We start from the raw sequence: 217,932 nt of genomic DNA, 5'->3' as shown, positions 1-217,932 counted from the left end.
GAATCAATTTCCTTTGCCTGTGTCCTTAAATTTGATGAATAGAGCCTTTGCTTAGAGCTACTGAAGCTGCTATTCATCTCAGTTAGCTGCTAAATAAAACGTTGTTTTTGGATGTAATTCTGGTGAATATGACTTTGGAGATTTTTCATTTAACTATGTACGTCCAAATTACTCCCCAAGTGATTCTGCGTTTGAGCTATTTTGTTCCACAGGCTCCATACTTTTTTCCACGTTAGAGACGGGGGTCTGGGAAGGCCAGGCTTGCTGTGGGCTGTGACGGGATAAACTCGAGTTCGAGTGCAAATGTTTGCGAAAAAGCAGCTGAATTCATTATTAAGATTTACTTTTCTCTTCCATGCAATACGATAATCCAGAAACGTTTTTGGACCTTTAATGAAGAAAGATAAAGTTTAAATAAACAAATAAGCCCGTGTCTGGTGGGAGAATCGGCGATTTTGACTTGAAATAGAGGTGGCAGCTCCTCTTAGCTCAGAGCCCCGTGCTGTTCTGGGGGAAGGACTTCCCCACGGTCAAGTAACCAGCAGTGGTAGGATGTAATTCGACCATGGTTCCCTTTTTATTCCTTTAAATTTCTAAACACATTTTTATTTTGTCTGGGACAGGCATGCTCATAGTTTAGAAATCAAAAAGCAACAACTAAAAGTCATCTCACAAGACACACCAGTCCCTGGCCCACCCTCCCTGCACCTCTGGTCTCTGTCTTCAGAGGGTACCTCTTGGAGCAGTTGTTTCCAGCATTTACACACCTTCATTTTGCTAGATCATAAGTTTCAATGCACAGTTTTTTATTATAACAGTTTCAAGCAGCACGTATATAATCGCGCATGCACCATAAGGAGGTTGCAAACGTCGTGACACACCTTTCCTAAACGCTATACAGTAACACTAGACAAGATGATGCGATCTCGGCTTCCTCTTTTAGACGTTATCACGTGGCTTTCTGTTATGAGAGCTGAGGATTTAGTTTTCTAACACCACCATCCATCTGTTTCGCATTCCCCATTCTCCCAGTATCGTTATGGTACAATTCTGGGTTAAATATATTCAACGTTATATATTGTTTTTCCTGAAATTAATAATTGCCTTGGTGTTTCATTTGTTTTTTGCTTAGTTTCTTATTAACTCTTCCTACAGCTTCCAAAAATCTTTCATAACATTTCATTTACAGGCCAGTTTCATCAGTTAATTTGTCAGTACACACACAGAGTTTTGGGTTTTTTAAGACATCCTCCCAGAGAACGCTTGGCTGTCACCCTGGGCCGCCTCTGCCTGTCTCTGAGTTTAGATTCCCTGTTTCCTGGGTCTTGCGCTTGGTGTACTCCCTTATCTTGGTGGGCTAACGCCTTTAATAGGCTTATGAGGACGAAAAGGGAGCGCACAGGACCAATCTAGCTCTGGGCCACACTGCTTCAGCGAGGCTGGTTCCCTCCTCACCGGGCATGCCGCTCTCACCCTGGCATCCTGCTCCCAGTTAGCCGAGGATCCCTGCCACCCTGCTGCTGCGTCCCGGCTCCGGGTACTGTACATACCGCGTCTTCCCTGCTCTTGGTGTGTTTACTCCCTTGCTTTGGTGGGCACAGCTTCCAGGAGCTTCCTGAGGCAGGGTGCGCAGGAGGTAAGCTTTTCCAGAACTTTCATGTCTAAAAAATGTCTCTGTTCTACACTTGATTGATCTTTGGGCTGGCAATGAATTCTAGGCTGGAAAGAATGTTCCTCCATTGTCTTTTAAATTCCAGTGATATGGTCGAAAAGTCTAAAATAATTCTGATGCCTGATCCTTTCAGTGTGACTTGTGTTGCCTTTTTGGAAACTCGTAGAACTTTCTTCCTGTTTTGAAATTTTAAGGTGATGTGCTTTGGTGCAGATCACTTTTGATTCATGATGCTGGACACCTAATGGGCCCATTCAGGGGAGATTCGTTTCCTTCAGTCTTGGGAACTGTTTTTAAAGATTTTTTTTGATTTTTTTAAAGATTTTTTTTTCTTCCCCTCCTTTTTCTATGTTTTCTCTCTCTTTTAAAGAAACTCCTATTATTAGGACGTCTGTACTAATTATCTAATTTTATTGTCTTTAATCTCCTAGTTTCCATTCCTTTGTCTTTTTTCCCTCTGTTTCTGGAAATTTTATTCAGCTTATCTTTCAGCATTTCTAATTCCAGTCCCAATACCATTTCTGCTATTATGCTTTTGATTTCTAAAAAAATTTTTTTTTCTTTGAAAGTTCTTGGCTTTTATCGGTTTTTTTTGGATTGTTTGGTGTTTTTTGGCCCATACCACTTTTTCCCTAACTGCAGTATCTCCTCGTAACTCTCCGAGGATATTAATGATCATTTTGGTATTTTGTTTTATTTTGTTATTGTCTTCTTTGATTTCTCCATGTTGCTTTTCCCCCTGTTGGTTCATTTTAGCTTCTGTTCTTCAGGGTTAGCAACATCTGCTTATGTTTACTATGGCAGACCAGAAAGCTAGTATTGGTCAGGTTTTTTGATTGCAGACAGCAGAATCCATGTTAGCTAGTTTAAGCAGAGAGGAGTTTATTGAAAGGTAGTAGGTATTTGATAGAATTTCTGGAAAGGTTAGAGAACTGGTCTTGGTTACTCAGCCAGTTTCAAAGCAGCCAGGAGAAATGGGCAACTACTCCACTGAACTACTGCAGTGAAATTTCCCTGCCACTGCCATCTGCCACACCCTGGACACCAGACTGTCCAACAGAGCTGAACCAGGAACTCCAGGTGTCTCACTCATTGCACATGGCAGGCCTGATCTCTCTGCAGAGACACCACTCACTTTCGCCACCTCTGCTCCCTAATCCCAAGCAGCATGTATTCTTGGTGGAAGAGAGGTCACATGTGGAGACTGGTACAAGAGTGTCTTGGGAAATGTAGTTCTAGAATTCCAGTTTCTTCCACACAAGAAAGAAAACTAGAGGCAAATTAGAAAGGGTATTTAGTGAGGGATTTACCATATTTTCACACCCTAAAGAGACTGGGAATTCCCCACATTCCTCATCTAGGATAAAGAAGTTCCCACCGTTGGGTTTAGGCTCTAGGAGTCTAGACAGGAGGGTGTTTCTATATGGTGGAGGGAAAACAGTATCTAGCCAGGGAGGCAGGGTGGGAGTTAGGTAAGGAGCTAATGCAGCAGGGAATCCACTATAATGGTTGGTACTGAGAGCTCCTAATAGCCACTTCTAGGAGCCACCATGCATGACTCTCTGAGCAGTGTAGTTGTGAACAGTGCAGACGCTGGAGCCAATACACTGGGCTTGAATCTCAGTTCCACCTTCTTAGCTTATAGTCTTGGGTGTGTGTGTGTGTGTGTGTGTGTGTGTGCAGCTTCCCCTGGGGATGGTCTTTTGATCCATGCCAGGGTGGTGGTAGTGATGGGAGAGAGGGAGAAGCAGCCCTTCCTATATAAGATTTTCTCTCTACTACCAAGCCTGGGAGACTGGAGCATTCTTTCATTAAGCCCACTGACTGCTGCAAGGAGCTGGCTGGTGGGCTGGGCCAGAGGTCCAAGCTGTTCTCCTGCACATGCTGGCTGTGGTGCCTGATTCTGGCCCATGTGGCCTCTCAATCTCAGGCAGGCCAGACATTATAAGTCTATCTCTCTGAGAGCTCCAAGAGGCTAAGGCAGTGCTAGGAGGCCAGCTGAGCCCAAGGTTTAGGAACTCAAGCTACCTCATTCCACCACATTCTGTGGTCAAAACAAACAGGGCTAGCCCAAATTCAAGGGGTAGAGAAATGAGCACCACCTCTGGATAAAATGAACAGAAAGTCACATTACAAAAGAGGGTACACACGGGGGGGGGGGGGGGGAACGGACGGGATTTGTGGTCATTAAACAATTTACCATACACAGGTAAATTCAGAACTGATATAATTAAGTATTCAGTAATTATATAGAAATTCCACATTCAACACCCACCTTTTAACAAGGCAAACACAACCATCATAGTGACTAATAATTTCCCACTTTTTTTTTTAAGATCAGAAAAATTTGAAAAACTATTTTTGCAATAACTGTAGCTTAAGGCAGTCATTTTCAGTAACCTCTTGATGATGGAATTAATAACCTCCTGGGTATTTTTTTAACTGTACCTTAGAAGTCATCCACTTATAACAAAATATCACCTTTATAGAGCCCCTTCAAACCACAAGAGTCTAGAATTCCAAGATTCACATCAGGCTTTGAGGGACTTTATTGGGTCCTGTTATTGAAAACGTAGTTTTCCAGTTTCTCTGGCACATTCCTTCATTGAATGGAAACCTTAGAGGCTTTTCGGAATCATTCAAATCAGCTTATGATGTGCCCTTGGTAGAAAGAGAGGTAAAAATCCTCCTTCTCGCCTGTTTAAAAACTTCCATCTGGGCTTATGTTTGAAAACAGGCCAACTGTGGCCACCACTGCTGGGCAGTCCTCCGCTGGCAGCCCGGGGCGCGGACCAGCTGGGAAGCAGGGAAGTGGCCACTCCCGGTTCAGACTGGGGGAGGGAGGACTGCACCGGCCACAGAGCCAGCCCAGCGTGCAGTTATTTCACTCCCCAAGGCCTCAGCATTCTTATCTGTTAAGCGAGAGGCGCTGGATTAAAGCCCTTCCTGCTCTGACATCGAAAGATTCTAGAAGCAGGGTAGATGGGGCAGGGCACTTCTTCCCAGCCCCCTGCCACATTCCTGGGGTCCGGCTGTAGGCTGCAGCACAGAGGAGGTGGGCAGAGGTTTGCAAGGAGCTGGTGTGGCCCAGAGAACAGGCTGGCGATTCAGAGCCAACCTGAGACAGGAGTGAGTCTCCACGACCCTCCCCATCTGGCTGGGATTCTTTAACCTTCTTCCTGATACCTTTGCAAATTCAATTTTTAATTGTTACAGTAATTTCTTCAACAATAAAGATACATTTTTTAAAAAGAAAGAAAACTACTGTGTGGAATTTACAAGACTTGAAAATCTTTTCTTTTGAACAATTTTTTTGTTGTTGTTGCTACAGGAGCGACAAGATTTAATGCTTTTTCATTTCTGTGAATCATCTTCCATCTTCCAAAAACATGTTTTAAACTAATAACTTACTTATTATCATAAAAGACATCCCAGAGCATTACGTTAATTGAATTCAATGAAAAAGTAAAGTACAAAGGTAGATGAGCAGGATAACCAAAAGGCTGAAAAGAAAACACCAAAATATTTACAGTATTTACTTTGGGGAATTAGTACTTTGAAGTTTTATCTTCCTTTTATTTTCCTGAATTTTAACCTTTTTATTAAAAAAAAAATACATGCTCAAACATATTTGTTACAATAGGCCCATACTTAGAGCTACGTTTAAGGAGCAATTAAGAATTTGGTTTTCCCTTCTAAAATAACGCAGTAGCTTGTTTGTATAGCTAGACATGAAAACAGTGGCTTTCAGTTTATCTTATATTTGACTCTAATTTTATGGCCACGGATTAGCCCTGTGACAGTGAATACAGGTTATATTTATGATAGCCGTGTCTTTTCTCTCCAAGGAAAGCATGTTAGCCTGCCACTGCAGGGCCACAACCATCTCAATCTGAAAGCTCAGGAGCCTTTAGACTTAGCTTTAAAAAGGAAAACCAAACAAAACAAGAAAAAAGAGTGTTTTCTGTAACAATTTCAAATATGTGCCATTGGCTTTCCTTTCTAAGCAGTGCTCACGACCAGAAATCCTAGGAGCAACTGGTTTATCAGCTGATGGAGAAAAGATACTCAAGGAGAAATCCACACAAACACTGTTAGCCCGGCTGGCCAGCCCCCAATACACAAAATGATAAGAATGCCAATGTTTAAAAGACCTGGAACTTTCTGAAACAGAGTCACACATGGACTTTGTCAATATGATGTTTTAATGAGGAGATAGATGCCACCAATTGACTTGGCCAACTTTTTTTTTTTTGGTGGGAGGGGAATGTTTATTTCTGAGGATGCTAATTATATCTCAAGTTGCAGCCAAGAAAAAATTGCCCTCTAGACTATTGTTGCTCCCAGCAGTTGGACTCAGAATTGGGTGTTTTTGTAAAACAGTAATGCTGGAAGTCTTTTAATGTCACTTAAAAATACTAACAATTTGAGCTTTCCCAAATTTCCAATTTTTAAAGAAAAATCATTCAGGAAATTTCTATTACCAAGAATACAAACGTTACATAAGTATTTAAAGTGGAATTTCTCTCTTCTACAACAGTAGGGTTTCCTTAAACACAATGAGAAGTCATTACCAATAAATGAGAATCAATTTGCATTTTGCCTTTTAAATTAAGCATAATATATAGTATGATTCAGTCCCACAAAACATGTTTGAAGTAGATAAATACGCTCCTAGTAACTTCACAAATGTTCCTTTGATTTTGGATTTATTATTTCAACTGTCTCTGGTGAGGGCCTTTCTTATGCTTATAAATCTCTTGAGTTTCTCTTTGTGGTTTAGTGCTGCATGTTCACGGAGTCCATAACTGCTAGATAAAACACATCTATCAGCAAAGGTTTAGAAACAAACATTTATACCAAGGCTGTTTAAAACTTGGCAGCCTTGGTGAATAGTAACTAACAGTGACGAGGAGAGAACATGGAAATGCAGAGCAATTTAATAACATATTGTCTCCAAACAATTTTTTAAAAAGGTTGTCTCAACTGTTAAGGTAGACACAGCCAGCGCTCAGATCAATGCAGCATGAAGTGGGAACCATCAGCGTCCCATAGAACCAGGTTTAGTTCCCTGGCATAGATTTTCCCCTAACTTTTGGAATATAACCAATGTTTAATTAATCTCCTATTTCACTCTGCAAGAACAGTGCACTTACTGGCCACTTCTCATCACTTCCCAATTAGCATACTCAAATCCACCTATGCTTCCACGGTCACTAAATTAACCATTTCGACCACTCAGTTTGTTAGCTATTTGTGATGTTTCTATCATACTTGAACTTCACAGAAACATGCATGATAAAATTTCAGATGAGCTTCCATTCCTCAGTTTATCTGTCTCTAACAATACCTGCCTCACAGGGGTAAAGGGAATATTGTATGCAAGGTGCCTTGTATGTACTAGGAGCTCAATGACGGTTAGATTCTTCTGGAATCTTTCTCAGTGAGCTGAATCTCCCAGGCCATGCTCTCTGGCCACTGACTCAGATGCAACAAATGTTATTGTACATAGCTTAAACCTTTTTCTTGTACACATCCTGCCTTAGAATCTCCTTGAGGACAGGAACCACGCATATTCACACCTTCCTTTTTATACCCCAGTGCCCAGCGTGAGTGTCAACAAATGTCAGTGCAACTGCTTCTATTCTGGTGAAAGAGCCCAGGGAGGGTGAGAACAGGGCCATCATCTGTCATTAAGAGAGTGGGCCAGTTTTGTCCAGGTGGGCAAATAAAATCAAGATTAGTTTTCAATTCCTTAAAGATTTTGTCACTGAAAGTTTCACAGGGGCATCCCATGAAGGAGAGAATATTTGGGTAAGTGACTAGCTCCAGAAAATCTTGCTATGCATATTAAAGACAAGGACAGTATGAAAGTCCCACTAATTTCAAACCCATCCCAAGTCCTAGCTCTAAGTGCCTCCTGATGCTCTAAGTTACTGCACGCTTTCCACATCCGAATACTTAAAAGAAATTTCCCAGGCAAAAAGTCACCATTCAAATAGCTCATAATGAATAAAAGCTGTGGGCATTTATTTGCTAACCATGAACTTGATTTAAGAAAAGTATTTGTGCTAGTTACATTATAGTTCGAGGGGAAGGGAATATTTGATTCAACTAAGATGTTATTTACATAAATGAGGGAAAAAGTTAACTGAACCAAACAAAAATCAAGGGTTTTGAAAGACACTGAAATGTAGCTTTGAGAGCCAAGATTATTTTATAAGTAGCAGAAATACAAAACTTGCTCCGATAACTAGGGGGGAATTAAATATGATAAAACTCTACCCTCTAATGCTCATAAATCATTAATAAACAAAAGTCTTTCTTCGTAATGAAACTACAACAAAAGAAGCAAGGTACTAAAATATTATACCTCCCTTGTTTGCTTTGATATGATACAAGACAACTGCTAATAGATTACCTAAACCTTTTTATAATTCACGTTTCCAATATATTTCCATACATGTAATACATAATGCATACATTTAATATTTAGTTTTATATTTCATCACTAATTTTAATTGCACAATTTTACATTATGATTATATCATTTCAAATCTTTTTTTAAACCATGTGCAAGAGACTATACCAGAATACACACAAATGAAAGTAACTGAACCAGGTAGTGAGACTAATTTTAAGTGACTTTTGAAGAGTTAATAACTGAGACTTTTCCAAAATTGGTAAAAGGTATCAATCACAGAGTCAAGAAGCCCGACGAATCCCAAGCAGGATGAGTAAATAGAGGTACACACTTAAGCAAGTTCTAATAAACCTGCTTAACAAACCAAATATAGAGAAAAAATATTAAAATACTCCAAACTAATAAAAGACAGATTACCCTCAATGGAGTAATAATTAGACTAATAGATTTCTGAATAGAAATAATAGAAGCTAGAAGTGAAAAGAAATGTCATATCACACTGATAAAAGAAAATAATTTTACACTGGGTAAAAGTATTCATCAAGAATGACATTTTCAGAGAAACAGAAATAAAATAATTTTGTACCAGCAGACTAACACTTAAGGAAATGCTAAATGGAGTTCTTCAGGCAGGAGGAAAATGATCTCAGGTATAAAGTCAGAAATACAGGGAGTATTGAAGGGCAATGATACTGTAAATATGTGGATAAATTGGGCAATAATGATTATGTGTTGGGGGCTAAATAAAATGCATGACAACACTGCATAACATTCCAGAGAGGGCAAATTGAGGTAGTGTCCTGAGGTTTTGTAATTATCTGGAAAGGCAGTAAAAGGAGCAGGTAACATCAGGCTTTGAAATATTAAGAATCATGCTGTGACCTTTATTTAATATAATTCCTGAAAGAGGAACAAGAAATGTGTAATTATCACATTAGTAGAGGAGGAATGCAGACTACGAAAATCTGTTACATCAGATCAAAGTAAGGTAAGAAATGAGAGAGGAACATAACACAGGGTACCAACAGAAAGAGAATATTAAGGTATCAGATTTAAATCCAAACATGTAAGTAAATATATAAATGTAAAAGGCTACATATTCTATTTACGATTAAGATGATCAAACTTTATTAAAAACCAATTTATGCTATTTGCAAGAGACATATTAAAACATAAGGACAAGATGAGTACTGGGTTTATTAGGTCATCACTTTGTAAGTTACTTAAATGTCTAATCACTATGTCGTACACCTAAAACCAATGTAATATTGTATGTCAGTAATTGATAACTTAAAAAAAATTTAAAAACATAAGGACAGAAAGACTGAAAGTAGAATCATAGAAAAAAATAAACCATGCATTCAGTACAAAAAGAAAGATTGTAAGTTATAGTAGTATCAGACTTTAAGATAAAAAGCACTACCAAAAAATGACACTTCATAATAACAATTCAATTCACTGAAAAATAATATTAGATTTTAAATACAAAAATTCACACACTGACAAGGAAAAATAGACAACCTATAGCCACAACAAGAGATTTTAACATGCTTCTCTCAGTATCTCATAGTGAGCCAGTAAAGATTCAATAAGAATAGAGCTATGAAATGTATGATTGACAAACTTGATCTAACAGAATACACAGAATACTGAATCTAACATGGCAGAATTCCAACACTGATCAGGTCCAATGTCATAAAACAAGTTTCTACACATTTTAAAAGAATGAGATAATACAGAGTATGTTGTCTCATCACACATACTCTGTAATGTGTGAAATATTGGAAGGTTTCCCCGTGGGATTGGGGCTAACACAAGTTCATTAGTTTCCTAGGGCTATCAAAACAAAGGACCATGAACTGGACCACTTAAAAAAACAGAAATTTATTGTCTCACAGTTCTGGAGACTAGAGGTATGAAGTCAAGGTGTTGGCAGGGCCATGTTCTCTCTGAAGGCTTTAGGAAAGGATCCTTCCTCTCCTCTTTGTAGCTTCTGATGGTTGCCAGCAATCTCTGGCATCCTCTGGTTTAAGGACACATCACTCCAATCTCTTTGTCTGTCTTTCCATAGTGTTTTCTTCTGTGTGTATCTTTGTCTATCCTCTTTTTATAAGGATACAAGTCATACTGAAGTAGGGAGCACCTGCTCCATCTCAACTTGATTATATTTGTAAAGACCCTATTTCCAAATAGGGCCATATTCACAGATACTGAGGTTTAGGGCTTCAACATATTTTTTTTTGGGGGGGGACAAAATTTAATCCACAAAACAAGGACTCTCACTATTGTCACTTCCTTTGGTACTAAAGGTCCCAACCAATGCAATAAGGCAAGAAAAAGAAATAAAAGATATAAAGATTAGAAAGGAAGAAATAAAACTTATTATTCATAAAGGATATAGTTAACTATACAGAAGAATCTTAACAGATAAATCATTAGAATACATTTTTAACAAAGTTTATACATTCAAGATTAATTTAGTAAAATCAATTTTACTAAAATAAACAGTAAAATGAATGTTTAAAAAAGTATAATTTATAAAAGCATTGAAAAACACCTTGAAATCACTCTAACAAAATATGTGTAAAGCCTTTAGGCAGATAACTATAAAATTTTGAGAGAAATTAAAGAAAACCAAAATAAATGGAGGAATATTCCATGTTCATGAATTGGAAGACTCAATATCACAAATATGCTTTCTTTCCAAAATAATCTATAGATACAGTGCAATGCTAATCAAAATCCCAATTTATGGAAAGTAACAAGCTGCTTCTCAAGTTTATACAGAAGGTCAAGAACAGCCAATAATCTGTTGAACAAAGTCAGAGGACCTGTACCTTTAAATATGAAGACTTATTATAAAGCTATTTTCATTAAGACAATGTGGTGTTGGCACAAAAATAGACAAATAAACCAGTGTTACAAGGTAGAGGGCCCACAGACCCACACATATATGGATACTTTTCCCACAAAACAAGAACCATCACAGAGCAGTGAGAAGATTGTGCTGGGACAATTGGATATTCTTATGGAAAAAAGAAAAAGATGCACCAAGAGTTACCCACAAAAATCCCCCATGAATTTCACAAGCATATATTTGAGCAAAAGAATATAGCATACTATAAGATTCCACTCATATACAGTTAAAAGTAAACCACAGTGTAAGAATTCATGATTGTGGTTAATTTGGGGGGGAAAAAAGTGTTAGTAATTGAGAGGTGGTACAAGAGAAGTTCCTAAAGAGCTGACAAATAGTTCATTTCTTAAGGGGGGTGGCTTCTAGTTGTGTTTGTGATAATTCACTGATATGTATATTTTGTGCACTTCCATTCATTTTTATCAATCTTCCCAATGAAAAAATTTTTAAAAATTAGTTAGACAGGTATTTGCATTCATTTAACAAATATTTATCTAGAAATTACTATATATCAAGCATTTTACTAAATCTAGATCATCAAAAGGAATAAACAGCTCTTAGAGTTATTATTGAACTCTGATAGGAAACAGACAAAACAATTACAATAACAAATACAGGTAAATACACAGAATCACTCAGTGGGATAAGGGCTCTGATATCCTTAGCTTGCTACAAAAGGGGGACTCTTTCTTTGTTGGGGTTGGGGGTGATGAAGATAGACATTAGATCCTTCACTGGACTGAACTATCAAAATAATTCAGAAGTGTTCTGTCCACCCCTCAAAAGTTGAGGTTACTCCTTTTGCATATATATTAGTCCCAACGTAATTTTAGATCTACTCTTAGTTGCACATAAAAATCCTATCTGCTTACCTGAGAAAAATCTTGGCATGAAAGTCATGACACCAGCTCCTAAGAAAACCAAGAGAGTACTATTACTAACTTGCAGTTAATTTTTGGAGCTATTATTCTAAAATAAAAAAGTTTCGAAGTCCTAATTTAAAAAGTATTGAGGCTGGGTTTTTTAAATCCTCCCTCGAGGATATGTTTTCTTTGATTTTTAGAGAGAGAGGAAGGGAGGGAGAAAGAGAGAGAAACTGATTGGTTGCCTCCAGTATGTGCCCAACAGGGGATAAAACCCACAATCTAGGTATGTGCCCTGACCAGAATCTAACTGGAACCCACAACCTTTGGTGTAGGGAAGGATGCTCTAACCCACTGAACCACCAGGCTAGGGCAAAATAGCATTATTTTAAAATAACATTTTCTTGATTATAAGATAGTTACATTTTCTTGATTATAAAAGTTTTGAGCCCTGGCTGGGTAGCTCAGTTGGTTAGAGCCCTCCCCATAAGCCAAGGTTGCAGTTCCAATCCCCATCAGGCCACATACAAGAAAGCAACCAATGAATGCATCAATAAGGGGAACAATAAATCAATCTCTCTCTCTCTCAATTAATCAATAAAAATTTTTTTAAAATACTTGATTATAAAATACTTATATCTTAGAAACCAGAAAATTACAAAGAACTATAAAATACTTATATCTTAGAAACCAGAAAATTACAACGAAAACAAAAATCCATAATTCTATCACCATAGCTACTGTAAATGTTTTGGTGCATTTCTTTCCATTTAAAAAAGTCCTTTATTTTCACAGTTGAGATCAGAATTTCTGTGTGATTTCTGCATTCCCGTGCCATTACATAATCTTCCTACACATTATTCTGAAATTTGTAAAAACTATATCCCCAGATTGAATCACCGCCACGAGAGGTCATTCATCATGTGCAACCCGGTCAACCCGTCTGCGGGTCCCGCAGTTCGCGCGCCGCCCCGCACTTAGCTGCGGGCTCTGCGCAGCACCGGCACCCGCAGCTGCCGCGGGGCCTGCTCTGAGGCACCCGAGGCCCACGACCCGGGCTCCTGGGCGCAGCTCCCCGGCCCGGCGGGGCGCAAACGGCCACGCGAACCCGAGCCCGGGCGCCCTGGGCTTTCCCGGGCTGACCTCGCGCCCACGCCGTCCATCCCCGCAGAGCCCGGGCGCGCCCAGCCGCGGGACTCCGCCCGGCCCGCCTCCCGGGCGCGCGCCCGCGCAGCCGCCGGGACTAGCTCCGGCCCCCCGCGCCGCGGCCGCGCCCTCCGCCGCGAGCCTCCGCGCCCCCAGCTCGGTCGCTGCGCCGACCTTGGGCGGGGCGAGCCCCGTGTTCCGGTCCTTCCCGTCCCGCCCCGTCCCATCCCTAACCCTCCCCACCCCCCAACCGGGAGCGCGCAGGCGCAGCCACCGGGAGTCCCGCCGCCGGTCCGCAGCCCGCAGAAGCCCCGAGCCGCCGCCGCCAGCGTTCGCCATGGGTTCAGGTTCCCGGAGGCTGCTGCCTCTGGTGCTGTGCCTGGGGCTTGGCTTGCTCGTGCTTTCTTCGGGGTCCTCGGGCGTGCGCAAGCGGGGCCCCACGGTGACGGCCAAGGTGACGGAGCAGAGGGTGCCCTGTCCCCTCCTGCCGGGAGGGATGGAGGAGCTTTGGGGACTGGGACCTCCGGGTGGGGGAGCCGGGAGGCGGCGGCGGGGCTGGTGAGAGGGGCCGCCTGCGCCCGCGGTGGCCGCGGGGCTGCGCGTTCTCCAGGGGGACCTGCGGGGGCCCGATGGCCCGCGTCCCAGCGCACCCCCGCCGCGGGTGGTTTGAAGTTCATCTCCCAGGTCCGTGGTCCGAGGTGACCAGCCCAGGGGTTAGGAGAAACTTCCGGAACCGGGGACACTTTCTCCTGGAAGGAGACCGCCCGGGAACTTCCTTCGGCGTGGCGGGGACTGGGGACCAGCAGCAGGAAGAGCGCGGGAGGGACGGGGACCTGGGGAGACGCGCTCCGAGCCCCGGGCTGCAGCTGGGCCGCCCGCCCGCGGATGTCGCCCAGCGCGCAAGGGCCCAGGTCCAGTCCCCACAGGCCGTGCTCGAGGAGGGGCTCCCCTCTATTTAGCAGCCAGGCCCTCCCCTGCGAGGGAGAGGTGCGCTTTTAGACGCCAGACTGGTGGGCACACCCTGGACTTGGGATGGTGTTGGTGGCAGGCACCGGCGGCACCCCGATGACTGAGACCAGCCTTTTTGTCTCGATCTGGGGGAGAAAATCTGCCATGGACTGCCCTTTCGGCTGCAGTCCCCCCCCCCAGCCCCCCGCCCCCCAGCATATTCACCCAAGGTTGGGAGGTAACGGCAGGGTGCCGGGAGAGAGACGGAGGGAAGAGGGAGGGGTGCTTGGGCTAGTTGCTAATTGCCACTGCTAGAAAAACTTACTGGCAGCAGCGCCTTGGAATCTGGAAGGAGGGGCAGCCCAAGTGGTCTTACCAACCAGCCTGGCGTCCCAGAGTGGAAACGGTGCTGAGGAACGAGGAGAATGCTTGCATTCACCACTGACCCCACCCAGAAGGGGGGGTCGAAGGGGCTGGGAGGGGGGGTGGAGCCCAGCATCTGCTGTAGCCCGAGTGAACCCCGAGGCCACGGGAGGCTGCCTGGGGAGATACACTTAGCCTGATCATTTTGAGCACTGCTTCTACTCCCAGCCCCTTGGTCTTTTGGACTTGCCTCGTTTTGGGAAATAGCTGGTGCAGGCCACAGAGCTGAAGGAGGGGGAGGGGGCTTCTTTCAGCCTGCAGATATATTAGGGTCTCTTAGGATTCAGCCATAATCATAAAATTCATGAAGCTATGAAATGATGAAGGAAATAAACCTTAATATAGACATTTAAAATGGGTGACGTTTAAAATGACCTGAATGGTAAGAAAAACTAGCCTGGCAAAAACTTAAGGAGGCAAACCTAGTGCATGGTCCAAGGCCTCCAGACAGGAAAGCCACTAAGAGGACTGGCTGCCTGGGACAGTGTGGCTTCAGTGCAGGGATGAGAGGGAGGGGAATGGCTTGAAATGCGTTTGGGGGCTGAGCGGCAGCAAGATCATGCAGGGCCTCAGAGGTCACAATTAGGAGTGTGGGTTTTGAGGCAATTACTCTTATAATTTGAGGTTTTATCCTAAGTGCAGTTATTGCTGCTGGAGGGTTTTAAGCACGGGTTTGACAGGATCTCATATACACTTTTAAACAATTACTGTGGGCGCTTGGGGGAGTGAACTGGGAGGTCATGTTGGGCTCCATGCCAGAGGCTAGATGGCGGTGATTGGATTAGGGTGGCAATAGGGGAAGTGGGGGGCATGGGACTTGAAATAGGTTGACAGTTTAGATAGGGGGTGGGGAAAAGGGATTAGGATTGCCAGATGCAATACCGGGCCCCAGTTAGATGGGAATTTCAGATAAACAATGAAGAATTCTTAGTGTGAGGATGTCACCTGCAATATTTGGGAACAAGCTTCAACTGGGAAGTTCTAAACCTACCAATGCAGAGACCTACCGGAGAGCAAGTCAATCACCATCTCTGGGGGTGTGCAGCCTGGGTTGGGAACCTTTAGAAGAGGGAGGAAGCCAAGAGAAGAGGGCGATGTTGGCTGCAGGAGGGAAGCATTGAAGCATCTCAGTCCCTGCTTTAAGGTGCTGTCACTGAGGAGTTTCCATGTGTTCTACTCTGGGATTATGTAGGCAAGTTTTCTACAGACTCCACTCTGTTGAATTAATTACTCATTCAGTGAGCTTTTTTAAACAACAAAAAGGAGACATTAAAAATTATTTCTCTGAGTGTGGAAATGTAGATTAATTGGCCACTGCTCTAGTGTTTTCTTTTCCCTAGCAGTCTTTTCCTTTTCCTCTGATTTCTAAAAATAGGAATCCGTAAATGAGGTGTGAAGTGCAGGGTGGCCCTTTAATGGCACTCACCTGGTCCATGAGTCCTGCTGTCAGGCCACTGTCCCAGCTTCCTGCCCAGCCAAAGAGGCTCAGGTGGGGGCTCTGGCTCATTTGACTCAAAATCCACTGAATTGGCACTTGCAGCCCTGCATTTTCCAGCAGAGCCGTGGGTTCTATGTAGTCAGGCACCTAGAGTGTAGAAAATAACGCTGCCCCCTTTCCAGCTGTATTCTTCACAGCCTGCTGGCACTTTCTACAGCGTGGAGTGGCCATGAGAGCAAGGCTGGGTGATCTTGATCTTGGGCAAGTTATCTGATGTCTCAGGCTCTGGTTCCTCCTTTGTACAATGGAGATGGAAATAATACCTACTCACGAGAGTTTTGCACATTAGATGTGATAAAGCAGGTAAAGTGCTTAGGTCTGATTTAAGTTCCTGATTTAAGAGGTCAATTGTTAGAGTTATTTGTGTTATTAATCCCTCTGTAGCAGCCCAGACCTGAAAGAAATCATCTGTTTTACAGACAAGGAACAAGAGCTCAGAGCCAGTTAGTGGAGGAGCTGGGTTTCCGTGACATCACAGCTCATTTTACCTTGAAAATGGAAACAGGATTAACCCTACAGGGGTTTGGGTCAGGCTACTTGAGTGTCTCTTCACTCTTCCCCTACCTCTCCTTGTCTCTAGTGCCCCATAATTTTCAGATCACCTCCAAGGGCAGCTTCGAGGGAAAACAAGGAGTGAGTGAGGTGCCCGCTCCTGAAGTGCAATGTGGGATCCAAGTACCAACTTCTCCAGGAAGCCTGCCCTGAACCCCACAGATAATCACCACCTCTAACTGTACTTCATCTGTACTTGTCCTCTCATAAAACCCAACTTCCCATTATATTACAGCTACTTCTGTAATGTTGTTTTTGTTCTGTGGGACTGTAAACTCCATGAGAGTAGGGGCTTTACAGCCCCCCACCCCTTTTTGAGCACAGGGCCTGTTCCCAAGGGCACACAGCAAAGGCAGAGATGATCTTGGGGCAAGAAAGTGTAAAGTAGGAGAGTTTGCCTGGCTTCCACACTGAGCCCACCCTCACTCCGGCTAGGTGTGTATGTCCTGTTTCTCACTTAATATCACCGGGCATTGAGCTGTTTAGCATTTTTTGAGCCTCAACTTGTGCTGACAGTATGCTGGCCCCTGGGGATCTAAAAACACCTTTTCTACCCTTTAGAGGTTCCCTGCCTGGATTGAGAGAGCCTTATTAATGAGAAATTGCAGTCTAATTGGATGCAGCCTCACTTTGAAATTTTGGCTTTCTCACTCCTGGTGGGGAAATCTCTGTCAATCACTTAACCTCCCTAATCCTCACTTCTCTTCCTTGAAAACCTGTGAGAATAGTCCCTGCCTCTCCCTGAAAAGATGTAGTAAGGATTAATTACATAAGACATGCAGGTAAAGCACATGAGACACCACTGACTTGGTCATGCTTGTTTTCTTCCTTCCCTTCCTCCCAGTTCTCCCCCGTGATTTCAATGCCTCTCCCCTCTACTCTGTCCTTACATTCTCTCAGCCGCCACCCCAGTGCAGGCCACAGTGCCTCGTTCCTGAGCTGGTCTAAGAGCCCCTAGATACCCCCCCAACTTGTATAATATTCCCAAAGTCTCCTCTCTGTGCCTCCCCAAACCCTTCTTCTGCCTTCTGGAACTGGTGAGGGTCTCCCTTCCCAGCGGGCATGGTCAGAAGGGCTACACTACTTCTCTGCACACAGACCACATTTCCTGCCTGGGGTCTTTGGTTCCAGAAGAGCTCTGCCAAGTAGGGGCTGGGCCCATTCTTGTCCCTGGAGGCTGCTCCCTTCCGTCTATACCTTCTCCAGGATGCCTTCCTGCAGCCCTTCTCCCCCCCCACCTGGGGATGCAGCCTTCTTGGGCACTTGTCATATGCTGCCTAGTACTGTGGTTATCTCTTTACTTGTTTCATCTCTTGATCTAAGCTACCTTAGGATAGGGGCCCTCTTGTGTAGCTTGTAACTTCACATTGCCTTTTACATAGATTTTTCATAAATACTTGTGGACTAAATAAGATTTGACCATTTCCATTAGAGTTGGGAAACTCTGCTATGTTTTCTTGCTATCCATCACTCATGAAGTTAAAGGGTACTGTGGTTTGGGGGGAGAGGGGATTGTATTAATATACATGCTAGGCTGCATCTAAGAAAATAGGATTTTTTTTTAGTTATGCTGGGTGAGAGGCACTTCGCCTTCTCATGCTCCCCAAATTTTATCATCTTTGCTTTCTAAACATTCATGGGCTTTATTTGCTCTTCTTTTTGTTAAAAGTCTGGCAGGTTTTCTAGTTTCTTATACACTGTTTCTTTAAAATGCCATCCCTGATTCTTTTTCCAGTGCTGTTTCACTATTGCTGGTTATAGGATTTACTCCTTGGCTTGGAATTCGCTGTGGAGAAACCAGCTCTGCAGGCCCAGGCTCGAGTGTGTGAACACAGCCACGTTGTATTCCTCTCCTCTATGGCACTGCCTCATATCAAGGTCTTTCATGCATTCTATATAGTCCTACTGGATAAATAATAACACAGTTTTTGCTGCTTTGGCCATGTAAAAATTGTAAAACGCCACACGGAACACTAAATGTCACATCACCTGTGACAGCTGTGCTGATGTACCGGCAGAAGCTCTCGTCTTGAACTGAAAGTGGACAGTCTTTACTTCATGATTTTTCTAAACTGTAAAACATCTTTTTCTTTGACAACCCTTCTTATGTTTTTTAAAGCCATCTTTTGAATGTCTTTTTTTACCCATTCAAACATTAAATTGGTTCATATAATCTAAACTCACTAATAGAATGCCCTTCGACTCCATGGCCTTTTCAGGCGTTCCGTCTCAGAATCATCTCCACACAGTGATTTGCGAAGCAAAATGTATATAACTTCATTTCAGATGAAAAGTGTTTTTTTAAAAAGTCGAAGAGAACTTCTAAAGTTTATCTGTAATAAAGTGACTCACACTCTCTTCTGGGTATGTGTTTTTTCTTCTGCCCTAAAATGTTGTGATAGAAAAAGAGCACATGTTACTTGTGTAACATGACAACTGAATTCAGCATCTTTGTTTACACGGTAAAAGGTTTTGTCAGGACCCAAGTATAATGTTTGCTATCCATTGGCCAAGGATGGGGACCTGGTGCCTTACTGTGCTTGGGAGTGAGGGGCAGGCCTCTTGGAGACTGCTGTGCGTTCTGATGGTCTTTTGCAGTCCCCTGGACCCTAGATGTCTATTGAGAACTCAGTGGGAATGTGGCACTGTTTGAAATTACAAAAAAATAAATCTGGATGGCTAGCCTATTTATCTCCTCACCATTTTTTTCTTCTTCCAAGATTAGAGAGCATTACATTTTAGAAGATAAACAGTTTCTTCTCTAACCTTCACCCACAAACTGGGAAATGGGAAAGAGCAGCAGTGCTTGTCTGGGTGCGTGAGGAAGTGGAATTTTTGAAGACTTGACTGGCCCACAGTGACAGTATTGAGTCAAACTTTAAACCTAGTACCTACTACAGTGTCTGGCCCATAGGCTGTGCTCAATAAATGTTTGTTGAATGAATATTTGTGAGCAAAATGCGCCCACAGAATAGAATTAGAATTCCTTTAACTTATATCATGCTCCCTCACGACCCCTTTGTAAAATACTGGTGGGCAGGGCTTTCGTGTGTGGATCAATTCACAGATTTCCATTTTCACTTACCTTGTATATGTGGCTTTTCCACATAACCTTCCTCTCTGTCTTTCAACCACATGCAGGTTTTCTTTGATGTGAGGATTGGAGAAAAAGACGTTGGCAGAATTGTGATTGGCCTCTTTGGAAAAGTTGTGCCCAAGACCGTGGACAATTTTGTTGCTTTGGCAACAGGGGAGGTATGTCTCAGTTTTATCTCTTTTTGGTGCACAAGTTGGATCTTCCTTCTCTTGAGGCAAGATAAAGATGTCTTCTGGGGGAAAAAGTGTTAAATTAGTAGGTCAGGTTGACCTGAGACATCTTATAATATTCATTTTTGTATAAAATCTGTGTTCTTCAGACCCTCAGTAGCCTTAGGCTTCTAGAAATCAGGAAACAATCATCAAGTGAAAATGCTCTCTTCTTATTCACATTAATACTTCCACAGTTTGCTTATTTATATTTATTGATTTGGTCAGTTAACGGTATATTTCTAACAGTAAATCATGGCAGGGACCTAATCGAGTTCTGTAGGTATTTTGTATAATTTTCTCATTTTGTCATTTCCAGATAAACACTGGGGTTTATCTTTCATAATGGGCTATAACTACTTGTATATTCATTTGACATAATCTCTTTAGAAAGGATATGGATATAAAGGAAGCAAATTTCATCGAGTCATCAAAGATTTCATGATTCAAGGAGGAGACTTCACCAACGGAGACGGCACTGGCGGTAACATTGCCTTTCGCAGTTTTCCTTTCCCACTTAAACTGAAACCTAAAATTAAGCCAGTATATTGAGTTCCGAGATTTAAGGAACAAAGTCATAAAAACCACCAAACTAATTCTTTAGGAAGGTAGAGTTTTGGGGGCCAATCTTGGTAGACATGAATGAGTGAGGCTTCCTAATTTTAAACAATATTACTTTGGTGTTCATTATGTTTCCATAGTGGAAACACATTCATTTAGTAGACTGTTGTGCAGTTATTAAAATTCTAGACTACTAGCATGTAGCAGTACAGGAAGCTGTCTGTCATCGGAAGGGAAGGCAGAATATAACACTGTGTGTTCTGATGGCAGCTAGCTACAAATTGGATGTTGGTGGAGGACTGGGGACATCATTCTGGAATGATGAGACTGGTACTTAGGTGCATGATTGCAGGTGAATTTATCCCCTTCATTCAAAATTCTTTTTTTTAATTGTTGGGTTTTTAAATAATAAAAATTAATAGATGAGTTGTCAAAATTATAATATAAATTATTTTTTATAAGCAAAGTTAGAGTTCTGTAAAGTACAAATAAATTTATAGAGTTTTGAATCTCCCTGAGCTTGTTTCCTACTGAGGATTCCAGCTACTCAGCAACCTGGACTATTTTTCCGTAGAAATGTAGCGAGTTCTTTTCCTGAACACACATGGTGTATATAACTACACAGAATATAAGTTTATCTCAGGCTTAAGATTTTTAAAATAGTAAATACTAGTTTTGGTGGATATTACATTGCTAACTTTTTAAAGAAACCTAGTCCATTTTCTAGCACTATTGCTAATTTTATGCTTATTGCAATGGTTTATTTATAACAAAATGACTACCATTAAATGCTTGGATTTGTCAGGCACTTCAGGAAGATTACTTTGAGTCCTTGTAAAAATGCTGCAGGCTGTGGGGATGTAGCATGGAGCAGGTTACTTGGGGAAATGGGGTTGGTGAGGATGAGCAGGGAAGCAATCCCAGCTGCTGCAGAACTGGGCCTCACTAGAAACACCTGCAGCTACAGGACCGGTCCCCTTGGGACTGACATCTCACTGTCCTGCCCTTGGGCCAGGCAGGAATGGTGACTGAGGTTTACTGTGTTCCCTTTTCTACATTTCTCTCTCTCTGCCTTCCCTGCCCAGTGTGTGTGTGTGTGTGTGTGTGTGCGTGTGTGTGTACACACGCATGTTCGTGCGCACATGCTCAAGTGTGTGCACATGTGTTTTGAGTTAAAATTCTCTGAGTTTTGGAGGTAGGACCTTGTGGGCCACTTAATTTAGCATATGACTCCTCTGTGGGCAGAGCTTTCCTGCCAGGTCGCCTCACATGTCACTGACCAACCAGCCATACATTGCTTGCCTTTGATATCCACTCCTGGTCCTTCTAACTGAGCCAGGATTTTCAGGTTGGCAATGGATGGATAAGGAACCCTGCAGAAGGGGAGGAGGTGAACATGACAGGCACTCAAGGTGTCAGAGGAGGGAGCATATACTTCTCATGGTCTACACTGCTGTTTTATGGGGAAAATGTGTTCTGCTCTACCTGCTGCTTTGCCAGAACTCCAGTCCATATGCCTGCGTTTCGTTCTTCTGTTCAAGGTTGGATCCCAATTGCCATCACACTGTATTTTGACAAGCCCTGATGTCATCGTGCCTAATGACTTCCAGGCTGGCTACCATTGCTCTTAGTGCTGAGGCAGCAAAGAACATCTGCTTTGGAGTCAGAAAGCCAGATGGCCAAGTTCTGTTCTGCTGTTTTCAAGTTTTGTAACCTGCGTTTCTCATTGCAAACCAGGGTTGAGAATATCTATTCTATGGGTTATTCTGAGAATTAGCTAAGGGTGTATATTGTGTGCTTAGTGTGCCCTAGTTGTATGCTGAGGTAGGAGTGACCCAGGACAAGTGCCCTGAGCCTCGGAACGGAGACTGAGCCAGGAGGATGCCTCATCTACCTTTCATTCTGGCTTTACAGTGACATCCTGCGCTTCAGTTCCCTCTCACTTCACAGTGAAATCACTGAGCTGCTTGGTCAGGGTTTGGCCCTTGGTTTGAGGCCAGAGGGTATCCTGCCATCCTGTGTCAAATTTAAGGCCTTTGTTTATGTGTTTGTGTCAGTCCTTAAGGAGTTAATTTTATGCTCTCCACTTCGCCTTATGTTTTACCATCTTTTCTCCATTCCTCACTCTTATCAGCTCCTATTTACCAATTCTACTAAAACCTCATGTTTCCCTTTGAAGAACTGACTTTCCTACAGCACCTGTTGATTCTCCTTTTTCTTACTCTGTCTCACCAGGTATAAGCATTTATGGTGAGACATTTCCAGATGAGAACTTCAAACTGAAGCATTATGGCATTGGGTGGGTCAGCATGGCCAACGCCGGGCCTGATACCAATGGCTCTCAGTTCTTTATCACCTTGACCAAGCCCTCCTGGCTGGATGGCAAACATGTAGTATTTGGAAAAGTCATCGATGGCATGGTAACTTGATATATATATATTTTTTTCTTTCAAAGCTTTATATTTATAATGAGAGTACTTTCAATAATTTATTTTAATCCATTATTATATGCTGACTGGCCTCTTCAAAGGTGAATAAATTATAAATGGTATGGCATTTTAATTGTTGGGAGCACTGGGGCAGAAGCTGAGGACTTGACATGGAGAAGTTGAGTACGTAAGTTAATATATCTCACTACTTGTTATAAATGGAAACTCTTTTTAATGTAACCAAATAAAACCAGGGCGCTGTGTGTGCATATAATAGAATATTGTTCAGCTGTAAAAAGGAAGGAAATACTGTCTCATGCTATAACATGGATGAAACTCGAGAATGTTAAATGAAATAAGCCAGTCATAAAAAGACTGTATGATTCTACTTATATGAGGTATCTAAAGAAGTCAAATACATAGAAACATAAAGTAGAATAGTGGTTGCTCGGGGTTATGGATAGGAGGAAATGAGGAGTTACTGTTCAATGGGTATAGAGTTTCAGTTTTGCAAGACAAAAAAGTTCTAGAGATTAGTTGCACTACAATGTGAATATATATACACACATACATATCTTTATTGATTTCAGAGAGAGGAAGGGAGAGGGATAGAGAGATAGAAACATCAATGATGAGAGAGTCATTGATAGAGCCAGCAACCCGGGCATGTGAATTGAACCCTGAACGCCTGGATCCTAGGTCGACGCTCAACCACTGAGCCATGCCTGGCTGGGCACAATGTGAATATATTTAACACTACTGAACTGTACTCTTAGAAATGGATAAGATGATAAATATTATATGTTTCTTACCACAATTAAAAATAAAATTTAAAAGAACCTAGCACCCCATGCAATTCAGTGTCAATATAGTCACCTTTAAAGACACACAGTATAGTACCCAAAATTACTAAAGAGAATTCAGATTTCTGCTGCTGTCTCACAAAATATCAAAGGTGTCCAATTCATAATCCATGGGAACACTTCTTAAAATCCTCATTCTTTTCCACTTTCAATATTTCTTCTCCTCAGCAACTTCCCAAAGTAGCTCTCTCAACTCCTGACCTGGCAGTTGTAAGGTCTGCCCAACCCAACCCTGACAGTCCTTGTCTCCTCTCATATTCATTTTGTTTTGTTTTCATGTGAGTTATACCTCCCTCATCCAAATGTAAATAAACCTATCTCACTCATTGCAATTTTCCCACAACTTCCACCTGCTGTTCTGATTTTACCCAACGGAAAGTCAGGAGATGAGCTGGCCGACTCAGAATCTCCCTTACAAGGAAAGGAAGCGCCCAACCTGAGCTGTCAAAGATAGAATTCTCATTAGCAAGTGGGATGAGAGGGAACTAGGGCAAAGACATGTCACTTAATATATCACTTTACAACCCATCACAATAAAGGACATGCCTATATTCTAATGAGCCATAACTGTCCTCAAAAGAATGCAGTCTTAAAATTAGATAATCAATGCCAGCCCTCCTCAAGTCTCTTATTTGACTTTGCTTTTGAAATGAGCAAAGTTAACATGGGCATGCATGTGTTAAACCAGTCTGAGTGTTTTACCACTGGGGCCTAACCAGGTTCTAAATAGTTTAAATGTAAATAATTCATTCATCCATTCAATGACTATATTAATGCAACATTGTGCTACGCTGTAAGAAAACTGAAGAGTACAAGGTTTGGGTGTTCTTCTGGTCATGGTTTTTCTTTTAGTCTTCTAGATCTTTTGTCTTATTGCCCTGATTGCAGCGACAATTTCCTTCTATCCATTGGTGTGCCTCCTGGGAGACCTGGTCTTAAAGGTCTCCCTTAAAGCTGCCTGGTCTTAAAGGAACAGTCCTTAACATTTTATGGGTTATAAACTTCTTTGAGTAACTAATGAAGACTATAGACTTCTCTAGAAAAAATAAGTGTGTATATGTTTCATAGAGTTTCAGGGAATTTAGAGAATCTCCTGAATTCCATCTCTTGATTCTCCAGAGATCATCTGGGTTGTGATCTCTGGACCTCACCTCAGTCCTACGGAAGCAGAACCCCCAGAGGTGGGCCCACAAATAAGGATTTTAAAGTTGTGGCAAAATATACATAACACGGGAATTTCCATTTTAACCATTAAGTAAGCATTTTTTAAAAGTGCCCAGGTAATTCGGATGTGCAGTCACTGCTTTAGGTACACATGTGCGCACACACAGTCTACTTCGAAATATATATTATTTGAAAAATGTTGCCCTTTTATCTTAAATTGATCTAAGCCTGAAGTTGGACTATTTGACACCATGTCCAAGTTCCTGAGACACTCTGTTGCTACTTTTGTCTCAACCGTGTTTGGGAAACACCAGAAACTGACCTTCCCAGTCCTTGGCCAGTCCTCCCCCCTTCAGCATGACACGAGGTAGTACATGGGCCTGTGAAATCTCCCATGGCAGAGAAAGGGGCCTGCACACCACTGTGGGATGGAGGTTACATTAGAGTTAGACTCAACCTATGGATTAATGGCTTGGGTCAGTTTTAAAATGGGCACACCCAGAATGAGCTCCACTTCTAAATCTACTTTCTGGCCCAACTGATGATGCCTAGACCTATGACAGGTGGAGCTGAAATGGACTCAAACTCCATGTTAACTGTTACTTAGGGTTGTAACAAGTGAGTGGAAATATATTTTATTAGAGGTAGGTGTTTACAAAAATATCTTTTTTTATATATCTTTATTGATTTCAGAGAGAGAAAGGGAGGAGAGGAAGAGATAGAAACATCAATGATGAGTCATCATTGATTGGTTGCCTCCTTTACGCCCCCGACTGGGGATCGAGCCCACAACCCGGGCATGTGCCCTGACTGGGAATCAAACTGGGAACTGAACCGCGATCTCCTGGATCCTAGGTTGATGCTCAACTGCTGAGCCACACCCGGCCGGGCAAAGATATCTAACTTTTCCCCCAGAAAATAAAATGCTAATAAAAAGAAGTGAGGAAATATATAAATATATTCTCTAATTAGCAAGGTAGTGGGTAAAGTTTATTCTGTTATATATAAATTTCCTGAATATTCTAAGTTTTTCATGGTTAGTTTGAATGGTTTTGTAATCATAGAAAAAAAAACTTTACCTCCCACTTGGGCTGAAAGACTTGGCATTGATCTCACTTCTCGATTGCCATACTTGCCGGTCAGAAGGGTCTGCTTTTCTCTCACCAGACAGTGGTCCACTCCATAGAGCTTCAGGCAACTGATGGGCACGACCGACCACTCACCGACTGCGCCATCACCAACAGTGGCAAGATCGACGTGAAAACGCCCTTTGTGATTGAGGTCCCGGACTGGTGATGCAGCTGGCAGAGAACAAGGAACATACGCTGTCGGGGTGTGCGTGTGTGTGTGTGTGTGTGTGTGTGTGTGTGTGTGTGTCTCTTTTGATTCTTCAAAGTTACTGTTTTGCTCTGTCTTTTTACTTTGTTCTGTTTTCCACTCCAGATCACAAGAGAGTTGTGAAAATCAGCCACTCAAACTTTATTTTGCATGAATTTCGGTAAATCACTTGTTTAGAGACTTTGGACTTAAAAAAATATCTCCTTCCGTAAATGGTGCTATTTTTAAACTAGAAAACTTTGTATTAGCTATCTTCTTTTGAAAAACACAATCATTATTTTGCTGAATTGTGATCCCCAAGTGATGCTAAAGATTTGTCACGAAAAGATAGGGACATGAACTGTATTATTTTGTATTTAAACAGGATTTGTTTGTAGGTAAAGGGAGACTTGATTAGTATAATCCGATATATGTCATAGGGACCTTTACCTGATGAAAGGTGCTTTGATGTTCTCTGTATTAAATACATTTTATATAGATCAATTCTCTTCACAAGACTTTTTTAAAATTTAAAATTCTTAAAAAATTAATATACAAAAATATTCACATGCTAATGTTAACAATTAACAGATTAGAGAGTGTTCTGTAAATCAAAGCACTAACACAATTGGATTATTTGGGATAAAAATGCACAGAAATTATACCCGTCCACATTCCAAATACTTGAGCTGATTATTCACTAATTTTTGCTAAATGCAACGTTTTTAGTAAGTTCCCTTGAGTCCAGTTGCAACAAAAAGGAATCTTATTGAACTTAAATTAGATGAGAAAGTAAAATCCTATTGGGGCCTTGTTGGAACATACCTGGCTGTAACAGTCTGTGCCTGATCTTTGTTCATATGGGAACAGTATCTATTAGAAAATAGCCTCATTACTTCTCCTCTGGATCCCATGCGGGGGGGGGGGGGGGGGGGGGGGGAAGGGGGGTGTCCAAAACAATTCCATCTCTTGAGCTGTATTCTCTGTATTCTAAGAAAACTGCTTCAATGAGAGAGGAGACAAAATGGGCATTCTTACTGCTGATGGGGGCATTAATCCCTATAGCCCTCTTGGAGAGCAATTCGTTTTTTTCCCAACAAAAATATATTGAAGGCCTTTGATATGCTAGGTACCAGTTTTGAGTTTTGGGGATATAGGAATGGACAGTGAGAGGAGGGCCTCATAGAGTAAATAAGGTAAATGAAAACGTGATGAGTACTGTGAATAAAATATATCCATGCTGGCTGGAGAAGCAAGGCGAGCCTCCTGAGGGAACACTCGCGAAGAAGAGTAGGCAATGCTCAGGAGAGATCTGCCATTTGGGCCTGCTAGGCAGAGAACGAAGGGAAAGGATGAGGGTCCTGAGGTGACAGGGAGTAGGTTCCATCCAGGGCAGAAGAGAAAGCTAGTGTGCTGGATCCTCAGAGGTCAGAGAGGTCAGGCCCAGACTGGGTCATGTCAGGCCTCGGGTGCCAGGGTACAGTTCTTTTATTCACAATGCAATGGGGAGCTATCAGTTTTAAGCTGGGAAGGGGCATGACGTGTGTGGTCTGCATTTGAGAAAGATTATTTTTAAAGGGAGCTAAAGTACATATCAAGAAACTCAGAACATTCATGTCTCTTGAAGTCCCACTCCTGGGAATTTGCTTTAGAAAGCGATCTGAAATTGCAGTGGGTGTCATTGTTTTGGTCAGTCTGCATTCAGTCTTGAGTTCTGGGAATGGCCACCCATTCTCTTTGGGGAATCACACTATTCCCTCAAGTATTTCATTAACTCACTTGATAAATATTTATTGAGTGCTGGGTAGAGCTGCATTGTTAGCCCTCATGGTTCCCATCGAAGGAGACAATTCACATGCGTGCCACATGAATATATAGAAGAGCCTCAGGTAGTAATATGTCTACAAGAGAAACCGAGCAGGTAGAGAGGAAGAGAGTGGGGAGGTGATCAGGAAAGTCCCTGAGTGTGGACAGAAGGAAGTGAGGGGGTAGCAAGCCATGGGGACATTGGGGGAAGAGTGTGCAACACAGAAGGGACTCAGAACAGTGGCTCTGGGTGAAGGGCAGGCTGATGGGTTCAAGAACAGCAAAGAGTCCAGGAGTGCAGGGCCAGGATGACGGGAGTGAGGTGGGAGAGGGAGCAGGGATGTCCTGTGGGCCGACCAGAACATTTCCCCACCTTGACCCGGTGACTGGCTCAGGGAGAGATGTTTGACCCCAGTCCTGCTAGTGGGCCTCAATCCTCGGACTTCTGCTGGAAATATCAGGAAAGAGCTGTCTTTCTTCTGTGAGGATGTAAAGGAACTGGCCTGAGAATAAAATCAGCACAGAGGGAAGCTGGTTCAGGAGACAGAGAGATGGATGCCTGAAAACACCATTGAGTTCAGCAGCCTGAAGCTAATCTCTGCCCTAGTTTATTAGCCATTGCAGGCCAATACATTTCCTTTTTGGTTTAAGCCAGTGTGAATTATTTTTTGTGATTTGCAACCTTAAGTCTTTGTCCAATACAACAGTATTAAAAAAGTTTTATGTATAAAGATGCGAACTGCAGAATTATTTATGATAGCAAAATACTGGAAGCAACTTCAGTGTCCCAAAATGGTTATAAAACATCATCCCATAATAGAATACCATGCATTCATTACAACTGGTGCCACAGAACTTAGGAGTAACATGAGAAACTGGATGTTTTCAAGAAAAAAGTAGAAATTCTGTATACAGCATGATCTCAATTATGTAAATATATACTCATAAAGCAACCCCCCCAAAAAGTGGAAATTAACACAAAGCAAATGCAAATGGTGGGATTTAAAAAACTCTTACATTTATCTTTTTTACTTTTTTTCAGTCTTCCAATTTTTCTCTAGAGTGCATTCCTTTTTAATAATTATAAAAAGGAAACATTAAAATTTTATAAGGTAACATGCAAAGAAATTGGAAACAAATGACCTCTTAAATACATAAAGTGTCTTGAATCTCAAATGTCAAGGATCACAAGCCACTGCTGACCCCCAGACATAAGGACATGTACTTGATACCACATTCGCCATCTAGTTCTTTTCATTCATCCGAGCATAATGGCATCTCTCTAGTGACAAAGCAGAAAGTAGTACATTTTCAAAGTGCCACAATTCTGAGACCACTAGTGCACAGGTGGAAAACTGTCCGGCTGTCTGTTATACTAGATGACCAATAAGCTAACGACAACCCCTCTGCTAAAAGCAGTTTATTTCTTATACCCTGAAGATCAGGCCTTTTACCAAAAACATCAGCAAACTTATGAGTATAAACTATTGCTTTACAACAGAATCTACGCTGTGTGCAAAAGCTTTTGAAATAAGCAGCGCACTATTTGCCAGTCAGGCTGCCGGAACACACACACAGCGGCCCAGGGCGTGTGTAGAATCAGGGAGAGCACACTGGTCGCTGCCACCACCACCACCACCATGCCCAATTACTACAGTTTAGTCTCAAATCACTTTAATAAACAATTTCAAACATCTCGGTATCCTTAGCCATGAGTTGTTTTATTCTAGATGTTACTTAGCAATTTTCTGGATCATTGAATAATTTAGCAAAATTTATCCTTGGGTTAGACTAGTTAGAATGGCACTTTCAAAATTCTTGTCCACTCCATCTCTGATGAATTCTTAGGTTTTGAACAGAACTCACCAACCTCATTTCTTGGTTCATCCATTTTGAGTTACATAAAGACAAAAACATGGCAAGGACTTTTTAGCAGGAAAATAATTTCTTTTTGTTTTTCAACATCCCTATAATTCAGACGGCTGAGGAAATCTTGGATCTGGAAGGCTTAGAAAGTCAAAGCCCCCCCAAGGCACTTTAAAAAAAATGTTAATTAAGAGAAAGTAAAAAACAGTATTTGTAATGGAAAATTTTGTTGCATAATGGATGTTACTTAAATTGTAATTCATCCTGTGAATTTCAGATTGTGGCCAAGTGTTAAGTCTTAGGTGCAATACAACATGGAGATCTGCTGGTGTTAACTGATATCCTAGAGCAGTGGAAAACACAATGGGCACTAATGCAGAGTTAGAGTGACTAATGCAGGAGTTCTATCTGGAAAAAATAAAAAGGTCCATCAGACAAATATTAAAAGTCACAACAAAATGCATTGCAAAACCCACAAATGGAGTTTTCATTCCATCCCTAGTTCCATCAAAATGCTCCCAGTCACAAACTTGGAGGTTCTGGAGAGGGCTCCACATGCCAGGATCCCTTCTGCTGCCTACTTCTGAAGTTTTATTAGGTGCCATATGCGTTTTCACACCCATTTGTCTTTTAGAGGGTGTGAAGGGCTTTCTTCCTGAAGCACACTGGGCTGTAAAGTGCCATTAAAACCTCGGCCCCCATCTAGCCTAGGGGGTAAATATCATGTCCCCTCATTTGGACAGATGTCTCAATTTGAAAACTTGAAACTTTTCCTTCCAACCTGGACTTTAAAGACAGGGCCGCTTCCTGGGCCTCTTGTGACTGAATGTCATGAGCCAAGGAATAGGCTGGTCAGCCTGGAGAAGAAAACGTGAGCTTGATTTAACCCTGTCACCCTGGAAGTATAGCTTTCATAGAAAGACCTCAGAACTGCTGACTGGGCCCCAAAGCCTCATGCAAGCTGCTCTCTCTGCTTGGGACGCCTCCCCCGCCCCCTCTGCTCCCGGCCACCCTCGGGGCTCGCAGTGGGATCCCTCAGCAAGCCTTCACTGGCAACTTCCTCAGGCCTTGTTCTAACGGCCACCGGGGTGTCTTCCACCTCCTTCTCGGACATGAAGCTCCTTTAGGGCAAGGATTAGATCTTATTTCTAATCTGCCCCTAGACAGTGTTCCATGCAAAAGTGCTGCTCAATAATTAAGTTTAGTACCAATCACCAAAAAGAATATGCTGCATTTATACTATGAGGCACTTACAATCTCTCAGGGCTATAAAGATTGTTAAACATTGGCATTTGTCTTTCAACTGTCTCCACTCTTTTTCAAAGACTGTTACCTTTTTAAAAATATACTTTCCCTCTTTATTTTCTGAGGTGAGGTCTGAAGAACATGGTAGAAACAGATTGGCACACATGAGGTGGGTGGCAAGCAGGAAGGGGAAAGACCCCGGGGGCAGTGAGCCGTTAGTGGCAGCGTTTGTGATGAACGGCAGCTGGCTTCAGTGCGGTGCGTCGGTTGGGAGTGTGGCACGCTGCTGACAGGCGCGACCTGGAGCTCCCCGGGCAGGGTCCTGCCTTAGCTCAGGCTGCTCCAACAAAACACCACCGACTGGCCCGGCCAGCGTGGCTCAGCGGTTGAGCAGCGACCTAGGATCCAGGAGATCATGGTTTGATTCCCGGTCAGGGCACATGCCCAGGTTGCAGTCTCGATCCCCAGTCAGGGGCGTGCAGGAGGCAGCCGATCAATGACTCTCATCATTGATGTTTCTCTCTCTCTCTCTCCCTCTCCCTTCCTCTCTCTGAAATCAATAAAAATATTTTTAAAAATACTATAGACTGGGTGGCTTATAAACAACAGAAATGTGTTTCTAACCATTTTGGAGGCTGGGATCCAAGATGAAGGCACCGGCAGAGTCGGGGTCTGGGGAGTACCCTCCTCCTTGCTCACAGACGCCCGATTTTGCTGTGTCCTCACAGGGTGGAAGGGGCAAGGAGCTTCTCCATCCCTGTGACCCAATCACCTCTTAAAGGGCCACCTCCAAATACCATCACCTTGGGGATTAGGTTTCAACATATGAAATTGTATGTGGGGGGGGGGCACAGACATTCAGTCTATAGCAGGTCCCAACCTCCTACTCCCAGCCCCAATCAATGAATGGCTCCACCATCCCCCTAATTGTTCAAGCCGAAACCCATCCTTGATTTCTTCTGCCTTCTTTTACATTTCACATCCAAGCCCAGCAGCAAGTTCACTGGTAGCTCTGCAACACATCCTAAATATCCATGACTCGTGCTCTCCGCTGCTACCTGCTAAAGGCACAGTATTTCTGGTTCTGCCGAGTTGATGGGTAGACCTCCCAACAGTCTCTCTGTTTCAGATCCTGCGCCTGCCCAGTTCAGCCTCCACAAGCTGTCAGAGTGGTCTTTTAAGGATAAATCAGGTCAAGAGTGATACATCATATATATTATCTTAAATTGTATAGTTTGCTGATGCCTGCAAGCTATTCAAAGAATTTTTAAAAAATTCTTATCTTAAAAAATTTCCCACCTAATAAAGAAAAAATGATGTTAAAATCATTGTCAATCATACCTCAATAAAGCTGAAAAAGAAAAACCAGATCACATTCCTCCTGTGTAACACCCGTCAGTGGTTTCCCACTGCATGTAGGCTATTAGCCAGACTCGAGTGCCACCTCCCGAAGAGAGCCCTGTGGGATCCAGCCCCAGCTCCTCACTGTCCTCCACACTCACCGGTTTTCCTTAGGGACCTTGACTGTGGCTCTCTCCTGACTCAGGGCTTTGGAACCTCCTGATGTCTCTGCAACACCCTCTCCTTGCCCCCACTCTTTGCCTAAACAATTCCTCCAACATCCTTACAGTATCAGCTTCAATGTCACTACCTCAGAGAAGGTTCCTGCTCTACCCAAATCTAATTAGGTATCTTCCCTGCACATCACACAAGCAAACCTTATTTATCCTTCATAGCAATTAACACACTTTACAAATGTGGGGGGTATTTATCCAATATTGCATCATTCTGTAAGTTCCATGAAGGCAAGGATCCTAGTTTACTCAAATTTGAATTTAGAAAGATACCAAGAATTTACAAAGACATCATGTTGCCTTCTATGACAAACAATTGCCATAATAACCAGATCTAAAAGTTCATTTAAAAGAAGACAATGTCTAAGTGTTTATTTCTTACCTTTTACCACACTTAAAGTACCTTATTGGTTCTGTTGAGTTGCTGGTGGGCTGTTGTCTTAAGTGTATCGCCAGCCCTTTGTAGTAGCCATCCTGACATTGTTTGATTTTGTGCCTGTTCACTCTAGAAGGATTGAGGATGTTTTTAATTTTAAAAAGTTTAAACCTTTTAGTAATATGCAACATGGAAATAATTTGAAATGCCCTAGGGTTCTGGTGCTCAAACTTAATTGTGCATCAGGATTATCTAGAGGGCTTGTCAGATTTCCAGGCTCCCCTCAGTGTCTGAGTCTGTAAGTTTGGGCTGAGACTCCGTATTTCTATCAACTCCTTGGGTGATGCTGATGCTGCTGGTCCAGGGTACAAACTTCAAAAACCACTGCTCTGGGATGTCACAGAACCAGGGTTTGTAATCACTGAATTCGTTTGGTTACTCATTCATAAAGAAAGACACCCACAGTGCTCTGGCTAATCCACTCCCCCATCAGCCTCAGGTTAGACCTGTTTGTATTATGTGCAGCTGAACCACACATGAATACTGAAGTTGGAAAGGACTAGTTGTGACAGTTGCTAATATTTCTCTACTGCACTGTAAATCCCCTCACACAAAAATCTCAAAAATATTTCTTGAGTAGTGTGTCACCCAAAATGATTGGTATTCAATTTTTTTAAATTATCACTATCTTGGTAAATCACAACTATTTAATGAGTACTTTTTGGCTTAATAGAGGAGGTAATTAACACTTACCTTGTCATATTAGAAATAAATGTCTATGTGAACCCATGAGAAGTTGTGTGTGTGTGTAAAGAGACGAGACTCAATTTGTATTTCCAAGGAGCAGAAGACAAATTTGAATATTTCTTGTTCTTTGTTTTTATTTAACTCAAAATAGCTAATAACAAAAACATTAAAAAAATATTTCCAACACTTGACTATTCAGTTATTTTTGGTTGATGCCACTTGATTATTCAGTTCTTGCTTGTTTCTAATACATGGTAACATACCTATCATAAATATGCCTCTAAAAAGTTTGCAGCAGGCTTTAAACTTGTATATTTATATCCTAATCAAATAACAGGGTTCAGTAATTAGCTTTGAATCTAAATATTCTTCTCCCACACAGAAGCTTATTAAAATTAATAATCATAAATAGTCTAGCTATTAGTTAATTAGTTTTCAATGAAATGCCCAAATACAGCACATACATACAGGTCGCATATATGCTTATATCCTTTACTACTCAAATTATGAACGTCTGTAAGATGTACAGTGCAGTCCTATCATAAACACATTTAACTTACATTAATTCAAGATATGAGGTCAGTGAAAAGGAAGCAGTAAGAAAAAGAACTGTAAATCCCGTGGCAATGTGACCTATTCAATGAATGGACACCCTTGAGTAAACCAAGCTGAGTGTTGTCCCTACGGAGTCCCCTCAGTCACTGTCAGCTCACATTCTGCCTCTCAGAGGGCAAGCATCTTGCAGGGGTAACTGTGATTCTAGTGTTTAAAGGTATGTGTTTTTTATATAAAATAGCCCCCAAACAAACATCAACAACTTTATTTGGTCCTCAACAGAACCAATAGTCGTTTCTTCCAATACTGGAGGAAAAACTGGTCATTGTAGATGGACAGGTTTCCAACATGATGCCTTCCTAAAGGGCTTTTGAGGATAATCTTAACACCCCATTTTATCTCATGTACAGACATTAGAAGCTAACCCCTGGGTATGATGCAACTCCACTGTAATGTCAATGAAAAATGCCATGATTTAAAATGTGCCCTACGACTGTCAGCATAATTTAATTTCCAGTGTAGTGCCTTCCTCACAGTGAGCAGTGTGTGTTTCTGTGATACCCTCCTGGTGCCAGCACTTCAGAATGTATCTATCCCTGGCCGAGAAAACCGCATAATGACAACATTAGTGTGTCACAAAATCTGAACAAGAAAGCTACCAGCATTGATCAGCTTCAATATGATTCAGGGTAAGAGTTTCAATTAGCAAATGGTACCAACGAAGCCCAGAGTCCCTTTGTTTTATCCCACTGGGGGCTCCTGGGGATCCACCGGAGCCTCCTTTTCATGCGACTCTAAATTGGCAGCTACATTCTACTTCTTAAACATTTGGCCTCAACCTCAGCACAGCCCTGGTTCAGCTTCTATTTTTAAAAGCACCATTCTAATGGAAATGTCCCTGCCCTGGGTTAAGCTTGGGCAGTGAATTTTACCACCAGCTCGAGCTGTTGTGTCATAGAGCTTAGGTTCATTTGGTAGGTATCGATTTCCTTGACTGCAACTCTGAAACCGGCTTCAGCTTCTTCTGGCCACACAGGCTTTCTACCTGGGCTGGAGGTGAGGGTAGAATATCCCATGGAGAACTCCTTCAATAACCACGTTTGGAAAATCTGAAAAATAAAAGGAAAACTGCTTTTCTTATGCGCATCGGTAAAAATATCATCACATTCTGCAGAAGTGAACAAGGGAAGGCCCACCGAGGCTCGGGAATCTGCAGCGCCACGCAGTTTGGCTTCCGAGGTGCCATCCGTCACGGGCTGCGGGCTGGAGCCACTTTAGCGTAGCGCGGGCGCGGCAGGAATGCGCGGCCAGATTTGTAGCTTATTGATTTAAGGGATGTTCTAATGGTTAATGCTGCTGGGCCCCAGCTCTTTATCTGAATGGTTTCTCACAAGGAAGATGGATTACACTGGCAATTCAATTTCTAACAAAATCTCAATATACTGGAAGGAATTCCAAGATTTCTACTGGGAATACTTCGCTGCAGTTTTTCCACTGTGGTTTACAGCGGCCAGTGCAGTCGGCCCAAACGGTCTCGGGGACGCCTGTTCCATTACGCTGGCTTCCAGGGAGCAGGGAGACGGGGGCCTGGCTTCCAAACTTAAAAGGGCAAATTTCCGACAAAAGCCACCCTGTCAACGTGGAAAATGAGCTGCATTTTTATAGGAGATACAAAGGAAACCCAGAACTGCATGCTGCGTCCCAGTTATCAGGGCGGGTAACATACGAGTGCATCACTGGGACAAGGGAACCAATCTATCACGTGACTCAGAGTTTATTTTCTAAGCTTCAATCTGCACGTAAGTGTATGCGGGATTTATGCTAAAGCCAACTGCTTGAAATAAATATAGTTATAAGGAAATTAAATGGTCCAATACTTAAGACAAAAAAAATAATACATTTATTTATTAATCTAACCTCTACAGAGTACCTACTGTGTGAAATCACTTATAATGGGGGAGGGGGTCAGATCTCATCAGGGAGGGTGGACAGGCTCCTGGAGGAGGGGGTGAGGAAGGGGAAGCTAATCAGGTGGAAAGTCTGTGCAGAAGGGAACCTGGATGGTCAAAGGCCTAAAGGAAGCCCAGGGTAGCAGGGGGAGCAGCTGTGAGGAGGCCTGAGGGTGGGGGTAGGGTTGGGGTTGGGGTTGGGCGGGGCAGCAATCAAGAATAGACTGGAATTCTGGCTTTATCTGAAAAGAATGAGAAGCTATCCAAGGATTGTAAGCCGAGTGAGACGGAACTGAATTGTGCTTGGAGAGGTGACTCTGGCTGCCACTCAGACACTGGACTGGAGCAAGTTCAAAGTGGTGATGGATTCGTGACTGGTGAGGGATTTCACAACAGTAGCTGCCTAGGGGGCTGTTGTAAAAATTGATGAGCGAAACAAAGCGCTTAGACCTGAGCTTGGCACACAGCTATGACTACAATGTACCAAGCACTGGCTAACTGCTGGGAATATACGTAAGTAATGGTCCCTGCCCACGCCCACGGAGCTTCCATGCTAGTCAGTGAGACAAGCAAATGAATTAAGCGGAGCAGGCCATGCTTTGAAAACATCTCCAGCATATGAGAACATCTCCATTGCTTTTGGTTGGTGACACTTGATTTCTTAGTGTTTGCTTGTGTCCAACATGAAATAAAATAATTTTTTCTAAAACATACCTTTAGAAGTTTATAGCACTCCCACCTGTATATTTAGATCGAAAGCAAAAGCAGTGACTTAGCTACACTCATTTTAATTCTAAATGTATTTCTCCCACACAGAATTGTATTGGAACCAACAGCCACACGAAGCTGTTGATTTTCAATAAAATGTCCAAATAGGACATGTTACACGCATTAGCATATATGCATTTGCCCTTAGCCGCCTAAACCATAAAAGTCTATTGGAAGGTTAGTGAAATGACATCATAAGCATATTTAGCTTAAGGGGATTCAAGTAAGTTCAGCAAAAAAGGACAACACTGTAATAGGTCAATCAGTGGTTGAAGGGCAAGGAGAAAAATAATGCAGGGCAGGGGCTAGAGAGTGATGGGGACGGGATGGTGAGGGATATTTGTGCAGAGGTGCTGCTGGCATGAAGGGGTGTAGCAGCCAACTGTGAGGGTACCGGGTGAAGGGCATTCCTGGCACAGGAAAGTGCATGCTAGGCCCTGAGTTCAAGTGCTGAGCATGTGCCAGATGCTGGAAATTTAGAGGGTGAAATAGAAAGGGAGAGAAAGAGAAGGAGAGAAGGAGGGAGGGAGGGAGGGAGGGAGGGAGGGAGGGAGGGAGGGAGGGAGGGAGGGAGGGGGAGAAGGGAAGGAAGTTTGTGATCACTGCTATACAGGAAGCAAATCAGATGCTCTGGTAACAAGGTCCACCGACTGGTGACCAAAGATGAGAGAGTCAGGGGTCATTTTTTCCCTCTCATCTGTTCCACTCCCCTCTAAGCTGTGAATTTTGGTGTCATTGTACGTATGATTTAATACAATGTCCATTATTGTTTGAAGAAGCAGAAAATGGCTCTTGCCGTGGTTTCCCACTGACGAGAAGGAATGTGATTTAGGATAGGTTCCGCTGCTATTCTTGTTGGTCTACACTGATTTCACAAACATTTATTATGAACCTTAAAGAAAGGTAAATGGGGTGAAGGGCTCATGGTACCAGACAGGAGAGCCAGCGAAGGCTCTCAGAGGTCGTGCCTGAAAGACGAGAGAGCCAACCACGTGTGGGGACAGGAAGAGGAGGGTACAAGGAAGAAGAGACAGCAAGGTCCCTGAGGGGGCGGGAGTCACCCCTTCGAGGCTAGTCACCCCATCATCCTCAAGATGTCCACTGCGGCCGGAGCAGAGTGTGTGAGGGACCGTGAGCCAGGGCCAGGCCACAGGGGGCCTTGCGAGCATGGGAGAGTGTGGAGCTCACGGCGAGGGTTGGGATGGAAACACTACACTGATCCGCTGTCCACACAAGGGAATCAAGGCCACAATCGAGGGGGGGATTATTCAAATGAAAGCGTCATGAGACGAGGGAAGGGTCTCTGCCAGCCTGCAGGTGAGCTGCCTGAGAGAAGGGAAGGAAAGGAGAAAAGGGGGGACGCCAAGGGAAGATGGGTGTGAAGGGGGAGAAGGGGGTCGACAGTGGCTACACTGACAAGAGGACTGAAAATGCCCACGGGGTGTTAGCTCCACTGCAGTCGCTGGGGACCTCGGCAAGATTTGTTTTACATTTCCCAGAAAAATCAAAACAAAGGCCAAAAAGCATATGCTACGGGAACAGTATTTGATTGTTAGCATTTTGCAAGAGGATGATATTAAATTGTTAGATCTTTATGGACGGACACTCCTCTAATTTGGTGAGCATGAGTGCACCTGTTTAGGTATGTCCATATTCATACCCATATCCTCTGGAAGAGTAACCTTAACATTCCGCTAGGAGGCATAACAACACAAAAGTGTGATGCAAGCACAATTTATCTCTAAATTAAATGCTAAAGATCTGCAAGACTATCATTAGGATAATACTTTTAAGACAACAGGAATTTGCTTTATGAAACTGGATTGCCCAAAATTCCATGAAAATAGATCTTGCTCTACGAAAGCATTTATAAAAACATTGCCAGAACGGGGCAGGAAAACAACAGCATTACCACCAGCATCCCTCGCAAGCTCAATGTTTACTCCAAATTAGAGGAGCATCTGTCCGTAAAGATCTAACAATCCAATACCTGGCCCCACCCTGTCCATCGAACCTCTGGTTTTCATTTGCTCCTCAACAAGAATCCCCCTTTCTGTGCAAGTCATGCATCCGCACCAACACTCTACCAATAATACATGCTTCCTACTCTTCCTAACTGCAGACACTTGCCCCCGATGTCCTTCCCAGAAAGTTCCTCCCGTCCTTCGTTGTCAAGCCGGGCGCATCGCACGTGGTGTTTAATAAGCTAGATGAACTGGATTTAAGGGTTATAAAATACCTTCTCTCTTCCATAAAACATCCAGTCCACAGTGATCATTCCACTTGCTACACTTCTGTAGGAATTTCAGTCAAATGCATGAAATATCTGAGTATAAACAATACCTGGAAAATGTACTTGTGGAACCATCTTTAAAAGATAATAAGACTACTTTATAAACCATTGCCCACTTAATCTAGACGAGATTACATTATGAATGTTTGTTAAGGATAACATTTTATGAATATAATATCAACTGATATAACATACATACTTGTTAAACATGGAAAGCAAATGCTAAAGAAAGGCTATTACCCCTATGAGACCATATTCTTACGTAGCAAAGGCAGCTCTCCGGGTGCCAGCAATGGTCCCTTGACAGGGGAGGGCTGCACCCTGGCCAGCCTTCTTCCTCTTCTTGTCCTCACTCGAGGATACTTTTACTAATTTCAAAGATGAGAAGGGAAGGCAGAAAGAGAGAGAGATTGCCTCCCCACCGGGATCAAATGTATGTTCCCTGGCCAGGAACTGAACCGGCAACCCTTTGGTGCACAGGCCGATGCGCCGTCCAACTGAGCCACACCAGCCAGGGCCTAGCCAGCCTTCTTTAAACAACAGCTAAATGAGTGATCTAAGTACACGCACCCCTGCTACACAGAATAGTCCCCTCTCTCCTATTGGGATAAGAGTTTATTATCAGAATGTAGGACTGATTTCAATAGGTAATTTATCTATTGCTATTTAGGTTTTATGCTACATAGTTACTCTCAGAAACAATGACTGAAAACTCACTATATGCAAAGACCACAGAAGGAAAAATTAGGCAACAAGGGGTCCGCCCATCAGCCGTGTGAGACTGGGCAAGACAGATGCCTCTCTGAGCACCAATTCTCTCATTAGCCAATGATGATGCCTCCCTGCCTATTTCATAAGGCTGCTCAGAAAATTAAATGAAATAACGTCTGAAAATGTACTCATGAAGAGATGCACAACAAAACACTTTGAGAGGGACTGAGTAATTTAAATTTCTTGCCACAAAGAAAGGACTCAGGCTAAAATATTGATTACACTTATACTTATTCACTATATTTAAATATACAACTTTTAAAAATATATATTCAACCATCAAAGATGCTGTAATCTAAATGGAAATGGAGACACACACCAATGTATATACACAGCTTTGGAGAAGAAGCATTTTTAAAAAAGGACCAGGGTCTTGGATTCAAACACTAGCATCTGGATAAACACAACTAGAAGCGAAAATAACACCACGAAAAAAATTAAAGGCAGCAAATCCCTTTCTCCCTTATTATTCTAATTCAAAACAGCCTGGTAAGAGAGAATGAAAAATTATATTTCCTCCTGAAAGGCCTGCCCCAATTAAAATGCTGAATGTCTCTTACACCAAGAGCACTGGTTTATTGGCAGATTATTAAGCCCTGGACCAATGTCACTCTGTTAGACCTGTATTAAAACCGTGGTTTATGTGGTGCAGGGTCAGATCAGTAAAGAGCTGTTAGCAGATGACAGGTTTGATTACCACTGGCTGCAGGCAAGACGTATGGATCCCTGAGGAACAGCAGCACCGGCTGGTGGGACAGTTTGCTGGAAAGGTCAAGAACAGGCATGTCAGCATCAGGGGGCGACGGTAAACAGAAAACACTACAAACTAGCTTTGAGGGGATCAAACTGCTGTGCAGGGACGTCTCAAGGTTTATGTATTTAACAGTGTGGGCAAATAACAGCAAGCACAGTTAGAGGGAACAGGCCAGCACGATGCTCCCCTTCCCAAGATTTCTTTGTGGAATTTGGAGCAGATATACTAATCTATACAATAAATCATTGCTGAAAAGGGTTTTCTTTAAAATCTTGTAGTATGATTATTAATAAAAATAGTATTCTTATTTATTTGTATGTCATACTGTAGGGCTCTGATTCCTTCATTCCTAGATGGAACTGGTTACTTCCGTAACTTCCTATCAAATATTTATCATCTTAAAATCAATTTCCTATTAAAGGTTTTCAAGAAAATTATGACTTGAAACACTTATACTATGGTAATTAGACATTTAACAAAATCAGTCCTTTTCTTGACTTATATGGTATAATTCCTGAGCAGTGATGATTAGTTCTTACCTTGACTCTTCAGATTCTGTCTCTTCAAAAGACCTAAATTTTTTTTAAAGAAAAAGAAAAAGACTATGTAAGTTGGATCAATGCTGATGCCAACAAAGGAAAAAATAGGCAGTATTCCTAAAGTGCTGAGCTAGGAGACATTATGGAAAGAGAGTCAGGTGTTTACATGGAGGCAACACATGGCTGATGCCTCATTCTAAGGAATCTTAAAGACTACAATACTCTTGAATTTCAACTTTCCCGAAGATCACTTAAAAATCCTATAGTTTTACTTCTGGATTTATACAATGGAGGAAAGCTTTCATTCGACATTTCTTTTTAAAAATACACAACTGCATATGAATTCCACCCTCCCAGTTAAATAACGCATGCAAACTGGAACAGGATACACTGACGATGCACATTACTTGTGGAGCAGGGGTTATCATTGAGTGGAAAGGGGCCCTGAGTAAATACTCCCTGCGGGGGAGCTGGGAGAAGTAATTGCAATCTCCTGCTCTGCTGGGTTTAACAGGACTTTGGGTGTGGTTAGCTTGAATGTCGTGTAGTTAGTGCGGGTCCTTCAGGCAGGTCTGGAGGCAGCAAGAAAACGGATAAAGTCATCTTCCTGGCTTGGATTTACAGAGTCTGAGATGAGGTATTGCTCTGTAAATGGATTTAGTATGTCAGGAATGTTGCTGATGACCTTTGGTGACCAGCCCAACACAAGTGAGGTGCCTAGAGCTGAGCAAGTGGCTTATTTCCAAGTTAATTCTTCAGAAAATTTTTTACCAATGGCTGATGATATCAAATGCCTGGTTCCTTGGTAAACTGGATCAGAGTCTACAGTCTGGCCTTAGAGGTTCCTGAGGGAGAGGCAGCAGGCGAGTGGGGAAGGAGAGCCAGAAGGCCTGGGCTCGGCCAGCTACCGGGAGAGAGATCTGGAAAAGCCACTTAATCCCTGTGTCTCAGTTTGCTCAACTCTAAATGAAAGGGAATTGGGTAAATTCATCTCTAAGGTCATTTATAAGTATAAAATTATATGAATATATATGTCAAGGGGATACAGACTTTGCTCAAGTGTGCACAAATAAACATATTAGTCCCAAAACAGGATATCTAGGTTCATAATTTCCATCATGTAACATCGCTCCATGTAATAGCATAATTTAAAAAGTCAGTTCCTTAAGTCTAAACCTGGGTTACTTAGTGTTGGTTACTGGGCCGCAATATGGGGATGAGGGCTCAGGAGAAATTCCTTCGACGACAAGCAGGGGGCGAGCGAGAGTGCTGTCCCAAGCAAAGAATGGTGCGGCCAGGCTGCCCCTTCCGACACCACTGTAGGGTATTTGTTATATCCTACAATATGTGACTGAAGAGTAAGACAGGATTCACGCACACTGAGTAAACAGCAACACTTACCCACAACTCTCTGCCTTTGGTAGAGACGGCAAGTGCCGGATGTTTAGGAAATCAAGAAACAGTTTGGGAAGTTCTTCATTTTCTAAAATGACAGCCTGTGAAAGCAGAGAGCAGATTTAGAAAATAAAGTTTGCTAGGCAATCAATCAAATAAACTATTTCAAAAAGTCATAACCATCCATCAAAGTTCTTACCAGCATCATTCCTCACCATCAATATGAGGTGTGATCCCCATTTCACCCGCCAAGAATTCAGGCCCACACGTGCTACTCAGTGTAGGCACATGCTCCGTTTTATCTATTCTTTCACCCAAATAGCATTCTCGGAGCATCTACTATTCAGATGCTGATAAAGGGGCAACACAGTGGGACACCAGGTAGACACAGCTCTTGCCTTCGTGGGGATTCTAATCCAGGGCGAGCATTTCAAAAACCTGGGAACAGCGACACAATCTGTACATTAAACTTTCCTTAATGCGTGATAAGGTGGTCTGGTGTGTGTGCGCGCGTGTGTGTGTTCTACAAGAGACCACTGCTGTGTAGGAAATATTAGACATGGGGTTTTTTACTGGAAGATTTAGTCAAGATCCCTCAGTTATCACCTATTTCCGCATTAGGAGCAGCTGACATTTATTGCTATTTGGACAGCTCCACTTAAAGCGTCAGTAACAACTTTACCACTAAGTGTAAATCAGCGTATATGCTGAAAAAAAATCTATACAGTTGTTCCATTTATAGAGCTCTGCTAAGGAGCGGGCATAATGGCATAACCATGTCAGGTTCTCAGGTGCCCAAATGATGCAATTTCAAAGAGAAGTGTAATGGAGAACTATGGAGTGCATTTTCATACATATCTATTTTTCAAAGAGTCGGCCAGAGGGTGTGAACTGACTGCACATTTGCCCCTCCCTCCTTTTTTGCAAAGACCATGAAAAAAGCATCAAATAATGAAATTGATCTCTGAAATTAATGTAACTCTTTTCAAGGGTCATTTCCATAATTTACCACGGCTGTTTCCCCCCAGTAAGCACGTTTGTTTAAAGAACAATGAAAAAAATGGTGAAATATCATTCACACGGCTGATCAGGTCCAGCTCTGCAAGGTTACGCATAAGGTGCGTAACAAATGACAAAAGTAAGGTTGAACTACGTGCATCTTGTAGAGGCATAATTCTAGAGAATGTACTGTTTTTAGCCATAATTTACATACTGAGCTGCCCCGTTTCTTGCAGGGTTTTGGAATACTGTTGCCCAGTTCAGGACATATAAATGGAGTGAGCCACTGTGCGGGTGGCCAGTCCTGGCGGGTGACCTCTGTACCACACTAGTGCTCGGCCCTCCTGCTGCTGGGTCCCTGGAGAGGGTGGTCATCTCGAGAGCCAGTCCTGTCTGGGCCGTTACTGTTCCTCACACAGCCCACTGTGCCCACTGAAACTTGAGGAATAAACAAAAGAAACAAAGAAACGTACTTGGGGTTACACTTTACCTATTAAGTAAATAAATAGCATCTATTATGTTACGCACTGGGATATGGCAGTGAATACAACAGTCTAGCAGAGTGTGGGCTGGTGGGGAAAACTAGTGATAAACAAGTAAACAAAACACACACAACCTAAACGTGCCTTGGAATGCAGTGAAATGGAATTGAAAAACACTACCACTCTCTAAACGTTTTCCCATCCACCCACCCACCCTTCCATATATCTAAAATATTTACTCTTTTCTTGATTATAAAAGTAGAAAACGAAACATTCGTAAAATAGAGAAAAAAAATTCCTCTATCCAGCAGCATATTTTCATTACTGTTTCAGTTCATTTCCTTCAAATCGCTTGACCTTCATCTGGATTTTCATCTATCTGAGGAAATTTTGGGGGTGCTCAGAACTCTAGGTTCTAGGAATCATCATCCATATGAAGCTCCAAGAAATTTTTGCCACAATACAAATTGCAATGATTACCTGCTTGTTTCTAGATATCAGATTAAGAGAATAACATAATACGTATTTGAATAAGAAAGCTTAATGTTGTAAGAAATACAGCCCAAGCGATAGTTTTAATTATGTATACAAGTGGTAGCTTTCAGATTTTTTTTTAAATGGGGGGCAGTGTAACATTCTTATCTCCACCCCCACCTTTTAAAATAAATTAAATCGATAACAAGTGTGGGACACTTTTAATGACCTGAACTACTTAATTTCCAGGATCTTTAGACATGTCATCCATCACTGCAGTATGGAGGAAGACATCTCTTGAGTGTTCAGGGGGTTACTTTGGTTTTATTAATGCAAGATTTAGGGAATTTTAACAAGGTGAATTGTTTATTTGCCTTGACAGATTGGCTTACAATGCACTGGCTACATCTCCAGCATGATCATTAATGACAAAAGACAGGCAAAAAGCTGTTTACACTGCAACACCAGGATGGGAATTAATCCCGCTCAGCCTCCCAAAACAGAGTATTCCAAATAGACAATGGCATTGTTTTAGGTAAGATATATTGGTTAAAAAAAAAACACAAAAAAAAGGAATATAGAAAACTCCAGAAATCTGTGAGCATTTCTGTTGAATGTTCACTGACTATGCTCACACAGTATTTTCCACAAAGCAAGGACCAATATGGATTTACAGCTATCAACAAAGCGGCATTGAGGGGTAGTTAAATTAAGCATTCAGTGACATGGCAGGAGTATTTCTTAAACTCTGCTAAGAAGGCTTGGAAGAAAGTAATTAATACTTAAGCCCAAGCAGAGGCGGAGTATAGTACAGTAGAATGTACCTAATTTAATATGATAAGTATCAGTGAATGACTGTCATGAATTAGTAGAGGGATGCAAAAGAGAAATTGAGTTAGTTCAACCAAACCTTTTGGTTCGTAAATACGTAGTCTCGTTCAACGAGAGACCCAGGAGTAAAGTGGGGGCTCAAGACCATCCATTTACAGCTGCAGTTTCTTTTAAAGCTTTTGCACAAGAAGAACCACTTCTTCCAGAAGCTGCACGCTGGGCCCCCATGCTTGGGACTGCAGTCTGGTCTAAGTCACCCAACTTTACTCGATAGATAAGCTCTTAATTTAAAAAATATATATAATTTTCAATATCAAATCACATTTCCCCGCTGTTTCAGCTTGCTTCTCTTTATTTGTGATTAATCTTCAACGGGCAGTCACTGTCATGCTTCAGAGAGGCAGGGTGGGGTGCCAGGAAGCACGCAGCCTAAGAGCAAGCCCTGGGTTCGAACATCTCCTCCCCCGTAGAGGGTTACTGGGAAGACTGAATGACGTCTCCAAGAGTCTCTGGCACACAATTAACACTCATAAGTGTGAATTCCTTTTTGTTGTCTCAGTGCCCACCAATGCATTTTATCGGGTTTGGAAGTTTAGATTATTGTCCATCTAGCAAACGGAGCTTCTCGGCCCTCAGTGATTCATGGATCCCTTTGAAAATCGGATGAAAGCTGAGAATCTTGCTTGCTGAAGAATGCACATACATATATAACTGTCCTGACAGCGACAGAGGGTTCCCAGGGCCCTGGCAGCCCCACCGAGGACACCCGCTTTTAGCTCCCGTGTGGCTGCAGTGCTGCTGGGCACACTTGCCATTCGGTCCGGAGCCTGCAGCACTGCTGGGCCTGTGCGGCAGGCCAGCTCCCCAAAGGACACGCTGCCTTCTGGTTTAGTGTCCTCCCCCTTTGTCGATTAGAACCCCACCTGAGTGTGTGCCCTGCTACTAGAACTCATTAGCTCTTTCAGCTCTGAGCTCTGGTTGAAAATATTTGTCTGCCAGTGAGGACACGCTGGTGAAGGATTCTGTCTGAAAGGCAAAAGTCTACTGCTGCACCGAATGCAGAAAGCAGTTCATACTCATGGGCGGAGTCTTCTCTATGTAACTCCAGACTTCGACAATCTGTGGTGCGGAGGAGGGTTCCCAAAGTTAGTAGAACAGAAAGGAAAATATGCTTCAAGCTCTATTACTGCTGGGTCCGAGTTCAGGTGATGAGGTGCTATACTACCCCTGTTTTGAGAGGGGCATCGTGAACTGCTGGGCAGTGACGGGGCCCAGGCCCGGGGCTACCGAATTATTTAACTAATACCTGATGGCAGCGTTCGGACACTGCAGGCAAGCCGGGAGGCATGACTGGGCAACTGATGTATGCAGCGGACCATCGGATTTCAAAACGAACATGACCAGTTGGAGAAAACGTTGGAAATAAATCCCATGAAATTAAAATTTACAGGTGGAAGTACTGAATCCAATAGTATATGAGGCAGAATTAATTATCCAGACTCAAGACGGAGAGTAGCTGTGGGTCAGCAAGGACTGCTGCTTCCACAAGCTGTAAAGGGAGCCGAGCAGTCCCCTCACTCCAGTGAAAGCAGTATTATCTCCTTCCAGAGGCTGAGGTCACCCAGCAGGGGGTGCCAAGCAGGGAATGAGGCAGGGGAGGGCCAAGGAGATAGCTGGTCCTTAAGTTAACTACCTGTTCTGTCAAGGAGGGTGATGATTTTCAAAGCTGCTGGAACAAGAAGAAAGTACTGTCCAAACCAGCAGAGGAGGGGTCTGTCTCTAAGGGAAGCCAGTGCGATAAAACTAGCAAAAGGGGCACCTGTATGGGAAGAGCAGGCGTCGTAAGAGCTTCTAAATATCCTGGGCGCCGAATGTTTTTAGTTGCTCTTTCAGACACATGCAAACTGGAGACGCTATAGAATTAACAGAAAAACTCCCTAAAGAAATTCCTGTCTAATTTATCACTTAGGAAGTATGCAGACTAAAATCAGATTATTATTAAGATGCACATAGGGAACAGGGTTAAAACAAAGAGCTGTACCAAGTGTGTGATATACTATGTAACAGACTTTGCTACTACTATATCCAACTCTGGTAAATATTAATATTGGGTAACCCAGCGTACCTGGTAAGAAGCAAAATAATAACAATAACAATATTATTATTCTTTACACAATGTTACTCATTTTCAGAAGAATACATGACTTTCCTTAAAATAAACCAGATATTCCTTCAGAAATATCACTCTAGAAGAAGAGGAAAAAATTCTCATACTCTACAAAAACATTTCCAAAAAAAATTGCCAGAATGGGGCAGAGAAACAACAGCCTTGCTACCAGCATCCCTTGCAAGCTCAATGTTTACTCCAGGAGAAATGTCTTTTTCATTGAAAAGGTGCAATTATCATCATGGAACACAAATCACAAAATCCCGATTTTTCTACCTTATCAGCTTTATAAAATCATGTTCCCAAAGGATCCCATTGATTAGTTGCACATGTTCTTTCTGTGACATCCCGAATACTTAATTGTCAGTTATCTTTTCTTCTTCGGTAAGTAAAATGCAGTCACGAAATTACAGAGGGACTTGTTCCACCTTAACCTTCGAGAGGTGCCATCATGCGGCGGAAAACACTGGGAAAATATCACAGGACAACACCGTCCGACAAGGGGGACGTATAAACACTGTAATGATTTCCCACGAGTTCCCATTTTAGAAAATTGTCACTAAGGCGAGCATAAACGGTGACACATCTCCACCGAGGACACGGGGAAATCGAACGCTGGCATTCTAGTTAGGGCCCAGCCTCCCCAGCAGCCAATTATAACAGGATCGGAGCAGCGCGGCACGAACTTGGACGGGACACGCTGCTAACCTTCCAGGATCGCTGCGCGGAGCTGCGCTGCTTTCACTGGCATGATCTTTTTATTCTCTTTTCAAAAGATTAAAAAAAACCCCAACAAAACCACATTTCTTCCCATTGTCTATCACGGTTTGTTATAAACTGCAGGGATCCTCTCTGTCACAAAAGCCAGGGGACTGCACTAAGTCGGGAGGTTTCCTGGGGTCCCGAAGGCCCTTCCCTAGTCCGACTGGTTTGGTTTGAAACGGCCGACTGCGGGGGTGACAGAGTTCATGACGGTCTTCCCTCGCCTCGCCAGGAAAGATGCTTCAGAGCACACCTCCTCCAGAGGTGCAGCTGGAGCGAGGGGGGAGAAAAATCAATACCTCCTCCCCGCAGCAAGTGGGCTGCGGTGCCACCGTCCCCTGGGACCGAGGCCGACCAGCCCCGGCACAGGCCCCGCCGCCGTCCTGTCTTCACTTATCCGCTCTCTGGCGCTCGCTCACAATTTCACAAAATGAGCCTCGGCACGGCGGTCAAAGGAACACTTTTAAAAAGCCAGCCAGTAAACAGATCTACGAAGGCTCGTGACCTCCTAAAACCTAAACGTCAGATGTGCTTCTGAAGAAGCCACTGTACGGCACACCCTCCTTTTTTGTAAGAGACACTGTCCCCAGGACGTGTCTGCTCTGTGCCTGGAAAAGTTGCACTGTTCTCAGCATTCCAACAGACACCCGCTGTGGGTCCACAGGCTCTCATAAAGACCCGTGCAAGACATCTGAGGCCCTGTGCTAAAAGCTGCATGCTCACGAGAGCCTACTAGAAATGGTCAAGAATCTGTGCAAAGAAATAATTTGGCTTCAGAACAATTTGAAAGAGGAAATAGCATTTGTGATCACCTGGCGAAAAGGGCAAAACTAAGCATGGAACAACAGAAAGTGGAAAACCGACCATCTTTTGAGCTATTTAATATCAAAATTTATCTTCTGGAATATTTATTCATATAAAAATATTTAACACCTACTAAGTACAACGACTGCCACAGTCGTTAGCCAAACAAGCACGGCCCTGTCCTGGCAGGACTCACACACAGCCCCGTGAGGAAGATGGACAGTGTTCAAAGAGTCACAGCAAAGGAGGAGACTGAAGCTGGAACGAGCCCCTGAAAGGGAAGTAGCTGCCGTCTAGGGCACTAGTAACGAAGCCCCCTCCCTAACCTGTGGGGTGAAGCGAAGCTTCCCTGGGAAGGTGGCCCTACAGCTGGGAGTTGAATGAGCTAATAGGGTAGAAGGAGTGGGATATTTCAGACACAAAGCACAGCGTGGCCAAAGGCCTGCGGAGGGTGTGGAAGCACAGGATCGGAAAATCAGAGGCTGTGCCTGAGAAAACAATGAAGCTGAGCACTGAAGCGGGAGAACCTGAGCTGGGCAGGTTGGGCGGGGCTCCTGCTTCACGAGAAGGATTCTGCAATTTCTCCTCTGTGGATCTGAGGGCCACTGAGTGGTGTTGCCTGGGTGGGTGGTAAGCGGGGTATCTAGGCACACATAACAAAATCTGATCTATATTTTGACTACAACTGCAACGGCAGAAATATTCCTCAGATCCAGAGACCATGCATTAGATCCCCTTGGCTGGCTCTTAACTGCTTCTTCATCAAGCCACTGAGTTAATTACTCCATTTTCATTTTTGGCTCCTTTTCAAATCTGTCTGGTCTTCTTTTCTTAGATTCTGGATCTTTTCTTATGCTTTCAATTATTTTAGACACTTTTATGTTGGGTTCCTATGAAATTGTCCTTTTATTTGTTCTTGGGATTTAATCTTGCTGTTTTGCGTCTGTTAACTCTCACTCATGGCTGTTTATTTTCTTCTGTGTTTTGTAGTTTTTATTCATGAGCTCATCATTAGCAGGGCTGTATCCATGGGATAGGCCAGGCTAGCTCCAAGGTATGCCCTCCTCGAGTGGTTTTGCTTCTGCTCCTAGGTATCAGCTACCTGACTGGGATCTTGGGCATAAAATTAGCATTGAGTCAATGATTACATTAACTTTCTAGACTGGGGGTTCTGAGACCATGCAGATGCTGAAAATAAAAACCCTAACTCTCACAAAACTTGGCTGAGAAGCATCGGGAAAATTTCTGTCCATGCTCAGTGTATTTTTCCTATGCCAGTGGTCTCCCAAAGTGGGTTACAGACATGTGGGGAATCAAGCAAGACCATTCATTGTGATTCAGGAACACAAATATTAGCATATCTACTAATTTCAGATTAAAAAACAAAGAAATCCATATTTTCTAATTTTTTTTAAAAATATATCTTCATTGATTTCAGAGAGAGGAAAGGAGAGGGAGAGAGAGAGATAGAAACATCAATGATGAGAGAGTCACTGATCGAGCCTGCAAGCCGGGCATGTGCCCTAACCGGGAATCGAACCCAGATCACCTGGATCCCAGGTCGATGCTCAACCGCTGAGCCACGCCCGGCTGGGCCATATTTTCTAATTTTTAATATATTGGTTTTTAGTACATGCATATAACCTCTTATTAAATGTGCATATACTGGAGTGTTATGCACAAACATTTTTTTCTGATAAAGGTAGTCCTAGGCCAATAGACTACGCCTCTGACTATAGTGCAATAAGGCGTTTGTAACAGCCAGAAAGGACCAATCTGTCCAAACAGCACCACTGAAGTAGTCTATCTTAGCCTAGCTTATTCTTTTTCTGAGGGTGTAAATCTTTTATTGGAAATGCCCTTCTTACCAACTCAATTCTTTTCTGACTGGTCAAAATACTTTAAAGCCACATTTTATACACTTTCAATTCACTTAAATCACCTGACTGTATTTTGAATAACAATGTGACTCAAATGACAGGGAGCACCAGGATTTATTTTCTTGATGATCCACTGGAATAAAACAAATTCTAAAAGCAATTATAAACTAGTTACTCACCTGTAAGTGAAAACGAAGATCAGGGGACTAACACGTTTGAATAACACTGTATTACAAAGCAAACCAAAACTGATCTAGTAATTCAAATAATGGGGTAAAACACCACATTAAATATAAATAAATTATAAAATATGCTTATAGAAGTGTTTTCGTATTACTTTAAAGAAAATATAGTAATCAGAACTTGGCTGGGAGGAAGTTGCCTCGAGAGAGCCTCAGGAGACTGGTTTTTAATGGAAGATTTACAATTAGCACAGCCTATGCATGGTGATGAATTGATGTTTTAAAGTGTTTAAAGTGCTTGAAAACAATTTGCTCTCTCAAGTCCCTTAAACATTCCCCAACTACCTAGCTGATTTCTCAGATTTATTTAGCATTCCCTTCCTCTATACACTGTACACTTTGACCCAGCTCAGCACAGCTGGGCTTCATGTGGTACAGTTTAGATCGATTGGGCCTTCCCGGGTACACATGTTCTTACTCACTATATGGTTAAGACACAAAGTGTACAGGGCAAATATCTTTTTTGTTTTAAATGAAGACCATCAACACCATTTTATAGTTGTCCAGTTATAAGCACTACATTGAGTCTCCTCTTTAAATGCTACAGTTATGCAATTAATGTTGTCCGTGAATTAAAAAGCTCTGGATGAGCACAGCCACAGCGCATGGTACTCAGTGGGAACACTTCGCGGGAAATGGCTACAGAGTGAGACAGAGACTTATTTCAAGATGCAGAAGCAACTTCTCAGAGAAATGATATAAAGAATAAAAAGTGGTCTTTAGTAGAGACAGTTCATAGAGCTAACTTTAAAAACAAATCGATGATGCAGGAAATAATAAAGAAAGTGAGAGGGCGGGGCTTGACCTCTTGGCTGCAACAAAAAATGCAGTCAATCAAATTCTTCCCATAAAACACAAGTGGGTTAATAATAGCCCAGAGGAACGAGGCCAAGGGAGATGGAACACACAGCCAGAAAGATGAGACAGCAGGCCTGGGCACACAGGGCTGCCCGTCACTGGGCGCTAAGTCCTGGCAGGACGCTGTTCCTGAGCCCGTGGAGAACACACATCCTCTAGACCTTCTCCCAAATCTGCATGAACCCTCCCATATCCTGGAGTTAAATTACAGGTGTTTACTCAGGGAATTACACTCAACAGCGAGTGGGGACCCTTTCCTGTGGGTTTTCCAGATCATATCACCCCCTTTCTGAGACACCCTTTTTCTGTATCCCCGGGACAGACGCGATCGCACAGAAAGCTGCTCCTCGCTCCAGCAGAAACACCTGCGCTCCTCCCTGCTCCCGCCACTGGAGGCCATGGGACAGGCTGTCAGTTGCCTGCCCAAGATCCGTTCTTCCCCGCTTTCTTGTTAAGGGAACACCAATTTGGACTTTGCTGGTGGGGGGGAGGGGGTGGCAAGTTGCCAAGCTGAAAGAAAAACAGCCAACAACAACAACAGAAAACAATGACAACAATGAAGCCCTGTCCCCAACTTTTCCCAGACCCCCTTGCCATGTGACACAGGTCTGGCCACCTTTAAGAAGCCAGTGGAAGTCGTTGGGTGGGAAGATCCAAAAAGTTCCCTCAAAGTGAATAGTCAGGCTCTGGAGGCCCTCACCTATTTGTCCACCTCACCACCTTTTCCCTCCTCTTCCTGCCTGGAATAGGAGCACGATCTCTGAGCTCAGCCGCCATCGTGTGATCATGAGAAAAAGGCTAAGAGAATCAATGAGATCCAATCCCTGATCATCTGAAGCCACTGACCCCAAACCCATAATCACCTACCACTGGTAACGCTTGAGAAAATAACATGCTTGAGAATGACCAACCCCAACTTTAGTTCAGTGCTGTCTTTTGCACTTTACCTCTTGCCTCTGTAGATCATAAAGTCCAGATTTTATCACAGAGAGCAGAGTCCTGGGAAGAATATTTTTTAAAAAGGAGAGATTCTACTTTTAGTTTACTACTCTAGTGTTGGGTAGGATACTTTTAAAAGGAAGAAAAGAAGGAAGGGAGGGCAGGGAGGGGAGGGAGGGGAGGGAGGGAGGGGAGGGAGGAAGGGAGGGAGGGAGGAAGGACCAACCCTGATATTCTATTTTTAACTTACTGCTTTAAAAAAAGTCCACAACATTAAGAATAGCCTATGAAAAATGAAAAAAGCAATTAGGTCCACACATACATTGCCACCGTCTATAAAAAGGAAGAAAAGAACCAATATCTGAAAAGCTTCTCTGCCTAACACAGCAGGTACCAAGAACACACATTGTGGAACAGTAAAGAAATCAAGCATATGGGTAATGAGATGAAACTAAACAAAGAAAAATGTAAGCTGATTATCCAGAAAAATATCCAACCAAATTGGATCTATTAAACAAATCATAGTATCCCTATGGAAATGGAAAGTGTTTCATTAAACTTATTTTACAAAGGATGTCCAAATCACTGTAGAGTGGGCCAGAGGGAAAACTGAGCACTGGCTGCTGGAAGAAAATACAATTTTACTTTATTGGGGCTTTTTAATCACAAGTTTTATGATCTTTTAACAGCTTTCTATTAAGAGCAATTAAAGGGAGATAGCAAAGGTTTACACTCATATTCTAGCAAATTAAAATGACTATATACAACTTCAAGCAGAAGTTTTATATCTTAAAGATCTTACCTAAGTTTGAGGGAGAAACACTATTTACTGAAAAATTAAATAAATAATAAAAAGCTGTAAGACATGCCTCTGGTGTCTGAAGACAACACACATGGGTTCGTTTCTGCTCCCTGCTCATGGCTGTCCCTGGTACACAGGCTGCTGAGGAGCCAGACATACTGGTGCTAGGCAGAGGTGCGGGGAAAACACAAAGGTGTGGCCAAACCCTACAGGGGGCCCAGTGCACAACAACCCATATACCTTGTCAGGCCAATACACCAACAACCATCCTAGAGGGTGGTCTCCTCAACCACCCTCACCCCAGCCTGTCCCAACTGTGCTGCTGAAAGGAGCCAGGGAGGTAGGTGGTTTGCTTCAATAGGGTCAGTAATGGTATCTACCTCAGAGGCTGTAGACAAGATGAGAGGAGGTTCATGCCTATAAAGAAACTGCTATAGTGCCTGATAAATACTATTATTTATTATCGTTATTCTAAGTAGTAGTGGTAATATAAGATGAACAAAAATAACCTATTATAGAAGCTAAATAATTTAAATAGCTCAGTTAATGAAAAGAAACATTTTCTTACATAGTTTTACTTGTCATTATTAATTATTTATAAAAAGCTTTTGTTTTGCATGCAATCCAACTACGCTGTAAGTTCCTGGCCTCTCAATGCATGCACTAACACACACACACTGGCAAAAGTATTTGTTTTCAATTTTTGCACCAATCTCATTTAGTCAGATCTTCAAAGCACTATCTCTGTGGGCCAGTTCAGACATGACCTAGGTCTGCCATACAGAGCCCTTCTTTGCAATGGTGTTGCGTCTTTACTATCAGTGAGACCTCCAATCCATTGATCTGGAACTTTCTAACTTTCTAACTCTGACTTTTTTGCCCTCCTTGACCAGCTTAAGATTCCGTGATCTATCATTATAATCAGTTCTCTGAAATGCCTCTAACCCCATCCACCCCCTCCCTCTTTTGTATTCAGGACCCCCCCAGTTCTGGATGAATCCTAGCATCATCACCTGCAGGGACTGTTACAGCACAGATCTCCTGGATTCTAGGTCGATGTTCAACCTCTCAGCCACGCCCTGCCGGGCTTAGCCCACCTCTTGACTTTCTCAAATATTTAGCCCTTTAGTTATAACCCTTTTCTCCTCTGCCTATTTATTATCTGATTGTATCCACTCACTCACCTATCTATCTGCCCATCCACCGCCATCCATCCAGCCCTCCTTCTATCATCTCTGCTGAAACCTTCTTAGCATATAAACGCGCTCTAGTATCTCCCTTTAAAATATCAGAACAAAACCAAAAAAATTCCTCAGAGGACACAACTTTTTCTCTCCTTCTTTTCATGGCAAAAGTTCTCCAGAGTGTTCTTCACATGCTGTTTTCCTTCATCTCCAGCTCGTCCACTCCTTCACCGTCCACAAAATGGCTTTGGCTCCCACCACCATCCCCAGCTTGTCAAGATCATGGATCTCTTCTGTGTTGCCAAATTCAACGCCCACTTTCGCCCTCACCTTACTCAGCTTCTGAGCAGCCAGCACTCAACTGGGCAACCGCCCTCTCACTTCCTGAAATACTCTCTTCTTTGTTTTTGCAACTTTTTCCGTTTTGCCTCCTGTCTCATTTTCCCTCTCCTCTGTTACCTCTTCCTTTTCTAGCTGGCATCAAAATGTTGGGATTTTTCAAGGCTCGGCCAGTAGCCTCTTTGTCCACACACTGTTCCTGAGCCTACCACCTGCCATGGATTTGAAGACCTTTATGCTGATGAGGCGCGAATTCCCATCTCCAGGCTGGAACTCTCATCTGGAACTAAATACCTTCTTAACATCTTCCATTTGAATTTCTTAGACATCTTCAATTCAAAATGTCCAAAGAAGAACTTGGTATATACTTCAAAAACAAACACCCCACCCCCATGCCCCAAACTGCCACCCCTCCTCCGTCACCTTCTTCATCTCAGCAAATGACAGCACCATCCACCCATCTGGCAGAGCCGAAAGCTCCCTTTCCCTCGCTTTCCACACCCAGCCTGCTCCCTGCTCCTGTGGAGCTCCCCTCCCACTCACTCACACAACTGCAGCCACGTGGTCTTCAGAGCCACGAAGGCGCCTCTTCCACCCACAGCCTTCTACTCAGGCTCAACACGGTTACCCTCCTCAGGCTTAAGATCTTAGCCTGCACGTCACCCCAGAGGTGTCACCCCTGGCCACCCATACTCAGGCACTCACTTTCCCTCCCTGATAACCTTTTTCTCCCTCCCTTAGGTGTTTCCTTTATAGCACTAGCAATTATTTCCTTTATGTGTATACTTGGTTTTTGTCCACTCAACTCCAGGTCCAAGACGGCAGGTCTGGGGCTGCCTCATTCACCCTTTACCTCTGCCTCCAAGACGGGGCCCTGAATGCACGAGGGTTGTTCCAGAGGCAGACTCAGGGCCAGCAAAGGTAAATACTGAGAAGGGAGATTTTGGCTTCATATAAAGAGAAACTTTATAACTGAAGTCTCGGTGCAATGTTATGCTTTGGGAGGCAACTGAGTTCCACTGCAGCAAGTTTCTGACCAAAAGCAGCTGGAGGCCCGGTTGCTGCAGAATAGTAGCAGCAAGGATTTATAGACAGGTGGGAAACTGAGCAAGGCGTCTGCTGAGAAAAACAGTCATATCTAACATCTACGTAATACTCCACAGTTTGCAAAGTGGCTTTACATATACCTGGTCACTTAATCCTCACAACCGCCTCTGAGGTAAATGAGATCAAGAGTATTTTGTGGTTGAGAAAACTAATTCTGAGATGTTAAATGACTCACTTCCCTTCTTAATAACACAGAGCCCAGATCCTCCGCAGTGGACGGTCTGCCCTTGGGGTGGGTGAGTTGAGCATCCAGGTCTGGCACTATTTCCTGGCTGTAGTCTCTCCCTGAAGGGTTCTTGTGGTTCCTCTTCTCGCAGCTTTTTGGTCCTTCCAGGGTCAGCTGCTCCCCCGTCACCCTCTGGGTAGAGGTGGGACACAGCCCCTCCTGAAAGTTCTGCAGCCAAGGTGTGGCTAAATGTGTAAGCAACACTCAACCAAGGAGGGTGACAGAGGGAAACAGATAAAGAGGGTCATGAGACCAGACGATGTGGCTTATGGTGAGTTACCAACAAGGTACGTGACCGCTCATCTGAGTCTTGGTAAAAATAAACCAGACAGAACAGTGATGCTGCCATTTGGTGTCAGACTTACCCTGCTACTCAAATGACACCCTTTTCAACCCCTTTATTATAGCTCATTAATGAGGGTAAAAAGGGAAATTGGAAACAGCCTTCTTCAGCACACTTTTTAATTAAAAAAAAATGCAGGTTGAAAGTTAATAAGCTTAATTTGTCTTTAATTTTAAAATCTTTTTACCACAATAAGTGCTAAAAACAATTGTTAAAATTTCAAATATTTTCTACTTCTTTTTACACAGCCCACCATGTCTTCATTTTGGGAAGAGGAAAACAGCTACTTGCCAGAACACTCTTGTCTTGAGCACAATTTTGCAACCAGAAAACAACTGAAGCAGGTATCAAAGGCAGCTCTTAAAACAGGCTCCTGGGTAGCGAATAACGCAGCGAAACGAAGCTCCCAACTGTGCCAACGTTTCTTGTTTTGTCTCCCTGATCTTTTCTTAGGATGGTTTTGGGTCGGAGTAAACTCCTGAGGACTGATCTGACATTCCCTCTGAAACTAATAACATTAAACAGCAGGTGCTCGCTTCAAGTCCGAGCAGGAGAATGTGAGGCGGTCGGGGAATTCAGCGCACTTGGGGTTAATGCTCTCATTTTTAGGAGCTTCTTTATGCTTAGATATCTCAGCTCCAGTAAGCAGCTGCTTTTGGAATATACTCCGAAATGTTTAAGTGCTTAAAAATTAATTGCCTAGTAACCTAAAGGGGAAAAAATCTACCTTTCAAGTGAAGACATTCATTTCAACAGATCGCCGCAATGAGCGTGCGCGTGTGAAGGGGTGTGGGCTGCAGACAGAAGAGTGATGTTTGAACTCTTCCCACTGCACCCAGTTGTCACGGGACAGGCATTCTTCCCTAATGAATGCAAACAGAGATTATCCTGCCAAAAGCATTGATGCTAATGCTATACTAACCAAAGGATCTCAGTGATTGTTCAATGGTCTTTTTTTTCCCCAGTAGCACAAATAATTGTTGCCTGTAATTCTAAATTCTTGTCATACATAAAGTAGTTTAATTTGCCACAAAATACTACATTTTACATGCTAAATGGAATATGACCAAACACGTGCTAAAACAACTGCTCAGAACAAAGGGGACTGCAAGTGTCACCAAGAGAATAAGTGGCACTGGGATATGACACAACAGCTCTTTCAGTTCAATCCCACCACAGATAAGAAGCCCTAGAAGTCCCTGAAACACAGCAGGTACCCAACAAATGCAAGTTTTCCTTCCATTTCCCCCTAGAATTCACTACTACTGGGGAGTCAGGGAAGAAGTTTCTATACCGGCCACTCTTCCCTGGAAATTAAATGTTGTTCCAAAGGAAATGACTAAGGCACAAACAGAATGAGTTAAATTACTTTCTTTCTGCCTTTCGTTTTCCCCGCTTCCTGCCTTCTCTCTCCTTCTCTTCACTGTCTGGGAGCGCAGGTTCCAACAGCCACATGCTAAGATACAGCCGTAACTTTTCAGGGCGGTGTACATTCCAAGGACAAGCCTCACGCCAAATTTAAAGCAGGTTGGTGAGTAGATATTCAAAGACCAATGAATAAGAAAAGGGAGGCGCCACCAATTGCTAACATGTATTTGATTTTTCAAATTTATAATAAAAGTTGCTCAAACTGCACAGGCAAAGAAGTAGATTCTAGGGGCATGAGGGAAATTTTGGGGAGTGATAAAAATGTTCTAAAACTTGATTGTGCTGATGGTCACACAATTCTATCCATTTACTAACAATGATTGAACTGTACACTTATCATCTGTGTGTTTTCTGGTATGTAGATTATAACTCAGGAAAGCTATTAAAAATGTGTATCTTTTCTGTTTTTTCACTCTCTTATAGCTCACATTCAAGAGTCTAATTGTCAGCTGATTTGGCTAAATACATACTATAAGATGCTGACCAAGTTTTTCATGGATCAATGAAAAGATTGTTAAATATGCCTGATACTTGGTGTCAGACGTTGCCAAGAGAATGGGGAGAAATTTTTTTTTTTCCTAATAAAAGACGAATTAAACATGCCAATTTTTGTATACATAACTGCATGTCAGGTAGAAATAGTACTTATCTAGTAAAAATATACTAAATGGGCCCAACTTATAGGTTTCACCTGAAGTAGGACAAGTCCAAAATGAGTAATATTAAATAGCTTTCAATAACAACCTCTAACTATCTAAATGAGCGAATTAATCCTAACCATAATATCTGCTTTTATTTTAACACAGTGGCAGATGGATGGAGTGCTGGCAGCCTGGCTAGAGTCTGAAGCACTGCAAGTTCTCCCCTACAATATCGGCGGCACTTTCAGTTTGCTGGTCATCTCCTGGACTCACGGGCACAGCTCCCGTCTGAAACAAGCCATGAGCATCGCCAAGATCACGGGCCCTGCCCCTGCCACGACTCCCCTTTCCCGGGCTTGTCCTGCTCCCCCACCCACAGAGAGCAGGGAAGAGAAGGGCTTCTTTTTTCCCCCCAAGTTTCTTTTCAGTTTGATAGACCTGATGCCAACTAGTCTTCTCTCCCTCCCTTGGAAATGAGAGCTTGTATTTCAAAGGAGAAGCACAGAGTAGATATTCTCTTCATCACACTACATAGTGGTAAGTGAAACGTGGCGATGGCCAATAAGGACACCCCCCGACTCAACACACCAGCATTTCAGGGAAGCTTCTTTCACCTTAAAGCCCTCTGCTCTCCGAGCCTGTCTCTTGTGGGAAAGGTTTGAGAAATCAGTTGGGTTTTCTGGTATTAGAAAAAGAGAGAAAAAAAATGTAAAGGGCAACTGCTTTTTGTTACAGAAGCAAATAAATTAAATTCACATTCACCTCCCCAAACCTTTATTGCCAGGGGTAAGGCTAACAGAGAGGGAAGAGGCAGAGCTAACATTCACTCAGGACTCAACTAGGGTCCAGCGAAGTGAACTTGCCCTTCTCCCCCACAAATAAGGAAAACAGCCTATAGTGAAATGTTTCCATTATAAATGATAACATTCATGGGAATGCTTTTAGAACAATCATTTGTAATAACAGTTTATAAGATAGAACCTAATGAGTTCTGCTATTATGAGCAAGCAGCTTCATTATGAATTTTTGTTGAGTATTTTACTTGCATTTAAAATTACAAATTTTAAAATTACAAACTGCAAAAATATTGTTATTTGGCTAAGCTTGACTAATGTGTGTATTACTGAACGACAAATACATGTTTTATTATGTGAATATATTTACTGTTTGTTCACATTGTTTTTGACAAGTGGTTTTTGGTATTTAATGAGCCTGGAAGGGAAAGAAAGCCACCATCAGCCTATCCTTTAGTTTTTGAGATGTAAAGTCATTGTTGGACGCAGCTTCAAGGGAAATATTTATAAATTCAACATCTGTAACTACCTATTATGGAAAGACATTTCAAAACCAAATGTGATTGCTGACAGAGGCGATGGGTGGACTGTTGTATAAATGGAGATGGCACAACTGGTAAACAAGAAGGGGCTGTCCGAACAACCTACGGGTACATTTATGTTTAAGGCCAGAGGGCTCAGCGGCGGACATCACATGATACCTGAAGATTACCTAATTTTACCCCAAAGGCAGGAGGAAAGATTTTATCTAGTTTTTTTTTTTTTTTTCCTTTTTAAAATACAAAGTGCTTAAAATTAGTATTCTGTGATTGTTACTCTACCTGTTACTCACTGGAGACATCTGCATAAGTGATGACCACGAATGTTCCATCAGAAGCACCAGCACATAGCTGATGATTAATTAATTCAGGTTGCCATTTAAGTAGGTATTCATGGTTTCCAAATAAGATTTGTTTTTTCCTTAGGATTTCAGGGAGAGCTAGCCAGTCCTTCTTGGCTTCTATCCTGGTCCCCAAATCTGTACCCCTCTTCACAATGCAGTGGGCATGCAGGGTTGCAGGCTGCTCCTTAACTATGGAAGCAAATCAATAGCAGCTGAATGCCATCTGCTTCGGGCCGCAGAACAGAACCAAAGTGGAAGCCATGCATCTTCCCTTATTGAAAGGTTATTTTATGCAAGTAAACAATTCATCGTCTTCTTGCACGCTTGATGCTCATTTACCACTTTGATCAATAAAATATGCAAAACAACAAAAAAATTGAATCCTAAGAGTAGTTCTGATGCCAGCGTGATAGTTAATCAATACCCGGCCTCTGTTCACTAGGGCAAGTGGTGGGGGTACTCTGATTGTAACCTGTGAAATCCACAGTGGTAGACATGGCTCTTTTTTTCAGAAAAGACTCCCTTTTAGGAGGGAGAGCATTACGTTTACTCTACAGATTAAACAGGAGAACACATTCTCACTGAATTAAATCAAAATACTAAGATCAACGGGCCTGTTACTGATTCCAGCCAGTACTTCTCAAAGCTCAAGACAAAGTCATTTTGGTTTCTATACCTTCTAGAATCTCAAAGACAAATATTGGATGAGATCATTGACATTAACCTTTGGACAGCAACCCTTTCGGCTCTTTCTAAGTTCTTTTATTCAGGCTTGGTTTTCAATGTATTCATGTTTCAGGTGAACTCAGTTTTTCTCCTAGAAACAAACTGCTGTGGGAATTTCTCGTGTGCAGTGTTTCTTTTAGTCATACCACAAGCTGCCTTATTATATTAAACCTCCTGACAATTGATTCAGGCAGAATACTCTTCTCCCAACAAAGAAAATCGTATCATCTCCCAGATGCTACTGTATAAAAGCCCTCAATTCAGGACTATTTCCTATCAAAATACAAAGCACTAAAAAACCTGGAATTTTTTTTCATTTTAACTAGATCTCTCTAGTTGAATTATGAATTTTAGCACAGTCCAGGAATAAAAAATTAAGATAAATTAGATATCTTTCTGGAATGTCTAAAAAGTAGTTTAATGAAAGGAAATCATTGCTAGGAAATAAGAGTTGCCCCCTGGGAAGGTGGCTTTTCCTTTAGCGTAGATTTAGATGTTCTGTGTACTATAAAAAAGACAAGAGTGCCCGGCTGGCGTGGCTCAGTGGTTCAGCATTGACCTAGGATCCAGGAGATCGTGGTTCGGTTCCCTGTGAGGACACGTGCCCGGGTTGCGGGCTCGATCCCCAGTCGGGGGCAAGCAGGAGGCAGCAGATCAATGACTCTCTCTCATCATTGATGTTTCTATCTCTCTCTCTCCCTCTCCCTTCCTCTCTCTGAAATCAATAAAGATATATTTATTAAAAACAAACAAATAAAAATGACAAGAATTACCTATTAATCAAATACTGCTTAGTTTTCCAGAAAATTATTATAACACAGGTTAAAAACTTAACCTTTCAATTCCTCACCCTGATCCACTGGATTCCTCACACTTACACTTGCCTCTTTGACCATTATATATAATAATGTGTTATCCAGTAAACATATTTGGTCCTCACTGTTAAAGATCTAGATGATATATGAGAAAATGTGTGATGCTGTTTACTACGTAGAAGGAAGGAAAATAGATAACTTTAAAAGTCTTAATGAGATATCTTTAGTATGAAGCTGGAAAAAACAAAAAATCCTACTAAATTTCTATCACCACATTTGTATTCATTCCACATCAAAGACTATTATAAATACTTTTCTTTACAAAGTATTCAGTTGAGACTAGTATTTCCCGAAGTTCTCCATCATGAAACAAACCAAACTGTACAGCACTGATTGTGGGAAGTGATTTCCTTGCCATATTTCTAGCTTCATACAATAGAATTATTTTTGGTTTTATTTTAAAATCATTATTCTAGAACTGTATCTAACTCGTCTAATCAGATTTTAAAACACACTACATATGTATAACAATTTAAATATTTATTTCAGTCAAATAACCGTGATGAAATTAATAACACCACCATGACTATAGAAGTGCAGTAGCTCTGAGTCAATGACCCAACTGGCGGCAAGGGTGTAATTTAGAGGCAGAAATTTCCAGTGCATGCACCGTTAGCCACAGTGAACCTGTTACTGCTCTAAAGGGAATTGTCTGCCTCTTATTAGATTTTCTACAGCACAGCCATAAGTGATAAATGTACTGCTGTACTCACTGTCAAGTTAATCAATGCTGCCAAAGTTTTGTTGACCTAACAGTAATCCATAAAGTAAGCAGCGTTTTCTCCAGCCCTATGACATCTCAGTCCACAGATGGGTTACGGATCCAAAAGTAGCTTCACATGAAAAAGAGTGTGTGGGGGTGGGGGGGGGGGGGGATTTGGAGAGAGAGGTTGATAGAATATACAGATTGGGTGATTTTCAAAATTAGCAGGTATTATGGGTCCCGTCCTTATAAAAAGGCATTTAAGATCACAACCACACACCAAAATAACCGTCTCAATTTTGATGTTTAAAATCATAATAAAATAACTCTTCTGATTAAAGATTATTCTTTCCACAACCCCCCCTCTCTCCCCTCAAAACAAACCAAATAAATCCTAAAACACCCAAACCTTCAAGAATCTCAAGGCGAAATAGCCATTTCTAGTGCATGGTCTATGCGCGTCTCCAGTTCAATGCCCCCGTAATTAGAATGGCAACGTGGGCCCGGAACACAAGCCCCCACTCCTGCTTCGCTCTAAAGCAGAGCATGTGAAAGGCATGACCATTAGGAAGGAGAAGAGAAACAGCAGAGGAAAAGGCGCCCTGCAGGCAAACCAGGCCGCGCTTTCACAAGCAATTATAGACATATGAAATATGAATTGCGATTGATTTTTCTTCCTGGGGTCACTATGCTCCATGTTTTACGCACTCTAGGCATTTATTTGGGCAGCAAACTGACAAGTTTTGTAGAATGACCTGAACAGTGTAATCTTTGCTCAGTCACGGGCACTTCATTGTGGCTTCTCATCCTTGACACTTGTCCCTCCCAAAAACTCACTGGCAAGGGATCCCTTGATAAAGACATGGAACAATGCAATTACCGGCGTAAAGGGCTGGCAGAAGCTGACCAGGGGATGCTTAGCAACCTCTTGTGTGCCAATAAAAAACAAATAGCACCCATCTGGAAGACTGAATGTCATCCCTCCAGTTCTACAGCAAATTTCTCATTTGTCTGGTGAACATACAGCAGGATTACTAAACTCACGTGATTTGTCTGCCCAAGAAGAATCACAATAGAAAGTTATGGCTCTGATGATAAATAACAGATTTCTTATACTTAACTGAGGCTTTTAAAAACTTAGTCATTGAAAGACTTTCCATTTGCTTGTTTTCTCTAACTTTGATTGATTGCCAGATTTTCCTGTATTTTGGTTTTCACAGAGCTCTACACTGTGAATGTTACTGATCATAACATAAAGCACTATTTTAAAAATGTCTCTAAACAACTTCCCTTCTTTCCATGTCAGTCCATGTCTTGGACATCTCTCCTTATCAGCATATACAGCATTCTTGTAAACTGCTATGGAGTGTTTTGTATAGCTTTTCACTGTATAAATATTCAAATATATTTTTAATCAATTCCCCCTTATTGGACAGTTTTTGTAATTATATTACAATGAAATAAATGTGTTATACCCAGCATAGCCTAATTATGCAAAAATAAAGGTAGGATAAATTCACTGAGCAGGAATTGCCAAATGGTTTTTCCAAAAGGCTGCCACAATTGTCCGTCCCTTGAAGGTATAGAGGAATGTTTATTCCTTACCAATGATGAGTATAAATGTTTTGTTTTAATCTTTGCAGATCTACAAGCAAATAATTGACCATGCCCTAACTCATAATGAAGTAACTTTTTCTCTTGTTTACTGACCATTTATAATTATTTTTAAATGAAAGAATTCTGCACATTTCCCTATTGGATTATCTTCCTCCTAGTGATTTATAAAAGCTCTTTGCATGTCATGGGAATTAGACTTTTGTTATACGTATTGAACATATTTTTTTCAGTCTATTCGTCTTATGATTTGAACTGGTGGTAACTTTTTTGCTGTATAGGATTTAAAAATGTTTATGTAGTCAAATTTCAGATGTTGCACATATCAAAAAACACAGAAATACTTGGGTATGGTGTAAGTTGGTGGTCTAGTTTCATTTTTTGGCACGTGCCTGTCCAATTTTCCCAATACCATTTATTGAAGAAACTATCTTTACTTCATTGTCTGTTCTTGCCTCCTTTGTCAAATATTAATTGAGTGTAATGGCTTGGGTCGATTTTTGGGTTCTCTGTTCTGTTCCATTAACCTATAGGCTTGTTCTTATGCCAGTACCAGGCTGTTTTGATTACACTAGCTTTGTAGTATAATTTGATATCTGGTATTGTGATCCCTATTTTGTTCTTCTTTCTCAAGATTGCTGCAGCTATTCGGGGTCTTTTTTGGTTCCATATAAATTTTCAGAGTATTTGTTCCAGATCTGTGAAATATGCTGCTTGCATTTTAATAGGAATTGCATTGAATCTATAGAGTGTTTTGGGTACTATGGACATTTTGATGATGTTAATTCTTCCAATTCATGAACATGGTATATTCTTCCATTTGTTTGTATCTTTCTGTTTTTCTTTTTTCATGTCCTGTAGTTTTCCAAATACAGGTCTTTTACCTACTTGGTTAAGTTTATTCCAAGATATCTTATTTTTTGTTGTTGTTGCAATGGTAAATGGGATTTTTTTTTAGTTTCTCTTTCTGAGAATTCATTATTGTTGTATAAAAATGCCATCAGTTTCTGGATGTTAATTTTGTATCCTGCTACTTTACCAAATTCATTTATTAAATCTAGTAGTTTTTTGGTGGAGTCTTTAGGGTTTTCTATGTACAGCATCATGTCATCTGTGAATAATGACAGTTTCACTTCCCCCGACTTGTTGGCCCAAAGGCCTTCCTTTCACCTGAAGGGAGGTGAAGTGGGGATTCCAAAGACCATGCAAGACTCAGGGCAGTGCCAGCACCACGCTACCACTTTCTTGCTGTTCCTGACACACTGGGCTAGCATTTTCTAGTCTTGTCTTCAATCTTTGGTTTCTTTGTAGGACTCCTGTTAATCAACAGGTGCTTTCTGGGATGTTTAGCTGAAAGTAGATCATACAGCTCATAAAGTCACCTAATAAGGCACCACAAACTGCAACAGGCTACAGTGAACAAACAGACGAGGGCACCTGTGGACCCCAGGCTGCCTGGCATTTGGACTCAGGAAAGGGCTGGTGTCAGTTTGAACAGCAGTGTTAATATAACTCAATTCACTTCTTCATTACATAAAAAGTAAATGTGATTTAAAGTTTCATAGCTACTTCCTGCACCCAGGGGGTCAGAGTACAAAAGCCACCTTCAAGACTTGTTAGGGAGAGAGCTGTATGCAGGCTTCCCTCCAGAATAGGATTCCTACAGTGGCACTCTTTAAATCCTCTCTCTTGAGCAGCAGGCTCTTTAAAAACTTAAAACTAATTTCCCTGCAGGTTGCTACTATTTGTCTACTGAGGAAATTGGAGGTACTTTACAGATAGGCGTACACCTGTCGTCCTACACAATATGGTCCACATGTAGGGAGGCTGACTTCAAATACTGGTGACGCTGTTGAGTGAGGATGAAGCTGAGGACTGTGAACTAATAAATGTAAATAAAGCATCATGCAGGGTATCTGGCCCAGAATAGGTCCTTAAGAGATGTTTATTTTATTAATTAATGAATAAGTGAGGGAATGGATAAAGATTCCATCAGAACTTCCTAGTGACAACACTCTGCATTGTTTTTAAATTTTCTGCCTGGTATAACCCCCAAAGGCATTTTAAATTAGTCATGGGGTTAGCTAAATTGGTGAGATGATTCCTGAAAGAATATTTTCTAATTGAATTTCCATGGCTAAATAATTAAGATTATTGGCATTAATACTTGTAGCTCCTCGGAGTCCTAGAATTATTCTAGGATTTGGGGAAAATGAGGACAAATATACATGCTAAATATGGCCCAGATCTGAGGACAGAATGGTGAATGCCTATTTTGTTTCAGGAACTGGGTAATGTGTCAAGTATATTAGCTCATGCCCTTCTCATGAACAACTCCATGAGGTGTACCTTTTCTCCCCCTTTACATTAAAGGTAACTATTGTTCATGCAGGTTAATTAGCTACTGTACCTTAGACAGCAGTGAATGGAGGTTCAGGACTCTGAACCCATATCCACCTGATGACAGGCCACACTCTTCCATTTCAGCCCTCTGCTACTGCCTGTCAACCCCAATCTGCCACCAACCTCTAGGTCTGGGGGTCAACTCTAGCCTGGGGGCCAAGTCTGCCCTGCTGTCTAGTTTTATAAATAAAGTTATATTGGAACACCTCTCCTTTGTTTACATATCATCTAGGGCAGCTTTCGCACTACAATGGCAGAGTTGAGTAGTGTGACAGAGTCCTTATGGCCCGCATAACCTGGTCTTCTACAGAAGAGTTTTGCCGACTCCTACCTAGTGTAGACACTCTTCTACTTACCACTCTATCTCTCCCTATCAAAGGGACAAAACACATGTCTCTTAATTCATTCACATCCTCCTTTCCAAATTCAAAGGTAAACTTTGATTTAGAACACATCAAATGTCCTTCTCCTATAACTTGAGATATGGGAAAGCAAATGGTTTTTGGTACTAAAAATCATAAGCAATATCATGACATTTAATCAATTTCCTCTTTTGCTTGGCCAGAAGATACAAGTGATACAGTTACCGTGTCAAAAAATTGCCAAAAATCATTGATAAGGTTGGTTCACTTTACCTATTTTGAGGAATCTGGAACTAACTGCTCTCAGTTAATGTGCTCCACTCTTTGATCGCTCATTTATCAGAGTGGGAAAGGTAGGTTTAATAGTGCTTGCTTGAAACAGGTTCTTTAATTGGAAACATCACAGCATTTAGCTCACTTTGTACTCCAGCAATTAAGAACAATTTGGAAAAGTGTTGTTGATTTTTTTCCACACTATTGTCTCCTTGATTAGATTTCCGAAGACGCAGACAAAACAAATGACAATACTAGCTACCACTATTGGTGCAAATAAAAGCCCAACAGCCAGATTACTTACCATGAGAAATGTGAGCTGCCCTCATCCATTTCATCAGTGTCTTACATTTATTTCCCTGTATCCCTGTCTCTTGTGTAGGTAAGTGGCAATACCTCTTATAAAAGGCATCATTTTGCATCCACCTTTACACAATTATCTTTTCTTCAAATAAGCCAAATCAACAGAAGAAATTATTTTTCTTGATTAAGCACCCACATTTCTCTTGGGAGGGAACAAAACAAACAATTAATCTTTCCTTATTTGTTCTCAGAAGTCCCTGCCTCTTTAAACGCAGGCTATCCAGGTACCTGTGGCAGCCAGTCGGCAGCAATTAGGCCTGAGCAGAAAATGAATGGACTGCAGGCTGAGGCCCTAATGTGCTGAGAGTCTGCGTGAGGGGGCAAGGTTACACCAGGAAAATTCCCTTGTTGTTGGAACACCATTCAAAATTACTACCTGACTTCAGCATAATTAACCAGGCTGGGGAATTTATATGAACTAAGTAATTGGAAAGAATTAGCAAGAGATATGTACATTAATCTTTACCAGTTACACAGTGTTTAATGAAATTAAGGGTCTGGAGCTCATTCTCGCCTTGCTTAGTTTGCACACTTACTACTTCACCTGTAGAACAAGGAGACTCTGCCATAGACAGATTAAAACAAACATAAAACTCTAGGGAGAAAACTAGAAACAACCCCAAAACTCAACAGCAAGCTTAGTTCAGTAAATTATAATGCATCCTTAGCATAGAATATTATGGAGCCATATTAAAATTGTTTTTTAAAAGGATCTTTATCTATTAGAGATACACAGTGAAATATTTATAGATAAAAATGCGCTATCTGGGAGTTTTTTCAAAATAATACGGGAGGGTGAGATAACTATGGGAATAGAGATAAGACTGTCCCTAAGTCAATAATTGTTGAGGCTGAATGATGGGTATCTTGGGTTATTATATGATTCTGTTTTTTATGTTGAAAATTGTCATAAGAAAAAAGTGAAGACATTTAAAAACCTTGCCTTAGAGGCCCGGCCAGGCGTGGCTCAGCAGTTGAGCATCGACCTAGGACCCAGGCAATCAGGGTTCAGTTCCCGGTCAGGGCACATGCCCGGGTTGCGGGCTCCATCCCCCGTCGGGGGCCTGCAGGAGGCAGCCTCTCATCACTGATGTTTCTATGTCCCTCTCCTTTCCTCTCTCTGAAATCAATAAAGATATATTTAAAAAAAACAACCTTGCCTTAGAGAAATATTTAATAGTAAATGTTTGTGATACTTTTAACGAAAAGAAGAGCTTACAAAGCATTAGACATAAGAGATACTTTAAAATATATGATTAAGATATGCACAGTGAATACACAGGAAGCACACAATTCCAAGATGTCTATGTCAGAGTTTCTCAGCTTCCCCACGATTAACATTTTGGGCCAAATGACTGTTTGTTGGGGGCTGTCCTGTGCACTGTAGGATGTTTAGCAGCATTCCTGACCTCCACCCATTAGATGTTAATATCATCCCTATCTTCAGCTGTGACAACCAAAAATGACTCTATGTATCACCAAATGTCCCCTGTGAGGTAAAATGGCCTAGGTTCAGAACCAGTGGTCTAAGAGGAAGAATTACAGAAAATTCTTTTTATTCTTTGTAGTTTTCAAAACTGTGGAATATGCACATATGTATAAATCAGAATAACAAAAATTCTATTATGATAAAAATATATTAAACTACAAGGAGAGAAATCTTAATGCCTGTGGGAAAAAAAGACTACTTATATCAGAAATGACCACAGAATAGATAAGCAGTGATCTTCCTTTGATTAAACTGTAGTCATCAAGATAAAAATGAACCTCACTACAAAAGCCAGCTCTCTTCTCATGACTCCATCACCCACAAATGTGATAAAATATAAATCAAAAGTATCTCAAGAATAATGTTGGGCTTCCTAAAATCTTTGCTGAATAGAAAACTGCAGTATGGAAGACAGACTTGAGCCCACTATAGCCACCTTAAAGGAACTAATATTCAGAAATATGCTGCTAGCTCAAGGTGTGAAGTTTTTTATCAGGTAAAACCATCTACTTTTAAAGATAAGATTAAATGTGAAGGAAAAGTAACATGTGGTCTATTCATATCCATGAAGTGGCATCACTCGCTACCTGTTTCTAGAAGGGGCCTTGAGCTGGCTTTCCAGAAATGCATGCAGGTCTGTGTGTTCTCATCACACATCTCACCAGTCCTCTTTCTAGAAACGGCATGAAGCAGGGGCCCTGCCAATAAGCACAGCCTGCCAGCTCTTAGAGGAGAATTTAACCCTAAACACATTTTATTAACCCGGGGCTCTAGTTTAGGTCATTGAAACTCTCCTAGTATCTCCTGAGTATTTTTTTAATCCATACAGATGCCAAACCAGGTGGTCAACATCTGATGATTCATAGGTTTAAAACTCCCCAAGTTTTAAATTTTAAGCCTGATCAAAGCTTTGCGGCCACTTATAGTACACTGGAATGCATATTTATATTCCATTTCCTTTTTTAAAAAAATGTTTTTATTAATTTTAGATAGAGAGGAAGGGAGAGGGAGAGAGAGAGAGACATTGATGAGAGAGAAACATTAATCCAATGCCTGCTGCATGCCCCCTACTGGGGATTGAGCCCACAACCCGGGCATGTGCCTTGATCAGGAATCCAACCAGTGATCTCTCAGTGCATATTCCATTCCCTTGCTTCCCACAGACTCCTCTCCATGAAATCATAAGCATTTTTGAGGTTCCTAAAGCTTCTCAAATTGCCATTACTGATGTGACTTCCACTGACCTACATTTACCTCTAAAGGCTCATTGTCCATAGCTCTAATGGGCAGGCTTCCATGAGGCTCATCCTCCCAAGGTGAGAAGAATCCATCGTCTGGATTTTTAAAATACTGGTTTAATTTATTTCCTTGAAAGGAAAGTACATTGTTTTCTTTAAAGAGATAATGCATGTGCCTGGTTTTAGAAGTTTAAAAAAATTGTTCTGCACTGAGAATTATTTTCAATGAAGTATAAGTCATTTTGAGATCAACAGGAAGCCCACAAATCACTGAGAAAAATAAAATTCACTTGAAATTAAGCAGCACAATTCTATATAATTAAAAGCAAACCTTTAAAATACATAATGAGATGAAATATCATACATAGTCCTAGGTGATTATTTGTAGCCTTCATAAAGTATTTTGAACTTAGCACAAAAAGTCTTCTTGAACTACCATAAAACCTAAGAATCAATCTATAGGTCCCTGTCTATAAAAACTAAATTTAGAAAACAGAGACTTTTAAAGTGTGTTTTTTTTTAATTCATATTTTGTCAATTATTCCACCAATTATGATGACAAACATATTTGCCAAGTTCTGGATAAGTGGTTAGTGTTTTTCTGTGTGAAAACCAACCACTGAAACAAGGTTACAGGATCTCTAACCAGGCACAACAGAAACATGTATGCACAACAGAATCTGGAAACACTCGCTAGCAATGATGGATCTAAGTTATTAACAGATCAAAAAGAGATGGATGGTGGTTTGCTTTTCTTAATCTATATCATCATCTAGATCTATTTAAAGATATGTGGTACACTAACAAACTTGGTTAGGGTTTTGATAAAATCAGTAAAAATAATCTGCCCCTGTTACATTGAGTCTGTATCGATCAATAAAATCACTTGTACAAGGAAAGTACTGTTAAGTACTGACAATCCCAGCCATTAATATTATTTAACACACCGTTCACAATCTTTAACGAGAACAAAGAACAGTTTTGTCTCATGTTATAAGCAGGACCTTCCTAGATACTGTTACTTCTATAGGCTTCTGTGGTGCTTTTATCAAGTCCAAACAGTACATCCCTCTTTCACCAATACGCCCCTCCTCCAATACACTGGGTCTTGTTCTTTACTTCAGTTGCAGTTTAAAGGAAGTCCTTTGTAAGAAGAGAAGCTGCCATCACATCCCTTCTTAATTGTGAATTAAACTCAAAATTCTAAGGACCTGAGCTAAGGAATGAGGTGGCCCTTGAGAAAGCAGAGGGCCTCTCGGTTACATTCTGAGTTTATTCAGCCTTTGTTGTCAGGGGTGGATTAAGAAAGAAAATTTCAATTACTCCTCATCTTGAGTTGGATGGCAAGGAACAGATGTATGTGTCTGACTTAAAACCATGAAAAAGGAAAGTGGTGAAAAAGAAAGAATAAAAATATTTTACATAATAAATTTTTACCTTTGTTAAGTATCTGTGATGATATGAATGATAACAATGAGAATACTCGTTTAGGAAGTAAAACTAACATAGAGGTAATTATAATTCTAAGACCTTAAATAGAAACCTGCTCTAAATGTAACCTTTGCAGTTCTGACTGCTCACAACCCCAGCAGTGGTTTGCAAGTTGGCTGAGATAAGCAAGAAGGATTCCCTTCTCTGGTAAGTGAACCTTGAAAACATTACAAACCTGGATCTCAGTTCAGCTTCATTTAGTCTGTTAATCTCAGCTCAATTATGCCTACCCTATACTTCCCATGGAATGATCAAAACACACAAAAAAACAAACTTTTGGGGTCTGCACAGGACTTGGAGAACAGACCCTCTAACAGAATATTAATTGATAGTACTCTTGAATGAAGCGAAGTAAAGATGAAAGCATAAACCTAAAAAAATGGCTCTCGGCCATGAAATGGGTATTTTAGGTAATGTCAAGTAAAATGTCAAACTCATAAGTGTTTTATAGTCTTTAAAAGTAAGTCCACGAATACACTCTAGTGTGGAAGTAAGACAATGAGTCTCACAAAAATGGGTTAAGGGCATGTTCCAACTAGGACGGAAACCGCCTATCAAGTCAGAGAGAACACTTCTGAGAAAACACCAGGGGGTGCCAGACACGCCTGCCTGACAAGGAAAGATCATGTGATTCTGGAGGAAACTGGGACCTTGTTTAAGAATTTTCATGTAGCAACAGGTGATGAGGCAACTGTTCAGGTAAACAGAGCAACCGTTTACCCAACAATTTGCTATATACAACACCATTCCAGTCTTTTAGAAGCAGTTCCCATTGCATAATGGGGAAGGGGGACCAAGTGGCTGCAGAATCTTTAGAGGAAGAGAAAGACAGTGGGCTGGAAAACATGCCCAGGGGAAGTGGGAAGGCAGCCTGTTTTACAAGACCGTGTCTTGTTAAGCATGGTGGTAGACGGTGGGGTTGAAAAAGATTAAAGGCAAGACACGGAGACTATTATTCTATAAACCCCATGACATGAAGCTTTTATACAGGCTGTGTAATAAAACAAACAAGCAAATCTGTTTAAAACCACAATGCAACATCCTTCAGGACGATCTTGTGAGCATGTTGAAGGTCTACTTTACACCACAGGTGTGTGAGTACAACAGACTGCATTGTATAAAGGTGTGTGCTCCAGGGGGCCTGACCTGAAACGCACTCTATGTCTGACCAGTCACCTGCTGCCATAGGTGGACCCTAACGGAAGATCCTGCATAGCCTCAGTCCCACCCCTGAATGAATAGGATATGAAATCCACTGTCAAATTAAATCTCATGGTCAGTAAGATAATTAAACTTGTTTTCCAAAACTCGCCATGTTTGAAGAATGTATGGCAGGAAAGTACATATGTCATTGCTCAGGGAAGTCTCCAGTGCAGATGCTGCACAACTGGGGAGACTGATTTAGCACTTGGACACTCACTGGGCTCAGATTTTCATGGAAAGGAATCCTTAGGAACCAGAAAATGCCATATATATGTAATTATAAAAATGCATCCCTGAGGCAATAAGGAATCTATAGCAGCCTTAAATAGAATATAAACAGAAACCCTGATAGATAAGCACCAACGCTGGCTCTGTCCCATGGGCAAGTTATGAACCCTAAAAGATGAGCTCCAAATGAAGCCGCTAAAGGACATATCCCCAGGGAAAGGGAGAATGAGAAACACCTTTGCAGCCCTGGCCAGTGTGGCTCAGCTGGTTGAGCACCCTCCCATGCCCGAAGAGACTGCCAGTTCAACAGCCAGTCAGGGCACATGCCCAGGTTGCAGATCAATGTTGTGCTCTGACATCGATGTTTCTCTCTCTCCCCCTCTCCCTTCCTCTCTCTCTAAAAAACAAAAAACAAAACAAACAAAAAAACCCACCACTTCCACAGGTTTGTAACCTAGGTTAATGCCTTCGGGATGGTCCAAAAGCCCCTTCAAGCTAAGAAGTCCCAGCTGATAGTGTTCTCAAGTGACTGGCAAAAGCAAATAAAAATTCTCTCTGCATAAATTAAGTTCAATCCTGGCCATAAAAAAATTCCAGAGAAAAAATGTACAAGGAAATTGCTTACCCTGCCAAAAATCAGTAAAAAACTCAAATAGATGGAACACACTTACACTTTATACTATGAAGAAAGAAAGCACCATGAACAAGATCCAGCAGAAACAACAGAGAGTCAACTTAGACCTGTGGAGACATCAGTTATTATAATAATAAGACTGAAAATAAAAGATAGAATAAAAAAATGGTGAAAGGGCAACCTTCAAAGGTATGATAGCTCAGCATTTTCCAGAAATGTTGAAAGGCATCTATATTCAGATACAGGGAGCACAAACACACACAAATCCTCAAAAATATATATTTTAAAAATCTACACCTAAGTACAGACAGTATTACTATATAATATGGTTCCACAGTAAAAGAGAAGAACACCAAAGATAAAATGATCCTATAAGAATAAGATAAATGATAGAGTACTTTCAAAGGGCAAAATATTGAGCATTTCTGTTTATGAGAAATGATATTTTATGACTTTTATTCTTTCTCACATGTCTTCCAAAAACAAAGAGAAAATCATGTATCTTTTAAAAATGGAACCAAATTCTTTCTATCTTATGATTACCATATGGATCCATTGGATTTTTAAAAAATATACATTATGGAATTTTAATGAGCTTATTTTTTCTATACCTTGCAACATTTTGCTACTTCATGATCCTAAGTATCATTTTATCACTACTCATCAATTATTCTCAACTATGCTAAGAAAATACTGAAATAAGAAAATGGAAGAATTATGTAATAGTCTAGAAGGATAAATACATAAATAACTATTTTATCAAACTTTAGTTTTCTTTTTATAAAAAATTTATTGGGGTGACACTGGTTAATAAAATTATGTAGATTTCAAGTGTACAATTCTAGAATACATCATCTGTATATTGAATTGTATGTTTACCACCCAAAGTCAAATCTTACCATGTTGCCCCAAAGTACGCATCTTATCATCTTACAAAGAAGTCTGGAGGCATCACCTTTAAAGTTTTGTTTTTTTAAGTTTTCACTGAATACAGTTAAGTATTCAGAAATTTCCATTTTCTACCCAAAATGATAAAGAAAAAAAATTGACAGAGAAAAGTGTTTCCAAATTATTAGAAGACTCAAACAATAATTGCAGGAACAGACAGGAATACTACAGACAATACTGTCCAACACAAGTATAGTGTAAGCCACATACATACTTTGTAATAATTTTCAATGCAAATTTAACATTTAAATTTTTAGTAGCCATGTTAAAGCAATAACAAGAAATAAGTAAAATATATTTTGTTTAATCCAATATATATAAAATATTATTTCACATGTAATCATTATAAAAATTGAGATATTTTCCATTCTTTTTTGCACTATGGTTTTGAAATCTGTGTAATTTTTACATTTATAGAATATTTTGATTTAGACTAACTACATTTCAAATGTTCATTAGCCACGTGTAACTAGTGGCTTCCATAATGTACAGAAAAATTGGCTGCATAAATAAAATCTCGGATCATGAGACTTCAGGTTATATCATACATGAATTTTCTCAAACTCAGGAATCAATGAGGAAAAGGGAAACGTGGTATTTATTCTCTTAGGCTGCTTATTCAACAGGAAGAAATTTACCATATCTTATTTTGCATCAAGCAGTTGGACCATTTTATTTTGCTGAAAGAACATGGAACAGTATTCTTTCACTTTTTGTGATGTTTATGCACCAATATTTATTTGACAAATGCTTTACTTTACTTGGCAAAAGCAAACAGATGACTAGAAGGAAACAGATAATGTATAAATTTAAAAAATTCATTGATTTAGTCATTCTATTTGGTGTCTGTAAATCTAAAAATAAAAACATTTTGCAATTATGCAGCAAAGGTATTAGCCACTGTCTCTTCAACAAAACTATTAACCATCAGGTTTCCCAAAAGTATTGGATTGTATCAATGCATGTCCAATAAAAAGAACTACAAGTAATGATAAGCTAGAACCTACTAGAAATGTATTTAAAATCTGGAATCAGTATTTACAAGATGGTTTATGTTTCAGGTTCATGCATAACAGATGACGAACAGTTAGGTACACTGTTCAAAGGATGTTGTCCATTTAAGAACCATGAAAATATGAATCTCCACTTCCAATAAGATGGACTAGATGTACTTTTTCTTATTCCTCTTGCTAAATACAACTAAAATCCCTGGACCTTATATATAAAGCAAACGTAAGATGATTATAAAAGGCTAAGGGAAGAAAGAAGTCCGAGGAATGACAGTGGTGAGTTTTATCTTTCCTGGACTTTCATTCTGCCTCATGTATCTCAACTTGGTGCAGAAAAAGCTGGTAACCAGGAAATGTCAACAGATGTAGGCAAAGCCCCAATAAAAGCCAGTTTTCTTTAGGAAAAGGATCATATAAGAGACAGCCTTGCAAAACAGAAAACTTTTACACACTGACCAGTCTACTTCTGCCAAACACCACAGAAGAAACTGGTCACCTCCAGTCATGCCAGCAAAGGTCAAGCAGGAAGCCTAGACCTAGGGCGGAAATATTCGTGAGGGTATATGAGGCACCCGATGCCAGGGTCATCTTGTCAGAGGAGGCCAAGTAAGGAGTTAGGACTTTGATCCCCATGAGCCAGTATGTGCCCCCTCCCATGTAGTCAGTGGAGACCACATGGAGAGCTGGAACTCCCTTCATCTCAGCAGTAATGAGGCGCACCCATCCTCCCCCAAGAGTCAAGGAAAAGTGAGGAATCTGGTCTTCTACCTTCACCTGGCAGAAATGAGGTGGAGCCCCTATCCCCCACCTTCTTCAGACTGAGCAGCATCAGTGAAAGCCAGCTAAAACAGAGGTTTAAATAAGATCCAGAGTCTCATAACATAACACAAAAATGTCTAGGATTCAACCAGAATCATTCACTATACTAAATCCAAGAAGATCTCAAACTACATGAAAAAGACAATCAAAAGATGCCAATGCTGAGATAACAGAGATGTTAGAATTATCTGACAATGATTTTAAGACAGCCATGATAAAAAAATGTTTCCATGAGTAAATATGAACAGATATAAAACAAAAGAAAAAACAGAAAAACTTAACAAAGGAATGAAATACAAAGTCTCAGCCAAGAAATAAAAGCTATATAAAGAATCAAACAGGAATTTTAGAACTAAAAAATACAATGACCAAAATAAAAAGCTCAATGGGTGGGTTCAACAGCAGGATGGAAGAAACAGAGGAAAGAATCAGTGAACTAAAAGACAGAACAATAAAAGTTTCCCATTCTGATCAATGGAGAGAAAACGGTCTGGAAAAAAATAAAAGAACAAGGTCTCAGGGTCCTATGGGCCTATAATAAAAACTCTACTATTCCTGTCTGTAGAGTCCTGGAAGAAGAAAAGAAAGAGGAAAGAACTAAAAAAGTACTTGATTAAATAATGACTAAAATCTTCCAAATCTGGCAAAAGAGATAAACCTACACATTCAAGAAGTTGGGAGAACTCCAAGCAGAAAAAATCCAAAAACACACTCACCAAAACACATAATAATTAAACTCCTGAAAACTAAGGACAAAGATAAAATCTTGAAATCTGACATTTTAACATAACACCTGACATATAGAGGAAAAACAATTTATATGACAGTGGAATTTTTTTTAAATCAGAAATCATGGGGCCAGAAGGAAATGGTACAACAGTTCCAAGTGCTGAAAAAAAGACCCTGTCAATCCAGAGTCCTATATCCAGGGTGATCAGACTTAAAAGATTCTAAGGTCCTTGTAATGTTCAGGAGGAACCTAAAGATAACAGGTAAACCCTAACAGAAACCAGCAGAGCGGGAGAAATGGAAAGAGAAAAGCAAGGGGGTGGGGGGTGGAATGCTGCCAATTCAAAAGTGGGCAAGAAAAGAAAAACACCCTCCGAAACAGAAGGATTGATAGAAAGTTCAGATGGTTAAACTAAGCCTTATTATATCAGTAATCATGCAAATATAAGTGGGACATTTTAATACACCCTTTTTTTTTTTTTTTTAATAGATCAAGTGGCTAAGATACAGGAGATTTGAATAGCATGCTTAACAAACTCGATACATCACACTGCACTCAATAATTAGAGCATATTCATTATAAAGAACATAAGGTTAATTTTAATTAATGCTTTAATGTGCTGCTGAAAAAGTAAAATATATAATCCTCTTTGATCCAGTGCAGACTACTGACCTAACGGAACATTATACTGACTTGTATAATTTAAAGATTGAGTGAGGGGAGGCTAGTCAGATAACAGGCTCTTCTAAAGCTAACGCCCTGCATCTACTATACAGCAAACCAGCCTCACCCCAGCTGTGGAACTGTTTTCTTCAAATGAACTATTCTTTAAGGATTTATAGTAACTTAGATGATCGTTAGTCGTGATTTCTATGATCTGCGTCTGTTTAGCTCCCAACACTCTATGCACATTTAATTATTATTCACTCCTTAAGAAAAATGTGAAAATATAAAAAACTTGTTCCAAGTAAGTGACATAAGATGTGGGTACATTTCTCAGAAAGAGAAATTTCATATAACTGCAACAAACGGAACAACTGATGTATGCAAAGTTTTGTCAAAATTCTGCCTAAAAATTATGCCAGCTTGTAATTTAATGTTGCCACTGAAGAACGGAGAGGGATTCGCCCTTAAATCAGCCTCACATGAACAAATGGAGCCATGACTAAACCTCAACCACACCCACGGTTTGTTTTCCTTTTCAGAAAGATTATGAATCTTCATCTCTGATGTAATAAAATGTTGCCTTATGTCTAGGCATTATAGCATTTCTGACCTTTGTACCCTGACCTTGAATCACCTTTTCTATCTAAAGGCTCACATCCTCCAGCTTAGGGAAATTTTCAGTTATTTTCCCTTCGGTGGTTCCCTTCCCTACTTTTGTATTTTCCCCTTTTCTTTCTTTCTGGGGCTTGAGAAAGAAGGGAGATGTTAGACTGGTCTTCTGTGTCTCTTACTTTTTGTTGAAGAGCCTTTGTATCTGAACTTTACAGAACAGCGTCCCAGCTAGAGAGAGCAGCTACTGAATATTTTCAGTTGGATAAAACTAATTCTAAGAACTGTGTGTTCTCTGATTTTTCCTTTTACACAGTATCCTAGTGTCATCTTTTAGATGTAATACCCTTGTGAAACTCTCGATTTATTTAAACAATTTTAAAGATATATTTTGTAGCCTGGCTGGGCGCGGCTCAGCGATTGAGCATCGACCTGGGATGTGGGTGATGGGGGTTCGATTCCCAGTCAGGGCACATGCCCGGGTTGCAGGCTCCATCCCCAGTCGGGGGCATGCAGGAGGCAGCCAAATCAGTGACTCTCTCATCATTGATGTTTCTCTCTCTCTCTCCCCCTCTCCTTTCCTCTCTCTGAAATCAATAAAGATATATTTTTTAAAAAAGATATATTTTGTGTCCTGAATTATCTTTCCTAAACAGTCAGTGTTTTAGACCTTATTCGTCTTTTTGTTCATGCTGCTCATTTTCTTCAAATGCCTGGCCATCCTTGGTTACCAGATCTCATTGAAGAAAGCAGCCTGGATGGCTTGGGGAGGTTTCTTCTGCTAGGATGTCAGTAGCAGCACTTGCCACACACCTCCTTCCAAGTGGAAAGACAGTGTGGGTGGGACATGCAGTCCGGCAGGCTTTTCCCTGGGCATTGTCTAATATCCACATTAGAAGCCTTAGCTCTCCTCAGCCATTCTGCCTAATATTTTGTTGTACTGTTTTGCTTTTAGGAGAAAAGTCGTAAAAATTTTTTGCCTGGTCATAAACATCAGACCGCCTATATTCTGCACAGAGTAAGTAGCCTGGGCACCTGTCCCGTGTCTACACCGTGAATGAACCCACTGGCTGCAGTTTCACTGCGCGCCTCGGCCTCCACCTCGCCTGTCGGCTCTAAGGAGCTCTCCGCCACAGCTGGGGGCAGGCTGCCTTCCACCTCCAGCACATGCTCCCACGGCCGAGTCTGGATGGCTGCATTTATGCTCTCTGTTGCATTCATTCGCACAGTTCTAGAACATCCCATCTTCCAGAAAGTTGTTAAAAATTTTTCTTCCATTGATGATCTTCTCTTTCCCCTGCCTATGTACTACTTAACTGTTGGGATTTATTCTTTCTTAAGTTTTTATACTTTAATTTCAGTAGGATTTCATGGGAAGTCATTTCAAATGAGGAGATAAAACTATTATATAAAACATGTTTGATGGTGAAATCAGTTTGGGAAACCCCAATTAATTTATTCTTAAGATTTTTGCCTTTATGTAGATGACTTATAGAAAACAGATGCATAGTTATAGTTCTCACAGGATTCTAAATATTCAAGTTATACATGGAAAGAATTACCAGTCCATTGATCCGTCAAGGGAGCTGGGACATACATTAGTCAATTAAATTGTGATAGTTTATTATTATTATTATCACATCCCTAAGTAAAATTATATGTCAAGGCTAAAAAATTTCCCTGGACTTGGAAAATCTACAATGCATAATGAAAAGAGCCCATACTAGGAGTTAAGAAACTAAAATTTCAGTCCCATCTCTAATATACTCCAGGAAGTGAGGCAAGGTTCTTTCCACCACCAGACCTTAGTTTCTCCATCTCTAAAATAAAAGAGCAGCATGGGCCACCTTAGGAAATGTGTATGAGAGACTCATCAGTGGACCAAACTGCTCCTTCGACAGAGGAAGAACTGTTTTCTCTGGCCCTCTCAAGAGCTAATCTGCCTATTTTATGGGTGGGAAACAGGCCAGAGAGATGATCATGAACATAACCAAAGGGCAGAAGACAAGTTGGACTAGGTGATCTCTATGTGCCCTGTGAACTGGATGGAGGTGGTATGGCTTTGGAGTATTAATACTTTCTCATGTTTATGGTCCAGAACAGGGCCATCCTAGCCAGCGCATGCCCAGATGGGTTAGCTGTAGGATGGCACCTGCTGAGAAGTGCTGATGACACCTACATCCTGAAGTCCAGACTCAGCTCTAAGTTCTCAGGGTGAGTGGGATTCTAACTGGAGTTACCTGTCTTCTCTCTTTTTTCTAATTTTGAGTACTTTTGATTTTCTTTTTTTTTTTATTTTAAAAAGACTTAAACACCAAAAGTTATCAAGAAAGGACCCCTAAGCCAGGGTTATTTCACTTGGGATTGGTAAAGCACTCCCACTCATCCTTCCAACTTCCACCCAGCTCCCACTGCCTGCAAGCAGAATCAGGTGACAAGGGAGAGAAGGCATCCTTGAACTCCCCGGGGCCTTAACTGACAACAAATTGAATATTAAATGCACAATAGGAAACAAGCCCTCTTAGTCCTTCAACCACATTTTTCAAGCCCTATTTCTGACACTAGAAAATTCTAAGCTCAATTTGAGTGTCACTGTAAACTCCTCTCTGTGCCAGATGATTTTACCCACATATTTATATTCCAAGTACAAACAACTTAAAATGTTTACACTGAGTAGTAATGGAAGTCATGTGTCAAATACAATGGGAGGGAAAAGAGTACAACTTTCTTCAGAACTACGGCTTGAAGATATACAGTATCTGTGGAAAATGTGCCTTACAAATAAGAATGCACTGTTTACCTATACCATTTAATTATAGAGAACATGCATTTTTACCCTTTGCATACAATGTCTAACATCTCAGTTTTTAGTTTTTTGTTTTGGTTTTGCTCTGCAGTGTTGCCTGAAGCTCTGGAAGTCTCAGCTCCATATACAGACTCAAAGCACATGACCACACACTTCCCTGTCATTCGTGGTCCCCATTCCCTTTAATCTCCCACTCCCAGGGAGAGGCAGTGAAGGGTTCACCATCATGTTCAAAAACAGTAAAGAGAGGCCTCCTCAGTCCTCTCAGGGCTGCCAGCTGTCAGCTTTCCTATCTGAGCAATGTAAAGACCAGGGCAACTACAGGAGGCCAGGAAAGGACTCTCGGCATCTTTCTACAGGGAGAGTTCTCTGAATTTACCACCAAGCCTTTAGTGACAGCTTCTAATCACCAGCTATTCAGGCAAAACTTCTCAGAAAAGTTCTGCAGAGGAAACAGTATGCTTGCTGAACACGGCCCATAGCTGCCCTCCTACACAGAGTCCCCCCAGGGTCGATGCTAACGGGGTTAGGAAGATACCAATGGAGGAACACAGGGCTGCTGATTTCTTTCACGTAACATGTCTTAGAGATGGATAAAGCATCACGGTAAATTCATAATTCTTAGGTGAAGGACGGCTTTTTTAATTTGAGAGCCAAGACCCCTCAACCCCTCATCTCACACCACCTCAGTCATTCTCATGCGTCGGCCTCTAACGTGGACCCAGGTGACCTCCCTGCACACAAGGCTTCCACGTGCTGCACCCGCCCCAACCTCATCTCAGCACTGGACCTGCCCAGTGTTCTTTGGATAATGTTGATGACAATGAATGTTCACCTGAGCCCTCTAACCTTTTTCGTTTTAAATCTTGGAGAAGCTAACCCTTTCCTTTTGCTTTTTCTGTCACTTTTGTCTATCTTATTTATTTGCAACTCTCAGCTGCAGCAAAAACATCCTACTGTATTCTTTTAAAAACATATATTCTAATTTTCAAAGAAGTTGGCACTTCATCAGAGGCAATTTTTATACACTCATTCTCAATCTGATTCCATAGATGTACTAGCCAGGCCCACTGAAAAGTTCATTTCTCTCACTATCTCCCCAACACCCAAAGCCTAAAGGCAGGAAATGCTATGAGAAAGCCAGAAATCTTGGCGAGGAAAACAAAAACAAAGTAATTTGTTGAGCTGAATTAAAAAAACAGACCCTTTCAACATCAGTTTTTACCTTTATACTAAATTTTCACTTCCCTGATCCACATAACCAATTTTAAATAGAACCTAATTAAAGCTAAAAGAACCAACCAACAACATAGCTATAATTTTAAACTTTATTTTAATCTAGAATGTTTGGTTGCTTCATATATTTTGCATCTCACCCGTAAGTTCTGAGAAAAAATACTGAAATAAATGAATATTAAAGCTACACTTTATTAACTGAGGATCTAAACACATCTTACCTGTAAATATGTTTCCAAACCTTGTCGTCGTTGTTCCAACACTTTTGGGACCCAGTTCCTCACATGTTTAGAAGGAATTTCTGGAGTTTTAATACATTTCTTAAGCTATAAAGAAAGAGAAAAAAAAAGCCATAGTAAATGTTCTTAATCATAAAGACATTACTGGTGGGGGGAAGCCAACAAAAAAAAAGTGAGCAACTGGTATCTTCAATAAAAAGATAGAGGAAAATATAATAGCACTGAAATTTTGTCTAATTCTTTACTTGGCTGTCCTAAATGTTCAGATTTCAGGATAAAAATTTTGTGTTTTTGGAATTCGTTGTTATTGTTATACATCATCTGTATTTCAAACTGGAATTTTTTTTCCTAAAAATCAAAGTTCAGTAAACAAACTATAAAGGAAGTAAAGAAGTTTGTAATATCCAAAATCAATTAATACAATGAAACTTTGGTTACATGAAGTACTTTTCTGATGCAGTCTTTCTACATATTTTTCACATAAAAAAGGCAGAACAAACTGCCATTGTTTATGACCATCATACTGTAAAATGCCATATGAATCAGACCACATCATTTGGAGTGTTTCCTGAAAGTTTTATAAAGAATGAACTGAAAAACAGAGAGACTGATCCTTCCAACATTCCTAAGAATTAGGTCCAAATTCTGTCATGAAAACTGAATAATGGTTCTCAGCTAAGCTTTACAGGGCAGCAGTTTTAAGGGACCATATAAATAAAAAAAATTCTATTGAAAGCTGAGTTAGAAATACCTGTTTTAGATGTGTCCTACTACAACCACACCCTCAACCTGGGAATATTAACTTACATGTCAAGGCACTTTGCACATATGATTAAATTAGGGCTCTCACAATGAGATAATCCTAGATTATCCAAGCGGGCTCAATGTAATCCCAAAAATCCTTATAAGAGGAAGGCAGGAGGATCACAGTCAGAGAGTGATTAGAAGCAGCTTGCTTTGACAATGGAAGAAGAGTTATGAGCCCAGGCAACCTCTAAAAGCTGGAAATGGGAAAGGGATGGGCCCTCTCTTATAGCCTATTGACACCTTGACTTTAGCTCATTGAAACTCATTTTGGACTTCTGACTTCGAGAAGTGTAAGATAACAAATTAGTGTTCTTTTAATCCACTAAATTTGTGCTCACATGTTACAGCAGCGATAGGAAACTAATACATTGCCTCTCAAAAGGAATGAATTTTAATATTCTAATTAAAAACTTAGAAAACCTACTAAGATTGCTCCTTCACTACAACTGCAAAGAAACAGTACAATAATCTCTTAAGAAAAGGCACAGTTTAACCCCCAGCAGCTAATACTATAATACAAAATTCTCTCTATACATTAGTACATATTCACCAATAACCATTCTAGGCTAAAATTTGTTGCACATCATGAAACAGTAGGGGCTCTTTGTGCATTCTGAAGACCATCCCTTCTAGTGCAAGACAGGAGGCTGAGCCTGTGTTTGCCTCCTCCCTCCACACCTGAAGTGCCATTAAAATGAAAGTGTGAGCGTGCTAGCTGAAACCCCAAATCTGTTCTGATCTTCCTCACCAAGAGAACTACACTATTGAGAATTACAATGTATTGGGCTAAATTTAGCTAAGAAGCTAAATTTTCCAAACTGCCTTGCAGAGAGTAGAAGCCAAAGGTAATCAGAAGTCACTGAGAAGGGCTTTCTATAAAAACTCTTCGAGTAGAGCAAAGTCAGCTGACTTGCACTTTCTATCCTAACCGTTCCCTTTCACCTGTTTCCTGCCTAATAAAATGTGACCATGATGGCTGGAGCTGCCACGACCATCTGCCACCATGAGGCAACTCTGAGGATGGGAGCCAGATGTTCCAGATGACTGAGCAGAAAGAAAGAAGGAGCCAGCGTGCCTGACAGCCTCCTGGAGCTGCCACACAGCCCAGACCCGCCCACTTTCAAACTTGTTTTTTAAGAGGAAAAACCTAGCCCCTCCCCACCTTCTGTTTAAGGTTACTGGTATTTGGACTTTTTGTTTTATATTTATGTACCTGAATTTAATCCTGGAAGACATTTAAAAAAGAAGAAAAGAATAGAACAAGGCAGGGAGAAAGGGATAGTAATCACCACGTGAGAGACAAACAGTTTTCGAAAGACAGAAAACAAGAGCATGCCAAGGAAGAAAGCAGAGCAGAGGGAGCCCCAGCCCAGCCCACCTCAGGAAGGGGGTGACAATGGGTGTGGGCCCCAATCTTATCAGCAGCCCTGAGAGGCTCTGTGCTCAAGACTGACATAAGAAGAGGGATTCGACCATGTCATAGCCTGTGTCAAAGGACACTCTACTCTACCCACCACAGCAGAGTGAGTAGCAGCCTGGTTTTATCCCTGGCACACACACCCCACCCCATTAAAAAAGAGTCAATGTCCCTAAAGAAAATGAATGAAGTGTTTGGGTTGAACAAGAATTTTGCATTCTAGTCCTACTGGCTTTCATGGGGTCCCCAGCCTAATAGCTAGCTCTCTCCCATCATTCCCTATAATGAGGCCCTTTAGTAGACACACCCTAGAGAAGGACCAGGCTTATGTTCCCAAAGCAGAAGGGCCAATAACAAATACCCAAAATCACCTCGTTGGATGGGTAATCAAGAATCACCTTCATAGGAAAGAGCACTATGAAAGACATGAAAAACAAATGGGACAACTAATCCCAAAGAAACATATAAATCAAATAGCAGAAAAGATCTTTAAAAGCTCTATTAGTATCTTCAGGGATATTTGAGAAAAATATTGCTTCTATGAAACAAGAACAGGTTGCTATGAAAAAGAATCAGAGAACAAGAAAGATACATTGGGAATTAAAATTCATGGTAGCGAAATTAAAAAATTCAAAGAGGTAGAATATAAAATGCTAGAAGTCTCTTACAGTACAGAATAAGCAAAATGAGAGAAAAGGTAGGTAAAAGATAAAACATATATAGAATTCATCCAGGAGTTTTAATATAAAATTAATAAGCCTCCCACAAAGAATATGAAAAAAATTCTCAAAGAATAAAAAAAAATTCTCTATGACTTAATGTGTGCCTTCAGAGTAAGAACCCACTGAGTACAAGCATATGTATTAAAAAAAGACCCACACTCAGTGACATTTACCTGTTGAAATTTCAGAATATCAAGGACAAGAAAAAATTAGGTGGCAAAGAAAGCAGAACTGTAGTGGCAACTGACTTCTCATCGTCAGCAGTGAATGCTAGGTCAATGCTTCCAAGATCTAATTTGAAAATGGATTTCTGGAACCAGCCACACCATTCATCACGTGTGAGAGAACAAATGCATTTTCAGACATTCAAGGACTCAAAAAGTTTACCTTCCATGCCTGATTTTCCACAAATAGGATCTGGCCTTAGAGTTCTGCTCCATCAGTGTGGGGAAGGGAACTCCAAGGACAGCTGAGCATAGCAGCCTAGAGAACCACCAGTCTATGTTGGAGCAAAAGGTCAGAGGACTTGGAGAGAGGAGCCTCCTGGGAGATGATCGATTTCATGCAGTAGATAGTATGGAGAAGATGTATAAATTTTATGATTTGTTAATAAAGTACATTATTCTTTTGTCTATTAAAAAAAATAAGATCCAGGGAAAGCAAAGACTCCCTAAAGGTCATAGGAACAGAAGTCACTCAACTCCTCCTGTGTTGTTTTGGTGCTAGAGACACCCCTGCCTTCGTGGGGCTTACATAAAGGAAAAAGACAATAAAAGATAAACAAGTTAATAAAACAGGGTGAGGGCCAACAGTAACAGAAGGGGGGGTGTCAGGAGTAGCTGGGGAAGGCCTGTATGAGGTGGGAATGACTGAGTTGTGACCTGATCCAAGCTGGGAGGGAGCCAGGCAAGGAGCTGGAAAAGGAATGTTACGGCAGATACAGAGCAATGGAAGGGAGGGCAAGCTTGGTGTTCAAAACACAGAGAGGGGGAGACAGCTTCAGAGAGGGGGCAGCTTCAGACACCATAAGGTCTGGGAGGCCAAGGTAGAAATTTGCATGTAATTTTAAATGGGAAGCAAATTGACTGTCTTGAGCAAGGGAATGATCCGATATAATTTTTACTTTAAGAGGCCATGAGAGATTCTACCAGCAAGATGGACTATAAGGGGCTGGAGTCAAAGCAAGGAGACCTGTCGGAAGCTCCTGCCGAAGTCCAGGCAAGAGACAGTGGTGAGTTGGACTATGTCACGGCAGTGGAGATGGGAGAAGGCTGTGGGAGTATGTGGAAAGCAAAGGTGATCAGAATGACTCCAAGACCTTCACTGTTCTAAGGTTTTTGACCTCACCTGGCAGCCATATTTTGGGTAACCTGCCTGTTGTTAACTGAAAAGCGGCAAAATGCCAGGTTTTGGGTAAGTGTCAGAGAACACCAGTTACCTCCCCAGTCCATTGTCCCTCTCTTCTACAGGACAGAACACCTAATATTCAGCTGAGTACATGACCACCCAGAATAAAGAACACATTTCCCAATCTCCCTTGAAGCTAGGTGTGGCCATGAGTGAATTCTGGTCAAAGGCCGGTAAACAGGCGCGTATGTGCAGCCTTCAGGAAGTGGTCTTACGGAGGAGGACTCTCCTTCTCTCCTTTCCTCCTTCCTCCCGGCTGAATTGCTCCTGTAATGGCTAGACCTGGAGCAGTCACCTTCGACCGTCAGGTGGAAGCCTCATATTGAGAACACATGGGTCCCCGATGATCATGAAACTGCTGCACCAGCCCCGGATATTACATGAGAGAAAAATAAAGGTGTCTGTTAATCTCACCATCATTTTGGCTCTAGAGTCACTTGTCGCCAAATCTAATCCCACTTGAGCAGGAGACGTGGCCGATGCTGCTAGGTGCACTACCCACTACCTTCTCCTTCTTCCAAAAACATCCCAATGTCATTCAAAGTACCAACGTGTAGAGCAAAAAAAAAATCTTGATTCTCCAAGTTCCCTTGTAATTAAGATGGCGTGAGACAGAGTTGCTAATGAAATGTAGTGTACATCTACTGGGTAGGGCTCCTGTTTTCCTCAAAAAAAGAAACAGGCTCTTCCTCCTGCCAGAAATGTGGAGGCAATGCCTGGAGGGACAGCAGCTATGCTGTCACCTGAGGGAGAAAGCCACATGCTCAGGTAGAGATGGTGAAGGAGAATGGAGCGTGGAACATGGATATTGTGGAACTGCTGCATCAATTTGGATTGCCTACCTTTAGTTTTCTTGCAATATGAGAATAATTAATCTCTTATGTTTAAGAAACCTAGTCAAGTTTCTATGATATCCAACCAAAGATAATCCTGACATAAAGGAATTCATTGTTCAGTTCTGTTGATTTCAAGTGAGAGATGCCCAATAGGTGTCCAAGGGGAGATAACCTGTAGACAGTTGGATATGAGGCTATAAATCTGTGAGTCAGAATACATACGTAAGTGGTATTTCGAGTCATGGAACTAGATGACATGACATTGGGAGATAGGTACAGATGAAGAAATGGGCTAAGACAGGCAGAATCCTAGGATTGCTCCCAAGATCCCTGCCTCCTGTTGTACATGCCTGAATAATCGATCCCTTCTGTTGGGTGCAGATGGGACCTGTGAATGGGATGAAATATTCATTTTCTTGACTGGGTTACATTATATGACAGGTGACGAGACAGTCACTCCCTTGATCACATTACTTTTTTATTTTTTTAAACCTCACCTGAGAATATTTTTTCGTTGTTTTTCAGAGAGAGCTGAAGGGGGAGAGAAAGAAAGAGAAACATCGATGTGAGAGAGACACATCAATTGGTTGCCTACCTCATGAGGCCCGACTGGGGCCGGGGATGGAACCTGTAACTGAGGTATGAGCCTTTGGCGGGAATTGAACCCAGGACCCTTCAGCCCATGGGTCCATGCTCAAACCACTAAACCAAACCAGCTAGGGTGATCATGTTACATTTTAGGAAACCCAGTCTTAGCAGGCTTTGAATAAGTAAGCTGCCCTGATATGACAGGGTCACATGGCTAGGACTCAGGTGGCCTCTAGGAGCAGAGAGCTATCCCTGGCTGACAGCAAGAAAAAAGGGGACCTCAGTTCTACGACTGCAAGGAACTGAATTCTGGCTCAGTGAGGACATGACATTGTGAAGAGGACCCTAAGCTTCAGATGAGATCACAGCCTTGGGGACCCCTTGATTTCAACCTGGTGAGACTGAGCAGAGAACCTGGTACACCTATGCTCAGATTCCTGACCCATGGAAACTCTGATAATACATCTGTATTGTTGTAAACAGCTAAATTTGTGGTAATCTGTCATGCTGCAAGAGAAAACCAATACAAGGGCCAAGGTCTGAGACATCCAACTCTGAGGGGCAGGGGAGAGAGAGGGGGGAAGCAATGAGGAGGGAGGGCGTGAAACAGTACACTGAGTCAGGAAAATGTTTCTAGAAGGGGCATGATCAGGCTGCAGTTGATGCTGGGAAGTCAAAAACACTAGGGAAGGACAGCAGGAAGCTGCAACGGAGAGGCTTCTCTTTCAAGGAATTATACTAAGAGAAAAGGAGAGCAAGGGGGTGAACATGGAAGGGAAGCATGCGGTCACAGGCAAGTTTTATTTTGTTAAACGGCAAATACGTCATCTTTATTGATGAGACTGATCCAATATTGAGGAGAGAGAGGAAAGGAATTTATGATTGTAAGAGAATGTTTATTATATCTCTACACTATTTGAGGTATTTCTCAAACAAAAACAAGAAGAAAAATGCTAAATTATTGTGTGGTAATAAGCTTACTAGATTTCAATATAAACATAAAGAAAGTTCCTTTAACTACTAAAGCACAACATCTCTTTTGTTGCAGAAGAGAAAATCAACTCCATTATCTGTCTCTCCTTTTTTTTTATTTTTGTAAATCGTGAAGATATAGCACTGGAAACATTTTTTCTTTTTATTTGTGTCAGGAGTACTGAGAAAGCCGATCATCATAGCTGCTGGGGTCTGTGACAGCATTTGTAGTTGAGTAATGAATTGCTCTAGATGAGAAGAGACAAACCTGAGACGATATGTTTCCAGTAGGGCTCAGCTGCTTACAAGATAAATAGCCCCCTGCCACTCCGTGCGATGATGAACTGTCCTGGCCACGCTGTGTCCAGCCACGCGGCCTTTCTGATCCCGCAGATAGCCCGCAGATTCCTGATACTGCAGGCGCAAGCCCCTCGCCTGGCCTGACCGCTCCTTCCCTTCTGCATTGTTGGAAGGGTTCACATAGAACTCACTCTATACACACCCGCTGCACATGCACTGAACACAGTACCCATTTTCCACAGAAAGGAACAGAAATCATTCCTCCAAGCACGTAAATAAAAAGAGGAAAAGAAAAACAAAGTTAGGGAAAGAGGAAGGGACATTTGGGGTAAAATTCAATCTTTTGCACCATATTTTGACCCCTATATCCTCAGGGTTCCCTTTAGAGACAGCACACATGGGGCTGTACTCCTGGTTTATCCCCGGATGGCAGGTTTTTGGTTCTTCTGAAATATGTCCTTCATTAAATGAAATGTGAGAATGCAATATTTTACTCAAGCCAAAGGTAGACAATAATCACAATGAGGACAGTCAATTCAGGAGTGAACCAGAACCATGTTTCCCTGAAACCTCTGTGAATAAAACGGTGGGCTGGAAATGGCAGGGACCAGCCGAAAGGTATGTAAAATATGCTCAGAGTTTGCGAAGGTTTTCCTCTCCATACCTGGGCTCTGGGTCCAGGGAGGTGATGCTGTTCTCCAAGTCCACCACGTAAAGCGGTGAATTACTTGGCTGCAGTGGTGGGGCGTGAGCAGGTGTTGCTGGAGCATGTATAAGATTAAGGCTCATCCTGTCCTGGGCCGCGGCTGTAGGGAGAGCACCCTGTAACTTTTTTTTTAAGGATATGATGCTAAAAGTGAACCAGAAGACTAGGGTAGGGTTTGCCTTGGTTTCAGTGTGGTGGTGGTGTCTTCCCAATTAACTAGCTGAGCTACAAGGAAGTGCAAGTGTAACCTGGGGTTAAAGTTACAGTGAACTAAACTCCCACAATGAAAACTGTTCTTATCAACAAAATATTCCTCCAATAATTCATAAATACGCGTGATGTCCTCCAAATATCCCATATGCCAAACACTTAACTAATACCTAATATGTGCCCAACACTGACAGGCAGTGAGGAAGATACAAAAGATAAGACATGGGCCCTACTTTTACTTTATTTATTTATTTAAATGATTTTAATGAATTTTTTACTGATCTTAAAGAGAGGGGAGAGAGGGAGAAGGAGAGGGGGACAGAGGGGAAGAGAAACATTGATTGGTTGCTTCCCCGCATGTGCCCCAACTGGGATTGAACCCACAACCTGGATATGTGACCAGGAATCAAACCTGCCATCTTTTGATATATGGGACAATGCTCCAACCAAATGAGCCACACCGGCCAGGGTGGGCCCTACTTTTTAAAAAATGTGTCTTCTAGTTAGAAAAACTTAGGGATAACTAAATTTAATCTTTGAGATATTTTAAATTTAAGTAGAAATCTCTATTTTAAATGAAACAAGAGTCCAAGAACAAAGACATCAGGGAATAAAAGAAACTCACAGGGAAGAAAGAAAACCTGAAAAGTTTTAGTCTGGGGTGAACAGATGTGAGCACAAAGGGCAGGGCATCCAGCACGGCAAAGACAGGAGATAGTGATTTTCACATACAGGGGTAAAGGGCGCTGCCACTGATGTTTCTTAGGTGAAGCAGAGAGAAGTAAGGCTGGCCAAGGGGTCTGTAGGAGACAGAATAATAGTCCCCTCATGTCTATGTTCTAATTTTTGGAACCGGTGAATTTATACCTTACATGGCGAAAGGTGCGCCGCAGGTATGATTAAATCAAGCATCTCGACACGGGAAGATTATCCTGGATTAGCCAGGCAAATTCAAGGTAATCTCAACAGGAGGCAGAAGTGTCAAAGTCAGAGAGAGGACATGTGATGATGGAAGCAGAAGCTGGAGTGATGTTACTGCTGGCTTTGAAGGTGGAGAAGGGTCCGCGAGCCAAGGAATGCGGGCAGCCTCTAGAAGCTGGAAAAGGCAAGGAAACTGATTCTCTCCTGGAGCTTCCAGAAAAACGTAGCCCTGCCGACACATTTAGGGGAAGATAACAAATGTGTTTTTTAAAGCCAAGTGGGTGATGATTTATTACAACAGTAACAAGACACTAATACAGGGTTTAAGATTATTGGCCTCGAGAGTCATTGTTGTCTGGAAGACAACACAGACTCACTTCAATATATTTGAACAAAAGAATAGTGTTCTAGGAAAACTGATCTGCAGCAAAAAATGAGTAAGAAGACAAGGCTCAGGAACAGCTGAAGAAGTGCTTACATAAGGTAGTAAGACTCTGCAGGGAGCATGGTAAGTGCAGAAATGAAAAATGAAATGGTGCACATGATAGAAATTTGGAAGAATGAACCAACAGGATTTGATGACGCTCTGGATGTGGAAGGTAAGAGAAAGGTAGGAAAGACCTCCGAGGTTTCAAATCTTGTGGCCTCAGTGCTGTGATGGGGGAGGGTGTGAGGATTATGTCTAAGAGAAACCTTTAAAAACATAACCACAGCAGAGGAATTCTCAAATGTCCACAGGCATGGAGATTACCTGGAGTGCTGGTTTAACCTGCAGATTCCTGGGCTCCATCACAAAGACTCCGATTCAGGGAGCCTGGGTGATACCCAGGAATCTGCCCTTCAGCAAACACTGTTCTGATCCAGGTGATCCAAAGTTCACACTTTGAAAAACAACAATCAAGAAAAACTAAAAGGAAATGGAATCAAATACTCATCATAGCTCTGGAAGAAACGACTAATCTTACATAAAATCTGAAGGGGTAAAAATGAACATATTAGACAACATAAAAATTTTTAAAGCTTGTAAATTAAAATAAATATCATACCCAAAATAAAAAGGTCCTTGGTGAAAAACTGTTTCAGCAAATGGTTAATATTAACAGGCCACACAAACTAACAAGCAAAAACAACTGAGACCCCTGCAGATAAATGGGAAAGCACGTAAATAGAATTCCAAAAAGAAGGACTCAAATCATAAACAAACTTAAGAAATACCAATTAAAACAGCAACAAGGCAACACAGACTGCTTGCTAAATAAACAAATATCATTTTCGGGGATAATATTCAAAGCTGATGAGATGCTGTGCTACTTTCATACTTGCTGGTTGTGTTATAAATCCGCTATAACCATTTTGGAAGAAGGTAATTTGAAACTATATACCAGCAGCTGCAAAAATATCCATACTCTCTGACAGAAAATGCTTCTTTTAGGACTCTAGCTTAAGGAAACATGCTTGAAAATGGGGAAATAATTATATACAATGAAGGCTATCCATTATTGGAAGTTTACCATGCACTATACATGATTTCATTTAGTCTGTAAAACAATTCAATGAAGTTAGTACTCTAATTATTCCCATACTAAAAATGGGGACCTGAGGCACTGAAGGATCATGTGATTTGTCCTAAGGCCTTGAAGAGCTAAGAGAAGTGGAAGCAGGTTCGGGAACATTTTGCTTCCGGAGCTAGCTCACTTCATTTCTACGCCATCATTACCACCACGTGCAAGTGGGAACATGGTGAGTGCAGCCACGTTTCTTTTACTAAAAAAATGCAAGAAAAGAAGGAAAACAGGAATTGTATTAGGATAGTAGAAATATGTGTGGGCAATCATGGATTACTTCTCCTGCCCCCAAAATTTTCTGCAAGCTTAAGCACTGTAAATTGAAGTTACTTGAGGGGGAGAAAATAATGCACATAGGAGGAAAAAAACTCCTGAATTTTTCGAAAAAGTATGAAAGAAGTCCTAAGTGTAAATAAATGATTAGGATAGTGTTTTGATATTTTAATATCAACAATTGTAAAAGTTTTGGAGAAATAATAATCACTAAGAACTTTTTTCAGATAGCCAGATGAACTGTCAGATCAGTAATGGTTTTAGTTTCTGCTTCAAAATTAGCCTGACAATAAGCCAGGAGGCATTCTGGTGTGTTTATGGTACATGGAAAAGAGCTATGTATCTATTATTCTACATAGCACTTGTTAATAGCTCATATATTATTTTAGAATTAACTTGGGGTCATTGGCTGAACACTTTAAACAAGTGTGAAATACAATGTAAAGTGTAAGAAAAATCAGTACACTGGCAAGAGAGTAAATTGCATCCACTGCAGAAATAGCTGAGTATTTTTAAAAAAATTAAAAGAGAATAAATCTAACTACACTTAAAGGGAAAACACTTCAATGTAAAAACATAATATGCAAAGCACATCACAAAACTCAAATATGGAAACTGGGGTACCAAAATTCTAACAAAAGGATAAAGTTGTCCAACGTGGCAGCAGTAATCAATAAAGCTTGATAATTTTTTTCCCCATTTCAATCCTTCTTAACGCACAATTTTACAGTAAAGATTACAGATTTGTTTTTACACCTTACCATTGTTTGTACTTAATCATCTTTTATAAGTTACCTTTCTGCCAAATCTCATACAAATATCATGAAGAAGACTTCCAGCAGCTGCTTTCTGCTCTGTCACACGTAAGATAGGATAGTGTCTCCCAACTAAAATTCTGCTCCAAAAAACTTTTTCTTTTCTTCCCTCTATGTCCCTGTGAGGATGTTCTAACAAAGCTGCTAGAAGATGGAGAGATCTGAGAATTTCTACTCGCTTAACTCTAGCAGGTCTGCTGATAGAAGAATAGCTAAAACTATTAACAGAATTGCAGAAATTAAGAAGAGTCCTAGGAAATCTAGGTTTTTTTCTGACTGTATCTAAGAACTGCCTACAGTCACTGGGGAGGGGTCCTCTTCTGCAGGAGAAAATACACTGTATCAGAGAAAAGCCCAGGGCGAACGACCCTCCACGCCAGGAAGCGTGGGCAGCCTCCTGCTCAGGGCGAGCCTAATTGGCAGTCACCCAGCTGTGCCTCGTGTGGAGCTGGTCCCCGGGTATCTGGTGGGGACAGCTGGGCTGTGTCGGGGTCATGGGGAGCTGGGCGCTGACCTGGGAGGTTAGGAAGGATGTGACAGGCTGCCTAGTCCGGACTCTGGTCACCAGAGGCGGGGCTGGGGATGGAATTCTGATTTTCATCTCACTGTAAGGCCTTATTTCATGAGGTCCCCGGTGGAAATATCCCTAGAATCTGTTTCCTCAAAAACAGTGAACTGAACAGAATTTCTCGAGAAGGAAGTGAAACCCACACTCCAGGTTTGTTTCTCTGGGTTGAAGCTTTTGTAAAGTCGGCTGGCAACACCAGGCCTGAACCTGGGCCCGCCCGTGTTGTTTCTTTTGGAAGCAAACTTGGATGTAACACAATTTTCATTGGAGAATTAAATGTGACTTAATCCCAACAGAAGAGTGTACAGGTAACTGAGAGTTCCCCTTTAAAAGAAAACAGGGAAACAGTCACTGATTTCTCAGCAATATCCTATTAAAGTTCCTCTAGTCTCCTGACTAAAAAAGAGGTGGGAAAATATAATTATAAAAAATGCTAAAGAACTGTTAATACAGAGTAAGCACACTATCACATCATTTATCCAATGCCATGTCCCAGGGAATTTAAGGCGTGTTTAATTAAATTAAAAAAACAAACTCCTTCTTATCCTTACTTAGTATATTCCTATCTCGCTTCTTACATAAGTAACAAAAGTGAGTAAATTAAATTATGCCATACATTTTACATATGTGTGTGCATGTGTGTGTATATATATTCACATGTATAAAAATATCTACACCCACATGAAAATGCATATATGAAGGGAAAATTGTAAAATTGCAATAATTCATATACAGCGATTTTCTGGGAAATTTCATGAGGTAATTCTAACAATAAGGTAACTGTAGCACCCCAATGATAATCTATAATCTGCAAAACATTAAATTTTGGTATAAAATAAGAAAGTATTCACTCTTCTTCTCTTTAAGACCGTTTCTCCCTAAACTCAACTATTCCTTTTGCATTAATGTCCCTTTCATCTCAGACTTTTACTGAGACACCAGGCCTATTAAGTGGCCTTTACAACTCAACAAAAGGCAGCGAGCCTCCTTTCACATGTTGCCCACACAGTCCTTAAACACGTGACATGTATGTTATCTTTTCTGGGTAGATGTAAGTATAAGTTGATTTTAATAAATTCCTCCTAAAAAAAGTAGAATCCTTTGCTTTTCTTCGTTTCCTTTTTTGTAAAGCCCATTGAGTATATTTTCGGACAAAATATCTTACTCTTTGGGGACAGAACCTACAATCCCCAGCCCAGCACCCTGCCAATCGCTTGCCATCCCACATCTGCTCGTGCAAAAGACCTTAACAGAAAACCTACCTGCTCAGAAAGCACACCTGTAAAAGAGTAAACAATGTATGTTAAAGGCAAATTTACTTCACGATAAAAGAAGTCATCCTGTTCTAAGGACTCCTGGTGCTCTGAGGAACCCCAGAAAGCTGTCTTAATGTAATACTATCTGCCATACAGGGAAAAAGAAAAAAAAGTTACCTTTTTGTGCAAGGCATGAAATTCGCTGTACCTTTTCTCAACAAAATGTTTTCTTCCATTCATTAGCACTTCTATCTTAAACACCTAAGGAGAAAAAAAAAATAAGATTAATTCTACCAGTCTGAAGCCCTCAGTTGTCTGATGTGGTAAGTTTGTGACCATGATATATTTCATCCCTTTAATTACAGTAGCTGATCCCCCAAAACCCAGAAGGCTCAGGAGACCCCTGGTCCAACAGCACTGATTAATGAGCACTCAAGCCAAATGCTAACAAACTGCAGTATCCCCACAAATGTGTCTAGAAACAACAGAAACTTAAATGCCTGAAAATGCACCTTAACTTTTAAATCAGAGGACATTCCTCCCTTAAAAGTATTTCACCAAATACAGATGATGGTACTGAAATAAAAATGTGATACCACAGAGCGAGCCTGGCAAAAATCGCAGACCCCAGACATGCCATTATGGGTGTTTCGATGACGGAGGGCTGTGTCATGGAAAAGACAATCGTGCAAACAGTGGTGCATTTTAGGTTAATTTCTTCCTAACGTGCATATTCATCTCTAGTCTCAGCTGGGCTTATTCTGCTGTTTGCAAAACAGTGAGAACGTGGTAAAGGTTCATTTTCCCTGCATGAGACAAGTGACAGCTTGTGCTCCTACCTCCGGGAGGTTGAAAGGCCAGATGAAAAGGCTCTCTGTGTGCACTAATTAGTAGGCACTAACATGACATTTTCTTGATTCTTAGGTCAGTGGGTCAAGACTGGGAACAAGGGATGAGAAGTATTGTGAAATGCTCATGAAAACACAATGTTAAAGTGCGGGGGGAGGGGGGGTGCTGGGCAGGAGCTGAAGGGAAGGCCCTCAGTTATTTCAAGAGTTTGTCACTGGCTCCTGTTTTGTGAGTGAGAATTTGTCAACACCGAGATGATGGAATATTGTTCAGTTACTTAGTAAGCCTGATTTCCTGTTTCAATTGCCCTTCTGAAAATAAACCAAAACGACACTAAAGCTGATGTCACATGAAACAGAAGTGTTAACACAAGCTGACTTTATCCTTAAAAAGAGTTTAGCATCTGAGATATGAGGTCACACACTGTCGTTATAAACCCAGATCCCTATGGCTCTATATTTTTGCTTTATGTAAATATGACTTTATTTTTTGGAAAGCCAGAAATTATGTCATAAAGCAAATGTGTTTGTATTTTTGTGCTTCTTCAAATCAGAAACAAAATCTTGTGTTACATAACTCAGTTTTAAAAAAACCTACTTTTATTAAACGAGGTAAATTTTTACCTATTTGATCAATATTTTAGCCTAACATTTGGTTTTTCAAATGTTCCCCCCCCCCCCAAAATTACTTTCCTTTGGTGAATCTGTGAAAATACTTTCTTCTAAAAGCATTACACATATGCTTCAAACTCTCAGATATACCTACATTATTTTTTAGAAAATAACTGTTTCCTAATTCATTAAAGAAAATTCTTCTTCAAAACCCCTGCCAAGAACAGAATAAAGAAAACACCCCAAGAAACACAAATACAATGAGCACAGCTTCAACTCGGGGGCTTGGCTAATAGGATGCAGAGCTTCCTTTCCAGTGTCAGGTCCCAGATTTAAATGAGGACAATTGGGGGAGCAATGAAAGTCGTTTCCATCTGCTGAACTGCATGAAACAAATGAAGTTATGTTCTGAGTCCAGTGACTTGAGGTTTCATTACAAAAACCACCACTTAATTGGCATGTTTGCTGCAGAACCAAGAGGAGAAAGCTGAAGACTTGGTTAGGTTCAACCCACTGGTGACCCCTCAAGGTGCCCCTTCCTGAAGGCCAGGATAAGGGCATGACACAGCGGCTGCCTTATGGAATGTCATCCATATTGCTTTTCGGTTTTTTCTTTTTAATTCTGGGAAAACATCTTAGAAAGGAAGCTGGTTAATCAGAATTTCCATGACAATGTGAAGCAAGAAATGGAGTCAATTTAATAAATCTTACTTTCCTGAATTCCATACCAGACTTTAAAAAAAAAAAAAAAAGAGCTCTGAAACATGTCCCCGCTGCCTGGAAAACCCTTCTGCTCTGCTCTCCTGGAAAACTATTAGTTGTTATCCACCTCTAAGGTGGGGCAGCAGAGGATGATGTTTGGAAAGCTCCAAGCACAGTCTCTGGCATTCATTCATTCATTCATTTTTTTTAACAGCTATTTCCTGAGGGCCTACAAGGTGCCCAGGAGTTGTCCCAGGCTCTGGGTATTCAGCAGTGACGGTGGCCGACTCTAACATAGGAACAATTCTGGTGATGTCAAGAAGTGGGAAGAGCTGTGGAGAACAATGCAGCAGAGGAATGGCACAGAGCTGGACACGCGGGCCGCTGCAGACAGCCTGGGCAGAGACGGCCACCCTGAGCGGAGAGGAGGGGAGCGGGATGGGATCGGAGGGCGCTCCAGAAGAAAAGCATGCAGGAGTTGAATGTGGCTGCCTCGGGAATTTCGTACTGGGAGTGTGTGGACAAGGACTATTTGTTTTCATTCTTATTTTTAAAATTTTTTAATTTTTTTTTTTTTAAGTTAAGCCTAGGGCAGGGTGATTTCCACTCCTGGCCAAGATGGAGTAACCAAGAACAGATTTAACCCCCAACTTGAAACAATTAAAAAATGACATTTTTTCTTTTGTTTCCCTTGCCCAAAGAGCTATATCAGAAAATATATTGCTACAAGAAATAAACAAATGGGACTACATCAAGTTAAAAAGTTTTACATAGTAAAGGAAACCATCAACAAAATAAAAAGACAACCTACTGAATGGGAGAGCATATTCGCCAATGATACATCAGATAAGGGGTTAATGTCCAAAATTTATACAAAACTTATAAAACTCAACACCAAAAAGCAAAAAATACAATTAAAAAATTGGTAAAGAACCTGAACAGACATTTCTCCAAAGAGGACATACAGATGGCCAATAAACATATGAAAAGATGCTCAATGTCACTAATCATCAAAGAAATGCAAATTAAACCCACAATGAGGTATCACCTCACACCTGTCAGAATGGCTATCACCAATAAACCAGCAAACAACAACTGTTGGCAAGGAATGTGGAAAAAAGGAAGCCTTTGTGCACTGTTGGTGGGAATACAGATTGGTGTGGCCACTGTGGGAAATAGTATGGAGTTTCCTCAAAAAATTAAAAATGAAACTGCCTTATGACCTGGCAATTCCACTTCTGAGGATTTATCCAAAGAAACTCAAAACACTGATGTGAAAGGATATATATTCCCCTATGTTCATTGCAGTGTTATTTACAATAGCCAAGATATGTAAGCAGCCCAAGTGTCTAAATAGATCAGTGGATAAAAAAGCTTTGGTATACTTACACAAGGGAATACTATATGGCTGTAAAAAAGAGGGATCTTTTATCCTTTGCAACAGCATGAATGGACCTGAAGACCATTATACTAAGTAAAATAAGCCAGTAAGAGAAAGACAAATATGATTTCACTTATATGTGGAATCTAATGAACAAAATAGAAACAGACTCATAGATACCGAGAACAGACTGACAGCTGGCAGAGGGGAGGAGGGTTAGGGGACTGGGTGAAATAGATGAAGGAATTAAATAAAAACCCAAAGACTCATAGACACAGACAATAGTATGGTGATTAGCAGAGGGAAAGGGGAGTGGAGGGTGGTGGAAGAGGGTAAAGGGGGGATAAATGGTGATGGAAGGAGACTTGACTTGGGGTGGTGAACACACAATACAACATACAGATGATGTGTTATAGAACTGTACACTTGAAACCTATATAAGTTTATTAACCAATGTAATCCCAATAAATTCAATAAAAATATAAAAAGTATAAAATAAATAAAAAACTGGAAAAAATACATGGAAAAAAGGGCTCTCAAGACATTGGACATAAGGAAATGAAGATAATGAGAGATGGGAAACAAATAAGGTGAACATTATAATTACCCCAGGCAGGGCCCAAAGGTCCCCTGAATTAGGTAGCTAGAAGCTGGAGTAAGGGGAAGCCAAGAGAATTTTCTCTGTGGCATTCAGATGGATCCTCATCAGTACATGGATTGGGGAAACTACCCAAGGATGGGAAGAGATTAGAAAAAACAAGTGCTCAGAGTTCACAGACATAGTGCCTGTTCCCAAAAGTCAGAGCAGAAAACCTCATAATTCATGAGGTATTAGTTATTCAGAAGGGACCTGCCTAAGTAGTGGGCAAAATTAACTGCAGACTAAAAGCTTTTAGTCCAGTGTAACAAAGCTTAAACATAAGACCTAAAAAGAGCAAACTGTTCCTGAGTAACTTAACCACATGCCAGAACAAAGCTCAAGAATATTTTTAGGAATATAAAAATATCCTGCACTCAAAAAGATAAAAGTCACAGAGTCTGGCATCTAATCAAAAAGGAGAAAAATATGACTCATAATGAGAAGAAAAACCAATCCTTTGAAATAGATCCTCAAATGATACAGATGATAAAATTGGTAAATAAAAGCATTAAAATCATTACTACAAGGGAAGTTCTTATGTTCAAGAATTCAAAGGAAAGGCTGACCATGCTAAGTGGGAGCATGAAACATATAAAAAAAGACTGAGAAAACAGGTCTGGGTCCTGTTAATAAAATCAACAATGTCTGTGATTTAAAAAATACACTGGCTGGAATTAATAGCAGATTAGACACCGCAGAAGAAAAGATTAGTGAACTAGAAAACCTAGCAATAGAAACTATTCAAAATGAAATAGGAGGGGAAAAAATTACAAAATAAATAAGGCATTAGTGAACTATGGGACAACTTTAAACAGTAACATATGTGTAATTGGGGTAGAGGAGAGATGGGGGATAGGAGTTTGAAAGAAAGACAAATATATTTGAAGAAATCATGACCAAAATTTCCCCCAATTTTGTGAATACTAAAACCCCACAGATTCAAAAAGACCAAGCACAAGAAATATGCAGGGGAAAAACAAAAACAAAATAAAAACCAAGGCACATCATAATCAAATTGTGTAAAATCAATACGAAAGAAAATCTCAAAAGCAGCCAGAGAAAAAGAGATATTATGTAGAAAAGGACGACAGATATGTTTAATGACAAATTCATCAAATGTTTCTATAAATAACCAAGCTTATAAGAGTGAGTCAATGCATACATACTTTGCTTATGTTTTAACTTAATAGAAATACGGTCTATGTAAACTATCATGTATAAAATAAGAGGTACAATTAAAAGCCAGTTAAATCTTTAATAATTATTTTTAAAGTATTTTTGTAATTCTTCTCAATCAAATGATACTAACATTAACAACAATAACAACACAGCCTTTTATAGTACTTGTTAAATGCAGGCACTGCTCTAAGCTCTACTCATAATGATCACATTTAATTCTCACAATCCCACATAAGATAGGTATCACTACCTCCATTTACATGTAAGGAAACTGAGGCATGGATTAAGTAACTCGCCCATAGGAGAGCTGCATTTTGAACCCAGAAATTTGGTTCCTGAATCTGCCTTCTTAACCACTGCACATGACTGACTCCTGAAGAAAAGATTACCATATATAGTCCTATTTGTTGGAGAAACTAAACACTTTGAAATAGGAGAAACCCAGAAACATTCTAGAGTGATGACAAATATTTCCATCCATTTTACTCTAAGGTTCCATCCTCTGGAGGGTAATCTGCAGGATCACAGGGCACTGGCAGGGATGGGGGTGCGGACACTGCAGGAGGCTTTTATCTCCAACTATTATTTGGAGCCTGTGCTCCTCTCAGTCAAACCAGAGCACTGATCTATATAAAAAGCATACACCTCTCTAGAATAGATGGATACTTTTTTTTTTTTTTAATAAATTACTAAATCTGTACTGTTCCAAACACTTGATTATACAATGAAAATATAAATATATGTACTCACATATAATTATAATATTGGAAACATTATCATGCTCAGTTTTCAGAATCAGTCTATACAGCACTGAAGACAATTATTTTTACATAATAGACTGTAAATATTTTAAACCTTGTCATTGTAAAAAATCATGGCATAACTAGCAGAACATAGGAGATGAATGGGGGAGGAACTGGGTAAGGGAGTAAATGGGGTACACATTTTTTCATGTTACACAACTGGCAGTCAAAGGATAATGGTGAAAATTGGTGTTTGAAGAAAGTGGTTAAAGTTACCAAGTAACAAATAGAAAAGTTACAATATTAATTTTTTATTTTTTAAAAATATATCTTTATTGATTTCAGAGAGAGGAAGGGAGAGGGAGAGAGAGAGAGAGACATCAGTGATGAGAGTTGTCCTTGATCGGCTGCCTCCTGCACACCCCAACCAGGAATCGAGCCCCCAACCTGGGCATGTGACCTGACTGGGAATCGAACCACGATCTCCTGGATCCTAGGTCGATGCTCACCTGGCCGGGCACAATTTTAATTTTTAATGATGAAATGAAAATCATATACATAGTAAAAACTGTGTCTCTGGAGAGGAGGAAAGTACAGGGGTGCAACGAACTACATTCCTATTTCAAAGTAGACCAAGAGAGATTTTCTGAGACTCGCACATCAAGAAACAGAGAATACAGGTAGTTATTTAGAGTTATGGTAATTAAACAAAGCAGAAATGTATCAACTAAGCTCTGGCTCTGAAAGGTACTGACATTTTATTTTTCCTTTTATATGTTTATATAGTGTTGGAATTTTTCCAATGTAATGCATTACTTTCAGACATCCTGATAATTACATGATCCCTGCTGAAGGTTTTAGTTTTGAGCCTCTGGTAATAAAGGAAAGTTTATTGATATTTATAGGATTACAGGTTTTCAGTTTAAACTCTAGTACTGATTAATTTTAGCTGCAGCTCCTTAACTGATTATTTGATTATGAAAAGTCTCAATTTTTTCTTTTCCTCTTAAACTGTTATCTATATGACACAAAACCAATCAATCAAGTCAGGGTGAGAGGAAAAATGTACTTGAATATGTTAGATCATAGATGTTGGTTGGCTAACATAATTTTTTTTTATTATTAGTTTCAATATCACATATGTTTGTTTGACTTAGATTTTCTATAAATGTGAATATTGTTCCTTCCCTGATTACTTGAGTTGTTGTGGCAATAAATCACATACTATGGCAAACAATTAAGAATTCTGGAAGGTAAGTAGCAAATGAGCATTACTATTCTCTTTATGACCTGCTCTGAAAGAAAAATAGGTAAATAAATTTTACCTGCACTCCTTACTAATTTGGGCAAATCTAAATACCTTTGAGCCATTACTAAAATAAGAATGGTAAAATAATGTCCACTGTCTGCTGGAAAATCAATGTCTTGGTGCTCTGTATGATGCTGTGAAGTGGAGGGAATCCTTACTAATCGTGAAGAAGTAGACAAAGTCTCCAGCAGGAAGCACAGATGGTTTTCACGGGCATTTGAGGACAGCCTTCCACACGGGCTGCTTAAGAGAGGGATTTGTGGTTGAAATAGTTTGTCTTATGGAGGAACAACAACAAAAATCCATCCTTCTGCTCTCAAACTATTTAGCTACAGATTGATTGCACCTCTTCATTGCAAGCTCATGGCTTCAGGAAAAAAAAGCAACTCTTCCACCTGCGCCCCCAACCCTCCAGAACCTGCCCAGCCCATCAACCCCAGCTCTCCCAGGGGGCTAATCGCAGCTAAGTCCTCGGCCTTAAATCCTGCCGAGGCACCACTGCAGTGCTTCTGCTCGCGGGTGAGCCTCTCTGGGCCGAGAAGCCCTAACCTACCACCCACCTCCTTTCAGAAACCAAGTGAAAGTCCACCTCCATTCCAGAGCCGTCTGGACCATCGGGCATCACCGTCTTCCACTCGCCCCTACAAACAGACCGTCTAAACGCCACAATCATATTATTTAAAGTGCAGTCACACTCTAATTTTCCGCAAATGTACTACTATTGAGTATTTCACATTGATATGTTTCATGCACCGAATAAAATGGAACTTTTGAAGAATTTATTTTTAGAAAATAAGGTATTTCCTGTAGAAAATTTGTTCTAGTTGGTCAAAAGAATATTGTTCATGAGGGCCTGCAAGCTACCAGGATAACTTTGCAATACAGCCCTTTTATTAAAAAGAAACTATCCAACAAAATAAAAACTATCAATAATTAATACAATTCTGGAGAAGCTACTCATGGTAGAAAAAGTGCCGTTCTGGAGTCAGATACATAATTACTAGCTGTGTTTCTTATAGATGTTGCTTGTCTACTTTGAGCCTTAGTTTCCTCACATGTAATATGAGATGATAATATGTATTTCTTCGGGCTGGTGATGGAGTAAATAGACAGGGTATATAGAGAACTTAGCACCCAGCCTGACCCATGTTTGGTATGCAGTACATCCTAGTATCTACCTGAATATCACTGTGTTTCTCACAAATCTAAATGGAATCTGAGGTTATTAATAGTTTTTACTTCTCTAACACAACAAAAAGTACTATGATACACTACACTTATTTTTTAAATGAAACCATATTTTTTCTAAAAACTTATTCAATTCAAAAGATCAAAAACTTTAAGGTACTCATTTTCGCCCTCCCCCCTTCTTCCCCCCATATATATGTATGTATATGTATGTATATATAAACACACATACACATATACGCGAATACAGTTACACATATATGTTGATAGATTTTTTTTTTTTTTTTTAACCAAAGAAGTGCAAAGAATAAGCTTGGGTGGCTGAGAATGACTGGATCTCATTTGTGATGAGTTGGGATCCTTTCTATCAACAGCAAGAAGATGAGATCAAGATTCCCCTGTGTTCTCCCAAAACCAAACTGATGGTCTTTATTGGACCCAGAAAGGGAAGGCTGCTTGGTCACGGTCTGCAGTACACGTGCCACCTTCAAAGCTCTGCTATTTAGCTGTGAAAGGGACAAGCTCTGTGCCCATAAAGGAATGTAGACCATTTTGTAAACTGTACAGTTGAGGATGTTCCTCACAAAGAGGCACCCTGTTCCTGTCGACAAGAAAGAAGCTTTCTCTCTTCTACAGAGAGGTGTTGTTAAAGGGCACCCAACCACAGGTTTAAAATACCCACTTACAAAAAGAAAGTAAGCTCTTAAAGATTGCAGAATTCTCAGCCTTCTTTCAAAACTCAGAATTTTAATTATTGAGAAAAACATTTGTCAAATATTTTACTCTCCCAAGATATGCTTGTTGTAAAAACTGTTACATTGTGTCAGATGGGTACTAGACACATGGGGGTGATCACTTTGTAAGTTATATAAATGTCTAATCACTATGTTGTACACCTGAAACTAATATAATATTTCTTTATCCAAATATTTATTGAGCCTTTACTATGTGTAAGCCCTGTTCAAAGTGTGTAAAGTCTACCAGTGAAGTAAAATGACAAAGAGCTCTGCCCTCATGAAAGTTACATTCTAGGAGGGAAATCAGATAATGATATAAAAAATTAGTAAATTATACAGTATGTTTTAGAAAGTGATTACCTGGTATGGGGGAAAAGCAGAGCCAGGTAAAAGAAATTGGGGAAAAGAACTGGGGGGGAAGTTGCAATTTTTAATAGAATGCCCTGAGTGGGCAGCATTGAGAAGATGGCAACTAGAGACTATGAAGTTATCATCACAGATCCTAACTTAGTATTAGTTTTCATTTATTGTTTATCTTAAAAGTTGACAAGCTCAGTGATGGAAAGTAGCCACAGAGCCTGGACTGATCACAAATTCCTAACTGGGCAGGTCATGGCGGGCTGTCAAGTCCCAGGCCTATAGCTTCCTTAGCAAAGGTCAATCTTTACTTTAGACTTGCCCTGTCCATAGTTCTTACGCATCTAGGACACCCTATCTCTGAAAGGTCAGAATAATTTTCCTTTCCAGACCCCTGGAAGACATAACTGCAGGCACCAGAACACAAGCCCACCCGAGCAGGAGACCATGAAACGCCTCACGTTGCTGCCTGCATGCCATCTCTATTGACTGTAGATGTTAACTATCCTGCACCCACCAATGTAAAAAAAAATATGTTTCTCCATTCTGCTTTTTATCCAGTCCTAGAGAGTTCCCCTTTGCTTGCTCCTGCCCCTCTTAATCTACCACCAATGGGTTTCATGTAATCTGCACAAAAAGAACTGCAGAATTGCCATTCTCCAGAGCATTTTCTCAATCCTTTGAAGTCTTGCTTCCAGGCATGTCCTCAAAATTTTGGCTCAAATAAAGTCTTATAAACATTAAAAAAAATAAAAATTAAATTAAAAAATTAATCTACTTTTAAAAACTCACTGATACACCATTGTTTAAAAATAAAGTGTATCTAATAAAAATTTATATTAATTAAAAATTAAATACAAAAAAAAATTAAATATTGAGGTCTTACCTTTCTTTATTTAACCACCTTTTCTAAATCTATATAACACACCGTACTGGCAAAGACTCTCAGAGAGAAGTTCGGAGCCTAATGAGGCCCGGCCTTAGCATGTATCACTGTCATTTTTCATGTAGAATCAGCATTTCTAAACCCACATATAAAGAGCTGCTAAGGAGGGAAAAAAGAAATTCCAAGAGCTTCTCCTATTGATTTCTTTTATCTGAAACAAAGAGATTCTTCTAGTTACATGATATATCATAATCACTTAATTTGTCTGATTCTTTTAAAGAAAACAATGGATTCAAGAAAAGGTGTTGACTTGCAAAAATATAATCATTTTGCAAGTTTTTTATTGTTGTTTGTATGGGTTGTTTCCCCTTAGTGATATGACATATGTGGTCTCTATAGAGAAACTATAAATGTAAAACTCTAATTCATGCCATTCCCAAGAGCCTGAGCTAAATCTAAAGCAGCCCACATCTGAAAATGCTTCCACAGCTCCCACGGGGGGAAAGAGAAACCTCCTCTACACGCAAAGCCTAACCTCTAGGTTTAACGTATTAGACACGCACAGTTAAACCACCGCATCACCGGGACATGAACACTTTTTTCTTTCCCTGCCCAGTGTTTCTGCATGGACAGAGCCTGTGCTACTGTGAACCACAGAGATTTTAAGGAATCTTTTTGATGAAGTACTTTCCTTGGGAAAAAACATGGTTCACAAGGTAGAAAACTAATACCTCCAACCACAATTAATTCAGTCCTTTCCCAAACATTTGCTGAGTGTCCGAGCACTCGACTTCTCACCATGGCTTTGCCAAGGCTATCCTTTTACAAACTAAAATTCACTACATCAGCCTAATATGGACACACAAAAACATTTCCAGACATGTGAGCTGCTTGGCCCTCAGAGAAAATAGTCTATCCAATTTAAATATAGCTGAGAGTAGGAAAGAAAAGTTATATTAGTTTTATTATGTAGCTTTACATAGGACATATCATAAAAGTAAATTAATCTAGATATATATGAAGAATAGAAATAAAACAAAAATGTATGAGGATGCTTATTTATCAACAATTACATCGGCAGATATTAATATGAATTATTTGTTCAACGCCGTGGCACCAAATCAAAATTGAAATACGAATTTCACAAATGAAAAAGCATATTTATAATTATATAAATTGTAAAAAGCCTGATATTAGTAGAATGGTTAATAAATGAGAGCCCATTCATATCATGTTTCAGAAGATTTATTAACATAAAATGGTATTAATCTTGTCAATATTTTTATAAAATAAGAGCAGACTACAAAAAGAGCACACTGTTTCATGCTTAAGGGAATATATGTGTATAACAGCGTATGTACATATATTCACAAAAAAGCTGGGAGAAAAAAAACAACCAAAATGTTTTGGAGGAATTATGGATAACCTTTTTTCTTTTCACTTTTCAGATGTCCCCTCCCCCCCAATTTTCTGCATTACAGATGCCTATCTCATATCATTTGCTAAAATTTGAGTGAAAGCATGAGAAAAGATAAGCTGTCAATGAGACATTCTAGGTTCCAGGTCCCTCTCTAACACATCGTAGCCACACGGAAAGAAAAGTCACTAATCGGCTCTAAGTCACATGAAGGGGCTGAGCAGATACTTTCCAACATCTCCGCATTTTACTTATACACAACAATGATGTATTGCTTTGTCACATATATTTCTCTCCAACTCTGCTCTAAGGTAGAGACTGTGCCATATGCACATACTTTGTGCCATGCTTTACACACTGAGCAGGGCAAACAATTGTGAATTCATTCACAACACCCACGCTTACCTTACTGTTCAGAGTCATTATCTTTGGGATCAGATTCTGTTCAGTTAGTTGTCTCACACTTAGGTCTCTCTTACCAAACAGCGAACTCAGTTCTCAAGGCAGACCCCCTGCCCTCTACCCTACCCATCCCTCCCTACTCCCCTACCCGGTGTGCAACTTCTGGCTGGGAAACCAGAGGCTCTCTCCCGGTTAAGCTGGGCCAGACCGCGGTTCACAGAAAGGCCGGACACAGGCCCTCTGCTCACTCCTCATTCCACCGGTTCCTTTTTCCCTTGCAAAATGCTCACCCCTCTCACTCTTCCTAGGCCTGAAAGGGAACGCAATCGAGTCCTCTGTTTCCCAACACGTCCTCTCGCCATGGAGGGACACACAGACATCCCACTGCCAGAGGCCTTGCGAACACTTGCGCCCATTCTCAGGAAGGGATGGATGCGGCCAACTGTGCGCTGTTAGGAGGGTTCGGCGAGGGTATCCACGGCAATGTGACACGTAAAGTCAGGCCCACAGCTTTCCAAAGTCGTTATAACCCTTTGCCTCCATCACGCAAGGAGGGTTTGTTGGGCCTGATGCGTGTGACCTGTGTAGCCTGAGTCTGGCACCAGGAGGGTACCTGGCGCACCAGGGGGCTACTTGGTCTATCTCAGCTATTGTGCAAAAAACACACCATCCCCCTGACAGGTGAAGAAGAGGGAGCGGTTTTTTTGTCTTTCTTTTCATTTACATCATTATACCTGTTTCAATTATTTTCCTAAAATCTAAACAACCATGAGTTAATCACCTGTTGGGATCTCTTTAATACGCTTTCTGAAATAAAATAAAACTAAATGACTAATTTTTCTGGCCATGAAGTCAAAACACTGCATGGAACACCACAGAAGCAAGTCAAAGGAAGCCCTCCCGCTGTTGCAAGATCTGACCCCTACTGAATGGGTTTTGTACTTTTTTAAATTCAAAGATATTCCCACTTCATTAACACAATTCTTCATTCTTTACTTCTTTGTTAGCACCGTGGAGAAATTCCAGGCTTTAAAAGATTCAAATGACTTGTAACTAAATCAGACCTGGACTCTCTCTGCTCAACATGCCGATTTACATGAAATCTCTTAGAGTTTCTCTGCCTCTATAAAATGCGGATGCCACTGCCCATCAGGCCCAAGTTTGCCTCTTTGCACAAACAGTCCAAAACAGTTTTCCTGATCTGTTTCAACTTGAAGTGTTGTCAATATATGGATTGTCTTGCTTTCTAATTCAGTGAAAAATCTAGTTTTCCATTAGTCTCTGCCTTTCTAATTTTCAATACAGCTTTACTAAATGTAATTATTAAAGGCAGATTCAAGAAAGCAATTACTGAGCTACTGGTTTGTATCTCTGAAGTCTTAATAAGTGGCAAAAAGTTGTAATTGCACTGAGTATTATATACATTTTTTTCCTATGGATTAGACATACACGCCCTTGAATCCGTATATGGGGAGACATATTTAAAACAGTATATAAAGCATCCTCTCTTAAAACACAAGTTTTAATCCTCATTGAAACTTTATTTAAAGGTAGTGCTGTCTGTTGTAAACATTTCAGAAAGGCCACACTCTGCTCTTTCTCCAGGACTCCGTGACTTTGGTAAACCACTTAACTTCCCCAGGTCTCCTTTGTCTCTCCACCTGTAAATATGTGAGGATGTTAAAACTAGATGGCCACCAAGTACTCTTTCGGCTCTAAAACTTTTTGAAATATTTATTAAATTCCTAATCTCTGCTAGGCTCAGTCCCACAGAACAGATAGAGTAAGACATTATACAAATTTTAATCCACCTCTTTCAAGGCTTAAAATGTAGGAAAGAAGAAAAATATAATTAATGTAAATAATCTATTTAATAACATAATTAATATAAAGCAATATACAAAAGTGCTATCCCAAGGATATAAACCAAATTATCTTTCCAATATGCCTAAGGAGTAACTGTACAAACAAATGGGGGATGCATTGTCTTAGGGAGTCATCCAAGTTACACGACTTGTCTTCCTATCTATGGGCATTCAGCGGATGTTCATTACATGGTCTTGGACAAACAACATATTCTGTGAACGGAGCCACCGTCCCTAAATCAAAATGCTTCTGAAACATTTAACAATCATCTAGCAAACACTTAGCCACTGTTATCTCAGTGTTGTGATATTTATTAACTCATGAGAGGCACAGGAACAGGTCACTGTCATCGTTTTACAGGTGAGAAGAAGGATCAGAAAAATAAATCACCCCGGAAGCCTCACAGCTAATCAGCAAGTGGTCTGTGTTCCAGGATAGGCTCATGGGCTGACTTTCCACAAAATTAATCCCTGAAGAAGGCCATAGGAGCTTTTGTCCCTGTGACATTTTCACTCCTCAGAAAAATCTTCAGTGCTCTTAATGATGTCCCTTGGTTTGTCAGCACCCCTCAAAATAGTACCTGTTATTTACCTTGAACACCATAAAGCTATAGCAATCACTTCTGTCTTATATTAATCGAGTTGATGTGTGAAGAACTGAACTTCTGAATTTCTGGGTTCTGTGCTAACGGATTTTGGAAGGGGCCCTTACATCAAGGCCTGAAGATTTAGGATGAGCGTCATCACTCCCACCGTTACCAAAGGTACCTCTGCAAACTTACCACCACACCATGGTGGTTTCTTCAAATCCTGCTTCATGAAAATCTGAAGCCAAGGGGGGAAAAATTAAAAAAAAACAAACACAACACAGAAACAAGCAGCAAACAAACAGCACACTATTCATTTAAATCCATAACGAAGTTGAAAACCTATATACCAGGTCTACACTGAATGATCCTTCATTCTGAAGGTGCAATGTGCTCTGTCTGGATGCCACATTTCAAGCAGGTCATTGCCACATGAGAAGAATATTTTCCGTGGAGAAGCTACAAAAGCCACCAGAGGTCTTTTCCTAGGGCATCTGAGGAGCAAGGAGAGATGTCTTCCCCAGGGGAGCAGACTCTAAGTATTTGCAGAGCAAATGAGTAAGAGATCGCGGTGAAGTTTTGTCAATCCCAATAACAAAATTAAGGCTCTCTAGCAAATTTTCTGTACAGTCCAGAGCTGAGAAAGAGGTTCAGGACTTAAGAGTCTGCCATGCAAGTACAAGGAGCCCCTTCCCATCGCCCGCCAGATAAGGCTGGCCTGACAGTTTCCAGGCAGCTCGTGTGAGGAAGGAATACCGGTAGGCCAGTTTCTGGTCAGAGATTGTATTTTGGGAAAACAGACTACACGCCACTGTTAAGTAAACAGCCTCTTTTTTTAAAGTGAGTCAGTAAGGGCAGGGGTGTCATTAAGCCATAGAAGTAGCTAACACAGAATCTGACATGCAAAATGTTAAAGATAAAAGCCCCAGGTCTACTATTCAAAGACAAAGAAAGCGTTTTATAAGGAAGCACCAAGATAGAGACTCAGAATAAAAGCTTCTAAAATACATAAGCACAAATAACTATAAACACAAAATCTGAAATAGCCACTCTAAAGAATTGAGAAAAGTGAGTGAACATTCAACTCCTAGCTTTAAAACAGCAAGAAAACATAGAGGTCCCCGGAGAAGAACCTTAAGAGGGGGCGGGGAACAGAGCAGAAGGAACCAACTCCACAGAAGATCTGGGAACAAAAAGCAGAGATCCAGGTGTCTCTGGAAACAAAGTCAGAAGTGCATTTTGCTCACACAATCAGAATGAACAAGTTACAGAGACTCCTAATAAAGAAACAAAACCCAGATACAGTGAAAAGCACTGTGGGTTTTGTCTTTATTCTGATATTAAGTACCCATTCTACCTGGAATAAATCATTTACTCTCACTTCTGGCTCAGGGTACTTCATTTAGTCAGTAATAAAGGTATTGATCACACCTGTGTGTGAATGTGTGCTAGATGCTGGGAATACAGTGAACTAACAGCACAGTGCATAGGCTTATAACTGCTCAGAGGGAAAGGACTACAGAGAGAGCACAAAATACGATATCGCTGAGAAAGCGGTGATGAAATTGAGACCTGATGCCTAGGGAGGGTTGGGGGTAGAGGGGACCTAGGCCTAGGGAGAAGGTTAGTTTAACAAAAGCAGATTCACTTGAGGAATCAGGGGAAGGAAGGATGCAGAATAACCACTTAGATAGGCAGGGGCCAGACCAAAAGAGCCTCTTAAGCCACACTAAGGATTGACTTGCCTGTAGCAAGTGAGCAATGAGAAGCCACCCAATGACTGGAAGCAGGAGCTGACGTGATCAGACATTCAGAAATATCTTTGATGGCAAAATAATGGGCCCTAAAGAGCTCAGTGTGGGTGGAGAAGGCAGAAGAGGAAGTCGTTAAAGTCTTCTCCAAAGTTCCATTCCACATCAAAAAATTTATTCCTGTTTTCACTGAAACATTTTATAATTACACTATATCAACTAAAAAATGAACTCGGTTATATAACAATCGGAGAGCCAGGCCTTTAAAAGTTTAAAAAGAAAGTGAATAGTTGGCATGTGAAAAATGAACTTGCGAGGACCTTTCAAGAACCCTCTGGTGAAAGTCCGTTTTCCTTTCCTAACCCACGCAAGACCCACAGGAGGCTGCTCTGCTGGTTAAGGTGACACAGAAAACCACACAGGTCTGTGGGCACCGGTCTATGGATGGGAAGAGAGGGGCTAGTGGTCCTCCACCTCACCCACAGTATGTGGAGCTCACTGTGCACAGCTCCTTCTGGCCTGACTTGTGCACATTTGAAGAGTGTCATATCCACCCCTCTACACAAAAGGCAGCGCACTGCACACTGTTCTATCTCTTGCTTTTTCACTTAGCAACGGAGCTTGGCAATCTTCCCATGTGAGGGCACAGACTGTCCTTTACCCCCTTTTATTGCTACATAATATTCTACGGCATGGATACTGTTCCTATAAATGTCTTTTTGGCTACACCTCTTTCTGGACTGACACAAACTTTCCTAATTATAGTCTCAGCTGTGGGTGATGGAGAAAATGAGTAGAAATATCCCATTTTCATTTACCTTAATTGTTCTTAGTCACAAATTAAGAGCAACTAATTATTTTGGGGTATATTTTACATAAACATTCTACACAATCGCTCTGCTCCAGTTTACAATAATAATTTTCCCCTTACATTACTTTAAAACATCTGTTCTGTATTTCAGACGTACCGGGATCACTTTCCCTCGTGTTTATACGGGAAAAGAGCCGGCTGCTCCAGCATCCAATCGGTGACCCCGAGGAGATGTCAGCTGTCAGCCGAGCCTCTCGCCGCCGTTTCCCTCGCCTCTCCCTTCCCGCTCTGGGCGAGCTGTCAAGTTTCTAGTTTCTGATGTGCATTTACATCACTCGATGACATCTGACAGCAGTGAAAGGCCACAGAAAACTGCTTATTGATCAGAGCAAAACTAGTTGACGGAACAGATGAGGTTGTATCACAGAAACGCAGCCACATTCGGGTGATGACATTCTGCTCCCTGTACACAGAGCTTAATGGAATACAACTTCATTATATCCTGCCACTTGTGCTTATAGCACCAAACCCATCTGCTGACTGTTTTGTCTATGTGGTGATGAGGACAATCTATTTGTGCTGGTATCAATGTATCACTAACCTGATTCGGTCCTGAACACTTGCAAACTACGGGTGAATCTGTCCCGACAAATATGCGGCGAGACACTGAGATCTCAATCTTACTAAAATCTAATTGTGCTGTCCTTTAAAAAAGAGAATGACTACTTACTGAGCCAAAATTGCTCAGTTGAAAACTTTTACAACACTGTGTAAAGGAGTTTAAATGGGCACTTCTTTGATTCTGGTGACATGGTCAGGAAAATAAAATAAAAAAATGATAACTTGAGATACACTCAAAATTTGCTTATAAACGAGAGAATTTAGTTATTTCTAAGAACTGAAATACCAGATGAAGGCCCTCGGCATACCAATTGTTCCCTTCAGTTTTTAAGATTACAATTTTAACCGCTTCCCATTTCCATTGCCAGTGCAGACAGAGGGCGGTAAAGTTATACATCAGCGCAAGTCTGGGACAGGGATCATTAAGCCAGACAGGCAGGCCCCTGATATTTTGCCACAAACGAGAAAAGGAAAGGGCAGCAAAAGGGACAGAATTACCAGCCCTCCCTGACCCTCGGGGGGGGAAAAAATGCTAAAACTTCACCCTGAGGGTTGTCTGGCTTTTCTCTTTTCTCATTAATTCCTCCCTTGTGTTTGTGGGTTTTTTAAATGTTCTCAAATTTTAATTCTAATTCTTTTCTACTGCACATATTTAACGTCCTCAGAACTGCTTGCACACTACATGGATATGTCTTATTTATCTATCTATCTTCATTGTTGAAAGCATTACAGGTGTACTCCCCTTTTCCCCCCATTAACCCCCTCCATCCCCCAATCTTGAGGCAGGAGTGTTCTCCCAAATGGTACATTACCAAACCAGTTCACAACTTGGTCACATCTGCATCCTATCTGGACTTTATATTTTTCTTTAAATGGCCTTCATAGTTCAACAAAGTTTAAGAAAAACTTGAGTTATGAAAAGACATACAAGTCTTAAATTATGTGGTAAAGGTTGGTTGGAGGGGGCCGGGGACTGGGTGGAGGGGGGCAAAGTGTGTGTGGGGGGGAAATGGGGAACATCTGTAATACCGTCAACAATAAAAAAAGAAAAAGAAAATAAAATTCTGTTTCTTGTTGAAGGTGCTGAAGCCTGCTCACTTTTCCTTAGAAAGAGAGACTGGAAAGGTAAACCCAAGTTCAAGCTTTGGAGAATTTTTAGAGGAGGGCGGGAGAGGGTGTATGACTGAAGACAAGTGCAGGGAATACCTTTCTCACTTGCGGATCAATGTTACTTAAGGTGGAGGCACCACTGAGGTCACCTCCTGCATCAGCGGCCTGTACCAAACACAATGACTGGGCAGGACACAGGCTGGCTGTGGGCTCAAATCCTGTCCCTTCCACTTACTGTGTGGCCCCCACCGGGTTACTTACCCTCCGCACACCTCACTTTCACCTGTAGGGGGCGATCCCAGGAGCATATAGACCTTAGAGCATTGCTCTGAGGAGTAAGTGAGATTGCACATGCATGGGAAGTGCTTAGCATGGCATCCAACACCAAGAAAAACGTTCATAATGTTGTGAGTGTTCACTTCTCCTTACGTAGACCTTCAGTTTAAAAAAATTAAAAGGACAGTAGACAGAAGAAACTCAAGGCAGAAAGACATAGAGAGAAAGGGAAAGAAAAAACCATAGCAGGAGTCTATGCAAGGAAAACACGGAGTCTGAGCAAGAAGAGGGTTTTCAGACCCGCTAAGCAGCCTCTTTTATGCCAAAGCTTTCCTTTCCCACCTCTCCCAGGTCCTATTTCTTTCTCTCAGGGAAAGATCACTGCTCTCCTCTGGGCTCCAGGGCACTGCAAGTGCAGTTACCTGCTGTACCTGTGGGCCTCCCCCTCAGACCTGAGGCTCCTGGAGGGCAGAGCCAAGTCTTCCCTCAGGGTCCCCCAGGCCCCGCAGCCAGCCCAGCAAGCACAGGCCAAGGGAGCTGGCTCAGAGATCGCACACCCTGATCGCTGTCCCTCCCGAAGGGCATGCCAGCACAGGACAGCCTCACGGGGGTGGTTATGCAGGTCTGAACATGGGCTCTTCTGGGGTAGTTTCTGATTTTGCATTTACTGCACTGGCTCGCATAATGAAGAAAAGGAACAGAAAAGCAGAAAGGTGTTGTGTGTTTACTCCAAACATGTTAAGATTTTTCAAGAAATACTATGTTTTGCCATTTCACAAATCACACTATATAAAATGCCTCAGCTTTGTTTTTTGCATTTTGAGACCACTAGGATAAAATATTTTTCAACCACCCAGGCCAAAATGCACACCTTAGGGTGCTTGTAAACTCAGTGGTTTTAAACCACAGGCCACATGTTATTTTCCAAATACTTTTTGTTTCATACACTTTGTGTCCCATGCCTAAATGGAAACAAAAAATGGACTCAGATCAGACCCACACTGCTGTACTCAAAATTAATAAGGCACACAACAACTGCTAAACCCAAGGGTCCTTAGGACTTTGATTAAATTTCTTTTTAAATCCTTCCTTTAGAAATTATCTCTCTCTATATACATACCCCTCAGAGACCTAGCCTTTGCTTCAAATAATCAGCAACCCCCAGAGGCAGCAGAAGGCACTAACCTGGGCCCGACTAATGGTTACGGGTCTGGACCTCTAGCAGGCCAAAGGTAACATCTTGACCCAAGTTATGTTTTAGTTCCTGAGCCCTAAGGTGGATGGACCCCCTGGCTACCTTCCCATGAGACCAGACAGAGGGATGCTGGCAGAGACCTCAGAGCTGTCCTCAAGATCTAAAGAAATGATTCATCGCCCTTACCTCACGTCCGACCAGTCAGTTCCCAGCACTACCCCTAACCCGTGGTGTCTTGTGATTTTGTCTTTACATAACCTGTAACCTACATGCCATCAGGGAGCTGGGGTTTTTTTTAAGAGCATAATCTCTATATCTCTGGATTGGCCAATTCAATATGAACCTATTTTTTTTTCTTTTTATACTGCAAACTCCTGCCAGTGCGTTTCTTTGGGCCAGTGCGCACAGTCAGGCAGGTTCAAGGAAAATCAATGGGGCTCTGGTAATCCTGTTAACTATAATCTCGTAAGGTGCACAATGACAGACAATAGACTGGGAAGTGTGACGGAACCCAGAGTGAGCCAGGTGTGGGGCAACAAGCGGAGACAGTGGCCATGCCCCCTGATGCCCCCAGACAGCCCGGGTGTACCCGTCACCCCACACAGTGATCAGTGCTGCCACCTTTTACTTTCAAAGGTATGTCAGTTTGAATAAGTTCTGTGGTCACCCTAAGAACACAGAGGAACCCCCCATGCCCTGCAGATTCTGTGGCCTAGAGCTCTTTCTATGTGCCTGCGGTTCACTGTTTTACATGTATTTGTTTCCTATATACAGATCTTCCACCTGACTCTTAGCTGTTCTTCTGTCTCCAGTGCTTAATGGAGACCTTGCCACATAGTAGGTACTTCACTGTGGTTGAATGATTACTCCTGAGACATCCACAACTCAAAGGACTAGAATGCAACTGAAGGGACTGAGTTTAAGAAGGAAAGCGGTAAACAGGTAAAATTCATTTAATCTTGACTTCTTAAGTAATGTCTCTCAATCTGAAAAGCATAATTACAAACTTAATCTTACATATAGGAGTTATAGCTGACAGGTAAGATTTTATCTTTGCCCAGTTACACTTTCTAATACCATACAATGCCCATTTGCATATGGCCATACAGAACTGAAATTGAAGCATGCTTTCTAATGAGTAGACTGAATTCCCATTGACTTCATGATAGATAGAGAAGTAAGTTTACTCAGGCTACTGTTGCTACAACCCACACCAAGCCTCCCCTCAGAACATATGTTGCCAGAACCCTACCCACAGCAAGGGATGTGCTACTCTGGCTCCAAGGTCACCACGACTCCCAGCCAGGGGGATGCTGACATTAACAGCAGTCCAAGAGCAGTACACACAGGGCTCCTTCAGGTAAGGCAGAGGTCTCACGCTGGAGGCTGCCAGCAGGTGTGAAACTTAATCCAGCAGGAATGGCAAAGGGCTTTCAAATCAAGGCAGTAGCAAAGAGCTTTTAGGTCAAGGGAAACAGCATCAAGAAAAAGCAGCTCTGAAAAACATCCAGGACAGCCCAGCACGAGTGCTGCACATAACACTGTAAGCCTCTAGCCACTGCCCCACACCCACCAAAGGGTGGGGAACACTTAAAAAAAGTTTTCTGACTCCAAGTCTTGGACTCTGATTTGAGAACTGCCCCATCAATCATATGTGGCTGCCTGCTTAATAACAAGCAGCCCTGTAGACCAATGGTTCTCAATCCTGGGTGCACATTTGTGACCTGCAGAACAGTTTAAAAATATCCACGTCCAGGCCTCCAACCAGACCGACTAGATCAGAGTCTCTGGGTAGAAAGCTGTATAAACAGACACATCTACCCATCATCAAGATTTAACAGATGTTTACATTTTTCCATATTGACTTTGATTTCACTTTTTCTTTTAAGAAACAAAATGTTATTGATTCAGCTAAACCCATATTTAAACTTCACAACAACACTGTCTCCCTTTTCCCAGGCCACGGAAATGAAAATCTGAGCTCTGCCCAGAAACACACACTGAGGGTGCTGGGGAACTGGCCAGAGCTCTGTTTCTAAGATGCCAGGCACGTGGCTCACTGCACTTCAACAGTGCCTGCAGGGACAAGGATTTTAATTATTATTTTATTTATTTTATTTTTTTAAATATATCTTTATTGATTTCAGAGAGAGGAAAGGAGGGGGAGAGAGAGAAATAGAAACATCAATGATGAGAGAGTCATTGATCGGCTGCCTCCTGCACGCCCCCAACTGGGGATCGAGCCCGCAACCCGGGCATGTGCCCTGACTGGGAATTGAACCCCGATCGCCTGGATCCTAGGTCGATGCTCAACCACTGAGCCACACCCAGCAGGGCTTAATTATTATTTTAAAAATTATTATTTTATAAAGCGAAAGGAATTTTGAGTAAGCACCATTGTGTTTTAATTGCACATGTATTATATCTTGCACCCAACTTTCCCCTTGCCATCAGATGGAAGACACCTCCTTTTTTATCATGTAAGTCAAGAAAAATGAGGTCAAAGGTAATTCAACACTGACTCTGTAAGGGCACACCTATGCCCTGAAGTTTCCCACAGGTACACTGGGTCACCACGAAGCTTCTCGAAGTCACTCTGCATGGAAGTAACATCTTCTTCTGAACAGAAAAATCGCACATAAATATTTCAGATAACAGAACACAATCTTCACACACAAACACACAGAGCTTTCCAGAACACTTGTGCAGTCTTGATTTATAATACTAACCTGAAGAAAGCATTGTAGGATACTGCTGATCTTAACAACTAAGCTTTGTAATTGAATAAGTGAACATCTTGATGCACCCTCCCCCCCAAAAATAACAGAAGACAAAGTCAAATACTTGCACTTTTTTTTGGAAGGGGTGAGAAGAGTGAACCCATAGAAAAACTGTCATTTAAACTGTTATTTAGACAATTAAGGCCCACTAATATTGTTGGAAACATGATCAGTGAACAGTTTTTTTATCGCAGAAAAATTTAGAAATCTGAAACTAGCCTAATGAAAATGGAAAGTATCTAATAATACTTACTAAAAAATCTTCAAGTGGCCAACATGTATGTGCTTGAGCACACACAGATTTATTCACTGCAGCTTGTGAGGAGATTTTAAAAAATACTCTCATATTTTCACAACTAAATATGTGGAAGGAAGGAATCCTAACCCTTCTCAGCAAAAAAAGTTTCTGGCAATAAAGTTCTGATAGGAGAGAGACATACACAAGCGCAAAAGCATCCGCTCCTTCAATTTAAAATGTTGGGCTATATATTGTCTTCTGATTCTTATGAATTCACCCCAGATAGTTTGACATGTATTTAGAGCTCATATGAGGGAGTAAGGTGCTGAGGGGGGAAGAATGCTGCCCTTTAAAAAAAAATAGCCTAAGAAGATAATATTTTTAAATACAAAAAGGAAGGAGTAAAAATATTCTTGCTTACTGTGGGGAGACCTCCTTTTGAAAAAACTGTAACAATAGTTAATTTTGGAAGTGCACTGAATGACATCTTTGATTTCCATTTAATGTACACAGTGACACCTACTGGCATACTGATGAGGCAATGAGGACAAGATCGGGAAATTCAAACACAGGCAGAGCCCTCTGAAACGCATCCTTCGTGCGTCTCAAGTTAAACGACAGTGAAGTGCAATATTCCTTAATGCGATATTGATCAAGTAATAGAAATAAGCTGGAGGAAAGCCCACATTCCTGTTTGTCAATGTTCAGTTACTGAGCACCGTGAGACCAACACACGCAGGATCCTGAAGCCTTTACATAAGAGTTCCTTTCACATTTTCCGAAAACCATAAGCATTTCTTTTTGGCGGTTGAAGTTAAACCTCAGACCTCACTAAAGTCAATATGTTGGGTTGAGGGCAGTCACATAACGTGATAATTTTTTTTAAATGATAAAAACCAAGAAAATAGTAGTTGGGAGGAGCTAGCTGCTTTTACAAACAAGCTGTGGCCTTTTATAAATAAGCTGTGGTCTACCTATCACAGAAACAAGGCAAGACTTATAAGACTTTCATTTTTCTTCTGTCCATATATAAGCTATTGTTGAATTTGGCCACGGGGAGAGAAGTAAACTCTAGATGAAGCAGGTGGAAATAATATGGGCAAGTGAGTGGAGCATCAATCAGAAATCTGGTAAAACTATAGGTGGTCTGACTTTAAAATAGAAATTGCAGGGCTTGGGACAGGACGAGAGGTTTCTGAGATGACAGGGATGGTGGCTCTCACGGAGGCCACCAAAGTGTGAGAGCAGACCCAGCCTTAGTGAGCAGGCCGCAGTCAGGCGGAACCAGGCAGAATGCTACAAATAGGTGCGTGGGAAGTTCTGGCTGTGAAGTCAACTTGCTGATGGGCTGTAATTATCTTAAGAGGGAGATATGCATCTCTCATGCCAAATCTGACTGGCTAGGATGGCTACACTGTATTGCTGAGGTTTCCAAGGCTGAGTAAACAGAAAAGAGTGCTTGGATCAATTAGCAATGCCTGCCATGGGCATGCAGGGGAAAAATTACAACACACGGCCAAAGACCTGCAACCTGCTTAGCCTAAGATTAAAAGGCAGGCACACCACTCTGCCTCATAACCTCACCTATTTCTATGCCGCTCCATTTTCTCCTTGTGTATTTGGTTTTCCCCTTTGTTTCTGAGCGAAATTTATTTTGAAAACAGCCCTATCTTGGCTCAAATAAGGAGGGGCAATTTCCTTTGGCTGGCTGGAGAGACATGGTGAGAGTGGCAGGGACAAATGCTGAAGCAGGGCACCCTGGTCTGGACAGGGAGGGGCTGGTGGGGCTGGTGGACCACACTTTGCAGAGGTCTCCTCTGATGGGTGACAGGTGATCCCCGGCTGAGGGCCTTTAACACAAAGAACACAGCCCCAGTGTGGCTCTGTGTCAAGTCACCAGGACTCAAAGGTGCCAACAACACCCCTGGCCCAAGATATGGGAAATAAGACGGAGGGAATCTCAGAGGAGCTGACTCCTAAATCTGACCAGCAGTGAACTCATCACTGACCTTGAAACCTGGCTGTAATGTATTCCATTAGAGATGACATCGTGTTAAAATTTAGAAGTGTTTTGCCTGAAATTAATAAAAGTGAGATAATTATGAATAAGTTCATGGCTAAACCTATTCCCCAGGTTTATTTTCTCCTCTATACATTTCTGTCTTATAACTTTTCTATTACAAATACATATTAAAAATGTTTAAGTAATTTGCGTACATAATAACACATCAAATGTATGGGTAAGTCATTATAAGCTAAAGCAATACTTCCCTGCTCCAACCCAGAGGCAACTCCTTTTAAAAGTTTGTACTTTTAGGTCTTCTGGTAGTTTCCTCCAGAACTGGATTAATACACTACTTCTTGATTTGTCAACCTTAAAAAATATCTAATGATCCCCGTACGATAGACAAGGATTTAGCTCTTTTTAATATTCCCCACTCTGCTTTCCCTTCCCCAATATATGAGAGTTATTTTATTTTAAGTTTTTCCACTGGTTATTTTTGTAACTTTAAGTAGCACTTAGTAGTCCTAAACTTCTCCCTGAACCCTTCTCAGCTCCTTCTTCCATCTATCGGCTACTCTTTTACTTTCATACTGTTGAAAATCCCTAACATTTATATTGTTTTGACACCACCAGCAGGTTCTCACTCATTGTCCATAAACTGATTCTAAAAGCTGAAAAATAAACAAGATTTGTATTATTTTGAAACAGTATGTATGGAAAGCAAAGTAGCATTCTAGGGTTATTCACAGTTATATGAACCATTACAAATTAGGTACCATAAAAGCAAGATACTAATTTGAAAATAATTATGGGAAAGCAATTAGGGGAAAACATTAATACATGATGAAACAAAGATCACTATTCTTACACAATTATTAAAAATTGTGTAATCTGTAAGCTTTTCATAGGTTTCTTTTTTTGCCTAATTAAAATAAAATGTAAGCTATCCTTGAAACAAGTTAACAAGATTTACAAAACTGTCATTCTGCTACAGGGAGTATTTATTTGAAAGTTTCTCTGAAAATTAATATCTATAGGATTTGGGGGTTTGACCACTGCAGAATGAATGTCAAGGGGCAGGCAGTGGGACAGTTACAAGGGCAGACAAACCTATACAATGAGGAAGGAGAACTCAGGAGAGGCCAAATACTGCTCATAGTCAGCTGGAAAACTGTAACCAAGGAGTCTGTGTGCTCAATTTCTCAATTCCCTGAGTCAATATATATATAGTCCAGGTGTAACCACAAACCAAAAACCAAAACAGTAATCATCACGTATGGGTGCACACCACACATAATTTGCCATGAATGCCAACATATACAGAATAGGCTCCTACATCTACATTACATATTCTGTCATATCATGCAATAAATAAATGGAACTAAAAAGGAATTTTGATGTACTATGCATTAAATATGTGAGTCTAAAAACAATATCTCAAAATCAAACACATTCTCTGAAAACCAAGGTAACTAGTTCTTCCAAATTAGGAATAGGTTGTACAACTATATTTGTGTGTTTTTTTAAATGTAGGCATTAAAATTAGATGTAAAGGTAAAGAAAGATAAAATAAATAAACCAGACTTACTATTTTGGCTGAATTATACTGGTAAGAGAAAAATTTCCCTGACTATATTTTCCCTTCTAAAAGTGCTGTTAAACTAAAATGATTTCATGAAACCTAGCACTTGTAGCTCAATATATTAGGCAATGATTTATTGAAGAGTATTTATCTTCACTTAAAAGGTTTCTTTTTATTTTACCTGGAAGCCAGATCTCAGCATAGCATGTACTCCCATATATTTGTCTCATCCTGCTTCTATGAGAATGAGCATTCAGATACTCAGAATTTCTGAGAACATCTAGATTAAATTAAACTACTCAGTCCTGGGCCACTTCCCTTTCCAGCCCACTTCTGAAAACTTCCCTCCGTAGGCTCTAAGCACTTCCAGGGCACAAAATACACCTTACTCTTTACTATTTCACCAAGCAGCCTAGGACAGTGACTTGTCCATAGCAGTTGCTCATTAAAACTTTGCTGCAAAAGTATTGTTTGTAAGAGCAAAATACCAAAACTACCCAAATGCCCAACCATTGGCGACTAGTTGGATAAACGGATACAGAAGTACCAGGCAGCTATTACAAACGAGGAAGATGTATACGATTGCATATGGAGAGTTCTCTAGGATATGGGCACACAAAAAATAATCGAGAATGAAAGATTATATACAGTATGATATTACTTGTTATGAAAGGAAAAATAAGAAATGAAAATATAATAAGAGATGGTGATATATTAGAGATAACTGGGTGTGAGTGCATGTGTGTGTAGAGAAAAGAGAAACTCAAGAAGTACAAACCTGAACCTAATAAAAGGTTACCTACAGAAATGTGCACAGGGTGCAAGGGGAGCAAGACTTTTCCAAAAATACCTTTTTCTGGAGTTTGGAACAAAATATATTGTTCTATATATTCATAAATTTAAATTAAATAAAAAGATAGAAAAACAACCCCATACATTAAAAATAAACAGAGAAAAGAACCTAACTTTATGTTAAATTCCTTACATAACAATACAGAGTGAATAATTAATTCAAATAATATTTGAACACAGTACTCAGACCACATAGATATAATGGGATATATTTTAAAGCAAAAAAATATTTTATAAAAGTCTTAAATTTTATTTAATAGATATACTGTTAGAATAATTTTGGTCTTGAAATGCTGGAATTTTTATGTACAAAGAAAAAAGTGATACATAAAATGTAGTCATAATTTAAAATGTGTATATACTCATACTTCTATATATACATATATATATACACACACATGAATATATAGCTATATTATATTTATGTACATATATATTTCTTAGTTCTATCTACTGAAAGGACCTACTAGCAATGACAAACCTTAGCACCCAGATCTTGTTTTCTACTTACCCTTTCCACTAAAAGGAAGCAGGAGTCCTTGGGAAAATCTAGAATTGGGAAAGTATAGGAAAGTGAACTTGCATATCTTTCTAGTAAGAAAGCAAGAAACAGTTATAAAAAAATAAATGGGGTCATGTCAAAAAGACACAAGAATCCATTTGAAGGAGTCCCAAGGGACAAATTTGGGACAATTTGGTCATTAAAAAGAATGACAACACTAAAAAGAAAAACTCCTTTAATTACAAAAAAATCCATGAGTCTATAAAGTCTATAGAGATACAAGAAGTTCCTTTTCACAGAATGCCAGTTAATAAATGTGGAAGAAATAATAGAATTAGAAAGTCACTATTCTGCAAGTATCAATGTAATAGCTTATTCAGGTCACGATCATTACTCTTGTTAACCACTGGGTCAAAGAAGTGATAAGTTGTAATTTAGGGGTAAAAATAAGTATGCAACTTACTTTCAAAGGGTTCATTCAAGAATAATAGAGTGTGTGTCTGTGTGTGTGGGGGGGCAGATAGAAACACACACAGGGAGAAAATATAAAGCAAAAGTTGCAAAATGTTGACAACTGGTGAATCTGAGTGAATATAAGTACTTCTTGTACTATGCTTTCAATATTCCTGTTGGTTTAAATTTTTTCAAAATGAATCCTGGGGGTTTGTAAAAAACAAAAATAAGTAAGTCTGCCTCAGGATCCCACTGTTTGTATGTCCTCACTATGTTACAGACTTATGCCTTTGACCTCACAACACTCATAGACCTGACAGAAGCACCATTTTGGTCACCAGACAGTCTCCAGCTTATCTACCTTGTTATTACATGTTTGCTCATAAGTCAGTATCTAACACAACACATTTCTTCCAGAAAAAAAATCCTTAGGTAAAAAGTGTTGGGTTGAAATTGGTCAAAAGTGTTAACTTTAAAATGTTTATGTTATTTTTTCTAATATTAATATGGTCTATTGTTAAAAATGCTCATTGGTAGGTAACTTTAAGAACCAAATATATAAATCCTATATATAAAAAATATAGTCAGTGAAATTAATAACTCAGTGCTTCATTAAACAATAGATAGGACAAAGCTGAAGAGAAAATTAGTGAACTAGAAAAGAAAGCTTGGGAAATTACCCAGAACATGGCGAGAAACATAAGAACATAAAAGTATGAAAAAGTAGCTCTGGCTGGTGTGACTCAGTTGGTTGGAGCATCGACCCATGCATCGGAAGGTTGGGGTTGGATTCCTGGTTGGGGTGCATGAGAGAGGCAACTGATCGATGTATCTCTCACACACTGATGTTTCTCTCTCCCTCTCTCTCTTTCCCTTCCTTCCTTTCTAAAAATCAATTTTTAAAAAAGTATGAAAGAGTAATGAAAAGGTATGAAGAATAAATGGAGAAGACTCTGCATACATCTAAAAGTAGTTCTCAGTGCTGATAATTTTCCAGAATGCAATAAAGACATGAGATCTCAGACTAAAGAAAAAGCACAAAATGATAAGAAGGATAAATGAAAATTAATTTTCTTCTGAACATACTGTAGTGAAAATACTGAACAGCAAAGAAGAAAAGTCTTAAAAACCATGACAGAAAATCAGGTTACAGATAAATAACAATCAGGCTGACTGCTAGAAGATGCAGCAGCAATATGGGGTGGGCAAAAGTAGGTTTACAGTTGTGAGGATGCAAAACAGTTTATTCTTGCATTATTACTTATTAATCATTGCATTATATTCCATATGAACTGTAAACCTACTTTTGCCCACCCCTGTATATTCAAAGTACTGATAAAATATGACTGTCAACTCTGACTTACGCATGAAGCTAAACTATTAGCCAAGAGTATGGACAAAGTTAAGACCTTTTAATTTTTTTATTAATTTATTATATTTTGTTAATATTTACCACCCAGGGATCCATACTTAAAATTAAATCAATTCTTCTTCAGCAAATAAAATGTGAACTCAAAGTGAAATACTGGGATTCAGGAAAAATAGTGAGTACAAATATTAATAAAATATTTGTTAAAATAATTTTGTCTAAAAAATTGAACAAAAACTCTAGATTCCTCCCCACAACCTCAAAAGAGAAAAATAGAATGAGAGAGTATAGTTGTGGTATGCCTTAAGGTTCTTTCCTTGCTCAAGAAAAAGAGAAAAATATTGAATAATTTTAAATGTTATTAGAAATATATTGAACAAAGAATTAATGTTAATATTTTAATATTAAAATTTCTAAAATTTACAGCTTCCAAAATAGCTGGAGAAATACATATAAAAGAGAGAGAAAGAAAGCAAGGCATCCAATAGACGACAGGAGAGAAAAAGGCAGGAATAAAGCCTGATAAACAGAAAAGACAGGTTAAGATGATGGAAATATACTATTTATCAAAGTAAATGGACAACTTTATTAACACTCGCATTAATTTTCTACTACAAAGTACTGCATCTGTAGTTACAGATTAATTACTAAAAATTAATGTTTCCCAATGTCAATAATCAATTAAAATCTTTATTCTGTAAATCACGTTTATCACCACGAAGCTATAGGGTCTCCTTGGTCTCCCCCTTATCTACCACCATCCACACTCCTGATACTTCTGAGACCAACCGCTTGCTCTGACCATCCTCCCTGTCCTCGAGTACGCACTATACCCAGTTCCCTTTCAGGCCTTTGCTCTTCCTTTTCACAAACCCACAATCCTCCAAACCTGTCTTTACCCAAAATCCACAGACTCCTTAACTTCCTACTCCTCCAGGAAGGTCAGGGCCCAAAGGAAAGGAGGGGCGGCTTGGTACAGGGTTAAGTCGTGGGCTGAGTATAAGCTGTAGCCTTTTCCTCCTGACCTGAATTCCTAGAAATGACATTAGAGGTATATTTTAAAATAGCAATCTTTGTCCACATTTGAAAACAGGAATGGGTGTGATCAGTAGACCAGAAACTGTCACAGATAATTAGGCATTATTATAAAGGCGTGGAGAAAACCACAATTCTCAGAGCATGCGCAAAGGATGAGACAAAAGGCGGGAGAGGCTGCAGGGGATTCTGAGCCCAGAGGCCCTGAGGCCCTGAGACAGGAGGGCCCTGGGGCATTGGGCACCGTGGGCCAGGCCGTGAGCAATCTGTGTCTGTTCCAGATGGAACACAGAGAATAAGCTTGAGGAGAAGAGGCAGGGAGACAAGCGGGGAAAAAGCAACACCCAAGGAAAATGGGGGAGCCCTCCAACACAGAGGGCTGGTTACTGACATACCTCCATCCAGCCCTACAAATCCAGCCTCCCTTCTTCTGCTGATCCTCACAAAGGGGGAGCCCCTCCCCTACTCAAGGCCACCCTTCACTTGTGCTTTTAAAAACTGAACTGTTTGACCTGTTGACTTCTAAAGTGCATATAACCATCTCGTTTGAAATACGTATGTCTTTTTCCACAAAACCATGCCTCTAAAATGGCCAATGGATTCTTTTTTCAATTATTTTTTATTTATTGATTTCAGAGAAAGAAGAAAAGAGAGAGAGAGAGAGAGAGAGAGAGAAACACTGATTTGTTGTTCAATTTATTTATGCATTCATTGGTTGAAACTTGTATGTGCCCTGACCGGGGATTGAACCTGAAGCCTTGGGGTATTGTAACATTGCTCTAACCAACTGAGCTACCCAGCCAGAGCTGGCCAATGAAGAAGCCAGCTATATGTCTTTTGCTTCTCATACAGAATGGCTGCATACTTCCCACTAGAACACAGATCCCCTCAGCAGAAAGATGCTCCTCACTCTTGGTAATCACACAGCTCCCCCAACTCTTATCCCCACTCTTCCAGCAAGGCCTTTCTCTTAATCTTCACCTGACACACTTTATAGTCTCTATTTCTTACTCTCTGTTATTAAAGGTTAAGGTGAATTATCTTAGGTTGGGGCTATAATTATTGAGTATAAACTTTATTGAGAAAAATAATGTTTTGTCAGATAAAGAAACAACTGAAGTTAATTCAATGTATCAATAAGTAGAAAAAATCCAGAATTCATATCAGACCAACTTATTCCCATAGGAACCCAAGGAAAAGTTAGAAAATGCATTTCATATACAAGACTTCGGAATTCTAACTTCATAAGTTAAATGGATACTTGTATATTCAGCTGAATAAATCACATAGTGTTCATTAATACTCTGACACTAAATCTGCTTCCTCTACAGAACCAATGAGACTACTACAGAAAATATATGTCAATCCAGCCAAGCAAAGTTCTAACGCAGGAATCAATGAGGTGACAATCTTGAGTAATACATTTCTGACAGTTTTGAAAGCTTACTGGATATGTTAACACTCGAATATGTTAACACTTTAATGTAATACACAAACATTAATAGAAATTCAGAGTTATGGCAGAAGCTAACCATCACTAAAGCAACCGATTAATCAAGTTAGTTTGAAATTTGTAAAGAAAAAAATGTAATCGTAATATTCAGAAAGATAGGTCATTTATTCATTTCAAGACCCATCGAGAGATTTAAGTAGATAGTAGTCATATATAATAAATACAGAAAGATGTTAATATTAATAACTTAAGAAAAAGGAAGACCTTAAATATACAGAAATACAACTTAGAGAACAGTTTCAGCTTTGACAGGAGGGCATTTGAAACTGTGATTTGGAGTAAGTGATTCTCAACTTTTTTTGGAGCCAAAGATTTGCAAATTTGGAGACCTCTGTGGAAACAAACACATACATGCAAGATTTTACATACAATTTCAACACTAGGTACCCATGTTGAAGGAGTTACCTCCTAACTTTTGGAACACTGATGAGCTAACTTCAGTAGCCAAGTGACTCCTCAGTCTTTGTACCCCCCCCTTCTCTGTCTTCGGTTCTCCTTTCTCTGCTCTCCTCCCCCTTGATCTGCTCCATCCAGTCCTACACCCCATCCCTCTGTCTCTCTGCCCAGCTTTTCCCAATTCCTCCCCCACCCCCATTTCTCCCTATATACCCTCCCACCGCCATTGCCTTAACTGATCCAGATACAGAAATAAATTGTCTATTTGGGTGACTTAACGAAAGTTTTAGGTTCTTATTCATCTTTGTAAAAGCCAGTGAACTGAAAACTTCACATTTACAGAGAGATTGAGAGATTACCTGGGGTGGGGGGGAGAGAGAATAATACTGTTTTATAAGAAAAAAAATGTTGTTTTATATCTGACTGTTCATTTTTGCCTCTGTATTTTTCCCCCCACAGGTCCATACTAGGAAAAAGTGCCTGCAGCCTTGCCTATGACAATCAGGAGGATTTGGGAACACACAGAGAGCCCTGAGCACCCACAGCAGACTAGAATGCAGGGCACAGAGACTAATGCAGGAGCTTCTTCCACGGTGGGCCAGGGCCAGGAGGCCAGGAGTAAAGGGCAGGACTCTGGAACCAGAGTCTGGTCCACGCTGAAGCCCCCAGCCCAATCTCCAGGAGTCAAAGGGTGCATTTTATATACCTCTCTGCATAGCCAGCATTGCCTGTGGTTTCACCATATACTGTCAATCACGATGGAACAGTGCTGTGGACAAAGGTTAACAAGATGTGTGGGTATGTAAGAGGGACACTGACTGCAGCCCCAGGCAGCCGCAGTTCATCTACAGAATTCACAGTCCCTGCACTGTGGAAGTTACGTGCAGCGAAGTATTTTACAATTTGCCAAATTTTAAGGCTCCTAGGGGCAATGTCCATGGAGGCTCCATTCTACATCTTTCACTTACGGTGTGCTTTCTCTGTGTCAGGCACTGTCCATGTAGAGGTATAGGTGGAGATATTTATGTGTCTATGTGTTCATAATTTTATTTAATCTTCAAAACAGCCATATGCTGTAGCTATATGATGTAGGTATATAATCCCCACTCTTTAGATAAGGGATCTGAAGCGTAAAACATTGACTGAATTGCCCAAAGTCAAACATACCGAGTCAGGAAGATGGAGTTTAAACACACGTCGTTGACTCTGAAGCCTGTGCTCTGAGCCTGAGGTTCTTGGCTTCTCAAGCTTGAATGCGCATGCGAACCTTCTGAGGATCTTGTGAGAATGCAGATTCAGGTAGGTCTGGGTGGGGCCTGAGAGTCTGAATTTCTAACAAGCTCCCACCACTGCTGCGCATCCATGGACCACATTTTCTATAGCAAGGGACTAAATAAACTATTACATTCGACCGATGCCACACGTAGAGCTGTGACGTCTACAAGACTGCTGCCAGCAGTACATTTCTAAAGGGGTAACTGCTTTAAAGATGAAAACAAGCAGTGTGCTTTATAGCTATTAAACTGTGCGGGGAATTTTCCCCCCTTAATTCAGAAAACACAACTCTATACCCTAAAACAAATTTTTAATGAAATCAAAGGAATCTCCAGTTTTTCTGCACACACTCCTGTTGTCTTCCACTGGAGGAGTCTCTCCCGTGCCCTGTGCCCACACCAGATGCATCCTGTGTTTCTACAGGAAACCATCAGAATCTATTAAAATTACTGCACACTGATAGCTGCAGGGACATGACAAATAGCAGGCCAAGAGTCAGATACCACAGAATGTGTTCCAGGGCTTCGGGGGCAGGCCCATTTGCAACCAAATGATATTGTGTGAGGTTGGCGTGCTCACCGCATGACAAACTGGTGCAATTTCAGCACTGTCTGCGGGCCAGCGGAGATCTCCCTGATGCTGGCTGTGGTTAGTTTACAGAATTGTGCCGAGTTCCCAGATGTGAATCACTTGGGGCTTGAAAGGGCTCCACTTGACAAGCTACAAATAATTACACTCTACTCTTTCCATTGTACTCTATTATTTTGCCCCCTTATCTCCAGGATTTGAGCTTTTGTGAACAAGCAAGGTCGGCTTCTATTCTGACCACAACACAACAAAACATTGTTCTTTTCTGATATGATAAATAAAACGAGGCCCTACAGACTAAACATTTTTATCAGGCCCATTTTCCACTTTTGTTGGCAAAAGTCAACTTTGGGCTGAGCCAGAAGGGTTGAGCTGGACACACGCAGGTTCCTGCATTCTCACTTAAGGAGGTTCTCCAGACGTCTGGTTATTGTAAAAGCTCATTTGAAAAACAGGACACTGACCGACAGGTAAAGGGCACATGCGCAGTAGCTTTTACAAGGTTTCTACTTCCTTTGTTCCCCCTCCCCCTCGTTCCCAGCTCCATCCTAACAGCCTCTTCATCCAGATATTCTTAATAAAAAAAAGTTTTTCTGACTTGGGATGCAATGAGAACCAAGCTGCCTTATGACACACATCTCAGAAACACCAGAGCTTCCAAATTCAAGTTTGCACTTCCATCTGTGAAAGATTTTAAGGAGTATATCACCCACCCTAAGGCAAGGGCCTCCTAAGAATAGTATATTAATTACCGTTCCACATATTTTAATTTAGTAAATGTCAAGTTTTATCTATGTTTTCATATTTTCCCAAAGAAAAACACAGGATTGAAGGAGCCAATTTTTTTTATTAAATTCCAATTTCAAATAACATTTCATAAAGTTCTAGTCCCTAGAAAAGGTTTTTAAAAAAAAATCTATAATGATGATTAACATGAGCTCAAAGTAATCTAAATATCTTCTTTTAAATTTAACTTTATTTGTTAAATCTCAAGTGTGAGTCAGCCCTCCACAGTTATTTTTGCAACAACCCTATGGCATAAATACAGAATTTCATATAATAAAATCTGTGATTACTATCCCCATTTTAGAGATCAGGAAACTGAGGCACAGAAAGGTAAAGTAGCCTGCTCAGTGGCTCATAAGCTAGTAAGTGGTAGAGCTCGGAACTGAGCCCAAAGAGTGACTCGAGCTCCCATGAATACGGCTTCCTAGCCCCACAGCTTCATCTACTTAAGGCCAGGCCAAACACAAGCACAGTACGCCTCTTCTGGGCCAAAGCCAAGCACATGGAGATTACTCACCTTGATAGTATAGGCAAACAATAGTGAGATTAAATTCTCAACAGTAGCTAAAGAAGCTAAAACTTGAGATTTCAGCTCCCCAAAATGGATACCTTTATTCCTTCCTCACTACAGCTTTGGCTGTAAAAGGCACCCCTCCTTTTCTCTCAGTCTGCCTTGTCCAACACAGCAGCACTCACCACATGCTGCTATTGGGCATTTGAAATGTGGCTAGTCCTAGTGGACGTGTCCTGTGAGTGTAAAAAACACACCAGACTTCAAAGAATTACAACAGAGGATACTATAAAATATCTCAATAGTTTTTACATTGATGACATTTGAAATAGTATTATGGATTGGACGGGCTAAATAAAATATGTTATTACAATTCATTTCATCTGTTTCTTTTTACTTTTTAAAATATGGCTTCTGGAGAACTTCAAATCCCTATGTGGCTCACATCAAATCCCTACGTGGCTCACATCATCACATTTCCATGGGACGGTGCTGCCAGAAGCTCCTCCCTTAATCCCAGACTTTCTGCGGCTGAATCATCGGCACAGTCTGTAACCAGACAGGAAAAGCAACGCCAAGAACAGCAGCTGGCCTCTCAGGAAGCTTCGTCCCCACACTCCCTCCTTCCACAAGGCCCCGGCTCTCGCATCCTTGACCTGGAAACACTCACAGGCTGGGCTCTGGCTTAGAAAAAGCTGTTCGCTGACCTGCTTTCCCTTCCACTGCTGCCATCCCTCCCTTCTCTCAGTCAAAGCCCCTGGCCGGGCCCACGCTCCTTTTTCCTCTCTCTGTCCAACTTTCCTAATTCACTGCAATCTGACTTCCATCCCAGCCCCAGCCCCAAACTGCTCCTCAGAGGTGCTCATCTCTGCAGGCTTTTCCTCCCCTAGAACACGGCTGGGCCCCCAACCACACAGCGGCCTCGCCTGCCCCCGAGCTTCAGCTGAGCCGAACACCGACCAGGTCCCTGGGAGCAAGAGATGGATTCACTGAGTCCTGGGACCCAAACAGGAAGCAGCACCAAGCTGATCCCAAGGAGGGCGCTCTCTTACGATCTGGGAATTCTCCTGCTCAAGGCAGGGATAGCTCGGTGCAGCTGGCTGTTCACGGGTCCTTCCTGGTGAGCCATCGTTCTCTCACATGGTCCCCTCTCCCCAACTTTCCTTGTCCAGGAAAAGCCAGGTCAGGTTGCGTCTCAAGCAGCATCTGGACGGAGGGGACCTCCGGCCACACGTGGCGGGCAGCTCTCAGGGCATGGCCGGGGGCCTCCGCGGGAAACCGTCACTCACTGGCCGCCGGGCTGGAGGGTGAGGGAGTAAGAGGAAAGCTCCTGGACAAAAGTGAAAAATCTCACCACTGGTTACTAGGAGGAAGTGACACTGGAAATAGTTTGGGAAGGGAAAACACAGCAAAGCGGCTTCGAGTAGGGGAGCAGGGTGGGCTTCCTGCAGGCCGAGGGGCATGAGGCTCAGAGGGGTGAGAACCCCAATCCTCCAGCGACTGAGGGCTGGGGAGCAGTTCAGGCGTGAAGGGCAGGAAGTGCCAAGTGGAGAGAGAGAGGGGGCGCTGCATTTTATTGTTTTGTTCAGCTGCCAGTTCTAGTTCCTAGAGCCCACTGACATTCTGTTCAGGATCTCTCGCGTCCATCCTATGCCACTGTCCAGTCCAGACCTTCACCCTGGTCATGTCTGCATCCCCTTAGCCTAGTCGGGGCCAGAGCAACAGTTCCATAGATGATTCCAACTGCCCCCCCTTTGGAAACTTTCTGTGCACCGAGCTAAGTTTAATCAACATGATTTTCCTGTCACTTTGCTGTTCAGAAACGTGCTATTCCATCCTATTGATTTCTGCACAAAGTTATAAGATTTCAGAGTTTCCAACCCCACCCTTGCCGGATGCCAGCGATGGACATTTTCTCCTCGGCACCTGTCCCCTCTGCAAAGCAATTCAGACATTCCACCTACTGGAATGTGCCCTCCTGTCCCCACTCCCTGTCAAAGTGGAATGGACTCGGACATCTTCAACACTGGCCTCTGCCCACCCTCCAGGAACAAACAGAACAAAGGTGGTTCTCCACAGGGACCGCTACAACCTGGCCCTGCCCCATGTGTCCAACATACTTCCATTCTCTCCCCACCACTGCACACTGGACACGGCTCTCTTCCCATCTCCACCATGTAACGTTCATCTACATCTTTGTTTCTAACTTTGTGGCGGGTAGGTTCCCACACAAAAGCCCTAGCCTTTCCACCTGCTTATCTGAATCCTGCTTAGGCTTCAAAATGCACCTTAAGCACAATTCCTTGCAGGAAGTCTTCCAGGCACTTTACTGATCTCATTCTCAAAATCTCCATTCAATACAATCTGCTATTTTGCTAGGTCCTACCATCAGGCATTCCTTATTGCTCCATGGTGCTGTGTCAGTTGGTGTGGACATAGAACTAAACTGCAGGCTCCTTGACGGCTTGAGTCACGCCTTAGCGTTGTCAATTGCCTGGAGCTGGCACCAACCAGGCATTCAAAGACTTGATTTATTAAGCTACATTGATTAATTATGCTACTTTATAACAGATGAATGCTTTGCTTCCTTTGTATGCTAGACTCAGAGCAGAAAAGGTTAAATGGCACTGCTCTTTATAATCTCCATCCATCTTTTATGGAACTATCCTTTAAAATTAACTATCTCACAATGTTACAAATATATTAATTAAGCAAGTGATCAGTTCAAAATATGCCGAGGTGCTTTCAAAGAGTCATATGTCTTCATTTTTATAAACTGATGCTATTATATATGATCAGTAAAAATGATCATCTCTCCAACATAAACTAAATGTTTCTTTAAAGAAACCCTCCAAATCTGCAAGATTGTAGAATTTTTACAATTCAAATTTTTACTCTTTCAAAATGACAGCCCTATATCCAACTTGCAGTGGTGCCTACCAGTATTCATTTAAGAATGGTCTGTATATCACCTGAGGAAAGTCAGCGGAACTGTTTATAAAGGCTTAGACACAAAATGGTCCATGAGAAATTCTGCAGGATAATTCACAGTTCCACAGTGTTTCCTAAACAGAGAGGCGCTCCTGCACAACCCAGGGCAGCCAAAGGGAGCAAACGCGGGACGAGTCCAACGGGAGTGTTTAAATCCACCTTTCACATAATCTAACGTTTGAACACACATACACACAACTTTAAATCATTTTTAACCGTTATTAGTTAACAAGCCAGTTTCTGGCACTTCCATGTCCATTTCTTTACGGTGAAAGTGTTTCCTATATTTTGACTCAACACATGGTGGATATTTAAGCCTACACAACACTTCCTCGAATTACCAAAACTTACTGTAACATGGACCATCGTTTGTACTGAGTTTCTGTTTCAAGTTCCTCTCCAGCGTTAATGATAATACTGGAAACCCCTTTGGTTGCCTAAATTAACCCCCAAAAGAACCAGACCCAGGAACATCCCCATCAGGCACTAGTATGACTGCCCCCTCCCTCGACCACCTGGGCGGAAGAGAGGCCAGAGGCCTTGGGGCCCGGGTGGGTTAAGTGAGGTCCTGGTCCCCAGGCTGCTGGCGCTTCGGTTCAGTCAAGAACAACTCTGCGGAGCAGAAAGGCCTCTTGCGGCACCAGAATCACAGCAGGCTTCATCCCAGCCTCCAGAGCAGAACCACTGTGCCCCGTCCTCCTGTGCAGTTCAGCCCAGGAGACTTGAGGCCCCTGGGCAGTGGCTGCCCAGGCTGGAGGAAGGGGTGACGCAAGGAGAGGGAAAATGAGTGCTTCCCATGCCCAGGGTGCAGTACAGAGAACCCCCCACTCTCCCGCTTTTGAGGCCCAGGAAAACACGGCAGCTGTTTTTTCAGTATGGCTTCCTTGTGCTATCCTAGGTGCTTTTCACTGATTATCTCAATTACATTCTTACCCTCACAGCTCTGGGTGTCAGCACCCTCCCACCTTACAAACGAGGCCACTGCGGCATGAGGGGCACGGCCAGGGAGAGCCTGGGTGTGGCTCACCTGCAAGTCCGGGACGCGTTCTGCTCTGCTGCACTCCCCCTAGGCTGCAGACACCTCAAGCAAATGATGGCGAAGGCTTCTTTAGAAGTGCCTATTTGCCTGGGCAATCCGTAAGACTTAGGTACGTTTCCCTATAAAACTGAAGCCTTCACACGTGGGCTCTCTGGAGCTCTGGGTCACCTACTTTCACGGCACTGCATTTTTCATTTTTTAAAACTTTATCGTGAACCTGTTTGGATAGAGTGTGTCTACTGGACACAAGAAACAATTCTATACAGATCATAGATAAAATAAACACAGGTCAGACTCTACTTCAGCTTCATGAACCCCAAATCCCTTTGCCATACTGGAATTTCTGCCGAATGTTTACTTGGAAGGCACGATTTCTGTTGCTTTTGTTTTGCGTTGGTGGTAAAGTGAAGGAATGAGAGAGGAATTCCTGGATCAACTGTACTCAAATCAGAAATCCTACACCAGCCTAATTCAGAGTGCTCTCTACACAAATCCAATATAAAGATTTAAATTTTTAGAAACAAATGCCAACACTCACTACTAGAGAACCAACTATATATTAAGGGCTTTGTTCCTGTTATTACATTTGCTTAAAACCATCCCTAGTGGTTATGAAGCAGTTACTATTATCCCTATTTAAGGAAGCCAAGGCTCAGAGCATTTAAACCACTAGACTACCTAAACATGTGGTTAGGAAGTGCCCAAGTACCATCAACTTCAAAGTCTACTCTTCTACCTCGTTGCTACTTCCCCTCTCATAGAACCACCTTCCAAAGAGGTTAAATTTACAAGATAAACATGACCCTAGATTCTGCCTGACTCATACAACATGGTCAACACCCGAGGGATTCACATCAATTTTCCTCTTTATCTGATTTCACCTATTTAGCGTTCCTACCCTGCTTCTCTGAATGTGTGAGACAAGAAAACTTGCTGAGAGACCCCTGCCCCTGCTACCTTCCTGTCTTTCTCATTAGCTTCTTGACTGTATTTTATACCTGGCCTTCTGAGAAGGGTCTGAACCAAGGTTGCGAAAGCAGAGAAAGGCCAATAGTGGCAGCCATACTTACTGAGCTAACTGTAATCTGGGAAGACACCTCGCCAAACATTTCACATGTGTTATATCACTTAATCTTGGCAATGACCTTATGGGTTAGGTACTATAGGCAACCCATTTTAAAGATGAGGAAACTGAGTTAACAGTTTACTCATATTAAAGCTTGCTAACATAACTGTATTTATGCATTTAGCTCTCTGTGAAGCCATGTAGGATTAGTTGACTCTAGTGTATGTGGTGCCCACGAACAGGGAGAATCCCTATGAGAGAGGAATCTGGAATGTCTTGAGGGTCTTGGAAAGAAAACTGCTGAATGTGATGGCATCCCCAGAGCCCAGCACAGTGCTTGGTACATCACAGGTCTTCAAAAGCTACTGGTTGAGTAAATGAATGGAAGAAAATACTGAGACTGATAAAGTTGTGCCTCATACCCCACATCCACTGCCACCTCTTACAGGTCCTGCCTGGCTCACCCCGCCAGCCCTTCTTCAGGCCCTGCACAGCACCCAGTATGTGAACATGCTCACAGCAAATCACATAAATTCTGAGCTAAACTTCCACTTAAAAAGACTGCCAGCCTCCCCAGCCAGGCATTTAGAATTCTCTGAGCCCCAGAAAGATGAGCTCCAGAGAACTTTGTAGGCCCAGAACTCACTGACTACAACTTTACTACAGCAGCGGCTTCAAAAACAACACTCTGGGTTAAACCAGTGTTCGTTAAAGCTGACCTCCTCTGAACCCAGCTAAACCAAACACTGATGAGTCAGGAGTCAAAGTCCTACTTTTGCTGAGAGCAAAACACACAAAAATGGGTCAGGGTGGGACCTGGCCCCATCCCCAGTGCCAGGCTAGAGCCATATACTAAAACATTTACAAATGTAGGTTTTGTTTTCTGGCCTCTTCTCAAAAGACCTTCTCTTATCTGCAAGAAAGCAGGAAACCAATTCAAGGTTTTGCCTGAGATTACAGTTTGGAATTCAAAGCAAAGGAAAGCAACTGGAATTTCATCTAAGCACTCTGATCAATAAAGAGTGGTTGTCAACAACTGGTTGTTTTACCACATAACCAACATTCTTCATTTGTTCTTACACTGAGGGACTAGGACACTTTAGATGTCATTCTCTAATTGGAAAACACTGCAAGGATGTTCTGACATTGCTTTGAAAAAGAATTCATTTAAAGCAGTGAATTAAATATTGAATTACTCAAGGGTAAGAAAAAAGAGAAACTCTCATTCTGGATGAAAGGAAGGTAAAATATGTGACATATTAACCCCTACTGGCAAACACTTAATGAGAAGTATTAGAAATAACAATAGTTGCCCCCCACAGGGAGCTCTTCCTGTGGGCGTGGTGCTCACATTGGATCCCTGTGGGAAACTGAGGGTGGGCACTTTAGGGAGATGAAGTTCAAGGAAATTGGTGGCTTGCACAAGTTCCCAAAGCAAGAATGTGGAACCAAGTCTGCCTAGCTCCAAAGCTTAGTTACAACACTCCATAGAAGTTCCTCAAACCGGCTGAGGTCAGAAAAGCTTTTCTTAGGTTCATTTGTTGATGGATCCAAAGACGCAAACGTGGTTTCAGTGCTCAGTCATAGGCCCACTTTTGCTGAATCGGAATGTGCATCAATCCTTTAAAGCTTTAATCAAAGCTGACACGTCTACCTTCATGCTAAATGTCCACTCTACAGGGCATCTTTTCCAAAACAGGGTAAGCCACCCCCTCTGTAGTTTGCAGGCTTAGGTACAAATTAAAATCACCTGGAGAGTTTTTAAACCATACCAAAGCCTGAGCCTTAATTACATTAGAATCTCTGGGCAGAGAGCCTAAAAATCTGTATTTTTTATCGCTCCTAAGAGCCACTGATGTGTTGGGGCAAATGATCTCCACAAGCACCTTGGGATCATCTTTAGATCAGTTCTCAGCTTCAACTGCTTATTAGAATCATCCAGGGAGCTTTTAAAAATTCGGATGCTCAATTCATAGCCCAGAACCATCAGGCTCCCTAAGGGTGGGACGGAGGCATCAGTTGTTTGTGAAGCTCAGGGCGATTCCAACGTGCAGCCATGTCTGAGAACCACAGATTTAGCAGCTAGTCATTTGCACCAGAAGCCCAAGCCTTCATTTGGACAGAGCTCCAAATGGGCCATCCACTGGCAGCACCATCACATCAATAATTAGTCTTTTTCTCATATTCCCTGCCTTCTTTCTTAGCGCCAGGCACCCGAAGTTGGTACTGACACCCCAAAGTCTTCCATTTGTCAGTCACTTCTTAAGTGCCGTGTCCACTCTCGTGGGAAACACTGCATGACTCTCCCTCTGTCCTTGAGACTCATCCCCACTATTGAATGATTCATCTCACATACACTTGCAACATTTGTCATTCTCTCATCACTTTCAATTTTATCATCTCCACTTCCTCTTCTCTTATTAGCATTTTCAACACTGCCACTTCTTTTGCCCTGTGGACATAGGGGTTGATGCTATTTTGGGCACGTGAAGCTTAGGCAGGAGGCTGCAGGCTAGGGAAGCACAGCATGGCTGAAACTAAACTGACATCCTAGGGACGCTGCCTTCACTGGAGGTGGGTAGAGCTGGTGTCCTTTTTCGCTCTGGAAGGCGGCTCCGTTTACATCCCTAACAGTTCCTATGGAACCCAAAGCACACTTTTTATTGACAACGAAGATCGTCATGGTTGAGAAAAGTAAAAACCTTTGTACATTTCAGTTCTAAATTTTTGAGTCAGGACTTCTTACAGGGACACAAATGAGAAAAATCCTACACTGAAAGCAAAATGCTTTTTATCCAACAATATTAATATGCAAAAGCAGCAGCATTCACTTCAAAGATGTTCTCTCAAAGGGTGAATCAGGTGTTGATTAAAGTGTCCCTAAAACATACACTACTCTGCAATGGCTGACAAATCTAACCCACATCTTTACCCTGCAGACCGCCCTCCTTCCACGTGCATTGTCCACGGAAAAGTTCACAGCACTGAGAAAATGCATTTGCTTGATAAAGTACTTTCAGCTCATTACTTGGCTTTTCTCAATGCTATCTCAGATTATTTCTGCAAAACCATCCATGGAAAACCCACAGACAATGAATTCAGAGTCAATAATGGAAAAAGCAGATCTGATTTCCATACAAATTATAAGATATAATGTAGCAATAATTTACTCCAATAATTTTTATGGGAAAGATCAAGAATATTGACTTTTAAAATAAGGTCTTCACTAATGTCCTAAACCCTCTTCTTAATCATTGGTACTTGAGAAGAAATTTTAGAATAATATTTAAAAGTTAATTAAAAACAGTATAAGCACTCATGTCAGTCAAGTATGACCTCTGCTCTACAATGCATTTAAATGCATGTCACCTTGACCTGTAACACAGCAATGGAAAAAGTTTTGGTCAATATAAATCAAATGTACACTAATTTATTCAGCAGGTTTCCTCGTATCTGAATCAACATTAGAAATCTAACCAGTATTTGTTATTCTGTTATTGACAAAAGGAAGCATATTTAAATGATAACAAGTACTCATGGGTGTCATTTGGAAGTTAAATTATTCCCCAAGGACAGCCTCTGTGGACGTCTACACTTAAAGGTCATTTACCACCAAATTATGAACAACTGTTGCATTTATTAGCACAGGCTCAATAGTTTGGAAGCTGCAGCCATCAATTTTTACTGACAATGAGATCTAATTGTTCACTAATAATAAACAAGGAAAACAGACCTTTTCTATCAACTTTTATTCCCTGCACTATGATCACTTTTTAAACATGGAGACACATCGCCCTGTCTGGGCAGCTCAGTTGTTGGAGCTTTGACCCGATACACCAAGGTTTCGGGTTCGATCCCTAGCCAGGGCACATGCAAGAATCAACCAATGAATGTATCAATAGGTGGAACTACAAATCTGATCTCTCTCTCTCCCTCTTCCCCTCCCTTCCCCTCCTCTCTCTAAAATCAATCGATAAAAAAAATTTTTTTTAAACGGAGACACAAATTTTCTGCATCCAAAGGAAAAAAACTTTCAACTGCAGGAAGGACTAAATATAGTTTAAAATAAATATAAGGTAAAATATAAAAGCCTGTTTTGTATGTTATGTTCATCTGAACTTAACAAAAGGGAGAAAAACACAACAGTGTTTATGAGTAAAATGTATATTTCACTTTTAGAAGGAAGTGTGATGGCTCATATTACCATGGGGTACCCAGATATTTGATGAAACATTCTGGGTGTTTCTATGAGGGTATTTTTTGGTTGCAATTAACATCTGAGTAAAGGAGACTGCCCTCCGTAACGGGGTGTCCCTCTCTGGATTTTGGAGGCAACATATTCCAGGTGTGTCACTCCAGGCCCTTTACCAAGTGACTAGAAAAGCTGCTAGTTTCTTTTGAGTTGGGCCCCGAACAACAGAAGGCTCTGCAACAGGCAGGCTGCTGTACAAGCTGCTCTGCCACATGGACCAGCAGATCAATCAACGGTGCTCGAAGTGGCAGCACCAGACAGGGTGCTGTCTGGAGCCTTTGGCAGACCCCCTATAGTAAATCACACTGCAGGTCCTTAGGATCTGGGAGCAAAGCCCTGCCATCCTCTGTGGATAGCCACTCTCCTTTAGAGAAATAGCTCTTGGCTGCCACTGAAAACTTAACCACAGGCCAAGGTACCACGCAATCTGAGCTGCCCACCATGAACTGGCCCAAGCAGGCCCTGAAGGCACAAATAAGTTACTTAAAGAATGTTTTAAGCCGTATTCAGTAATCATGTTGTTGATGGTAGTACTGATATTACAATTAAGACACTGGTGTGTATAATGTAAGATAAAGTAAATTATTAATCATCTGATATTCTAATTCTATCAAGCTCAGCATCTAAAGTATTGAGGTTTTTCAGTATGGAGGAAAGAAGACAAAGTTGATGATAAAACAGACTAAGAAAATCTTGTCCTGAATTTACCACATATTTTATTGTTTAAAAATCCCTAGTTTTGATCACTGAAAAGATCTAGAAACCTCCACAAACCTAATGTCAATGTATATACCGGGTGCCCAGATCATGAGCTCTCAACATCATTTTCCACCAAAAGCAACCAGGAATCTTTAGAGAAAAAGCAAATTCCAGACCTGGGGTGGGAAAGGTAAAAGATGTATGGAAAATACCTTGTTATAGTAGAAAAAGTAAGTTATCAACGACCCTAAGGTTGTGTTAAGGACACAGCACTTGACTTGACAAAGCTATACCTAAAAACAGCCAGAGATGGGACAAAACAGACATAAGAAAGATAAATGCAAAGGACTGAACTACATCAAATATGCTAATATCCACACATTCATAACAATACTAATTTTTTTAAAAAGGCCTCTATGATCACCTTTAGCTTGTGCTCTTTGGAGGGAATCAACTCATCATTTTGAAAAATAAATAATTAAAGAAAGAATCAAGCATTTATCCTACCTTTTTTAAATAAAAACTACACCTCAGAGTAACTAACTTACTACACTACGTTTTTCTTTATACATTTATTCAAGCCAATAAATAAAAAGAAAATGATTCCCGTATCAATGCTGAGCAACCACGAATGAGTTAATAGATCTAGGCAATGCTCTTCAACGGCGGGCTCCTAGCATCACAAATCAAATCTGAAAATGATCACACCTCTACCTTTTCACGATATAAGGAACAGAAGAGTGTGTTAATGATGACACAAGGATTTAATCGGCAAAAGCCACTGTGGGAAAGTCTACGGGGACAAATGTCACAGTTTATTCAACAAAATAATTATAAAAGAAAAAACAGACAAAGAGAAGGAGAAGGAACCTTTAGATTAAAAAAGACTAAGTAGACATATTTAGCAATCTCATTTTATGGGCCTAGTTTCAATCCCAACTAAGATAAACTGCATTTTAAAAAAGGAACATGCATGGGAAAATTGGGTGTAAAAATGGCTTGATATTTATGAGTTATTGCTTATTCTGAAGTATATGATAATGATATTGTAATTATACTTTAAAAGGGGAATCTAAACATACAAACTGAAAACGTTCAGACAAGTCTGAGATTTGCTTCAAAACTTAACACAAGAGGACTTACAAGGAATAGTGGGAAGAGTCGGACGCACACCTGGCCTGAGTTTATCATTTCTAAAGCTGAGTAGAGGGGTCATTATTTTCTCCGCTGCTAAATATGGTGAAATTTTTTCCACAATAAACAGTTACTTTTAAAAGAGAGAAGAAATAAGACAATAACTGAAAATTGAAACAGGAAAGACATATAGAAAGCAAAATAACAGGAAGTTCCATGAAACAGCTGAATGAGCGCCTGGAAGACCAGCGTAAGAAGGCAAGGGATGAGCGTGAGGGGTCCTCTGCTTTGGAGGGATGCAGTGGGAACAGGAGAGAATGGAGAGGGGGAAAGATGTGTCGCTGTGCCCTCTATAATACTACACCCTAATCGTGTATGTAAGTGCATCAGCCTTTAGGATCCTGGCGGGGGAAAAACACATGCATAGTAAATAGGCTAAAAAACTGAGCCTGAATTGATATACACAATTTGAAAGTTGTAGTAAGATCAGTTGGTTATAGGTAATTGTTACTTCTGAAGTAAATAGCATAAATATTTCTGGACTTCTGTTTACATTATTAGTTCACATTAAAGTGCTTTTTAAAAAGTAAAAGTCGAGGCAGTCCCGACTCGAAATAATAAGACTCAATCAAGAACATAGCTGGATACACCATTCCTTGCACTCTGCAAAGATAATCTCATTTAATCCTCAAACCACCCTCTAAGGTAGGTAATAGTATTCTCTCCCCTTTTACAGATGAGGAAAATAAGACATAGGGAGATTAAGTAGCTTTCCCAAAGTCAAACTCCCGGGCTAAAGGCTGGAAGCCAGATTTGAATGCAAACAGCATGAGGTCATAGCCTGTGTCCCTCACTTTGAGGCTGTGTTAGCTTGGGTCATCAGTGGGTGGAACATTATAAATACGCTTTTGCCAACTGGCAAATCTCATCCAGGAAGCATCTGAAATGAACAATATTCTATTTGACCTGTACAGGTTCATTTCTAATAGCCCGCCTGCCTCATTTTTGAGACAGTGTGCTATAATTTGGACTACTAACTTAGCATCACATCAAATGGGAGGAAACAATGCAATGTGGTTTCCTGGATCAGATCCAGGAACAGAAACAGGATATTAGTGGAAAAACTGGTGAAACTCAAATACAGCCTGGAGCTTAGTGAATCGTAATGTACCAACGCTAGTTTCCTTGTTTTGACATTACAATGGTAATGCATGATGTTAACAACGGGGAAACGGGGTGAAGGGTGTATAGGAACTCTCACCACTAACCCTGCCATTTTTCTGCAAATCTCAAATTATTTCAAAATTAAAAGTTTATATAAAAAGAATAAATTACAAAGTAAAAGCTATTGAAAAAAGATTAAAATGTATTTTTAGCTCAATGAAAACAAACTTCTGTCCCTAAATTTCTAAGCACTACAGTTGCAAAATTCGATGCTCTTGTTTTGATTTTTAAGGGAATGGGGCATTCTGTTTGTTAATGTTCAAGAGTATTTTCAAATTGTACTTCTTATCCGTAAGTACCATAAGCAACATATCCTACAAATGCTTGATTTCATCACTCAGCATGTATCTAATGTTCAGTTACGCTGTGTGCTCACCATGAGTGAGGCCTCGCGCCAGCTTTGTATCTGCTACACAAAGGGCTCCTTCATCACAGATGCTTACAATGGGTGACTCAAAGGTACTGTTGTGGACATTGTACTCTCACTGGCCTTCTGACCTTCTCCCACTGTGGTGTCTAAAGAATTAGGTGGCAGGAATGACTGACCTCAGTCCCAGCTCCAGACGCCCTCTAACTAGTTTAACTCCCTCTGGCTAACCTATCCTTGCCATGGTCACTGGTTCAGGTAGCCCTGGCCTCAGCCCGTCGGCACACAGGATTCCCCCGGCAATAGGATCAGCTGAGAACCAACTGGGGATTACGGGATATGAAGAGAGATGTAGTTGTTCAGAGCTTCTGTGGAAAAAAAAAATGTCCTCCTTCTCTTCCTCTAGATGTTGTAGTATACAAAAAATATACATATTTTTTTAAATCTGCAGCTTGTTACCATTTTTTCACCTGGTGGAAACTACTCTGAGGATGGAAGCAAACAGAGAGAGGAGGGCCGCTCTCAGGTAGCCAGGCCCCCTAACTCAACCTCCCAGTCTCATTCTCACAAATATAAAATGGCAATAATAATACTTTCTGCAGGTGATTATGCAGATAATACTTTCTGAAGGCAATATCTGCATCGTGGTTATGTTAATATGCATAAATGCATAACCCATGGACACAGACAATAGTGTGGTGAAGGCCTGGGGCAGGGAGTAGGTGGGAGTGGAAGGGGTCACTGGGGAAAAAAGGGGACATCTGTAATACTTTCAACAATAAAGATAAATTAAAAAAACAAAACAAAACAAAAACAACCAGCACTGTGATTACATTGTAACAGAGTGAAGTGCTTGGTCTCTCTGACTCCATCCGGTTCAAGCTGGAGTTGTCCCCTTGACCTTCAGGCTCCTGCTCCTGCTTTAGACATGCTAATCACCCGAAGAATTCTGCTTGGGTCATGAGGTTTTTGTTTGTTTTTCTTTTTTTTAAATATATCTTTATTGATTTCAGAGAGAGGAAAGGAGAGGAAGAGAGAGAGACAGAAACATCAATGATGAGAGAGTCACTGATCAGCTGCCTCCTGCACACCCCAGACTGGGGATGGAGCCAGCAACCCGGGCATGTGCCCTGACCATGAGTGCCCTATCTCCTGGATCCTAGGTTGATGCTCAACCGCTGAGCCACGCCTGCCAGGGCAGGGGTCTTGAGTTTTTACACAAACAGCCCCTTCCATTTTCCCTTCCCTTGACATAAAAGAAGCCTGAACTCTGCACTTTCTTCAGATGGATTTTAGGATTAGGTCTCCCCCCTGGTTTGAGCCTTCCTGAACAATAAACCTTTCCTTACTCCAAATTCTGACATTCTGAGTTTTAGCCTTTTGCTGCATCCGGCACACAGACTTTGGGACAGTAACAATACAAAGGTACTGCTCACATTGAGGTAGGAGTTCATTTGGGTTACGTTTTAGAAGTCTTTACGAGTCAGACAGCCATGGTGAAACAGTCACAGGTGAAATTATACCTTGGGTGTGCTTTAAAGTAGTCCAGAATTTTAAAAAACACAAGAATGAGGAGTGGTAACTAAAATAAAAACTGTGAAATATTGAAGGTGAGGGATGGGTACATGGTGGCTCACTATTATTTTCTATTTTTGTATTTAATCAATAAAACATGAAGACAATCATGACGCCTGCATATATCTCAGTATTATGATCGTGTATGTATGAAGCTGCCTTATGTATTGAAAAGCAGGATACATCAAGTAATCCATGAGAACCCAGATCCCAAGGAAAACATGTTTGCTTAAGCACAACGCAGTTAAAACAGACTTGAAAAGCCACCTAATTCAATGCCTTAATTTTTAGCACTATGAAAAGTGATAGCTAATATAGTCAAACTCTCATGTTGTCACCTAAGTAGTAATTCTAGTGTTGTTGTTTTTAACCAACAATGTGTCTGAAAATTGAAAACCTCAGCCTACACCCGCACCCAGGACCTGCTCCCCCTCATGACCAGTGGATGGTTCTCCATCCTCCCCTAAGGAGGCCACTCGGCCACACCTAGCACCTTCCTTCTTGTATTGTGTCTACCATTCTTTCTCTCCCGCCTCACACTTCTGGGTTTCCTTCTCCCTCTAGACGCTATACGGATAATTCTTTGCTCATGCAAGTGCCAGGTTTTGCCTTCAGTTCTCCCTCTTTCCTCATTCCACATGGTCTTCCTAGGAATAACAGCAACTTTTATGCTTTTTCATCTTTTATGCTGAGCGACCCCCTAGAGACATATTTCTAGCCCAGATCTTAGATATCCTGAACTCCAAAATCAAATAGCCTCACCCACCACAAAGACTCAACAGGTCCCCAGATGAAATATCCCCCCTATTTCAGTTTTCATTTGGTCTCTGGTACACGCACCCATGGGAGTCAACCTGCTGTCTCACATCTGATCATGAGACCTTGGGGACTCTTGTAGTCATCCCCTTTCCTTTCCAACTTGCCTTAGTTCAGGCTTTCAAACTCTTCTTTCTCAAGTTTTGCAAACTTCTCTTAAATGAGTAATGCTTGAGGGTCATCTTCCTAAATGCAAAGCTCATCATGCGACTTCCTTCCTTAAAGCTCTCCGGTGGCTTCCCGCTGTCTGAGGCTGAAGTCCAGCCTCCTTTGCAGCTCTCAAGGCTAGTGAGCTGGTCTCCCCCCACCCCTGTCAGCAGTTACTCTGCTCTCCTGATTTTCATCTCCTCTTAGAAGACTCAATCATTCATTATTTATTCGGCAGACAGCTACTGAATTCTTGCTCTGTGACAAGCTATACTACGTAGGGTACAGCAGTGGACAGTGACACTGTCCTAGACTCAAGGCGCTCACAGCCTAGCAGGGAAACAGGTATTAAATGAGCTGGGGGTGGGGGGCTGGAGAAGCCTGGTGCGTAGAGAACAGCCTCCCCATGAAGTAATATTTGAGTTCATTGGCATTTTGTTACAATATCCTCTCCTGCCTCTTTGTAAACTGAAATGATTTAGAAGCTGCCTTTGCTTTTGGTGAATCTGGGAGTTTGAAATGCCTTTCCGCTGAGACGATATTCTGCCCTGTACTTCCTCTTTGTAGAATCCACAATCCCAGCAAAAAATCTGAAGATTTCAAGTCAGCATTCCTAAGCACCCTCCGGCCTCATCCCCCCCCCCCCCCCCGCCCCCGCACAACACCCTGGGGCAGAGCAGAACTGCCCTCTCCCTCCCTAACCCTTCTCTAGCTAACACTCCCCTCCCTAACCCTATCCTACCTAACCCTTCCCTTTCTAACCCTAACCCTTCCCTACCTAGCCCTAACGCTTCCCTACTAACCATAACCCTGTCCTACAAGAGATGTAGAGGAGATACTTAGTTAACATCTACTGAATGAAGAAACTGTTGTGTAATTATGAAATAGTTGTTTGAGGGAACAAAGTGTCTAATAGCTGCTTCACAAACTCACAAAGGAAAATATCACTTGCAGAAGGTATCTTAACAATATGGTTACCAAGCTAAATAAGTTAGGATTTTTTTTTTAAAAAAAAGCACACAAACTCTCATCATATAAGTAATCTTCGAACTACCAAGTTTACCAAAAAAAAGAGCGGGGGGGGGGGACCTCCTTCCAAATCAGTTTAATTTACAACCTGGAGTCTGGCAGATCCCTGGAAATCATGAGGGTAATAAAAAGATATATGAAAACTTGGGGGGAGAAGGAAAACACAGACCCTGTAATAGAAGAAAATCAATAATGGCCATTAAGCCTTAATTTTAATCTACTTAGAAGTGCTTATTTGGGGGGGTAATTAAGTTGTAGCTTAGACTACTGAGGCCACCTTCATCTAAAGACCAAGGTGCCCAACAAGCAGCCTTATCTTCAGATCCTAAGAATGCCCCAAAGATGGGAGGCCCCCCCATGATTGTGGATGCTGGTGGGAGAGGTGAGAGCTGGGAAAATGAAAGACAACCAGCGTTTTAGGCCTAAGGAGAAAGCTTGGAACACTTCATATTGAAGCTCCACCCCCGCCCCTTTTCAAGGAAGCTGCAGAACAGGTAACCAAATGTCAATTCATGGGAAAGTAGTATCTGTATAAATCACGGCCACCACGGAGCCCAACTTGTTTGGGGGCAGTTGGATCCAATAGTCTGTTAATTCTAAAAACATACTCCCTGGACTTTCCCCCCAGTCGCTACAGCACTCTAGAATTCCTTTGAGAGGATGGTTTTCATCCTTCCTGTGAAAATACAAGGTTCCCAATAGGCTGCCACCAAAAACCAGTAACATGTGGAACAGGAGAGGTTCAAACACTTCCCTGCTAAATTAGTGTAACAGGTGCCCTCGGAAATCTCCAAGCCCACCAGGGAAGAAACTCTTCCACGGTCTACCCGGCCGGAGGTAGACTGTCTAGAGAAAGATGTCTAAGCTCACCGGGCAACCAACCACCTACTGTTTACTTACTGACCTTGCTCCCCAAAGGTCCCAGGCCTGGCCCGGCCCCCTGAGCGCGCGGCCCTGGTTTTCACTTCTCCAAGCTCACAGTCCTAGGCACGGGGCAGGTGCCCATGATGCACCAGATTTAGCCATTTTATGGCACAAAACTAGGGGGGAGGGAAACTTTGGACACCATCTAAAAGCACCACATCTGTTCACTCTGGCGAATAAATAGTAACAAATGATGATTTTTAAAATTACCGTATCCACCTGAAGGGAACCTACAGGACTCCGGAGCCGCACCACCCCCCGCGAGGCCCCTGTGCCCGCGCGGAGGGAGCAGCTGCGCCAGGAGCGCAGCGCAGCGCAGCCCGGCTCCCGGGCCCGCGGGAGACCCGCCCGCGCCGCGTCCGCGGACTCGCCGCCCGGGCCGCGGCGCCCAGACCCCGAGCGGGGCCGGGGGGTGGAAGGGACGGGACCCCGGCACCCCGGGCACGGCGGGGAGGGGGCCCCGTTTCCTTGACAACCGCGCCCGGGCGCAGCCCTTCCTCTGGGCCGGGGGAGGGGAGGTAGCCAAGGGACCCCCGCGCGGGGGCGGCCGCGGCCCGGGGGCGCCTCCCCGGCTCAGCAGCCTCGGCCGGCGTCGCGGGGCCCGCGCCTACCGTGTATCCCCGCTCCAGGTCACTCTCCTCGTAGCGAAAAGAAGGGATGTAGACCTCCATGGCCGCGCCGGCGGCGGGCGGAGAGCGAGGGGGACGGGCCCGCGGCCGCCGCTCCGCCCCGGCCCCGCCGCCCCGCCTCCCTCCCCGCGCCCGCGGCGCCCGGGTCCCCGCGACCCCGCGACCCCGCGCGGCGCTCTGGGCGGGCGGACGCCGGACCGGGGCCGGGAGGAGGAGGGCTCGGGGCTCCGGGCGCGCGGGTCGGGCCTGAAGGCTGCGGAGGCCGGCTGGGCCCGGAGGAGGCGGGGCCTGAAACCTGTGAGTCTGCAGAAAGGGGTGTGCGCACCTCGCGCGGCCGGGCCTCCGGCGCGCCCTGCCCCGCGGGCTCCGCGTGCGCACCATTGGCCGTTCGCGGGACACCCCCCTGAGCGCGCTGCGGTCCGCGAGGAACGGGAAGCGGGGAGCCCCTCGGTTGTGTTTTGGTTGGTTGGATTTTCATTTTAACTCTCGGCTGGCGTTAGCCCTGAACCCTCCAACTTTCACCAAAACTTGCCCGTGTCCCCGTGGTTCCGAGTGAGCCGTCAAACCTGGGACAGGGGCTCAGCCGGAGCCCGAAAGTCGCCTGGTCCCTGAGACAGGCGCTGGGGCTCCTTGCTCCGGTTCTAAAATGTTGCCGAATAACCTGAAAGTATCTAAAAGACGAAGCGATCAGGTGACCTTTGTAAACGCCGCGTTTCTCCCTCAGCTTCCATCCAGCACAGATCAGGATGGAAACTTGGAGGTGACTCGCGGGTCACCGAGAAGCGACCTCAGCGCAGGGCTGCGGGGCTGCGGGCGGACAGCTGCGCCCCGCAGCCGGGCGAGGCCGGGGCGCCGCAGCCGGGGAGTGTGGTTTCGGTGAGACCGCGAGCCGCGGAGGGCGCGGGCTCGGGCCCTGCGCTGCGGGGCCTCCCCGCGCGGACGCCGCACCGCTTCCGGCGCTGGCGCGATGGGAAGACCACCCCGCGCCCACACCCGCAGCTCCAGGGTGGGTCTGCCTCTCCGAGCTCCCGCAGAGCTGTGCCCTGGAGAGATCGCCCCTCCTCCCCCTCTGCGGCCCGCACCTCCTGATGCAGCCCAGTCAGAGCCCAGACTGCGGGCTCCCTGAGCCTCCAGTGGCTGCCACACTGTCTTGTGTGGTTTGCTTATCTGCCTCACCCACTAGGCTTTGGAGAAAGTACCCTTAAAAAAAAAGAAAAAGTTATGGCCTGCTTGCCATGTTGCCTGGCACATTTTTCTTGAAAGCTTTATGTAAGTTTTTACTCATTTCTTCAAAACCAGCGGGATGCGGCAGGTACACCACGCTGCTGCAACCGTGGCTCGCGGAAAGGCATGGCCACCCCATCCGGACGCGTTATGCGCAATAAGACTGACATGACAGGAACCAAGGACTCAGGAGCAGCGTTTCTGTTTTTTATTTTAAAAATAGTAATAGGCAACTGATGTCAGAAGACCCAAAAAACGATTTCAGGAGTGGTTGAAACAGGTTTTAAAAGTCTCAATGGGTGATGTAACCCACGATTATGTAATTAGAAAATCACTGGGCTACAGCTTGCTGGTCAAGCGTTTAGGATGCTTTCTATACCATCCTTCCAAAGCAATCTGCTAGTAGCTTTTCACATATATTTTTGTCTGGCGTGGTTTACCTATTTACCAGCTGGATTAAAGAGGCAGAGATGTGTGGGCCGGTGAAGCTCTGACAGATGGTCCAAATGAAACCCATTTGCTATGTACTAATAAGCTGTGTATAATTTAATTTTGCCTCCCTGAAAACGTATGCAAGCTCTCAATACATGGGTGTGTTCTTGAAGGTCTATCAACTCAACCATAAGTGGAGTTCTTATTTTAATTATTACGGGTGGCATAATTGAGGTTCAGAGAGGATAGATAACTATGAAACTACTAGCTAATCATTAGAAGAGTGAAATTTCTAGCCAGGTTCTGCAAGTAACCAACCACTAAGAAGGGGAGAGAAGAATAGCACTAAAGAGAACATGGCAAATGTATTATCCTATTGTTTCTACAAATCTTTTAGCCTCACCCTACAATCTGTGACAGGCCAGCTAAATATCTTCTCAGAACACTGGTAAAAATATGTGGCAAATACAGATGTAAGACACTGAACAGTTAGTATATATTAATAAAAGCAACAAAAAAATTTGCATAAACAAAATAATAAAATTCGGCTGGAATCTGGGTAGAAAATCTTACACTAAAAATACCACATTTATCTCGTATTGGGTAGGAATATATTTCAGCAAATTTAATGATAAACTGCCTTCAGTATTAACATATTAGAAATTTTTACCAAAATCTATATAGAATGTATTTTACATTCAACTTTCAATTATAAGACAAACACATGATAACCAAATAAGATTTATCCCGGGAATGTAAAGAAGGCTAAACATTAGGAAATCTGTTGATGTATTTCTCAATATTGTCATATTAGAAAATAAGTATCACAATTGATCCTAAAAATATTAATAAATCTGTATACCTCTTCCTAATTACTCTTAATAGGCTAGAAATAGCAAGAAAGTTCTTTAATTTGATAAAGATTAACTACCATAACACTATAGCAAATATCCTATTCAACATCATATGAGGAAGCATCATAGCAGTGTCAATAATTTTTACAACTATGGTCTAACATTTTGCTGTAGGCCCTAGCCAATGCAATAAGACAAGTAAAAGAAATAAGAGGTGCCACTATTGGATAGGAAAATAGAAAACTATGGTTATTTGTAGATGAAATGACCTACATAAAACAGAATCAACTATAAATTATTAGAATAAAAGAGTTTCATAAGTTGCCAGATATTAAAATCAATATATACAAGCAATAGATTTCATATACAATAGCTTTCTTACACACCAATTAGAAAATAACATGGAAAACCAAAAGATTTCATTAATAACAGCATTAAAAACTTATAATGTCTAAGGATAAACTTAACAGTAAATGTGCAAGACCTATATTGAAAAAAAACCAAAAAACTTTACTAAAGGATACACAAAAAAAGATCTGAAAATAGTTATATCATGTTCCTGGATGGGAAGAATCAGTATTTTAAAGATGTAAGCTTTCATCAAAATGATTTGTGAAGTTTATACAATCAAAGCTCCAGCAAGCTAAGAGAAGTGACAAACTGGTTCTAATATTCATTTGAAAAATTAATAGCCAGGGCAAGTTTGAACAAAAAGAAAATGAATGAGGGAATAAGTTAATCTACTACTATAAAGCCATACTAATTAAACCTTACATGACGCTGGAGCAGAATCACACAATGACCAAGGGAACCAAACAGCCCAGAACTAGATCTCTGGATATATAGCAACATGTTATTTCATGTTGTGAAATAACAATGGTATTTCACACCCATGAGGGGAAGACTAAGCTATTCAAACGTGTTTAAGTAGTTTTAATAAATGTTTAAATAGGAAAGTTGTAATAAACCTTAAAAATAGTTTAAATAAATGGTATAATAGTTTATGGGTAACTGGATACTGATCTGGGAGAAAAATAAAGTAGGTTTTCAAAATGAATTCCATGTATAGTAGAAAGCTCTATGAAAAAAAACAAGATTTTAAGGTAGACAGTCTAATAATATACAAAATGTCAAAGACACTAAGGGAAAGATTGTATTTTAGACTAGAGATCTAAAATTAACATAAACCAAAGACCATAAAGTTTAAAAACTTTCAATAAACAGAAAAAGATTGAAAACATGTATAACAAAATGTGTATTTCATATGAAAGAATACATAAAATTGTTAATGGCACAATAGGAAATGAACACTGTGAATAGGCAATTTCCAGAGGAATATAAATGGACCGGAAAAGATGTTATCTATTACCACCTAACAAATTACCCCCAAATTTAGCTGCTTAAAGCAATAAATAGTAATTATCTTTCACAGTTTCTGTGGGTGAGGAATCTTGGAGCAGCTCAGGTTGCAGTGAAGATGTCCACTGAGGCTACAGTCATCCCAAGACTCTACTGGGCTGCAGGGTCCACACAAGGTGGTTCACTCACATGCCTAGCAAGTTAAAGTTGGTTGTTGGCGGGAGGTATTATTCCTAGCCACTTTGACCCCTGCATGGGGCTGCTTGAATGTCCTGAAGACATCAAGGCTGGCTTCCCCCAAAGCAAGATCCAAAAGAGCTCAGGGCAGAGGTGACGATGACTTTTTATCACCTACTCTCAGAAGACATACTTCATCATTTCTGCAATGCCCTACTGGTTACACAGGTTAGCCCTCTTCAGTATGGGAGGGAATTTCACAATGGCTTAAATCCCGGGAGACAAGAAGTAACTGGGGCCCTCGTGGAGGCTAGCTACCACATACCCATGAGCAGAGATGCTGGCTTAAATTCAGCAGTAACCAAAGAAATGCAAATCAAAATAATGAAGTACCGTTTTTTCAACTTTTAGATAGGCAAAAATTTCAAAGATTCTTCCAGTGTCAGCAAGGAAGTGGGGACATGAATACTGCTGGTAAGACAGTAAACTAGACAGCCTTTTTGAATGACAGACAGATTAACAGTAGCTATTACAGTTTCACAGGCACATTTCCAGTCCAGAAATTTCAGTTCTAGGAGTAGTTCCATATGTACAGGGCAGGAAGGGTATGTATAAGAATAGTGCATTGTAGTGCTAGCTGGTATGGCTCAGTGGTTAGAGGGTCAGCCCTCGGATTGAAGGGTCCGGGGTTCGATTCCAGCCAAGGGCATGTACCTCGGCTGCAACCAATGGGTCACATCAATGTTTCTCTTTCTCCCCCCCCCTCTCTCTTTCTCTCTCCCTCTCTCTCCCTTCCACTCTCTCTGAAAAAGCAATGGAAAAAATATCCTCAGGTGAAAATTTAAAAAGAATACTGCATTGTTTCTGATGGCAAAAATTTGGAAACAAATTTTATATTGTGGATAAAAATACTATATTGCAGTTTAAAACGCTGATGTAGAGATTTCTGGGTTAAGATAGTAAATTGAACATAGATAACTAATTTCATTCCTTCTTCCAGCCCCAGTAAAACTATAATAAGGAATTTTTCTTGTTTCCTTTTTTTTTTTTAAACCTGTAGAGATAGGAAAAACAGGAGAAGAGAGAACAGAAACAATATTTTTGTAAGCTAGAGAACAGATGGATGAGAAGTCACTGTTTCGGTAAAGAAGAAAAAGCTAAATTTAAGCCAGCAGTGGGAAAGCTGAAAGTCAACCTGGTTTACACAGTACAACACTCCAAAGCTCAGAGACAGGGAACAGCAGGCACCTCTAGAATGGGATGCAGTTGGCTAAAAATAAGGAAGACTCAGTGAAAACTGAGAATCAGGAAGATCCTTTAATCCCCTCCTCCACCTCTGTACAATCCTAGAGGACATATCCTTGAGAGAGGGGAAAAGAGTCTTTGCATTGAAAGTTGACTTGGCCCAGTTGATGGCATGGAAACTTACCAAAAAATAGTTGGAATCTGGAGGTAAGTGACCATATACACATCAAATGACCAATGCTGAAACCTTCCAGAGGCCGGCAGCTACAACTTTACTTTCCAGGCAAGAAACAGAAGTAATTCTCTGGGAAATCTGACCTGCCAAAGAGGAAAAATCTAGAGAGAACATTGGAAATTCCCTACAAACAGCCCAGTGAGATCACTCTTCGGTGACACTCAAATCTGACAGGCCCCATGACTACACTGGGAGCTTCTAATCAGCTTTTAATTCCCACTGTCAATCATCGGAGACATCCAAGGATTAACAGATACCTCAGGAAAGCATTTAACATGAAAGAAAGACCAAAATAGAAAAATAATTTTGAGGAAACAAACGGAGGGAAAAAACTTTGAAAAGTAGCCCTGGCCAGTGTGGCTCAGTTGTTTGAATGTCATCCTGTGCGTCAAGAGGTTGCTGGTTCAATTCCCGGTCAGAGCACATGCCCAGGTTGTGGGCTCGATCTCCAGTAGGGGTCATGCAGGAGGCAGCTGATCGATGTTTCTCTTTCTCTCCCTTCCTCTCTAAAATCAATAAAAACATATTTTAAAAAAACTTTGAAAAGTAAACTATCACTTATATCCTCAGAGAGAGATACAGGAAGATATTGTATCTATAAAACAGTAACAAGAAGCTACTTAAAAATAGGAACAGTCAGAAAACAAAGTACACTCAGAAAGTAGAACAAAATGACAGAGATGGAAAATAGGAAAGAAAAGTAACAGAGGCAGTGCAGGACATCCACTATCCAAAAAAACCAGGTCTTCCAGAAGGAGAAGACATTGAGTACAGAAGGAAGGAAATCATGAGCAAACTAACTCAAGAACATTTCTGCAACCGAATGTCCTGTCTCCAGGCTGAAAGCACCCACACAGGATGAAAGCAAACGTACACTACGGCCAATCTCTATGAAAATGCCGAACCCTGGGGATGAAAGATCCTATAGTCTTGGGACATGGGGGGAACAGCTCATATAAATAAGATCAGGATGGCTTTGGAATTCCCATCAGCGACACTGGAAGCTAGAAGACAATAGAGCGATGTCTTCAAAATTCTAGACCAAGTGATTTTCAGCACATGCTCAGCTAAATTACCCACCAAGGATTAAGGTCAAATAGTCCCAAAAGTATAGTTCCTATGTATCCCTTTTCGGTACTCGGCATATCCATCAAAATGAGGGAATAGACTGAGAAAGAAGGAAACATGGGGTAGAGAGAACAGGAGACACAGCCCAGGGGAGAGGCAAAGGGACGCTTCAGGGCCACCATACTGCTCTAATACTGTTCTAAAAAAGAAAACTTATTTTTCTTAAAACATGAAAATAATCATGATTAAATACACAACTTTCAGTGGTGAAAAATGCTTGTCTAGGCATAATAATGTAAATACTGAATACTGATGTAACTAAAAATTATAACCACCACACTGGAAGTGAGGGGCGTGAGTGTGTGAAGGAAACAGATGGCAGAGTAAGAGAACTCAACTCTCGTCGCCATGAAAAAAGACAAGTAGATGATGCCTGAAATTGATTCAAAATATAGCAGTCTATGCATTTTTAAACTTTTTATATTTAGAAATGCGAAGGCTTATAAATGGCAGAAAAGTAGGTAAGAGTAAAAAGGGGTTAGCTCTGAGAAGACTGGGGAAACTGGGCACGCGTGAGGCCTGGAACCGCTGTATTTTGTTACTTGGCCTTTCCAATGCTAGTTAGTTTTCAAGCTATGTGCCAGTATTAATTCGATGAAATAAAAATTAATTTAAAATTCAGAAACCTGAAGTCAATTTTTATTTCCTGACATGCCAAAGCTTTCAATACTTTGGCAAATTAACAAGTAAATTTGAGGAATCCACAGAAATAACCCTAGTTGCGCACAATGGAAGAGCCCTGTTTGCCATATTGAAGTTATTTTTAAAAAGTGACAATACACTAAAAATTCATGTCATTTCTGAAACTTAGGTTTGCTCCTTGGACCACCCCTTCTCTCCGATTCCCTCATAACCAGAAAATCTTTCACGTTGTCACATCTTTTATCCCCAAATTTATGCCGGTCGCCTCTCTTGCCTTCATCTCTCCTTAGGTTTTTAAATGGTTTTTTAAAAAAAGTCCCCCTTGGTATTCTCTCACACCCAACAATCTTGAATGAATCCAACAACCTGTTTTAGTCCTGCTTTCTCACGGCTGAAGAAATACCTTCTTTGGTTGGCTCACTATAAATCCGTGATTTCCAAACTCATTCGAAAGTCGCTGCTCACCAACAGTTCTATCTCTGGCTTTCTGAACAGGTCCCGTCGCTCTCCAGCCTCCCCTCGTGTTGTGTTTTCCTTTCCTCTGGCGTCACTCCCTGATGATGGCGTAACTTCCTATTTCACCACCAAAATAAAAGCATTCAGGCTTTATTTCCAAACATACTCCTCCTTTCCTTCCCTTTTGTTCACAGGAAGAAAACGGCCCCGCCTCTTTAGGAGACGCCGTCCCTCTGACCTCACCTCCAATCCTCCCGGAAACGTTGGTGTGGCCCCGCACTGTGCCCTCAGCAGGCTGGCCTCGCCGTTTGCTCTCTGAGGATGCCGTCCTTAAGGATCATGGTCTTAAGGGACAGAGCGTGGTCATAGTTCTCAGTTGATGATGGACTGTCTAGCCCTGAATTCCGTTTTCATACATCTTCATGCTGGACGTCCAGATGCACCTCATGAACAACACGCTCTAAAGAACATCCTTCCCCAAACCTGTACCTCACCTCCTAGGTTATGTCAGCTGATGGAAGCAGCAGCACCCTAAGCCATCAAAGCCAGAAATCCCGGCGTCATCCTAGACACGTCCCCCTTCTCCTTCCCTGATACCCAATCCGTTGCTTTAGTGCAGGAGTGGGGAACCTTTTTCCTCCACAGGGCCATTTGGATATTTATAACATCATTCACGGGCCGAACAGAATTATCAATTTAAATATTAGCTATGAAAAAAGCTCCTAGATGTATTGAATTTCAAGTCCCGCCTGCGGTTGCCTCAGCAGGGCCAGACCAAATGATTTCCCCACCCCTGCTTTAGTGCCTGACACATAGTAGGGACGGAACAAATATTTAGTAAATGAATGAATAAAATTTAACCATTTTCATTTCCATTTCCCTAGACGGTCTCCTTTCTTACTTCCACTGCAGTGGTCAGGCTGGATGAGCACCACTCCGTCAACTGTTGTCATCCTTTAATTTTCCATGTTTTTTCTTCATCAATTACTACTTCCCTTAGTTTACAACGTAGTCAAGGTTCTTGTATGTATTCCTGGGTGAAAATAAACTTCTCTCTTCCTAAGCAATTACCATATTTCTGAAGTTGAGCACTCCCATTTCAGCCTGGACAACGCTACTTTGAAGATAAGCAGGAGCAACAAAATTTGGTAAACAATGCCCTCTTCCCCTTCCCCTGGCTCTTTGTAAACTTTGTAAAAGGTTTCCGCCCGTAAAAATTCCAGGGAGTAAATTCCAGGGAATAACCAGGAAGGTTAATGAACACTTATCTTAGCTCCTGTCTGCCGCCTCGCTAGCCCCCCACCCGCCCCCTCAGCCAAACAGAATGTGGGGTTTATATTCTCTCTGCGAAGACTATTCAGGCTGCGAGTCTGTTTAGGGCAGGAGCCCCTCGCAGCCGCCGGCTTAATAAATTCCAAACGCTCAGTTCGGTCTCTGTGAATTAATCTCGCGAAAACTGGGTGTAACATTTCTATCTTGACTTTCTTTTCTTTTTTCCCAGGCTTTTAAGGTCTCTGGCTCATTTCTTGACAAGACTCATTTAACTAGAGTATCTCTGTAGTAGGAGTAATTCTAAACTATTGTTGGGGATTTTGTCTGCAAGCTTTCCTCCCCTCTACCTCTGATCCTCAGCCCCCAGGGCTCTGAGAGCAGATCTCCGGGTCAAACTGTTCTGAGAGGAAACCCTTCTGGTAAACCCACTGAGACCCTAGTGAAGCATACACCCATTGTTTTGAAGTAGCCCTAAAGACTGGTGAAACAATCAAAATGCAGGTAAACACTTATTGGATGCATAATAGCTATTTATCAAGCACTTGCTATTGCTGAGAAATTCATATCAATCATCTTAAGCTCCTTAAAGAGCACCTGAACAGGTACTATTATTACTTTCTTTTTTACAAATAAGGAAACTAAATTTTAGAGAAAAATAACTTGCTCCAAGTCAATGATGTAGATTCTTGAGCCAGGGTTCAAACTGGCAGGCTAAATGCATAACTATTCTTAATCATTCCATTACACTCTCTTGGCTGTACCACACTAGGTTCTACAAGAAATAACAAGGACAGAGTCATTTCTCAAGAAGCATACAGACTAGTCAAGGTAGGACAACCAGACAGACAACGCTAATGCAAGACAGACATGCACAGGAATAATCTGAAAGGTGCAAAGTGTTGCTAGAGTCCTACTGAGAGATCAGTGGAGGTTCCTAGCTTCCAACTAGCTAGGAGACTAAAAAGCATATATACAAGATGTGGACTTAAAGTTTAAAGGATAGATGGGATTCAAACAATTGCTGGTAGAGGGAAAAAGGTAACCGAGACACGGTAACATCAACAGCATTGAGCTAGGAAGGCATTAAGCATGCTCACAAGACGAGCACCATTGGATTAAAGCAAAAGGTGGGTGAAGGGAGTAACAGCAAGACAGGAACAGTCGTTTGAGACAAGATTCTGGATAATTTCGACTGTATCTTTAGTCTATAGGGATCTACTGAAGATTTCTGTGCATAGTACCATAATAAGACTTGTTTAGGAAGATCATTGCAGCAGCAGGTTGTAGGACTGGCAGGGGCAAGGAGACTGAAAGAATGTGTATTTATTTCACAGGATACTTAAGATAGTTCTGGAACAAGGTCACAAGATCTTGACCTTGAGAGAGAAACAGTAGAAATGAAAAGGGAATAGGTTTCAGAAACAGAATCAACTCATTGGGTTTGGCAAAATAATGATACCTAAGCAATGTAACAGACAAGGTAAGTATTGTACTTTATGTCTCAGGTTACTAGAGGCTGGGAAACATTTTTCACTGGAATTTAGACACGAAAACTGTTGACAAACTTACTGTCATGCATGTACACATGCAAATCCACACATACTTATACACATATATAGTAAGGACATTTGAAATAAGATCTAGGAAATAAAATATAAGTTAAAATCAAGATATGTGAGACTTGACTACAGAAGCAGTAAGAAGGCAATTTATTGTTTAGTATTGCTAATTTTGTCTGATTTTAGTTATTAAACAGTTACATATATATAAATTTAAAATAGAATCTTTTTTTCTCTCAAAGTACTTCCTTAAGGCAGTTTATCCCATTAACTGGCCTTAATAAAAAAATAATTCTGTGTATGAACAAGTGGCAGCTTTATCTTAATTGACTTTAATTACAAAGTTTCCATTTTGCTCAGTAAAGAAAAATACTTCAACTTATTCCATCTTTAGTGAATTTTTTTTAAAGTATGTGAAAAGAGAAAGGAAGACAAATACTTTATATTTCTTCATGTTCATTAAAAGATTAGATAGCAAGCCACAACTTTCCTGTTTTGTACAATCTTCTATTCTTAGCCACTTCTGAAGGAATTTTTAAGAAATAAATTCTCTGTATCCCAAAGGACTTCCTAGAATTCTATGTTAATGATTAGAACAAAAATCTTGAAAAGCTTACCAATACATTTTCAAGAAAGAATGCTCATAGACAGTTATCACACAGATTTAAGAGGTAAAATCAGTTCCACCATAATGATTTAAACTCTGGATCTGCCTATCTGTAAAATAAGGAAGTTGCACTAGACAGACTGTAAGTTTCCTTATGGCAATACAGTGCTACAATTGATTCATAGTAGATATTGAATACGCACTACTTGCAAAGCAACATGCTACAAAGTCTTGCACATAAATTGTACCTCCCCTTGAGAGCAACACCTACTAGTCCTTTTTATTTAGCTTCAAATTCTTCACTGAATTTGAGATAGTAAATAACAGACTAGCTGTTGGACTTACTCTCCACTTCCACTTCCACAGGCATTGTCTAAATCAGCGCAGCCCAATATCACAGGCACCAGCCAGGTATGAGAACTGATCACTTAAAAGGTGGCTAGTCTGAGCGGAGATGTGATGAAAGCGTAAAATACACACTGGGGATCAAACACAGTATGAAAAGTAGAATGTAAAATATCACAATAATTTTTAATACATTGGATTACATGTTAAAATATTTTAGAGCTACTGGGTTAAATATTAAAATCAATTTGACCTATTTCTTTTACTCTTTAAAATTTGGCTATAGTGGGGGGAGGTAGAAGAGGTATGTACAGAGGAGATAAATGGTGAAGGAAGGAGACTTGACTTGGGGTAGTGCACACACAATACAACATGCAAATGATGTATTATAGAATTGACACCTGAAACCTATATAATTTTATTAACCAATGTCACCCCAATAACTTCAATAAAAATAAAAATAAAATTTGGCTATAGAGAATAAAAATTATACATGTGGCTCACATTATACTTCTATTGGCCCAAATTCTAAGGACCTCATCCACAGATTACCATGACTTCTCTTCTTGGCCTTGATTACACAGAGTGATGAACAATTATTCATACCATTCTTCAAATTCCCTCTTAGTATTTCTGTGTCTGGCCAGCCATCTACATTCCTTATCACTTGAAACCATATCCTTCACTGTGGGGTTAGGAATGATTGCACTGTCTTTTTTCAATACCTTGAAACAGAGACTGCGTCACACAGAGTGACAACATGACATACACATCTCCCGGCTAGTGAATACATACGGAAATGCCTCCGAAGTTCCCAGTGAGACTGGACTTCCTTTTCTCAGGTTTCTTTCCTCCTCACTACAGTGACCTCCCTTCCTTTAAAACAGGATGAAAATGTTGGCCCATCCTATCTCTAGCTACTGTTCCTGAACTCCCGTCTCTTGGACTCGTTTTAATCAGATGACCACCCATGCAGGGGTCACAAGAAAAGTGAAGTAGCCATTTAGCTTTATACCTAGTCACGTGCTTTTTTTTTAAAAATCCTCACTCGAGGATATTTTTTCCATTGCTTTTCAGAGAGTGGGAGAGAGAGAGCGAGGGGGGGGGGGGGAAGAGAAACATCAGTATGAGACACATCGATTGGTTGCCCCCCGCATGCATCCGGACCAGAGCCTGCAACCGAGGTACGCATGACGCGCCCTCGGCTGAAACTGAACCTGGGACCCTTCAGTCCGCAGGCCAACACTCTACCTGTTGAGCCAAACTGGCTAGGGCCACGTGCTTTATTTAAGACAGAAAAATGAAAGTCTTTGACACCAAGAAGCACTTTTTAAAGGAATATAATCTTTTTCTGCTCATTTGATTTCCTTCCTTTTAAGACACCTGATTAAAGAGGTTTATTTTATATTTAAAAACGATGTATAAAACAATTTGTATAAGGGACTTGTAAAACTTTATTAGATCTTGATAATAAAATTAGTAAATTTAAAGAACAGCAACAATGAAACAAGGGTATTTTGAGGCTAGTATAAATATATATAGGGTGTCCCTCAAAAAGTATACACAATTTTTTCTTATAGCTCAATTGATGTTTCTTTCTTTTCAGATCCAACCCATTGGAATTAATAATTATTCAAAGTGTGCATACAGTTTTTTGGACACCCTGTATGTATAAAACAAGCTAAAGAGTTGAAAATAGCTCATCAAAAATACAATCAAGAAAACTTTTTGTTTTAGAAATCACACTTTGAAATACATTTATTTTGCCCTAGCCTTGTTTTATGTTAATCAAAAATGGTTTTGATTAGAATTTGATTTTCTAATAGTTTATATTGAAGTTTGGTATTTTAAACAAAATACTTTAGAGTAGAAGGCACTTCAGAAATCAGAGTATTATACTCTTGTTTTACAGATGAGATTTAAGTGATATGCCCAAGGTCACATACCTACTAAGCAAGACGGAACACATGTATGTTGACCCCAAGTTCAGCTTGTTCCACTGTATTATGCTTCCTTAGTCCTTCAACTTTTACTTGGTTAAAGAAAAATTGAAATTCAAACCTACACAACTGAAAAACTATGTTATCGGGACTAGTAATGCTTTTGTGTTCTATTTATTTGTAATGAAAGTGTTTTAGTAATATGAATAGATGTGAAGCTTGATGGGTAGAAATGGGCAAATGTGGAAGAAGTTGAATCCTGTTAAAATGCTGATAGGTACCAGAGGCTCATATAATTTACTTGAAATTATTGTTTAGCAAAGGTTAAGGAGAATGGAGTCTGGAACAGGGTGTATAGGTCTGTCACTCTCTTCAGCTTGATCAAAACTGAAAATACTTATTTGAAGGTACTGTTCTAATGAACATACCACTGTGGAATGGAAGATTTTGGCTTAAATAAGTAAATTGTTATCGTATGTTTAAACTATCTTTTTGGAAGGGATATAACTATGAATTATCATATTAGGACATCAGTGTAGTGAAACTATTCCCAGTACGCCTATATTTTGGTCAATATTGATGGGTAAAAAAGATAGCACCTGATATAAACGACCGTGAATTACTCATTTTTCAAGTGTGTAAGTTGTCTCCAATAGAAGCAATAATAGAAGGCTGTACTCTTTCAGCTTCAATTTCTTCTTAAAAGAGCAAACATTTTGCATCTTCCAGGATTATTTTTTCCTGTTCAAGTCTTTATATTAACCTATTATGTGTCAGGTACTCTTCTGGGTTCTAGGAATATAAATATGAGTAATACCTACAATATGCTTAAAATTTCAACTAAAATAAGTGGTAGAAGCCAACATCCTAAGGATACACTCCTCTGATACAATATCTAGTAAGTTGCTAGAGAATACTCAGTTATACATACCATATCTTACCCTTCTGGGAGGAGACTTAGTTGGTAAGCTTAGGAAGTGAGACATCTTTAAGAATACTTTTAAAAAAATGAAAATAACTCTAATGCCACTCACAAGTTAAATTTTCACCAGTATTAAGGGTCAGAAATAGCCATCTGAATAGGATACAGAATAGGTGAGAAGGATGCCTAAGGCAAATTTCATTTTACTACAAATTGCTTTAGGCCATCCTTGGTTAGTCATTAAATCATGGAGTATTTTAGCATGGTACCATTCTTTGTCAGTTATGATCATAGATGACTGACTTTTAGTTTAAAAGAAAAACAAAGAAAGGCAACGGAATAAATTAAATATATGCAGTCTTGGATTTTGAAGGTAACAGATGAGCAAAATCTGTAAGACCTGTAACAGAAGCATGTAAATATATTTTTCTTCTTAAATTGGCCACTTGTAATAGGGATGAATAAAAACTAGCAAAGACAATTATTCTCTCCTTTACTCAAGACAAGAACATCCCTAGAGATGAGTCATGAGACAAATATTCTGCCCACCAGCGTGGCTTAGTGGTTGAGCGTCGACCCCATGCAGGAGGCAGCTGATCGATGACTTTCTCTAATCATTGATGTTTCTAACTCTCCCTCTCCCTTCCTCTCTCTGAAATCAATAAAAATATATTTTTTAAAAATTAGTTTAAAAAACAAAAAAGATAGTCTTTGGTTTGTCATAATTTCAAAGGAAAACTTAAGCTTCACTTAGTCATTTAATGATAAGAGTTCAGCTCTGTCGATTAAAATATATATAAATTTAGAAGGAAGTTTCTGCCCATTAAAAATGCTTTTAAAAGATCCCTAATACGTTTATATACACAAATAATTTGTTACTAATACTTCACAAGGAATATCATTTTATTACTATAATCACAATATCATAATTTCTGTACAGGAATGTAAAAATGAACAATAATCAATACACTGATAATTCACTTCATAAAGAGGGCGAACACACTACAGAACATATTGTAAAGAAAAAATATTGTAAAATTTTCTGGCCTTGAAGTGCACTTTTTAGTGCAAGTATTTAAGACACAATAGTGTTCAATTCAGCAAAGTACTGCAGAATGTCATGCCACAGTCCACTTAATTCAAAGAGGGTCAGGACATGCAGCTTGTAATAAAATGTCAGAGTGTAGATATATATATAAAAACCACATGTAATTCATAAAATATATAGTGGTTTATTTAGATGGTTTTAAATGATTTCACTGTGGAATCAGCAAAACTGGAACAAATATCCAAGATCTTCTTAACAGCAACAATCTTCTTGCTAGGCAATGGCTTTGGCTTCAGGTAGGAATGCCTCCCAGTATTTTATCAGCTGTGGATGATAACAAAAGTGAAAGATAGTCTCATTACTTTTTTGTCATTTATATGCATGTATCCTGTAGAGCATTAAAAAAAATTCATACAAATAGCTAATAGTGATTACCATTTACTAAAGTCTGGTTTTTAAAATCATTTTAATTCCCTTATTTAACTTATTAATTACTTCTGGCTAATTTGTTTTTGATGTAAGCAATATGATTTTTAAAATACCCAAACAAAAGACCTTTTTGTTTTATACAAAGCTGTAAATAGAAGCAGACTGTTAGTATAAATTAAATAAGATCATCTTAAATAATAAAACTACAATAAGCTTTTCCAATATAAAGCAATAACATCTAAATCAGAGAATATTCATATTTTATGTTATTGCTAGCCAAAAAGAATAAGAAAAAAGGAGGAAGAAAAAAATATTGAGCAAGAATACGAAAAGAGACTGGGAAAAATTAGCTTCCAGTCTTTCCTGGATAGTCTGGAAAATAGGCTGAAATAAAAACTAACGTTACATTTAAAACAATTCCTTTAAAAACAAATTCAAATAACTTATCATATTTTAAATATCTGATTTGATGAATTAAGTACTTAATATAAAAATATATAATTTGAAGATATAATGTCATCACCTAATTAAAAAAACTGTATAGGCAAGCTTCTAATCCACATATTTTGAAACTAACTGGAGAAAGAAATCCTATTCAAGACATTAAATAATTTGATCTATTACTCAAATTTATATAAAATATACAGGAAAAAACACATGCTATTTCCTTGTTAAAGATTTTGATTTAATGTAACATGAATACCACTGTCCCCTCTAGTAAAGGAGGCAAATGCCACTTCTTGTGGAATACAATCACCACCAACCCCACATAAAATAAAACATCAAAACAGTCTTTTTAAAAACTTTAAGAATATTATTTTTAGTTCAAGTTCTGTCTTTTATGAAAGAGAAGAACTTACAATAAGAATTTACTCAAACAGGTATGATCAACAGGGAAATAAAGCTAGGAAGACGGGGAAAGGGAAACGTTGCCCAGCGTATTTTTCATAGCCTCAAACTGGAAGAAGTGTATCGCACCTAGTGGTTAGAAAGAATAGAGGCCAAGAGCACTGAGAGTTTACAATTACTTTACCATATTTTCCTTTGCTGAGTTTACAATTACTTTAACTACCATATTTTCCTTTGCTGAGTTTACAATTACTTTAACTACCATATTTTCCTTTGCTGTTACTCATTTTCTCTACTTCATTTCTTATTCCTCTTTACGTATAAAAGCTCCTTTCATTGATCATCATCTTTAAAATAAAAAAGTACACAAAAATAAATTCTAGAAAAAGTTTGTTATAAAAACATTTAGCTTACCTGTTGTTGTGTTTGTACTAATGATTCTAAGTACTTGATAATAACAGTTTTAAAATCTTTCACTCGTTCCTTCTGTTAAAGTACAATACACAAAAAAGGTCCATTAGTACAAAACTAAATTTGATTTTACCATAAAATTGGATCAAATGTGACCACATTGTTAAGAAAAGTGTAAAATTATTATACTTGCCTCAAATCTTCCCACTTCTTTTCGAATTGTTTTAGAGATCTGTTCAAAATCTCTTTCTCCTTGTTGTACTTTTGCCTCCCACTAATAAAAACAAACAAAAATGCACAATTTTTTTATTCTTGTCTGGAAAAAATTATAGAACTAGCTGTCATGACGACTCATTTAATTTAATGTAATGCCTGAAAACCCTAAGAAAGCTCAATATTGGCAAAACCCAATTTAACATCATTCACAAACTTGTATCTAACTTTCCAGTAGTTGCTTAATTCCATTAATATTCCATTGTCAGATTTATTCAAGATTAGGACAGTCTAGTACTTACTGAATTACAATGACCATTGCTGAACTAACTATAATTAACATAAATAAAATAATTCTGAGTACAAAATTCACTATCAAATGTTAGCTTTTATTTTCTCATTTTCTATATCATTAATTATTTCAAAATATATCAAGTACATTCTGCTAATTTCAAGACTATATGTTCATCACAATTTATATACCCATGGAAATACTTTAAGTTAGGAAAATTGTATGACAAATATTTAAAAAAAGGTTTTGTAATGGTAAAATGTCCAGATCAAAAAAAATTATGGAATTATGGTCTACTGAAGACCTATCGGTAAACATTAAATTTCATATAGAAACAACAAAACGTGATTAGTGACCAATGAAACAGCTAAAATAAAGTAACTAAAGACTTAAGCTATGAAATGATATTTTCCCACTATGTAACCAAAACACTGGTACATACTCTTCTATGAGCAGGTACATTTACTTTGAGTAATATAAAGGTTGTCCTACCTCTTCAATTTCCTTATTGAAGCATGGCAAAAAAAGTGTATAAATTATAATAAACTTATACAAATTTACTAAAATACCATATATAATACATATATATGGAGGATAATGTTGCCTGTACAGCTAAATGAGGAAAAAGTTCACCTCTAAAACTATTTTTAGACACAAAATAAGTAATTATCTGAAATCAAACTAATCACTTCAAAATAAATGTGTAATTATTAAATATAAATTTAAATCTTTTCCTTGTATGTTTCTTTATTCATTGCATGATCATGTGAAAGTAACAAAGGACTCTGAAGATTTTAGTGAAAATCAAAATGTTAAGGTAATTCTAACACAGTTCATAAAGTTAAGGAAAAATAGCTAGGTATCAGTTCAATGGCTCAGAAAAAAATTTATGAAAAGTTATGCATATATGAATGACTCATGGAAAGTTTGAGTAAAGAGATAAATAAAACATTTTGTATTAATCACCTCTCTTATTTCATTTTTAGCTTGCTGTACTTTATCTGGTTTGTTAGCAACCATCATTTTTGCCTCAGTTTCACGTTTTTTGAGCAAAGTAATTTGAGCATCTTCCCATTTCTGCCAGCACTTCATTCGATGGTCAAACACACCCTATAAGTGAATGACATAATGCTATTAAGTGACAGTTAACATTAAAATACTTTTATACTAGAAGTACTGTAATACTAAAAATAAAACCCAGTATTTAAACTCTATTCTAATATACTGAAGTACTGAAAATATACATGCCTATATAAAAAAATAAAAATTTCCATATTCATTTGCTTAAAAACAGAAATCCCAGTGACTATAAGAGCTCAGAATTTAAAAAACAAACAAAATAACATGTATAAAATCCATGTAACTAGTTCCTTAAGATTTTAAATGTGGCTTATAATAAGATTTCCAATGGAGTTTTACGCTTTCAAGAAAGACGTTTTCAATAGGAAAATGCTGGTGTCATATCTACAGTGGAAGTTTTCCTACTAGGTAATATCAAAAGTAGGTTTAAGTATTGGAAATATGCCAAAAATTGAAAAAAGAAAATGGGAAAACCCATAAGATAACATAAAGTAAAAATGTAGTGGAAGAGATTACCAATAGCAAATAAAAGAAAGGCAAAGAAATTAAAAACAAAAAAAGATAGTCTTACACAAGATTGAAAAGGGCAAATGAATACACACACATACACATACACACACAATTATATATATATATATTTCTTTATTTCAAGTCCATTATTTCTTTTCAAGGGGCTTAGCAGAGAAAGAACAAGTCAACAGAGGAAAGAAATGAGTAATTGAAAGTCCCACGACAAAAAAATGATGGATAGTATGAGAGAATAAAATAACCCCTTCTCTAGCTTTATGCCGGGGATATAGTCACATTACTTTAGTACTTATTAACTAAACAATGAAGCAAGCGATAATAAACTGGGTAAACCAGAAAGCACGAAACTAGAGTTATTTTCATTTATTTCAAATAAAGAGCTTTTTGGATCAAGAAACGGTAAATAAATACATTTTCTTAAAGGGACCTGCTGAAGAGAATAGTATATAATGTACTTAAAAAATGTAAACTTTAGAACAAAGCTGGCTTCAAATGCTAACTTTGTCACTGCATGGTTTTGGGTAAATTCATTTAATTTCTATAAACCTTAGTCTTTCAAATATAAAAGGAGGAAACTAAGATCTATATTTTTGGATTAGAAATAAAATGAAAAGTATGCAGCAGAGTATCTTAACCTAGTGGACTTTAGTAAATGTTAAATCACCATTAGCTATTTGTATAATTTTTTTTTTTTAATGCTCTACAGCAGGGGTGGGGAACCTTTCTTCTGCCAAGGGCCATTTGGATATTTATAACATCATATGCAGGCCATACAACATTATCAACTTAAAAATTAGCCTGCTATATTTGGTCAAACATTTAATTAACTCATCCCTAATGTGATCACTGGAACTGCTTCTCCTTGGTGAGGCCTTGGCAGGGCCAGACCAAATGATTTTGCAAGTCATATACAGGGCCTGCGGGCAGGGCATTCCCCACCCCTGCTCTATAGAATAGATGCATATAAATGACAGTAAGTGAATCTTAATATCCCCATTGTCTGCTTTTCTTATATTTAAAAGACTACATTTTCCTTAAAATCTTATTATGAATTAATTTTGCTTCAGCCAAATTAATTTGGGCCCAAATCACCAAATATACCTAACATAAATAGATTCAGAAAAAGTCACTACCATTTTAAAACAAACAATCCCTGACTCTTCCCCCCTATACATGCACATATATAAAACCAAAAAGTAATTTAAAATTTTAGGCCTAGTCTTTCTTTAGAGGAATGAGGCCATATCAGATCTTCATTTATAAATTTCCTCTGTTGAATAACAATTTGATTACTTAAAATACGTAGCAATACAGGGCAAAAGCTAACCCAAAAGCCCTTGAATTTCAATATTTGTTTAAGTTCTAAATACAGGGTGGAAAAAAAGTTGGTTTGCAGTTGTTCATATGGAAAATTAATACAATTAATAAATAAAAATACAAGAGTAAACTGTTTTGAGCACTCACAACTATAAAGGTACTTTTGCCCCACCCTGTATATCAAATGGATTTTTCAGTGATATGCTAATTTAAACTAATATGGTTCCTGACCAATTTATTATCTCACAATATTCTAGAGCCATCATATCTTTATTGTGGTACAGATGTAGGAACTATGAGAGAGATCCAATATGGCAGCAGATTAGGTGGAAGCTACACTCACCTCCTGCCCAAACTAAACTGGAATTACAAGTAAAGTATAGACAAATCTTCCTGAATACCCAACTGAAGACTAGCAGAAGAGAAGCCTTATAACCAAGGACTTACAGAGGAGGCCACGTGGAGACTGGAAGGAAGTGAGGAGGCATGAGAAGGCTGAACAAGCACTCATGGGTAACTGTTAAAGTTCCGGAGGGATACACTGCTGCAGGGAGGTTCCTTTGAAAAGTGTGGGGTCTAAACCCCAAGTCAGGCCCCCCAGCCCAGAGAATCAGGACTGGGAAAGGCACCCATATAACATCTGGCTATGAAAAGTAGCGGGGTTTCTGTCCACCAGGGAGAGATGGCTAGAAACACAGGCCATATTTCATAATTTCTCACTTGCTTGGTGTGGTTGACCTGCACTAGGTTTCATCAGAAAACCAATGTGAAAGAGCTTAATTTACCTCAAGGTATAACTTGACCATAGCTTTTTAACTCTTTTAGTCAATGAATCACTAATTTAGTATTTCCCAGAAAGTGTTCCATATATGTAAAAATATATTAAGTGGAAAATGATTACTGTTCATACGAATCTGGAAGTCTCTAGATTTTAGAATTTTTTTTACTTGTAGGCGTTTCTGAGCTTTTTACATGCACCCCGAGTGTACAAGACAGGGATACTGTATACATTAGCTCCCAAACTCAGCTGACTGGGGTGTATCTTTTGGTGTCAGTGTTCTGTAGAACATATTCTAGGAAACATGAATATAACTGTAATCCCACAAAACGTAAAAGAACAGTGAGATGTAGGCAGTATGAAGAAAGCTGTTATTGAGGGATCAATGTCGATTACATAGACAGGCCATCCCTGCCAGAGAGTATTTTCCCAGGTTAGCTCTTCTCAGCAGATCCCTCCTCAGAGACACTGCCCAGCTTCCCTTTTGGACCCACAGGTTTTTTGCAGGTATTATACTTTTCGCTGTATATCTCAAGTTGCCTATAAATAAAATGAAGTACACTCTGATAACTGCTATCTATATTAACATTTTTAAAAACTTTTAAAAAAAATTCAAGAAAGAAAAGAAAAATAACTTTTAAAAAAAGAAAAATTAACCACCCAGGAATATAAACAGTACATCTAAGAGTAAATTCAAGCAAAACTGGTAATTTTACCAAACCTAAGAAAGCACCATTCTTGAAGTGCTAAGAACTTTCTAGTAAACTCTCACCATTAGCTCGAGAACCAAACCATCAATAAAAATGCAATGTATCAATGTTTGTTTATAGATGAATACTAATTTCATCACAGATGTCAGCTGAAAAATTTTGCATTAGAAAGCAGAAGGACTCATTAACTTTCTAGGTGTCTGAATTCAAGGTAAAAGGTAAATTCCCAGTTGCCCCATTCCATAATTAATGTTCATAACAATAATTCAAAACCAAGATAAGATCTTAAAGTATCTTCTGAAACGTAAGATAGATAAAATAATATTCAGTTCAGTTGTTTGAATATTGGAGATAACTGTAGAATATTGATTTTTATTAGTTAACTGGATTACTTTTCCAACTCTTCAGAAATTGAAGACGGTTCATCCTTAAACATTACCACTAGATAATACTCAGTAACTAATCTAGTCCCATTTCAACTGTAAATACATGCTGACTATACATTTTGGAATATACACAGAATGTTTGTTTACAGTCCAAATTCATGCTAAAGCCACCGTTAAACACATTCAAGCAACAATCAATTCTGGTTTTGTCCTGCTTCTCATAATAGCTTTACAAATGATAGTAAAATCCAGTGGGTAATTTCAGTTTGTACTATGATGTGCAAACAAATGCTGCCAGCTAGTTGCAAACTTGTATGTAAATATGTAAGTAAATGTGTATTGATTTACCTTATTTGGCATTTCTCAGACCTCTTAAAAACATCAATTCTGTCTATTGTACTCTCCAAATCATAGAAAAAAATTAAAGGTATGAATTATCATCTTGAAGCCATTTTAGATGTACTAGTACAGTATTTACACAGTTAGATACATTCCAAATTCTTTTATAAGCAAACCACTGAAGTGAGAAGAATTCAAGGAAGATTGCAAAATAAGGCTTACTTTCACTGCAGCAATAAGACGAATGTAGTCACTAAGTAGTTCTGAAAACATGTAAAAGTCAGCAAAAGCTTGTTCTTGATGTAACTGGTCTATCTTCTCCTCAACCTCTGCAAGCTGAGACAAAGCTCTAGATAAAGCAGTATGATCCTCAGAATTACCTAACATGGCAGCACTTTTTGCAAAGGCAGCTGTATTGGCTGAAAGTTCTGAAATAGAAAAGTATTCACTTTTAATGTTCACTAGTAGTTTTTAAATATTGCATTAATTTTTACCTTCTCTCTAAATTTTATCTATTCAAAAATTGCTCAAGTAATATTTTAAAATAATTAACATAAAACAAGTCATTACAAAGCCTTGGGCGTAAATGCCAACTGCTCAAAGCTCTACTGCCTATCTTCGCAGATGAACTATGTTTAATAATTTAATATAATAATCTGCCTCCCCTTTCTCTCCTGAGGTACTTACTCTTTCTGTCTACTCCTTAAACTAAATATATATATAAATTTATATTCAATATGGAAAGCACTGAGAACACACAATTGACTTATACTACTTTGCTTTAAACATTTATTGGTCATTAAAAATAATGTCTATAATTTTTAATGAGAATATTATTTAGCCAACAGGAGGAAAGCAAGGTAAAACTGTACATACAGTTCTCATAGGTCTTATTTTTTTCTTTGTATGCAACAATGCTTAGTGAAATATTAAGACTTTCTAAAGTGATTTTTGAACATGATCATTTTAGATGCTTCCAATAAAAATAGATGTCTATAGGTTGTTCAATGACTAATAATTACACTGCCTGGAAATTGCTCTGTTGCTCTGTATCATAGAAAGTGATCTAAAAGAACCTTAAAGCCCATTCACTAAGAGATATAACACAAATAGGACAAGCTGTTATTTGATTAAAACGTATTGCTGGCAATAGCACATACTATATTACTTATCAAGAATTTTAGAAATCTGATATTAAAAACTTTCTTTAAAAATTAAAAAAAAATTAAAAAAATTTAAAGAATTGCAACTCAAATTTTCTATAAATTTTTAACAAAAATTCCCAGATTTTTAAATAAAATGGTTCGAAAATGAATAAAATATTTCAGTCTTCTAGAAAATACAGGCACAAAACAAGTATTTTAAAGAAAAATTTCAAATATCAATTTTTGAATCTCATATTTTTTATTATAAACTAAGACATCTCATTAGTTGAATAATAAATGTTTAACAAAGAATTAGATGGACAATTTAAATCCATAACTCAAAATTTAGGTCCCAAAAAATGTATACACATAATTTGAATAATTATAAAGGCCGTGTTTATATTTCATTTTCAAAATTGAGCTATCAGCTGCTACACTGTGTATACATTTTCTTGGAACACCTTGTATACTTTTATAAGCAAGCTCTGGATTTTTCTACTTCTAAACTAGAAGTTAAATTAAAATAGAAAAAAAAAAAAAAATCAAACAACAAAGCTGAAATAGAAAACATTCTCTTAAACTATTGTTTTCTCTCTTCCATAATAACTTCACAATATTCATTTTAACAAAATTTAAATTAAATGTTTCAACAATTAACTCACGGTGCTAAACACATAAATAATAAGGCAAACAAACCTTTCCTATGACAGACCAAGGCTTCAACATTGGCATGAAGTTTCCTAAGTTGCTGATCCAGATTTTCAAATTGCTGCTGCTTTTCTTCAAACCACTAACAAAAAAAAAACAAAAAAAAAAAAAAGAAAAGAAAAGAAAAATGGAGCCAATTTAGCCAGAACAAACCACTATAAATTAGGTTACCAACAGCAAACTACATTCCTTGTTTTAAAGCAACAAATTAACCATGGATGACCATGGTGGTCAACTGATGTGGCTGAGAACTAAACTCAATAAGCAAATTAATATCCTATTTTCTACTTGTACAGCTTTAAAATGCAATTGTTGGGCTCATTAATTCATCTCATTATTCAAGTCGAAAAATCAGCTCTTACTGCATCCGATTCATTCATCTTGATTGTCATTTTGTTGACAGCGTCGGCAGCCTTGTTCACCATCCTCAATATTCCTGCTCCACTCAGAGCCTGTGTATTAACTGCTCTAGGCAGCTGGAATTGAATGACAAATAAGGGCAAACAAACCGGTTAAAAGCCTGGAGGTTTAACTGGGCACAAAAGGGATTGTCCCCCCTCCCCCACAAAAAAAGGAAAGAAAAAAAGGAGGTAGTATTTTCTTCATTCTCATACATTTCAATAGTGAGATCTAATTTTTCAAATACACTACTTGTATATTCTCAAAGGAAAACGTGAAAAATAGACTTTCCATTTGTTTTTCTTCTGCACGTTTACATTTAGATGGAACAGTTTGTTTGTCAAAATATAGTAATTGCCAAGCACCTTAATGCTAGCCACCTGTTTGCTAGCAGAAATAAACTGTTTATAAGGAAAGAAGAAAGTCTTGAGAAAAATCTCCTGATGCTCAGTTAAAACTGTGTGATTTTGAATTTTTTAATTTTGGGATTCAATAAATTTTTAGAAGATCTCTAAAGGTAGCAATTGTCAAACATCTCAAATATAAAGAGCAGCATGGTTATTATAATTTAAGCTCTTTCAAGTTACAAATTTGCATTTCAAAATCTTAATGAGAATATTAGAATGTACATGTAAACACATTCATCTCTAAAAATGTGTTCTGAATAAACTTATTTCAATACGGTGCCTAAGCAACAATTTAGGGCACTCAAAATTATACTACACAAGCCATTCTTTTAAATCTGGTGGGGACTATAATTATCAATGCAAAGAAGACATTTTGCTAGTAATTTAGTCAGGTAATTAAAGCTAATTAAAGCACTAAGCAAAAAAAATTATTGCTTTATTCCACCTATTAAACCATTTATTTATTGAGCATCTCTATTCTTATATAAATTATTACACTGAAAAATATAAATACTGAGAACATTTATATACAAAATTTTAAAGTAGAAATAATACCTCTGAACTTTCCAAGAACTGCCTTAAATCAGGATCCTGTAGTAAAGTGGGATGCTTTACTGTTCTTTGAAGATACCTAGATTTAAGAATAAAATTGCACCTTTATTTATCAGTAGCATCTTATATTAAAACTATTTCAACAAAAGGATAAATCAGTAAGTAGGTAAAAAGATGTCCTCAGTCTACCTCCTATTATATCAGTCTGCCTCACTCTAATCACTTAGAATCTTACAGCAATTTAATGATTAAAAAGCTCTTTGTTCATCATTTGAAAATTTGTATTTATGTAAAAAGAGATATGGCAGGGGATGTGGTGGGAGTTGGGAGAGGTTAAATAACTTACCAAATTTCTCAATGCAAAGTATAAAAGGGTATGTGAGTTTGTCGAATATTTTATCTTTTGGTTGAATTACTATGTTCCCAGTTATTACTTCAGAGTTCTAAGAAACACATCACTATACATATATGCCAGTAAACTATTTTTTTTTTTTTTTACTATGTATTACCAAAATGGAGAACAGCCTATCAACTGTTTTCCTTGTCAGCAGATTTAAATTATCAAATCAGTTTTGGTCTTTATTTAACAAGGACTAAATTTTCTTCAGTATTTCTATTTTCAAGGTTTTGCTTTTATTGATAAATGTCGTTCTTATATGAAACCACATAAAATAAAAATGAAAAGTAAAAAGAAACACCATTATTAAATTACTATTAGCCCAACTTTAGACATTTTCCTTAAAAGAAAACCCCACATTTCCCTGTCACCCATAATAAATTACCATTCTTTCATAAAAAGAAAAAAGGCCCACTATTGATGATTCTTGGTTACTTACTTATCTAATCCTATTTTTTTAAAATTGCTCTTTCCTCAGATTAAAGTTTATAGAAATAATATTTCAATTACATTTTACCTCACAGTTAATATAACTTTATTCTATTTCCACAGAATAAATATAATCAGTAATTGCTTCTACCTTTTTCCAAGATTATGCTAAGATAGTTTCTAAAAAAAGTGAATACCTTCTCTAAAGTCAAATTCTACACAATGGTTACTACACAAAATTACTATTTTATGTGTTTTTTTGTATATTTAAGTAAAATATATACCATATTAAGCTTCATTTTAAGTCATTAGGCCACATAAGAAGTCTTTATAATAGAAATAGAGCATTTAGTAGATACGTGAACTTACAACCTATACTGTGGTTTAAAATAGTGTTTGGTGCCTATATTATCAAGCTAAAAAAGAGATGCAGCAGGAACACTAATCCAGTAAATTTAAGAAATGTTGGTATTTTCCCACTGGAATTTTACTGACAATTTTAATATTGAGGTTCTCCAGTACTATTAGGTAAGTTATTTCATTGTTTAGACTGCTTATTGCCTAAAGCAGTTTGCAAAAGTTGTTCATCTGAGTGCACACAACAGCTGGTAAATAGGCAGCACTCAGACATTTGTGAAATGAACAAGCAAGAAGGAAGACACAACATCTAGTACACAACCTTTAAGAAATATTCCAGTGTTTCGAACCTAAATGAAAATATCTAACACTATTTATATTCTAAAATAGTTTTCCAAAGTGAGTTCACATTATATACATATTCTTTTCTTTAAGATTCAAAACGAACAACAGCGTATTAGTGGTGTGAGAAGTCCTACAGGAAGTAAACCTGGTTTAACTTTGTTAAACCCTATGTTAACAAAACTCAACTGACTACAGACTTCCTTTATTCACCTTACCACATATTAGTATTCTGAGGAATTTCAGGAAATGATATTTTAGAAGACAGTAAAAATTTTCTTCTTCTTAAGAGTTACATGAAAAGTAAAGAGCAACTAACCATTAAAAACAAAAGTATCAAGCTTACATAATGTTAAAATTAAGGACAGAATCAAAATGAATTTTAAAATTAGTATTCGTAAATATACACCAATTCAGAATTAAGGTGACGGAAGGTTGTTGATGTGTAAAGGAAGGACACAGAACAAAAAGAGGAAAAATATGTAGGAATAACACATGAAAAGGGGCATGGGAAGAAATAGGAATGCTGAAGGAAGACAGAAATAAAAGGTGCAATGGAATTAATGAAAAGTAAGTATCAGACTTAACAAGAGGTGATCAGTAGTTATTCTTCTAATAAAGGTTACTCTAAGAAAAGGTTACTGATAAATTTAGAAGAATCACTTAGGGCTTTCAAGTTCCTATTTACTTACCACAAACAAAATAAGTAGGCTATACAAAATGCTTGACAGGAACAAAGTAAAAAACATATCCTTGCTTGAAACTCAAATGCACGTGTTAATAATGAGAATAAAAATGGCAAAAAGAACTTGATTCTTTGATGACATACAGTTGTTCATTCAACAAATATTTACTAAGCATTTACTATGTATCAGTTATTGTTCTGAGGACTAAGAATGTATCAGTGAACAAAAGAAAACAAGATCCCTTCCCTACTGGAGGTTTTATTTTCATGGGAAGATAGACAATAAACTATACATGTAGTAAATTATGTAAATTATATAGTATGTGACAAGGTGGTAAATGCCATGGAAAAAAGGACAGAACAGTAGATCAAATGGGATCAAGTGTGTAAGGTGTGGTTGGTGGCAATTTAAATAGAATAGGTCTGAATGAAGCCCAATGATCAGAGAACATCTTTCACTGGAAAGGTGTTATTAGAATATTTAAACCTGAAAGAGGTAAAAGAATTAGCCATGCAGATACCTGGGAACAAAAGCTTTCTAGGCAGTGGGAGCAGCCAGTAAAAAAACCATAAGGTGGAAAACTGCCTGAGATCTTTGAAGGGCAGCAAAAACGTCAGTGGCCTAGAGCATAGTGATCAAGGAGGATATGAGATGGAATATGTAACAGTCAGTAGTGCAAGTCATAATGTAAGGCTTTATAGGCCATTAAAAAGACTGGCTTTTACTGAGTGACATGGGGGGTGGTATTGATATGACCTGATTTATGGTTTAAAAATATGACTCTACCTGCTATATTGAAAAACAGTAGAGTACTACCTGAAACTATTATAATATTGTATGTTAACTGTAATTGAAAAATAAAATACATTATTTAGAAAAAAAAGAAAGAGTAGAAGTGAAAGGATGGAAACAGAGAAGAATTAGGAGCCTACCGCAGTTATTTCAGGTATGTGGGCTAGAAGAGGACTGGTGAAAAATGGCTGTATTCCAGATAATGGAAGGAAGCAATAGGATTTCCTGATGAATTAGATAATCCTAAACATCTGCCTACCCTCCAAACTTCCTGATATTAAACAGTGGATTAATCAATCCACACTGACTGTTTATGCCTTTCCAGTGGATTTTTAGGTACTTGGCATGACCACATTCCTAAATGATACACTTAGAGATAAAGAATGAATTGAAGTTAAATAACTTGCCTAAGGTCGCACAGTGTGTGCAGTGCATAGTGAAGTGCAGGCTTCAAAAGAGAAAGGATTATAAATGTGTGCACTATATCATGCTACTCTGTATTTATATTCGCAGAAGTGTATTCTTACCTATAAGGTAATATGTGAAACACTCTCAAGAAAATCAAGCAAGCGATCTTGGAGATACTCTTAATAGAAGTAGTTTCTGCTTAACTCACTGAGCCGGGCACAGGGAAGTACTTGAGTTCTTAATCACTTCCTTTCCTTCCAATAATTTAATACCAGATGTTTACCCTTTCTTTCAAGATAGTCATCTGGATTCTCTAAGTTGAACAAACAAATAAATGTGTAAATGACTATCACTGTATATACAAAGAGAAGTACTTCTCTGACCTACACGATTCAATGAGTGGATATTCCACAGATCTGCCTATCCTAATGTTTAAATTTTAAGAAGTGCCACAGAACAATCACTTTAGCAAATTCATTCCAATTCCTTTGTTTCTATATTTTGACACCTATGTTTTCTTCAGTCATCTTTGTAATTTAAAATAAACCTTTCCCTCAGTAGTACACTGTTTCTCTTCTTACACTACTGCAAATTCCACTAAAATAGTACTTAACCAGTAACATTTATCAGTAAAGAAACTGTCTCGACATATATACTAGGTTAGGTTTCAGTATTTCCTTATAACTCTCCTCAGTGTTTCATACTATATGAAGGTATGGTAAGTACTATGCAATGCATTCAAGTTCCAAGAAGGGTGAATGTAGAATCAGATTATATGTGCTTGGTACAATAAATCTTCATTAAGTTCCTTATCAAGCATGCCATCTGAAATATTTCAAATTTACTCATAGAAAAATAGGACTTGAAAGGTTTCTCAAAGGGTCATGGTTACACTTTAGGAAAGAATAAGCAAAACCAAGGCAGAGCATTATCTACCTTTATTCTTTAAAATATTCTGTCTATGACCTCTTTTACAACAGAAGCAGTTCTAATGGCTACCCTCAACATCTCTTGATGCAATAGAAATCCTTTTCCTGAGTAATTGTTGAATGTCACAGACAAAATCCCATCTTTTTAAATCATTTTTTATTTTCAATTACAGCTGACATCCATTATTATATTAGTTTCAGGTGTATAACCCAGTGATTAGACATTATATAACTTATTAAGTGATCATCCCATTAAATCTTTCACCCGACACATAGCTATTAGAATATTAACTATATTCCCTATGCTATACTTTACATCCCTACAACTATTCTGTAACCAACAATTTGTACTACTTAATCCCTTCACCCATCCCCCGCTACCCCCTCCCATCTGGCAGCCATCAAAATGTTCTATGAGTCTGTTTCTGCTTGTTCATTAATTTTGTTTTTCAGATTCAATTGTTGCTAGATATGTATTTAGTGCCATTCTATTCGTATTTTTAAACGTTTTTTTGTTCTTTTTCTTAAAGAAGACCCTTTAACATTTCATATAATAATGGTTTGGTGGTGATGAACTCCTTTAGCTTTTTCTTGTCTGGGAAGCTCTTTATCTGTCCTTGGATTCTAAATGATAGCTTTGCCGGGTAACCTTGGTTGTAGGTCCTTGTTTTTCATCACTTTGAATATTTGTTGCCAATCCCTTAGGCCTGCAAAGTTTCTGCTGGGAAATCAGCTGATAGTCTTATGGGAGATCCCTTATAGGTAACTGCTTTTTTCTTGCTGCTTTTAAGATTCTCTCTTCTGCACTTTAATTATGATGTGTCTTGGTGTGGGCCTCTTGGGGTTCATCTTGTTTGGGACTCTGAGCTTTGTGGACTTGTATGTCTTATTTCCTTCACCAGGTTAGGGAAGTTTTCTGTCATTCTATTTTCAAATAGTCTTCAATTTATTGCTCTTTCTCTTCTTCCATCACCTTCGTGATGTGAATGTTGGTACTCTTGAAGTTGTCCCAGAGGCTCCTTACATTATCCTCAATTTTTTGGATTCTTTTTTCTTTTTGCTGTTCTGACTGGGTATTTTTTGCTTCCTTATCTTCCAAATTGCTGATTTAGTTCTCAGCTTAATCTACTGTTAATTCTCTGTAAACTATTCTTCATTTCAGTTAGTGTATCCTTCATTTCTGATTGTTCCTTTTTTATGCTGCTGAAGTTCTCAGTAAGTCCACGGAGTATCTTCATATCCAGTGTTTTGAACTCCGCATCTAGTAGATTGCTTGTCTCCATTTTGTTCAGTTCTTTTTCTGGAGTTGTGTTCTGGTCTTTCATTTGGGACATGTTCCTTTGTCTCCTCCTTCTGGCAGCCTGCCTGTGTTTGTTTCTATATATTAGGTATTGCTGCTACATCTCCCAGGCTTGGTAGAGTGGCCTAATGTAGTAGGTATCCTGCAGGGACCAGTGGCACAGCCTCTCTGATCACCCAAGCTGGGTACTTGAGCTGCGTGCCACCCTCCTCACCCCCCTACTCCTGTGTGGGCTGTACACCTTCCTGTTGTAGTTGAGCCTTGATTGCTGTTGGCATGTCAATGGGATTTACCCCCAGGCCGATCAGCTGCAAGGACTGGCTGTGAATGACTACTGTTGGGTAGTGGTGCTTGACATAGTCTGAAACTGTCCACTGGGTGCTCTAGCTCTGGGGCCTCCCAGGAGGTATAGGCCAAGGTCAGCCACCACTGGTGTTCTGCCTGGGCCCATGCGGCATGAGCTACAAAGCAATCTGCAGATGGCTGCAAGTTGTGCTGGGCTTGGAGGTTCCCAGGCAAAGCCAGCTGTGAACCAAGGCTGGCTGCTGCTAGCACCAGGCCTGGAACACTTAGTGAGAGAGATATGGGGCTTGCTGAGGCCAAACACTGCTTGTTTTGAGAGATTTTAGGAAAATATGAAGCATGAGCCAAGACAGGCCATTTTTATGGAAAAGCCACAGGAAACAGCTTGGATGAGCCTCAAAGTTGGGTGATTCCAGGGCCTCAAGGAATCACCAGGATGGGGCAAACAGTGTAAGCCAGGTTGATGGAGTCTCAGATATGGCATGCCCACCTGCCAGCTATGTTGAGGAGGGCTCAGAAAAGGAATGGCCTCTGCCAGCACTTCTGTCTGGGAGAAAGTTGCCCCCAACTCTCGCCCTGATGCCAGATACTTTATTGTTTCTCCATGTCTCTGGTGCCTTTCAAGCTGCTGCCCTGGTACTGGAGCTTAGAGGGAGTGAGTCTCAGTTGATCCATGCACGGGCCCTTTAAGAAAACTAACTGGGACTCTAGTAGCCTCTGTCTCCCTCAGCCTCAATCCCTGCTGGTTTTACAGTAAGAACCTTATGAGGACTTCTTTTCTTGGCACTGGAACCCTGGTCTGGGGAGCCTAGGACCCCTCACTCTGCATCAAGATATCCCTCCCAATTTTTATCTGCTACACATTGGTGTGGGACCACCCTGTTCCTCATCTCTGCCCCTTACTAGTCTTCATGTGGCTCCTTTTTTAATTCCCTAGTTGTAAGACTTCCATTCAACTCGATTTCAGGCAGTTCTGTAATTAGTTGTAATTTTGATGTGGTTGTGGTAGGAGGCAAGTACCATGTTTACCTATACCGCCATCTTGACTGGAGGTTTAAACATGATCTCATCACTTAAGTCTTCTCTAACATAAGATTTTAAACAGCACATCCTTTCGTTTTTCTTACTGCAATTGTTCAAACCTGACTTTACTGTGGCATTTTCTTATAATTTAAATAATTTATTACTAAAACCCAGAAATATGCTGCCTTAAAAATAGTTTTAAAAAATAATTTGTGGCCCAGAGATAATATATATACTACTCACTAAAATCTCTCCTACCCCCACCCCCACCACTGATTTTAAGCCAAAATAGAAAATAAAACAAATAACAAATAAGCCAATTCAATTAAAATAAAACTGAATGAAAATAACAAAAAAGAAAAAACCTGTGAAATCAGAAAATGTCTTAATTTAGGTAATGTTATGTACTTAGGTTCTAAAAGTTGGACTTTAAGATAGTTTCAAAATTGTTTTCTCACATTTTCAGCATAGCAAGAAAAAAATAAATGTTAAGATTCTGAAAACAGGAATCCTCCTATCCATTCCACTTTTAGTCAGCAACAATGACAAGTCTTCAACACTATAGGAGATGTGCTAAGTCAAGTACTTAAAGGAAGGTAGGGCATATATATTAGCCTTTAAACACACAGTCTAGTCAAGAAGTCACTAATACTTTTGTATACTCAAGTCAAATCAATTATACAAATTAAAGGAGGGTGCACAAACCTAATTATTCAGTGAACTTAAAAATCATACACAGTAATAAGCAAAGGAAAAATTTAGATGAACTATAATTAGCCAAATTATCCAACACAGAACTGAATGTGAGTATAACTTCCTAAGAACATAAATAATACTAAAGAGATTATTTTTGTCCAAATACTTTTATTAAACCTATACCCCCATTCACAAGATTCATGTATTCTTTTTTTACTTTTTTTGTTGACTACAGCTATGACATAATACTTCTATCCTCGACTAACTCATACCTTTATATTGCTGCTTGTAATAATACAAAAATATGTGGTATTTTGATAAACTATTAATGAGGATTAATAAAAGCAGAACAAGCCTATAGTACTGTGTTGTTTAAAGAAGCAATTTTCTTAATAAAAGTTTAAAGCACTTTTGATAAGTCATCAAATGGTATTTTGAAAAAAATTTAATCGCTGAAATAGTTATACCAATATAATGGAATTAGACCTATAGTACTGAAGTAAAAACATGAGTGTAATAAAGCAGAACTGTCTAGAATTACCTTTCAAGAGCTGCTCTTCGTTTTTCTACAAATTCAGTGGATGATAAATCTTCTTTTCCCACTTTGACCTTAGTCATGCCTTTGAAAAAAATTGAATGAGACTCATGATGATTTTATATTATTATGAAAGTCTTTTATAATCATTTCTGCCTAATTTAAAATATACTCTAAATCTGAACTTGAAAAAATCTAACTTTATAATTACTAATACACTTTTGAGAAATTAACACACATGCTACATTAACACTACTTGGTAAGTACTTATAAAGAAGTTGAGCTGTGTCTGTAGTTTACTGAACAATAACTTTTGGATTCTTTATCTGTTATATACTATATTCCTAGTAAATGAAAATGTGTTTATATTTCAATGGAATTCGAATTAGTAAATATAAGCTCAATTAATATTTTCATTTTTTTATTAGCAATAATTAAGGTTCTTTACCTTGGAGACAGGAAAAATAAAAATAAATGTAATCTATAAATTTCCACTTTAGCACTAATACAGAAGAACGAAGATTTTTCTTTCTTTTCCTGTTCTTTTTCCTTTCAAAAGTCAGTCCTGTAGCGATAAAGTACTGATACATGCTACATGGATGAACCCTGAAAATATTATGCTAAGTGAAAGAAGCTTGTCACAAAGGATCATATATTGTATAATTCTCTTCATATAAAGGAAAAGGCAAATAGGCAAATTTATAGAAAAAGAAAATAAATTTGTGATTGCTTATGGATGGAGAGAGAAGGAAATTAGAGGATGGCGGCTAAGGGGTAATAAAACTATCCTAAAATGGATGTGGTGATGTATGGACTCTGAATACACTAAAAGCCATTGAATTACACGCTTAAATGGATAAATTATATAGCATATGAATTATATCTCCATAAAGTCATTAAAAATGAATTATATAAAACCATGTAATTCTTATTTAGGTTGATATATCTGGTGAATAAACATGTATCACCTATAAATGTTCTATTTAATTTAATTCCTCTGAAACATAATAGTTTGAAAAAGAAAACTCAAACATCTATCCTGCCTGGACTACAAGATGTGAGACGTTAATTATTTCACATATTCTGTTTACCTGTAGAAAACCTTACCAAGATATAGTTCTTTCCTTTTACTTCCTTCAAGAACCTTCTGCCCATGCTATTTACTAGAGGTAACCTTTATATACCATTGTGGGGAAAAAGAAAAACAAAAGCCCTACTCTAACCAGTTACCTTTAACTTTGTTGCTTTTTTCTAAAAGCTTAGTGAAATAGTGTTTTTAAGTCAACTAAGGTTCTATAAAAGAGTAGTAACTGCTATGTGCTAACGAAAACAATCTTCTTCCTTCTGTGGCAGTTCTAGTCTCCAAGCATAGAAGTTTCTACTCTTATTCCCCCACCCCATCCATTATCGTTTGTTATTTGAAAACCACTTAGTATGTAATTAAAATAACCTCCATATCTTAAATTGTTCTTAGACAATGAATTCGTTTTTACTTTTAAAAAGTTGATGAACAATATGAAATTTTAAAATGACTGCTTCTATACTTGATTAGTTTCCAGGAAGCTAAGAGACCAATTTGTTACCCACCTTTAATAACTGTTCAGACTTTTGCACACATTTTGAGGGAACTTTATATTAGCTTCATCTTACTATTTGACTATAGTTATTTTTCCTGCTAATTTCTTTCTTTACATCTTTTTAAAAAATAAACCCTCAAATGTATATTTGATAATTCTACAATCACACAGCACTGGATTCTTAAAAAAAAAATCAGGTTTTCTATTTTAGGTAAAAAATAAAAGCAAACCATAATAGTACTGACAAAAAAATCATACCAAAATTAGAAGCACAATAGAACAGTGGTTAAGAATACAAGTTCTAGAGTAAGACGGCTGGCTGGCATTTAGAGTTCAGCTCTGCCACTTGGTAGCTGTATGACATGGGACATGTTACATAAACCTTGATGAACCTTAGCTTCCTTACCTATTAAATAAGGACAATGAGAAGTTAACCTCCAAAAATCGTTGTGAAGATTAAATGAGAATGCACAAACTACTTAGCATAGTGCCTTAGCACAGTAAGCACTCAATGAATGTTAATTATTCCTATAATTTAACTGATAGTCTTATAATTTAACAGACTATCCTGGCCATATCTATGAATAATATGAACATAACTGTGTCACTGTCCCCTGATACCCTTTGAAGGCTGTCAGAATCAGTATCAGAATGCTCTAAGGATTTAGTTTCTTACTTCTATTTTGAATTTATATGTGCTACTTATTATACTGCAATCATTTGTGGAAGGTTGAAGATTACTGAGGTAAAATATTAGTTTGAAACACAATGAACTTGAACATGAAAATTTAGTTTTTAAATCTTTTCTTTTTGGTCAATGTTTAAAGACTAAACTAGCATATCTAGCCACCAAAATGAGAGAAATAATTTTTCTCTTTTGGTGTATAAAAATAGTGTCACAACTTAAAGAAAAAACGATATTAATAAGTAATTTATGATGGATAAAAACTTAAGTTCCCTACATAGATAGCAGGATGCCCAAAGATACCACTGTTGATAGTTTAGAGAAGAAAGAAGTAAGATAAGTAACCAGATAAGCAGTTCTCAAAGTATGGTCAGAATTCCCAGAAGGTTTCAGAGACGCTTTTTGGGGTGAAGGAGGGTAATGCAAAAAAGTCTATTTTCATAAAAATACTAAGCTATAGTTTATCTTTTTTACTCTTATTCTTTCATAGAAGCTCCATAAAGTTTTACAAAGATTATATGTGTTGAATCACAACAGATTGAGTGCAGAAGCAAGCATGAGAATATAGCTATCTTCTATTAAGCCAGAAATTAAAGAAATTTGCACAGGTGTCAAACAAAAACAAAAAAGCAAGCTACTCATTATTTTTTGTCTTACAGAAATTATTTTTTACAAAATCTTATCTGTCAAAAGGCAGTGAGTTTGTTATTTTTAAATGAATAAATATAATTTAAAACATTCTCCTATAATAAATATTGATATAGCCCATAAAAGCAAAAGCTCTTTAGAGTTCTCAAATGTGAAGAATATGTCTTGAGACCAAGAAGATGAAGAACTGTACAACTAGATTTTTGCATTTAAAAAAAGAGAAAGAATGTAACAAATCCATTCAAATATATCAGGTTTAAAAATCATAAAAGGACAAAATTATTCTTCAAACCAAATGTTAGAAAAAGTAAAATAATTTAAAGATCAGCAAAATTCACTTTAGAATATTTTTCAGAATAATAATCTTATGTATAAAGAAATATAAAGGTACATAAAAACCTATGACTGAAAAGACTGGAAAAAATACTACCAAATTTTAAGAGATGACATGTCTTAATGGTGAGACAATGGAGGTTCTCCTCTTTTGTAATTTTCTGCATATTCTTAACTAAGCCTTCATTACTTAAATAAATACCAATGTTTTTAAACATGAAACTGAGGTATGAAATAAACTGAGTTTAAATAGTTCCTATCTGAGGAAGGCTAGGTCAAATCTTCTTTTTGGAAAATAAATAGCTGACAGCTTCCATCCTTTAGAAAACATTATTAATATGTTAATATTATTAAATACCCTCTGAGTGTTACTCAGTAATATGGTACTCTAATGACCCTGCAAGGGGTTTTCAATTGCTTTCAACTTGGCAAACTCTGACCCAACACTTAACATCATTGTAGTATATGTCAAAATCCTCAGTTATTAGAAAACAAAACTATTTGCTTATATAGTCTTCAGTTGATGAACTGTCATATATAAAATATTCAAATTCAGTATCTCTACACATTATGAGATGTCATGATAGTGAACGATCACAGAATTTAGAAACCTATGCAGTTAAAATTGAACCAATAACAGTAACAAACAAAAGTTATGTTTTTTATTCACACTTACCTACTATACTCTTTTCTGGAGCTGGTGGCACAATATAACCGACATGTAAATACTTGCTTGCTAACTTGCTATGCAAACCAAGAAAGTCACTAAATCTTCTTTTAACTGAAAATTCACTCTTACTGAACATGGAAAGAGAAGTCTACAAGTGAAAAAGAGGTATTTCAAATTCTGAATACTAAGCAATTATTCAGAAGTTAATGTCATATATAATTGTGAACATACATGTGTATACACACACTGGTATACTTTACAAAAGAATCCATAGTAGCTAACTAATTTGGTATACAAATTGCTAACAAATGAAAAAAACCTAAATCATAGATGTTTTTTACAGAAACTTAAGAGGATAGAAAATATTTGCTTTACACCATCCTTGACATCTCATTGACTCTATTTATATTTATGTTACTGATTTTTTAAAAATCTTTATTGATGAAAGTATTACAGATGTCCCCCTTTTCCCCCCCCATATGCTAATGATTCTTAAGTCTTTACCTCTGACCCAGATTGCCCCTGAACTTCAGTCCAACATATTGGAACACTCAAGGAACACCTCCACTTAAATCTCACGGCCCTCTCGAATTCACCATATTTTCCCCTGCTGGAACGTAAGTTCCAAAAGGACATTTGGCTATATAGTTTACTACTATATCCTAGTATTTGGAAAATAGCCTAACCTCATGGTGTTTAATAAATAGCTGTTCAATGAATTAACAAATCTCAGTCCTGTCCACACTGTGTTCCTCTACTTGTGTTGCCTTTTCTCCAGGATCCCTTCAAGCACCACAAAGTTCGTCTAGTCAATAACTTAAGCATTCCCTCCTTCCTCACTTCTTACATCCAACCCCTATCAATTCTACCTCCTACACAACTCAAGAAGCCATTTATTTCACTCACCTCCAGAAACAATTTTTCTTTTTTTAAAAAAAATATTTTTATTGATTTCAGAGAGAGAGGAAGGGAGAGGGAGAGAGAGAAATATCAATGATGAGTCACTGATTGGCTGCCTCCTGCATGCCATCTGTTGGGGATTGAGCTAGAAACCCGAGCATGTGCCCCTCGGAATTGAACTGTGATCTGGATCATAGGTCGATGCTCAACTGCTGAGCCATGCCGGCCAGGCCAGAACCAATTTCTTAATGTTAAAGTATTACTTCTCATAGCAAGGATTCTTACTTACAACCCTCTCTCTTCCTTTTAAGACTTGAAGGTCTACAATCCTTTTAAGAATTGGAATGGCCACTTAATTAGAAATCCTGATCTCTACTTTGATACTCCCAATTAATACTGAGTCAGAGTTTTTCTAAAGCAAAAAATCTAATTTTGTCACACTCTTGTCTGAATCTCTTCAATGGCTCTCCATTATCCTCAGGATGAATTTCAAATTCCTTAAGCTGGCTGTTCATAATATAGGGAGGCTTACTGCCAAACAATTCAAACAGGTACCACTTCTTGCAGATCCTAGAAGGCACAATGCTTTCTAGACTTCTAGCTTTTACACAAGCAAATTCCTTTGCCTGAAACACACTGTTTTCCTTTCTTCCTCCCACCTTTGTCTGTATTAGGTCCCTTCCTGCATACTCTCAAAGAACATTCTACTTTGCCTACCAAACCACTCACAACTCATTGTAACAACTTATTTGCAATCTTTATTGGACGGTCACCTTGGTAAAGACAGGAATCATTTACAACTTAATCATCTTTGTATTATACATAATGGGGGCTCAATATTTATTAAAGGAGCAAAAGGCTCACCTTTGTTGTTACTCTATATGCCATGTAAGCATTCATGCCATCACCTATAAGAAAAGTCAAATAATACTATTAAAACACATGAGCTTAACCACACACACACAAAAAGATAACTATGTGAGGTAATGTGCTGACTGACTTGACTGTGCTAATTTCACTATGTATATATACACACACATGCACATTAAATCAACACACTGCACATCCTAAATATACACAATTTTTATCTGTCAATTATACCTCAATGAAGATAGGAAAAAACAGAGTAAGAAGCAAAAATCCTCCAAAAGATTAAAAATAAAAGTACCATTTTAACACTGTAACAATGTACTTAGTAAAGAAAAACAGCACAAGAATAGAGCTGATTATCAAAACGCAAGTAAAAAATATAAGTATTGACTCACCAACTTTCTCTGGATCTGATACACCAATTTCTATATCAAAAACATCTCCATTTGCTTCTTCTTCAATCTAAAAAAGATTTTTTTTTTTTCTGTTAGAGATTCCAATTTATATTATTGTCATAACACTAATCACTGTAATTTTTATCATCTAGCTTTTACTAGGGTGTCACATTAATCAATTTAAAAAGCCATTTAGCACTCCATTTCTAAAAAATAAAAGCATTCCTATTTCCTGACTATGTAAAAACACACAACACATACATACACACAAAGACAACGGGAAAAGGATCATTTGGAAAAGTAACACAATATCTTGTTTTCTTATAACTCCTTTGATGTAGAAAAAGCATTTTAGTCTTCTGTAGGAATACTGTGGATTTTTTTTTCTAGATATCAAATCTTCAGACTCGGATTAAAATTAGCTCCTTAAATACTTTTAATAGTAGCATTTGTCAGTTGTATGTCTATTTTTTAATAATCAGGAGGCAACCATTACTTTTGCCAGAGATTACTCCATACTTACAGAAATTATTATACTAATAAGCAACTTTAACATCTGGTTTCTTTTTTTTTTTTCATTATTCCAAATATTATAGCTGTCCCCTTTTCTCCCCATTTACCCCTCCCACCACCTACTCACTCCCCTCCCCAGTGCCTTACTGACACTATTGTCTGTGTCCTTGGGTTATGCATATAAATTCTTTGGTTAATCTCTCCCCACCCACCCCAACCTTCCCCTGAGATTCATCAGTCTGATCCATGCTTCCATGTCCCTGAATCTACTTAGTTCATCAGTTTATTAAGTCCTTTAGATTCCACATATAAGTGAGATCATGTGATGTTTGTCTTTCTCTGCCTGGCTTATTCTGCTTAGCATAATATTCTCCAGGTTTATCCATACTGTCCCAAAGGGTAAAGATCGTTGTTCTTTATAGCTGCATAGTATTCCACGGTGTAAATGTCCTTCAGCTTTTTTATCCACTCATCTACTCATGGGCATTTGGGTTGTTTCCAGATCTTAGCTATTATAAATTGCGCTGCTATGAACATAGAGGTGCATATATTCTTTCTGATTAGTGTTTCATGATTCTTAGGAAATATTCCTAGAAGTGGGAACACTAGGTCAAAAGGCAGTTTCATTTTTAATTTTCTGAGGAACCTCCATACTGTTCTCCACGGTGGCTGCACCAGTCTGCATTCCCACCAGCAGTGTACCAGGGTTCCCCTTTCTCCACATCCTCGCCAGTATGTGTCATTTATTGATTTGTTGATGGCAGCCATTCTGACAGGTGTGAAGTGATATCTCACTGTTGTTTTAATTTGCACCTCTCTGATGATTAACAACATTGAGCATTTTTTCCTATATCTCTTGGCCATCTGTATGTCCTCTTTGGAGAAGTGTCTATTCAGGTCCTTTGCCCATTTATTAATTGGGTTGTTTGTCTTCCTCTTGCTGAGTAGTAGGAGTTCTTTGTACAATTTGGAAATTAGCCCCTTATCAGATACATCCTTGGCAAATATGTTCTCCCATACCATGGCGTTCCTTTGTATTTTGAGGCTGATTTATTTTGCTGTGCGGAAGCTTTTTAGTTTGATGTAGTCCCATTTGTTTATTTCTTCTTTTGTTTCTCTTGCCCTAGGAGATGTATCAGTGAAAATTCCACTATGTGAGATGTCTGTGACTTTATTGCCTATGTTTTCTTCCAGGATTTTTATGGTTTCATGACTTACACTTAAGTCTTTTACCCATTTTGAATTTATTCTTGTGTATGAAGTAAGTTGGTGGTCTAGTTTCATTTTTTTGCATATACCTGTCCAATTTTCCCACCACCATTTATTGAAGAGACTGTCCTTACTCCGTTGTATGCTCTTGCCTCCTTTAACTGACCATAATGGCATGGGTCTATTTCTGGGGTCTCTGTTCTGTTCTGTTGATCTATATGTCTGTTGTTGTACCAATACCAAGCTGTTTTGATTACAATGGCTTTGTAGTACAGTTTGATATCCGGTAAAGTGATCCTTCCCACTCTGTTCTTCTTTCTCAAGATGGCTGAGGCTATTTGGGGTGTTTTTTGGTTCCATGTAAATTTTTGGAATATATATATTTTTAATAACCTAGTAAACACATGTTCTTCTTAAAACCAATGAAAGCACTATAAAGCTCACTGAAAAAAAGCAGTAAGTAGGGAAAATAATAACCCTATGAGACTAGAGAGAAGTACTTTTTAATGGCATTTTAAGTAAACAATCCTAATAGCAACTCTACAGGAAAGTTTTGTTATTCTCAAGAAGCACAGATATTGTTAAATATTGCTAATTTTTTAAAGCAATATTAAAGCCTAAGACTATCTAAAAGAAAAGTGAGTTTTTTAACACTAATCTTTTTATTTCAAGGTTGCCCTCTTGTGCAGATTTTTAAAAGTAAGCTATATTTGAAATACAGTATATATAAAGTATATAAATCCTAAGTGTACAGCTAGATAACGTTTACAAAGCGAACACATCTTTATAAACAGAACCTAGATCAAGAAACTAACAGTATTGTTATACTCCAAAAGGCCCTTTTATGCTTTCTCCCCAGTCAGAAACCATCCTCCACCCTGCCAACATAACTACTAATGTTAATTGCATGCTTTTATCAAATAAAATTACTCAAATTATCATTTTGTTGTGATTAAGTTTTCAAAGCACTTTCATACATTACCTTATTTGACCAACATAGGAACCCGAGAGGCACACATCATCATAAGATCACAAATGACAAACTCCTTAACTTAAGAAGGAAAATGATTTTGCCCTAGCCAGTTGGCTCAGTTTGTTAGAGCATCACCCTGTGCACCAAAGGATTGCAGGTTGGATTCCCAGTCAGGGCACCAATCCAGGTTGCAAGTTCGATTCCTGGTCAGGGTACGTATAGGGGGCAACCAATCAATGTCTCTCTCTCTCATCAAGGTTTCTCTCTCTCTTTTTCTCCCTTCCTCTCTTTAAAAATCAAAGGAAAACACATCCTTGAGTGAGGATTAAAAAATAAAAAAAATAAAAAGGAAAGTGATTTGCCCAAGTAACTGGGTTAAAAAGTGGTGGGGATAAAATCAGAAGCCAAATTAGCAGACTCTTTAGTCCAACGTTCTTTTCCCAAAATATCTAAAAGGCTTTGATTAGAAATGACTAACATGAGAGTGATGTTGGACAGGGAACAAAAACTTAATATTTACATATTAATTTAGAATACAAACATGTTTCCATACCTCCTCTCTAGATCTATCAAAGATCACTGGAGCAGACATACTCTTTGACTCAATTCTGGGAGCAATGAGTGTAGTAGGGGTCACAGGTGTGACTGCAGGAGAAGGTTCAGAGGAGAGGATAGGTTCCCTTTCTGGACTGTCCAGAGAAACTTCTTCTGTGGCTTCTAAATACAAATTAAACAAGTTAGTTAAGGACACTGTTAACAAACCCCCAATAGTCTACATAACAGATAATGAAGTATGAAAAATATTTTTATACTACCTACAAAAAAATACCAAAATAATGTTATTTTAAAATAACTGTTATAATAATTTTATGAATCCTTCCTTAGTTGTTTATCAAAACTTTAAAACCAACAGTGACTTTGTTGATTTTAGGAAGAATTCCAGTAAGTCAGCTTAAATATTTATATATAATTATCTATTGGTAGGGATAAAGCTAGTAGGAAAGCAATGATGTGAATAATTCCACACTCATTTGTGGCTTGGATTTATAATATATCTTATACTTGTGGTAACTTACCTTCCAAAATCTTTTATTCAGACTAACAATGATTATTTTATACATATAAACACAAATTTTATAGTAAAAGGCTGCCCAGAAATATCCCGACTGGGATTAAAAATTTGTTACAGAAAATTCAAAAAATTAGTAATCTAAAGCAATTAACTGCTAAAGATTACTGGATATTAGTTGAATACACAAATATTACACAAAGCAAATAGGTGTTTAGGTTTTAATTTAAAATGCTCATTCACTTGAAAATTCTAAAATTAAGTATATTTAAAACCAAATAAACAAATTATCTACAAGCTATGTAACATTGTGCTAAATGCAATGTAGAAACACAAAGAAATGTAAAATATCATACCTGCCCTCAGGGAGTTTATAATCTAGTTGGGAAAATAAGACATAAGCATGTGGAATGTTAAATAATAATAAAAGACAAGTAATAGCCAAGTGAACAATAAAAAGAATGTTACAAGACATTTAATAGCTATATGAACTACAGAACACTACAAACTGAGCTAAGATGGGAGACAACACTTTAGGGTAGGGAAAATCAGGAACAGCTTACAAAACTGATTGGAGAAGATTTGGATGGGTAGTGTTTCATGAAAATGAACAGCATAAGTAAAAAGCAAAGCCATAAAAACAAAAATTACAATCAGTGGCCATAATGAAAACCACAGCTCTGCTGGTTTACAGAATTGATACCAGGAGAAGGAAGACAGGACTTTAAGGGAAATAGGATCAGACCACTGGTTTCTAACCGAGGTTCTTAGATTCCTAGAAGTTTTTGAAGGTAATAATGGCAGTCAGTGAGCTATTTTAATTAGAACACCTGAAAAAGCATAGCAGTAATAATGTATTTATCTGAAATAAGGTAAATATGTTAACATTTAAATGTAAAGAACTTAACATTCTATCAGTCTACTCTTATTGGTTATCTCATGTTGATGAGATCCTTATTTGGCACTGTTCTCTTTATTTTTTATATTAAAAATAAAATAACCAAAATCTTTCAAACTATGGTAACCAGAGGAAGGAAAATAGACTATAAATGTTGAATAGACGATAGATGACCCTAACATAACAAATTAAAATCTTACATGCAACTTTAGGTTGTTAAGAGTGACAGTATTTATACTTTTTTTAAAGAAATGAAACTAATGAACAGTAAATATAAGAAAGTAAGAAAGCAGTATCAAAGCTAGGAAGTATGAGATCTTTAATCTACAAACAAGTAAAACAACAAGCAGCAAAGAAAACAAGAGACCAAATTTCTCTGAAGGAGGTACTGTTACTGGCAACAAACCCACAGACAAAAAACTGCAAAAGGCATTGTAACTTTATTGATACATCAGTACAGATAACTCAAAGTCTTTCTAACTTTTCAATCACATTTTACTTCACTAGTAAACCAGGTTTTGTAATCTTTGTACATACTCTGACAGGCTGTTTTATAAATAGTAGCAGGCCTCAAAATAAGAAAAGCTAAATATGATGTAAGTAACTAATGGGGGGTGGTGGTGGATGGAAATAAATGGATACAAACTTAGGTTCAACATGTTAATATACAACCTACCTTAAATTCTTTCATGACTTCTTTTATCAAAAGTAAAGTTATATACTACAAGTTCACAAAGTTTAATTTAATTTAAACCAGACCTAAAGGTTCCAGAAGATGCCCCGTAGGTACTAAGTATAAAGATTAACTTTTCCTTGGAAGAGATAATTTGAAGACAACCACAAATGTCAGCTAAGTAACATTTCACTCGTATGACAGACACCAGAGAATCTTTAAACAAAGGAATACCCATTAAACTTACAATTGGTATTATTTGATGAAAAAACATACGTGAAATAAGCTAAGTATTCTGGCAGAAACAAGTTCTAAAAGTCCAGGACAATTTCAATATGCTCACCCCCACTAATTCCTCTAGGACAGTTTCCTCAAGTATGTTCAGTCAAGTTTAGTGCAAGATTTAGCAAATGGTGGAGAGGGGCTTTGAAGCAAACCTTATTTGGTGAGCATTCTCTAAGCTAAAAATAGTAATATACACCCTTGAACTTTTTCTGGTACCACTTCTGACATACTAGTGCTTGAAATGCTACACAAAATGCATTAGCATACATACCAACGTAATCTAATCCCCTTATGGTTTTAAAATCAAAATGGCTAAATCACCGAGCAATATCTATATTCTCTTCTCTGATATAGGAGAAATAAATTAAGTACACGTTCTTATTACTGGACAATAGTTTTCATCATCCTGGTAATATCACTACTCTCTATTATGGTTTCCTAGAACCATACTCCTCCACAGAAGGGGGAATGACATACCTACTTAAAGGCTTTATAAATAAGATGCAGGTGTATTATTAACTCATTCATATAAAAATGATCAGATTAGGTCTTAGACAACTAATGATGTCATTATGAAATGCAGCTAAGTTTAAGAAAAAAGATAAAGCGTAAAAAGTGTTTGTACATAACAGGAAGCATGACTATGTTTAGTGTTTAGTCCCTGTTTCTCTTTTCTTTTAAAACAAACATGGACACTGACCATATTTGAATCACATATTTAGCCTTTAAAAGATGGCATTTAAATTCCCGTAGTGGAGCCTCCCGGCCGGAGCTTTCATGAGCATTTAAATTCAGTTCTGCAGGCATTTACTTTTTTGCCTCTATCTTATCTATTTTTTGAGTTATTTATGAAAAGTAAAAACATTTATAAAGAAAATGTATTGTTTATTATTAAAGTTATCTTTTATTTGGCCAGCAGGACCCACTCCTTGCCGGGAACTAAAGTTCCCTTTCGTCCGATAAAGGTTAGTATAGACTGCTAGGCAGACTAAAACATGAAAAAGATTTTTCTAAACAAGCTAAGTGGGAAAATAAAAATTGTTTAGTCCTCACTTGGCAAATTGCACACACTAAAAAAACCACAATCCTCTTTCCTTCTTGCATGCATGTGCATGCACACACACACACACACACACACACACACACACACACTTCTGTTGTTCGAGTTTCAGTACACTTTATGAGTCTTTAATAAAATGGATAATCTAAAACTTCTATGTATGACCCTATATTATACGAGAAATACACACAATTTTAGATTAATACTACCCATTTTAGTAGAGAAAGGAGCCAACTTTTAAAACAAAACAAATGCTATGAAAAAGCTTTTAAGAACTACCCAGGAAAAATCCATGAAAGGAAACAAACATAAAAATTTACAACTTTAGTTAACTATGATTTTTTTAACTGTTAGGTAGCTATTAAAAAGGAGGATGTTACTTTCTACAGTGAAAATTTTTCATGGAACTAATGAAGCAAGAGAGTATATGGACCTTTGTGATAGAGGACTATATCTTCAAACATTATTGTACAAAAAAATTCAGAATGGTTTGAATATTCAAACACTACAAAAACTAAGGACATAATATTAAATCTTTACTCAATGAAAGCCAGTTCATGTAAATTAAACTGTTAAACACACAGAGTTACTATTTTAATTTTTTTATGTCATTACTTCTAAGGAGGATTTGGCTTTTTAATATCCAAACATTAAATTTTAATTTTTAAGCAGAACATTGTTTTGAAGAGAGTCCAACATTTTTTAAAGGTAGGATAGGCTACACCAAAGCCTGACCTCGTATCAAAATTAAATTCCTCAAGCATAAATTTATTCACCTAAGTAAATCAAAATGGTAAATACTGAAGCATTAAAACAAACAGATTTCAAATATATATAGACTATAAATCAAGTGATTTTTAAATCCAGAGTTTAATTTTGGTTTGTGACAACATGTAATAAATAAAGAGTAAAATCACTGCTATTTCTCAAAGTACTGATCAAAACAACCAGATTACATGTGATTTATTTTCACATGCTTAAAACCAGAAAAGATCACATTTTTGCTTCTCTCAACAGTTTATATTTTTCACAAAGTTATCTAACTAGAAATTTCTTATCTATCTAAGTTGTTAACAAGAAGAGCCACCACTAACATTTTATACAAAATTTCAGTTTTGCTTTACAGAATACTTTCTAGCAGGATATAAACTACAATTGTCCACTATTAAAAAATAAAGATAGTTACATTTACCTGCAAAAAGATCTTCTCTGTCGTCATCTAGCGCAACTTCCGCAGGTTTTGGACCATTGGAGTTTGTACTGATATCTTCTGTAAGAAGACTAATTGGTTCTGGAGATGATGGAATTGACTATGAAAATTAAAAAACAGTAAGAGATAATGAATTGGCATGTTCATCTGTTATGACTATGTCTCTATACATTACAGAAATAGAACACTCCCTTGATAGGAAGGGAAGAAAGAACAAGAACAATTATTTATAGTTCCTCCTCTGAGGGTAAGAATGAACCAAAAACACATTTTCACTCATCTTCTCCCTTTTTTAACAAAAAGTCATTTAAGACTGAAAAAAGAAAATCTTTTCTAGTCACCCCTTTTGAGATACTAATTTGTGTTAGTTGTGTTATAATTAACAAAAACAAAATTTAATACTTTGGTCATATATAATAAGATTATTATGTAATAGTCAAAACCAAATCTTGAAAACATGTTACATTTGTAGGAAGTTCGAAATACTGCTTTATTGTAAGAGGAAGGTTTAATACTAGTTGAATTTAGACTACTATATTCTAAAATTTTTAGTTTCAAACTAAAAATATGTCCTCTTCCCAAACATTTACATTTTAACTTAGCTAAGGGACTATTTTTGTACTTCTTAACCTTAAAGTATAATGACCAGCATAATAGAGTTGTAAAGCTTTTAGCTTTATTACAGTTTTCTTATAATATTTAAAACCAATACTCTTTTTAAAAACAACATAACATGTCAAAAGTGGACAGCTAGCCCTGGCCACTGTGGCTCATTTGGTTGGAGTGTCGTCTCATACACCAAAAGGTAGTGAGTTCAATTCCTGGCCAGAGGACATACCCACGTTGTGGTTTCGATCCCTGATTGGGGCATGTGAGAGGCAACCAACAGATATTTCACTCTCACATCAATGTTTCTCTCTCTCTTCCCCACCCCCCTCTCTAAAATCAGTAAAAGCATGTCCCGGGTGAGGATTAAAAAAAGAAAAAGTGCACAAGTAGATATTTTCACAAACCCAATAGCCCTGTGTAACCAGCACCAAGGAAAAGAACATTATCATCAAACCCAGAAGCTCTACTCATGCTCCCTTCTATTCTTTACCCTTTCCCTACATGGGCTCTACCACCATAGATTAGTTTTTCCTCTTCATAAAATAGGAATCATACAGAATACATACTTTTGTGTTTGGTTTTTGTTCTTAATGTTATGTATGAGATTCTTCTACACTGTTGGATGTAGTAATAGTTTACTCATTCTTGTTGCTGTAAAATATCCCATTGTGTGAACATACAATTAATCCATTCTACTGCTGATGGGACTCTGGGTGGTTATCAGTCTTTATAACTATCAATAGTGTTATGAACTTTCTAGTATATATATCTTTTAGCAAACGTGAACACATTTCTGTTTGGTATGTACCTAGAAGTTACGGAATAGCTGAATCACTAAACAATCTTCTAATGTGGTTATATAATTTATACTCCCACAAGCAATATATGAAAATTTCAGTTGTTCCTTGTCAACACTGACATATTCCATCTTTTTCATTTTCGCTATTATGCCAGGTGTAGAGTGTATCTTACTCTGGTTTGAATTTTCATTTCCCTGATAAACAATGATGCTCCACAATTTTTCATATGTTTAATGGTCATCTGAATATCCTCTTTTTGAAGGGACTCTTCAAGTATTTTGCCCATTGTTCTTATTTGTAGGCGTTCTTTATATGTTCTGGATAAAAGTTCTTTGTCATGACAGACACATATTCCGAATATTTTTCCCCATATGCGTGGCTTTCTTAATGGTAAATTTTAATGAATTGAAGTTCTTAATTTTAGTAACGGTAAATTATCTATTTTTTCTTTATAATTAGTAAACTTTCTGTACAATGAAAAATCTTTTGAGCCCACCACTCCCAATTCATATGATTTTCTCTTCAGTTCCTTAAGTAAACTATCCTCTATGACATAAGAACATTTCTTCAGAGCTTTAAAAATATCAATTCTTTATGGGAAAATTTAAAGGAGAGGCTTTCTTTTCTCTCAGGAGCTTATTCTTACACACCTAAACTCTCACAAAGGTGGGCCTCCATTTACCTAAGCATTTTCGCTTGAAGGAATTTAAAAACAAATAAGCTTATAAATTACTTCTGAAATATGTTCTGACAACCTCAACCTCAACTCTTAGCTGAGTCTGGGTAATTGGCCTATATGCTCTCACAGAATATCTACTTCTTCCATCATAACTTCTCTTATCACATTATAGTATAATTATCACCTGCTTATAGACTACAAACACTATAAGAAAAGGAAAGTATCTTTTGTTATTTAATAATTTTTACTTAGTTCCTGGTAACAAACACTCAATGACTCTGTTAAATGAATTCTAATAATTATGAATATACCTAAGAACAGGCCACAAGTTTGTCAATCAGACTGTGTATAAAACTGAAAAATTTTAAATACCTTACAGCACAGCTATATGAAAATGTAGCTGAGTAGATCCAATACTCACTCCTGACAAAAATTGTCAGTAAACTAGGAAGACAGGGGACCTTCTTCAACTTGAGAAAGACTATCTACAAAAAACCTACAGTTAACATTATACTTAATAATGAGGAAGTTGAAGCTTTACAACTAAGATCAGGAACAAGGGAAGGATGTCCCCTTTATCACTGCTTTTCAATACTGTACTGGAAGTCCTCCCTAAAGTAGTAGGACAAGAAAAGGAAATAAATGGTATACAGATTGGGAAGAAAGAATAAAACTCTTTGTTCACAGATGACATGATCATCTAAGTAGAAAATCCAAAAGAACTGACACACAAAAAAAGACAGCAACAAACAAAAAACCCTCTAGAACTAATAAGCAAAGTTGCATGCTACAAGGTTAATATACAAAAGTTAATTGATATAAACAAGAGTTAAGTTCCTACAGCTTATTTCTGGCCACAAAAACATCACCAAACTTCTAAATAAAAACTCAAAATGCTTCTAATATTAAACACTGAAATAAATGTAAACTATACACATACATTTAAGAAAACTTAATTTAAGAAGACAATGATTTTCTAACCCATGTATTCCAGAACAGAACTGTGACTGGCCTGAGCCAGTCCCAGCAACTCAGGGCTCAAGGTGGGAACTGCCTTGGAACCAACCCTTCCTCAAGTGTTCCATCACAAGCCCTTCCATCACAAGGTGTGCTCACACACACCCCCACACTCATTCAGACTGGGACAATTTAGACATATCAATTACCCTAATGGTGCACATGTTTGGGATGTAGAAAAAACCCCCCAACAGTGGCACCAGCCGGGAATTGATGTTTTCCCCCTTACCAACATCACAACAAATGATGTTATCTGAGGACCTGCTGTACTTTTCCCCTTAAATCCTTTGAAATATATAGGACTGTTCAAAGTAAAAATTCTAACAGTATATAGCTATAACACATATAGACTATTTACAATCTATAATGTATTCTTATCATAACTGAATGTTCACATCAGCTAGTATCTTAGGTATTCAGTTCTCTGACATCAGAATGAGAAAAAAAGACTAGCACATGTTTGTATAAGAAAAAGGATACCTTGTCTCATAGTTCAAAGCCCAGGAGTAGCAGGCAGGTTGGGAATGGTGTGAGTATGGGCTACTCCAGTAGTGGCTGTGGAGGCAGTAGTCACCCCACAATGGGAAGGCTATGAGGAATGCTATTCCTTTGGGTGCCCATCCACCAGCAGCTTGGAGTGCCCTGCCCCACTGCTTAGAGATTGGCCGTGAAGCCTGGCCTCTGCCTCTGCCTCATGCCCCTTTTTGTATACTAATGAGTACAAGAAGAGCTGTTCTCCACTGGGTAGAAAGCAGTATGGAGGCAGTGGCCACTGAATGAGGAAGTGATGGTAGAAAGGAACCCTGCTAGCTGCTTTGCCTGGAGCACAGGCTCTGGATCATCAGAACTATATAGTTGTGCAAGATAAAATGCAGTTGAGGAGATGTCAATATTTTTAATAAGTGTATGTTCTTTTCTTCCCCCAAATCATCACCTAGTAGTGTGCCAGACATTATTTTCATAAAAAGTTCCAAGGTTGTTGCTAAAACCTCTTCAATTAAACGGTAGTGCTTTACAACAGTATGGTGATTACCAGAGGGAAAGGGGTTGGAGGAGGTAGAAGAGGGTAAAGGGGGGATAAGTAGTGACGGAAGGAGACTTGACTTTGGGTGAACACACAACATACAGATGGTGTATTATAGAATTGTACATCTGAAACCTATATAATTTTATTAATCAATGTCACTCCAATAAATTCAATAAAAACTTTAAAAAATAAATTAGAAAAAAAAGCAGGGCTTTAAATTCCAACCAAGATTAAAGAAGTCCACTAGGGCCTCTCTCCCCCACTGATTAATACTAAAAGCTCCAGATGGAATACAAAAGCAATGATGTGAAAGTAAATAATAGCAGGGAGTTGGGGACGGAGCCAAAAATGTGAAAAATAATCCTTATGAGGGTGAATTTTAGAATTTTTTTCTTCTTTCCTCTCCCAGCTTTTCCTGAGGATGGTGCCAACTGCAAAACTACACTAGGTATGTGCAGCAATGACTCCAAGAAAAACTGTCTTTCTGGCTATAACTTCAAGGCTCCTGCAACTTACAGAATATAGGTGGAAAATCCACTCCCCCCCCACCACTGAGTCTCCTGGCCCTGTCCTGAGGCCAGAAGTAGTTGTTAACTAAATGACAGCACTAGCATCTAAAACCCCAAGAGAAAATATATAAAGTAATTATTAATGGACATAAAGGGAGAAATCCATAGTAATACAATAGTAGGGGGTTTTAATAACACATATCAATGGGTAGATCATTGATAGAAAATTAATAAGGAGCCCGGCTGGCATGGCTCAGGGGTTGAGCATTGACTCATGAACCAGGAGACCTCAGTTCAATTCTGGTTAGGGCTCATGACCGGTTTGCAGGCTCGATCCCTGGGGAATGCAGGAGGCAGCCAACCAATGACTCTCTGTCATCATTGATGTTTCCCTCTCTCCCTCCCTCTCCTTTCCTCTCTCTGAAATCAACAAAACATATTTTAAAAAAAAGAAAATTAATAAGGAAATAATGTCTTTAAATATCACATTAGACAAGACTGACTTAACAGACATTTATAGAAGATTTAAACCCAAAACTGTAGAATACACTTTTTTCCCCCAAGTACACAGAGGACAAAACAAGTTTCAATAAATTCAAGAAAGCTGAAATATCAAGCATCTTTTCTGACCACAATGGCATGAAACCAGAACTCAACTACAGGAAGAAAACTGGAAAAAACACAAATATGTGGACACTAAACACGATGTTACTACACAACCAATGGATCAAAGAGAAAATCAAACAAGAAATTAAAAAACAACAACACTACCTTGAAATAAATGAAAATGGAAATACAACTTTTTAAAATTTATGGGATGCAGCAAAAACAGTTCTAAGGGAAGTTCATAGCTATACAGGTCTACCTCAAGAAACAAGAAATATCCCAAATAATCTAACTCTATGCCTAAAGGAACTAGAAAAGGAACAAACAAAACCCAAAAGTAAACAGAAGGCATGAAATAGTAAATATTGTAGCAGAAATAAACAAAATATTTTTTAAATAGTAGAAAAGATCGATAATACTAAGAGCTGGTTCTTTGAAAAGATAAATAAAATAAACCTTTAGTCAAGCTCATCAAGGAAAAAAAGAGAGTGCCCAAATACATAAAATCATAAAAGAAAGAAGAGAATTTACAACCAACACCACAGAAATACAAAAAAATCAGTAAAGAATACTATGAACAATTATTTGCCAACAAATTCAATAATATGAAAGAAATGGATAAATTTCTATAAGTATATGACCTTCAAATTGAACCAGGAAGAAATACAAAACCTAAACAGACCAATTACTAGCAATGAAATTGAAGTAGTAATCAAAAAATGTCCAACAAATAAAAATCCAGGAACAGATGGCTTCACAGGTGAATACTACCAAACACTCAAAGAACACATATCCTTCTTAAACTATTTCAAAAATTTGCAGAGGAAGGAATGCTTTCAAACTCATTCTACAAAACCAGCTTCACCCTGATATCAAAACTAGATAAAGACCTTACAAAAAAAATTACAGGCCAATATCCTTGGTGAACATAGAGGTAAAAATTCTCAACAAAATATTAACAAACTGGATTCAACAACAAATTAAGAGGATTATACACTCTGACCAAATGGATTCATCTCAGGGATGGGAAGGTCCAGTATCTGTAAACCAATTAATACATCACAATAACAGAATAAAGGATAAAGACACCATATGATCATCTCGATAGATGCAGAAAAAGCATAACAAAATTCAACATCCTTTTAAGATACAAATTCTTAACAAAGTTGGTATAGAAGGAACATATCCTAATATAATAAAGTCCATATATGACAAACCCACAGCAAATATCATAATCAATAGTGAAAAATTGAAAGCTTTTTCTCTAAGATGGGGAACAAGACAAGAATGCCCACTATCACCCCTTCTATTCAACATAGTATTGGAAGTTTTAGCCACAACATTCAGATAAGACAAAGAAATAAAAGGCATTCAAATTGGAAAAAAAAAAGTAAAACTCTCATTATTTGCAGAGGACATGATACTGTATATATAGAAAACCCTAGACTCCACCAAAAATCTATTAGAATAAATTACTTCAGTAAAGTTGCAGGCTACAGAATACACAGAAACCTGTAGTGTTTCTATTCACCAATAATGAACAAGCAGAGGAAGAAATTAAGAAAACAATCCAATTTACAACTACATCACAAAGTATGAAATACCTTGGAATAAATTTAACCAAAGAGGTAAAACACCTGTACTCTGAAAGCGGTAAGACACTGAAGAAAGAAACTGAACATGATACAAAAGTGGAAGATACACCCTGCTCCTGGATTGGAAGAACTAATATTATTAAAATGATCTTACTACCTAGAACAGTATACATATCAATGCAATTCCATTTAAAATAACAATGGCATTCTTCTCAGAATTAGAACTAACCCTAAAATTTATATGGAACTACAAAAGAACCTGAATAGCCAAAGAAATCATGAAGAAAAAAAAAAGGGAGTTATTTTGCTCCTTGACATCAAACTATGCTACAAAGCTTCAACAATCAAAACAGTAATGGTACTGGCATAAAAAGAGTTATGTGCTAGATCTATATGCAAAATAATATAAACACTGATAAAAAAATAAGATCTAAATAAATTGAAATAGTATACGTATGGCTTGAAGGCTCAATATTGTTAATATGTTAATTCTCCCCAAACTAATCTATGGTAGAAATCAATACATTGGTTATAAAATTATATAGAAAGGCAAAAGAACTATAACAGTCAAAACAATTTTGAAAAGAACAAAGCGGATTCATAGTACCTGATTTCAATACTCAGTTTCAATAATTGAGGCAGCATAAAATTGGCAAAAGGATGGTCAACAGATCAATGAACAGAACAGAGTCCAGAAATAGACCCACACATATATGCTCAACTGATTTTTGACAAAGATGCAAAGACAACCCAAAATGAAGAAACTCTCTAAGAGCTTCTTTAACTTAGCATACAGCACCTGAGATTCAAAAATGTTGTTGCACATACTGAAAAATACTATCAACCAAGATGACTAACATTTATAGAATATTCCACCCAATATCAGATTATATATACTTTTTCAAGTGCACATATAATATTTACCCTGACAGAACATATTCTGAGTTATAAAACAAACCTTAACAATGTGATTACCTCTCAATAAATCGTGGTAGAACTGGCTACCTATAAGCAAAAATAATGAACCTCAATTCATATAAAAATTAACTCAATTTAGGCCTGAAGTCCAGGCCTAAATGTTAAAGCTAAAACTATAAAACATAAGCTAAAACTATAAAACATAAGCAAGAAGAAAACATAAGCAAAACCATTGTGACCTTGGGTTAATGTTCGCAAAGGATTTCATATGTGATAAATCTAAAGTATTATCAATAAAAAAGAAAGGATAAACTTGAACTTCATCAAAATGACAAACTTTTGTTCTGTGAAAGATACTGTTAATAGAATAAAAAGACAAGCCAAAGAGGGGGGAAAAAATATCTGCCAAGGGATTTGTAATTAGAATATATGAAGAATTCTCAAAACTCAATAAATAAACCCAGTTTTTAAAATGTGCAAAATATGTGAAAAGACCCTTCACCAAAAATAATTTTCTGATAGTGAATATGTACATGAAAAGATACTCACCATCATTAATCATTAATGATGATTAATCAGCAGGGGCCGTGCAGGAGGCAGCCAATCAATGACACTCATCATGGATGTTTCTATCTCTCTCTCCCTCTCCCTTCCTCTCTCTCTGAAATCAATAAAGATAATATTTTAAAAATAAAGAAATTAAAAATAAAATGACAAAATATTTCTTACCTTTGTTTCTAATATATTTAATTATAAATTTATATAATGTAATTTTTAACAATGGCTATATTTACTAACCAGCTTACAAAATTCTTGAAAATTGAACAATCATTTTTGAGCCAGTACAAGCTGGCCTCAAGCTTACCACTGCCTAAAATAAAAACTCACACTAACAAGTGCTGTCAAGGATATGGAACAACTGGAATTCTCCTTCATTGTTGACGAGAATGATAGCTGTTCAGGAAAACAGTTTGGCAGTTTCTCTCTCTCTGTCTCTCTTAGAATCTTTTAAAATTTTATAAGATTTCAGAGATCAAATGAATGCAAACGTGACCAGAGACTGAAATAGACATATCCAGCTTCAAAGGTTCCTTGGGACCAGCCTTCAGGATTCAAATATTCAATAATATATGCAACATGACTCTTTGATTAGGGATAAAATTTGATATGAAAATAACTTTTATGATACTAAGAAATACAACAATATGTGTGTTTTTTCTTGAAGCAGCATGCATTTATTTTAATGAACCCATAGGTAATTGATTCTCAAAACACTGTCCTATTGAATATGGTCTCGAGTCATATTATAGTACAGCCATTAATTCATGGGATTAAAAGCAAATGACTTCATCTCCCTATACCTTATCTACATTGAACCTTTTTGGGAGAAAGTTTGGCAGTTTCTTACAAAGTTAAACATATATTAACTATACAACCCAGCAATCCTACCTGTAAGTATTTACACAAAAGAAATGAAAACTATGTCCATACAAAAGCCTGTACATAGATGTTTATATTGGCTTTACTCATTAATGCCAAAAACTGGAAACAAAAGAAATGTTCAACAACAAACTGTGATACACACAATAAATTCAGCAAAAAAATAAATGAACTATTGGTGCATGCAACAACACCTATAAATCTCAGATGCTTTATGCTAAGTTAAAGCTAGACTCAAAAAGTTTCATGCTGTATGATTACATTTATATGACATTCTGGAAAAGACAAAACTATAGGCAGAAAACAGATCAGTGGTTGCCAAAGTCTGGGAGTGGAAGGGGTTAACTACATGAGATAATTTTTGAGGGGTGATGGGAGTGTTCTGTATCTTGACTGAGGTGGTAGTGAACTTTACTAAATTGAGGTGAATGTCATCTCAACTAAAAACTACCATGACAGGGGGAAAAACATGAGTTCAATTTCATAGGAAAGTTTGCATTTGTAAAATTACCATTAAAGAATAACTTAATCCTTTTAAGAAAAAGGTCTGCAAAAAATAGGCATCTCTGCTTCAAGCAACTTCAGAGAATAATATTTTTATAGGCAGTAAAAAAAAAAATTCATTCTAAAATCCTTAAATTTAATGGTTTCAAAGGAAAGTGGTCATCTAGAGTTGTACCTCTTCATAAATCTCCTTCTAGTAATTTTCCATGCTGTTGCCTTTAAAATACCTGGTCATAAAATGCTTTTTTCCTGAAACATAGATAATTCATAATGAAATTTTCAAAAAAATAATACATTTTAAGTTGAAGGCCTATCTAAGATTACAAAACAGAATTAAGAAATTATACACTGTTATCACCCTGTTGAGCTGGGACAACAGACCCTAAACTTTAGTTTCTCTTTATCAAGAGTCTCTACTGCCCTGGTGGGTGTGGCTCAGTTGGTTGGAACGCTGTTCCCTACACCAGAAGGTTTTGGGTTTGATTCCGGGCAAGGCACGTAGCCTAGGTTGCAAGTTTGACCCTGGTGGGGGAGTGTACAGGAAGCAATCTGTCTCTCTTATTTTTTTTCTCTCTCCCTTCTCCCTCTCTCTAAAAAAATCAATAAGCATATCCTCAGGTGAGGATGTAAAAATAAAAAAGTCTCTACTTACTCTTAATGTCACGCACTTTCAGGGTTCCAAAGATCATTTCTATGGAATTAAGTCACTCTGGTCTTCTACAGTATTTCCATACTACATGCATGCTTCATTTATACATGTATCACCTGGTACTGCATGTTTTTGGTAACACAGCTATATTTATTATATTAAACTACTATTGGTTCATACATTCCATGAGGGCATGGACTACATTTCCACACAAAGTCTTGTTTAGTGTTATCACTCAATAAATTTATGACAGACTCTCAAATTTACATCCCTAGCCCATAAAGCATTTCTAGCTAACTAATGTTATCTTCATTGGTGTACCACCTTATGCCCAAGTGAAATAAACTCATAATTTCTTCTCCTAAAAATCACCTGAAGAGAAAGATTATGAATCCTAAAATGTCCATCTTTTAATCTGCTATTGCATCAATTTCATTCTTTCCTTTTTTATTTGCACGGACCTAAAGCACTTATTAAACATGTAAAACTTCAGTGAGGCAAAGGCATCTGCATTTTAAACAAGTATACTATGGCTTCTCCTGCACAATGAAGTATGATAAGAACTGTGTAAAAGAAAAGTGAAGTACTGAACGAACATCCCTTTAGAGACAGTTTGGTGTACTAAGAGATACTGCTATATATCCTTCCCCAAATAGTTTCCAAAGAAAAAAATAAAAAATTGAATTTACAAATCTTAGTTATATAATCTTAAAATAACCTAAATCAGTCTATGAAATAAGGGGTTTAGATAAACAATTAAAACCAACTTTATTTACAACTTTCATAGTATAATACTAATCAATAAATATGTATTCATACTCAAACTTCTGTAGACATTTACTGAAAAAAGGTCAAATACTTTATTAAAAAGTCCCATCCAAATGGAAACACAGACTATAATTCCTTTTACTCAACTTTAAAAGACATCAATTAAATAAGGATTAGTATTCACAGTATTCTCCTTTACCCTAGGTCAGTGAACTTTCTCCTGATCCTTGCTAGTGCAAAACCTTTGCTGCCATCAAAGGGAACACAGATCTTAGGATCCTGCATAGACATTAACTTTCAATACATATTAAGGTAGCTGTACAGTATGTATAAAGGGCTAAAAGGATACTAACCCCAAAAGTTAATTTGTTTTGCAAGATCATTTTTATGAATTCTTAGGAGATGCTGGTTTTGACAATCCAGCAAACATCTACAAAATGCAAATGCTCAAGATTTTGTGAGGAACACTCATATGATCAAGACACTATCCTTTAGCCCCAAGAAGCATATAATCTGAGGGGAGGTAAGGTTTAGCCGGCACCTGCAAATACAATTAGCAGAACATGATCAGCGCTGAAAACATTCCTGGAAGTTGCCGGTTTGAGGTAACTGAATTTCAGATAACAGTTATTTTACAGCAATTTCCAACTGATTTGGTACAGAGTTGAACAAGCCAAGAAAGCTTACTAAAAAATAGTTTATAAGAAAGTACATCCCGAGGTAAACAACCCTCTGGAAAAATTGCTCACATTTTAATACACATATGTACACTTAAAATTGGGCTAAGAGGTATGTGTGTGTACTCTCTTCAAATGCAAAGCAATTCAAACATGAACTTAATGTAGGAGACTCAATACAGTTAAGTTCATAGAGGGTGTTTCCTTTGACAAAAACAGGAACACTCAGTTTCATAGATCGCTGACCATGCGAGAAAAGAGGAAAAGGGAGTGAGAGCTTGTTTTTATTTCTCCCCTGGTAACTTAAAAAAAAAAAGTTTCCTGGACTACTCTCTCCCTCCCCTCAACTTTATTCCTTATAAACATTATGATCCTTAAAAAAAATCTTGGAACTAAAGAAGACAAAACTGGTCAAATGCATTTACCTACTTAATAGTTCGAAAAAGAGGCACCACCTTCAAGAGCATCTAGCAGTGCCTGAAGAGCCATGGCTGGGGAAAGCGCATCCACACGCTCCCTAGGGAGGCTGGGTCACCCCGCGCTCACTTCACTGCTCTCCCCTTTCGGGGGCACACTGTCCCTGGGGAAGGGAAAAGCAAGCACCTTTCCATGGGGGCTGCGGAGGTCGCCGGGGAGAGCGGCGAGGTTACCGGGCGGGACCCAGGGGAAGACCTTCTCTGCTCTGGAAGAAGAGGTGCAAGTGTGACACCAGGAGGGCCAGCAGAACAGGAAAAGGGCGCGGCGATGCTCCGTCCAGTCCCTGCCCCTCTGGGGATGAGGTCAAACCCCCGGCCCGTCGGCTGGTCTGAGAAGGCCTTACCGCCCAGACCACCTCCAGCCCACTGACAGGTGCCTGAGGTAGGGCCCGCGACACAGGTGTCGTCTGGACTAGGTCCTTGCATACCCGGGGGGTGGGGAGGGACAAGTCGGGGCGAGGAAACTGCACCTAAAGGTGAGACGAGCGGCCGAATGCAGCACCTACGGGGACGCGGTCTCACCTCTAGGGTGGTGACAGTGCTGGTGAAAAGGTCCTCTCCATCCTCCTGCTCGTCAAAGTCGGTGGCCTTCCCGTCCCCCAGTGGAGGAGGCTCCCTCTCCGCCGCCATCTTCGCTCCAGACGAAAGCGCGAGCGGGCCGCGCGGACCGGTCACGTGAGCACGCACGGCTGGGCTCGCGCGCCGGCCGCCCGCTCCCGGGCCCGCCTCCCTTGGCCCCGCCCAGCCGCGGCGGCCCCGCCCCCGGCCCGGGGTGGAGCGCCGAGCTCAGCCCCGCCCACCTGCCGCCTTCCTCGGCCGGGCGCGGGTTTCACCGGCCTTTCCCCGCCCACTCGCCCAGTTGACTTCGGTGGAAGAATCTGGGACTTTTGTTGCCACATCACCTTCTTAGCAGAAGTAGGCCAAACGATGTCTGTTGGCGTTACGAGTTTCAAAATCTCCTTCAGGGAGTGGAAGTGCTTGGGGACCGCTTGGATTACACCCAGGCCGAGGACAAGACTGAGGACTGGTGGGAGACAGGTCTCTTATAAATCTCTGCAGGGTGCCCCGAGACTCCTCCGATGTGAAGGAGATGTTCTGTATCAGCGCGGTCCTGCAGAGTAGCCACTGGCCCTGCGTGACCACTGAGCACTTGGAATGTGGCTAGTGTGACTGAGGGACTATGTAATCTCATTTAATTTTAATTAGTTTAAATCTATAGCCACAGACGGGTAGAGGCTACCTGCTGGGTAATGCGGTTCTAGTTAACAAAAAGACCCTGTATAATTGGTTGTCTGAAGATTACTCCAAGTTCATCACGAGCCACACATTACCAGGGTTTGCAAAAGTAGGTTTACAGTTGTTCACGTGGAAAATAATATAATAGTTAATAAATAATAACACAAGAATTAACTGTTTTGCGTACTCGCAACTGTAACCTACTTTGCCAACACTGCATTTTTACTCGGAAGAGTCAGAAGGGCTGGAAAGATGACAATTAGGGAAATAAGTGGGTGATTAGTGAAGAGCATCATACTCAATTCCCTCAACCAGTTACTAGCTCTTGATCATGGAAAAGTCCCTCGAAGACTTCAATTTCCCTGTCAGTAAAATGGGAATGTTACTGAACCCTCCACTCACCGCATTGCACAAAATTTTTGTCAGGATGGAATGAGAAAATAAGTGAAAATATTCTGAAAGCTAGAGTGCTGTGCCAATGCAAGGTATGCTTATGGAAAAATAAAAGGGGACATTGCAGATAGCAACTTGAGGTTATAATTTTGCTGGAGAATTTTCACAGGGATTCTTTACAAATAAAGCACAAACCCTCAGCTCTCATTGGGCTGGGAACCCTGGGTTTTATTGGCTATGTGCAAAACTTACTTTGTATCTCTGGGGGTTTTTTTAAGTGCATTGGAGCAGAAGGTTTTTCCCGTTGCTAAGATTTCTTCAACCCCTAAAATTTTAAATTTCTATGATTATTTTCAAGAAGTATCAAGCCAGCCCTAGCCGGTTTGGCTCAGTGGTTAGAATGTCAGCCTGTGGACTGAAGGGTCCTGGGTTCGATTCCAGCCAAGGGCACATACCTTGGTTGAAGGCTCAATCCCCGGCCCTGGAGTTGGCACATGAGCAGGAGGCAACCAATGTGGATGTATCTCTCTCACATCAATGTTTCTATTTCTCTCTTTCTCCTCCGCCCACTCTCTCTGAAAAGCAATGGAAATAATATTCTTGGGTGAGGATTTAAAAAAAAAAAAAAAAGCACATGAACCCAAACCACGAATAATTTAAGAAAGTATACCAAGGTCAAATGTTCCTTGGGTGTGCTTGATACAGGGGCCAATTGTCACTGCCATGGCACCATCACCATTGCTTTCCAGAGCCACTGCTGGAAGAATGAGCTGTGGAGGCACATTCCCTAACTCACACTCCACCACCTAGGGACAGCCTGGAGTCTATTACTGAGCAGAAGCTTCAGCCTCTTTAGCAAGCTCACTGCCTGGCTTGAGGGGATTCTTCTCTGTGCCCTTAATTTTAACCCACGCCTTTGTTTATTGCTTACTATTTTCTGTGTTATGCTATGGACATCTATATTCTTAGCTTACCTTTTTTACTGGACATCTGAATTAGTTGAAATATAGGTCCAGTTGCTTAAAACAGAGAACCACATTAAAAGCAGCTTAAAAAATATAGTTTAATTATCCCCCATGTAGTATCATAAAGGCTCTATGAGATCATCCAGGAATTACAGGTTCCTTCTGTTGTTTTGCTATCCCTAGGATATAATCTCTTCGTCATGGTCCAAGTTGGCTCATGACCACAACTACATTCCAGCTGGCAGAAAGGGAATAAAAGGGAACTATAATGCTATCTCCTTCGCTTGAAGGGCACATAGTCCAGAAGTTGCACACACCACTTCTGTTCACATCCCTTTCATCAGCTCACTAGTAACAAGGCTATCCCTAGCTGTCAGAGACTAGGAAATGTAGTTGTTTTCCACTCCCTAAAAATTAGGGGTTCCTTACTCTGGAAGGAATGGAGACTATTGTAGGGAAGCAGTAGTCTCTGTTTTAAAGCACCCATTCACATCACAGCAGCATACCTGGATAAACATGCCTTTCCCACCCTTGGCTGGAAGTCTCCTCCGCCTCGGGAATGGAGTGCACGGCCTAGGCTTAAGCCAAACGTAGCCCTGACTCGCTTAGCCCTAGGGATTGGTTGGAGGTCAGAATCTACCGCATTTTCCCCAACTCTCAGCAGCTTTGTTTTCCTTCTCCTATTTAACCTAAATTCCATGAACCAGAATTGTAAGGATTGTCTTGCTATTTTTCTCAGCTCTTCCCCCCCCCCTTGGCCCTTTGCTTTCTGTGTTATCTTCTCTGAATCCAAAACTCAACCATCAACTTCTCTATCATATCCATATTGCGAAGAGCATTTGAAAAATAAACCCCAACTTTAACTGAAGCTCCTATAGGTCCATTATCTCCAAACCCAAATTCGCACTGCCTAGATACCGTTAACTATTCTTTCCAGTAGAGGTTCTAAAAATTCATTTTCTCCTCAAGTATTCCACCATCTTTTCTCATTTTCAATGACAAAACAAAATCTGCTGAGTGAATCCTTCAGCCTTCAAGTGTGACTGAAACCCTCTTCTCTCTGAGCTTCCGTCACTTGCTATGTGTGTTTCTGTTGCACTGCAACCATGGCTACTTTTCTATCAACGCTAATAGTCTGGAGGGTTTTTGAGTTCAGGGGCTAGTTCTTATTTGGCTTTGGATCCTGGGGTAATCCTGCATTAGTTATCTATTGCCGTAAAACAAATTACCCCACATTTATCCACTTAAAAACACAAAAGCTATTTTCTCATGATTTCTGTGGGTCAGAAATCCAAGTGCAACTTAACTGAGTGCCTGTGACTCAGGGTCTTTATGAGGCTGAGTATCTACCAGAGCTACAGTCAATTCAACATTCGACTGGGAGAAGATCTGCATCTAAACTCACTCCTGTGACTGGTGGAGGTTTCAAGTCCTTGCTGACTGTTGACTGGAGACATGAGTTCCTTGCCACATGAGCCTTTCCATAAGGCTTTTCACATAACATGGCAGCTTTTTCCCCCACAGCAAGGACTCTAAGAAAGAGGGAATGAGACAGTGCCAAGAAAGGGCAACAGAGGGTGAGCAAGACAAAAGCCAGAGTCCATTTGTAACCTAATTTTAGAAGTGGCAGCTCATTACTTTTGCTGTAATCTGTTCATTAAAAGCTCACACTCAAGGGGAGGGGTAAAACAACTGTGTAAATAACAGAAAGCAGGGATTTGTGGAAAATTTTAGAGGTTACCACAAACCCTCATTGTGTTTAATAACTAATAAAATAAATAGCCTATTAGTACCTTAAATGAGTAAATGAATAAATGAATGAATGTATGAAACTCAGCATAGAGTGCTAAGTGGAAGATACAGATTGGTAGTTAAAGTTGCTAGTAGTGAGGGGATCTGTGATAGGCAGTTAGACATACAGGAGCAGAGCAAGGGTGATGGGCCAGGTACAGAAGGTCACCAGAGAGGAAAGCAAAGGACAATTGTAGGGTGGGACCTCTCCCCCAAGGTAACCATTCCTCCTTGGTCATGACCAAGTGGTTTGGATCCCCTGACCTTTCTATCCTAGAGATAAATTTTAGATCAGTTGTATTTCAGTTCCAGGCCCAGAAATGCAGTAAAACCAGACCAGTGACCCTCACCACTGACCTCAGGACCAGGACCCCATGGCACCAACCAATCAGTGGAGACCTAGACCCTGAAAGGACACACCTGGAAAACTGCTGAATATTCTATTAAGATCTTCCCCTGGGGACCTTCCCTAAAATCTCCACCCTTAAAACCTTTAGGACACCTGGCCGGCATGGCTCAGTGGTTGAGCATCGACCTAAGATCCAGGACATCCTAGTTCAATTCCTGGTCAGGGCACATGCCTGGGTTTTGGGCTCTATTCCCCGCAGGGGGTGTGCGGGAGGCAGCCAATCAATGACTCTCTCATCATTGATGTTTCTATCCCTCTCTCTTCTTCTCACTCTGAAATCAATAAATATATATATATATTAAAAAAAACAAAAACCCTTAGAACAGAGGACCCAGAGCACTCTGCCTCTAGGGAGCACACCTTCGCCCTCCCCTTCCTCCTACTCTTCCCCAGCCCCCAGGCACTTACCATTAGCTTCCTCACTCCCAAGCTCCTGGGGCCCTTCCTTTGTCTTCCACCTCTGTGATTCTATAAATAAACGTTCTCTTATAGTTGGAGTCCTAGCTCTGAATTCTTTCCTAGCCAGAACTCAAGTACTGAGGCTGCTGAACTCAGGTCTGGTCTGACCTCGTGGGTCTAATACCTGGTGCTGTTTCTGCCGCCTACAACAGATTCAGGTAGTCTGGGAAGCACAACCTTAAGGATCGTTTAGGAAGCAGGGGAAAGAAGCCATGCCATAAAGAAAACTGAAAAGCAGCAATCAGAAAGATAGGAAGCAATCTAGGGGAAAAGTCTATAAATGAAATAAAGACAAAGAAGAATGAGATTGTTTGGCAGTATCAATTCCTTGGGTATATTGATAAGATGATAACTGAAAAGGGTGAATAATTAATGGGTACCAAAAAAACGGATACAGCAACTTATGATGATAAACTTGTGTGTCTACTTAGCTGGACCATGGTGCCCAGATATTTGGTCAAACATTATTCTGGATGTTTCTGTGAAGGTGTCTTTGGGATCAGATTAACATTTAAATAGTGTACTTTTAGTAAAGCAGATTACCTAAAATAATGTGGGCGGGCCTCAGCCAATCAGCTGTAGGCCTTAATAGAACAAAGACTGACCTCAGCTGAGCAAGAAGGAATTCTGCAAGCACACTGCCTTTGGACCTGAACTGTAACCCTTACCTGAGTCTCCACCCTGCTGGCCTATCCCATCAGATTTTTGATTCATGAAGCCTCTACAATTGTATAAGCCAATTCTTTATAATAAATCTCTCTGTCTCTCTGCCTCTCTCTCTCTTTCTCTCTCTCTACATATATCTACACACACACACACACACACACACACCCTACAATAAGTCAGTAATTTGCAGAAGATATGCCATAAAGAAAGGTTTTTTTGTGTGTATGTTTGTTTTATTTTCATTAGAGATATTTAAAC

General features: G+C 39.7%; 3 protein-coding genes across 3 annotated transcripts; 1 reads left to right on the top strand and 2 right to left on the bottom strand.

Annotated features, from left to right (window-relative positions):
* Positions 1–13,282: 13,282 nt before the first annotated feature.
* PPIC (peptidylprolyl isomerase C) lies at positions 13,283–26,583 on the top strand. Its single transcript, XM_087815515.1, has 5 exons — positions 13,283–13,476; positions 19,585–19,698; positions 20,140–20,233; positions 22,546–22,730; positions 25,934–26,583. The coding sequence occupies exons 1-5, from the start codon at positions 13,360–13,362 to the stop codon at positions 26,060–26,062; spliced, it is 639 nt and encodes a 212-aa protein (XP_087671641.1). The 5' UTR covers positions 13,283–13,359; the 3' UTR covers positions 26,063–26,583.
* Positions 26,584–33,811: 7,228 nt separating this feature from the next.
* On the bottom strand, positions 33,812–151,406 carry SNX24 (sorting nexin 24). The gene is made up of 7 exons (XM_087815514.1): positions 151,311–151,406; positions 97,112–97,195; positions 83,554–83,658; positions 42,728–42,822; positions 41,327–41,359; positions 40,731–40,795; positions 33,812–35,361 (listed from the first exon to the last, which is right to left on the bottom strand). The coding sequence occupies exons 1-7, from the start codon at positions 151,368–151,370 to the stop codon at positions 35,294–35,296; spliced, it is 510 nt and encodes a 169-aa protein (XP_087671640.1). The 5' UTR covers positions 151,371–151,406; the 3' UTR covers positions 33,812–35,293.
* Positions 151,407–166,610: 15,204 nt separating this feature from the next.
* SNX2 (sorting nexin 2) lies at positions 166,611–212,399 on the bottom strand. Its single transcript, XM_016217795.2, has 15 exons — positions 212,278–212,399; positions 199,464–199,581; positions 194,840–195,003; positions 191,592–191,658; positions 191,191–191,234; positions 189,433–189,574; positions 185,520–185,598; positions 177,320–177,395; positions 176,321–176,434; positions 175,947–176,040; positions 174,328–174,533; positions 169,934–170,077; positions 168,656–168,736; positions 168,466–168,537; positions 166,611–167,097 (listed from the first exon to the last, which is right to left on the bottom strand). Exons 1-15 carry the CDS (start codon positions 212,383–212,385, stop codon positions 167,047–167,049), a joined length of 1,560 nt encoding a protein of 519 aa, XP_016073281.1. The 5' UTR covers positions 212,386–212,399; the 3' UTR covers positions 166,611–167,046.
* Between the last annotated feature and the right edge of the window lie 5,533 nt (positions 212,400–217,932).

Source organism: Miniopterus natalensis, chromosome 3, assembly GCF_054644295.1.
Source record: "Miniopterus natalensis isolate mMinNat1 chromosome 3, mMinNat1.hap1, whole genome shotgun sequence".
NCBI lineage: Eukaryota > Metazoa > Chordata > Mammalia > Chiroptera > Miniopteridae > Miniopterus > Miniopterus natalensis.
This window is presented reverse-complemented; position numbering and strand designations above follow the sequence as displayed.

What these genes read in the sequence shown, in the direction of transcription:
- PPIC (XM_087815515.1), top strand. Translation starts at nt 13,360, where the DNA reads ATGGGTTCAGGTTCCCGGAGGCTGCTGCCTCTGGTGCTGTGCCTGGGG. An exon ending in GCCCCACGGTGACGGCCAAG is followed by an intron (nt 13,477 to 19,584) that starts GTGACGGAGCAG and finishes AACCACATGCAG; the next exon opens with GTTTTCTTTGATGTGAGGAT. An exon ending in GAAAAGTCATCGATGGCATG is followed by an intron (nt 22,731 to 25,933) that starts GTAACTTGATAT and finishes TTCTCTCACCAG; the next exon opens with ACAGTGGTCCACTCCATAGA.
- SNX24 (XM_087815514.1), bottom strand. Translation starts at nt 151,370, where the DNA reads ATGGAGGTCTACATCCCTTCTTTTCGCTACGAGGAGAGTGACCTGGAG. An exon ending in TTCATGCCTTGCACAAAAAG is followed by an intron (nt 83,659 to 97,111) that starts GTAACTTTTTTT and finishes CTTTCTTTATAG; the next exon opens with CTTAAGAAATGTATTAAAAC. An exon ending in ACAGAATCTGAAGAGTCAAG is followed by an intron (nt 40,796 to 41,326) that starts GTAAGAACTAAT and finishes TGACCTTTCCAG; the next exon opens with CAAACTGTCCCACCAGCCGG.
- SNX2 (XM_016217795.2), bottom strand. Translation starts at nt 212,385, where the DNA reads ATGGCGGCGGAGAGGGAGCCTCCTCCACTGGGGGACGGGAAGGCCACC. An exon ending in CATATAGAGTAACAACAAAG is followed by an intron (nt 189,575 to 191,190) that starts GTGAGCCTTTTG and finishes TTTCACTTGTAG; the next exon opens with ACTTCTCTTTCCATGTTCAG. An exon ending in CTTGGTCTGTCATAGGAAAG is followed by an intron (nt 174,534 to 175,946) that starts GTTTGTTTGCCT and finishes TTTCTATTTCAG; the next exon opens with AACTTTCAGCCAATACAGCT.